The following is a 288,358-nucleotide window of genomic DNA, read 5'->3' as shown; positions in this document are numbered from 1 at the left end:
CAGTGTCAGTAGAGCAGTAAATGGTGTCAGTAGGGCAGTGGACAGTGTCAGTAGAGCAGTAAATGGTGTCAGTAGGGCAGTGGACAGTGTCAGTAGGGCAGTAAATGGTGTCAGTAGAGCAGTGGACAGTGTCAGTACAGCAGTAAATGGTGTCAGTAGGGTAGTGGACAGTGTCAGTAGGACAGTAAATAGTGTCAGTAGGGCAGTGTACAGTGTCAGTAGGGCAGTAAATGGTGTCAGTAGGGCAGTAAATGATGTCAGTAGAGCAATGGACAGTGTCAGTAGAGCAGTAAATGGTGTCAGTAGAGCAGTGGGCAGTGTCAGTAGAGCAGTAAATGGTGTCAGTAGAGCAGTAAATGGTGTCAGTAGGGCAGGGGACAGTGTCAGTAGAGCAGTAAATGGTGTCAGTAGGGCAGTAGACGGTGTCAGTAGGGCAGTAGACGGTGTCAGTAGGGCAGTAGACGGTGTCAGTAAGGTAGAGGACGGTGTCAGTAAGGCAGTGGACGGTGTCAGTAGGGCAGTGGATGGTGTCAGTAGGGCAGAAGACAGTGTCAGTAGGGCAGTAAATGGTGTCAGTAGACAAGAGGACGGTGTCAGTAGAGAAGTGGATGGTGTCAGCAGAACAGTAAATGGAGTCAGTAGACCAGAGGACAGTGTCAGTAGAGCAGTGGACGGTGTCAGTAGATCAGTAAATGATGTCAGTAGTAGAGCAATAAATGGTGTCATTAGAGCAGTGGACAGTGTCAGTAGAACAGTAAATGGTGTCAGTAGGGCAGTGGACGGTGTCAGTAGGGCAGTGGACGGTGTCAGTAGGGCAGTGAACGGTGTCAGTAGGGCAGTAAATGGTGTCAGTAGAGCAGTAAACGGTGTGAGTAGAGCAGTAAATGGTGTCAGTAGGGTAGTGGGCAGTGTCAGAGCAGTAAATGGTGTCAGTAGAGCAGTGGACAGTGTCAGTAGAGGAGTAAATGGTGTCAGTAGGGCAGTACATGGTGTCAGTAGGGCAGTGGACGGTGTCAGTAGGGCAGTGGTAAGTGTCAGTAGAGAAGTAAATGGTGTCAGTAGGGCAGTGGACAGTGTCAGTAGAGCAGTAAACTGTGTCAGTAGAGCAGTAAATGGTGTCAGTAGGGCAGTGGACAGTGTCAGTAGGGCAGTAAATGGTGTCAGCAGAGCAGTGGACAGTGTCAGTAGAGCAGTAAATGGTGTCAGTAGGGTAGTGGACAGTGTCAGTAGGACAGTAAATAGTGTCAGTAGGGCAGTGTACAGTGTCAGTAGGGCAGTAAATGGTGTCAGTAGGGCAGTAAATGGTGTCAGTACAGCAATGGACAGTGTCAGTAGAGCAGTAAATGGTGTCAGTAGAGCAGTGGACAGTGTCAGTAGAACAGTAAATGGTGTCAGTAGAGCAGTAAAAGTAGAGCAGTAAATGGTGTCAGTAGGGCAGGGGACAGTGTCAGTAGAGCAGTAAATGGTGTCAGTAGGGCAGTAAATAGTGTCAGTAGGGCAGTAAATTGTGTCAGTAGAGCAGTAAATTGTGTCAGTAGAGCAGTAAACAGTGTAAGTAGAGCAGTAAACAGTGTCAGTAGAGCAATAAATGGTGTCAGTAGAGCAGGGGACAGTGTCAGTAGAGCAGTGGACAGTGTCAGTAGAGCAGTAAATGGTGTCATCAGGGCAGTGGACAGTGTCAGTAGAGCAGTAAAAAGTGTCAGTAGAGCAGTAAACAGTGTCAGTAGAGCAGTAAATGGTGTCAGTAGAGCAGTAAATTGTGTCAGTAGAGCAGTAAACAGTGTAAGTAGAGCAGTAAACAGTGTCAGTAGAGCAATAAATGGTGTCAGTAGAGCAGGGGACAGTGTCAGTAGAGCAGTGGACAGTGTCAGTAGAGCAGTAAATGGTGTCATCAGGGCAGTGGACAGTGTCAGTAGAGCAGTAAAAAGTGTCAGTAGACCAGTAAACAGTGTCAGTAGAGCAGTAAATTGTGTCAGTAGAGCAGTAAATGGTGTCAGTAGGGCAGTGGACAGTGTCAGTAGGACAGTAAATAGTGTCAGTAGGGCAGTGTACAGTGTCAGTAGGGCAGTAAATGGTGTCAGTAGGGCAGTAAATAGTGTCAGTAGGGCAGTGGACAGTGTCAGTAGAGCAGTGGACGGTGTCAGTAGGGCAGTGGACGGTGTCAGTAGGGCAGTGGATGGTGTCAGTAGGGCAGTGGACAGTGTCAGTAGAGCAGTAAATGGTGTCAGTAGGGCAGTGGACAGTGTCAGTAGAGCAGTAAATGGTGTCAGTAGGGCAGTGGACAGTGTCAGTAGGGCAGTAAATGGTGTCAGTAGAGCAGTGGACAGTGTCAGTACAGCAGTAAATGTTGTCAGTGGAGCAGTAAATGGTGTCAGTAGGGTAGTGGACAGTGTCAGTAGGACAGTAAATAGTGTCAGTAGGGCAGTGTACAGTGTCAGTAGGGCAGTAAATGGTGTCAGTAGGGCAGTAAATGATGTCAGTAGAGCAATGGACAGTGTCAGTAGAGCAGTAAATGGTGTCAGTAGAGCAGTGGGCAGTGTCAGTAGAGCAGTAAATGGTGTCAGTAGAGCAGTAAATGGTGTCAGTAGGGCAGGGGACAGTGTCAGTAGAGCAGTAAATGGTGTCAGTAGGGCAGTAGACGGTGTCAGTAGGGCAGTAGACGGTGTCAGTAAGGTAGAGGACGGTGTCAGTAAGGCAGTGGACGGTGTCAGTAGGGCAGTGGATGGTGTCAGTAGGGCAGAAGACAGTGTCAGTAGGGCAGTAAATGGTGTCAGTAGACAAGAGGACGGTGTCAGTAGAGAAGTGGATGGTGTCAGCAGAACAGTAAATGGAGTCAGTAGACCAGAGGACAGTGTCAGTAGAGCAGTGGACGGTGTCAGTAGATCAGTAAATGATGTCAGTAGTAGAGCAATAAATGGTGTCATTAGAGCAGTGGACAGTGTCAGTAGAACAGTAAATGGTGTCAGTAGGGCAGTGGACGGTGTCAGTAGGGCAGTGGACGGTGTCAGTAGGGCAGTGAACGGTGTCAGTAGGGCAGTAAATGGTGTCAGTAGAGCAGTAAATGGTGTCAGTAGGGTAGTGGACAGTGTCAGTAGGACAGTAAATAGTGTCAGTAGGGCAGTGTACAGTGTCAGTAGGGCAGTAAATGGTGTCAGTAGGGCAGTAAATGATGTCAGTAGAGCAATGGACAGTGTCAGTAGAGCAGTAAATGGTGTCAGTAGAGCAGTGGGCAGTGTCAGTAGAGCAGTAAATGGTGTCAGTAGAGCAGTAAATGGTGTCAGTAGGGCAGGGGACAGTGTCAGTAGAGCAGTAAATGGTGTCAGTAGGGCAGTAGACGGTGTCAGTAGGGCAGTAGACGGTGTCAGTAAGGTAGAGGACGGTGTCAGTAAGGCAGTGGACGGTGTCAGTAGGGCAGTGGATGGTGTCAGTAGGGCAGAAGACAGTGTCAGTAGGGCAGTAAATGGTGTCAGTAGACAAGAGGACGGTGTCAGTAGAGAAGTGGATGGTGTCAGCAGAACAGTAAATGGAGTCAGTAGACCAGAGGACAGTGTCAGTAGAGCAGTGGACGGTGTCAGTAGATCAGTAAATGATGTCAGTAGTAGAGCAATAAATGGTGTCATTAGAGCAGTGGACAGTGTCAGTAGAACAGTAAATGGTGTCAGTAGGGCAGTGGACGGTGTCAGTAGGGCAGTGGACGGTGTCAGTAGGGCAGTGAACGGTGTCAGTAGGGCAGTAAATGGTGTCAGTAGAGCAGTAAACGGTGTGAGTAGAGCAGTAAATGGTGTCAGTAGGGTAGTGGGCAGTGTCAGAGCAGTAAATGGTGTCAGTAGAGCAGTGGACAGTGTCAGTAGAGGAGTAAATGGTGTCAGTAGGGCAGTACATGGTGTCAGTAGGGCAGTGGACGGTGTCAGTAGGGCAGTGGTCAGTGTCAGTAGAGAAGTAAATGGTGTCAGTAGGGCAGTGGACAGTGTCAGTAGAGCAGTAAACTGTGTCAGTAGAGCAGTAAATGGTGTCAGTAGGGCAGTGGACAGTGTCAGTAGGGCAGTAAATGGTGTCAGCAGAGCAGTGGACAGTGTCAGTAGAGCAGTAAATGGTGTCAGTAGGGTAGTGGACAGTGTCAGTAGGACAGTAAATAGTGTCAGTAGGGCAGTGTACAGTGTCAGTAGGGCAGTAAATGGTGTCAGTAGGGCAGTAAATGGTGTCAGTACAGCAATGGACAGTGTCAGTAGAGCAGTAAATGGTGTCAGTAGAGCAGTGGACAGTGTCAGTAGAACAGTAAATGGTGTCAGTAGAGCAGTAAAAGTAGAGCAGTAAATGGTGTCAGTAGGGCAGGGGACAGTGTCAGTAGAGCAGTAAATGGTGTCAGTAGGGCAGTAGATGGTATCAGTAGGGCAGTAGATGGTGTCAGTAAGGCAGAGGACGGTGTCAGTAAGGCAGTGGACGGTGTCAGTAGGGCAGTGGATGGTGTCAGTAGGGCAGAAGACAGTGTCAGTAGGGCAGTAAATGGTGTCAGTAGACCAGAGGACGGTGTCAGCAGAGAAGTGGACGGTGTCAGCAGAGCAGTAAATGGTGTCAGTAGACCAGAGGACAGTGTCAGTAGAGCAGTGGACGGTGTCAGTAGATCAGTAAATGGTGTCAGTAATAGAGCAGTAAATGGTGTCAGTAGAGCAGTGGACAGTGTCAGTAGAGCAGTAAATAGTGTCAGTAGGGCAGTGGACAGTGTCAGTAGAACAGTAAATGGTGTCAGTAGGGCAGTGGACAGTGTCAGTAGAGCAGTAAATGGTGTCAGTAGGGCAGTGGACAGTGTCAGTAGGGCAGTGGACGGTGTCAGGGCAGTGAACGGTGTCAGTAGGGCAGTAAATGGTGTCAGTAGAACAGTAAACAGTGCCAGTAGAGCAGTAAATGGTGTCAGTAGGGCAGTGGGCAGTGTCAGAGCAGTAAATGGTGTCAGTAGAGAAGTGGACAATGTCAGTAGAGCAGTAAATGGTGTCAGTAGGGCAGTAAATGGTGTCAGTAGGGCAGTAAATGGTGTCAGTAGAGCAGTAGACAGTGTCAGTTCAGCAGTAAATGGTGTCAGTAGGGCAGGGGACAGTGTCAGTAGAGCAGTAAAAGGTGTCAGTAGGGCAGTAAATGGTGTCAGTAGGGCAGTAAATGGTGTCAGTAGGGCAGTGGACAGTGTCAGTAGAGCAGTAAATGATGTCAGTAGAGCAGTGGACAGTGTCAGTAGAGCAGTAAATGGTGTCAGTAGAGCAGTGGACAGTGTCAGTAGAGCAGTAAATGGTGTCAGTAGAGCAGTAAATGGTGTCAGCAGGGCAGAGGACGGTGTCAGTAGAGCAGTACATGGAGTCAGTAGGGCAGTGGACATTGTCAGTAGGGCAGTGGACAGTGGTAGTAGAGCAGTGAATCGTGACAGTAGGGCAGTAAATAGTGTCAGTAGGGCAGTGGGCAAAGTCAGAGCAGTAAATTGTGTCATTAGAGCAGTGAACAGTGTCAGTAGGGCAGTGGACAGTGTCGGTAGAGCAGTAAATGGTGTCATTAAGGCAGTAAATGGTGTCAGTAGGGCAGTGGACAGTGTCAGTAGAGCAGTAAATGATGTCAGTAGAGCAGTGGACAGTGTCAGTAGAGCAGTAAATGGTGTCAGTAGAGCAGTGGACAGTGTCAGTAGAGCAGTAAATGGTGTCAGTAGAGCAGTAAATGGTGTCAGCAGGGCAGAGGACGGTGTCAGTAGAGCAGTACATGGAGTCAGTAGGGCAGTGGACATTGTCAGTAGGGCAGTGGACAGTGGTAGTAGAGCAGTGAATCGTGACAGTAGGGCAGTAAATAGTGTCAGTAGGGCAGTGGGCAAAGTCAGAGCAGTAAATTGTGTCATTAGAGCAGTGAACAGTGTCAGTAGGGCAGTGGACAGTGTCGGTAGAGCAGTAAATGGTGTCATTAAGGCAGTAAATGGTGTCAGTAGGGCAGTGGACAGTGTCAGTAGAGCAGTAAATGGTGTCAGTAGGGCAGGGGACAGTGTCAGTAGAGCAGTGGACAGTGTCAGTAGAGCAGTAAATGGTGTCAGTAGGGCAGTGGACAGTGTCAGTAGAGCAGTAAATGGTGTCAGTAGAGCAGTAAATGTTGTCAGTATGGCAGGGGACAGTGTCAGTAGAGCAGTAAATGGTGTCAGTAGGGTAGAGGACGGTGTCAGTAGGGCAGTGGACAGTGTCAGTAGAGCAGTACATGGAGTCAGTAGGGCAGTGGACATTGTCAGTAGGTCAGTGGACAGTGTCAGTAGGGCAGTAAATGGTGTCAGTAGGGCAGTGGACAGTGTCAGTAGAGCAGTAAATGGTGTCAGTAGGGCAGGGGACAGTGTCAGTAGAGCAGTAAATGGTGTCAGTAGAGCAGTGGACAGTGTCAGTAGAGCAGTAAACAGTGTCAGTAGAGCAGTAAATGGTGTCAGTAGAGCAGGGGACAGTGTCAGTAGAGCAGTGGACAGTGTCAGTAGAGCAGTAAATGGTGTCAGTAAGGCAGTGGACGGTGTCAGTAAGGCAGTGGACGGTGTCAGTAGGGCAGTGGACGGTGTCAGTAGGGCAGTAAATGGTGTCAGTAGTGCAGAAGTGTCAGTAGGGCAGTAAATGGTGTCAGTAGACCAGAGGACGGTGTCAGTAGAGCAGTGGACAATGTCAGCAGAGCAGTAAATGGTGTCAGTAGACCAGAGGACGGTGTCAGTAGAGCAGTGGACGGTGTCAGCAGAGCAGTAAACAGTGTCAGTAGAGCAGTAAATGGTGTCAGTAGGGCAGTGGACAGTGTCAGTAGGGCAGTAAATGGTGTCAGTAGAGCAGTGGACAGTGTCAGTAGAGCAGTAAATGGTGTCAGTAGGGCAGTGCACAGTGTCAGTAGGGCAGTGTACAGTGTCAGTAGGGCAGTAAATGGTGTCAGTAGAGCAGTGGACAGTGTCAGTAGAGCAGTAAATGGTGTCAGTAGAGCAGTGGACAGTGTCAGTAGAGCAGTAAATGGTGTCAGTAGAGCAGTAAATGTTATCAGTAGGGCAGGGGACAGTGTCAGTAGAGCAGTAAATGGTGTCAGTAGGGCAGTGGACAGTGTCAGTAGAGCAGTAAATGGTGTCAGTAGAGCAGTAAATGGTATCAGTAGGGCAGGGGACAGTGTCAGTAGAGCAGTAAATGGTGTCAGTAGACCAGAGGACGGTGTCAGTAGAGCAGTGGACAATGTCAGCAGAGCAGTAAATGGTGTCAGTAGAGCAGTGGACGGTGTCAGTAGGGCAGTAAATGGTGTCAATAGACCAGTGGACGGTGTCAGTAGAGCAGTGAACAGTGTCAGTAGACCAGTGGACGGTGTCAGTAGACCAGTGGACAGTGTCAGTAGAGCAGTAAATGGTGTCAGTAGGGCAGTGGATGGTGTCGGTAGAGCAGAGGACGGTGTCACCCGGTGAGAACTGTATATATGGATGGTGTCTGGGGGAGTGAAGAACAGTATTTATGGGGGGACTGTAGATGTGTATAGTGTATGGCAGGGGGAGGGGGTGTATGGTGGGCGGAGGGGTGTATGGTGGGTGGAGGGGTGTATGTATAGTGTATGGTGCGGGGAGGGGGGTGTTTGGTGGGGGAGGGGTGTATGTATAGTGTATGGTGGGGGGAGGGGGCGTATAGGGCATGGTGGGGGGAGGGTGGTGTATATAGTGTATGGTGGGGGAGGGGGGTGTATGGTGGGGGGAGGGGTGTATGTATAATGTATGGAGGGGGTGTATATAGTGTATGGTGGGGGAGGGGTGTATGTATAATGTATGGAGGGGGGTGTATATAGTGTATGGTGGGGGTAGGGGTGTGTGTATAGTGTATGGAGGGGGGTGTATATAGTGTATGGTGGGGGGAGGGGTGTATGTATAATGTATGGAGGGGGTGTATATAGTGTATGGTGGGGGGAGGGGTGTGTGTATAGTGTATGGAGGGGAGTGTATATAGTGTATGGTGAGGGGAGGGGTGTATGTATAGTGTATGGAGGGGGGTGTATATAGTGTATGGTGGGGGAGGGGTGTATGTATAGTGTATGGAGGGGGGTGTATATAGTGTATGGTGGGGGGAGGGGTGTATATAGTGTATGGTGGGGGGAGGGGTGTGTGTATAGTGTATGGAGGGGGGTGTATATAGTGTATGGTGGGGGAGGGGGTATATAGTGCATGGGGGGAGGGGAGGTGAGAGTACTATGAAATCCTGACAATGAAAAAACTTACCTTACAAGCTGGGCTGCAGTCCCAGCGTGATCTCTGCACACATTCCGGAGCAGCAGGGAATGGGGAGGCTCCGCCCACGTCCTTGTCCCTTCTGCAGCCAGCCTGAGGATTGGAGGAGAGCACCACGGAGGCTCCGCCTCTGCCTCTGTGTCGCGACTCCCGTACTGCACTGACAGCTGAACAGGAGCTGAAATCAAGCAGTGCTACGCCGCTGTGGACCCGAAATTGAGGAGACACGGCCACGCAGGGAGCCACTGACGGGTCTGAAATGAATAATGTGCCCGGGTCTCAGGTGGTCAGAGACCCGGGCACATGTTTCAAAACCCATACTGTCCGGGTGAATCCCGGACAGGTGGCAACCCAGCTCTGCCCCTGGCAAAACAAAAGGATCAGGGCATAGCAGTAACAGCTTATCTAGACGATCTACTACTGGTAGAACAGTCCATTGCACGCTTGAAGCACAATGTGCTCAGCACAGTAAGATACTTGGAGAACCTAGACTGGGTCCTCAACCTGGAAAAATCACTATTACAGCCCCTAAGAAGGCTGGAATATTTGGGCATGGTCATAGACACAGTCCAAAGCAGGGTTTTCTTGCCCAAGGCAAAAGCCAAAGCCTTAAAGGATTTGGTCCAACTAGTCAAGGCCAGGAAATATACTTCCATTTGTCTCTGTATGAGATTATTGGGGAAGATGGTAGCTTCATTTGAGGCTGTTCCTTACGCCACTCAAGGCCATTGCAGAACAGCATTCTGTCTGCCTGGAACAAAAGAGTTCAAGCCTTGGATCTTTTAATGTGCCTGTTACCATCAGTGCACCGGAGCCTCAACTGGTGGTTACTAGACAAGAATCTACAGAAGAGAAAGTCCTTTGTTCCAATTTTTTGGAAAGTTGTAACTACAGATGCCAGCCTCTCAGGTTGGAGAACAGTTCTGGAAGAAGCTTCGATCCAAGGCAAATGGTCCAAAACTGAAGGTTCTTTACCCAACATTCTGGAACTTCGGGCAGTCCATCGGCCCTGAAGACCTGGACAGACAAGCTACAGGGCTGCCCTGTCCGAGTTCAGTCCGAAAATGCCACAGCAGTCGCTTATATCAATCACCAAGGGTGCACCAGGAGTCTGAGTGCCCAGAGGGAGGTGAGTCACATTCTCACGTTGGCAGAGAAATATGTTCCTTGTCTGTCTGCAGTCTTTATTCCAGGGGTGGAAAATTGGAAAATTGATTTTTTAAGCCGCCAGCTGCTGGACCCAGGAGAATGGTCGCTACACCCCACCATATTTCAGGAAATATGCCAGAGATGGGGTACCCCGGATATATAGATCTATTAGCCTCCAGGTTCAACAACAAACTGGACATCTTTGTATCAAGAACAAAGGACCCACTAGTACAAGGTTCAGATAGTTCCATGGGATCAATTTTCTCTGATCTATGCGTTCCCTCCAGTTCCGCTTCTTGCTCGGTTACTTCGTAGGGTCAAGACAGAAGGGAAGCTAGTAATCCTAGTAGCCCCGGCTTGACCCAAGAGCTCCTGGTATGCAGAGATCATGAGGATGGCAGTCGGAAGGCCATGGGTGCTTCCACTGCGACCACACCAGAAAGCCCAGAGCAAAAACCAAGAAGAGAACACAGGCGGAGGGCGGGCATGACAGGGTTAACTGGGGACTGGAGACAGTGTTGAGTGGGCGGTGCTTTGCAGAGACTGAGAGGGGAGGAGCAGAGTTAATGTGTAGAGTGGGCAGCTCCTCCCCTCCTCAGTCTGCAGGGAGAAACAAGCTTGTCAGCATGGCGGCCGTGGAGGAGCTGTTCGCTCGGCTGAAGGCCGAATCGGCATCCCAGGGACCCGGATGGCTAGAGGCGAGGCTAGGCGAGGTACCCCCGGTGGCTGAGCAGGACGGTCATGTGACGGCACGAGTGCGGCAATCGTGGCCACCGGCTCGCTTTTCGCCGGACCCCCCTCCCCCCCCCCCACTGGGACTCGTGGCAGAGGCTGCAGGGATGGCAGGGCTCAATCAGGCCCGTCCGCGAAGCGCGCGGCGGGGCCTTCGGTGGGAGGCAGCATGGGGAGACGTGACACTGGCTCTGGACACGTGGGGGGGGTGCTGGCAGTTCTAGGCCAGATGCTGGCATGGGCAGGAGGCCCAAGACTGTGCGGGGAGCCCCAGCTCTGGGCCTTGAGACGGCGGGGGCGGGGCTGGCAACGGTGACGCCCGGGAAGATGGCCGCTGGGCTCAGGGGACATTCGGCAAGTGGCACTCCTGGGGTGTATGGATGGCAGCTGTCCCCTGCTGTGCGACGGCGGGCTGTGGCGGACGGAAGGGAGACGGCAGCTGCAGGCAGTGGTCTTGGTCGGCACTGCGAGCGGGGGCGAGGCAAGTCTTTGAGGAAGTCGGCGGGAGGATCTGGCGTGATGCAGAAGAACAGGGAGCTCCGCAGATCCCCGGCATCCAGTGACGATTCTGCTGGAGGGCAGTCGGTGAGCGAGGCGGAGTTGGCGGACGTCCGCTCGGAGGGAGAATTGTCGCAGTCGGAGGACGAGGAGCGGCAAGGTGTTGCGACAGCAGTGGACCCAGGACCCTCGGCTGGTGGGACCCCATCCAGGCATCACGGTGAGTCTGCTTCTGTTTTTTCTGGTATGTCTTGTACTGTGGGGGATAAAGCGGGGGTGGTGCGGGGCCGCGCGGGGCGGCCAGCAGGGACCGCACCCATTGCTCCGGCCGCGGTGGTCTCAGACCGCGCGGTGGCGGATGTGGGGTTAAGGGGTTTTCTGGCGAGTTTAAAGGAGCTGGTCCATCAGTTCGAGCCGGGTGTGGGTGGGGAACAGGCCCCGGTGGCGGCTTGGGTGGCCCCGGGGACGGGGGTGACGTGGGGGGGGCAGGGCGGGTCGGGGGGTCTAGCGGTGGTGGCTGCAAAGCAGGCGGCACCTGCCAGCACGGTGGCTGCGGTGGCTGACCAAGGGGCAGAAAAGACACCCGCGGGGGGGGGGGGCTGCTGCGGAGAACACCAAAAAACAGGACTTGGTCCGTTTGGCGGACGCGGCAAAATGTGAGGTTTATGTTTGCTTCGAGGGGCCCCTCGGGGCTCATCTGAAGCCTGAGGTCAGGGAGAAGATATGGAAGGGTAAGTATGTCGAGATCTTCGCCCTTCTGCCGCTGGAGAAGTTCAACCTGGATAGGGTGAAGCCGGAGGATCACAAGAAGGAGGATGAGGAGAAGCGGCGATACAGGCTCATTCCCAGGACATTTACTAATTGGCTACAGGTGTTCGCTATTTTGGCTAGTGTGATAGGGGAGAAGAACCCGGAACACTGCTCGGCGCTGTTTTGCTACTTGGACGCCGTGGGAGAAGCCTACAGAGTCTACGGGGGAATGGCTTGGTTGCATTACGATGAGCAATTTCATCAGCAGAGGGCTATTCGCCCATCCTTGAGATGGGATCATAAGGACATCAGCTTATGGATGCGCCTTATGACTTTGGCGAGGTCGACTATTCAGTTTTTTCAAGGTGGGGCCGGTGGGTCCACTAACCCTGGACAATCGGCCACAAGGAAAAAAGGGGTGTGTTGGCAGTTTAATGAGGGGTCTTGTAGGTTCGGAGGGTCGTGCAAGTACAAGCACGAATGCACTGGCTGCGGTGGGGGTCACCCCTCGTCCCGCTGTTTCAAACAGGGAAAAGGCAAGTCCAGTGATGCGGTTGGAAAAGGGGACAATGCCGGCGAAAGTGGGAAAGATGCTGCCTTTTCTCGATAGGTATCCGGATCGGGAGGTGGCGCAGTTGCTGGCCCGGGGGTTTGCGGAGGGTTTTCATATCCCGGCGCAGCTGGGGGAGGTCCCCCCTTTGGCACGCAATCTGCAATCGGCGTTATTACACGCCGAGGTGGAATCTGCAAAACTGGAGAAGGAGGTGTCGTTGGGGCGCATGAGTGGCCCCTTCCCGACCGCACCCATTCCAAATTTGGTGGTGTCGCCCTTGGGTGTGGTGCCCAAGAAAGAGCCTAATAAATTTCGGCTCATTCATCATCTCTCGTATCCAAGAGGGGGCTCGGTGAATGATGCTTTTGACCCGGAGATTTGCGCGATGTCTTATACATCCTTTGACGCGGCTGTTTTTTGGGTCTGGAAGTATGGGAAAGGAGCATTGATGGCAAAGACCGATATTTAATCGGCTTTCCGTCTGCTCCCGGTCCATCCGTACAGCTTCCGACTGCTGGGTTGTCATTGGCAGGAGGGATTCTACGTCGATAGATGCTTGCCCATGGGGTGTTCCATATCGTGTGCACTGTTTGAAAGGTTCAGTTCATTCCTTGAGTGGGTCGTGCGGGACGTCGCTGGACTGAATTCGGTAATACATTATTTGGATGACTTCCTCTGCGTGGGCCCGCCTGCTTCAGAGTTGTGCGCGATACTGTTGGCTACGTTGGAACACGTTGCGGAGAAGTTTGGAGTCCCATTGGCACCGGAGAAGACGGAGGGCCCGCGGATGGTGTTGAGCTTCTTGGGCATCGTGTTCGATTGCGAGAGGATGGAATGTATGCTGCCGGAGGAGAAGTTGAGGGCGCTCCAAGCGGAGATTCGCGGGATGATGAGATTACGCAAGGTTCAGTTTAGGCCGTTACAATCGCTGCTGGGTAAGTTGAACTTTGCGTGTCGCATACTGCCAATGGGGAGGGTGTTCTGCCGACGGCTGTCGGCCAGTACCGCTGGGGCCACCTCGCCCAAGCACTATGTGCGCTTGGTCAAGGCACATAGAGATGATCTGGCGACATGGCACGCGTTCCTGGCTAACTTCAACGGCAGGGCGTTGTGGATGTCGGGCCCTGTCAGCAACTTTGACCTGGAGCAGTACACGGATGCAGCGGGGGCATCGGGTTTCGGTGCCTTTTTCCAGGGCAAATGGAGCGCAGGGCCTTGGCCGAATTCGTGGAAAGCGGCGGGCCTGGTTAAAAACATGTTTCTGTTGGAACTGTTTCCGGTGGTCTTGGCTGTCGAACTGTGGGGCGAGGCTTTCCGGAATTTGAAGGTGCGCTTTCATGGGGACAACTTGGGGGTGGTGCAAGTGATCAACAAGGTGTCGGCGGCGTCGCCGCCGGTGGTCAAGTTGCTCAGGCACCTCGTACTGCGCTGCTTACAGTTAAATGTTTTTATTTATGCTGTTCATCTTCCGGGCGTTGAGAACGTCGTCGCTGATGCTTTGTCTCGCTTCCAGTGGGACAGGTTTTTGGGATTTGGCACCGGGGGCAGAGCAGAAAGGGGTCCCTTGTCCGGAATGGCTGTGGAGGATTGCCTTGGACGAGTAGCGGGCTGGATACGACGGTCGGTGAGCGAGGCGACATGGTCAGCATACAGCAAGGTGTGGGAGGAATGGGCTGCCTTCATGCAGCAGGTCACGGAAGGTCAGGAGGAACGGGATCTGCGTTTATTGGTTATCTATTTTGTGTCCGGGAACTTCGAAGCTGGGGTGTCTGCGTCCGGGCTTACTAAAAAGTTAGCTGGGCTGGCGTTATGGTTCAAATTTAGAGGTTTGCTGGACGCGACAAAGGATTTTTGGGTCAGACAGGCCATGAAGGGTTACAGGCGTTCTCACCTCAGGAGGAATTCCAGTCGCTCCGGTTTGGTTTGAGCTTTTGGGCAGGATGTTGGCGCAATTAGAGGGTACATGTTCGTCGCCATACGAGGCGGCTTTGTTCAGAGCAGCGTTTGCTTTGGCATTTTTTGGGGCTTTGCGGGTTAGCGAACTGGTTAGTCCATCGCGGAGTCGGCAGGGAGGTTTGGGCTGGGACGTGGTGGCATGTGAGGGGGATAGGTTGTCTATCCTGGTATGCCGCTCAAAAACTGATCAGCGGGGCAAGGGTAAGACGGTGCAGGTGTTTGCCTTGCCCGGTTCCCCTTTGTGCCATATTGGGTTGGTGCAAAAATTTTGGGCGGTTCGCCCGGCGGTAAGGGGGCCGTTTTTGGTACATCAGGATGGACGATCTCTCTCGAGATTCCAGTTTACAGCGATTTTTAAGCGGTGTTTGGTGGAGTTGGGTTTGGGGGATCAGAAGTTTGCCTCACATTCATTCCGCATAGGGGTGGCCACTGAGGCGGTCAGGTGGGGTTTGGATGAGGCGGCGGTGAAGTGAATTGGGAGGTGGGAATCCAGGCGGTTCCAGTTGTACGTTCGCCCACATTTATTGGTTACGTAAAGTGCCGGTGGGGTAGGAGACTACGTATGTGTTTCTTGTTTTTCTTTTCATTTGTTGGCTTACGTCCTATATTGATGTTTGGGGTTATGTTTTTCTTCTCTTCCTTTCTTACAGGCGGCCGGCCGGGCGTGGTGTGGATAGTAGGCCACTCCTACATTTGTTGGGGGGCTAGACGGGGTGATGCCCGCCCGGAGGGTCGACAGCTTGCTTTTTCTAGGCAAGAGGCACTGATCCAATGGCTGGGGGTGCCAGGCATGCTGTGGGGCAGGGCAGTGTCGGAAGTACACCGTTTTGCACGCTGGGAAGGGCCTCCGGATGTGCTGATGCTGCACGTTGGAGGCAATGACCTAGGGGTCAAGACCATGCTGGATCTCGTCAAGGAAATCAAGTTTGATTTTTGGCAGCTCCGCTTGCTTTTCCACACATGATCATTGTGTGGTCTGACATGGTGGCCAGGATGGCATGGAGTTTGCGAGGTCGGTAGATAAGCTTAACAGGGCCAGGAAAAAAGTAAACAAGGAGGTTAGCGCTTTTGTCGTCAGTGAGCGGGTAAATGGAATCGCCATTTATTTATAAACAATTTTGTCATGATTATCAAAAACATGTATTCTGATTACCCCGTGACCACGTCCCATAATGACGAAACACGTAGGAAGGGGGAGCGACGTCCTGACGCCACCAGCTCGTGTTGTTTGTTTGCGGAAGTATTGGGCACTAATCGAGACCGGCCGGCTAGAATTTGCTGAACGATCGTTTTAGACATTATATCTGTAAGTGCGCATTTGTCTCTCATGTTCGATTAAAATTTACTTGGGTTTTACACTATTGTGAGTTTTATTATCTTTTATGTAAACCAGTGAGAGGGAGTGTACTTGGAGGCCAATGGGTTCCAGAGTTCTTTTTCATCCATTTGTGAAAACCCTGGACTGGGGGAATCAGTCATCCGCTCTGCATGGTTCTCTATAATAAGGAACCATACACCTTCGGTAAGCGGCAGTAATATCTGTGGTGGAGGTTGTGCACGGTTCACGTTCGTTCTGGATATTTTTGCTGTCACCGTATCACCGTGGAATATTTTGAAAATAGATATTTCTTATGGACTTTATGGACACTTTGATATTTAATGTTATCATTTTTTTCACATATATTGATGTTTTATTAATTTTTTAAGGCAATTGGTCATTTGATGTCACATTGCTTCTTTCCTTTAGCTGAATGTTCACATCACATTAGGATAATCTATTATTATTTATGGTGTCTTCACTGGCAATATTGATGTATACTCGTTATTTACATTTAATATAATTTTATTTTCTGGCACAGTTGAGATTAACTAAGCAGTAACTTCCTAGAGTTTCTCACTTTAGGATTTTTTCCGTTTATAATTATTAATTTTTTTTTTTTTTTTTTTGCGCAGCCCACTCCTTTTTTCTTCCTGTATTCAAATGTAGTATAACATTTGGGTTGCTGCTTAATTTTGTAATTTCTTATTTAAAGTGGTGTTGCCACCAAAAAATTAAAAGTAATTAAAATTCATAAAAAAATAAAAAATAAATAATTGACAAAAAAAAATTTTTTTACTCACCTCTAAATACCGGTTGCTAGGGGGTCCCTCGTAATCTGCCTTCCTCATTGCCCAGGCTGGTGACATCACTTCCCCTCGCGCCGCACATTCACCTGGGACCTGTCATGTGTCCCAGGTGACTGTACGGCGTATCACGGCGCCCTGCGCCGCTCGCGCATGCGCAGTGGGTGCCTGGCTGTGAAGCCACAGCCGGGTGCCCACAGTATGCATGACGGCGCCGCGAGCGGAGCGGGGAGCGAGGGGGGGGCTTCGTTCCCCCGCATCGCTGGACCCTGGGGCAGGTAAGTGTCCGATTATTAAAAGCCAGCAGCTGCAGTATTTGTAGCTGCTGACTTTTAATTTTTTTTTTTTAGGGGGTACCCCACTTTAACAAGCGCGGTTTTTCCCCTTTTTTGTATTATGTATTCTGATTAAGCAAGAGTATTTGTTTCAAATACACAGGATGTGTTTATAACTGTCTTGATAGTGTCTAAATGCCAGTCACACCTCCAGCTGTGAATGGGTATTTTCCCAGAGAATCTGGAAGTGACACCTAGGTGCGAAGTGACCATCCCTTTGTGAATATAAATACAATTACAACTTGATTAGACCTTCAAAAAGACTCACAAGACTTCCCCCCCCCCTTTTAGAGTGTATAAATATAGTCAGATGCCCAGCTTTAGGCAGAACAATATATTTGAATGTATACCATGTACTGATACAAAGTTGTTCTCCCTGCCTATGGCTAAAACCATAGGCTTGTATATTAAATACATCTTTTATAATGTGGTTCAGCAGTCAACATGTTATTGGAATCCCCTAATTTCTGGGGGTTCCCTATCAATTGGTCCTTCGAATGCCGGAAAAGAAACTCTACAGACATCGCAAAGAAATGGAGCAGCACAAGCTGGGAATTCACTTCTGCTGGTAAAGGTAAGCTAATTTTTTGCTTACTGTGACTTCCCCTTGTGCTGTGCCTATTTCTGTAAGTCGGTGTCATGTAGAAGTACTCTTTCCAAGAACCTTGACTGTTGAATTTTGTTATGTTTCTTTTTACTTTCCATACTATCTGTACTTATTACTGTCCTTGCAAGTGTGTGTTCTGTGTGAATGACTTGCCCTATTTCAGGTGCAATGTGTGCTTGGCTAGGATTTTTGCATTTCCTGCGTCTGGGTGACCAGCCAGGTCAAGAATCGGGTCTTCGGACTCAAGGGATCATTCATAGGCTGTGGCTGATAAGGTACTATGTGTGGTGAGTACCTTATCAGCCACAGCCTATGAATGATACAGTTCCTGCTATTATTAAGTAAAATTGTGTCTGTGTGACCATTGGATTTAATAATAGATGAATTCTTGAGGAAGTCTCATCACCGTGTGAGATGGGGAATTGTACCACCGAGTACACCTCAGATTGGGGTCTGTGTGATCCCACCGGAAGCTTCTCCTGGATTGCCAAAGATTCACCTTGGGAACAGGAGTGGCTGAGTCCCTCAAGGAATGGAACAAAAGCACACAGGGGTGTTATACCACTAAAAGGCTATTAAAAAAAAAAAAAAAAGAGAGGAAATGAAAGAAACTTATTGTCCTGCATAATATTTTTGTCTACAGGGTAAGTGTGAGAGTTATGTTTGTTGTATATATGTGTATGAGATCCATGGATTGTTATGTCATGTTAGTTGTATTAACATGCCCAAAGTTCTGTATCAGCAAAACAGTTGATTCAAACCACAACTTTACCTACATGGAGTTTGCGTGTTCTCCCTGTGCCTGCATGGGTTTCCTCCAGGTACTCAAGTCTCTTCCCATACTCCGGGGAAATGCTGGTAGGTTAATTGTATACAAAACTAAATTGTCCCTAGTGTATGTATGAATGTGAGTTAGGGACCTTAGGATTGTAAGCTCCTTGAGGTTAGGGACTGATGAATATGAAATAATAGTAACACAGTATGAATATGGATGGCATGATGATTTGTTTTGATGTTTGTGATGTATGTTTTAAAGTGACGGGACATTGCCACAAGGGCAATTCCAGGTAACAAGTCACTGAAACATTTAGAAGCAAGAAAAATATTTTGTCAGTAAAGTGTAAAAAATTATTAAAATTATAGAGACTAAAATTTTTATTTCTAACTTAAAATCGTGAACAATTTGATCTATATAATTTGGGTAAATATTGACTTAAAATTGTAAAACCATGTGCACTGTGTAGTAATTTTGCACTGTGGTAAATTTAATATGAAAAAACCACAAACGTAAAAATATTATATTTGCTTATTCTAAAAGAAAAGGTAATCTATATACTGTGAGCTAAAAATCTTTAATTTAAAATGCTTGCTGGGTGGCTAATAATGTGGTCATTGAAGCCACACCCAATACACTTAATAAAATTGATAAAAATAATTAAAGTAAAATGTTAAAAAGATTAATGACGTAAAGAAAGCCTTTTACTGATCATTAAAGTTTAAAAACAAGGGAGGTGATTGGGCTGGTCTATTACAAACAACCCAGGGTGCGAATGAGACATGTGATATGTTCTTTCAAAGGATGAGTGAGCAAGTTGCTGCATGTTGTCAGAATGCAAATGAGGAAGTTATTGATGGTATCCTTAGAAGTGCTTTGATGAGTGGGTTTAACAAAAAAGTGAGTGACAGAATAAAGATGATAAGACCAGAATGGAGGACAATGGGGTCCTTTTCTATAATGGATTTGGCTAGAAACATAGAAAAGAGAAAGCCAGACCACAGAGAGTAATGCATGTAGGTCCTAATGGTAAATTTGTACCTGAAAATAGTGGTCATAAAAAAATAAAAATAAATAAAAATCAAGAATGATCAAGCTAAACCTCAAAATGAACCTGAACTAGAACAAAGGGAGTTCTCTTACCTGGGTAGATATTGACAAGAAGGCCAACCAGTGTCTAATAAAGCTTTTGAGAAAATTATGTATGCTGATGTTTCTCTCAAAGGTAATAACAGTCAAGATGCTTTTGTACCCCTTACTTTTTCTAATTTTCCACATGTTAATTTTGACTGTTTGGTGGATTCTGGGGCGGCCAAAACGGTTCTAATAGCAGAAAATATACCTTCTAGTATACTGAGAGGAAAAATAATTAATGGAATTGGACTGGGAGGAGTTCCATGCCCACTTCAAGAAACCAAACCTGTTAAACTGAAATTAGGAAACCAAACAGAGATCATTACTAGTCTCTTAGTGTATTCATCTACTCCTGAGAATCTTCTAGGGTCGGATGTGTTGTCACAAATACAGGCCTGCATTCAGTATACACCTGATGGAATTAAAGTAACAACCCCCCCCCCTATCTGATGAGGTGTTAAATCAAGCTTCTGCTGCCATACTACTAGCTAAATGTGTAGATACAGCTGACATTCCTGGCTTGAGTCAAGTACCTGAAACTCTATGGGCAATTGACAGGTATGATGTTGGATTGTTGAATGTGACACCTGTACATGTCAAACTAAAGGAAGGAGCTCACCTTCCACGTAAGCCCCAGTATCCCCTGAATCCATAACAGATAGAAGGGATACAATTACAACTTGACCGATATCTGGAAAAGGATGTAGTTGCCAAATGTACCTTACCTGCAAATACTCCTCTATTTCCAGTTTCCAAAAAAAAAAGAAAAAGGGTGAACAAGGACAACCAACTGTATACCGGTTGGTACATGATTTGTTATTGATTTGGCTAATGCATATTTTTCTGTTCCTATTACCATAGAGTGTTAGCATTTTTTTGCATTTACTATGGCCGGGCAGCAGTATACCTGGAAGAGGCACCCTCTGGGCATGATCCAAACTCAGACCCAGGAGCTCATACTCTAAACCCAGGAGATTGGGTGGTGGTAAAGAAACACATATGAAAAGGGCTTGAACCCAGATACGAGGGCCCATTTCAGGTACAACTAGTGACACACACAGCAGTGAAACTCCAATCCTGGATACACGCTAGCCATTGCAAAAAGGTCACAGAACCTGCAGAATGAAGGTGGTATTACTCTCATGTTTTTTTTACACCACTAATCTTTGCTTTACATGTTGATCGAAATCATTATTTTTTCCTTACTTAATGTAACTACCTTTATGCTAAACAAGACCAACTGTTGGATTTGTGGGGCACAGCTAGAGCATGGTAAGCAAGGCTATCCGCTGACTACAACTCCATTTTACTGGGATAATGAGACTAGTGAGTTTAATATTAGTATTAGAGATGTATGTAAAGCCAATTTTTCTATTGAACAGTATAGATTAACACTCCAATATCCAGGTAAAGGGAAATACTGCTATAGGAGAACAGACGAGAGTACATTTGTACCGGGGAGTAATACTACCATCACAGTTAGAGGTAAACAAAAAAAACAATCGTAATTCCTGATAAAAATACTACTGTGTATCAACTAGGGCATGGCAAATGTCAATATAAATTGAAGAATTGTACTAACACACCATCTAACTGCCAGTGTGTGAAGATCAATCAAGAAGAAATAAATTACACTGTTAATTGGACTTGTATGAATGAGCCCATGGAGGCATGGATGGAAAATGGTAATGTCGAAGTAAACGTATATGATTGTCTTCAATGTCTGAATATAAGTGATAATCAGACTCAGGCCCATTTAATGCTAAAATACTATGAGTGCACCATACTCCCCTTAAACGTATTCTTTATATGTGGAAATAATGCTTACCGATTTATCCCTAAATACTTTCAAGGCACCTGTTATTTAGGATATGTGCTTCCACAAGTAAGCTATTTTAAGCACCTCCCAACAGGAAGCTCCCAAAAGCACTCTAGAAAACATAGAGAAGTACCCGTCAGCAATCATCTCCTTAAAGGGACTGATGGAGTCTGGGAAAACGGATATGTACCAGACCATTTTGATATTAGTGAAGGTGATAGATTAGCAGCTATAATACTTCCCATGTATGGCACAGCCAGAGCTATACAAATGATAAGGAGACTGGCACGAATAATGGAAAAAATAGTGAATGAAACGACGGAAACTGTTATCCTCCTAAATGAAGAACAAAAACAGCTTCGGATAGTGGCCCTACAAAATAGAATGGCCCTCGATTACTTGTTAGCTGAACAAGGAGGAGTATGTGCATTAATTAATGACACTTGCTGTACGTATATACCTGACTATAGTATTAATATAACTGATCACATCAATAAGGTAAAAGAAGCTGTGGCAGCCTTAAAGGGGTTGTAAAGGTAATTTTTTTATTTTCTACATAGGTTCCTTTAAGCTAGTGCATTCTTAGTTCACTTATCTTTTCCTTCGATTTCCCTTCTAAATGTTTTTTTTCTTTGTTTTCTTTGTCTAAATTTCTCACTTCCTGTTTCACCCCAGTAAGCTGTTCAGTAAGCTGTTCTGGCTGACTAACCACCAGCTCGGATGATGGTGAGAAGTTTACTGAGGAGAAACAGGAAGTGAGATATTCAGACAAAGAAAAAAAACATTTAGAAGGGAAATCAAAGGAAAAGGTAAGTGAACCAACAATGCACTAGCTTAAAGGAACCTATGTAGAAAATAAAAAATTTACCTTTACAACCCCTTTAAGGAGAAGGCCTAAATCCATGCTTGATGGTATTTCTGATAGTATCAAGGGCTGGTTTAACAATCTTTTTGGTAATCTCTGTAAATGGCTTTCTGATATTCTGTATTCTATTGGAACTGTCCTCCTCTATGTCATGGGTTTCTTCCTGGCAATATATGTTTCTTATTATTGTCTTAAAATATGTATTACTAAACTCCTTAGATGTGCTACTAAACCAGCTTCTAATCCAAGGTTGGTGCCTTCCTCCTCATACCAGCACCTCCAGGATCCACATATGGGTAAGCCATACATGCCTTTAATAGTTACCAAAAGTGAATGTGATGTGGAATCACCACACGGGAACAGCGTAACGGAAACCGCTACACTGTCAATGGTCAGAGGCCCAAGTGTTCAACACAATTAGTGTGAAATATAATATTGCCTAAAGGTTAAATACCTCCTAATAATGTTTATTTACATGTTTGTGTGTATTAATGGTAATCTTTGTTTCCATAGACTGTTTTTTGAAGAAGTTTTCCAATATGCTCAGTATGGTGATGTATAACTGTCGACAAAGAGGAACTTATAAAAAAAAAGGAGTCTAAAGGAGTGCTTGTTACATTTGTGAACTGTTTTAATCTGTCTGTGTGACCCTTTTCAGTTGTGTGCCTATCCATGTATCTTGCATATAAGTGGACTGTTTCCTTTTTAGAAAGGAGTGTGTTACATCTTCCTTCTTTTTTTTTAGCAGCTTCTGTGACTAACACCCCCCCTCAGTTGTGTGCCTGTCGGTCTGTGTGACTGATTAGTACAGTGTATAGTCTTGTACAGATCCTTGGCCAGGATTGGAGGCCAGATATACAGTTCCTGCTATTATTAAGTAAAATTGTGTCTGTGTGACCATTGGATTTAATAATAGATGAATTCTTGAGGAAGTCTCACCACCGTGTGAGATGGGGAATTGTACCACCGAGTACATCTCAGATTGGGGTCTGTGTGATCCCACCGGAAGCTTCTCCTGGATTGCCAAAGATTCACCTTGGGAACAGGAGTGGCTGAGTCCCTCAAGGAATGGAACAAAAGCACACAGGGGTGTTATACCACTAAAAGGCTATTAAAAAAAAAAAAAGAGAGGAAATGAAAGAAACTTATTGTCCTGCATAATATTTTTGTCTACAGGGTAAGTGTGTGAGTTATGTTTGTTGTATATATGTGTATGAGATCCATGGATTGTTATGTCATGTTAGTTGTATTAACATGCCCGAAGTTCTGTATCAGCAAAACAGTTGATTCAAACCACAACTTTACCTACATGGAGTTTGCGTGTTCTCCCTGTGCCTGCATGGGTTTCCTCCAGGTACTCAAGTCTCTTCCCATACTCCGGGGAAATGCTGGTAGGTTAATTGTATACTGTCTAAATTGTCCCTAGTGTATGTATGAATGTGAGTTAGGGACCTTAGGATTGTAAGCTCCTTGAGGTTAGGGACTGATGAATATGAAATAATAGTAACACAGTATGAATATGGATGGCATGATGATTTGTTTTGATGTTTGTGATGTATGTTTTAAAGTGACAGGACATTGCCACAAGGGCAATTCCAGGTAACAAGTCACTGAAACATTTAGAAGCAAGAAAAATATTTTGTCAGTAAAGTGTAAAAAATTATAGAGACTAAAATTTTTATTTCTAACTTAAAATCGTGAACAATTTGATCTATATAATTTGGGTAAATATTGACTTAAAATTGTAAAACCATGTGCACTGTGTAGTTATTTTGCACTGTGGTAAATTTAATATGAAAAAACCACAAACGTAAAAATATTATATTTGCTTATTCTAAAAGAAAAGGTAATCTATATACTGTGAGCTAAAAATCTTTAATTTAAAATGCTTGCTGGGTGGCTAATAATGTGGTCATTGAAGCCACACCCAATACACTTAATAAAATTGATAAAAATAATTAAAGTAAAATGTTAAAAAGATTAATGACGTAAAGAAAGCCTTTTACTGATCATTAAAGTTTAAAAACAAGGGAGGTGATTGGGCTGGTCTATTACAAACAACCCAGGGTGCGAATGAGACATGTGATATGTTCTTTCAAAGGATGAGTGAGCAAGTTGCTGCATGTTGTCAGAATGCAAATGAGGAAGTTATTGATGGTATCCTTAGAAGTGCTTTGATGAGTGGGTTTAACAAAAAAGTGAGTGACAGAATAAAGATGATAAGACCAGAATGGAGGACAATGGGGTCCTTTTCTATAATGGATTTGGCTAGAAACATAGAAAAGAGAAAGCCAGACCACAGAGAGTAATGCATGTAGGTCCTAATGGTAAATTTGTACCTGAAAATAGTGGTCATAAAAAAATAAAAATAAATAAAAATCAAGAATGATCAAGCTAAACCTCAAAATGAACCTGAACTAGAACAAAGGGAGTCCTCTTACCGGGGTAGATATTGACAAGAAGGCCAACCATTGTCTAATAAAGCTTTTGAGAAAATTATGTATGCTGATGTTTCTCTCAAAGGTAATAACAGTCAAGATGCTTTTGTACCCCTTACTTTTTCTAATTTTCCACATGTTAATTTTGACTGTTTGGTGGATTCTGGGGCGGCCAAAATGGTTCTAAAAGCAGAAAATATACCTTCTAGTATACTGAGAGGAAAAATAATTAATGGAATTGGACTGGGAGGAGTTCCATGCCCACTTCAAGAAACCAAACCTGTTAAACTGAAATTAGGAAACCAAACAGAGATCATTACTAGTCTCTTAGTGTATTCATCTACTCCTGAGAATCTTCTAGGGTCGGATGTGTTGTCACAAATACAGGCCTGCATTCAGTATACACCTGATGGAATTAAAGTAACAACCCCCCCTATCTGATGAGGTGGTAAATCAAGCTTCTGCTGCCATACTACTAGCTAAATGTGTAGATACAGCTGATATTCCTGGCTTGAGTCAAGTACCTGAAACTCTATGGGCAATTGACAGGTATGATGTTGGATTGTTGAATGTGACACCTGTACATGTCAAACTAAAGGAAGGAGCTCACCTTCCACGTAAGCCCCAGTATCCCCTGAATCCATAACAGATAGAAGGGATACAATTACAACTTGACCGATATCTGGAAAAGGATGCAGTTGCCAAATGTACCTTACCTGCAAATACTCCTCTATTTCCAGTTTCCAAAAAAAAAGGGTGAACCAGGACAACCAACTGTATACCGGTTGGTACATGATTTGTTATTGATTTGGCTAATGCATATTTTTCTGTTCCTATTACCATAGAGTGTCAGCATTTTTTTGCATTTACTATGGCCGGGCAGCAGTATACCTGGAAGAGGCACCCTCTGGGCATGATCCAAACTCAGACCCAGGAGCTCATACTCTAAACCCAGGAGATTGGGTGGTGGTAAAGAAACACATATGAAAAGGGCTTGAACCCAGATACAAGGGCCCATTTCAGGTACAACTAGTGACACACGCAGCAGTGAAACTCCAATCCTGGATACACGCTAGCCATTGCAAAAAGGTCACAGAACCTGCAGAATGAAGGTGGTATTACTCTCATGTTTTTTTTACACCACTAATCTTTGCTTTACATGTTGATCAAAATCATTATTTTTTCCTTACTTAATGTAACTACCTTTATGCTAAACAAGACCAACTGTTGGATTTGTGGGGCACAGCTAGAGCATGGTAAGCAAGGCTATCCGCTGACTACAACTCCATTTTACTGGGATAATGAGACTAGTGAGTTTAACATTAGTATTAGAGATGTATGTAAAGCCAATTTTTCTATTGAACAGTATAGATTAACACTCCAATATCCAGGTAAAGGGAAATACTGCTATAGGAGAACAGACGAGAGTACATTTGTACCGTTGTGGATGTCGGGCCCTGTCAGCAACTTTGACCTGGAGCAGTACACGGATGCAGCGGGGGCATCGGGTTTCGGTGCCTTTTTCCAGGGCAAATGGAGCACCGGGCCTTGGCCGGATTCGTGGAAAGCGGCGGGCCTGGTTAAAAACATGTTGCTGTTGGAACTGTTTCCGGTGGTCTTGGCTGTCGAACTGTGGGGCGAGGCTTTCCGTAATTTGAAGGTGCGCTTTCATGGGGACAACTTGGGGGTGGTGCAAGTGATCAACAAGGTGTCGGCGGCGTCGCCGCCGGTGGTCAAGTTGCTCAGGCACCTCGTACTGCGCTGCTTACAGTTAAATGTTTTTATTTATGCTGTTCATCTTCCGGGCGTTGAGAACGTCGTCGCTGATGCTTTGTCTCGCTTCCAGTGGGACAGGTTTCGGGAGTTGGCACCGGGGGCAGCGCAGCAAGGGGTCCCTTGTCCGGAATGGCTGTGGAGGATTGCCTTGGACGAGTAGCGGGCTGGATACGACGGTCGGTGAGCGAGGCGACATGGTCAGCATACAGCAAGGTGTGGGAGGAATGGGCTGCCTTCATGCAGCAGGTCACGGAAGGTCAGGAGGAACGGGATCTGCGTTTATTGGTTATCTATTTTGTGTCCGGGAACTTCGAAGCTGGGGTGTCTGCGTCCGGGCTTACTAAAAAGTTAGCTGGGCTGGCGTTATGGTTCAAATTTAGAGGTTTGCCGGACGCGACAAAGGATTTTTGGGTCAGACAGGCCATGAAGGGTTACAGGCGTTCTCACCTCAGGAGGGATTCCAGTCGCTCCGGTTTGGTTTGAGCTTTTGGGCAGGATGTTGGCGCAATTAGAGGGTACATGTTCGTCGCCATACGAGGCGGCTTTGTTCAGAGCAGCGTTTGCTTTGGCATTTTTTGGGGCTTTGCGGGTTAGCGAACTGGTTAGTCCATCGCGGAGTCGGCAGGGAGGTTTGGGCTGGGACGTGGTGGCATGTGAGGGGGATAGGTTGTCTATCCTGGTATGCCACTCAAAAACTGATCAGCGGGGCAAGGGTAAGACGGTGCAGGTGTTTGCCTTGCCCGGTTCCCCTTTGTGCCATATTGGGTTGGTGCAAAAAATTTTGGCGGTTCGCCCGGCGGTAAGGGGGCCGTTTTTGGTACATCAGGATGGACGATCTCTCTCGAGATTCCAGTTTACAGCGATTTTTAAGCGGTGTTTGGTGGAGTTGGGTTTGGGGGATCAGAAGTTTTCCTCACATTCATTCCGCATAGGGGTGGCCACTGAGGCGGTCAGGTGGGGTTTGGATGAGGCGGCGGTGAAGCGATTTGGGAGGTGGGAATCCAGGCGGTTCCAGTTGTACGTTCGCCCACATTTATTGGTTACGTAAAGTGCCGGTGGGGTAGGAGACTACGTATGTGTTTCTTGTTTTTCTTTTTATTTGTTGGCTTATGTCCTATATTGATGTTTGGGGTTATGTTTTTCTTCTCTTCCTTTCGGCCGGGCGTGGTGTGGATAGTAGGCCACTCCTACATTTGTTGGGGGGCTAGACGGGGTGATGCCCGCCCGGAGGGTCGGCAGCTTGCTTTTTCTAGGCAAGAGGCACTGATCCATTGGCTGGGGGTGCCAGGCATGCTGTGGGGCAGGGCAGTGTCGGAAGTACACCGTTTTGCACGCTGGGAAGGGCCTCCGGATGTGCTGATGCTGCACGTTGGAGGCAATGACCTAGGTGTCAAGACCATGCTGGATCTCGTCAAGGAAATCAAGTTTGATTTTTGCCAGCTCCGCTTGCTTTTCCACACATGATCATTGTGTGGTCTGACATGGTGGCCAGGACGGCATGGAGTTTGCGAGGTCGGTAGATAAGCTTAACAGGGCCAGGAAAAAAGTAAACAAGGAGGTTAGCGCTTTTGTCGTCAGTGAGCGGGTAAATGGAATCGCCATTTATTTATAAACAATTTTGTCATGATTATCAAAAACATGTATTCTGATTAAGCAAGAGTATTTGTTTCAAATACACAGGATGTGTTTATAACTGTCTTGACAGTGTCTAAATTAGAGGTCGACCGATATATCGGCCGGCCGATATATCGGCCGGCCGATATATCGGCCGATATTTGCCGTTTTTTAAATAATCGGCATCGGCCGATTTGTGCTGATAAAAAGCCGATTTAGAACTACAGCGGGACTTTGAAATGACTTCTGTATAGAATGGTCTAAGTTGACTGAATCGTCATAGCAACCCTTTCCTCCACTCTGGGCAGGCTGCCAAGAAAAGAACAGAAAGATACAATGTTTACACTTGAATGCATTAAGTCATCTCTGTGTGTAGAGTTCTCAGTTTAACCATTTAAAGACTAAATCTTTTCTGACACTTGTTGCTTACAAGTAAAAAATCCTGTATTTTCTGCCAGAAAATCACTTAGACCCCCCAAAAATTATATATATTTTTTTAGCAGAGATCCTAGGGAATAAAATAGCGGTTGTTGCAATATTTTATGTCACACGGCATTTGCACAGAGGTCTTTCAAATGCATTTTTTTGGGAAAAAAATACACCATTTAAAAAATAAAAATAAAATAAAAACAGTAAAGTTAGCCCATTTTTTTTTTTTTGTCCAAAAGTTTTGACTACCTGTTTTTATTTAATATATATATATTGTAGACATGTCACTGGAGAAGTGATCGAGGGGGTGTACATCTCACCTAGGTTGCTACACAGTGTGAGATGGTAAATCCAGGATGGATCAGTTTCTCAGCAGCGATATGCTGCTGAGTTGTTATTTAATTTTGCCGAGCCTGGGTTTATATGGAATGGCAGGTAGGTTTGGTAGAGGGACCTGTCATTCCACATCCCCCGATCCAGTTCTGGGTTTGGGATCAGGTGAGCTTTGATCCTAATTAGCCTGGGAAGCTAAAGGCTCTGCAAGGTCTGCAGGTGATTGCTCTCAGCCAGGGAATGAACAATCTGTGTGTTGAAGGAAGCTGCAAGCACAGCCACTGCTGGAGCTAAAACTCACCCTGCGATATCCAGGCGAAAGACGCTGTGTTTGTAAGTGTCAGATAGGTGAGCAGAACCTGTTAGTAAGCGCCCAGCCGGGCTAGGACTTTTATTTTTGTTGTACTTAGAAAGCACGGTGTTGCTGTATATTTTGTTTGCTGGACTGTTTGTACCACGAATAAACGCCAAGATCTGCTTTATAAATTCCAAGTCTGCTGTGAACTGTGTCCAAACACACCCTACCCCGGGAAGATCCCTTACAATTGGTGGAGAATGCGGGCAAGTCGGTTGCTAGGGGCAACGGTGTGGACAGACTTGGCTACAGCTGCTTATGTCTTGGGTGAAAGCTGCAACTACACTCCAAGAACAGTCCAGCAACATGGAGGAGATGCTGAAGCAGTTTATGCAAGTGAGTTTGCAACAACAGCAACGACATGAACAGTCCATGGCTGCACAACAACAACTTATCGAGCACCTGATAGCAATTCGAGAGGCGCCTGTGGTTGCTAATCCACCCACAGTGATGGGAGCCGCTCCAGAGATTTTTTTTGGGAGAAGGACTGTGCAGAAAGCGAGGCAAAAGATGACTGCTGAGGACGATGTTGAAGCCTATCTAACAGTATTTGAGCGCGTGGCTGAGCGAGAGAAGTTACCAGCCGCTGAGTGGGCAGAGGTAATTGCGCCCTATTTAACAGGTGAACCTCAAAAGGCCTACTATGACCTCAGTGAGCAAGAGGTTAAGGACTATACTCGGCTAAAAGAGGAGATACTTGCCCGACTAGGAGTTACTACTGCAGTCCGTGCCCGGAGGGTACGCAACTGGAGCTACAGTCTGGACAAATCAGCGAGGTCCCAGATGTATGACCTAATCCATTTGGCAAGAAAGTGGTTGGAGCCAGACACTTCTACTCCTGCAAAAATCCTAGAGAAGATCGTGATGGATCGCTACCTCCGAGCGCTTCCTACTGACCTGCAACGCTGGGTGGGACAAGGTGATCCTAAGAATGCAAACGAACTTGTCAACCTTGTGGAGAGGTTCCAGGCGACTGAGGACTACCTCCGTGATGTTCCTGCAGCATCTTCACCTCCCCGGAGCGCCAGATCTGTGCCGTCAGCTGGTAAGAGACTTCCATCTATTGGGGGAGTGTGGAGGGGTGCTGATGGAGGGAAAAGGGCTCAAGTGGTGTCTCAGGGACAAAAGACTGGTGATGGTCCCGGGTGGCTAAGGGGCCCTAAAAAGGACTCCTTGCCAAAGAGACCAGGCCCTATCCAGTGTTGGAGATGCCATGAGGAGGGACACGTGTCTGCCCATTGCCCTCTTACCACTGAACCCATGGAGTGTGACGCTAGCCGGCGTCAGTCGCTATTTGCGGAACCATCTTGTGCTGCAGTTCCTGGACTAGAGACTGAACCGCAAATCTGCGACATCACAATCAATGACTTTCCTGTTAAAGCGTTAATGGACTCAGGAAGCCTTGTAACCTTGGTGCATGCTAGCCTGGTGACTGGGGACTTAGAGTCTAAAAAGCATATGAGCGTTGTGTGTATACATGGTGATACAAAAGTGTACCCTATAGTGCTGGCTAAAGTCGGGACTGAACAAGGCACAGTACAATATGAAGTGGGTGTGGTTAAAAACCTCATGCATAATGTAATATTGGGGCGCGATTTTCCTTTATTCTGGGCTCTCTGGGAAAAAAGAAAAATCCCCAAAAGGAGTGAGGATACCTCTAAGGTGGTTGCCTTGTCCACTGTGAATGATAAAAGTGTACAGGATGAAAATGATTGTTTTCCTTTGCAGGTCCTGGCTGGGGAGGAGGAGGCTCCTCCCACTGAGCAAAATATACTAGACATAGAGGTGTCTAGGGATAATTTTGGCGCTGCACAATTACAGGACCCCACTCTCAAAAATGCGAGAGAGCAGGTTGCTGTTATGAATGGGGTACCTCAGGAACCAGATGCTGAAAAAAGATTTCCACATTTTTCGGTGACTAATGATCTTTTCTATAGAGTCAATAAGGTTAAGGATGAGATTGTGGAACAGTTTCTGGTACCTAAGCCGTACCGGCGTCAGGTGCTTGACATGGCACATAACCATGTTCTTGGGGGACACTTGGGGACTGACAAAACGCGAGAGAGGGTTCTCCAGAGGTTTTTTTGGCCGGCCATATATGATGACATTAAAAAATACTGTGAGTCGTGCCCCACATGTCAGGTTAGTGCCCCAGTGTCACATTTTCGCAGTCCTTTGGTTTCGCTCCCTATTATAGAGGTGCCTTTTGAGCGTATTGCCATGGATTTAGTGGGTCCCATTGTAAAGTCAGCTAGAGGACACCAGTATATTTTGGTAGTCCTGGATTATGCGACCCGCTATCCTGAGGCTGTACCCTTAAGAAACACTGCATCTAAAACAATTGCACGTGAGTTGTTTTATATGTTCTCTAGGACTGGGATCCCCAAAGAAATCCTAACTGACCAAGGTACGCCATTTATGTCGAAAGTAATGAAGGAATTATGTAAACTATTTAAAATCTCACACATCCGTACCTCTGTATACCACCCCCAGACGGACGGATTGGTGGAGAGATTTAATAAAACTTTGAAACATATGTTGAAGAAAGTGGTGGCAAAAGATGGTCGTGACTGGGATCATTTATTACCCTACCTCATGTTTGCTATTAGGGAGGTGCCCCAAGCGTCCACAGGGTTCTCACCATTCGAGTTGGTCTATGGTCATCACCCTAGGGGTCTACTGGACATTGCAAAAGAGACATGGGAGAATGAGTCCACCCCATACAAGAGTGTTATTGAGCATGTAGCACAAATGCAGGACCGTATAGCCACTGTAATGCCCCTGGTAAGGGAACACCTCCAGAGAGCTCAAGAGGCCCAAAGTAGAATTTACAACCGGTCCGCAAGAATCAGGACATTCAACCCAGGCGATAGGGTCCTTATACTAGTCCCCACTGTTGAGAGTAAATTCTTGGCGAAGTGGCAAGGTCCTTATGAAATTGTTGAAAAGATCAGTGAGGTGAACTACAAGGTGCACCAACCAGGTAAAAGGAAGCCTTTCCAAGTTTATCACATAAACTTGATCAAGCCCTGGAAAGACAGGGAATCCTTGGTCGCGACAAATACTGTTAATAATTTGTCACAACCAATCCCTCCAGTCAAGGTAGGTGATACTCTATCAGTGTCACAGAAACAGGAGGCTCAGGAATTTTTACAGAAAAACAAAAACAAGTTCTCTGACCTCCCAGGGCGTACACACCTCATCCATCATCACATTGAAACGGAGCCTAGAAGCAGAGTAAACCTTAAGCCCTATAGGATACCAGAGGCACGTAGGGAAGCCGTATCTGCCGAGGTAAAACGTATGCTTGCTCTGGGGGTAATTGAGGTGTCACAGAGTGAATGGTCCAGCCCAATTGTGCTAATCCCAAAGCCCAATGGAACTTGGAGGTTCTGTAACGATTTCAGAAAGTTGAATGAGATCTCCAAGTTCGATGCGTATCCTATGCCCAGGGTAGATGAGTTGATTGAGAAGTTGGGTAACGCCAGGTACATAACCACCCTCGATCTCACAAAGGGCTACTGGCAGATTCCACTTTCTGGTGAGGCTAAAGAGAAAACTGCATTCTCCACCCCTGATGGGCTATTCCAGTATGTAGTGATGCCATTCGGGTTACATGGAGCCCCTGCAACTTTCCAGAGGTTGATGGACTTGATTCTGCGACCACATCGTGATTACTCAGCTGCCTACCTCGATGATGTGGTCATTTTTAGCCCTGATTGGGAAAGTCACCTCTGTAAGGTACAGGCCGTGTTGGATGCCATAAGTGATGCAGGGTTGACCATAAATGCCGAGAAGTGTGCTCTAGCCCTAGAAGAGGCCAAATATCTGGGCTACATTATTGGGAGAGGGTTGATTAAGCCACAGCTAAATAAAATTGAGGCAATACAGAATTGGCCTAGACCCCTGACAAGGAAACAGGTTAGAGCTTTCCTGGGTATTACGGGTTATTACCGTAGATTTGTGCCGAACTTTGCCTCAGTTGCTGCTCCACTAACTGACTTGACAAAGGGCGGAAAGACAGCAATGGTCACGTGGACCCCAGAGGCCGAGAAGGCTTTCCAAAGCCTTAAGTCTGCCTTGTGCCAACCACCTGTGTTAGTCACCCCCGATTTCAGGCGAGAATTTCTGGTCCAGACAGATGCCTCTAACACAGGCTTAGGTGCAGTACTCTCACAAGTAGTGAATGGTGAGGAGCATCCAGTGACGTACTTGAGTAGAAAACTAACCCCGGCCGAGAAAAATTATGCCATTGTGGAGCGAGAATGTTTGGCAGTAAAGTGGGCCCTAGAATCGTTAAAGTATTACTTGCTAGGCAGGAAATTCAAGTTGGTGACAGACCATGCCCCCCTAACATGGATGAAGTTAAACAAGGAGAGAAATGCAAGAGTGACTAGATGGTTTCTCTCCCTACAAAACTTTAATTTCACTGTGGAACACAGGCCAGGGAAATTACAGGCAAATGCTGACGCATTGTCAAGGGTAAGTTGTCTGTGGGGACAAAAGGCTCAGCCCTCCGGTCTGAAAAAGAGGGGGGGGATATGTAGACATGTCACTGGAGAAGTGATCGAGGGGGTGTACATCTCACCTAGGTTGCTACACAGTGTGAGATGGTAAATCCAGGATGGATCAGTTTCTCAGCAGCGATATGCTGCTGAGTTGTTATTTAATTTTGCCGAGCCTGGGTTTATATGGAATGGCAGGTAGGTTTGGTAGAGGGACCTGTCATTCCACATCCCCCGATCCAGTTCTGGGTTTGGGATCAGGTGAGCTTTGATCCTAATTAGCCTGGGAAGCTAAAGGCTCTGCAAGGTCTGCAGGTGATTGCTCTCAGCCAGGGAATGAACAATCTGTGTGTTGAAGGAAGCTGCAAGCACAGCCACTGCTGGAGCTAAAACTCACCCTGCGATATCCAGGCGAAAGACGCTGTGTTTGTAAGTGTCAGATAGGTGAGCAGAACCTGTTAGTAAGCGCCCAGCCGGGCTAGGACTTTTATTTTTGTTGTACTTAGAAAGCACGGTGTTGCTGTATATTTTGTTTGCTGGACTGTTTGTACCACGAATAAACGCCAAGATCTGCTTTATAAATTCCAAGTCTGCTGTGAACTGTGTCCAAACACACCCTACCCCGGGAAGATCCCTTACAATATATATATATATATATATATATATATATATATATATATATATATATATATATATATATATATATATATATATTTTTTTTTTATCTAAATCATACATACAAGTAAACTGATTGGAGGTTTGTTTTGTTTAATAAATGTTTAAGTGTAAGAAATTTTCTGTATCACGTATGAAGGCCGCTTTCACACTGGAGCGGGCAGGCGTTGATGGTAAAACGCAAGATTTAGCGGCTCTTTACCATCATTTTAGCGGTGCTATTTGGCTGCTAGTGGGGCACATATAACCCAGCTAGCGGCCAAGGAAGAGGTTAAATGCGCCCATGAAGCACCGCTGCCAAATCGCATTGCATGCGCTTTGGCAGTGGTGCCCATTCATATCAATGGGCAGGAGTGGTGGATGAGCGGTATACACCACTCCAAACGTGCTGCTTGCAGGACTTTTTTTTAAGATCCTGCCAGCGCATCGCCTCCGTGTGAAAGCACTCTGTCTTTCACACAGACTGCAGGGGAGCCATTTTACAGGCACTTTACAGGCGCTATTTTTAGCCCAAAAGCGCCTTAAAACGCCCCAGTGGGAAAGGTGTGTTAGATCAAGGGGGATTAAAAATAAATAAATAAATAAAATAAAATCGGCCTAACATATCGGCCCAAAAAAATCGGCATCATATATCGGCTATCGGCCGCCATGATTTCTAAATATCGGCATCGGCATCGGCCAGAGAAAAACCCATATCGGTCGACCTCTAGTCTAAATGCCAGTCACACCTCCAGCTGTGAATGGGCATTTTCCCAGAGAATCTGGAAGTGACACCTAGGTGCGAAGTGACCATCCCTTTGTGAATATAAATACAATTACAACTTGATTAGACCTTCAAAAAGACTCACAAGACTCCCCCCCCCCCTTTTAGAGTGTATAAATATAGTCAGATGCCCAGCTTTAGGCAGAACAATATATTTGAATGTATACCATGTACTGATACAAAGTTGTTCTCCCTGCCTATGGCTAAAACCATAGGCTTGTATATTAAATACATCTTTTATAATGTGGTTCAGCAGTCAACATGTTATTGGAATCCCCTAATTTCTGGGGGTTCCCTATCAATTGGTCCTTCGAATGCCGGAAAAGAAACTCTACAGACATCGCAAAGAAATGGAGCAGCACAAGCTGGGAATTCACTTCTGCTGGTAAAGGTAAGCTAATTTTTTGCTTACTGCGACTTCCCCTTGTGCTGTGCCTATTTCTGTAAGTCGGTGTCATGTAGAAGTACTCTTTCCAAGAACCTTGACTGTTGAATTTTGTTATGTTTCTTTTTACTTTCCATACTATCTGTACTTATTACTGTCCTTGCAAGTGTGTGTTCTGTGTGAATGACTTGCCCTATTTCAGGTGCAATGTGTGCTTAGCTAGGATTTTTGCATTTCCTGCGTCTGGGTGACCAGCCAGGTCAAGAATCGGGTCTTTGGACTCAAGGGATCATTCATAGGCTGTGGCTGATAAGGTACTATGTGTGGGGAGGCCCTGGTTTATTGCTGAGGGTGATGGCCTGCTTAAAAAACAGTGCTGCTTGAAACCATAGTACCAGTTTTGAATGAAATTCTATTTTTCGTTTCGCGTCTGCGTAGTTCTCCGTAAAACTACACCATGAGCAGATGTACTATCTCTCCTATTCTGCACAGTGCCTATAAGCTGATGTGGAAGACTTTAGGGAAGCAGAACTATCAGATTCTATACTCTAGAATTTTCTCCTATTGACATGTTTTTGTTACTATACTGCCCCATTTGTTGGAATATGTGATGCTGTGTGTCCTGCATGAGTGGCTTGTCTAAAGGAGTGCTTGTTACATTTGTGAACTGTTTTAATCTGTCTGTGTGACCCTATTCAGTTGTGTGCCTATCCATGTATCTTGCATATAAGTGGACTGTTTCCTTTTTAGAAAGGAGTGTGTTACATCTTCCTTCTTTTTTTTTAGCAGCTTCTGTGACTAACACCCCCCCCCCCCCCCCCTCAGTTGTGTGCCTGTCGGTCTGTGTGACTGATTAGTACAGTGTATAGTCTGGTACAGATCCTTGGCCAGGATTGGAGGCCAGATATACAGTTCCTGCTATTATTAAGTAAAATTGTGTCTGTGTGACCATTGGATTTAATAATAGATGAATTCTTGAGGAAGTCTCATCACCGTGTGAGATGGGGAATTGTACCACCGAGTACACCTCAGATTGGGGTCTGTGTGATCCCACCGGAAGCTTCTCCTGGATTGCCAAAGATTCACCTTCGGAACAGGAGTGGCTGAGTCCCTCGAGGAATGGAACAAAAGCACACAGGGGTGTTGTACCACTAAAAGGCTATAAAAAAAAAAAAAAGAGAGGAAATGAAAGAAACTTATTGTCCTGCATAATATTTTTGTCTACAGGGTAAGTGTGTGAGTTATGTTTGTTGTATATATGTGTATGAGATCCATGGATTGTTATGTCATGTTAGTTGTATTAACATGCCCAAAGTTCTGTATCAGCAAAACAGTTGATTCAAACCACAACTTTACCTACATGGAGTTTGCGTGTTCTCCCTGTGCCTGCATGGGTTTCCTCCAGGTACTCAAATCTCTTCCCATACTCCGGGGAAATGCTGGTAGGTTAATTGTATACTGTCTAAATTGTCCCTAGTGTATGTATGAATGTGAGTTAGGGACCTTAGGATTGTAAGCTCCTTGAGGTTAGGGACTGATGAATATGAAATAATAGTAACACAGTATGAATATGGATGGCATGATGATTTGTTTTGATGTTTGTGATGTATGTTTTAAAGTGACGGGACATTGCCACAAGGGCAATTCCAGGTAACAAGTCACTGAAACATTTAGAAGCAAGAAAAATATTTTGTCAGTAAAGTGTAAAAAATTATTAAAATTATAGAGACTAAAATTTTTATTTCTAACTTAAAATCGTGAACAATTTGATCTATATAATTTGGGTAAATATTGACTTAAAATTGTAAAACCATGTGCACTGTGTAGTAATTTTGCACTGTGGTAAATTTAATATGAAAAAACCACAAACGTAAAAATATTATATTTGCTTATTCTAAAAGAAAAGGTAATCTATATACTGTGAGCTAAAAATCTTTAATTTAAAATGCTTGCTGGGTGGCTAATAATGTGGTCATTGAAGCCACACCCAATACACTTAATAAAATTGATAAAAATAATTAAAGTAAAATGTTAAAAAGATTAATGACGTAAAGAAAGCCTTTTACTGATCATTAAAGTTTAAAAACAAGGGAGGTGATTGGGCTGGTCTATTACAAACAACCCAGGGTGCGAATGAGACATGTGATATGTTCTTTCAAAGGATGAGTGAGCAAGTTGCTGCATGTTGTCAGAATGCAAATTAGGAAGTTATTGATGGTATCCTTAGAAGTGCTTTGATGAGTGGGTTTAACAAAAAAGTGAGTGACAGAATAAAGATGATAAGACCAGAATGGAGGACAATGGGGTCCTTTTCTATAATGGATTTGGCTAGAAACATAGAAAAGAGAAAGCCAGACCACAGAGAGTAATGTATGTAGGTCCTAATGGTAAATTTGTACCTGAAAATAGTGGTCATAAAAAATAAAATAAAAATAAAAATCAAGAATGATCAAGCTAAACCTCAAAATGAACCTGAACTAGAACAAAGGGAGTCCTCTTACCTGGGTAGATATTGACAAGAAGGCCAACCAGTGTCTAATAAAGCTTTTGAGAAAATTATGTATGCTGATGTTTCTCTCAAAGGTAATAACAGTCAAGATGCTTTTGTACCCCTTACTTTTTCTAATTTTCCACATGTTAATTTTGACTGTTTGGTGGATTCTGGGGCGGCCAAAACGGTTCTAAAAGCAGAAAATATACCTTCTAGAATACTGAGAGGAAAAATAATTAATGGAATTGGACTGGGAGGAGTTCCATGCCCACTTCAAGAAACCAAACCTGTTAAACTGAAATTAGGAAACCAAACGGAGATCATTACTAGTCTCTTAGTGTATTCATCTACTCCTGAGAATCTTCTAGGGTCGGATGTGTTGTCACAAATACAGGCCTGCATTCAGTATACACCTGATGGAATTAAAGTAACAACCCCCCCTATCTGATGAGGTGTTAAATAAAGCTTCTGCTGCCATACTACTAGCTAAATGTGTAGATACAGATGACATTCCTGGCTTGAGTCAAGTACCTGAAACTCTATGGGCAATTGACAGGTATGATGTTGGATTGTTGAATGTGACACCTGTACATGTCAAACTAAAGGAAGGAGCTCACCTTCCACGTAAGCCCCAGTATCCCCTGAATCCATAACAGATAGAAGGGATACAATTACAACTTGACCGATATCTGGAAAAGGATGCAGTTGCCAAATGTACCTTACCTGCAAATACTCCTCTATTTCAAGTTTCCAAAAAAAAAAGGGTGAACCAGGACAACCAACTGTATACCGGTTGGTACATGATTTGTTATTGATTTGGCTAATGCATATTTTTCTGTTCCTATTACCATAGAGTGTCAGCATTTTTTTGCATTTACTATGGCCGGGCAGCAGTATACCTGGAAGAGGCACCCTCTGGGCATGATCCAAACTCAGACCCAGGAGCTCATACTCTAAACCCAGGAGATTGGGTGGTGGTAAAGAAACACATATGAAAAGGGCTTGAACCCAGATACGAGGGCCCATTTCAGGTACAACTAGTGACACACACAGCAGTGAAACTCCAATCCTGGATACACGCTAGCCATTGCAAAAAGGTCATGTTTTTTTTACACCACTAATCTTTGCTTTACATGTTGATCAAAATCATTATTTTTTCCTTACTTAATGTAACTACCTTTATGCTAAACAAGACCAACTGTTGGATCTGTGGGGCACAGCTAGAGCATGGTAAGCAAGGCTATCCGCTGACTACAACTCCATTTTACTGGGATAATGAGACTAGTGAGTTTAACATTAGTATTAGAGATGTATGTAAAGCCAATTTTTCTATTGAACAGTATAGATTAACACTCCAATATCCAGGTAAAGGGAAATACTGCTATAGGAGAACAGACGAGAGTACATTTGTACCGGGGAGTAATACTACCATCACAGTTAGAGGTAAACAAAAAAAACAATCGTAATTCCTGATAAAAATACTACTGTGTATCAACTAGGGCATGGCAAATGTCAATATAAATTGAAGAATTGTACTAACACACCATCTAACTGCCAGTGTGTGAAGATCAATCAAGAAGAAATAAATTACACTGTTAATTGGACTTGTATGAATGAGCCCATGGAGGCATGGATGGAAAATGGTAATGTCGAAGTAAACGTATATGATTGTCTTCAATGTCTGAATATAAGTGATAATCAGACTCAGAAAAATATTGTATTCCAGGCCCATTTAATGCTAAAATACTATGAGTGCACCATACTCCCCTTAAACGTATTCTTTATATGTGGAAATAATGCTTACCGATTTATCCCTAAATACTTTCAAGGCACCTGTTATTTAGGATATGTGCTTCCACAAGTAAGCTATTTTAAGCACCTCCCAACAGGAAGCTCCCAAAGGCACTCTAGAAAACATAGAGAAGTACCCGTCAGCAATCATCTCCTTAAAGGGACTGATGGAGTCTGGGAAGACAGATATGTACCAGACCATTTTGATATTAGTGAAGGTGATAGATTAGCAGCTATAATACTTCCCATGTATGGCCCAGCCAGAGCTATACAAATGATAAGGAGACTGGCACGAATAATGGAAAAAATTGTGAATGAAACGACGGAAACTGTTATCCTCCTAAATGAAGAACAAAAACAGCTTTGGATAGTGGCCCTACAAAATAGAATGGCCCTCAATTACTTGTTAGCTGAACAAGGAGGAGTATGTGCATTAATTAATGACACTTGCTGTACGTATATACCTGACTATAGTATTAATATAACTGATCACATCAATAAGGTAAAAGAAGCTGTGGCAGCCTTAAGGAGAAGGCCTAAATCCATGCTTGATGGTATTTCTGATAGTATCAAGGGCTGGTTTAACAATCTTTTTGGTAATCTCGGTAAATGGCTTTCTGATATTCTGTATTCTATTGGAACTGTCCTCCTCTATGTCATGGGCTTCTTCCTGGCAATATATGTTTCTTATTATTGTCTTAAAATATGTATTACTAAACTCCTTAGATGTGCTACTAAACCAGCTTCTAATCCAAGGTTGGTGCCTTCCTCCTCATATCAGCACCTCCAGGATCCACATATGGGTAAGCCATACATGCCTTTAATAGTTACCAAAAGTGAATGTGATGTGGAATCACCACACGGGAACAGCGTAACGGAAACCGCTACACTGTCAATGGTCAGAGGCCCAAGTGTTCAACACAATTAGTGTGAAATATAATATTGCCTAAAGGTTAAATACCTCCTAATAATGTTTATTTACATGTTTGTGTGTATTAATGGTAATCTTTGTTTCCATAGACTGTTTTTTGAAGAAGTTTTCCAATATGCTCAGTATGGTGATGTATAACTGTCGACAAAGAGGAACTTATAAAAAAAAAAAAAAATCTGTTTTTTTGAGCTGCTCATTTTTAACCATGGTGAATAATAGTTTTTTTTACAGTAATGGTATACCATACATAAAATCCACGTGGTAACATTTAGTTTGACGTCAAACAATTTTTTTTTTGGGTATTAGAAAAAGTGCACTGGTAAAATATCTAAGAAAGAAAATGTTAAATATCTCTAATGTTTGTTTTATTTTTAGGAGGAAAATATAATGTGTTTTGTTACTAAAATGTTGATGCTTATTCCTCAGATTAGTTCTATGTCCTGAGTTGATTTATTTAACCACTTCAATACCGGGCACTTAAACACCTTCCTGCCCAGACCAATTTTGAGCTTTCAGCGCTGTCGCACTTTGAATGACAATTGCGCGGTCATGCTACACTGTACCCAAATGAAATTTTTATAATTTTTTTCCCACAAATAGAGCTTTCTTTTGGTGGTATTTGATCACCTCTACGGTTTTTATTTTTTGCGCTACAAATAAAAAAATACCGAAAACTTTGAAAAAAATATGTTTTTTTTGTTTCAGTTTCAAAACTTTGTAAATAAGTACGTTTTCTCCTTCACTGATGGGTACTGATGGGGCTACACTGATGGGCACTGATAAGGCGGCACTGATGGGCACCAATGAAGTGGCACTGATGAGGTGGCATTGATGGACACTGATAGGCGACACGGATGGGCGACACGGATGGGCGACACGGATGGGCACTGATAGCTGGCACGGATTGGCATGGATAGGTGGCACAGATGGGCATGGATAGGCGGCACAGATGGGCATGGGTGGGCACTCATAGGCGGCACAGGTGGGCACTCATAGGCGGCACAGGTGGGCACTCATAACAGGTGGGCACTCATAGGCGGCACGGGTGGGCACTCATAGGCGGCATTGGTTTTATACTGTACTAATGGATGCCAATCAGTGCCAAACAATAATGCATGCCAATCAGTGATGCCCATTGTGGGCACTGATTGGCATCCATTATGGGCACTGATTGGCATCCATTGTGCTGACCATGGGCATCCCTGGTGGTCTAGGGAGGATTACCTTTTCCCTGGTGGTGTCCCTGGTGGTCCAGTGTGGGCATCCTCGGGGGGGCTGTGCTGATAATCGATCAGCACCGTCCCCCCCCCTGTCAGAGGAGCAGCCGATCGGCTCTCCTCTACTCGCGTCTGACAGACGCGAGTGAGGAAAAGCCGATCACCGGCTCTTCCCATTTACACTGTGATCAGCCGTGATTGGACACGGCTGATCACGTGGTAAAGAGTCTCCGTCGGAGACTCTTTACCGAGATCGTAGTTGCCGGGTGTCAGACTGACACCCCGCAACAACGATCGCCGCGATGCGCGCCCCCGGGGGCGCGCAGCGGCTCATAATCCTGAGGACGTCATATGACGTCCGGTCAGGATTATCAAACCACTTTGCCGCCGTCTATTTGTAATAGGGCGGGCGGCAAGTGGTTAAGGTCTTCAGAACAGGAGACCACAGCCTTCAAAGACAATTCAACAATGGAAGTATTGTTCTAAAGTGTTTTTTTATTTTTCATATGTAAACATTTATGGGTTTCACTCCCCCCACTAGCTAAATATTGGTGCAGCCATCTGAGTCTATACTGCCCAGTTTCTTGTTCCTATTTACAGTATGAAGTGTTAAATCTTTTTTGTTGTGTTATGATCTGATGTATATGAGTTTTGAAATTTTAAGAGTTTCAATGCCATAGATCACAGGTGTCAAACAAGGCCCACGGGCTGAATCCGGCCCTCCAGGCCATTTCATGTGGCCCTCGCACCTCTCCTGCAGCTGCAGGAGAGCTTCAGCCCTCCTCTGGTCCTCCTCCAGACCCTGTACTTTCTGCTTTCAAGCAATGCATGCAGCTTCTTCCCAGCAGTAGCATAAGGAAAAAGGGTTGCACTGTGATGTTAGGGAGAGTAGGGGACTCAACTTCTTATGGTGGGGTGGCTCTTGACATCTAATGTAAGGGGAGGGGATGTGTTGGACATCTAATCGTACAGATACAACCGGCCCTTTTGAGGACAATCATAATGCTGATGGGGCCCACGATGAAATTGAGTTTGGCACCCCTGGCCTAGATAATTAAGCATCTCCTGTCTTAGACTACGTTTCCACTATAGTGACCCCCAAAGTCACGTAATTCAGAGACTCTGGAGTGTGACTTTGATTCATCTCCACAGTCTCTAGATCAGAGTCGCATCAAGGTAGTGCAAGAACCTTTTCAAAGTTTCTGCAACTTTAAGTCGCAATAGTGGGAACTGAGCCTTATATCGTTTTTGTATATTATTTTATGATGAAAAGTTTTTATTAAGATTGAATTGAATAATTGCTGCTCTAGTTTAAACAACTATGATGACAAAAAAAAAAAAAAAAAGTAATGAATGTATTATTACTACATGTATGTCAGTATTACTACATTGAGTGTTAACATTACTTGGGTATTATTAAGATTTTGAATCAGACCTGTCACAGATCTTCTGCTTTTCTATAGATGTGTCCCCTCTATTCCCAAAGATCAGTAGGTTTGCTGGCATTACATAGTAGGTGAGGTTGAGAAGTCCATTATGTCCAACCTATGTGTGTGATGTATTACTATTGGCATTTAGTTCCAATGCTTTAACTTATAAGGTCTGCGGTTGAGATTAGACCTCCTGTTAATTGAATTAGCTACTTGCCCAGCCAGTACTGCCTTTTCAAGCTGAAGCAGATTGCCTTAGGCTTTGAATAATAATGTCCCAAGCAAGTCTGCTTTTGTGTCTCCAAGTCTATTTTAAGCTAGTTTCCTGTTCGGTGACACCATGCAACTTCACTTATAGATTCCTGTGTGACTGTTTGCATGGCTACTCATTTCTAGCCGTCTTATGTGTCTTTGTGTATCTGTCCCCAATGTCTGTGTGTGTGTCCAGGCACAAACCTGGGTGAGTAAGAGGGCCGCAACCGGGGAACTGTTTGCAGCACAACCCATCTCTACCATTAAGAGCTCTGGAGAAGACAAGGCAGTTCCTTAGACTCTGCGCCTCGGCCCTTTCAAGGGCCCTCACCATTTTTGCATGTGCGGACATGCTGGGTTCTCCCCAGATAGTACCATTAGGTATCCTTCCTGCCTTAGAACCCTTGTATATCAACTGTATCTTGTGAAACTGACTTCCTGTGAACCCTGAACCCCAGTACTGCACTATACCCCTGTCATTCTTGTAAATCCTGTATTCTGTGCTCTCTTGTCTACGTTCCTGTAGGATCACTGATCCAAGCTGTATATGATAGCAGCCCCCCTCTGAGAAGCCTATTGTTCATGATAAATGTTTGATTGAATTCAGGATAGTCTAGATTAAATGACAGTTGAATAATATTTTATACTGAATCATAATGGTTTACGTTTTGCTTTTTTCTAGATCGTATTTGCCTCTAGAACATAAATTTACTTCAGCAGTAAAAAAATCAACGGCTTTATGGGCATTTTTGTTAATGATCAAATGTTGGACTAACAATCTGAGTGACGCCATCTTCATAAATTTCCTCCCTGATTTCGTGGCTTTATGACATCAGCCACAAACAGCATTCATGGAAAAGAGTGCTTTCAAAAGCTTTGTAAATGTCTGAAGAACTTTGATACTTATCATGTCAGCTGTCTAAGAAGAAAATCAAAAACGCAAAAAGATCTGCACACCTACCGGAAGTTTCTTGTCATGTGGACTGCGATAGTCCTGAAGAAAAGAAGATTATGTATGAACATTGTATGCGTTCTTAAGGTGTTGCAGTGGAGTCTTATAGACTAGCTGTCAAAGTTACAGCGGGGGAATCCAGAAAAGACTTGGCGCTCTTCATACATTGTTAGATCAACGTGTAATTTTTATTTTAGTCATTTTTTTGTATTTTTACATTTTTGTTTAGCCTTCAAAAAGCAAAATGAGGTTTTTCTGCAGAAGTAAATTGCGTACATAAATTAGGTGGAATATGAACTAGAAAAATATATATTTCAACTAAGATTAGGCAGTTAGAGAGATGTTGGAGCGATTGATAGGAATTGTAGATGTATCTGCTTTTATTTAAAATGCCATTTGTGTTAGGTTTTATATGTGTTATGAGACTTCGTTTTTTCCATCTTCCCCATTATCTTGACAATTAATATTCACATCTAGTTAGGCCCTACACAGCTTTAACTGTCACCAAAAGAATCTCTATACTGAATAGTCAAGAACCCAACTGTCCACAACCACTATGTGAATTGTTTGGTTTAGTGCTGTTATCTTATGTTTTGTTAGTTATGTGGTCAATTTTTAATTTGACCAAAAGATGGGATTGAGCGGGTAAATGGAATCGCCATTTATTTATAAACAATTTTGTCATGATTATCAAAAACATGTATTCTGATTAAGCAAGAGTATTTGTTTCAAATACACAGGATGTGTTTATAACTGTCTTGATAGTGTCTAAATGCCAGTCACACCTCCAGCTGTGAATGGGCATTTTCCCAGAGAATCTGGAAGTGACACCTAGGTGCGAAGTGACCATTCCTTTGTGAATATAAATACAATTACAACTTGATTAGACCTTCAAAAAGACTCACAAGACTTCCCCCCCCCCTTTTAGAGTGTAAAAATATAGTCAGATGCCCAGCTTTAGGCAGAACAATATATTTGAATGTATACCATGTACTGATACAAAGTTGTTCTCCTTGCCTATGGCTAAAACCATAGGCTTGTATATTAAATACATCTTTTATAATGTGGTTCAGCAGTCAACATGTTATTGGAATCCCCTAATTTCTGGGGGTTCCCTATCATCAGGAATGGGGGGTTGGCTATATAGCACCTTTATCTAGAAGTGGATACCTGGCGCTACTTGAAGAAGGACGGGGTCCACCTAAACGATATGGGGACTGATATATGGTCCCTGGGGATTCAGGATGGGATCCAGCGAGTTGTGAGGGTGTGGCGGGGCGTGCAAGGGTAAGGTGTTGCCCTTGCATGCTGTGGCATGTTGTTGGTCTGTGCGGATGAAGGATTTTACCCCAGGGATGGAAGAGTTCGGGGCCTGTCGGTGGTATAGTACCCGTCGGTGGTGATACAGCTAACAGTAGTTTAGCTAAAGTTGGTGATCAGGTGCACTGCGGTCAGTGTTTGGCCTCTGAGCTAGTTTGTCAGCTTGAGGTCCGTTATGGTTTGGGTACCGCAGTGCCGTAATGGTTGATGGTGATTGGTGGGTTATCCTAGCACAGACCAACGGGAGGAGTTGCAATGGAGGAAGTGCCTTACTACCTGACTTAGTTATGTTAATTTATGTTATTTATGTTAATTGTTTTGAATATTTTTGATAATAAAGATAATTGGCTGCCACCGGCATGTTTACTCCATATTGGTGTGGTCTCAATTTCTGGGGTTAGTAAGTGGGGGGCGTAGCAGTTTAAGAAGGTAAACGGTGGGTTTAGTAAGTCACATCTGTTATACAATAGTCATGCTCTAGCAAGGGCCAATATTCCATCCTGCCTTACAAAGTTTGAATTCGACGGTTTGGCTGTTGAGACTCACGTTCCTGAAAAAACGAAAAAACGTGGGCTCTCAGGTCCAGTCCTAATCACTCTGGTTAATGCCAGGAAGCCAGCCTCCAGGCTCATCTATTATAGAATCTGAAAGGCATATGTCTCCTGGTGTGAGTCCAAAGGATAGCATCCTAGAAGGTATGCTATTGAAAGAATTCTTGCTTTTCTTCAATTAGGAGTAGAAATGAAGCTGGCCTTGAGCACTATCAAGGGTCAGATCTCGGCCTTGTCGGTATTTTTTCAGAAATCGATTGCCTCGCATTCCCTAGTCCGGGCCTTTTTTAAGAGGGCACTGCGTTTAAATCCACCAGTCAAGCTGCCTATGTGTCCATGGGATATGAATTTAGTTCTGTCTGTTTTGCAAAGACAGCCTTTTGAACCATTATGCCATGCTTCTTTGTGTCTTTTGACCAAGAAGTTGGTTTTTCTTGTTGCCATATCCTCTGCCAGGAGGGTATCGGAGTTAGCGGCTTTTTGATGTAAAGAACCATACTTATGTAGCGGTACCCTCGTAAAGGCTGCTGAGTTGGTTATAGCAATCCGCCAATCACCCTGCTGCCAACCTCCCATTCACCATGATAAAGACAATAAACAGACATTCTGCTCTTCCGTTTTGTTGCTTTTATTGTGGGGTATAACTTGGATAGGAAAGGAAGGAACTATGAGATGCCCAGGATACAGCACATTCTTGAAATTACTTGTGGCCTTGGCCTTGTATCTTTGTATTTCTGTGCATTAACTTCTTTACTGATTGTTGCTTCTTTCCTTTGTGCAAATCCTTAATGCATAGTTACTGACTTACAAAAGAACAAAAGGAACCACTCTGAATAATTCCCATTGGTAAACCGGAAAGATGTTGTATTATGAGTCAAAGAACCAGAGACGCACACAGGTTCCTTCTCCAGCTTCTATGAATCAGACAGTCACCCAGTCTTTGGAAGTTAATACCAATGTGCTAACCAGGCCAGAGATGACACGACATCCCTCCCCATTGACCCGACACATGACAATAAATGGACTTCTACTTCCAGACAGTCCATAAAAGACAATGCTGTGTTCCCCGGCCACATAGCATTATACACTGCTTTGACCCGTTTCTCTTCTTATGTTACACTGACCTTTTCCTCCAGAACAGTTCTGTGTCCCAGGTCACAGAATGCTGCTCTAACTCCTCCACTTGACTGTTACTTCTGCTACTTGATCCTCTTTACATCCAAGTCCTGTGTTCCCGGGTCACAGCAGCTTGATGTACTCCTTAGAGATGAAGATCTGTATCTTTAGCTCCTTTCTAGCAGTTCCTCCATCCCTCCTCCGCATTCGCCACATCCCCCACGTGGGGAATGTGTGGAACAACACCTCAAACCTCCATTCTGTCTTTCTGCTCCACAGAACTCCTCCCTGGAAGCAAGTGACCCCAGCTTATATGGGTGGCCTGCCCCCTGCCAATACAGAAATATAATTGGTCAGGGCTCCTCACATGAGCTACCTACCACTCAGGTCTCAGGTCCCACCACTCTTCCAGAATAATCCATCTGAAAGCAGAGAAGGCATCTCTGAGCAAAAGTACAGGTGGCCACACCCCCCACTACACTAGACACTCCCAGTCCCAAATCACAACAACCAGACCTAAATTTACCTGCACTTGGGCCCTGCAGCTAGAAAATACTAATCTAGCACCTACCTTTAGGTAGAGGGTGCTACACTTAATTATTTAAAAAGACAGGGTGATGGTGCGTCCTCACCTGGCTTTTTTACCTGAGGTGGTATTCCACCTAAACCAAGATGTGGTCCTACCGTCCTTTTTTCCAGATCCGCAGTCCACTGAGAAATTGTTGTTACACTCTCTAGATCAGACATTCTCAACCAGGGTTCCGTGGAACCCTGGAGTTCCTCCAGAGGTTGCTAGGGGTTCCTTGAGCTGTGGCTGATGAACCACCTATTTGATGATGGCTACAGAGTTCAAAATTCAGCACAGGGGCGGATCCGGGGGGGGGGGCAACAGGGCAATTGCCCCCCCCCCAAATATCACACCGACATGTTTGTCACAGTCATTTGCAGGCTGCAGCATTGCCCGAGTCTCTCTCTCATCATCCGATCAGCGGCACAGAGAGAGAGACTCTAGAGATTAATTATGCGGCGCTGGGACCAGGAGGAGCCTGGAGGTGGGTGGAGCTGGGGCGCTGGCATGGCAACCCTGCACTCGTTGCTAGTGCCTGGGCTGCCTGGCGTCTAGCAACGAGTGATGTCTTGGAGTCAGTCACGGAACCGACGTGATGACGAGGCATGCAACGCTGGACCTATAACACCACGCAGCGCAAAGCAGTGACTAATTTCCGGGTCCCCTCTGCCCTCTGAGCAGTGTGTGAGGGGCGGTGGAGCGAAGGGCTTGGGATGGAGTTTGCCCGCCCGCACGCTGGAAGGAGTGCATGTCTGAACGAAATAGGAGAGTGGGCGTGCTGTCAGGGCTTGGTGGGGGAAAAATGGGGGCTGTGACTGAACTCTGTCTCTGAGCTGCTATATAGAAGGGTGTAAGCACCATTCAAGTGGAAATGTGTGCCGATTTGCACCACTGAGGCAGTTTTCAGGCATTTACTGCCTCCCCAGTGTGAAAGGTGATCTGGCAAGTGATAATCCGCAGTGTGGCAGGTGACGTGACAAGTGACAATCCGCAAGGTTTGGCAGGGGACGTTTGGCAGGGGACGTGGCAAGTGACAATCCGCAAGGTGTGGCAGGTGACGTGGCAAGTGACAATCCGCAAGGTGTGGCAGGTGACGTGGCAAGTAACAATCCGCAAGGTGTGGCAGGTGACGTGGCAAGTGACAATCCGCAAGGTGTGGCAGGCGACGTCGCAAGTGACAAGCCATATCTGGTGGCAGGCGACGGTGGCAAGTGACACCCTCAGGGCTCCCACTGATTCTGGATTATGGTGAGTTGAACCATTTAATTTCATGTAACAATGTAATAATATAAATAATGCACTTCAATCATCCTGACACCATATCAACCATGGCGCCGTGATGATTGAAGCGACAGCGCCAGCCATTTTCCCGATAAATTGCCCGCAAAAAAAAAATATTTTCTGGCAGCGCCCCTCCCGAAACTAGACTCTGGATCTTCCCCTGGTTCAGCACCACTTTGAAAAGCCAGCAGAGGCAAGGATTTTTCCGTTCTGTTCTCTCAGTTTCCCAGCCAGGGGTTGGCGGCCCTCGGGGTGGTCCCGGCTGAGCTATATGACTTATAGAATGAAGGTGACCGATGTTGGAGGCCCCTCAGACTGGGCCTGGGGGGGGGATCGCCCCAGGGACTGCCCTGGTTTATAAGTGGACACTGGGGTGTCAGCTCATTAGAATGGGATAATGTGGTGGTCTAGACATGGTTGGGGCTGCTGCTGCCATAGGTTGATAGGTTTCCCCAGGTCCCCCACGAAGTGTTAACTGTGTATTTTTATCAAATTGGAAAACTGAGTGATTTGTGTCTTTTACTGTTGGTCTCTGTATTACCTGCAATCCGTAAATAAAGAATAAAAAAAAAAAAAAAAAGAAAAGCCAGCAGCATGATACCAAATATCTTTTTAGCTGTCTTTAAGGGTGGCATTCTAAACACCACTTTAAGGGGGGCATTCTTCCTATTGACCACTAATATAAGGAGCATTGTTCTGATTGAGCCCTGATGATTTGGTTTTAGTAAGGGTTCCTCTAGAGTTAAAAGGTTGAGAAAGCCTGCTCTAGATGTTGTTAGAGCAGACAAAATCTATCTAGACACGACTGCTCAGATGCGGAAGACTGACTTTCTGTTTTTACTGCCAGACGGTCCCAGAAAGGGCCAGGCAGCGTCAAAGTCCACTATAGCTAGGTGGATTCGGCAAGTTATTGTTCAGGCCTATGGTTTGTAAAAGAAGATTCCTCCTTTTCATATTAAGGAATAGGGATGAGCCGAACACCCCCCGGTTCGGTTCGCACCAGAACTTTCGAATGGACCCCAAATTCGAACGAACTTTAGAACCCCATTGAAGTCTATGGGACTCGAACGTTCGAAATGAAAAGTGCTAATTTTAACGGCTAATATGCAAGATACTGTCCTAAAAAGGGTTTGGGGACCTGGCTCCTGCCCCAGGGGACATGGGTCAATGCCTAAAATGTTTTTAAAAATGGCCGTTTTGGCGGGAGCACTGATTTTAATGACGATTAAAGTGAAAAAAAAAAGTGAAATATTCCTTTAAATATGGTGCCTGGGGGGTGTCTGTAGTATGCCTGTGAAGTGCCACGTGTTTCCCGTGTTTAGAACAGTCCCTGCACAAAATGACATTAAACGGAAATAACACCATTTAAAACTGCTTGCGGTTTTAATGTTATATCTGGTTCCTGCAATATGGTTGAGAATCATTGAGAAAAATGGCATGGGTAGCCCTCCCTGCCCATTACCAGCCCCTTTAGGTCTTGTACGCATATTAAGGGGAACCCCGTACCCATATTAAAAAAAGGAAATGCGTGTGGCCCCCAGGCCCTATATACTCAGAACAGCAGTATACAGGCGGTGCAAACAAGACAGGGACTGTGTAGGTTTGTTGTGTTAAGTTGAATCTGTTTGTAATTTTCAACTGGTACATTTTTAAAGTGTAGCTCCAGTCAAAAAAACTATTTTTAAGCTTTTTGGAAAACATAGGGAAGGGTTATCACCCCTGTATAATTTGTTTTGTCGTCCACCTTTTTTCATCTCACTTGCTGTTGTCTCCCTCCGTTTGCAAGTAGGAGATGTTTGTAAATTGGATGTTTGAAAGTAGGGGCCTGCCCTATATGCTCTGCAGAAATGGCGGAACAAGGTGTTGGTTTTGCCACAACATTGTAAGCCCTCAAAGTGACTCTTGGTGGGCGCTGGAGCGCCCTGCTGTGAACGATTATATCAAGAATTGTAATTACATGCCATTGTTGAACAGTGGTAGAAAAATTGACCTTTGGTGGTTGTGGTGCTGGTGCCACAACACTATAAGTCCTCACCGTTACTCTGGGTGGGCACAGGAAGGGGCCCTCCTGTGAAATATTATATCAAGAATTGTAATTACATGTCCCTGTTAAACAGGGGCAGAAAAATTTGGCCTTAGGCACTGCTGCTGGTGCCACCACACTGCAACCTCTTCCATATACTCTAGTTTTATTGCAGGAATTAGCCCTGCTGCAAAGCATTGCATCAAAAATTGTACTTAAACGCCCCTGTTAAACAGGGGCAGAAAAATTTGGCCTTAGGCACTGCTGCTGGTGCCACCACACTGCAACCTCTTCCATATACTCTAGTTTTATTGCAGGAATTAGCCCTGCTGCAAAGCATTGCATCAAAAATTGTACTTAAACGCCCCTGTTAAACAGGGGCAGAAAAATTGGGCCTTAGGCACTGGTGCTGGTGCCACCACACTGCAACCTCTGCCATATACTCTAGTTTTATTCCAGGAATTAGCCCTGCTGCAAAGCATTGCATCAAAAATTGTAATTAAACGCCCCTGTTAAACAGGGGCAGAAAAATTGGGCCTTAGGCACTGGTGCTGGTACCACCACACTGCAACCTCTGCCATATACTCTAGTTTTATTGCAGGAATTAGCCCTGCTGCAAAGCATTGCATCAAAAATTGTACTTAAACGCCCCTGTTAAACAGGGGCAGAAAAATTTGGCCTTAGGCACTGCTGCTGGTGCCACCACACTGCAACCTCTTCCATATACTCTAGTTTTATTGCAGGAATTAGCCCTGCTGCAAAGCATTGCATCAAAAATTGTAATTAAACGCCCCTGTTTATTGGGCCTTAGGCACTGGTGCTGGTGCCACCTGTGAGGGGTTAGCTCGGCAGCGGGTGTGTGGCCCCCTGGATGGGTTCACAACACAAAATTAGGCACAGCAGACAGCGTTGTAGGTGCAAAAAAACAAAAGATGTGGTTTATTTATGCTACATGCAGTGAAACATATAACAGCCAAACAAAAATAAAACATGAAAATAAATCCTGGTCAGCTTGACCTCTAATTACACACTTAGATTCCCTGTCTACCAACTGAGTGCAGCCTTGTGCTGCACCAGTCCCTGTCTCTGTTGTAGAGGTTTGCAACACAGGCGTTAACTCACCGCACAGAACAGGTGTCACACTCCCCAGTTATACAAACACAAAACTGGTTCCAGGATGGAGCATCTCCCTAAGCATGCTGGGGTTTTTTGTAGAGGTCTTAATGAGCCCACTTACTTCAGCTGGGCTCATTAACTCTTCCCCTCTAATTATACAAGTCTGCATAAAGCCTGAATCTAGGGCACACATATTTCCCATCCTGGATACAACCAGGTGACTTTACCTGCGTGCTGCCACACACCACACTGCAACCTCTGCCATATACTCTAGTTTTATTGCAGGAATTAGCCCTGCTGCAAAGCATTGCATCAAAAATTGTACTTAAACGCCCCTGTTAAACAGGGGCAGAAAAATTTGGCCTTAGGCACTGCTGCTGGTGCCACCACACTGCAACCTCTTCCATATACTCTAGTTTTATTGCAGGAATTAGCCCTGCTGCAAAGCATTGCATCAAAAATTGTACTTAAACGCCCCTGTTAAACAGGGGCAGAAAAATTGGGCTGATGGCATCAACCAGAAATGTTCTTCCAACATATCAGCGGAGGAGGAAGAGGATAGACAATCAACATAACAGGACAGTCACTCAGCATCAGCATAGGCAGTCTTGAAGGGATGTGATATTTAAAAAAAAATTATTCTGTTACATCAGCTTCAGGTGCTTGGTAGCTGTGGGTGATCCAAGACTGATTCATCTTGATGAAGGTCAGTCGATCAACTGATTCGGTGGACAGGCGCACCCTGTGATCGGTAACAAAGCCACCAGCAGCACTGAAGGTGCGTTCCGAAAGAACGCTGGATGCAGGACAGGCCAGTAGCTCAACTGCATACTGTGCAAGCTCTGGCCAGTGATCCATCCTCAAGACCCAGTAAGCCAGAGGATTTTCGGTGGGAAAGGTGTCCAAGTCTGACCTTGCCCCTAGGTATTCCTGCACCATGTAAATCAGACGCTGGCGATGGGTGCTGGAACCGATCATACCTTGGGGCTGCGGACTAAAAAAAATTCTGAAAGCATCAGTCAGACGGCCACCTTCTCCACCGCTCCTTCTGACCGATGCCTCAGCAACACGTTGTCCAGGACCAGGAGTTTGTAACCTCCCAGTCTCTGGGAACGCGTTGCACAGACCTTTCTGCAAGGCCTCCCGGAGATGTCTCATCCTCTGCTCCCTCTGCGATGGCAAGATAAGGTCGGCAACCTTACCCTTGTACCGTGGATCAAGGAGAGTGGCCAGCCAGTAATGGTCCCTCTCCTTGATCCGAAGAATACGAGGATCCTTCCGCAGGCTTTGCAGGATCAGGGAGGCCATGCAGCGTAGGTTAGCTGAGGCATTCGGTCCGGAGTCCTCTGGGTCACTAAGGACAACATGATCCGCAGCTACCTCCTCCCAGCCACGTACAAGTCCACGTGTTTCTTGGGACTGTAAATCATCCCTACAAGACTGCTGCTGCTGATGCTGAGTGCCAGCCTCCACCTCCATGCTGACACAATCATCCTCCTCCTCCTCTTCCTCCTCCTCATCCTCTTCCTGTGTGATGGGTGGCACAGCAGGAACACTGTCTGGATAAAGGGGGCCTTGAGAGGCAAGGAAGTCCTCCTCTTCCTGCCTCTGTTCTGCCTCAAGTGCCCTGTCCATTATTCCACGCAGCGTATGCTCCAAGAGGTGGACAAGAGGTACAGTGTCACTGATGCATGCACTGTCACTGCTCACCATCCTTGTGGCCTTCTCAAACGGTGACAGGACAGTGCATGCATCCCTGATCATGCCCTACTGGCGTGGTGAGAAAAAACCGAGCTCCCCTGACCCTGTCCTGGTGCCGTAGTCGCACAGGTACTCATTGATGGCCCTCTGCTGCGTGTGCAGCCGCTGCAGCATGGCCAATGTTGAGTTCCATCTGGTGGGCATGTCACATATAAGGCAGTTCTTGGGCAGGTTCAACTCCTTTTGGAGCTCAGCCAGCCGAGCACAGGCATTAAATGATCGGCGGAAATGCACACAGACTTCCCTGGCCTGCTTCAGGACATCCTGTAAGCCGGGGTACCTGCCCAAGAACCGCTGCACCACCAGGTTAAGGACGTGAGCTACACAGGGCACATGGGTCAGTTGTCCCTGTCGGAGGGCGGAGAGGAGGTTGGTGCCATTGTCGCAAACCACCATTCCTGGCTTAAGCTGGTGTGGCATCAACCACCTCTCGGCCTGCCCCTGCAGAGCTGACAAAACATCCGCCCCAGTGTGGCTCCTGTCCCCCAAACAAACCAGCGCAAGCACGGCATGGCATCGTTTTGCCTGCGTACTTGCGTAGCCCCTGGAACGCCTACGGAGCACCGCTGGTTCTGAGGACAGAGCACTGGAAGAGGCCATGGAGGAAGAAGAAGAGGAGGGGGTGGAGGAGAGAGGTGTGTCACAACCAATAGTAGCATTTTGGAGGCGTGGTGGCGGAACAACCTCCAACACTACTGCACCTTGTCCTGCATCCTTCCCAGCTGCCAGAAGAGTGACCCAATGGGCCGTGAAAGACAGGTAACGTCCCTGTCCATGCCTGCTGGACCATGAGTCAGCGGTAATATGCACCTTACCGCTGACCGCCCTGTCCAGCGAGGCAAGGACATTGCCTTCCACATGCCGGTAGAGAGCCGGAATCGCCTTCCGTGAGAAAAAGTGGCGTTTGGGGACCTGCCACTGAGGAACCGCACATTGTACAAACTCACGGAAGGGGGCCGAGTCTACCAACTGAAAAGGCAGCAGTTGAAGTGCTAGCAATTTAGCCAAGCTAGCATTCAACCGCTGGGCATGTGGATGGCTGGGAGTGAACTTCTTTCGCCGGTCCAGCAGCTGGGGCAGGGACATTTGCCTGCTATAATCGGACGTGGGTGTACCGCTAGCAGAGTTCCCGGAAGCACTTGGCTGTGACACACCTAATTCTACACCTTCATTCCTCTCAGAGCAGGTTTCAGAGAGGACTGAAGGTCTAGTGGGGTTGGAGATACCAGCTGATGAGGAGCAAGGAGAGGTCCGCTTTGTTCTTTGGTGTGGGTCTTTGAGGTACGCTTGCCAACGAGCTGCATGGCAGGTCAACATATGTCTGGTCAAGCATGTGGTGCCCAAGCGGCTGATGTTTTGGCCACGTGAGATACGCTTGAGACATATGTTGCAAATAGCAGCGGTGCAATCTGATGCACTCGTCTCAAAAAAGGCCCACACCAAAGAACTTTTAGAAAAACGCGCAGAGGCAGCGCTCTGCACAGGCGGAGCTCTGCGGTGTGATTCAGTCGGTGTGCTGCCCCTAAGCTGGCCCCCGGAGGGCATCCTGCCTCGTTGGACATGTGCCTCCTCCTCCTCTCTCCTTCCAGGCACCCACGTGGAGTCAGTGCCCTCATCATCCCCTCCCTCTTCATCGCTGTAGCAAACCTGGCAGTATGCTGCAGCTTGTGGAACATGACTGCCAGATTGCTGTCCTTCTTGAGCATCCCCTCTCTCTGCGCTCACGCTACTGCCTTCCTCTAGCTGAGTGTCATCATCAGAGCCCACAAAACACTGGGCATCCTCCTGGAGCATGTACCCAACACTGTGCTCAAAGAGTTCAGGAGACTCCTCAGGAGGACGTGGTGGGTCTAGGGAAGGAGTCACTGATGATGACATTGAGAGGAGGGAAGACGATGCGTTGGCAGCTGCTTTGCTAGTACCCTGAGACTGGGTGAGAGAGGATGAGGAGGATGAAGAGGGCTTGGTCATCCACTCTACCAAGTCGTTGGCATGTTGCGGTTCAACATGTCCAGCTGTCGAAAAGAAGGACAAGCGTGTCCCATGGCCACGTGCTAATGACAATGCACCGCGTCCACGACCAGCACTGTTGTCTCTAGACACAGAGCCTGCTTGCCCTCTTTTATCGGCTCGTGCCTGTCTGCCTCTCCTTGCTGGCCTTCCAGACATGGTAATGGCCTGAAGGGAGTTGGGTAAAAAAGCAGTTGGGTAGTGTATATTGTGCTAGAGGCACACAACACCCACTAACTCCTGCAGATGCCTTTATTATAGAACACCAGAGATAAAGGGGTATATACAGATGTATACTGTGCTGTGCTGGAGGCACACACAACTTCCAATAACTCCTGCAGATGGCAAGTGGTCTCAAATAGAGAAGAGCTATGTAGGTGGATATAGCGGTATGTACTGGGTACAGAGCACGCAGACAGCACGCACTATCTCCTAACACTACTGACTGCAAGCTCTACTATAAAAGATAGATCACTAGCTATATAGGTGAGGTGAATATAGCGGTGTATACTGCGGTCAGGGCACGCAGACAACAACCACTGCACAACAGCAAGATCAAAAATCATCCGAAAACGATCGGTGTGTACTGTGTTGAAGGTACACAGAACACCCACTAACTCCTGCAGATGCCTTTATTATAGAACACCAGAGATAAAGGGGTATATACAGATGTATACTGTGCTGTGCTGGAAGCACACACAACTTCCAATAACTCCTGCAGATGGCAAGTGGGCTCAAATAGAGAACAGCTATGTAGGTGGATATAGCGGTATGTACTGGGTACAGAGCATGCAGACAGCACGCACTATCTCCTAACACTACTGACTGCAAGCTCTATTATAAAAGATAGATCACTAGCTATATAGGTGAGGTGAATATAGCGGTGTATACTGCAGTCAGGGCACGCAGACAACAACCACTACACAACAGCAAGATCAAAAATCGTCCGAAAACGATCGGTGTGTACTTTGTTGAAGGTACACAGAACACCCACTAACTCCTACAGATGCCTTTATTATAGAACACCAGAGATAAAGGGGTATATACAGATGTATACTGTGCTGTGCTGGAAGCACACACAACTTCCAATAACTCCTGCAGATGGCAAGTGGGCTCAAATAGAGAACAGCTATGTAGGTGGATATAGCGGTATGTACTGGGTACAGAGCACGCAGACAGCACGCACTATCTCCTAACACTACTGACTGCAAGCTCTATTATAAAAGATAGATCACTAGCTATATAGGTGAGGTGAATATAGCGGTGTATACTGCGGTCAGGGCACGCAGACAATAACCACTACACAACAGCAAGATCGAAAATCGTCCGAAAACGATCGGTGTGTACTGTGTTGAAGGTACACAGAACACCCACTGCTTCAGACGCCAACACACTACACAAGGCCGCCGCGCTGGCGGCCTTATATAGTGTGGAGCGTGCCTGTGGCCAATCATGGCTCTCCTCGCTGCTGGCGCTGCGATTTGCCAAGCATGCGGGGTCACAGTGCATGCTTGGCCAATCATGAGCCAGCAATGCACTGCGCCATCACAGTGCATTGTGGGCCGTGAGCGCCACACGAATTTGGCGCGAACGGACCAAAATGTTCGGATTTCGCCGAACGGACGAACAGCCAATGTTCGAGTCGAACGAACACGAAGCTCATCCCTATTAAGGAACATTCGACTAGAGCAGTAAATGCTTCATGGGCTTCATGGGCAGTGCATCACCTGGCCTCCATGGCTCAGCTCTGCAAGGCTGCAACTTGATCTTCGGTCCATACATTCACTAGATTTTATCAAGTAGATGTAAGAGGGCATGGAGATACCACTTTTGGGCGCAGTGTACTACAGACAGCAGTGTAGGTCCTCACATCCAATGGCGATCTTTTCTGATCTGTGTCTCCCTCCCCTCAATTTGGGCATTGCTCTGGGACATCCCATGATGTAATGAATAGAGCTCTGTATCCCGTGAAGTATGAACAAGAAAATAGGATTTTTTTTAAAACAGCTTACCTGTAAAATCCTTTTCTTGAGACTACATCACGGGACATCCCCACCCCTCTTCGGGATTTATGTATATATATGCATCGGGATACTTATCGCTTTGTTACAAAACTGAGGGACTCCCCATATGGGAGGGATTATATAGGGGAGGAACTCTCCTTACAATTAGGGTTGCCAGTGTCCAACACCTGAAGGACACTATCTAACCCATGATGTAATGAATAGAGCTCTGTGTCCCGTGATGTAATCTCAAGTAAAGGATTTTACAGGTAAGCTGTTTTAACCACATCAATACTGGGCCCTTTCGCCCTCTTCCTTCTCAGACCAATTTTCAGCTTTCAGCACTCTCGCACTTTCAATGACAAATGCGTGGTCATGCTACGCTGCACCCAAATTAAAATTTTATAATTTGGTTCGCACAAACAGAGCTTTCTTTTGGTGGTACTTATTCATGACTCCATTTTTTATTTTCTGTGATATAAGTGAAAAAACAGCAGAAATTTTGAAAAAAAAAAACAGTATTTTCATTATTGTTCCGAGTGCACTAAATTCTGGCCCTGTCAAGAAAATGGCCAAAGAATGGGCAATCCTGCCAGTACTCGTCATGGATGCACTAGATGATTCCCCGTGTGCATGAGATGCATGACAGCAGTGCGTGCAGATGCACATGCACAATGTAACAGATGTTGGCGCCCCCCGGCCTATTTAAACCTGCCACTGACACATACAGATTGCTGGTTTGTCTTCAGCTACCTGTATCTCCTGTGCCTTGTTTATCCTGATCCTTTGGACTTTCTGCTACCGACCCGGCTTGCTGTACCCGTTTATCCTAAACTTCTGGCTTGACCCCTGGCTCACGTCTTGACTTCTGCTCCTGTCTGCTCCATTGTGATTGATCCTGGACCAGCTGACTACTGTGTTATCTCCTGCCCTCAGTGTATGACCTGGCTTCCTCCTGTACCTATCTCGAACTGATTCTACTGTGTATGACCGCTGGCCTGGCTACTGATTTGTTTCTAGTTCACCCTGCTGTTCTATACCTGTGGTACCACCTTGCATTGCTGTCAACCCAGCGCACCCCAGCTGCTCTCTGTTAACCAGCTCATCCAACAGTAGTACGGCAAACTGTGCTTCTTTGGGTACTGCACTCCCTGTATCACTCCCAGGGGCAGTGGCGGCTGGTGAAGTTTTAGGATGGGGGGGCGCAAGACCCCGCCCATCCACGGTTGGCCCCTCCCACTTCTCATAAGCCACACCCAGAAATTTCCAAGATTATAGTATGAATTTACATAGTTAAAGGCCCCGTTATTACATCTGATTTATCTGCGTGGGTGTTCTGGCATCACATTGTAACAGTTAGATATTATTATTTCATTGTTAGAGTATTCTGCCTTTTCTATAGTCTTAAGCAAATCTGTTACCATCCCTGAATATAAGCCATTAAAGGATATCTAAACCCAGAACAAACAATTTATTTTTGTTATATTTATCTAAATGAACATGATTTAAACTGGCTAGCATTTCAGATTTAAAATTCAATGCACTGTTCACTTTATTCAGATTCCAATCATATTTGTTCAACTTCAGTCCATTTCCAAGTTTGTAATATTTGGCCACATATGGATATTACCACTATGTGCAGGTGGCTACAATTTATTTCTGAGCTGTGTATAAGCAACATTTATTATAGATAAGAGAATGTGTAAATCATGCTCAGCAGTGTATTGCATAGTACAGATCCAATTCTGTTTATCAAAATTGAAACAAAAATCTACCACTGCTCTCCTCTCCTCTTTGTGCCTAGTTTAACATTCTAGCTATGGGCATGCTTATCATGCTCATAATCTACCACACAATTATTTTTCGATCTCTCTCTTAAATACAGGTATAAAAATATTGGCCAAGATCTTGACTAACTGGCTAAGACACCTCAGTGTATCAGAGCTCCATATTATTAGCTGAAAGCAAGTTAGGGTCAATGGCGCCCTTTCTCCATCATTTCCTATTAGGAACGGGATGAAACAGGGGTGTCCTTTGTCAGCACTCCTCTTCACACTGACTCTTGAACCCTTAGTTTGTAAAATTAGATTACATTCATGGTATTCAAATCGCTCTGGTGGAATGTAAGCTTGACACACACACACACACACACACACACCTTACCTGACTGTGTGTGCTCTCCGCAGCCGCTCCTCACACCGCTCTACTCCTCTTACTTCCTGTTTCCTCTCTCAGGTGAGATGGGAGAGAGAAGACAGGAAGTGACATCTGAGTCAACTCAGATGTCAATCAAACTGCCCGCCCGGCCGTAGTAACACATACTACAGCGCCGGGCGGAAGCTACTCAGCGCTTCAGAAAGCGCCCTGAGGCGGGCTAAACGCCCGCAAATGAAGCGCCACGCCTGCAATCTCATGATTGCATTGGCGTGGCGTTTCCCGGCGTGCAGTGTGACCGGCGCTCGAGCACTTCCTTAAAGAACTTTTTTTTTTTTTTTTAAAGGGCCAGTTTTAAAACTTTTATTTTTTTTTTACATTTTTATTTTTTTATTTTTTTTTTACCACACAGGGGGGGCGGCGCCCGGGCGCCCCCTATGGACGGGCCGCCACTGCCCAGGGGTGCATTGCACTTAGTCGCAAGGGGTGCCCTCTCAGCAATCCAGCCTCACACCTGAAACGTGACAGGCCCAAGGTGCTGTTTACTAAATAAAAAAAGCTTGCAGGGAAAATCAATTTAAATGTAATTTATTTTCTTTATAAATGTTGTTTTTGCTGTAGCAGATTCTATACATGGTACAGACGCGCCACTTTACAGACAGACTAAGGGGACCCACCAGGCACTATATTTAAAGGAATTTTTCATCTGGTTGGATCGATGGAGTAGCAATTCTCAAGGTGCTCATAATTTTGGTGCTAATTTTGCCCTTCGTGTGCTTCATCCTTATAAATAGTTGCTCACAAATATAGGTGCTGCTAAAAACTGATGACATGAATAAGGCGTGATTGTGAAGATTTTTCTTTTGGAAGATAAAACTTATAAAATTCCAGTAAAGAGACACTGTCAAATTTTTCTTTAACTGCATGTGTTTGCTAAGTTAAAACACATTTTTACATAAATTTCCCCCTCAAAAAATCAAAATTTTTGAGTATATGTATGATTTTGTGCTGGGTCACATTCACAGTCATCTTGGGACGCAGGTTGGACACTCCTGTTATTGAACATGTTCTGTTGAAGGTGACCAATTACTACTAATGATTAGCTGTATGGTCAAAATTCAGTCAAAGGGTGTTCTTTGTATATAATCAGTAAGTGGGTTCTTAAAGGCATACAAAGGGTGAATCGCTGTGTAAATGTGGGAGCAACACATCTTTGGGTAAATGGGTGACTTTAGGAGGGTGATATCTAGGTGAATACAAAATGTTGCACACACTGTCATTTGTAAGGGGAAATTTGAGTAAATACGGGAAGATGGGGGGGAGGGTGTCTTTTCAAGTGAATATGGGGGGAGATCCCTGGTGGAATACAGTTGGAGGAATCGCTGGGTAAATATAGGAGGAGTTGCTAGGTGAAAATACATGCGCATGTCTGTCAGGAATGGTTGGGTCAATACAAGAGGGTTTCCGTGTAAATACAGGGGATGGTCTCATGGTGAAAACAGGGAAGTTCTCGGGGTGAATACAGAGGAGTTTCTCTGGATGAATACATAGGGGTCTCTGTGAATACCAAGGATGGCTGCTGGGTGATTACAGAGGGGTCTCTGGGTGCTGGGTAAACACAAGGGATATGCTCTGTATGTACAGAATGTGAGTAGTGAGCAGAAGGGTACTTTTCATATGGGAAGGGCTGTATGGAGGATGGGGATATAGAGAAGTGGGGTTCTGTATGTAGGCGGAAGACTCTGTGTAGGGGACAAGAGTATTGTGGGAGTACTGACAGGAGGGGGGTCTGTGTAGAAGATGGGAGTGCTGAGAGAAGGTGATCTATATTTTAGAAGGGGGGGCTTTGTGTTGAGGAAGAGGGTACTTGGGGGGGGTTCTGTGTAGAAAAAGAGATTACAGAGAGGAGGGAGGACTTATATATTGGGGAATGTCTGTGTAGAAAAAGTATTTAGGGCTCTGTATATTGGGGAGTTTCTGTGTTCAATGTAGAAGTAATGAGAGCAAGGGGACTATGTTTATTGGGGGGGGGGGGGTCTGTACAATGGAGGGGGAGGAATAGATGTGGGAATTGAGAGAAAAGTGTTCTGTACATTGGGTTAGGGGCTCTGTGCAGAGAATATGGGTACTGAGAGGAGGAGGATCTGAATATTGGGGAGGTCTAGAGAAAAGGGGGCTTTGTACATTGGGTGGGGATGTCTGTATAAAGGAGGGGGGTACCAACAGGTGAAGGCTCTGTATATTGGGCCGGGGGGAAGGGGAGAGGTTTCTAAAGAAGAGGAGGCTCTGTACATTGGGTGGAGGGCTATGTGCAGAGGATGGGAGAAGTGATAGGAGGGGGCTCTGTACAATCGGGGGGGGGGGGATCTTGGGAAAAGGGGGCTCTGTGTAAAGGATAGAAGTTCTGAGAAGAGGGAGCTCTGTAGATTGGATGGAGGGTTCTGTGCAGAGGATGGGAGAACTAAAAGGAGAGGGGTCTGTACATTCTGGGGGCTATATGCAGAGGATGGGGGTACTTTGAGGAGGGAGCTCTGTATATAGGGTGTGGGGGGGGGGGGCGTGTAGAGAAAAGGGTACCCTATGTAAAGGATAGAAGTTCTGAGAACAGGGGGTTCTGTAAATTGGGTGGAGGGCTCTCTGCAGAGGATGGGAGAACTAAGAGGAGGGGGCTCTCTGTAGAGCATGGGAGAAGTGAGAGGCGGAGCCTCTGTATATGGGTGTGTGGGGCGGGGGGTCTAGAGAAAAGGGGGCTCTGCGTAAAGGATAGAAGTTATGAGAAGAGAGGGCTCAGTAGGTGGGTGCAGGGCTTTGTGCAGAGGATGGGAGAGGAGGGGGCTCTGTACATTCAGGGGGCTCTGTGCAGGATATGGGGGTATGTTGAGGAGGGAGTTCTGTATATTGGGGGGCTGTGTGAGAACAGGGGGTTCTGTAAATTAGGTGGAGGGCTCTGTGCAAAGGATGGGAGAACTAAGAGGAGGGGGTTCTGTACATTCAGGGGGCTCTCTGTAGAGCATGGGAGAAGTGAGAGGAGGAGCCTCTGTATATGGGTGGGGGTCCAGAGAAAAGGGGGCTCTGTGTAAAGGATGGAAGTTCTGAAAAGAGGGGGCTCTGTACATTGGGTGGAAGGCTCTGCGCAGAGCATAGGAGAAGTAAGAGGAGAGGGCTCTGCATAATGGGGGGCTGTGTGCAGAGGATGGAGGTACTTTGAGGAGGGAGCTCTGTATATTCGGGGCTCTATGCAGAGGATGTGGGTACATTGAGGAGGGAGCTCTGTATATTGGGGCTGGGGTGCTGTGTGCAGAGGATGGGGGTATGTTGAGGAGGGGGCTCTGTATATTGGGGGGCTGTGTGTAGAGGATGGGGGTACATTGAGGAGGGAGACCTGTATATTTGGGGGCTATGTGCAGAGGATGGGGGTACTTTGAGGAGGCTCTGTATATTGGGGTGCTGTGTGCAGAGGATGGGGGTACATTGAGGAGGGAGCTCTGTATATTGGGGGGCTGTGTGCAGAGGATAGGGGTACTTTGAGGAGTTGGCTCTGTATATTGGGGGGCTGTGTGTAAAGGATGAAAAGAGAGGGCTCTGTACATTGGGTGGAGTGCTCGTTGCAGGGGATGGGAGAAGAGGAGAGGGCTCTGTATTTTGGGGGGCTGTGTACAGAGGATGGGGTCCTTTGAGGTGGAGGCTCTGTATATTGGGGGGCCATATGCAGAGGATGGGGGTTCTTTGAGGAGTGTGCTCTGTATATTGGGGGGCTGTATGCAGAGGATTGGGGTTCTTTGAGGAGTGCGCTCTGTATATTGGGTGGCTATATGCAGAGGATGCGGTCCTTTGAGGCAGAGGCTCTGTATATTGGGGGGCTGTATGCAGAGGATGGGGGTCCTTTGAGGCGGAGGCTTTGTATATTGGGGGGCTGTATGCAGAGGATGGGGGTTCTTTGAGGAGTGGGCTCTGTATGTTGGGGGGGGGCAGTATGCAGAGAATGGGGGTCCTTTGAGGTGGAGGCTCTGTATATTGGGGGGCTGTATGCAGAGGATGGGGGTTATTTGAGGAGTGGGCTCTGTATGTTGGGGGGGCTGTGTATATACAGAGGGAGATGGCGGTGAGCGGAGGAGGGGTCTGTAATCAGTGGCGGTAATAATGAGGGCATCCCGGGGGTGATCGGTCGGGGATCCTCCTCTCTCCCCCTCTCATTCAACACAATAGGCAGCTGCTGACAGAAAGCAGGACGGACGGACAGACGAGGTGGGAGGCGGCGCTGCAGCGGGAGGAGGGGGACTCTCGGAGGAGGATGGAGAGGATGGAGAAGCTGCAGAGCCGGCAGCACACAGCACATTGTTAGGGCCCTGGGGGCCCCCGGCTCCGGCCATGTGAAGGACGATGCTGTACTGGAAATGCCCTCGGAGCCGCTGCCCGCTGGGCGCATCTGCCCTCACCGTGTCCGTCCTGTGCTGGATCTTCATCTACCCGACCGAGCGCAGCCCCGACCACAAGACCGTCCTAAGGGAGGTGCTGCGGGAACCCCGGGGATGGCGGAGGAACGGCACCGAGACCGCCAGCTTCAGGTAACCCCCTCCCCCATATCATGTGTACCCCCCATCACTGCCACCAACACTATATATACCCTTATCTTTATATCACCCATTCTCTTATATCATGTATACCCCCCATTACTGCTACCTAATATATATATATATATATATATATATATATATATATATATATATATATATATATATATATATATCCATTCATCGTTATATCCCCCATATAATGTATACCCCCCCATTACTGACACCAACACTATATATACCCTCATCCTTATATCTGCTACCCCCCCCCCCCCATATCATATATACCCCCCATTACTGCCACCTCCACTATATATATATACCCTCATCCTTATATCTACTATATCTCTCATTGCCCTATATCATATATACCCCCCATTACTGACACCAACACTATATGTACCCTCATCCTTATATCTGCTATGCCCCCCCCCCCCATATCATGTATACCCCCCATTACTGCCACCTCCACTATATATATATATATATATATATATATATATATATATATATATATATATATATATATATACACCCTCCTTATATCTACTATATCTCCCATCCTCTTATATCATATATATCCCCCATTCAGTGGACTGACCATTCGGGCACTCGGGCACTGCCCGAGGGCCCCATACCACTAAGGGGCCCAATCAGGGTTGCCAGCCTCAATAAAACCAGGGACAGTATGTAAAAATCTGTGTTTTTTTAAAATCCCAATATCATAGCTGCCCGCCTCTCCAGTACCTTTTCAGTGTGTGTATGTGTATTCTTTGTGTGTATTGTGTGTCTGTGTGAGTATACTGCATGTATGTGTGTGTGTATACTGTGTGGCCCCATAATCTCCTATTGCCCGGGGGCCCCATAATCTTCTTCTATTGCCTGGGGGCCCCATGAGTTGTCAGTCCGCCCCTGCCCCCATTACTGATACCAACACTATATATGCCCGCATCCTTATAGCTACTATATCTCCCATCCCCCTATATCATATATACCCCCCCATTACTGACACCAAACTATATATACCCTCATCCTGATATCTACAATAACCCCCATCACTGCTACCTAATAATAGGTATATAAATATCCTCATCATTATATCTATTATAGCCCCCCATATCATATATACCCCCAATACTGCCACCAATACTATATATACCCTCATCCTTATATCTGCTATGCCTCCCCATATCATATATACCCCCCATTACTGCCACCTCCACTATATATATACCCTCATTCTTATATCTACTATATCTCCCATCCCCTTATATCATATATACCCCCCATTACTGACACTGACACTATATATACCCTCATCCTGATATCTACTATACCCCCCATCCCCTTTTATAATATATGCCCATCACTGCCACCTCCAGCATATATCTCCATCATATATACCCTATCACATCTAATATATTTTCTCCTGAAGTTCATCTATACCCTATTGTCTCCATACCTACTACCTCCATGCTGTTTACCCTCCCATGGCCTCTGTACCAAAAATATATACCCATCTTTGGCCCACACTCCACTACCCCTCACTGCCCGTTACACCACATAAGCTTTATGCCCATCATATATCATATATATTCTTGTCACTATATATACCGATCCAATTATAGTCCAGTTATATATCACTTTATATCACATATACTCTCGCACATTGAGGTAAAAAAAAAACTCAACCCCCCCCCCCCCCCAATAAATGTGTACTTTAAATCAACCACAAAACATACTCATTTGCAAATCTAGAAAAAAAAATCATAATAAAACCTGGTTTTGACTCTATACTCCACTGTGAACCTCATTTGTCAAACAAGGGAGAAAGAAAAACAAAAGAAGAGAATAAAGTAAAGAAAAATATCACCACCAATCAAAATAGATTTTTGTTTATTTAATTCTCTTTGTTTTATTCTCCCTTGTTTCATATGTTTACATTAGGAGATGAACAGCGGAGTATAAAGTCAAAACTGGATTTTTATGATTTTACGATTTTTTTTATGATTTTACCCCTTAGTAAATACTGCCCTCTTTTTATATACTTCCCAACAATACGTACCCCATCATTACACCCACTAGCATATACACACCAATATATACCCAAACACTGAACCAACCCATGTCAAAGGAGAAGCAGAGGAGGCCTGATATGCATTATTCCTTATCTCTAACCTATATACCTCTGCTACTCTGTATACTGCCCTCTACATACTGTACTTCCATTGTAAATACTCCCATCATACCCCTCCCCAACATTATATATACCCCCAATTATACTGAGCCAGCTAAGGGTATGGAGGAGGTGCTGAATCAAGCCTGTCTATTTCAGATACTCCTGTATCTAATATATACACATTTTATCCTATATAACAGTGAAGTATAGAGTAGAAGCAAGGTTTTTATGATTTTTTTTTTCTATATCCCCCACACTGAGCCAATCCCAAGGATGGCAGAACAACAGGAACAAAAGTGCCTGCCTCAGTTACCGCCATGTAGTGAATAACCCCCTCTTTTTATATACTTTCCCACAATATGTATCTCATCATTGCACCCACTACCATGAACACCCCAATATATACCCCCAACACTGAACCAACCCATGTCAAAGGAGATGAACCAGGGAAGGCCTGATATGCATTATATACCCCCTCTAACCTATATACTTCTGCTACTCTATATACTGCTCTTTACATACTCTACTTCCACTGTATATACTCCCATCATACCCCCACCATTATGTACCGTATACCTGCAATTATACTGAGCCAGCTGTGAGTATGGAGGAGGAGCTGAATCAAGGCTGCCTATTTCAGGCACTCTTGTATATTATATATACATGTTACCCTATATAACAGTGCAGTATAGAGTGGAAACCAGGTTTTTATGAGCTTTTGCTAGATTCTCCACATTGAGCCAATTCAAAGGATGGTAGGACAACAGGGCCAAGAGAGCTGGCCCACAATATGTACCCCATCATTGAACCTACTGCCATATACTCTCCAACATATACCCCCGACACTGAACCCATGTCAAAGAAGAGAAACCTGGGGAGGTCCGATATGCATTATATACCTCCTCTAACCTATATATCTCCGCTACTCTATATTCTCTACTTCCACTGTATATAGTCCCATCATAACCACCATCCATTATAAATACCCCCAAATACACTGAGCCAGCTGTAGGTATGGAGAAATAGCTGAATCAAGACTGCCTACTTCAGGTACTCCTGAATATAATATATACCCATTTTACCCCGTATAACCCAAATTTACGATTTATAAGCCCTAATATACTTTAATATTGTATATGAATGATATACCCCCTCTACTGTATATACCCCTCTGTTCTACATATCCCCATGCCAGATGTAGAGTGGAGAGAAATACTTTAAGCAACAGACATTCATGGATTAATTCAGACAAAAGTTGTCAGACAAACCTGTTTTCTTTTTATTAGGAAGTAATTAAAACCTTAAATAAAGGAATGGCTGTGGATAAGGATTCGGTAAAGGATACGGTACTTGGATTTTGCCAAAGCATTTGACACGGTTCCTAAAGTCTACAGGCTTGGAAAAATTAACTTGTAAATTGATATAAGACCGAATTCAGAGAGTAGTGGTTCATGAATCCTACTCTGAATGGTCTAAGGTTATCAGTGGTGTACCTCAAGGTTCAGTGTTGGGACCATTACTTTTTAATATCTTTATAAATGATATTGGGTCAGGGATTAAAAGTACCAGTGTTTTCAGATAACACCAAGCTATGCAGTGGAATAACGTCTTTACAGGATGTCTCCAATTTACAAGCCGACTTCAATGCTCTGTCTAATTGGGCAACTGTGTGGCAAATGAGGTTAAATGTTGATAAATGTAAGTTTATGCACTTGTGGGCTAAGAATATGCATGCATCATACATACATAGATGCATCACGGATCACGGTAATCATCGCGGCCGTTTACCACGTGATCGATCCGTCATGACGCCGGTTCCTCCCTCCCCTCTCTGTACTGATCAGTACAGCGGAGGGGAGAGATCGGTGACAGCAGCGCTGTGGGCTGGATCTGTAGTGCCCACAGCGCTGCTCACCAACAATTAACCCCAAAATTCCCTGCCAATACTCTGCAATACCCTGCCAATACTCTGCAATGCCCTGCCAATACTCTGCAATACCCTGCCAATATTCTGCAATACCCTGCCAATACTCTGCAATGCCCTGCCAATACTCTACAATAGCCTGCAATACCCTGCCAATACTCTACCATAAACTGCCATACTCAGCAATACCAAGCCATACCCGGTGATACTCTGCAATACCAAGCCATACTTGGTGATACCCTGCAATACTCGGTGATACCCAGCCATGCCCAGCCATACCCAGCCATGCTCAGCCATGGTCGGCTGTACTTGGCCTCTGCATATGACCAGGCTGTGGAAGTCTCACACCTGTGGTATCGCCGTACTCAGGAGGAGTAAAAGAATCTATTTTGGGGTGTCATTTTTGGTATGTATATGCTATGTGTTAGAAATATTGTATAAATAGACAACTCTGTGTTAAAAAAAAAAAATGCATTTTAACCACTTCCCGCCTGCCGGCCATCATATGACGTCCTTGACTTTGTGCGGGGATATCTGAATGATGGGTGCAGTTACAGGCATCATTCAGATATCAGCTTTTTCAGCCGGCGATTCTCTACACGATAAGAATGATCATAGTGGCTGTTCCGCTGCTTGATCGTTCTTATGGGAGGCGAGAGGGGACGTCCCCCCTCCCGCCGCCCCCCGGTGCTTCTACCGACTCACCGCTACAATCAAAGCCAGAATCGTTTTTTTATTTTATTTTTTTATTTTAGGCTTCCCAGTCTAGAGGTGAGATGCGGGGTCTTATTGACCCCATATCTCAACGTAAAGAGGACCTGTCATGCCATATTCCTATTACAAGGGATGTTTACATTCCTTGCAATAGAAATAAAAGTGATCAAAAAAAATATTTTTGGGGAAAAAAATGTCAAACTAAAATAAATAAAGTAAAATGAACAATACATTTTTTTTTTTTTAAAGCGCCCCGTCCTCATGTGCTCGCACGCAGAAGCGAACGCATACGTAAGTCCCGCCCACATTTGAAAACGGTGTTCAAACCACACATGTGAGGTTTCGCTGCGAACGGTAGAGCGAGAGCAATACTTTTGGCCCTAGACCTCCTCTATAACTCAAAACATGTAACCAGTAAAAAAATGTAAAGCGTCACCTATGGGGATTTTTAAGTATCGATGTTTGGCGCCATTCCACGAGCATGTGCAATTTTTAAGAGGGACATGTTAGGTATCTATTTACTCGACGTAACTTCATCTTTCACATTATGCAAAAACATTGGGCTAACTTTACTTTTTTTTTTTTTTATAAAGCACAAAACAGTTTCTTTCCCCAAAAAAAAACATGTTTGAAATATTGCTGTGCAAATACCATGTGAGATAAAAAGTTGCAACGACCACCATTGTATTCTCTAGGGTCTTTGCTAAAAAAACATATAAAATGTTTTGGGGTTCTATGTAATTTTCTAGCAAATAAATGATGATTTTTACATGTAGGGGAGAAATGTCAGAATTGGCCTGGGTGCTCCAGAACGCCTGATGGCGCTCCCTGCATGTTGGGCCTCTGTATGTGGCCAGGCTGTGTAAAAGTCTCACACATGTGGTATCGCCGTACTCGGGAGTAATAGCAGAATGTGCTTTGGGGTGTAATTTGTGGTATGCATATACTGTGTGTGAGAAATAACCTGACAATATGACAATTTTGTGAAAAAAAAAAAAAAGGAAAAAAAAATCTTGATTTTGCAAAGAATTGTGGGAAAAAATGACAACTTCAAAAAACTCATCATGCCTCTTACTAAATACCTTGGAATGTCTTCTTTTCAAAAAGGAGTCATTTTGGGGGGTATTTGTACTTTTGGTATGTTAGTGTGTCAAGAAATATTAGTACTTCAGGTGTGATTAATTTTTAGATATTGGCACCATAGCTTGTGGACTCTATAACTTTCACAAAGACCAAATAATATCCACCAATTTGTACTTATTTTTACCAAAGATATGTAGTAGTATAAATTTTGGCCAAAATTTACGAAGAAAAACTACTAATCTGCTAAATTTTATAACAAAATCGAAGAACAATTAATTTTTTTTACAGAATTTTCGGTCTTTTTTCTTTTATAACACAAAAAATAAAAAAAACAGCAATGATTAAATACCACCAAAACAAAGCTCCATTTGTGTGAAAAAAGGACACAAATTTCATATAGGTACAGTGTTGCATGACTGAGTAATTGTCATTCAAAATGTGAGAGCACCGAAAGCTGAAAATTGGTCTGGTTATTAAGGGGGTTTAAGTGCCCAGTGTCCTAAATGTACATAATATAACTGGATACTAACATTTATAGGTATTGTTCATCCTGGGACTATCCGATTGCCTCTTGGGGGATCAGGAAGGAATTTTTCCCCATGCTGGAGCAAATTAGATCATGCTTTCTGTTTTTTTTTTTTTTGCCTTCCTCTAGATCAACTGTGGGCATAGGATTGTGAATATAGGATTGCATGTTTTTTTTTTTTTTTTTTTATTATTTCCTTTTATTGGCTGAACTGGATGGACTTGAATCTTTTTAACCAGACTAACTTTGTAACGTTTTCCACTAAAAGTGCCCCTTTGTACCCCACCACACTACGCCACCCCAGCAATGGAAGAAAAACTGTTAGATTACCAGACTCAAGTACCCCCATATGTATTATATATCCTCCGCTACTCTGTATACCCAGCTCTTTACTGAATATACACCCATCACTACGCACTCTTTCTGTAATATTTTTTTTTCTTCTGTGTGGACCCCTTTCACTGTTATATATACCCCTGCTACTGTCACCATCTACCATTATTCCCCATCATACCTCCAACTACATCCTCCACACTGGTCAACTTTGGGACCACCCATAGTCAGGGGGCAAGAGCAATAAGCCAACTTCAGGTACCTACTTAGATATAGTTACCCCCTGCTTCCTTGTGCCTTCTTAATGTTCTCAGTTATATCCTTCCTGGAGAAGCTGCCACCACTGCTAGCCAAGGTACACATAAAATGCCACCTACAATGCAACCATTGTCAAGGTCCTGGTAGACCAGCGTAAGCACATCAACTGGCAGCGTCTTTTGTGTTCTACAGCTGCAGTTCTTCTCCTGTCTATAGGGCCTGGCTGCAGTGCAAAGCAGTCATAGAGGGAGCTACGCTCTGATCTTCCATCCACACAGATGTCCGGACTGCACTTTGAGTTAAGAGACACGCTTTTTACCTACTTTTGTTTGTGAGTGCAACTTTTATATATTTTTCTACAATAAACTTGCTTACTGCAGGATGGTCGGCTTGGTGCCCCTCTATCTTTTTTTTTTCTCTGTTCATTGCCAATGCCATATATAATGTAACACCCCTTTACTAATATCGATACTCCACCATTCATTCCTCCTGACCATGGTCCTGAATCAGGAGTTACATTGCCACTGCAGATGCCCCCAGCTCCTCTCCCCCTGCATACTCACATCTGATGGACAAGCTGGACACTGTCAGCATAAGAAAAAAGTTCTCCAAACATAATTCATAATTAACTTATAGGACCAGGGAGAAATAGTGTTCATGAAAGCCTCGCAAATGTAGGTTTTTTTTTCTATGAAAGTATACAAAAGCTTACTCACTAAAGTTTGCATTGAAGTGAACTTTTTTTTCCTGGTGGAAAGATCCACAGCTCTGCATGTTTTGCTGACCACACACAGGAAGACAAATTCAAACTCCTGCACATAAGCCCACAGATGGAAACAGCATGGGAAAAGCAATTGTTTTCAAGAAAGGCTTGTATGTTTTCTATAATGACATTGTACGATTTACATGCAGATATTGTCTGGGTGGTCTATAGAGTTTTTATATCTCGATATCCCCTGGGTGGTTTACAGATCCAGGGTACACATACTACAGACAGGTTTAAAGGGTCATTCTGCCTTTCAAGTTAAAATGGAAACACTGATATTTGTTTTTACAAGTCCTTCAAAATTGTTTCTCAATATTTGTATTTGTTTACTTATATTAATCATCAGAGGTTTATTAGGCCTACATCGTTCATTTGTAGGGGTACGACACCTACCAATGGGGTCCTTTTGCCACCCTGATCATCTGGAACAGGAGTCTTCAAACTTTCTATACAAAGAGCCAACTAACTGTCTTTCAGGCTTTAGGGGGGCCAGACAGTGGGATTAAAAGTTGTGGAAATAAACCATGTCCCATCATTGGCCTTAGTGGGAGGAGAAGTGCCCCATTGTTTGGATTTTGGGGGAGGAATAGTGCTCCATTGTTGGTGTCAGTGGGAGGAATAGTGTCCCATCATTGGTATTAGTGGGAAGAATAGCGCCCCATTGTTGGTGTCAGTGGGAGAAATAGTGCCCCATCATTGGTTCAATGGGAGGAATAGTGCCCCATCATTGGTTCAGTGGGAGGAATAGTGTCCCATCATTAATATCAGTGTTAGGACTAGTGCCCATCATTGGTGTCAGTGGGGGGGCTAGTGCCCTACCATTGGTATTAGTGGGAGGAATAGTGCCACATCATTGGTGTCAAGGAGAGGTATAGCCCATCATTGATGTCAGTGGGAGGAATGGTGCCCATCATTGGTGTCAGCGAGGAATAGTGCCTCAAGGGCCAGATAAAGGCAAGCAAAGTTCACATCTGGCCCACAGGTCGCAGTTTGGAGACCACTGATCTGGAATTATCAGCCCCTGGTACTGTATATACTGTTCTATCCATTCCAGGGATCCAGATCACTCTGATGCACATGAAAGTTACATAGCCTGTGGAAAGGAATTCCACATCCTTGCTGCTCTTACAGTAAAGAACCCTCTACGTAGTTTAAGGTTAAACCTCTTTTCTTCTAATTTTCATGTGTGGCCACAAGTCTTGTTAAACTCCCTTGTGTGAAAAAGTTTTATCCCTATTGTGGAGTCACCAGTATGGTATTTGTATATTGAAATTATATCCTCTCTCAAGCGTCTCTTCTCCAGAGAGAATAAGTTCCGTGCTTGCAACCTTTCCTCCTAACTAATATCCTCCAGACCCATTATTAGCTTTGTTGCTCTTCTTTGTACTCACTCCATTTCCAGTACATCCTTCCTCAGGACTGGTGCCCAGAACTGGACAGCATACTCTAGGCGCGGCCGGACCAGAGTCTTGTAGAGTGGGAGAATTATCATTTTATGTCTGGAGTTGATCCCCTTTTTAATGCATGCCAATATTCTGTTTGCTTTGTTAGCAGCAGCTTGGAATTGCAACCCCCAGATTCTTTTCCATCCTAGATTCCCCCAGAGGTTATCCCCCCCAGGTTATAGATTGCATTCATATTTTTGCCACCCAAATGCATTATTTTACATTTTTCTACATTGAACCACTTTTGCCATGTAGTTGCCCACCCCATTCATTTGTTCAGATCTTCCGGCAAGGTTTCCACATCCTGCAGAGAAGTTATTGCCCTGCTTAGCTTAGTATTGTCTGCAAATACTGGGATTGAACTGTTTACCCTTTCCTCCAAGTCGTTTTAGTACACAACACAGATGAAAGTAAATATACAAAGATTTATTACAAATGTTGTACATCCATGAGCAACAATAAAATTTAAAAGTTGCTGGGTCAGTAAATATGCATACACAATAAAAATGTACATACATGTGGACAGGAAATATGTAAACATAATGCAGACATCAATAATACCCAGCATATACTGGCATAAAACTAAAAATTATTGTTGCTCATGGATGTACAACATTTGTAATAAATCTTTGTATATTTACTTTCATCCGTGTTGTGTACATGTGTACATTGGCTGTTATGCCGGGTAACTCACAATCATTGTTGTTCCCACTCTGTTAAAATCTATTTATTTGTTTCAAAATTTTATTTGTCTCAGTGTTTGTTGTGGATACTGGTCTGTTGTTACCATTAGCCTTGGTCCATATTACATCTAGTGTATTATCACTCTTTGGCCAGTTTTATTCGGCACTTTCAAATCACGGGCAGATTCGCGGCAAATCTGCCCGCTATTCAAACCGCTGAAGTGTGAATTCAGCCTTAGTTACATTGTCTTCCATTGATGCAACAAAACTTTTATAAACAGGAGTTGGGTGTGCCTACTAGAAAAAAAATGTTATTATGATTATTATTTCCTTCTATTGTGTTCCCTGTGAGCGATCACATGTATCATGTTTTTAGGTTGCACAGCATCATGTAGTAAGCTTGTATGTGCATGTGTTTGGTACCCAGCCTGCATCCTTCCTGCATCCTCCCCCATTTTCCACCCCAAACACAAAGCATCATCCTTTTCTCAGGCTGACCCTCCCTATAAACCTCATTCCTCTCCCATTGTCTTATCTTCCCTGTCACTGTAATTCATTGGCCAACCCAATATCCATACAGGGATAAGGGGGATGGCAGTGACATAAACACACACACAGACACCCACACCCACCCAGGTTGAATTGGATGAATTGGTATCTTTATTCATCCTACCAACTGTGTAACCCCCTCCCCCCTCCAGGCCTTCTGTATACTGTAAGACAGGACAATTTACAGAGTGATATATGGTGGGATGCAGATGGAGCACATTGTCCAGGATGGACAGAAGGGAACAGGGAGGTGACAGAAGGGGGGGGGGGGGGGTCGCCCGTCCAGGACCCTGACTCAATTTCCTCTGCTGTGTACATCCCCCCCATGTTATCTGACACTCATCATCTCTATATGTCATCCGGTTCTCATGCACGATGCCAGCCTGTCACTTTGTATGATTGTCACCGCTGACACACTCACACGGCTCATGTAGGGACAATGACAGCAAAAATTGTGATTTATTACAATTAATTGGCTTTCCCCTCTCAGGAAGTCCTAATGATATTTGAAGAGGCTTCCATCCAGCTTTTTATATAATAAGATTAGTGGGGAGGATTCAGCGATCTCGTCTGCAGATGCTTTGTCTCATTCATTGTTTAGGGATTTATAAACAGATTCGTGGCTCGGGACAGCATACATGAGAAATCTATAGGCTCCATTCACAAAGCGAACACAGAGGGATGAAGATACATAGTTTCAAAAAGTGACAGTTATTTTTTTTTTTGGTGAGTTTGGTGAGATTTGAAAATATCGGCAACATGGCCGAAATGAAAATATTTTTCCTTTATAATTTGTGTTTTTTTTGTGTCTGATAATATTCGTCATGTCTCGTTTTCATTAGAGTTGCAGGAAAGCTCTTGGTTGTCTGGGCTTTCTTGTCCATAATAATAAAGATGGTTTTAGATAAAAAGTGGACTTAGAAAACTGATGCAGATTTTATGAACTGAGCTGGAAATTTCCAGTTGACTGATTAAATGCTGATTTTATAGGTTTGTTTGCCGGCCTCATTCCGCACATTAGGCTTGATTCACAAAGCGAATACCCCAGGATAAGAATCCTAATTTATAAAAAAAAAAATGACTTATTTTCAGCAGAGTCCAATGAGATTTGAAAATTATGGCTGAAATGTTTAGCCTCGTGTAAAGCTTTGTGCATAGAGCCTATTGATTCCATATGTATCATATTGTCTGCTCCAAACGCCCGGGTTTACGCTGATGTGGTGTGGGACATGTGCATGTGATTTGCACAGGAATCACAGCACATTCCTGTGCGAATGACATGCCGTGTCTCTGGGGTGCGATTTGAGCCATGGATTTGCATGGCTCAAATCGCACTGCATTCGCACCAAACTCGTGCAGGACCCTATTTTGTCTGCACCAGAATCATATTGCATGGGTGTCCATGCCCATGCAATCTTATTCTGCAAATCGCACTGTTTTGCAAACCGATTTTGGACCTTCAGTAACTTAACATACACTCCACAATCGGTTTGCATGAAAGGGTTGTGATTTTGATGCGGTACGGAATCCGTAGCGGATTTGCTGTGAATTTGCACCACATCTAGTGTGAACCAAGGCTAAACATCTGGGTGGTCCAGGTCTTCTATTCTTAAAGTGTGTTTAATGCCTAAACTATTTTCTTTCATTTTGGATGAAGTGGGAACATTTTGAGAACATTTTGGATGAAGTGGGAGCAGCTTTTAAAGAGGAAGTAAACTTAACTTGATTGTATGTACTTATAGGTAAGCCTATAATAAGGCTTACCTATAGGTACTGTAAATATCTCCTAAACTTGAACCGTTTAGGACAGGGGTGTCCAAACTTTTTTGAAAGAGGGCCGGATCTGATGAAGTGAACGTGCATGAAGGCTGGCCATTTTGCCTGACATTCTTTGAACCATTAAAATTCAGTCTAAGTGTATTCATTCGAGCACTAATACACTGCCCAACAAGAATTATCTTGCCTTTGTGGCTGTGTGTGGTGAAGAGATGAGCTCAGGTGTTTATCGGTGTTTAGCAGGCACCTACACTTCAAGAGGGAAGTTTCAGGAAAAAAATTTAAATTTTAAATAAAGAACTCTGAAGCAAAATAAGGGTCAGTGCCCACCTGCAACCCCACCGTTGCTATGAGTGTAGCACCACCATTGCCATGAGTGCAGCACCACCATTGCCATGAATGCAGCCTTACCAGTGCCATGTCTTACCATTGCCAGGAATGCAGCTCCACCATTGCCATGAATGCAGCACCACCGTTGCCATGAATGCAGCCTTACCATTGCCATGTCTTACCATTGCCAGGAATGCAGCACCCCCATTGCCATTGCCAGGAATACAGACTCACCATTGCCATCAGTGCAGCCTGATTAATGCCCACCCATCTGCAACCTCGGATGGGACAGGAAGGGGACGGGATGAGCGCCAACAGATTACATACAGCAGAATCTGTTTTCTCGGTGACCTCTTTAATGGAAAGTCCCACCTCCTTTGATGGACAGAACAGTCGTCCAATAGCAGCGCAGGAGATGGGAATTCCTATTACAGAGGCCACTGTGCAAACAGGAAATTCACCTGTATGTACAGCACTCGTCCCACCCCTCCCCGTCCCCTCCAAGGCAGCCAGCATGTATATATTTTGTTGCTCCTGCCACTTGGGGATTCGTGGGGGCCACAAAAGATATATATGTCAAAATCACCAGGCGGGCCGTTCAAAACCAGAATGCAGACCGTGATTGGCCCGGACATTGGACATGCCTGATTTAGAAGATATTTACTGTATACGCCGCCAATGACATCATCAGCACATGCACTCTGAAGGAACGGCCGCCTGTGCCGTTTCTTTAAATCCCCTGTGCCATGGCAAGTGGCTCCCACCCACATGCGTTGGAGTGAGGCTACGCGGCTCTGGCCAGTTACAAAGCCAGAGTCTGTGAATGAATGAATGAATGAAATACTTGTATAGCGCACAATGCGAACTGAATCGCCTCTAGGCGCTGTGGCGAGCTTTGATCATCTGCTAAAAGAGGAAGGTCTTGAGTTTTTTCCTAAAAGCCAGGTGATTTTCTTCCAGGCGGATGTTGATTGGTAGAGCATTCCATAGCCGAGGCCCTTGGACAGCGAATCTCCAATCCCCCTTGGATTTATACCGGGCTTTGGGCACGAGGAGGAGGTTTTTTTTGGCTGATCGAAGACTGCGGTTTGGTGTGTAATGATTTATTTTCTCCATTAGGTTTTGCGGAGCTTCTCTATGCACGCATTTGTGGGTGAGGCAAAGGGTCTTGAACGTGATCCGATTTTTTACGGTTAGCCAATGTTAGCTCCTCAGCGAAGGAGAGATGGATTCCCAGGGTTTTTTCCTGTTATCAGCCTTGCCGCCGTGTTTTGGATCAGTTGTAATTGCGCAAGTTGATATTGTGGTAATCCTATGTAAAGCGAGTTTGCGTAGTCCAGTCGTGAATTAATGATTGTTCCAACTACCACTGCTTTGTCATTCTTTGGGATAAAAGGGATGAGTCTGCGAAGCATGCGTAGCAGATGGTGAGATCCACTGACTACAGATCCTATTTGCGCATCCATTGACATTTGTGCTTCTAAAATAACCCCGAGACTCTTCGCTTAGGTCTTTGGGGAGATAGTCTGTGGACCCGGAAGGAAGACAAGCGAAGATGGATGTGGTCTCCTGAGGGGACGACCAGGGCTTTGTTTGCAGGTAAGTTTCACATAATGTGCTAGTATGCGATGAGGGAGGGGGGAACAGGTACCCACTCCAGGAAGTTCCCCCACTGCCAGGCCATTCACAAACTGCAGCACACTTCGCGCATGCACATTAGGGAACCGGCTGAAAAAGTGCAAGGCTTCATTGCTAGTTTCCCTTACAAGAAATGGCGGTGGCAGAACCCGAGAGCCGATTACATTTTTTGCTGAGCTTCTCTTTAACGTGTTTGTTACCCCAATGTATCATATTCCTGATATGTGCCTGCTGTACCATATACAAGTTTCCTGTTCTCCTTGTATTGCTTCCTTTGTGTGAAATCCTTGGTGTTCCTGCCAGTACCTCTGCTTTCCTATTAAAAGCTGACCACACTAAGCAGGAGAGCACACTGTGGTCAGTTCTCTAGCTATGCTGGGAACCCAACCTTCTCTCCTTCAGTGATCGGATTTGTCCTGACCCTGACATGCCCCTGCTGCACAGGCATTCACTGGCAAGCTCAGTGTTCTGCTGCGTCTCTTCCCCCAGCTGAGAACTGAGGGAATGTGAGCATTTATAAAAAAGGGGAAAAGGGTATTTATATTTTTTTAAATATCTATATAAAAATATTTTGCCTTTCATTTGTTTTAAACTGAATGGGTTGTTTTACAATATGATCATTTACAACCATTTTAAGTGTGATAAGAGCAATGGTATGTACTGTTCATTAGATGTAGAATTGGGAATGGGAATTTTCTAAAAATCTTTATGAAAGGTGCACTTAGAGTGATACTAAAGCTTCACTTTTAGTTGTTTTTTTTATATAACAAACATGTTATACTCACCTGCTTTTCGCAGTGGTTTTGCACAGAGCAGCCCCAATCCTCTTCTATTTGGGTCCGCCCAGGTGATTCTGACGCCTCCTCCTCGTGCAGTGTCCCCAGAGAAAGCCACTTGACCTGGGGGCACTCCTGCGTGCTTGGCTCTGAGCCGCGGCTCTATGTATCCATAAGACATTTAGAGCCGTGCCCCCCCCCCTCTCCTTATTGGCTCACTCGCTGTGATTGACAGCAGTGAGAGCCAATGGGCTTCCGCTGCTGTCTAAGCCAATGAGGAGGGAGAGCCCCCATACAACTGAGGCTATCGTGATCATCGCTGGATTGGTGGGGTTCAGGTAATTATTGGGGGACTTGGGGGGGGGGCACTGCACACAGAAGGTTCTTTACCTTAATGCGTGGAATACACAAAAGTAAACAACCTTCAGACTTTAGAACCACTTTAAGGGCCAGTTCACACAGTGTAAGTATTGATGAGCACTGAGAAGCATTAAAGTGTGTTATTGTAATGAGTTGATGCACATTTCTGATGTAGTTTCAATTCATTTACTTGCGGTTTGAGTGTGTTTTTGTTGTGCTAAATCATCTTGCGATGTATCATATGCTTATTTCCTATGACATCACTTCCTGGCATATAAATATCGCTGCACACTGTATGCCACTCCTGTGTGAAATAATTGAAAGAGAGGCTTCAGCTCAAATCCCTGCCCATTGATCACATCCCTCTGACATGTTTTGCCCACATTGGACTTAATCATATATTTGTATGCTATATTGTATCTTAGAGTGAGATGTGCTTTATCTCTGCCAACAGCAAGTGTAAAAGAGGAGGTCCAGCCCCCCCCACACACACACATAAAAAATTTAAAGTCAGCAGCTACAGATACTGCAGCTGCAGACTTTTAATATATGGACAATTACCAGTCCAGGGAGCCTGCAAGGTCGGCACCACAGCTGATCTTTGGCTTGGCTGTTGGGTGCAGCCACCACCATTCCTGTTAAGGGAACCCAGCAGTGAAGCCAATCGGCTTTGCAGCCTGTTCCCTACTGCACATGCGCCAAGCATGATGCACTTTCTAAAGAAGGAGGAGGAGGGCCGAACTTCTGAGAGACCGCACCTAGGCATGGTCTCCGGAAGTGGGGAATGGTACCTGTCCCCCCTGAAAGGTGCTAAATGTGGCCGGGGAGGGGGAGATGAATAAGCGAAAGTTCCACTTTTGAGTGGATTTCCACTTTAAGTGTAAATCCAGGAGACTAATACTGCGGGCTTGGAGCGGCTCTGATCTAGTATGCAGGGCTGGTGCAAAGATTTTGACACCCTAGGCGAAACCTAATTTTGCCGCCCTCATTGGCTCCACCCCTGACTCCACCGCCTTTGCCCTGCCCATGTGACAGGAGGCAGCGCTATACAGGAAGCATTGGCTCTGCTTCCTCTATCCCTGGGGCTCCAGTGCTGTGATGGGCTTCTAATTACACCACCGGTCGGACGGAGAAGCTTCCTGTGACTGAGTTAGTTGCATGCTGCAGCCTGCAGAGCATGCAGACGTAGAGGAAAATCAGCAGCCGGGCGCCCCCTAGGCAGCAGTGTGCCTTAGGTGGCTGCCTAGTTTGCCTAGTGGTAGCACCGGCCTTGCTAGTATGGTATAACTTCCTTCATGGTTGCTGATTGAGTGTAGTCTCGAAAGGCAAGATGGTGGCAGGAACGAGAAACACTTTTTTTTTAAAATGTTATTGCGTTGCGGTGGAATTCACTGTATAGCATGCTACAACAATGCATGGCACAAAAATGATGCATGCATCATTTTAGCACAATACTAGGCATTGCAGTGCACCAATGTGAACAGCACCAGCTGCCGACAATGCTATGTCCCTTGATGTTACGTTATGGTGCTGCGTTGGGTAATGTGGCCCAATGCACCACTACGGCTTTGATGTGAACCGGCCCTAAGTCATTCACTGAAGCCATGTGCACGTCTTCCATTACTAGTGGAAGAAAGTTAGAAGGATTAAAAGTGGCCCTTTAGTCCCAGCAGCTGTCGTCTAATGTTGCTTGCTGGAATGTTAGTGCAGATTGAGAGGATGCGATGTCTGAAAAAAAGATTGTGGAACTGATCGTATAGTAACTGTTGAGTAATAGTATTTATCTTGTCTTGGTTTACATTTCATTATCTGTAGCCCACATATGATAAGTGGAGATGGGGCTCCGTGTGGAGTGTATAATAAATGTGTTCAGATCAGGGCATTGTTTTTCATTCCATACCAGATTTCCTACCAGTCTTTGAGTTTCAGATATGCTGACTTTATATTTTCTCTCCAACTTAGGTAACGCCACATCAGGTGGAATTGTAATTTAGCCGTATATAATAATAGGGGCAGTGGGAGTGGCTTCAAGTCACATGAACTGCCAATCATGCTCATTTGACCTATTTTAGAATTTATCTGAGAATGATGAAGATGAGCTGGAATGAGCAGTGCTCCTTCTTTATTCATGTTCTTATCTGTGAACACAGCTCATATCGCTGACCCTTGCTTCACATTCACTGGTATAAAACATTTAGTGCAGCTCTGCAATCCAAACCACTGATAGGACTTAAACCTGAACTTTACCCAAAGCAGTCTGATAATTAATATTTCTTAACAAAAGAACATACATTCCACATGAATAAATATGCTAACAAAATTAGTTTGTGCTTTAAATTGTCTCCAGCATTGCTCCTGTTTCTTCTGGCTGGAGGCTGCCATTTTGTTGAAGCCCAAAGCAGTCACTTCCTTATTGGTAACTCTCCCCCTCGCCTTCTCAAAAACTATATGTCACTTTTTGTAATTACTATATGAATACTATATGAATATTTCCAGCCTCGATTGTATGTTTTGACTCAGTTGGAGAGGAAGTCTGACAAAAGTTTTAGGTTTCATGCACAAGGGGGCTTTTGTAAACACTTTTCTCCTGGAAGGGGAAAGCAGCTTCAGATTTTCTGCTGATTATTGGCTTCATATTTACCAAAACCATATAATATGAGATCAAACCTTAGGAGTTTCAATGTGTATGCAATCAGGCAGGACCTTGCAGTACATGGTTTTAGTAAATATGAAGACAAAAATCTGCAGAAAATCTGATAGTGTGTATGGGGCTTAAGCCACATTTTAGAAAGCCAAATTTTAGAAAGTACGTTTAGAAAGTACATTTTAGAAAGTGCGTGTCAAGTATTTGGATGTTTATATATTTAATTGGCCAGAATATACATTTATTCTGGCCATTGAAATGAGAACATGCTTAACCACTTGCCGACCGCCGCACGACGATGTACGTCGACAGAATGGCACGGGCAGGCATAAGGGCTTACATGTACGTCCTTGCCTGCCCGACGGTCGGGGGCCCAATCGGGCCCCCGCCCGGTGCCTGCGGCAGTCGGTATTCGTTCGGGAGCGATCCCGGACGAGGGGACGGCCATTCATTCATGGCCACCCCCTCGCAATCGATCCTGACGAATGAAAATGTCCCGTGACATCATTTCCTCTCCTGTAATGTAAACACAGGAGAGGAAGTGATGTAATCTCTCCTCCGTGTCGGTATTTTTCGTTCCGGCACCGAGGAGAGAGCATCGGTGAGTTGCACAAGCACTACACTACACAGTAGAACATGCCAGGCACACTCACACCCCCCCTTTACCCCCCGATCACCCCCCAATTACCCCTGCCCCCCCCAGTCACAGTGACACCAATTGCTTTTTTTTTTTGCATTGGTGTCATTTGTGACTGTAATAACTGTTAGGGCAGTTAGGGTTAGCCCCCTTTAGTTCTAATGTGCCCCCCTAACCCCCCCAATAAAGGTTTAACCCCGTGATCACCCCCCGTCGCCAGTGTCACTAAGGCTGGGTTCACATTGCAGCGGTTTATGAGAACGAATGTGATTCGCACCGCACTGCAGTGCAAATCACATCCGATCTCTGTGCGATTCGAGTTCAGCCATACAGATAGTATGGCTGAATTTGTGTCGCACCCGCCGCACCCGCCGCAAATTCGCACGGGACCCTTTTTTTGGCCCGCAGCAGAATCGGATCGCATGGGTGTTCACACCATGCGATCCGAGTTTGCAGATCGCACTGCGATATGCGAACTGATCTGGGGGTGTCATTAACATTTCACTGACACTCCCAGCAGTTCGCATAGGGCAGTGTGAACTGCCGCCGGGAGGCATGCGATGCGGGAACCCGCCGCGGATTCATGGCGTTCCCGCATCGCTCCAGTGTGAACCCAGCCTAATAAGCGATAGTTTTTCTGATCGCTGTATTAGTGTCACAGGTGACGCTAGTTAGGCAGGTAGGTATTTAGGTTCGCCGCAGCTTTTTATAGCGCCAGGGACCGCCATATACTACCGCATAAAGCCCCCTGATTGCCCCCTAGTTAACCCTTTCACCAGTGATCACCATATAACTGTTACAGGTGACGCTGGTTGGTTAGTTATTTTTTTATAGTTTCAGGGCACCCGCCATTTATTACCTAATAAAGGTTTAACCCCCTGATCACCCGGCGGGTGTCATTTGTGACTGTAATAACTGTTAGGGCAGTTAGGGTTAGCCCCCTTTAGTTCTAAGGTACCCCCCTAACCCCCCCAATAAAGGTTTAACCCTGTGATCACCCCCCGTCGCCAGTGTCACTAAGGCTGGGTTCACATTGCAGCGGTTTATGAGAACGGATGTGATTCGCACCGCACTGCAGTGCAAATCACATCCGATCTCTGTGCGATTCGAGTTCAGCCATACAGATAGTATGGCTGAATTCGTGTCGCACCCGCCGCACCCGCCGCAAACTCGCACGGGACCCTTTTTTTGGTCCGCAGCAGAATCGGATCGCATGGGTGTTCACACCATGCGATCCGAGTTTGCAGATCGCACTGCGATATGCGAACTGATCTGGGGGTGTCATTAACATTTCACTGACACTCCCAGCAGTTCGCATAGGGCAGTGTGAACTGCCGCCGGGAGGCATGTGATGCGGGAACCCGCCGCGGATTCGTGGCGTTCCCGCATCGCTCCAGTGTGAACCCAGCCTAATAAGCGATCGTTTTTCTGATCACTGTATTAGTGTCACAGGTGACGCTAGTTAGGCAGGTAGGTATTTAGGTTCGCCGCAGCTTTTTATAGCGCCAGGGACCCCCATATACTACCGCATAAAGCCCCCTGATTGCCCCCTAGTTAACCCTTTCACCAGTGATCACCATATAACTGTTACAGGTGACGCTGGTTGGTTAGTTATTTTTTTTATAGTTTCAGGGCACCCGCCATTTATTACCTAGTCTCACTAGTGTACCCCTAAATTTAGGGGTGTCTACTTTCCAAAATGGGGTCATTTGGGGGGGGTTTGTGCCATCTTGGCATTTTATGGCCTTCAAAACTGTAACGCCCTTAGAAAGCCTGAAGGCGGTGCCTGGTTTTCGGGGCCCCGTACGCGGCTAGGCTCCCAAAAAGTCCCACATATGTGGTATCCCCGTACTCAGGAGAAGCAGCAGAATTTATTTTGGGGTGTCATTTCACATATGCCTATGGCATGCGTGAGCAATATATCATTTAGTGACAACTTTGTGAAAAAAAAAAAAAAGTTTGTAATTTTCCCGCAACTTGTGGCAAAATATAAAATATTCCATGGACTCAACATGCCTCTCAGCAAATAGCTTGGGGTGTCTACTTTCTAAAATGGGGTCATTTGTGGGGGTTTTGTGCCATCTTGGCATTTTATGGCCTTCAAAACTGTAATAGGTAGTGAGGAGTGAAGTCAAATATTTACGCCCTTAGAAAACCTGAAGGCGGTTCTTGGTTTTCGGGGCCCCGTACGTGGCTAGGCTCCCAAAAAGTCCCACATATGTGGTATCCCCGTACTCAGGAGAAGCAGCAGAATTTATTTTGGGGTGTCATTTTACATATGCCCATAGCATGTGTGAGCAATATATCATTTAGTGACAACTTTGTGAAAAAAATAAAATAAAAATTAAAGTTTGTAATTTTCCCGCAACTTGTGGCAAAATATAAAATATTCCATGGACTCAAAATGCCTCTCAGCAAATAGCTTGGGGTGTCTACTTTCTAAAATGGGGTCATTTGTGGGGGTTTTGTGCCATCTTGGCATTTTATGGCCTTCAAAACTGTAATAGGTAGTGAGAAGTGAAATCAAAAATTTACGCCCTTAGAAAGCCTGAAGGCGGTGCTTGGTTTTCGGGGCCCCGTACGCGGCTAGGCTCCCAAAAAGTCCCACATATGTGGTATCCCCGTACTCAGGAGAAGCAGCAGAATTTATTTTGGGGTGTCATTTCACATATGCCCATAGCATGTGTGAGCAATATATCATTTAGTGACAACTTTGTGTAAAAAAAAAAAAAAAAAATATTTTTTGTCATTATTCAATCGCTTGAGGCAAAAAAATAAAATATTCAATGGGCTCAACATGCCACTTATCAATTTCCTTAGGGTGTCTACTTTGCAAAATGGGGTCATTCGGGGGGGTTTTGTACTGCCCTGCCATTTTAGCACCTCAAGAAATGAGATAGGCAGTCGTAAACTAAAAGCTGCGTAAATTCCAGAAAACGTACCTTAGTTTGTAGATGTGACAACTTTTGCGCAAACCAATAAATATACAATTATTGACTTTTTTTTTACCAAAGACATGTGGCTGAATACATTTTGACCTAAATGTATGACTAAAATTGAGTTTATTGGATTTTTCTAATAACAAAAAGTAGAAAATATCATTTTTTTTCAAAATTTGCGGTCTTTTTACGTTTATATCGCAAAAAATAAAAATCGCAGAGGCAATCAAATACCATCAAAAGAAAGCTCTATTTGTGGGAAGAAAAGGACGCAAATTTTGTTTGGGTACAACATTGCATGACCGCGCAATTACCAGTTAAAGCAGCGCAGTGCCAAATTGTAAAAAGACCTCTGGTCATTTACCAGCAAAATGGTCCGGTCTGAAGGTGGTTAAGCAGTAAGTGTGCCTAGCTCTTAGACCCCTTTCACACTGGGGGTGTTTTGCAGGCGCTAAAAATAGCGCTGCTTTACCGCTGATGCCCGGGGCGGCACAGTGTGAAAGGGCTCTTAGGCGTGTTTAGCTGTTTTTTACCATTATGGCAGCCCAAAATTGACCGTATTACAGGAGTAATGCCCTGTACACATGGTCGGACATTCCGACGTCAAAATCCGTCAGATTTTTTCCGACAGATTTTGCCCCAAACTTGTCTAGCATACACACGGTCGCATAAAGTTGTCGGAAAAATTGATCGTTCTGAACGCGGTGATGTACAACATGTACGACGCGACTATAAACGTGCCAGTAGCCAATGGCTTTCGTCTCGTAATTTATTCTGAGCATGCGTGGCACTTTGTCCGTCGGAATTGTCTACACACGATCGGAATTTAAATGATCGGATGTTGTTGTCGGAAAATTTTAGATCCTGCTCTCAAACTTTGTGTGTCGGCAATTCCGATGGAAAAAGTCAGATGGAGCCCACACACCATCAGATTTTCCGACAACACACTCCGATAGCACATTTTCGGTTGGAAAGTCCGACCGTGAGCATTAGGCCGCGTACACACGGGCGGATTGTCTGGCCAACTAAGTTCGTCAGACAATCCGACAGACAGTCCGTTCAAAATTTGCATGAACGGACTTGACCACACACGATGAGCAGACAGTCCGCTGAAAGCGTGCGCGATGACGTGTACAGCACGTACGACGGGACTAGAAAAACAACGTCCTATACACTGCAATGCAACCTTCGGCCGTGTAAATCCTTTCTGAGCATGCGCCATACTTAGTTCGTCCAACTTGCCTACACACGAGCGGACTGTCCGCTGAAACCAAGTTTGGACGGACAAAACCAAGTTTGAACGGACAAAATTACGGAAATTCCGTAAGACTTTGTTCGTCAGACAGTCCGCTGAAAAAGTCCGCTGAAGCCCACACACGAGCGGATTGTCCGCTGAAACACGGTTCAGCGGACTAAGTTGGACAGACAATCTGCCCATGTGTACGCGGCCTTAGACTTTTTTTTTCTGCTTCTAAATGCCCTTGCCACTAAACTCCTGTGTGCATGGACACATAGGCTAACATGAAGGGGCATTTAGAAGCAGAAAAAACTCCTGTAAAATGGTAATTTTTGAGCTCAAGTGTGCACGAGGCCTAGCATAGCTGACGTTCTGCCAATGAGGGAGACAGGATAACACACTATGCTTGTAAGTTTAACTCTTTGTATCTCCCTGGCAGCAGAGTTTGTCCTTTCACCTTTCCTGCTCCCCCCTCCCCCCCACTGGGAGACTGAGCCAGCTGCACCCACCGCCTGCACAGCCTGATGCTCCAGTGAGTGCTGAGGGGCAGAACAGAGAGCCAGGAACTGGCAGTCACCGGCTGCCTGCTCAGTAAAAACTGAGAATCGAAGGGGGCGTGACCGGAAGCGGAGGACGGCGGACGTGAATCTGAGGAGCTCCGCTGCGGCCTTCTGATAATCCGAGGCCATCCTCGCCCAGCGAGCTCCCCAGAGGTTCCACGCCGCACATCACGGGTGCGGACAGCGAGGGGCATAGTCCGGTGTCACTATCGGACACCTTGGACGCCGGATCCCGGGCCGCGGCCAGTCGCATTACACGGCGCGCCGGCGCCATCTTGAGGCCTACCAGGTCCGTGAGCCTGGCACCAGCCTGTAGCGCTCCGCGGATCCCCCACCACATCCGAGGACCACCCGGGGAACCCCCTGACAGCGGAGCCCCGAGCGCCTCCTTTCCAGGAGCGGAGGGACCGGCGGATGAGCCTTGGAAGACAGAGGGCAGGTGAGAGGAGCAGCGGCCATATTGGTACACCTTAGGCCCAATACTCTCAAATCTGGACAGATCCCCCCCCTATTCCCTACCAGATTGCCTCAGCCTAAGTGTCCTGTCCCCTGAACCACCTCTCAGCGGCCAGGGGCTTCTCAGCTACCTTGCAGCCCCCAGACCTGTGCTGGCTTTCCATCATATCCCATACACCTGGCGGCCATCTTGCTTCACCCATCTGACTTCATCCACCTTTCATGCTGCAGATACTCTTACTAGTACAGATGTGCTTCGCAATCCACCGTACTTTAATCTAAACAACAGGTGTGTGTTACCCCAGCCGGGGATGTGCTCCGAGCTCCTCATTTACTAAAACTAGACATTTGGCTATCAGAGACGTTACAACTTGGTGGCACTACACCCTTTCCTCCTCCTCCCCTCCTTTACAGTTTTGAGGAAAATTGACACCTCATCTGGACCTATACACCTATTCCCCCCCCCCCCCCCCACAAGAAGGGGAAAGGAAAACCCAGAACAGCTCACACTAGCCACATAAGGTCTACAAATGTGATAAACTACTACGGCCGGGACCTGGCTCCCCCGTCATCTCTCTGTGACTTCCGTCTTTCTTTCATGTGAGCCTTTGCAGACACGAGTGTTCCCTTTTTGACTCATTTCAACCGGCCACACGCCCCATGGGCAAAATTGGGGACCAACGACGCACCTATTCCTCTTCTATAAAATCACAGCCCTCCGCGGCTATGGACCGCTACTTGAGCAAACCATCTCAAAATGCCTCACAGCTCCCACCGGAACAGCCTGACATGTGCACCAACATGCTCTTCAATGACACCTCCTCGCTCTCATCCTCCCCACCTCCCCCCCTAATGGCGGAGATACTGGACACTAAACTACACTCCCTCTTACAAGCAATCACCCATACCATTGCACAGGAGATAGGGAAAGTAGCCAAGGAATTGAGAGGGGAGATTGATCAGCTGGGTGAACGCACAGACTCCTTGGAATATAAATTTGACGAAATGGTGCAATATGTCCAGGTTCTCGAGGAGGACAATACCACCATTAAAAATACAGTGACTCAATTACAAGCCCAGCAGGAAGATTTGGAAAACAGAGAGCGTAGACAGAACCTTAGGTTCAGAGGCATTCCCGAAACAGTGGAAGACAAAGACCTGCACAACTACCTCCTAAGCCTTTTCAACTTTTTAGCCCCTAATGTCCCTGACATAGACTGGCGCCTAGACAGAGCACATCGGTCGCTGGCTCCGAAACCTCCTTTGGGGGCCAACCCGAGAGATGTGATTGTGCGTTTTCACTATTATGACAGCAAAGAAACCCTGACGCTAGCATCTCGCAACCAGTCCAGAGTTGAGTTTAAAGGCTCCAAGCTCCAAATCTTCAGTGATCTGTCACCCATTACCCTAGCGAGGAGGAGAACCCTTCGACCATTGACTTTGCATTTACAGTTTTACAAAGTGGCCTACCGGTGGGGCTTCCCTTTTCGCCTTTCCGCTTCTAAAGATGGCATCCAATATTCCCTACGTGATCTGCAAGAATGTGACTCTTTTCTACGCAACTTGGGGCTTCCACCTCTTCCAGAAGAAGATTCTCAGCCTCCCCCAGCTACGCCCAAACCTCCGCTGGCTCCAAGCCGCATCTGGACCCCGGTGCGACAGAAGACGTCCAAATCCAACTATACGCCCAGGAAAGGTCGTACCTCCAGGCTCCCAACCTGAACTGTCCCCTCCTGACTTGCTTTGGATGCCTTATTTACTTATGGCATGCACATTGCTTTATGTAATATATATTTGTTCTGGGTCCACTGTTATACCCTACTTGTTGCACTTGTGAGGTTTTCTGCTATGCTCTGGCCCTTGGTTGACTTATTATGGCTTTAAAACTCCTAACATATAACGTTAAAGGATTAAATTCCATTCAAAAGAGATGGCTGGCTCTGAAGGAGTTTAAGGCCTCCAGGGCGGACGTGATATTGGTCCAAGAGACCCACTTCCGTGTTGGAGGTTCACTTAAGTTTGCTAGCAAACATTTCCCGAGCTCCTTTCTGGCATCTGACCCGTCGGGTAAGGCGGGTGTTGCTTTATTGATTAGTCGGCATTGCTCGTTAAAGGTCACATCATCCCATTTAGACCCGCATGGAAGGTTTATCATCCTGAAATGCTCCCTACTTGCTAAATCCCTCACCATAGTTAACATTTACGCTCCTAACTCGGGTCAGCTTAATTTTTTGTCCTCAGTCTTTGACACTCTCGACCGCTTTGCCCAACCGTTTATGATATTAGGAGGGGACTTTAATATGACGATGTCGTCAGACAGAGATAGATGCACTCTATTTCCCTCAGCTTCCCCACCCCGAGCCACTTGCCTATCCAAATCGTTCCGTAAGCTGATAAGATCGAGGCGATTGTTAGACATCTGGAGGATAAAACATCCTACTCATAAACAGTACACCTTTTTCTCACACCCCCACAAGCTTTATTCCAGATTAGATCATTTCTTTATCTCCTCGCCCCTATTAACGTCAGCGGTCTCCTCTGAAATCAACCCTATCACATGGTCCGACCACTCTTCAGTCCAACTGGATATCCACCTTTCAGCTACCTTTCCTAAGACCTGTCATTGGAGACTGAATGAGACTTTCCTCCATTCTCCAGAAACTAAGAGTCTTTTAACAAATGGTCTCACGGAATATTTCCAACTTAATACTGACTCGGTCACGGAGCCCTCCACCCTGTGGGAGGCCCACAAGGCTGTTTTCCGTGGACAGTGTATAGCGCTAGGGTCCCACCTTAAAAAAGACACGGCATCCCAGCGTTCTGCCATTATGACTGATTTACGCCGGGCAGAGAGATTGCTGTTGGCATCCCCCACGGTGGACAGGCTCCGGAAGGTCCCTGCGCAATCAGCTCAAATCCTTGGCCATGAGTAAAATAGACAAGTCTCTTCTGTGGTCCAAACAGAAGTTTTATGAATTCTCTAATAAACCTCATAAGCTGCTGGTGAATAGGTTAAAGCCATGGCCCTTTCAACCCTCTCCCGACTTTCTACGACAACCCGATGGCTCAATTACATATTGCCCCCTGACTATGTCACGGATATTCGGAGACTTCTACCATAACTTATATAACTGCCTGCAGACAGACCCAAATTATGACTTTACACAAGAGAGATTCGATCTCTTCTTTAAGCACTTGAAATTACCTAAACTTCTTCCTGATCATCTCGCAACCCTGAACTCAGCCATATCACCCGATGAACTTGAAGAAGTAATCATGCAGCTCCCTAGCCAAAAAGCTCCGGGCCCAGACGGGCTACCTTATTCCTATTACAAAACCTTCCTACCTATCCTGAGCCCTCACATGATCTCACTCTATGCCTCCCTACTTAAAGGTTCTACTCCACACGCCCAATTCCTCCATGCCCACATATCGGTCATTCCAAAGCCTGGTAAGGACCCCTCCCTGCCGGACAATTATAGGCCCATAGCGTTGTTAAACTCAGACTATAAAATTTTTACGAAGATCCTGGCTAACAGGCTGACCCATATAATCCCTACACTCATCCATAGAGACCAAGTGGGCTTTGTGCAAACCCGTCACGCAGGAGATAATACCAGACGCATGATAGACCTGATTGATCTATTGAACAAAACCTCCCGCCCAGCCCTGGTCCTTAGTTTAGATGCTCAAAAGGCCTTTGACAGACTTAGTTGGCCATATATGTTGGCCACTCTTTCTAGATATGGTTTCACAGGCCCTTTTGTAGCAGCCCTTGAAGCCCTCTATTCCCGCCCCTCTTCTCAGGTCAAATTGGCATCCTATTTATCCTCTTCCTTCCCTCTGAGTAACGGCACCAGACAGGGCTGTCCCTTGTCGCCTCTTCTTTTTATTCTATGCTGTAGAAACTGTCCCTGTTCGCAGACGACATCCTCTTGACGCTGACTAGTCCCCACATCTCACTTCCGAACCTCCTATCCCTGCTGAAAGACTTTAGCTCCATATCAGTTTACAAGATTAACACAAGTAAAACTGAAGCTTTACCCATACATATTCACTCTTCTGCTCTCAATTTACTGCAGGAAAATTATACCTTTCGCTGGTGTACAGATTCCATTAAATACTTGGGGATTAATATCACGCCCTCCTATTCAACCTTATACTTGGCTAATTACCCCCCACTGTTTCGCGACATTGATAGGCTATTGAAGCAATGGGATTCGCTTCCCCTCTCACTTCTGGGTCGTATTAATGTCCTGAAGATGTCGGTGATGCTAGGCTCCTCTACCTTTTTGACACTCTCCCGATCTCAGTCCCTATGTCCCAACTAAAAGCGGTTCAGAGAACTTTTCTTAATTTTATATGGCATTATCGAGCGCATAGGATTGCAGGTCCGGTGATGTTAGCTCCACGATGGCGCGGAGGTCTGGGAGCCCCAGATCTGATTAAATATTATTACGCTACACACCTTAAACCAATTATTACCTGGTCGTCCAGGAAAGCCCCTACAGTGTGGGCAGAAATTGAGATGAGCATCACCAGACCTGCACACATTTGTGCCATGCTCTGGACAGACCTTAAAACCTCCATGGGCCCACTTCGCAGTATTTGTCTAGCCCCGATGTTATTCTCCCTGGATGTCTGGAGGAAATGCTTAAAGTTGTTCTCTCTGGCCTCCCAATGCCCTCCTTTGATAAACATTTTGTTCAACCCAGATATCCCGGACAGCCTGGCTTATGATAGGATGATTCCTTGGTCCCAAGCTGGTATGTTTCAGCTCCGCAACATAGTGCATCCTCTCACCAGGAGACAACTATCGTTCGCGGAATTGCAGAAACAGCACCAGATTCCCAAACAACTTTTCCACTCCTATCTCCAAATCAGACATTATTTTGCTTCTAAATCCCCCACCCTAAGTCTCGATAAGCCAACCCCATTTGAACTTTTATGCGCTCAAGGCCCGTACCAGGCCCATTTAATCTCTGACATATACCGAATACTCCAGGAATCGGTGCCCATTACAGAATCTTCCCATTCCTATATGCGGAAGTGGTCGCTAATGCTAAAACATCCCATATTGCTCCCACAGTGGCAGAGAATATGGGCAGCTGTCTCTCAGACGTCACGTTGTGTAGAACAGAAGGAAACGGCTTATAAGATATTGCTTTTCTGGTATAGAACGCCTGAAATTCTACATAAATATGACCCCACAGCCCCTGCGGTCTGTTGGAGATGCCGAGGAGATACAGGTTCTCATTTTCATATTTTCTGGGAATGCCCATTGATTAGCCCATTCTGGCTGACAATACAGTCTTTCATCCAAGACTTGTTTGAGATTTCCCTCCCGCTAGATCCTCTGTACTTCCTATTAGGGTTACCGATTCCTGGACTTTCTAAACATGCTCAGAAGCTCGCCACCTTCATTTTACTAGCGGCTAAAAGAGCCATCCCTGCACGGTGGTTATCTCACATCCCGCCCGATCTCACCCAGGTTTTGCAGAACTTAGAACATATCAGCCGTATGGAAAAGTTTTCAGCCATAGTCCACGATACTATGCCCCAGTTCTCTAAGATTTGGGATCTGTGGAACCGCTCCAAAATGAATACTGCTGCGTAATTTAGATTACTACTTTACGCCCTATGATGAGTTTAAATGCTCAAATTAATCGACCAAACCATGTCATATAATTATGAAAGGAAGAAATTCCCACGTCCCCGGCTCACTGAGACTTGGTTATTTGATTGTGACGTTTACAGATCTGTATCGCAAACAACTGGTAATCTTTTGCTGACATAATAAATATGCTGAACTATTGTGCCCCACCCTCCTTCTCCCCCCCCCTTTTCTTTTTCTTTTTTTCTCCTCTTCTTCTCCCTTCCACCCTTCCCCCCCCCCCCCCCTTTCCCTTGTTTTTGATTTGTCTCATATGTCAAACTTACTGTTTCTATGCACACTTGTGCAATTGTAAAATACCGTATTCTTGTTATCTTTCTATTTTCAATAAAAAATACAATAAAAAAAAAAAAAAACTGAGAATCGAATGATCAGCGGTCTTTAATCGCTCCGTTTTTGAAGTGGCGGGGGGACAGATGCAGCATCAAAACGATGCTGCATCCACCTAGGTATGTATAAATGTTTATTTAAATAAAACATACTTCTCTTTTAAATCTGTGAGCTGATCTGCCTCTATTGGCTCTGATTTTAGGCACAGTGGCAAGAATAGAGAGCAAGTGAGCATGTGCAGAGCAGGGTGAGACAGTGCTTTACTGGATTTTTAAACAGTATAGGTATTTCATTTTAAAGGCTATGTCCAGCTTTGGGAACATGTTACATGTTCCACCCATTTTTAGTGTGGAACAAGTAACATGTTCTAACTCCTGCAGTGGCTTAGCGATCTGAGCCGTCTGTGTGACAGCAGTATGGGGAGAATTCCCCATACCAGCTGTCACTTTTTGAAAAGGGTGTGGCCGTGCGGGGCTTCTGCCACATGGCCGCATCATTAAATCACAGAGTTCTGTAAATGAATGAACTAAGACTACCAACATCCTTTGCGGCTCTTGCTTGTAGTTCTGAATGAACTATTACAGCACTGTTGAGCGCTGTGGTAGTTCGTTGATTCTTCCTGTCAGTGTGAAACTGCTTACGATATACGGCACACAGCTCACACTAGCAGTCTGCAGGAGACCTGCATGGCACTAGCAATCTGCTAATCGCTGGTGCAATGCTTTCCAGGCTCCCAAAACAAATAGTAAATGCTATTTTTCTTTAACTGCAAAAAAATTAGCATTTATTATGGTAAACTCATCCTTTAATGTTTTACATAGCTATACCTGCAAAAGGTGAAGTGATCTATTAGGACTTTATTTTCTGACTTTCTACTTTAATGTTCTTTTTTATTTCGGTTATTTTACATTTTATTTGACATACATGCCTGCATTTTATCGCAGCTCACTGCACCACACCTTTGGGATGTCTTGTAGTGTGAATTGGGCACATAGAAATCAATTGTTTATCATGTGCCCTACCGGTGACTGATATTTATTCAGTGCAGAAAAATGCCAGTCACTGCCCTAATGAAACAAGCTGAAGAAAGAAGCCAATTGGTTGCCATGCACAGCTACATTCTCACAAATCCTACATGACTGGAGGTCAGTCAGGAAACAATGTAACTGAATTGTAACAGAAAGTCGAAGAATCTGTACTGTTAATCTGTACTGCAATGTGCTTGTTGCCAAATGAATTGTCGTGTAACAGTTTTTTCAGTTTTTCTTGGCTAGATGTGGTGTAAATTCAGTGAAATGCTTGTTACCTGTTCTTCATAGTTGGAGATTACTCATCAGTCAGTGTTGTCCTTTAGGAAAGCCTTAAGCCAGGTACACACTAACGGTTATTTTTTGTGCAACTCAGCAGGTGCTGTTGGAGTCGCTGTACTAACAATGCAAGGTTAGTACAGTGATTTCCCCCACTGAGCTGTTATTTTCCGACAGGGGGACAGCCCCCCGCCAGAACACTCTGATTAGTGCTCTCTACCATTGGCAAAGCCTAATCCTTGCCTTATGTTCAGGGCAGTGCCCAAAGTGACTCTGGGTCAGTGTAGCGTTAGAATTTGGCCGGGATCAGGGCAGTGCTGGATTTAGGTTGTGTTATGTCAGCGCTGGAATCTGGTCGGGGTCATAGAAGTGCTGTAATATGGTCAGGATCATGCCAGTGCTGGAATCTGGTAATTGTCACAGAAGTGCCCTAATATGGTCGGGATCAGGGCAGTGCTGGTATCAGGTCAGGATCCTGTCAGTGCTGGAATCTGTTCAGGATCATGTCATTGCTGGAATCAGGTCGGGATCATGTCATTGCTGGAATCAGGTCGGGATCATGTCATTGCTGGAATCAGGTTGGGATCATGTCATTGCTGGAATCAGGTCGGGATCATGTCATTGCTGGAATCAGGTTGGGGTCATGTCAGTGCTGGAATCCGGTTAAAGTGCTCAAATTGGGTCATGACATGGCAATATCAGAATCTGTTTGGGATCATTATAGTGGAATTTTTTGGGGTCAGAATAGTGCTGGAGTCAGTTTGGGGTCATGGCAATGCTGGATATTGGTCAAGGTCAGGGAAGTGCTGGAGTCTGGTCGAGGTCAGAGCAGTTCTGGAATATGGTGAGTTCAGATCACTGAGAGCAGTGCTGGATTCTGGTGGAGGCAGTGTTTGAATCGTCTCAGTGTCAGGACTGTGCAGGAATCTGGACAGGGGTCTTGACCATACTGTGATTTGATTGGGGTCACAGCAGTGCTGGTATCTGGTTGGGGTCACTGTATTGTTGAAACATGGTCGGCGTCAGGATCAGGGTAGTGTTTTGAATCTGGTCAGGGTCAGGGCAGTGCTTAAATATGGTGAATACAGTACAATATTGGAATCAGCTCAGTGTCAGAGCTGTGCTGGAATAGGATTGAGGCCTAGGGCATGCTGAAATTGCAGCAGGGTAATGCCTGTCATACATTGATTGAAAATAATAAAATTTCTGAACATTTGTTCGATTTTCGAATAATTAATGGGGTCCAATTGATGATCATTTTCAACAGGGCAATGTCTGTGCTCAACTCTACTGAAAATATTGAAAACTGCATGTTATGCCGCATACACACGATCAAACAATCAGGTGGAAAAGTCCGGCAAACTCAAGCCCGCTGGACAATCCGCCCGTGTGTAGACTCCAGCTGACTTTTTTTTACCCAAAAGTCCGGCGGACTAAAAGTATTTTTGCACTCCAATCTGTCCGCCGGACTCGCTTTTCGGCGGACAGTACGGCCGTGTGTGTGCTAGTCCGCCGTACTTTTGAAATGAGCGGACTTTTCCCGCACGGAGAAAAGTCTGCTCATTTTGAGCGCATCCTCTGGGACTGTGACATCATAGTGGGCGGGGACATCATCCGGCGATGTCCCTATATAAGTCGCCGCGCGCCGCGTCCCTGCCATTGTGAGCGGAGGCAGCGACGAGGCAACATCTGAAGAGAAGAAAAGAAAAGAAGAGGAAAACAGAAGAATAGAAGACGGCGACAGCGGCGACAGAAGACCGAAGAGGGGGACAAGACCCCCGAAGTCGGAAGAAGAAAGCCAGGCTCCTCCGCTAGTAAAAGAGCTAGCAGAAGATGAAGAAGAAGAGGAGTCCGGCGAGAAGACCCCCGAAGACGGAAGACCCCCGGAGCTGTGCAATAAACTATTTTAACCCTTGTGTGTTGTGTTTTTTTTAACTTTTTTTTTACAGGTGAATGGGTAGGGGTACATTGTACCCCATACTCATTCACATAGGGTGGGGGGCTGGTATCCGGGGGCCCCCTTATTAAAGGGGGCTCACGGATTGCGATAAGCCCCCCGCCCGCAGACCCCGACAACCAATGGCCAGGGTTGTCAGGAAGAGGCCCTTGTCCTCATCAACATGGAGACAAGGTGCTTTGGGGTGGGGGGGCCGTGCGCCCCCCTTTCCCCAAGGCACCCCCCATGTTGAGGGGACGTGGCCTGGCACGGCTCAGGAGGGGGCGCTCGCTCGTCCCCACCCCCTTTCCTGGCCGGCCGGGTAGCGTGCTCGGACAGGGGTCTGATGTGGACCTAGGGGGGGCCCCCTACGCAGATTTTTCGGCGTTGGGGTGCCCCTTTAAGTCCAAACCAGGTGACGGGGCCAGCGACGCCTCCTTCCTTCTGGAGCACCTGGAGACGTGCTCAAAATGAGTGGAATTTCCTCCGTGTGTGTGTTGTCGAGTCTGTTCATTTCAAAAGTACGGCGGATAGTCCGGTGGACTTAGTACGCCGTATTAGTCCGCTGAAAAAGTGCCGTGTGTGGGCAAGTAGCTTGTTCGGAAAGTCCGGCAGAAAGTCCGTCAGACTAAGTCCGCCGGATAGTTGGCTATGTGTGTACGCGGCATTAGATTAAGTGACTGCAGATAGGCCCACTAAGGTTTACCATTGGTACATATTTGAGGGGGAAGATGGTCTTAAAATGTTTTACGCCATACTTAAAAACATCCTTCATGGTCACCCTTTGCATAGCTTTGCCACAAATCACTGTAATCACTCGCAAAATTCTACAAGTCTGGTCATTCAGAAACCATCTAATTTAGCCATTATCTTTAGCCATATATTATCAAAATGCCCATAAACAGCCATTGGCCTGTTTATGGGCATTTTGTCATGTAAAGAGCCCCATAAAAAATTTTTCCTCAATAACATTGAAGGGGCTAATCCATCCACAAGTAATATTTTAGTTGTAAGTAGAGCCTGGTTGGCTACATCTTCAGCCAGCTTCTTGTATGTCTTGGGCACTCTATTGCCAAGATTCCCTGGCCATAATTACAATGCCGACCTAGGAGTTTTGTGGTGTTCCAGTATTACCTATTGGATTCTTCCTAAAATGGACCTGTCAGTAATCTTACTCCAAGAATAAATCCCTGGTAGAGTAATGCTGCGTACACAGGACTTTTCGACGGACTAGCCAGACGGTCTTCCCGACGCACTTTCGGCGGAGGTCCAACGGACTTTCTGAACGAATGGACTTGGCCACACATGAACGGAATAAGTCCATTCGAAAGTCCATTCATTTTGATGACATAAACGGGACTAAACAAGGAAGTTCAATAGCCAGTAGCCAATAGCTGCCCTAGCGTTGTATCTGGTCCGTCGGACTAGCACACAGACGAACGGTTCTCCTGATTTTTAGGCCGTCGTACTTTAGTCCATCGGATAGATTTGAAACATGTTTTATTTCTAGGTCTGTCGGGCTTTTGGGAAAAAAAAGTCCGCTGGAGCCAACACACGATCGAATTGTCCTATGGATTCCGGTCCAAGTCTGCCGGAAAGTCCAATCGTGTGTATGCAGCATTACAGTATCGCTTCTTCGGAAGAGCTCAAACTTTTATCATAAAAAGCCATACTTGAGATCCAGTCAGTGACTTTTCCTAGGCTGAGATGATGTCATCAGTCTGCCGCAGGCAGGAGGAAGAATTCCCTCAGTTTCTTCTCCCCCAGTGATCAGACTGCAACGCTGTAACTGTGTAGCAACTCACTATAGCAGGGACTTATTTGTGTAAGACATTTATGAGCAAAGACAAGAACTGCACAGGCACCCGCAATTACGTGATTGTGTCTTCACTGAGCCAGCATCTTAGTAAAGGAAGTAGATGGTGCCCCTGGAAGATGCCTGAACAAAGATGGCACTGTCCTTTTGGGCAGAAAAGCAGATGAAGGCATTGTCAGGGGGGTACTGTGATCACTGTGAGAGGTAATAAATACCTTGAAGTTACATTGATACATTACTGAGCATGCTGCACCTGTCATGAAACCTATATCTTATGACAGGTTTACTTTGATTTAAAGTAGATCCAGTGGGAAGTGGGAAGAGCAGCAAGTTTGTGTATTGACTGCAGCAGGTAACAAAAATATTTGTTTTGGGTGGATGGACTCTTTAGTAAAGTAATAGTGAGATTCCAGGAGAGTCTGGAGGTCCTCAGAATTAATAAATTCCTGGCTGATTTATGTTACTTCCTGTCCGGCTCTGAAACACAATCTGCACCTCCATCCGGAATCTCCATCCTGACCTTAGAATCGTCCTGTCAACAGCCGCCAACAAAGGGCTCTTGTTCTTCCGCACATTCTGTCGCAGATGAGCCGAGAAATTTAAATCTGCTGGTGTCCAACCAGCCGGAACTCCCAGTGTCATTCATTTATCAGCAGAGAAGAGGCAGGATGTATTTATAAGGATGGTGTGTTTTATTTCTATATATTCTCATTCCCTTATTACAGCACTTACTGGGACCTGGCCTCCAATTGCTGCGTGCCATTGACAGATCATGCCTTCCAGAATTCCAGATACCATACTTGCACACGGTTTATCACACTTTTAAAGCCAAATTCTAGCTTTGCATTTTGTATAGCAGAAATGTTTTTTTCTAGTTTGTGATGGAGTGGGGAAGGGGTCCTGTTTTGGAAAATTCTTTTTCGCTTCCTTTTCCAATTCTCTTTCACTTCCACTTTCCAATAGGAAGTGAAAACATTTCTACAAAGTAAGGGAAATCCCCTCTTGGACAGTTACTAGAACAGGTGTCCCTATTAGGAGATCCCCCCTCTACTCTTGTTCTGATGACAACTGTAACATATTGGATTTTCCAACACTTTCAGGTCTGGAGACACCAGGACAGATAGAGTTGGTAAATCCCCCCCCCCCAGTGGGGACACACCAAAGCAAGCTGAACAGGTGTTCTATCCCTTCCATAGTCCATCCAAAGCTTTGGCTTTTCCTACAGTTGAACTTTTTTTGAAAAGAGTGAGGAAGGATTATGAGCAGGGATGCCAACCATCAGTAAATTTACAGACAGTTTGTAAAAATTCTGTGATTTTTTTACAGCTGTCTGTAAATATCAAAGGCTGATAATTTGTCATGCTGTGTTGACTTTTTAAAGTATAACTAAAGGCAAAAAATGTTTTATTTTTTATTTTTTTTATTAGATTTGAATAGAGTGCAAGGGGATTAGAATGCTTGTCAGTTTGTATTGCTGCAAACTATGAGGATCTTGCTAGCTACCTGTTTTGAAAGTGACAAAATGTACCGTATATATCTGCGTATAACACACACTTTTTTCCCCCTTAAAATCAGGGGAAAATCATGGGTGCGTGTTATACACTGATCCCCGTCGATCTCTGCTGATTGTGAGCGGAGCTGAGCGATCACCGCTGAGATAGTGTACTCAGCTCTTCTTGGCTCCTCTCGCAGTCACGCACAGTCCCGCCATTGGACCTGTGTTATGTCCATCATAAGGTGGGACTGGGCGTGACTGTGATCGGAGCCGAGTACACTCGGCTTTGTGTATCTCAGCTCCGCCCAGTCCCTGCAATCTCTGCGGCGTTCGTTCCGCTAAGTCTCGGCGGGGATCTCGACGGCGCCAATTTTAAATTCATCCAAGGCTGCTATGGACACTGAGGGCAAGGCTGCACTGGGGCAAGGCTGTACTGGCAAGGCTGCACTGGGGCATGGCTGCACTGACAAGGCTGCAATAGACACTGGGGGCAAGGCTGCACTGACAAGGCTGCAATGGACACTGATAAGGCTGCATTGATGGGCTGCATTGATGCACTGTTTTTTTCCTTAAATTCCCTCCTAAACTTGGGGTGTGTGTTATACGCCGGTGTCCTATCATATACTGTCCCCCATCGGATAGTGTCCGCTGTGTACAGTACACAGCACACATAGATTCCGAAAATACCCAAAGATGAACGGCGCCTGCGCCGTGAGTCCAGGTTCTATCCCCACCATCCAAGTGGACATAGAGTTGGTATATAAAAGAGTCGAGCGCAGCGAGGCCGAGCCCGAAGCGTGGCGAGCAAAGCGAGCCCTCGAGGGGCCCTCTAATTTCCCCAACCCTATGTCCGCTTGGATGGTGGGGCTACCACATCCACTCACGGCGCAGGCGGCGTTCATCTTCGGAGATTTTCCGAAGCTTCTTCTGCTCCGTACTGCACATGCACAGTATGGGGCGGACACTATCTGGTGGCAGGACACTATCTGCCAGAACACCGGCACGTGTTATACGCCAATAAATACGGGGTATATATAAAAAACACAATATAATTAACGAGTGGTAATGATCGACATCTGCTAGCACTGATTATGTCTCATAAAGCCGTGTATAAACAATATAACTAAAAAACTACTATGCTGCCCTATGTCCTAATATTAGTTCCAACAATAATTTTAAAGTGCCAACTTTACAAAATAATAAAAAAAGTGATAAACTGACAAAAATATATGTATATTCCAAAACTGTATATAAATTCCCCATTCACTAATAACATGCCAGCACACGGGAGGCGGTGATCTGTGCGCCGCTATAGACCTGGCGCACACATTCTTCAACTCAGAATTAAAAGAAGCTGGAAGTGTCAATATTATGGGGGTGATGTGGGGTGATGTGAGGAAGTATAATTATAACTGTCCAAGTAACAAATATGCCCAAAATAGAACGGAAAAGTAACTTTCTCTGAGCAAGCCTGCTGCGCCTGCGAATACACTTGGAGCTGCGCTAGGTCAATTTATGCACTGCGCATGCGCAAGCGGCATTTGCGCACGTTCAAGTGCTCTGGTTCACTGCACTGGTAAAATCTTAGTAAATGTTAAGCCACATAGATTAATTTGCATAAGTTGAACAGGCGCACCTCTCAACTTGACTTTTTTTTTGCGCTGGTTCACTTCTATGGGTTTTTTTAAGGCTATTTGCACACAGGTCATGTTAGCATTAAGAAAAAAAAATGCGTGGGGGTCCCCCGAAATTCCATACTAGGTCCTTCAGAGCTGGCATGGATATTAAGGGGAACCCCGCACCCAAAAAAATGGTGTGGGGGTCCCCCTCAAAAATCCATACCAGACCCTTATCCAAGCACGCAACCTGGCATGCCGCAGGAAAATAGGGGGGATGAGAGAGCGCCCCCCCGAACCGTACCAGGCCACATGCCCTCAACATTGGGAGGGTGCTTTGGGGTCCCCCCCAAAGCACCTTGTCCCCATGTTGATGAGGACAAGGGCCTCATCCCCACAACCCTGGCCGGTGGTTGTGGAGGTCTGTGGGCAGGGGACTTATCAGAATCTGGAAGCTCCCTTTAACAAGGGGACCCCCAGATCCCGGTCCCCCCTGTGTGAAATGGTAAGGGGGTACAAAAGTACCACTACCATTTCACCAAAAAAGTGACAAAAGTGTTAAAAATGACAAGAGATAGTTTTTGACAAGTCCTTTATTAAAGTCTTCTTCTTTCATCTTCTTTCTTCTGGTCTTCTTCCTTCTTCTTTTCTTCATCCTTCGGTTTCTTCCTCCATCTTCTTCTTCCTCTGATCCTCTGCTTCTTGCTCTGGTGTTCTCATCCGGCATCTTCCTCCACGGCGTCTCTTCTTCCTTGCTTTGTTCTTGGGCTGCTCCACGCAATGGGAGGCTCCCGCTGTGTGACGCTTCTCTTCTTCTGACACTTATATAATGGAACCGCGTGTCGGGGGCGGGGTCACCGGGTGGCCCTCCGTTATATAAGAACTGTCAGAAGAAGAGAAGCATCACAGAGGGGGCTTCCAGATTCCGATAAGCCCCCCGCCCGCAGACTCCCACAACCACTGGCCAGGGTTGTGTGGATGAGGCCCTTGTCCTCATCAACATGGAGAAAAGGTACTTGGGGGGGACCCCAAAGCACCCTCCCAATGTTGAGGGCATGTGGCCTGGTACGGTTCGGGGGGGGGGGGGGGTTGGCGCAGGGTTCCCCTTAATATCCATGCCAGATCTGAAGGGCCTGGTATGGATTTTGAGGGGGACCCCCACACCATTTTTTTTGCGTGGGGTTCCCCTTAATGTCCATACCAGACCTGAAGGGCCTGGTATGGACCAGCTTCCCACTCGTGCTCTGGCAAGTTTACATGATGGACATGATCCTCCAAGGATCTGTACAATACACTGTCCAGCAACCCATCAAGCGCACCCATAAGGTCTTACCTCAAAAGTCTGGGCATGCGCTCGGCAAAAGGGTTTTGTGGGTACCTGCGGTATACCCAATGATTTTCATTTATGGACCTTATAAAAGGTTGCCCCTAGAGGATTGGAACCCAGCAGGAGAAACACATTTCTTTTTTTTACTTTTTCGCTTTCGGTGTTATGGGAGAAGATCTGACCTACCTCCGGTCACTTCTGAAATGGCTGTCTCTGGTTTCTTATCAAACAGAGATATTTTGCTATGAAGTGACTATCCCAATTTTGTTTCCAGGAAGCAATACACAGCCCCGGGTCTCAACCATAGGGCCCCTCTAGCCATGTATAGCACTGCCTTGGCCAGGCACCTGGTTGAGACTATTGCTGCTTTCAGGCCCGAATGATATCAGCCTATAGCTGATTGGCAGGAAAAAACTGTCACTGTATAGATTCTGTGCAAGCATGATGGGCAGATCACCACAATTTCTTTGTTCCAGATGTGTTTCGGCATAACTGCTTTTAATGCATTCTCAATGCGTTTTGCCCTTAAGGATTTCCTCCCCAACTGCTGTCTCTACATCCTGGGACCAGAAACCCAAAGTACCTGTTACCAAGATAAGGGCCACTGCCCAGTGCTGGCCACTTACCAGCCACCTCATTATTGGACTATAGCCGGTCTTACCGTAGGCATGGATTTAAACCTGTTTCCTAATGGAAAAGGGATTACTCAGTTGAAAGGGTAAATATGACTTTTTCAAAACAGAGTTTTGTGCCACCTTTATAAATAATAAAGACATTTGGCGTCACCTGTTAGCTGCGAACTTCCTCCAGGCAGACTTTACTCACCAGCCTCCTGGGCATAGGCAAAGCCCCACAGGTCCTGCAGGACTCTTGTTGGGGTGCTGGTTCTGGGAAAGAGGAGCTAAGATGTCTTTCTTGGAACCCTTCTCCTGAGTGGCAGTGGCATCCGGGCTATGCTCCTCTGAAGAACGTTCGCCTTTCCCTGGCCTCCGGCTCTGATCTTTGAGAGCGTGGGCGTGCGGGGCTAAACCAAATCAAAGCAATCTGCATGAGAGGGCACCCTTTTCCTGGAAACTTACGGACACAGTAGTCCCCACCCTAAGTGTTGAGGGTCTTTTGTATGGGTGGTGACTGATTCCTGATCTGTGGAGAAATGGGATGGCCAGCTGAGAAATGGATAGCCGTAGAAATGACCGAGAAGGAAAAGGAAAAGATATTAGTAAAAAGAGGTTCCCCTTCTCTCTCCTTTTTACATATATTTCTTTTTTTTAACATGCATATATATATATATATATATATATATATATATATATATATATACAGTATCTCACAAAAGTGAGTACACCCCTCACATTTTTGTAAATATTTTATTATATCTTTTCATGTGACAACACTGAAGAAATTACACTTTGCTACAATGTAAAGTAGTGAGTGTACAGCTGATATAACAGTGTACATTTTTTGTCCACTCAAAATAACTCAACACACAGCCACGTGTCACCGCGTTCTTGACGATCAGACTTTGGTGTGATCATGTGTACGCAGGACAGTTTTTCAGCGGAATTCCGTAGGAACGCCATTGAAAAAGCTTTCAGAGTTTATTCCGACGGGAAAACCGGTTGGGTGTACAGGGCATAATTGAAAATGTCCAAATTGGGCACAGATTGTCATTATTTTGTGTGGCCATCATTATTTTCCAGCACTGCCTTAACCCCCTAAGCAAACAAGCAGGACAAATCTCTGGATAGCCGCACACTGGAAAAAGACTTGAAATCCCATCTTTAATTGAAACAATGTTGGTCATATCAAAACAAAATCAAAAAATCCACAGCAAAAGGAATAACAGGGTACAGGAAAATCTGATGCGTTTCACACCGCAATCAGTGCTTACTCATAGCTATGAGTAAGCACTGATTGCGGTGCGAAACCCATCAGAATTTTCCTGTACCCTGTTATTCCTTTTGCTGTGGATTTTTTGATTTTGTTTTGATGTGACCCATGTTGCTTTAATTAAAGATGGGATTTCAAGTCTTTTTCCAGTGTGCGGCTATCCAGAGTTTTGTCCTGCTTGTTTGCTCAGTGTGTGTGTAATGGTCAGCACCTGGGGCTCATAAATAGGAGACAGAGCTTCAGTCCTCGAGGATTACCTTGGAGCGGTGGTTCATCCTTTCTATCAATTGCCTTAACCCTCTTGGGCATGGAGTTCACCAGAGCTTCACAGGTTGCCACTGGAGTCCTTTTCCACTCCTCCGTGATGACATCATGGAGCTGGTGGATGTTAGAGACCCTGCGCTCCTCCACCTTCCGTTTGGGGATGTCAAAAAGATGCTCAATAGGGTTTAGTTCTGAAGACATGCTTGGCCAGTCTATCATCTTTACCCTCAGCTTCTTTAGCAAGGCAGTGGTCATCTTGGAGGTGTGTTTATCTGTCGTTATCATGTTGGAATACTGCAATCTTCAAAGGGAGGGAATCATGCTGTGCTTCAGTATGTCACGGTACATGTTAGCATTCATGGTCCCCTCAATGAACTAGATCCCCAGTGCCGTCAACACTCGTGTAGCCTTAGACTATGACACTCCCACCACCATGCTTGACTGTAGGCAAGATAAACTTGTCTTTGTACTCCTCATCTGGCTGCCACCACACACGCTTGACACTATCTGAACCCAATAAGTTTATCTTGGTCTCACCAGACCACAGGACGTGGTTCCAGTAATCCATGTCGTTAGTCTGCTTATCTTCAGCAAACTGTTTGCAGGCTTTCTTGTGCATCATCATCTTTTTTTTTTTTATTTATTCTTTTTATTAAAATTTTCTTGAACAACAGTAACAGTACACAAAGTATCCCCTCAAACATACCCCCCCCCCCCCCATTGTGCAATGTTCCAAGTATTACAGGCATGTATACATAGGTACTTGCTCTTCCGGCATACGCAGATTAGTTTAACAATGTGAACTAAGATAAGGTCGAAGGCAATGACTACAATCGCCTGGTTACTATTAAGCCTGTCAGGCCTCTTCAATTAGTGCATGTTTCCTTCATACAACAATTAGTCCTTCAAATATACAGTAGCTCATACAGTATCATCTGAGGAGAGCCAACATTGCCATATCTTTTCAAACTTTTGGGGGCACCCTCTGCTTAAATAGGTAGCTTTATATAAAGGTAATACTTTATTCACTATGCCCTTTCAGAAAGCTAAAGATGGGGCCTCTGTTTTTTTCCAACACAAAAGGATGGCTTTGCGTGCATAAAACAAGGTGAGGGAGAGCAGGCTTCTTTGTGCCTTGGAAGGAGCTACCTCCTCCACCAGGCCCAGCAAACAGACTGATTTTGTCATGGGGACAGATAGTAAGATCAGGCCCTGTAACATTTTAGTAACCTCTGTCCAAAATTCTTGTATTGGTTGACATTGCCAGAATACATGATCAAAATCCGCCCTTGCCACGGTGTAACGCCAGCAAGCTGCATCATCCAAGCCATGAATGCTGGCTAGTGTGGGGTGTAATATACTCTGTGGAGTATTTTAAATTGGATATATCGATCACAAGCCGATACTAGAGCCCAAAATGGCCGATCCCACATATCGTCCCAATCATCCCCTTGAAAATTGGAGACAAGTGAGCTCCACTTTTCTCTACATTTATGGAGTGCCAGGGGTCTTTCGGCAAAAAGCTCTTTATATGTTTCTGACAGCTTCTTTTGCACGGTTTCATCACAGAGCAACTGCTCCAGGGGTGAAGACTGAAGTACCAATGTGCCTGTGCTAAATTCCGTGACAAATGCGCGTTGCAGCTGCAGAGAACGGAAAAAGTACCAGTTTGGGAGGTCATGTCAAGCTTTTAATTGGTCAAAGGAGAATAGTCCCCCCCCCCCCCCCACTATGTTCTTTAGTTGCTTAATGCCAACTCTGGCCCATATTATTGGGTCTGGAATTTCACTAAAATGGGGTAGTCTGCTTGTGCATCATCTTTAGAAGAGGTTTCCTTGTGGGACGACAGCCATGCAGACCAATTTGATAAAGTGTGCAGTGTATAGTCTGAGCACTGACAGGCTGACCCCCCACCCCTTCAACCTCTGGAGCAATGCTGGCAGCACTCATATGTCTATTTCCCAAAGACAACCTCTGGATATGACGCTGAGCATGTGCACTCAACTTCTTTGGTCAACCATGGCGAGGCCTGTTCTGAGTGGAAACTGTCCTGTTAAACTGCTCTATGGTCTTGGCCACCATGCTGCAGCTCAGTTTCAGGGTCTTGGCAATCTTCTTATAGCCTAGGCCATCTTTATGTAGAGCAACAATTTTTTTTTCAGATCTTCAGAGAGTTCTTTGCCATGAGGTGCCATGTTGAACTTACAGTGACCAGTATGAAAGAGTGAGAGCAATAACACCAAATGAGTCACATAACACCAGAGAGGGAAAATGGCTAATTGGGCCCAATTTGGACATTTTCACATGGGGTGTACTCACTTTTATTGAGTGCAGTGCTTTAAACATTAAAGGCTGTGTGTTGAGTTATTTTGAGGGGACAGCAAATTTACATTGTTATACAAGCTGTAAACTCACTGCTTTACATTGTAGCAAAGTTTAATTTCTTCAGTGTTGTCACATGAAAAGATATAATAAAATATTAACAAAAATGTGAGGGCGCGCTCACTTTTGTGAGATACTGTGTATATAAAATACATACCCACATACATACTAACCCCTCCACATACATACATACATACATACATACATACAAACATATGTACACAAACATATATACACTTGCCCACATACCTATACATACACACACAGTCATATCCGTGCTATAGGAAGTGAGAGATATAACAGGAGACATGGACAAAGGTAAAGAGAGGATGCATAGCTGGCCTCCCCAAATACCGCAAGCGCAGTAGTCACTAATTTTAAAGGCAGATTTTGTTTCTTAATACCACTTAAGGACCGAGTCTCTTTCTGAGATTTGTTGTTTACAAGTTAAAAAAATTTTTTTTGCTAGAAAATTACTTAGAACCCCCAAACATTATACATTTTTTTTCTAACACCCTAGAGAATAAAATGGCGGTTGTTACAATACTTTCTGTCACGCCGTATTTGCGCAGCAGTCTTACAAGCACACTTTTTTGGGAAAAAATACACTTTTTTGAATTAAAAAATAAAACAGAAAATTTAGCCCAATTTTTTTTTAGATTGTGAAAGATAATGTTATGGTGAGTAAATTGATACCCACCATGTCACACTTCAAAATTGCTCCCACTCATGGAATGGCGACAAACTTTTACCCTTAAACATCTCCACAGGCGACGTTTAAAAAATTGGTGGTGGCGTCAGGAAAACGTTTTGCCTATAGTTTTACTTTAAGTGTAAACCAGGCAAATTACTTGTTATGGTTATTGTCAGTGTTTCCATATTTTGTAAATATTGGTTGTCTTCGTTTTTTAATAGGAATTCTGTCATTTTTCACAAAAAAAAAAAATGCAGTAAATTTGCCATGTTTTGTCAGTAAAAAATGCTGCAGGAGGTTGGCAACACTCTGTCAGGTGTTTATTGGCGCTGTAGGTCAGAGGTACTGGATTGCAGAAGTAGGGGTTAGGATTTATGTTTATGTGAGTGAAATAAATCTGGTACAGTTCAGTAGTATATCCACTCTGCAGGCTGTTTCACACCAGATGCAGTGTTTAAAGCAGAGGGCCACCCTAAGGGCCGGTTCACACTGCGAGGCGAGGCGAGGCGACACGGCTCGCCTCACATCGCTCCCGCAAGTCGCCCCCATTCAGTACTATGGAACCGTTCTGAGAGGAGCGACTCGAGTCGCTCCGACTCAGAAAAAAGGTTCCTGTACTACTTCGGGGCGACTTCGGGGGCGACTTGCATTGACTTCTATACAGAAGTCCTCTGCAAGTCGCCGCTGAGCTCCCCGCAAGGCTCGCTGTGTGAACCGGCCCTAAAATAACAAATTCCATTAAGATTCTTACATTAAAAAAAAAAAAACATTTGAAAAAAATGTTTTTTTTACTTACTAGAAACCCCTGTTGCTAGGCAGTCTTCTTAATCTCCCTCTTCCTATTCTGCGCTGCTTCCTCCTCTTCGGTGAGCTGCCCTGTTGCCTTCTGGGACATGTGCGTGTCCCAGAAAACAACAGGACCATTCACAAAGAGCTGCGTGACTCACACATGCGCAGTAGGAAACGGACAGTGACGCCGCAAGGCTCCACTGCCTGTTTCCCTTAGATCGGATGGCAGCGCCGCGCCGGCACCCGATCTGATGGATGGATCAGACTCGAGGGGGGCGACATCGTGGGCTCGCTGGACAGATAAGTGTCCTTATTTAAAGTCAGAAGCTACAGTATTGGTAGTTGCTGACTTAAAAAAAAAAGCAAAAAAAAAAACAGGGATAACACATTCAGTGGATATAAAAAAGAATCATCCACCTTTAAAATAATAACATGTTGTTGTTTTGCATCCTGAAATTGAGAGATATAACACCAACATGGCAGAAAACAAACAAATAGAATCACTGAGTTGGAAAAAGGATCACCCCCTTGTGCTAGTATTTTGTTGAACCACCTTTTGCTTTAATTGCAGCCTTTATTCTGTTGTAATATGTCTCTACTAACTTTGTGCATCTAGACTTTGCAATTAGGGTTGCACCAATACCACTTTTTTAAGACTGATACAGATTACAGATACTTTTTTTTAATGTCAAGTGACAGTTTTTAAAGCACAATACAGACTAATGATATCTTCTTTATAATTTTGAAGAACTGTAACTCAAGAAATGATAAAAGAATAAAACATATGTGGCACTTATTGATGGGCACTGAATTGCAGCACTGATAGGTGGTACTGACTGATGGGGCACTGACGGGGCACTGATATGCGGCACTGATGGCTGGCACTTATGGGCACTGATTTGCGGCACTGACAGGTGGCACCGATATGTGGCATTTACTGATGGGCACTGATTTGCAGCACAGATAGATGGCACTGACTGATGGGGCACTGATAAATGGCACTGGTATGTCGTACTGACTGATGGACACTGATGGCTGGCACTTATGGGCACTAATAGGCGGCACCTGGGCAATGATGGGTGGAACTGATTGGTGGCCACTGCAGTGGCACTGAAATACAGCACTGATAATTGCTGGCAGCCTGGCATTATAAAATAAAAATCGACAAAAATAGAGTAGAGTATACAAGAGCCCATCTTGATACACCCTGCACTCAGCTTCAGTAAGCTTAGTCAGAATGCAGAATCAGACATCTTGTTACACCCAGCCAATATAGTTAGTAAACTGGGTGTAACAAGATGTCCGCTGCTGTCTTGTGACTGCATGCTTACTGCCGAGTGCAGGGTGTACTAAGATGAACATCACTGACGGAGACACGGGCCGTCACTTCCATTAATGATTCTGATGGCCTGGGTCACCAATTCTGACTGGAGGCTGCGACCCACACCCCTGCCTCATCAATCTTTCCTTTCGCTGCAAGTACTCGCTCTCCACTGTGCCAGGACTCACGCTCTGCCCACTGACTTCCAGGAGCCTCTTCATGTAAAGGTATCGGGTGAAGCATCAGGAGCATTTGCCCAAGTACAAATACTCATTATCGGCACTGATACTGATATCAGTATTGGTGCAATCCTATTTGCAATATTTGAATTCTCTTCTTTTCAGAATGCTCAAGTTCAGTTAAATTTGATGGTGATCATTTGTAAACTGCAGTCTTCAAGTCATTCCACAGATTTTCATTGGGGGTTAAAGCAGAGGTTCACACAAAAATTGAACCTCCGCTTTTCTGAACCCCCCCCCCCCCTAAAGTGACACATTTGACACCTTTCAGGGGGGAGGGGGGGTGCAGATACTTGTCTAAGCCCTTGTACACACGGTCGGAGATTCCGACGGAATGTGTCCGATCGGACCATTTTGTCGGATATTCCGACTGTGTGTGGTCTCCATCGGATACTCCGACGGACCAAGTTTTCCAACTTGTTGGTAAAAATTTCAGACAAAATGCTCCGATCGGACATACTCCGATCATGTGTAGAGAATTCCGATCGGACAAAGTGCCACGCATGCTCAGATCAAATTCCTACATCAAAGCTATTGGCTACTAGCCTGATGGTAGTCCCGTTGTAACGAAATAACGTCATCACGTTCTGAACGATCGGATTTTCTGACAACTTTGTCCGACCGTGTGTATGCAACAGTTTCGGACAAAATCCAACGGATTTGGTTGTCGGAATGTCCGACCGTGTGTACAAGGGCTAAGACAGGTATTTGTACCCACTTCCGGGCATAGACTCCCAGGGGAGTCTATGCCTGTCCCAGAGACAGCGTGGACCATTCTCATTGCGCTGCACGACTCACGCATGTGCAGTAGGGATCTGGGAAGCCGCAATGCTTTACTTCCTGATTCCCTCACCGAAAATGGCTTCGGCTGCCGACATCGCTGGACTCCAGGAAAGGTAAGTATCCATTTATTAAAAGTCAGCAGCTGCAGTATTTGTAGCTGCTGGCTTTTAATTTTTTTTTTTAGGTGGACTCCCTCTTTAAGTCTGGGCTCTGACTAGGCTACACAAGGGCATTCACCTTTTTCAACTTCACTACTGTGTTGTCATTTTTGCTGTGTGCTTTGGGTCATTGTCATGTTGGAAGGAAGGTAAACCTTCTTCCCATTAACTTTAACTTTAACTTTGCGGCAGAGGGCAGCAGATTTTCCTCAAGTATTTGATGGTATTTTACCCCATCCATTATTCTTCTATCCTGACAGTCCCTGCTGCAGAGAAATACCCCATAACAGGATATTACCACTTCCATGCCATTGGATTTGATGCCAGAAATCATTTGGTGTTGAAGCCAAATAGTTCAATTTTAGTCTCATCTGACCATGACACTTTTTTCCATGTGGCCTCAGAATCTTCAAGGTGTGGTTTGGCAAAGCTCAGTGGTGACTGCATGTGGCCTTTTTGAGAAGTGACTTTTTTCTTACAACCATCCCATACAAGCCACATTTGTGGAGAATTTGTGATATTATTGTCACATGCACACACTAACCACTCTTTGTCATAAATTCCTGCAACTGCTAGCCTCTCTGACCAGTTTCCTCCTGGCTCTATTATCCAGTTTGGAGTAACGTCTTGATTCAGAGAGGGTCTGTGTTGTACCAAATACCTTACATTTCATAATAATAGATTTCACTGTGCTTCTAGGCATTGATAAAGCCTTTGATTTTTGTTGTTGTATCCATCTCCATACTTGTACCTGTTCACAACTTTATCCCAGAGATCTTATGACAGTTCCTTGCCACCCATAGTTTGTTTGCTTCAGTTTCACTACCAGGGACTAAAATGCTCCAGGAAAGCTCCTTTCAGGCTGAGCTATTCTAAATGACCACAGTTGATCACAGTTGACAGTCAACTGGCATTGTGTGCCATTGATAAGGTGATTAGCTACACCTGATTGAGTTTACAAGTCATTGTAGGAGGGGAATAATCCTTTTTCCAACTCAATGATTCTGTTTTTGTTTTTTTTACATGTCAGTGTTATATCTTTCACTTGGATGTAATAAGTTGCACTGTGTAAATACAGCTTGATAAAACAAAAACGATGTCTTCATTTCAGGCTGCAAAGCAACAAAAGGTGATTAGTTTAAAGGGGGGTGATTCTTTTCTATACCCACTGTACATACTTACATTGGTCCAAGCTGTACCAACTCAGAATAATGCAGAAAGTTTTGCATATACATTGAGGTTGCAACACCCAGTAAAATAATCCAATGCGCTGTATTTTCAGGTGGAGGCCATTGTATATCAAATGGGATCCTTTCAGAATGCAGGGCAGAACATTTGAAAACCTCTAGTGACCAGTGGTGGCCCGTCTATATGTCCCTATAATCCATGCACCCGGCCCCTAATCTACATGCAGGGCGCCGGACATATGGATTGCAATGGGGGTTTTTTTTTTTTTAGAAGCACATGATTAGAGCCTGAGGCTCTAATTGGCTTCAAAAAAGGTTGTGTAACAATAGCAAATTAATATTCGCTATTGTCTTGATTCTACTCACGGCCAATCAGGAAGCGGATCCTGAGACCTGTCACCCAATTGGCCAGGAGGAGAAGCAATCCTATTGGCCGCCTAGGAGGAGGAGGGAGGAGACACACAGCAGAAGCCGCCGCAATGCTGAGGATGAGGAGACGCAGGTGAAGCCACCGCCCACCGCCCAGAGGAAGTGCTGCTTGCAACCTAGATGGGGCAAGTGCAGGGCTGGTAACCCAACCTACCAAGGGAGATGTGCATGTGACCCGACCGGCAGCCAATGCTAGTGACACATGTTTTAGGTTATGAATGAGCCCTGTGGGTCCTGGAACATGGTGGTCAAAGAGGCAGCCTTGGCCGGCTGATCCACCATCCTGATGGATTTATATTTTATGTTATGAAGAATATGGTAGGAACAGTGAGAACCCTCCAGGGTTGACGAGAGCCTAGGATTATGGCAGGGGGGGAATGTCATCACTGAAACCCTCAAGATGGGCAGATCAGCCCATCAGACTCCACCTACAACTGAATTATTATTATTGAAATATTACTATTATTGAAGTTTAGTGAACTGTCCCTCTATCATTCTTCTTTTGTGATCATTGAGGGATAACCAGCCGTTGGGAAAAATAAATAAGCTCTGAGCAGTTGAATTAGTAATAATTTCTATTGCACACAGTTCGGTGAAGTTGGCATTTAAGTGCGTATTGTAAGTGTGACTTATAAATTATTGCTCAGTGGGGAGTATTGCGCATCGCTGACCTGTTGCCTAGTTTTTAGTTTGTTGTTTCCAGTTGTTGCCACGCGGGCCGGCTTCTTCCCTTGTTTTGTAGGTGGACCCAACTAAACGCATTTAACCCCTTAAAGTTTATGTAAACCCAGTCACTAAAATCTCATACAATCTTTTAGGTATCAATGTATTTCCAAAATTAATTTTCATTTTTTTAAATTGTAATCTGAATCTTTCATTAAAATAATCCCTGGTGATTGTGCCATGCAGGTCATATCGCACGCACTTCCTGTTAAAGAGTGACAACTCTCTCTGTCCCTTTCTCCCAACTGTGCGGCTCTGCTGTCACCTTATTACTCCTTATTCCGATGGAGACTACAAGTGGCTGTTACAACACACATTACACAGGCATGGTCCACTGTCGTCACCATCGGGAAACCCGCCCTGAGACACTGCATGCAGCCAACCATCATTGGAGTGACTGTAGACAGGAAATGCATGCAAAGAGGCTGCAGGAAATTAGCAACACTGATATGGAATTAAGAGTTTGAAAGGAGAAAACAAGAAAGTGAATAACAAAAATATGGCAGTTGGTTTTGATACACAGTGCACAGAGGAAGTAAAATGTAATTGAGCTAGGGCCCATTCAGGCACTGCAGTAACAATGCGAGGTGAAGCACGTTAAGATGTCTTTGGCACCATGAGGCAGTTTTACATTACATCTGAACTGCAGAGAACTGCATCATGCGGTAATGCACTACCTTGCATCCAATTGTTGGTTCATTGCAGTCAAATGAATAGGCTGCATGGTATGTTAACAAAGCCTTAAAACGCAATGGACCCTACTGGTGTGAATAGGCCCGTAAAGCAGAGCTCCAGGCCCCCCACAAAATGCTGTAGCTGCTGACTTTTAATATTAGGACACTTACCTGTCCAGGGATCCCACAATGTCAGCACCCCAGCCAATTTTCAATTGGCTCTCAGGTGCTGCTGCTGATATCCTTTCCGCCTACACATGACCGTTTTTTCCGCCAGATTAAACTGACGGTCTTTCTGATGGAGTTCCTACGGAATTCTGCTGAAACGGACTTGCCTACACATGATCACACCAAAGTCCGTTAGTTTAGAACCCAGTGACGTACAATGGGACTAGAAAAAGGAAGTTCAATAGCCAGTAGCCAATAGCTGCCCTTGCTTTGTTTTTGGTTCGTTGGAATAGCATACATACAAACGGTCTTCCTGATAGGAATTGATTCCGTCGGAAAGATTTAAAACATGTTCTATTCCTAGGTCTCTCAGATTTTTTTTTTTAAGTCAGATGAAGCCCACACATGATCGGAATATCCGATGAAACGATTCCATCTGACCTTTTCTGCTGGAAAGTCCGGTCGGCCTTGCGGCTTCACAGCTGGTTCCCTATTGCGCATGCGTGAAGCGGGCTGCACTTTGTGAATGGCCTAGCAGATGAAGAAGGAGGGGGGGCTGAACTTCCAGGGGGCCTCGTCATGGTGCCAGAAGTGGGGACAGGTAATTGTCAAAATAGGTATCCACCCCCCCCCCCCCGAAAGGGGCCAAATGGGGTAGTGAAGGGGGGGGGAAGCAAACAAGCGGAGCTTCCCATTTTGGGTGGAACACCGCTTGAAGGTTTACATCTACTCTAATTTATTTATCATAGGTGACCTAGTCCGTTTGCTAGATCCTTACAATGCACCCTTTTATAAAAGTCCATTGACAGCAATGGATTTTGGTAATGAATGTGTGCTGCATTGAGCAGCCCATTCATTTTACATCTACTCTAAGCAGTCTATTCGTTTTACATTAATTTACATCTACTCTAATCTATTTATCATAGGTGTTCTAGTCCGCTTGCTAAATCTTTACAATGCACCTTTTATAAAGGCCCATTCATTTTAAGCTGTACAACACAGTTAAACATGACATGCAGATTTTTATTTTAATGCAACGCATTTCTATGAAGGGATCTTTCTTATTTGTGCATTTGTTGGTTTTTTTAAATAACAACAGCACATGAAACACCTTTTGGTGCAGTAATGCGCGTTTTACTGTGTGTTATTGTAATGCATTCAGTGTGAATGGCCCAGTTTATGCACTAATGTGTGTTAATGTGCAGTAGAATGAGAAGAGGGCATGCAAATGGGCCCTCGGGGGCCCATTAATTAACTATTACAGTAGCAGGCAGTTCACCCACACTGCGGCACACCACAATGCACATGCTGTGCCCCATGGTGCACTGCACCAAAACAAAAACAGGTTGCGTCTGTTTTATTGAGCACTAAGATGCTCTGTCAGCCTGAACAAAATGAATGGGCTGCCTTAATCAGCATGCCTTAATGTACATTAAAACATGAGGGTAAAGCAATCTATATTGTGAAGGGGGTCACAAGTAAAAGCAGCCCTGAGCATAGGCCCAGTATTCGCAGAAATGTGAGGTTGGTAAACAGATTGGTATAATTCCTGAACTTCGGGTCCCAAAGTATGGCGTGGATTGCAGAAGATGAACAGATTGAGAGTGAAGCATCAGAGTGACATGATTAAACTGAAGACTTCAGAACATTTAATTAGACAAACAGAATTTTCAGCCGCGGCCTAATCTGAAAATCGCCCACCCATTGATCTGTAATTAATGTCCGCTGTCCCTCTAGGCTGCCAAGACTTTTTTTTTTTTTTTCTTGGCCATGTCCTTGCCTCTATTGCGAATTCCCATAACTGGAACCTCATACCAATGCTGGATGCCCGTAGGGATTGCATGGCCAACAAGCTCAGTAATCCTGAACCAGATAAAATGGACAGATTGGGTCAGGAGCCGCAGTTTGTAGATGACGGGCCTCTTCACTCAGGAAACGTTAGCTAAGGTTTTGTACAAGTAAAGAGCAAAAATAGGAGATGGCTCCCTGAAATGCTTTTGGCAAAAAAAACATTGGAGTCAATAGGGATGGCAGAATGAACGTTAATTTGGTAGTTTTGAGGGGAAAATAGGCTTCAAATGTCTTCTGAGGGTTATGGAAGCTCTTTTCACCTATACTGGACCTGTTCTTGCTCAGAGAAATGACCCCACCCCCCGTTAACTGGGGACATGGCATTGGATACTGAGGAAACAAAATTTCCCTTTGCCGTGTACACGTGACCGGACTTTCTTGCTCAAACAAATGACCCCAATTAGCTAGGGACATGACATTGAATGTGCAGAGGAACACAAAAGCCCCAATGCTAATCCTAATACAAGCCATTTGTTTATAAACAAAGTTTCCTTAGGGTTATGGAAGCGATTTTCACCTATACTGAACCTTTTCATGTTAAAAGAAATGCCCAACCCCTCTTTATCTGGTAGTATGATATTGAATGCTGAGGAACACAGAAGTCTCCATGCTAACCCCAATACAAACCCTTTGTTTAAAAACAAAGTCTCTGTAGGTGAAGCCCTTTTCACCTATACTGGACCTTTTCTCAAAGAAATGCCCAACAGCACCCCACTTATTATCTGGGGACATGACATTGGATGCTGAGTAAAAGAGAATCCCCCATACTAACCCTGATTCAAATGATTTGTTTATAAAAAAAGTAATGTGATAACAATATCTTTGATAGAAAACAGAGCCATATAATTTTTACAGCCTATGTGGCGAAATTTCTGGCTAATATTGACGACATTTCCAATCACCTTTACAGACATCTCAAGTCTTCCGTGACTCGCGGGAGTCTCCAGCATTTGACAGTGGGCTCGTGGACATCCGCGAGTGGGGTACAATCTCCCTGCACTGTCACTCAGTGCCACAGGAGTCATTTGAACAGCAGCTAAAAATGAAGCTCCCGAGCTTGGCTCACATTGGTCCATGGGCAGTGCCTGCATCAGCAAAAGGAGGGAAGAGGGAGGTGGACCCGTGTGTTGAAATCATTCCCGTGCGTAAGCCGCAATTGGTTGCTAGGCTCGGCTACACCCGCCTCAATACTGAGTGTATTGAGGCGGGTGTACAGAAGAGTGTGATGGTGATTGGATGGCGGCAAAAGATAGGAAGTGGCTCAAACTTCTTTTGTCCCCTCTGACTTTACCACGTTCAGTGAGGCCGGAGCGGAGGGCAGCTGGATGTGTGTAGTGTTGGGTGTATACTATTGTCACAGGAGGGGAATAATAGCGCGGTGTGCCATGCGTGCAGCTTATCTCCTGGCACTGAGTAATATATAATAATGACAATCAGTACAAGGAAACCCTGCCGTTATTTGCCCAGCACCCGGTGTAGTCACAGCTTTGTAGTTCTTGGCAACAGGGCACACTACATCTTTATTATGGAAAACGTAGGCCTCATTCTCACTGGCACCATGGAACCTTTATGTATGTGTGGTAAGACATTCACACTGGCACATGGAACCTTTATGTATCATGTAACTATCGGCCCCTCACCTACATGAACGTGCCTCGGCAACACAGGACAACAGCTGATTGAAAACTCAGCTGTTCCGCAGCTCCGTACTGTGCATGCGTCACCTCCCTAAAATGAGTTTTCCACCTCCTTGAAATTCGATTTTTCAGGTTGGGATATCTGCTTTTATTTTGTGTCCTTCCACAAGTAAAATGTGAGAGATGGAGACTGTTGATACTGACCTGACTCACTTAGAAATCCGCCTTTTCATAACAGCATTTTTAGGCATGCAATACATTTTCTGTGTACTGTTCGGTGCCTTCATTAGGCCTCTGTTTTACCAACAGGTTAATATCGGTACTGTCTCCAGGCATCTCCCACAATTTTATTAATAGAAAATTGCTACACAGGTGGGGTTTTATTATCTAATTATCATGTAAAGGAATAATCTGCCAGGCTAGGAATGGCGATATGTATTGCTTTATTGTTTTATTTCAGTGAGATTTTGATAAAGCCATCACGTAGGTGAAGGCCAGATTGCCCTGTGTTATGGTTAGTTGGTGTTTGCATCCTGAAACAAACAGCCGACAATGTAATTGTGATTCTCATTCTGGGGTGTCTGGGTTGAGTCAGAGATCCAGCAGCCACCACCAGAAGCTGCGCCATCCGCTGAAACCCACGGGGGGTTCTGGGTCAGATCGGTGAGTGTAGCATCTGCTTCCCACTCTCCATCTGCTCTCCGTATATGAGACCCGTCCCTATACACAGAGGGCTGACTGCACTGCCGCTTTCTCTCTGCCAGGCAGGATGGCAAGCCCATAGATGTGAGAGCTGGGATTTCACATGATTGCTAATCACACAAAATCCATTTACAGTGTAATATTTACCAAGTGGCAGAAAATTCCGACTCTTGATCTCTATTTTCGTTTTTTTGCTTTTCATTGTACACAAAACGAATGCTTTAGTGGCTTTGTGAGTATAAAGCATGTAATGAGAGTTTTTCATAGTCTGGGTTTAATGACACTTTTAAAAATAATTAATGTTTATACCTAGCAAATAAATATTAAAGACACAAAACTTACCTTGTGATGTCCATGACCCCTTTTAGGCTCCGTTCACATTTAGGCGGGGGGGGGGGGGGGCACACTCGCGGTAAAATCGTGATCGGTAAAATCGGTAAAATTCATTAAAGGGGTTGTAAAGGCGAACTTTTTTTCACCTTAATGCATTCTATGCATTAAGGTGAAAAAACATCTGACAATACTGGCCCCCCCCCGGTTATACTTACCTGACCCCTCGAAAGTCCCGCGCTCGTCCCCGACATCCTCCTCGACGATCAGCCTGCCCGCTGATTGGTTACAGTGGATGGATTGAAAGCAGCGCAGCCATTGGCTCAAGCTGCTTTCAATCACATCCAATGACGTGGCGAGCCGGGGGTGGGGCCGAGTGATATAGCAGCTGGCTGTATCACGGGAGCATGCCGGCAAGCACTCCACATCATGCGAGGGAGCTCGTGTGAAGTTGTGGAGTCCTTGCGGGAGGGAGCCAAGACAGCCACCGAGGAACCCCTGAAGACCAGGTTCGGGGCGACTCTGTGCAAAATGAGCTGCACAGTGGAGGTAAGCATAACATGTTTGTTATTTAAAAAAAAAAAAAAAATTCCTTTACAACCCCTTTTAAAGTAATTTTTTCCAAAGAAATTGCATTTGAAAGACCACTGCGCAAATATAGTGTGACATAAAATATTGCAACAACCACCATTTTATTCTCTAGGGCAGTGATATGCAATTAGCGGACCTCCAGCTGTTGCAGAACTTCAAGTCCCATGAGGCATAGCAAGACTCTGACAGCACAAGCATGACACCCAGAGGCATGATGGGACTTGTAGTTTTTTTTTTTTTTTTTTTTTAACAGCTGGAGGTCCGCTAATTGCAGATCCCTGCTCTAGGGCGTGTACTAAATATATATATATATAATGTTTGGGGGTTCTAAGTAATTTTCTAGCAAAAAAATAATTCATTAACTTGAAACCAACAAGTGCCAGAAAAAGGTTTAGTGTTTAAAGTGGTTGTAAACCCTTACAACCAACTTTGACCTACAGGTAAGCCTAGATTAAGACTTACCTGTAGGTCCAAGAAATATCTCCTAAACCTACACGGTTTAGGAGATATTTGCCAAAATACAGGCACCGCTGTCTACGGCGCATGCACCGTAAACAGCGGTGCGCAGGCGCACCGAGTGCGCCGCTGTCAACGGCGATATGCCGCGAGTGGCGGCTCCCATGCACATGCGCGGGAGTGACGTCATCGCGGCTTTGTCGAATGACAGCGGCGGAGCAGCGAGACCCACGGAGACCCACCGTGAAGATGGATGCTCCAGACTACAGGGGACAGCGGTGACTTCGCTGGCTCCTGTGTCAGGTAAGTGACACATAATGGGCTACTATGCAATGCATAGTAGTCCATTATGTTTTACCTTTGCAGGCAATCAAAGAGGAAGTAAACCCATCAGGGTTTACTTCCTCTTTAAGTGGTTAAACTTTTTTCACTAAGGCTTCATTCACACCAGGCGGATTCGCTGCCACGGAGTCCGCCAGCTCAGCGGGAGATCTCTCTGTTGATCTTCACTGAGCCAGTGAATGATAGATCCCTCTCTGCTCAATGAGTGGGGAGGGGAATGTGGAGCACCGCTGCTTGCTATGGAGAGATTGGATGAAAACGGACAGCATGTGCGTTTTCATCAGATCTCACACGACCCGATCCACCAGGGACGGATTGTTTTTTTCTTTCCAATCTTTTGACCGCTGTGGCTTCAGAAGTGCAGAGAGAATTCTTTACATAGAAAGAATCGGGAAACACTTTAGTCAAGATCGCAATAACGATTCTTGACGATTAATCGTGCAGCTCCACTCTGGACCAAAGCTGCATCAAAAGTCACACCAAAGTAGTGTAGGGACCTTTTCAATATTGCTGCGAGTGGCCTGGATAACACATGATCACTGTGCAATCACATGACACCTAGTAAGCAATGACATCATTGTTTACTAGTGTGTGTGATCTCTGATTGGTCACCAGTTATCACATGGTACCTGGGCCAATCACATCACCCTGTACTATGTGATGGTTGTGGTCCAATCACAGCATCCCAATGGTAAACAATGAGTCATGAAAGACAGCCATTCATGACAAGTCAAATGATTGCTGTTACTGTGATCATCACTGTAACAAGCAATCACAGTGTAAAAAAAAAATAAAAAAAACAGGATCACCCCCCTAGAGTAGTGCAATGAACTACTGATGAGAGTAATAACAAAATAGTAAAAAGAGAAACAAAACATGTTAACGAAAAAAAAAAAAAATGAATACAAATTATTTAAATTTTTTTTTTAATACTGTCACCAGACAATATCCCTGATCACCACCACACCAGTCATATGATGACCCTGTACTGCACTGATGACAGTATGTAAAAAAATGTAATTACATTTCTTTATTTTCCAAAAATGATGGCAAAAATGACAACTTCAAAAAGCTTGCCATGCTTCTTACAAAATACCTTAGACTGCCTACTTTTCAAAAGGGGGGATTGAACTGAACTGCCCTTGCATTTCTGGGCCTCAATAAATGAGATAGGCCGTCAGTACATCAGGACTGATCAATTTTCAAATATACAGTATATTATAAAAATTATTGGGATGCCTGCCTTTACATGCACATGAACTTTAATGGCATCCCAGTCTTAGTCCGTAGGTTCAAAATTGAGTTAACCCACACTTTGCAGCTTTATAACAGCTTAAACTCTTCTGGGAAGGCTGCCCACGAGGTTTAGGTGTGTGTCTATAGGAATGTTTGACCATTTCTCCAGAAGCGTATTTGGGAGGTCAAACACCGATGTTGGACGAGAAGGCCTTGTTTGCAGTCTCCACTCAAATTCATCCCAAAGGTCTTCTGTTGGGTTGCGGTCAGGACTCTGTGCAGGCCAGTCAAGTTCGTCCACCCCAAACATACTCATCCCTGTCTTTAAAGACCTTGTCAGTGCACTGGTGTGCAGTCAGGCTGGAACAGGAAAAGGCAAACTGTTCCCACAAAATTGGGAGAATGAAATTGTCCAAAATGTCTTGGTATGCCGATGCCTTAAGAGTTCCCTTCACTGGAACTAAGGTGCTAAGCTCAACCCCTGAAAAGCAGGCCCACACCATTAGCCATCCTCCACCAAATGATTTGGACCAGTGCACAAAGGCCCATAAAGAGAACACTGCATATAAACAGGTACAACTTCAGCATGTTTCTTCTCTGTGTATCACCTGAGGCTAGTCACTATAGTGGGCTTACATTACCTTATGGATCAGACTTCCCTATGGTGCCGTGAACTTTGCATGCCAACTCATAAGTCCCAGGATCTTAGCAGTGCAAAATGCTGACAGAGGTACCAGAATAGAACCGATCTATTGGATAATTTATCATTTAAAAGGACTGCTTTAGCTCCCGGTCAGGAATCAAAACATAACACAAAGTTATTCTGTGTTTACTCTCCAAAATGCACCTTTAAATCCTTTAGATATTTTTCCTCATGTTTTTTTTTTTTTTTTTTGTGAATCAAAATAATTAGTAAAATTAAATTTTGCTGTCCAAACTTATGACTCCCACAAGTTCCCTTCAGGCAGTTAAAAGAACCCACTGTCAATTCTCTGTTGTAGCCAAGTTTCGTAAATGGAGCATTAAATACAGAACAGAGTGGTCGGCAATGGAGAGGATCTTGTGACTCGGCTCATGTGGTCAGCAGAGGACAGTTTGTATTTGATGAGTGAGCATGAGGGAAGTATCATCAGAGGGGCCATCTCTAATGGGCATGTCACACTAATGCTGTGTGCTGTGGCTAAACACATGGCCCACCCACACGTAGACTGCAGGACCTGTGAAAATGGATCAAAGTTGCTACATGCTGCAGTTTGATTGTGCTGAGGTAGGCAGTACATTCTGCAGTTTGATTGTGTTGAGCGAGGCAGTACATGCTGCAGTTTGAATGTGCCAAAGGAGGCAGCACTTGCTTTAGTTTGATTGCACCAAGGTAGGCAGTACATTCTGCAGTTTGAATGTGCTGAGGTAGGCAGTACTTGCAGTTTTATTGCACCAAGGTAGGCAGTACATGCTGCAGTTTGAATGTGCTGAGCTAGGCAGTACTTGCAGTTTGATTGCACCAAGGTAGGCAGTACATTCTGCAGTTTGAATATGCTGAGGTAATCAGTACTTGCAGTTTGATTGCACCAAGATAGGCAGTACATTCTGCAGTTTGAATGGGCTGAGGTAGGCAGTACTTGCAGTTTGATTGCACCAAGGTAAGCAGTACATTCTGCAGTTTGAATATGCTGAGGTAATCAGTACTTGCAGTTTGATTGCACAAAGATAGGCAGTACATTCTGCAGTTTGAATGTGCTGAGGTAGGCAGTACTTGCAATTTGATTGCACCAAGGTAGGCAGCACGTGCTGCAGTTTGAATGTACTGAGGTAGGCAGTACTTGCTGCAGTTTGAGTGTGCTGAAGTAAGCAGGAGATGCTGCAATTTGATTGCACCAAGGTAGACAATACATGGTGCAGCTTTAATGCTCTGAGGTGGACAGTTAATGCTGCAGTTTGGATGTGCTGAGGTAAGCAAAATAAGCTACAGTTTGATCACAATGAGGTAGGGGGGTACATGGTGCAGTTTGAATGTGCTGTGGTAGACAGTAGATGTTGCAGTTTGAATGTGGTGAGATAAGCAGGAGAGGCTGCAGTTTGATTGTACTGAGATATTTTGATTGTTTTTGCAGTGCTTTTCTGATTTTCATGCTGCCTGCTTTTTTTTTTTTTTTTTTTGTAGAAGACTGGTTGTTAAACAGAAAACCCTACCAAAAATGTACCTTGTGAACCCAAAAATGCACCTTTCTGCATGAAAAAAAGGTCACAACACCTCTTTAAAAAATGCACTGCAGAAAACTGCATAGATGTGAATGGGACTCATAGGAAACCATGTTAAATTGATTGCCATGCGTTCCTGCACTGAAAATTCATAAAAACCGCACAAGTGTGAACCCAGCTGTAAGCAGTACATGGTGCACTTTTTTATTGCAGATAACAGTAGATGCTGCAATATGAGGGTGCTGAGGTAGGCAGAAGGGAGCAGTACATGATGCAGCGTAAATGCTGTGATGTAGTACATGGTGCAGTGTTATGGTTTTGAGGTAGGCAGTACATGATGCAGTGGCAGTGAAGGGGTTAATCAGGAGGTGGCAGTGTAGGAGTTAAGTGTGTCCTAGGGGTGTGTTTCTAACTGGGGGAGTGGCTGTGTTTTACAGATCACTGATCTCTGCTCCAATCACAGGGAGCAGAGATCAGTGTCAATTGTTGCTAGGCAGAACGGGGAGATGCTGTTTACATCGGCATCTCCCCGTTCTTCCTCCCTGTGAGACGATCATGGGAATCCCCACGGCGATCGAGTCTGTGGGCCCCGCGGTTGGACTCACGGGGTCCCGACGGGCACGCTCCGCCAGCGGCGCGCATGTGATGGCACGGCAGCAAATTCAAAGGGACATACCTGTACGACCATTTGCCTGTCTGCCAACGTACATCGTCATGCGCCGGTTGGGAAGCGGTTAATGTTATTAGTTATTTTGAAGGGACAGCAAATTTACACTGTTATACAAGATGTACACTCACTACTTTACATTGTAGCAAAGTGTAATTTCTTCAGTATGTCCAGTAATCCACAAATATGTATGTAGTCCAACCCTATCTGCTGGCCCGATGTGATGTCATTTAGGGGTATTTTAGCAGGTGAATATAAGCACTTCCACCACTGGAAGTGCCTTTTTTTTATTATTTAGCACTGGAATTTGTTCTTACATCAGTTTGAGGTGTTTCAGTGATCATTCAGAATTCATCGACAGGTGCACTTGACCTCCTTCTAACCTGCATTTACCTGTGCTTCATGCAGATTTTGCATTCCAATAGACTTGCACAGTTATGGAAAACCTATTTGAATCAAGTAACATCCTCTCAACACAGGAGCTTCACATCAGCCGCTGCATTGGTGGAGCCTAAAGAGGAAAAGGTGTGGTTTACAGATGACAGGGCCAGTCTTAAACAGGAATGGGTGTGACCTTGACAGGAAGGGGTGGGTCATATTTGAATTAGAGGTTGCACGAGTTTAGTCAGGCCTAGGGCAGCACAAAACCTAAATACACCACTGACCCCCGCCCAATGCCAGTGCAGCTTCAGCATCCCCACAATTGATGAATGAGGTCTTCAAGATCTCCTCTACACTTGCAGCACAATGGATCAGGAAGCAGCCCCATTTAGTGAAGTTTATGTGGGGTATAGTGAGCTCTTAGAAAGATATACAATTGAGACAGTCTCTGAGAAACATTATGGGAACTAGTAACTACAGATTGAAGTGCCTCATCCCACTGATCCCCGGAAAACTGGCCTATATCCTCTTCCCAACATGTGATCGCCTGGCATGATCTTTCAGGAAGGCATTCAATAACATTATAACATTATGAAAAAAAAAACCTTGATTGATTCAGATTAAAGTCTGGAGTTGGCTATTTAACAAACCGCACACATCCCCTTGCGCTCCAACAGTGTGCCTCAGTTGTAGTAGTAATGCACGTTGGAGGGTAGGGAACATTTTTCCTGTAAGATAGAAAAAGTTATATGTGATAGGTGCATCATCCCAAAGGCTTTCCACCTGGCACTGTGTTGTAGTTTCACCAGCTCTGCATAATAATTATAATGCCATATGGGATTATAGTTGGTGAACCCCATCACCCGCTGCAACTGTTTCGACTTGTTCCAAATTTTTTGAAAAAGGCCATATGGCGGAAATTGTGAGGATTACTGAATGCCTAGGATTCAAGACCCTTCAGAACAGAGTTCACTTGCATAAATGCTAACATAAGGAAGGTGCTAGAATCAGGAGAGTGGCTGGTTGTATATTTAAACGCACAGAAAATAGATTTTTGCCTTCTGTGGTTTAGCTACACACCACATATAGCTTCACACACAAAAACGGTCATCCACTCCGAAGAGCTGTTGATTTAATTGTACACGCCATATGTCTGCATGTAACAACAAAAGTGGCATCGGTCTGCAGTAACCTGTAGCAATCAAATATCACCTCAGGGAAGTATTCGGTGTCCATTAAACTGATTCTTCTTTATGCGACATCAGACCCAGTGCTACAGATTTGGCCACACACCAACCCTGACCCAGATGTCCAAATTTGTGGACCGTCATTCCCATGAACAGGGAGCCTTTTATTTCATTAAGGATCAGCAGAGCATAATCATCCCAGAGACTGAGCACAATGAGCCCCATTCATCCCCTATTATCACTTCCTAGCCAGATTTACTAACTTCTCTGAGGTAAACAACAGAAATAGACTTCTAAACAGACATACAGTGATGGACCGATAAATAGAAAAGCAGATAATCATAAGCCTTGAAAAAGTATTCATACCCCTTGAAATTTTCCACATTTTGTAATGTTACAAGTACGACCAAAAACATGAATTTATTGGGATTTTATGTGATGGACCAGCGCCAAGTGGCACATAATTGTAAGGTGGAAAGAAAATGATAAATCATTTTCAATTTTTTATTACAAATAAATATCTTAAAAGTGTGCCGTGCATTTGTATCCAACCCCCCTGAAGCAATACTTTGTAGAACCAGTTTTCACTGCAATTACTGCTTTTTGGTTGTGTCTCTACCAGCTTTACACTGCTGATGGCAAAAAACATCAGTAGATCAGCTAGCTGAAGTATATATGGAACACAAGATTCCACATGGTGTGATACTCTATCAACTTTGAATTTAATAAAAAGTAATGCACTTACATCAGATTAGTAGAATGCAAGCAGATAGATATATAAATCAAAACAAATCCCTTGTAAATGGTCAGATAACGCGCATGCAAAGCAGCCCCAGTGATTGTTTCATCATAAATTCCGTCATTACGCATGTGCGATCACTATCTGGCCATTTACAAGGGATTTGTTTGGATTTATGTATCTGTCTGCCTGCATTCTACAAATCTGATGTGCATTACTTTTTATTAAATTCAAAGCTGATACAGATCACACTATGTGGAGTCTTTTGTTCCATATATACTTCAGCTTGCTGATCCATTGATGGTTTTTGGCATTACTTCCAGGATTGTTGGGAGCCTTCTGGTATATCAATTAAGGACACTTGACAGAGCACCTGGACTTTTCTTCAGTGGATCAGAGATCCAGTCAAGCGCTGTAAGACCTCCCTGAGTAAGAGCCGGTTTACACAGGGGTGACACGACTTCCAGGAGGACTTTGTGAGGCAACTTGCAGATGACTTGAACATGACTTAGACACGACCTGGGGCGACTTACAACGCGACTTTTGCCATGGCCAATCAGATAATGAGCTCTGAAGGGGGAACTCCACGCCAATTTTTTTTTAAAAATGGCATGGGTTCCCCCTCCGAGAGCATACCAGGCCCTTAGGTCTGGTACGGATTCTAAGGGGAACCCCCTACGCCGAAAAAAAATGGCGTGGGGGTCCCCCCAGATCCATACCAGACCCTTATCCGAGCACGCTACCCGGCCGGCCAGGAAAGGGGGTGGGGACAAGCGAGCTCCTGAGCCGTACCAGGCCGCGTGCCCTCAACATGGGGGGGCCTTGGGGAAGGGGGGCGCATGGCCCCCCCACCCCAAAGCACCTTGTCCCCATGTTGATGAGGACAAGGGCCTCTTCCCGACAACCCTGGCCGTTGGTTGTCGGGGTCTCCGGGCGGGGGGCTTATCGGAATCCGGGAGCCCCCTTTAATATGGGGGCCCCCAGATCCTGGCCCCCCACCCTATGTGAATGAGTATGGGGTACAATGTACCTCTACCCATGCACCTGTGAAAAAAAAAGTACAAAAAAAAAACACAACACAGAAGGGTTAAAATAGTTTATTGCACAGCTCCGGGGGTCTTCCGTCTTCGGGGGTCTTCTCGCCGGACTCCTTCGTTATCTTCTGCTAGCTCTTTTACTAGCGGAGGAGCCCGGCTTTCTTCTTCACCGCCGCCCTCTTCTTCCGACTTCAGGGGTCTTGTCTTCTGTCGCCGTCTTCTGTTCTTCTCTTCAGATGTTGCCACGTCGCTGCCTCCGGTCACAATGACAAGGATGCGGCGCGCGGCGACTTATATAGGGACATCACCGGATGATGTCCCCGCCCTGTCATTGTGACCGGAGGCAGCGACGGGGCAACATCTGAAGAGAAGAATAGAAGATGGCGACAGCGGCGATAGAAGACCGGGCCACCGCCTGTAAAAGAGCTAGAAGAAGGTGTGGTGGCCCGGCAAGAAGAATCGAAGAGGGGATAAGACCCCCGAAGTCGGAAGAAGAGTGTGGCGGCGAAGAAGAAAGCCGGGCTCCTCTGCTAGTAAAAGAGCTAGCAGAAGATAGCGGAGGAGTCCGGTGAGAAGACCCCCGAAGACGGAAGACCCCTGGAGCTGTGCAATAAACTATTTTAACCCTTGTGTGTTGTGTTTTTTTGTACATTTTTTTTCACAGGTGAATGAGTAGGGGTACATTGTACCCCATACTTGTTCACATAGGGTGGGGGGCCGGGATCTGGGGGCCCCCTTATTAAAGGGGGCTCCCGGATTCCGATAAGCCCCTCGCCCACAGACCCCGACAACCAACGGCCAGGGTTGTCGGGAAGAGGCCCTTGTCCTCATCAACATGGGGACAAGGTGCTTTGGGGAGGGGGGCCGCGCGCCCCCCCTTCCCCAAGGCACCCCCCATGTTCAGGGCACGCGGCCTGGTACAGCTCGGGGGGGGGGGGGGGCGCTCGCTCGTCCCCACCCCCTTTCCTGGCCAGGGTAGCGTGGTCGGATAAGGGTCTGGTATGGACCTGGGGGGACCCCGCGCCGTTTTTTTTGGACCTAAGGGCCTGGTATGCTCTCGGATGGGGAAACCCACGCCAATTTTTTATCATAAATTTGGCGTGGAGATCCCTCTTGAGAGCTGATAATTCTGTCCATATAGACGGAGATCTGACTTGGAGGCGACCTCCATTGAAATCAATGGGTACCAGTCGCCTACAAGTCGGATTGAAGTAGTACAGGAAACTTTTCTGAAGTCTGAGCGACTTCAGTAGTGTGCATTAAGACGGCTCTCATTCACTTACATTGATTTTTACATGTTGTCCGACCTGAGGCTCACTAGGGGCGACCTGAAGTCGGATCTGAGTCGCCCCTGTGTGAACCGGCTCTAAGGGGGGTAGCAGGCTTTCTGGTAAGCCTCCATTTTTACTTTGGTGATGGGTATCACACAGCTGGGTGTTTTATCATCATTTCAGCATGGCTTAGCAACGAACTTTATACATGGACTTATTTTTAGACATCTGCACCCTTTTTATATATTGCACTGGTATTTATGTTTGAAATAAATTTCTAGCTGAATTTTAGGTTTTGCACAATTGATGCACTTATTGCATTTTAACCACTTCCCGCCCGGCCTATAGCAAAATGACGGCTGAGAAGGGGTTCAGTTATCTTGACTGGGCGTCATATGACCTCCAGCAGGATAAGCCCCGATCGCGCGCCCTAGGGGGTGCGCAGCGTGGTGATCACTGTTGTGGTGTGTCAGTCTGATACACCACAACACAGTTCTCGGTGAAGAGCCTCTAATGGAGGCTCTTTACCACATGATCAGCCGTGTCCAATCACTGACGGGGGGGTCTGTGCTGATTGTTTTTTAGCGCAGCCCCTCTGCGAATGCCCGCCCAGGACCACCAGTGATGCCCACCAGGTATGCCACCCTGGACCAGGGATATGCCTATCAGTGCCCAGGCAGATGCAAATCAGTGCACATCAGCAATGCCTGCCAGTGCCATCAGTGATGCCTATCAGTGCCATCTATCAGTGCCATCCATCAGTGCCACCTAATCAGTGCCCATCAATGCCTATCAGTGCCACTCTAAAGTAGCCATCAGCAGCATCCTTTCAGTTCCCAACAGTGTCGCTTATCAGTGCCCACTAGTGCCACCTATGAGTGCGCATCCATGCCGCCTATCAATGTCCATCAGGGAAAGAGAAAACGTACTTATTTACAGAATTTTATAACAGAAACTAAGGATGAGCGTAGGCGTGTTCGCAACTGGCACTTGCAAAGCCTGCCAGGAAGTTGGCACTGGACAGCGCTAACCAAAGGCAGTTAGACATTTTCCTGATGCGCGGCTACAGAGATCAAGGAATGTTTCACTGCCTGTAATTAGCGCTGAATAGGACAAAAAACATTTTTCTTATTTTGTTTTCATAATAGTAAGTAAGCAGCTCAGGAGGGACAGGGCTCTGTAAGGCAAGAAATTAGAATGGACGGCACACACACATGAAATTGACTCTCACAGGGATACTGACATTAGTATACAGCAGCACAGATGATGATCTCACTGACACAACACATTCCCTCCTGAGTTACAGTGACAGTCTCTCCCCACGCCAGGTGGTACTTCCAGTCCACTTCAGTCCAAGCAGCACAGACAGTCCCGCTCCTGGCTTGCCTTGCTCCCATCCCGCAGACCCACACACATAGCTCCAGCCGCTCCACTCGGCTCCCTTGCACCATAACATCACACAACACGCTCAGGCACCGCCTCTGCCAAACTCGCTCACTGCTAACACCTCCCAAACACACTATAGCAGGCACTCGGATGGTCTCGGCTGGCTTCCAGTAAAAATATTGACGGTTGACAACACTGCAGGAGAGGCTGTCCTTTGAGATGTTCTTCTGCGGCTATCGTTGGGGCCCTTTAATAGTGTTGGTGCACTTAATGACAGTCCCAGTAACCTGCATGCAGTATAGGCACATTATAGCCTTGGCTCAGGTGCAAGGTGGTTCAGATGCGTTAAAGATTTGATATAATTTGGTATAGGTGCTGTCAAGGTTTGGAATAAGAGCGATATAGAGTGCAGTATGGGTGCAGTATGGGTTGGGTATACTTGGTGACCTGCTCTCAATGGCTCAGTCCCTGCAAGCATTGTCACTCATGGGTGAATAACCCTCTCACCAGTCCCCAGGATACTGCAGTGACCTCTCACTGTAAAAGGGGGGACCCTTTGGTGTCTCTTCAAAAGCCTCTGATGATCACTGGTGAGAAGCAGAGGCCCAGAAAGCAAGGATAACTTGCCACAAATTTGTGGCAGTGTTGAATTGTCTGTTAACTTGCTGCACATTTTCACTGGCAAGTTGTACCCTTGCAGAGCACTTGAAGCACATGTTCTAATTGACACTTTTTCAATTTGTAGCTGATTTGCGAGGCAAGTCTCTAGCAAGAGCAAAGTTACAGTAGTGAGTCTACAGCAATAGCTCTGCAAGTCCACAGCATGAAAATTCAGCCGCAGTGACCCATGTGGTGGGAAGACTATTGCACAACATAACTGAACCAGAACTTGCAGCTGACTTGCTAAATGTTTGCAAAGAAAGTTAATCTGGAGTCATGCAATGCAGACTTGCTGCAATTGTGTAACAAACTTGTGAAGCCTGACAAGTCTAGCAATATCTTAACAAGTCATTTTCAAACTTGCAGCACAAATTTCTTGCTATCTGGGGGGTGAGTGGAAGCTCCAATCTTCCTGCGGCAACGGTTCAGGTGCTGTGGGGGTGTCCTCACTCCCAGGTGTCCTAACTCCCAGCCTCAGGCTCAGATTTCTGCCGGTATAGTCTCCCACTGGTTCACACATGTCTGGCACTGGTTTTCAGTCTGTAGACCGGTGCAATTTTGTTCACCAGTTCAGGTGCAAATTTTGCTTGGATTTTCACCTAAAATCACGCAGGACCCTTTTTAGAAATTGATCGTGGCCATTGCGGACATGTGTGAACCAGCTCCAAAAACGCTTAACTCGGTAAAACACATCTGATTTGCATATGTGTGAACCGAGCGAAGAGCTTCTTCTGGGCAGTTTAATAAAAAAAATCATCTCTCCACTCTCCACTCTCCTCCTACAGCACATTTCCTATTGAGATCTATATTGTAAGGAGTCCATTGGCCCCCATTATATGGCTGCCATCTCAAACTACGAAGGAATCTCAACGCTTTGCATAGAAGTATATGTGTTTCCTTGGCTTTAGTTCTCCTCCTGCTGGACGAAGGAGAATGGTGTAGTATAGCATCTGTATCTCAGTAGAGGGAGAGAAGAATACAAGAAAATGAGGTGATTTACTAAATCTGAAGACTGAAAAATCGTGTGCACCTGTGCATGGTAGCTAATCAGCTTCTTTCTTCAGCTTGTGCAATTAAGCTTTGAGAATGTCAGGAGATTGTACCCGACTCTCTATGGAGCCGGTTCACACATCTCCAGAGCAGCTCCGGTGCGAATTGCACAAGAGTTCTGTGCGTCTTTTGGTCTGTTTCAAGTCTGAATTTAGCCAAAAATTCAGGCTGAATTCGGACCTGAAATGGTGAACGAGGACGCACCAGACCCCTGCTGTGAGCCGCTCCATGCTGCAGTGTGAATCCAGCCTAAGGGAGAATATGCTCAACATGTACAAAGGGGTCCATATAGTGAACTTGGTGTTGAGTTGTTCACTTTAAGGTCATCACAGAGGACAAGGGAGCAGCCTTTACGTTTAGAAGAAAAGAGCTTTCATCTCTAAATACGGAAAGGTTACTTCACAGTAAGAGCTGTGAAAATGTGGACTAGACTCTCTCCAGAGGTGGTTCTGGCCAGCTCAGTAGATTGTTTTTAAAAAGGCCTTGATTATTTTCATAGGTGTACATAATATAACTGAGTACTAACATTTATAGGTAAAGTAGATGCAGGGAATATCCAATTGCCTCTCGGGGGATCAGGAAGGAATTTTTCCCCTGCTGTAGCAAATTGGATCATGCTTTGCAGGGGTTTTTCGCCTTCCTCTGGATCAACTGTGGGTATAGGATTGTGTATATGGGATTGTATGTTTTTTTGTTTGTTTTGTTTTTGTGGTTGAACTAGATGGACTTGTCTTTTTTCAACCTGACTAACTATGTAGTAAATAAACCCCAATGACTCCTTCTTCATATTGCTGTAGCCTAGCACCTGGCTACAGATAGATAGATAGATAGATAGATAGATAGATAGATAGATAGATAGATAGATAGATAGACAGACAGACCCCTAGACCAGGGTTTCTCAACTCCAGTCCTCAAGGCGCCCCAACAGGTCATGTTTTTAGGCTTTCCATGATCTTGCACAGGTGATTTGATACGTTTCACTGACTTAGTAATCCCACAGCCGTTTCATCTGAGGGAAATCCTGAAAACATGACTTGTTGGGGCGCCTTGAGGACTGGAGTTGAGAAACACTGCCCTAGACCATAGGGTCTTATTTATGCGCCCAGAGAAAGAAAGGAGTTCAGTGCATCCTTGTGCAGCCAGCCTATATGAATCAAAGGCAGCATGAGAGACACAACAGCTATATATATCTTCCCGCACATACCAGTGTTCACATATGTACAGGGACAGATGCACATCTCAGCTCTGGAAGCAGATAATGTACATGTGGGATGATTCGTACAGCCACTGCATCTCTCAGCCTATAATAGATTTTGACAGGCTGGCTGCACAGAACACCTATTATTCTTCAAGTGTAGAAACACAACCCTCTACACAGCGCCTGTGTGCCTATGTCAATAAAGCCCAAATCACAGTTCTGTATGTGGCCATGGTTTGGGGTTGATTTATTAAAACTGAGTGTGCAAAATCTGGTGCAGCTGTGCATGGTAGCTAATCAGCTTTTAACTTCAACTAGTTCAATTAAGCTTTGACCAAAAGAAAAAAAAAGCTGAAAGCTGAGTGGTTTCACTGGATTGCACTCTCCAGTCTTAGTTAATTAACCCCTTTGTCTCTTTGCGTCCTTTCATAGAATTCCACTCTAGAATTAACTGCTATTCGTCAGGCATTGGATAGTCTCTGTTCCTAGGACATTTTGTATTACTTCTTCTTTGGATAGAACTGTCTCTATAATGGCCTTGTTGTCTCTTCCAGGAAGCTGTTAAATGACTGCTGTGACCCCAGCCACCTCTTCTCCATGACAAAGGTGAACACCCCACTGGGCGAGAATCTCTGGTTTGATGGAGAGCTCCTGTATTCACTGACCATAGATAACTCCACGTACAATCTCTTCCCACAGGTCAGTCTACCATTTCTCTTCCTCATTAATTGTTCAAGAGCAGAATCTGATTTGTTACATGATGCTATCATAGTGGATATCTAGTGAAATTCTTGGTACTCCCCAACATCTCAGACACTTTTTTGTTTTTGTGTTATTTTAAAGGTGCACTCTAATCAGAACCGAAAATGGTACCTTTTGTGAGTGTTTCTTCCACAAAGCAACAATGAAGGTGTGCCTCTCTCGTTGCTTGACTCAACCGTTATTTTGCCATTCAGAATTCCACTGGGGATGGTTAAACTATTATTATGTTGGCAGAACTAGAAATGTTGGTGGGTTCAGGGATATCTTCCCATTGGAATTCATAAGGGATGAGATGCTGTTGGTTGATTCGGCTTGCAAGCAACTGATTGCAATTACATTTTTGTATGTCTTCTAAAACATTAAAAAAGAAGAAACAAGGATTCGATTTCTCTACATTATTATTAAGACTTTTTAGGAATAAATAAGATACAACACAAAACAGAAGTGTTGTCACTCCACTGTCACACTCATACTTTTTTATTTATCAGCTGACAGCTCATGCAGTAGCTTGTTACTCCTTTTTCTGGTTAACATCCTTTGCCCATAAAATCCCCTGGGGGAACCCTTTTTTGCAATTTTCTCTTGGTTTATTTAAAGGGAATCTGTCAGGATGGCTTTTATCCATGACAACCGGAGCTGCCATCCAGCACTAGAGATTAGCCCTGGCTGAGTCCTGGAAGTTCCAGGGCGGAGCTTATCTCTGCAGGAGGAGCTTACTCCTAAAGCCTTGTACTGAGCTGTTTGGCCATCCTAGAACTAGCACTGCTTGTGTGAATTGGGTATTTACCTGCTTCATCGATGGATGAGAGCCCCAGGAATGCAGAGTAATAGCTATCATCACAAGTTTCCTTTAAAAAAGGATATTTCGCTAAATCTCCTGGTTTATATGTGCAGTCCTACCTATTATGCGGATCATTTCATTGTAATAAAATCCCAGAGACAGAGGAAGATGATACCATTCAATTCATTATGCTGTTTCAATGGTTTTCTATATGAATTCCCTAGCTTGATTTGCATACTATGCAAATAAGCTTGTTAACATGCATATGTAAATAGATTAATTAGCATGTGCTCCATATGCCTTATAATGACTTACAACAATATGCATCATTGCAAGATCCAAACAAATGCTAAAATTATGTTATTTATAGTTAAATAAAAATAGAAAAAAATGTGCCCTCAATAAGTCCAACCAGGTCCAGTAAACCGGAAGGTAATTGACATCCGACGTGAGTATGGTATGCAATGAATTAAACCGTTACAGTTTCTGGATAAAGCGTATGCCCAAATAGGTAGATAAAAACACCTCTGTGATCCACAATTACGTGTGAGGAACCACCACCATATGGAAAGCCGCTTACCAGAGGGCCAACCCACACCAGCATTCGGCTATAACCCAGCCACGGTCTCTGACATCTGAATGGAAACCCCGGTATTGCCTCCCAAATGTTGCAGGAGGCTCTTTCCATAGAACATACGATCCATAAAATCATATAGTATATAGAAAGGAAGGGGACCATACAGGGGCGTACCTAGAGCATTTGGCACCCAGGGCCCATCCTATATCTGGCACCTCCCCCCCCCCAACTGTAAAAACACCCACAAAAAACACCCTCCTCTGCCAAGATCAGCGTTTTTTTATTCTGCTTTCTTTTTTAAATGGCGCTGTTGGCTACCGAGTAAACCGGAAGTGACACTGTGCTGTCGCTTCCAGTTTTCTACATCGGAGACCTGATCAAAGGCAAATTCGGCTTTGTTCGGTTTCTGGCCAGCTGGCTGGTGGCTCAGGTCTGTGGTAGGGATGGGAGACTTGGGCGAAGCTGTGTGGGGATGGGGACGTCCCCTCCCGCTCCTTGTAATAACAGCCGATGCTGTTCATTCATGGTAGCCAGTGACAATAGACGGGAAAGGACAGAGGTGTCATTCACTCAGGTGTGAGCAGATGCCACATTTTTGGACAGATTGTGCCAAGGTCAGGAAAGTGGAGAGCTGGACTGGAGCTGCTATGAGGGAGACATCAGAGTGAGACAGCTGACAATACAAAGTGTGGCCCATACTTTGCATTATCTACTGTCCTCAGGGACAGATCTGATCCAGAGATCCCACTGTATGGCGATCTCTGGATCGGATCTGTCCCTGAGGACAGCATTGGCATTGATGATTTGATTCAGATTTGGGAACTGACCTGCTGACAAGGCGTGTTGCTTGCTGGACCGTGGATGGGATCTGATGGCCGCAGGGAAGATGGCAAGATGCTGCTGTGACCTGCTGCTTGCTGGATGGATCTGATGGCTGCAAGATGTGGGTGTAAGTCCCCCCTTTATCAGATCAGCTCATCTACTTTATACCTGGTTTGTGAATACAGCAACACCACCAACCCCCCCCCCCCCTTACCAGGTAAGCTCACAGCTCAGCTACTATAGGTGAGTGGTAGTCACACAGCAATATACAGCAAATACATGCATTCTGCAACCTGTATACAGCACACGCCTGCATTCTGCAACCTGCACACAGCACACGCCTGCATTCTGCAACCTGCACACAGCACACGCCTGCATTCTGCAACCTGCACACAGCACACGCCTGCATTCTGCAACCTGCACACAGCACACGCCTGCATTCTGCAACCTGCACACAGCACACGCCTGCATTCTGCAACCTGCACACAGCACACGTCTGCATTCTGCAACCTGCACACAGCACACGTCTGCATTCTGCAACCTGCACACAGCACACGCCTGGATTCTGCAACCTGCACATAGCACACGCCTGCATTCTGCAACCTGTACATAGCACAAATCTGGAGTCTACAACCTGTACACAGCACACGCCTGCATTCTGCAACCTGTACACAGCACACGCCTGCATTCTGCAACCTGTACACAGCACACGCCTGCATTCTGCAACCTGCACACGCCTGCATTCTGCAACCTGCACACGCCTGCATTCTGCAACCTGCACACGCCTGCATTCTGCAACCTGCACACAGCACACGCCTGCATTCTGCAACCTGCACACAGCACACGCCTGCATTCTGCAACCTGCACACAGCACACACCTGCATTCTGCAACCTACACATAGCACACACCTGCATTCTGCAACCTGTACATAGCACAAATCTGGAGTCTACAACCTGTACATAGCACACGCCTGCATTCTGCAACCTGCACACAGCACACGCCTGCATTCTGCAACCTGCACACAGCACACGCCTGGATTCTGCAACCTACACATAGCACACGCCTGCATTCTGCAACCTGTACATAGCACAAATCTGGAGTCTACAACCTGTACACAGCACACGCCTGCATTCTGCAACCTGTACACAACCCACGCCTGCATTCTGCAACCTGTACACAGCACACGCCTGCATTCTGCAACCTGTACACAGCACACGCCTGCATTCTGCAACCTGCACACAGCACACGCCTGCATTCTGCAACCTGCACACAGCACACGCCTGCATTCTGCAACCTGCACACGCCTGCATTCTGCAACCTGCACACAGCACACGCCTGCATTCTGCAACCTGCACACAGCACACGCCTGCATTCTGCAACCTGCACACAGCACACGCCTGCATTCTGCAACCTGCACACAGCACACACCTGCATTCTGCAACCTGTACATAGCACACACCTGCATTCTGCAACCTACACATAGCACACACCTGCATTCTGCAACCTGTACATAGCACAAATCTGGAGTCTACAACCTGTACATAGCACACGCCTGCATTCTGCAACCCCCCCATCAGGTCAGCTACACAATACCTACTACACAGCAACCCCCCCCCCCCCTTCCCCTTCCCCTTCTATGACAGAGCAGCACAGTAAGGATGGCAGGACAGACACACTCCAGCGTCTTCTCACAGCTCACACACCCCCTATCACCAGCTCACCTCGGCTCTCAGCTTCAGCTAGGGAGGTTTAGACTCCAGAAGATGATGTGGACACAGTGTGTAACAGCAGCCACCCCCGCGCTGAATGATGACACACTCAGCTCCGCTGCTCAGCAGTGGTGGGTGGAGCTAGCAGGGGAAAACAGAAACTAGACCATACTATTTTGGCCACAGTGCTGGGGGTGTTCAAGCTCACAAAAAACTCACAAAAAACAGAGCAGCCAGAGCCAGGGATTCCCTTCAGGATACTGTCAGACAGTGTCTGAGTGCAGAGTGAACTCCATAGCAATGCCACCCAGCCACTTACACCCCCCTCAATGTGTGGCACCTGGGGCGGAACGCCCCCCCCCCCGCCCCCTGCTTGGTACGCCCCTGGGACCATAGCATAATTCTGTATGCAAGAAAATTTATTAAACAGATACTGGTACTTACAAACATATGTAGATTTAAAAGCGTATAAAAAAGCCGGCCGGCAACATTCGGAGCCCTTCCTCTATCAAAATCGACACAATGACACCACTGCTACCCCCCCCCCCCCCCCTATTTACTGTGTAAATAGACACAGTCTAAAGCAGCTTTTCAAAGGTAGCAAGGTAACATTGTGCACAGTATGAGCCAGATATATGATGGAAAATATGAGAGGGGGTGAGGTGGTACAGCTGTGTCTTCCCTTTGCATAGCTCTTTCTGATCTTTGTGGTTTTTGTTCACCTTTCTTAATTTAAAAAAAAACCCTAATATGCAAATATTCCTATAGTTCCTCATCCTTTTAAGTTCTTCTGTAACTGAAGAGTATAGCACATACCCCCTAAGGATCCGCAGTTAAACTGGGATCCCCCACCCTGTGCAGCCAGGCACATCGAATTTTCACAGGCTTTTCCGGAGACAGAGAACTGTCCGTGATTTTTTATTTATTTTTTGTTATTTATTGAGGATAATAACTTAGATAGGGATTGGAGGTTATGGGATGCCCACTTAACTTTAGGAGGACTTCAGGGGCATTCTTCTTATATGCAGGCTCTATATACAGCTCCACTTCTTCCTCCAGCATATACTTGCTTGCAGAACCCAACTGGATCACTGTGTGAACATCTCACAGTCAGATTAACTAGTTACAGACCGCCTGCCACAGTTGCACTGCGGCAGGTTGGCAATGTGGCAGGTTGGCTCCCCTGCACAAATCGCAGTCATTGTACATTGGGCACATACACGGGTCTCCTCTGCTGCTTTAAGAGCCAAATAGCTGCTGATGGCCGCTTCTGCTGTACTTGCTGCCCAGCTCTGACTAGCTGGGTGTTTTGCACTGTGGATATGCAGATCTCCCTGGTTTGGCAGATAGTGGTGTGAGTGTAGACCACTGGACTTGGCTCCAGCTGCACCCTCAGAGCTTGTCTGTCTTACCCAGAAGCAGTAGGGACAGTAGACATAGGCATCTTCTCCCAAGTGACAAACAAGATTCTTGGCTGGCAGTGGCTCAGCTCTAGCTGATGACAAATGAGTCATGTGACTCATTTGTGTTACAAGGTCTCAGGTGTGAATTGGAAGCAGGTGTCTTAAAGTTGGTGTCATCGCTCTCTCATACTGGTCACTGGAAGTTCAACATGGCACCTCATGGCAAAGAACTCTCTGAGGATCTTAAAAAAGAATTGTTGTTCTACATAAAGATGGCCCAGGCTATAAGAAGACTGCGAAGACCCTGAAACTGAGCTGCAGCATAGTGGCCAAGACCGTTGGTTTAACAGGACAGGTTCCACTCAGAACAGGCCTCGCCATGGTCGACCAATGAAGTTGAGTGCACATGCTCAGTATCTTATCCAGAGGTTGTCTTTGTGAAATAGACGTATGAGTGCTGCCAGCATTGCTGCAGAGGTTGAAGGGGTGGGGAGTCAGCCTGTCAGTGCTCAGACCATACTCTGTACACTGCATGGCTGTCGTCCCAGAGGGAAGCCTTTTCTAAAGATGATGCACAAGAAAGCCCGCAAACAGTTTGCTGAAAAAAAGCAGACTAAGGACATGGATTACTGGAACCATGTCCTGTGGTCTAATGAGACCAAGATAATCTTATTTGCTTCAGATGGTGTCAAGTGTGTGTGGCAGCAACCAGGTGAGGAGTACAAAGACAAGTGTATCTTGCCTACAGTCAAGCATGGTGGTGGGAGTGTCATGGTCTGGGGCTGCATGAGTGCTGCTGCCACTTAGGAGCTGCAGTTCATTGAGGGAATCATGAATGCCAACATGTACTGTGACATACTGATCCCCTCCCTTCAGAGACTGGGCCGCAGGGCAGTAGTCCAACATGATAACGACCCCAAACACACCTCCAAGTCGACCACTGCCTTGCTAAAGAAGCTGAGGGTAAAGGTGATGGACTGGCTAAGCATGTCTCCAGAGCTAAACCCTATTGAGCATCTGTGGGGCAACCTCAAATGGACCTCAAATGGATGGAGGAGCGCAAGGTCTCTAACATCCACCGGCTCCGTGATATTGTCATGGAGGAGTGGAAGAGGACTCCAGTGGCAACCTGTGAAGCTCTGGTGAACTCCATGCCCAAGATGGTTAAGGCAGTGCTGGAAAATAACAGTGGCCACACAAAATATTGACACTTTGGGCCCAATTTGGACATTTTCACTTAGGGTTGTACTCACTTTTGTTGCCAGCGCTTTATACATTAATGGCTGTATGTTGAGTTATTTTGAGGAGACAGCAAATGTACACTGTTATACAAGCTGTGCACTCACTACTTTACATTGTAGCAAAGTGTAATTTTACATGAAAAGATATAATAAAATATTTACAAAAATGTGAGGGGTATACTCACTTTTGTGAGATACTGTAGCAATTTACTATATGTGCTCTTTTATGAAGTTCCCAATCAGGAGCTAAAATGCAACTGGAGTCTTCCCTGCTTTGCTACTGCATGAGCAGTGCAGACATTATCTAGTGGACCATGGCAGACAGGTGCTTGTGGCCTGCATATACTTAGGTTGCAAGCTCATTCTCAAAGCCTTGTATTAAGCTGGCCTCCAGTCAGATATAAAAGAGACATGCATTGTGTCTTTTTTTTTTTTTTGCTTGCAGTGTAATTATTGAAATTGACCTAATATCTGCCCCTTGCAGTCCATGTACAGTAAAGCTCTCACTGGGGAGGGAGAAGCAGCACAAAGAGCCAATCAGTTGTGCTGCAGTGCTCATGTACTAACAAGTGACATTCCCATAGGAGAACAGAGTAACACAGAAATTAGCTCATCAGTCTGCTGCTTCTCCCTTCACTGTCCAGTCACAGGCTGGAGGAGGCACAAGATCTGTAAGTGATGCTGAACTGTGTATGTTTTACTTCACCTCCTGACCAGATAACAGAGTTGTCACTGTGGCCGGAGAGGATATCTGCACTGGAGACACCATTCTACTAAGCACTGGTTTGCAGCAAAACGCACTGCGCCGCTATGCATGCCTTTTATGTATTGAGGCACGTTGCATTGGGCAGCCCCTTTCAAAACAAATGATATGAAAGCAAGAGCGTATCAAAATAATGCAATTCATCACTTTCTCAAAAATAGAAATCACTAATTAGATGCATTCACAAGAATAAGAGTTAAAGATCACTTATCTGTTACCAAGAGACAATCCTCAAGCCTGAATATTCCTGGCTCTATTAGGTTCCTGGACTTCGAACTTAGGATTTGTTTTCTTTTTTTAAATTTTTTGTATTGGGAGTACATCTATTTAGTGAATTTTGTCCTTATTAAAGTTATTTATTGTGCTCACTGTAGATTTTTACCTTTACTCAGAATATTGGCTGCCCTTTCCAGGGCATCTCTATAGTAACCTTTTTCAACCAGGGTGCCCTGAGGTGCCTTGAGGTTTCTTCAGGGGTGCCATGGAAAAATGCCTATACATTGCCCAAAAATTGTATACAAAGCCACAGGTTTTCATTGTGCAACATTACAACCATCTAGCTGTCAGTGTCCTAACAACCAATGGCATTATCAGTTGATAAATAGGATGTTAGTTGCCTGCATAGCATCCTTGTTTGACCCTCCCCTGCCCCTCTCCATCAGCATTGGGGTCACATTAGCTGAGTGATGGAGAAAGGAAGAAAAGAAACATTGGAATACTAGTCAGTACCAGTTTTCAAAATGGATTTGCTTTGGAAGAATAAATCCCCTCTAACGTTGGGTGTCCGACTTGTGTGGCTGTTGCTGCATTATGTAAAACTATTAGAAACGTTTTTACATTTTAGAATGGGGTGGCTCGAGGCAGCTCATAATTTTTTTAATGGTGCCTTGAGATTGTGCATAATTTTTAAAGAGTGCCTTGACTGAAAAAGGGTGAAAAACGCTGCTCTAGAGAGCTACAAGATCTATGTGTTTAAGTGGATTTTATTTTCCTTGTACCCATATCTGCCACTGTGACTGTTCCTTTTCAACTAAGATTGGCATTCTCTTTGCACACTTGACACTTTAGTTTGGATCATTCAGAATCAATGGACTGTAACGCAGTTCAGTGCCGGAAAATGTAGTGCATGCTACATTTTTTTTTTCAGTGTGGTGCACCACAATGCATATTGTTTTTGCGTTGCAGTGGAGGTCAGTTGGGATGCCATTCAGAATGAATGGCACTGCAATGCATAAATTACTATATATAGTGCATTACCATGCATTGCATTAACGTGCATATTACTGCAACACATTTGTGTAAATGAGACCTATTAAAAGATGTAAATATTGCCATCTTGTCCTTGTCACAGGGATAGGAAGGAGACATAAAGATAGGTGTAGAGTTTTCAATTTTCAGTTCTCTATTCAAAACATGATAAAAAGTTTTGCTAAACATGCATTTTAAGGTGGACATAAATGGCTCAGCGTTATACCATGCAACGGTCTAGATTTCATCAGCGCCATTGCTAATTTCCTTCTGTGTATTTTAATTACGGCAGATCTACATTTTTTTGATACAATCCTTAAAGAGGTTGTTTTGTTTGCAGCACTTTCTGTATCAGTTTATGTCTGCCCTCAACTGAATGCCCACATCTAATACACGCCTCAATGAGGACAATCTAAGCTATAACAGGCCCCACCAAAGCGGGGGTCCTCCAGCTCTCCTCCAGCCCCCCCCCCCCTCCCCTGTGGTGATATTGTATCAGTGACAATGGTGGTTGGTAATCTCTCTTGTCTCTGTTGCCAGGAGATCCCCTTTAAGCTTCCATTGAAGAAATGCTCGGTGGTGGGAAATGGCGGCATTCTGAAAGGTAGCAGATGTGGCAAGCAAATCGACGAAGCCGACTTTGTTATACGGTAAGGGCGTATTTTGTGACTGTTGGTTCTTCTGGATGAACTTTTTTCAGATCCCCTTTCGCCAAGTCCTTCAGACTGACAGAGTGATTGCGTAACTGTCTGCAACACACTATCCAATCTGCAGACCACAGGAAACTGAGAACAGAGTTGATACATTGTATTGGCTAACTGAATGCCTGTCAGCACGTGTGTGTGTGTATGTATGTATGTATATACCGGTGCATATATATATAATATATACATTACGCATCAGTGAATAAAGCAGAATTATATATATATATATATATATAGCATATAAATGCTTATAGCTAAACTAAACTCATATGCAAAGACTCTTCTGACAGAAATAACTTCTTCCTTTCACCTAACGATTTTTAATTTCTTTATAAACTGTATGGAGCATGCGCTGTGTACTATCTCAGCTCATTTGGAAACTGGGGACTGTGTACATGCACAAGAGTTACCACTGTCAGTTGATGCCCAATGGCTGAAAAGGATAGCAGCAGGGGACACAGCATGCATTTTATAGTAAGTGCACCATAATGTGCATGTGTACTGTGCATACTTGCACATTATAGGAAAAGCCAACCCAGCACACAGTGGTTTAATCGCTGTTAAATTTTTAAAATTTACGGGTGGAAAACTCAAGGCAAACAGTAGCTTTTTTTTTTTTTATTAGAATCCAACATGCTTTAAAAACAAGGGGGTGGATTTACTAAAGGCAAATAGACTGTGAACTTTGCAAAGTACAGTACTCTGCAAGTCCTGTTGCCCCATAGCTTAGTAAATGAGGTAAAGTGTCACTTTGCAAAGAATACCCAATCACATGCCAGGGGAAAAAAAAAACAGGCATTTTTGCTTGCACATGATTGGATGATAGAAGTCAACAGAGCTCTCCCTCATTTACTAATCTCTGGAGCAACTGCACTTGCAGAGTGCACAGTCTATTTGTCTTTAGTAAATCAACCCCATTATGCTCCTCAGCTTGCATGTATTCTGTGAGCTATGTGCGCTCTGACAGTGTGTGTTCTGTGTATGCTCCATCTCTGCTTGTGTGCTGTACCTGGATGTACTCTGACATTGTATTCTGTATGCTATGATTGTATATGTGCACTCTTTGCTGTGTATGTGCTGTCTGTATGTTTTGACTTTGTGTGCTCTGTGTGTGCACTGACTGTGTACATGTGGCGAGGTGTATGTTCTGTAAGTGCAGGGCCATCTTTAAGGCAGGGCAAAAAGGGGCAGCTGCCCTGGGACCCATAATCGTTGTGGAGCCCAAAGCATCTGCCTCATACAGGTAAACCCCAGGTTACGAACAAGATAGGGAGTGTCTTATGTCAAATTTGTTTGTAAGTCAGAACAGTACATTTCTAAGTGTAACTCCAGCCTGTGCAATGATGTGGGATGTTCCGAGTGCTTCTGCGCATGCAGTCATGCTATTTGGGGCTCTTGTGGCCATGTAGTACTGCAGTGTGGGATGTGTTCAGCACTGCAAGATGGTTGCTCAGCGGTATCCGAGACCAGTGTGGAGCAGCTGTCAGTAATGTCACATCACCTCCGTTTGTAAGTAGGAGTCATTCATAACTCGGATGTTCATAACTCAGGGACTGCCTGTACTTGCCAACCATACCAGTTTAACCACTTGCCGCCAGCCATATAGCAAAATGACGATGGCAAAGTGGTTTCATTATCCTGACCAGACGTCATATGACTTCTTCAAGATATTAAGCCGCCGTGTTCTGTGTTCTGACACACTACAACACCGATCTAGGTAAAGAGTCTCTGACGGAGACTCTTTACCACGTGATCACCCGTGTCCAATCATGGCTGATCACGATGTAAACAGGAAGAGCCAGTGATCGGCTTTTCCTCACTCGCGTCTGTCAGACGCAAGTAGAGGAGAGGCGATCGGCTACTCCTCTGACAGAGGGGGGTCAGTGCAGATCGATTATCAGCGCAGCCCCCCTGAGGATGCCCACACTGGACCACCAGGGATTTCACCACCAGGTATGTCACCCTAGACCACCAGGAATGTCAATCAGTGCCAAACAATAATGCCTGCCAATCATTGATGCCCATTGTGGGCACTGATTGACATCCATTGTGGGCACTATCAGTGCCCATAATGGGCATCACTGATTGGCAGGCATTATTGTTTGGCACTGATTGACATCCATCAGTATCATACGTTACAGTACATCAGTGCCACTTATCAGTGTCCATCCATGCTCATCCATGTGACCTATCAGTGTCCATCCATGCCCTTCCGTGCCGCCTATCCTTGCCCATCTGTACTGCCTATCCATGCCTATCCATACCACCTATCTGTGCCCATCTGTGCCACCTATCAGTGCCCATCCGTGTTGCCTATCAGTGCCCATCCGTACCACCTATCGGCACCACCTATCAGTGCCCATCATCAGTGCCCATCAATGCCTCCTCATCAGTGCCACCTTATCGGTGACCATCAGTGCCGCCTTATCTGGGGCTGTCAGTGCAGCCCCATCAGTGCCCATCAGTGAAGGAGAAAACGTACTTATTTACAAAGTTATGTAACTGAAACAAAAAAAACAACGTATTTTTTCAACATTTTCGGTCATTTTTTTATTTGTTTAGCAGAAAATAAAAATCCCAGAGGTGATCAAATACCACCAAAAAAAGCTCTATTTGTGGGAACAAAATGATAAAAATCTAGTTTGGGTACAGTGTAGCATGACTACGCAATTGTCATTCAAATTGGGCGGCACAGTGGTGTAGTGGTTAGCACTCTCACCTAGCAGTAAAAAGGGTCGCTGGTTCAAATCCCAACCATGACACTACCTGCTTGGAGTTTGCATGTTCTCCCTGTGCCTGCGTGGGTTTCCTCCGGGTACTCTGGTTTCCTCCCACTCTCCAAAGACATGCAGGTAGGTTAATTGGCTTCTGTCCAAAATTGGCCCTAGTATATGAATGGGGACCTTAGATTGTGGACTCCTTGAGGGTAGGGACCAATGTGAGTTTGCAATGTACAGGGATAGGGACAATTGTAGACACTCACTCAGGTTGAACTGGATGGACTGGTGTCTTTATTCAACCTTACTAACTATGAAACTATGAAGCACTGAAAGCTAAAAATAGGTCTGGGCAGGAAGGTGTACAAGTGCCCAGTATTCGAATGGTTAAATTCTCTTGTCCCTTGAAGTTTTAGTCCCGCGCTGTGTCCCGATATCTCAGTGTAAAGTTCTGTTACTAATGCTGCCCAGCTCTGCCCTATTGCCGTGTACAGATGACTCACCTGTAGACCTTGTGTTAACATGTAAATAACCTGAATTGTTATGTAAATAGCAGTGGCATTAATATGTAAATACTGTAGCCACGGAACGGCAACATTGATATGTAAATAGAGGCAGCATTTGTATTTATATCATGCCCCCCTGAGGTCCTATCCACCATCACTTCTGCTGAATGCTTGCCACTGGGGTGATAAATGGGCATGCTTGAAAGTCCTGCCTACAGCTATAGTCATTAAGCCTAACATCAGCCTGTTCTGCAAGGTAAGCAAATTGGAGGTGTAACCGTTTTTCAAAAAAACATGGTGCCACAGCACCGTGAATTTTGGTGCATGTGAACACGCACATCTCAGCCGATGTGTGAGGGTGTCATTAACAATTAAGGGCATTGCTGTGTATCTGCTAAAGGACAGCACGTTTCTGTGGTGTCAGGAAAGTGATTTTGCATGGGTTCCCGACACACAAATTTGAAACAAGGCTAAATGTTACATTGGTGGTCAGTGTAAATCTCATTGCATTGGGGCTTGGTGTACAATCCTTTCTTTCACACTAGTGGCCAGTGTGAAGGTTCCCCTTACATTGCTGGTCAGTGTAAATCCCTCCTTACATTGGTGGTTACTGTGAATGCTCCTATTACATTAATGGTCAGTGTAAATCCCCATTACATTTGTGGTCACTGTAAATCCCCATTACATTCGTGGCAGGTGTAGAAACTCCTCTTAATATTGGTAATCTATAAAAAAATCCAAACTTGTATTTGTGATCAGTCTCAAATCCTCCCTTACATCGGTGGCCAGTGTAAAAATACCCCTTTATTTGTTTGTGATGTAAAATCCCCCATTACATTGGTTGTCACTGTGAATTATTCATTACGTTGGTGGTCAGTGTACATTTCCCTTTACATCAGTGGTAAGTGCAGAATTGACCTTAAGCTGGTGGTCAGTGTAAATCACCCTTTATATTGGTGGTCAGTGTAAATCCCCCCTAATAATGATGGTCGGTGTAGAAGTGTCACCTTATGTTGGTGGTCAGTACAAATCTCCTCAAAAACGGTTGTCAGTGTAATTTCCCCCTTACATGGAGGTCATTGTATATTCCCCCTTACACTAGAAGTTGGTGTAAATGCTCCTTTTACATTGGTGTCAGTTTAGAAATCCCTCTTTATATTGGTGGGTGGCGTAAAAACCCCCGTTACATGGTGGTCAGTGCAAATTAACCCTCACATTGGCAGTCATTGTAAATGACCCTCACATCGGTGGTCATTGTAAATTCCCCATTACATTGGTGGTCAGTGTAGAATCCCCCCACTATATACTTGCCTTAGATTCCCTGCTTTGCTGTACATGATTCAGAATTTGCCACGGTGTACTGCCTCGTAACTAATCCCATCCCCCTCACCACTGCCACTGATCCCATCAACCCACCCAGCATTGCCACCGATTACACCCCCCTCCCCGGCATTGTCACCAATCTCAGGATTCCTAGGAGTTTTCTGTCTATTTATGGGTCCACTCACCTCCCCAGTCCATGGTGTGCAGGTAGTGAGGAGATGATCTGCTGCAACCTTTCGAAACCAACCAGTGGGCAGTAATAATGTAAACTAACCTCTTGTAACCAATCATTGAGCAGTAAGGATATGTAGTAACCTCTAGCAACCAATTAGTGAGTGGCAGGTATGTCCCATAACCTCTAGCAACCAAGTAGTGAGCAGCATTGATGTACAGTAATCTCTAGCAACCCTTCAACAAGCAGAAGTCATGTACTGTAACCTCTAACAAATAATCTGTGAGCCATGATGTGTGCTGTAACACACACATCTTCACCTGGTTCAAGGGTGGGGATCTGCTTTAATATAATCACATGATCATTTTAGGTAACAGTGAGTATTGCACTCCTTTTTCTATATAAACTTTGCACCCCTGGTATTAGGGATGCACCAATACCATTTTTTAGTACAAAGCATTGAAAAGCTATTTATGTATAAACAAAAAAGCAATGTTTCTTTTTAAATTAAATTAAATTAAAAAAATTAAAAGTTTCAACGGCTGAGCAATGTTGTTGATAAACATTGCCCGGTTGCTTTTTTTTTGACAGCTCAGCTCCAATTGCCGGACTTTGTTTACATTTCAGTTGTCAACAGGGGAACCCCACTGACAGCTGAATGAGTCATCAGTTGTAAACCACTTCCTGCCCAGCGGTGGCTTATCGTTCTGACTGGACGTCGTATGATGTCTTTCAGAACAAGCCGCTCTCCGATCACCATAAAGAGCCTATGACATAGGCTCTTTACCATGTGAACAGCTGTGTCCAATCACAGCTAACCACAGTGTAAATAGAGATGCAGGTTATCGGCATTCCTCTATTCACGCTCACAGCGCATGAGTAGAGGAGAGCCAATAAGCTGCTTTCCTGACGGGGGGATCTGCACTGATAATCAGTGCAATGATTATCAGTTTAACCCCATCAGCGATGCCTGCCAGTGATGCCCACTAGTGCCCATCAGTACCACCTATCAGTGCCCATCATTTCTGCCTATCAGTGCCTATAAAGGCTGCCCATCAGTGCCCATCGGTACCGTCTATCAGTGCCCATCAGTGCTGCATATAAGTGCCGCCTATCAGTGTCCATTATTGTTGCATTTAGTTTGGGTACAGTATTGCATGACTGTGCAATTGTCACTCAAAGGGGGACAGCACTGAAATCTGAAAATTGGCCTGGGCAGGAAGGGTATTAAAGTGCCTGGTATTGAAGGGGTTGAGGATGGGGCAGCTCCACTCGTTAACAATCTATAATTGACGGCTTTTTTTTTTTTTTACATTTCAGCTGTCAGTGGGGAAATCCTGCTGATAGATGAAAGGACTGAGCCTGAAAGTATGAGCTTTCCTCCCTCTTCTCTCTTCTTTCTTCTTCCAATGTTGACACAACGCTCTCTCCTGCTGAAATGCGGTGTGCGACGTGCGCGGAGACTTATATAGGTATGGGGCGTGGTCACCGGGTGATGTCACATGGTGACCTTACCCCTTATGATGTCAAGTCCGGGGAATGATGGGACTGTGATGCTATAAGGGGTGGGGTCACCATGTGACATCACCCGGTGACCACGCCCCATACCTATATAAGTCTCTGCGCACATCACACACTGCATTTCAGCGGGAGAGAGCATCGTGTCAACATTGGAAGAAGAGGGACCAAGGACCGAGGAGACCGGGCTCCTCCGCTAGTAAAAGAGCTGCAGGAAGATAGCGGAGGAGCCCGGGAGAAGATGCCGGAGAGCGGGAGACGACGCCGGAGAGTGGGAGAAGAGGCCGGACATCGGGAGAAGAGGCCAAACAGAGCGGAGAAGTCGGAAGAAGACCCCCAACGTCGGAAGAAGACCCCCGGAGCTGATTAATAAATGACTTTAAAAACCTGTGTTGTGTTTTTTTTCCCCAGGTGAATGGGTAGGGGTATGATGTACCCCTTACTAATTTACATAGGGTGGGGGGCTTGGATATGGGGCCCCCTTATTAAAGGGGGCTCCCGGATTCCGATAAGCCCCCGCCCGCAGACCCCGACAACCAACGGCCAGGGTTGTCGGGAAGAGGCCTTTGTCCTCATCAACATGGGGACAAGGTGCTTTGGAGTGGGGGGCCGCAGGACGCCCCCCCTTCCCCAAAGCACCCACCCCCCATGTTGATGGCACGCGGCCTGGTACAGTTCAGGAGGGGGGGGCACTCGCTTGTCCCCACCCCCTTTCCTGACCGGCCAGGCAGCTTGCTTGGATAAGGGTCTGGTATGGATTTTGGGGGGGGCCCAAACCGTTTTTTCGGCGTAGGGTGGTTTTTCTTAAAATCCATACCAGACCTAAGGGCCTGGTATGCTCCCGGAGGGGGAACCCATGCTGGTTTTTTATTTAAAACTTGTTGTGGAGTTCCCCCTCGAGAGCTGATTATTCTCTGATTGGCCACGGCCAAAGTTACCTGGCCTGGGGAGACTTAAAGTCGTGTTGTAAGTCGCCCCAAATTGTGTTGAAGTCACTCCAAGTCGCGCTGTTATTCATACTCAAGTCGTGTCCAAGTTGCCTCCAAAAGTAGTGCTGGAAGTCGTGTTGCCCCTATGTGAATGGAGTCTTTTTCATCTTTACACAAATTTATGTGTAAACATGATATTGATTGCATCAACAATTTTAAGTTGAAAGCAACTAAACATTTTTACCAGGGTAAATTTTCCCCCCGATGTTCAGCGTTGGGTCTCAAGGGTTCCATACTCTGAACTATACACGCAAATAGCAACACTGAGTTATATGTTCACTGTAATTCCCCAGTGAGCTTACACAACCACCTTTCCACAGAGAAACATATTTTTTCAATGGAGAATTCCTCAATCTCCAGCGATGCTGGATTAAATGGTACAACAGGATGTTAAAAAATTCTAAATGTATTTCAAAGTACATAAAAGACACAAACGTGTGGTTCCTTATTCATGAGGGCTGTAATCTCTACGCGTTTCGTTGGGACCCTTCTTCAAGAGACAGCCAAGATTGAATTTTGCATGTATACGTGTTGTTGGAGTAAAGATAAGCAAAAATTATGCAAACACACAGGACAGATTTATTAGCACCAGGATCTCAATGCTGTAGAAAGGTTACCACAGGAGAGGTTTTCAACTGGGTGCTAATGATGGTGGATGGACCCAGGGCCAGACACACCAGAAGGGTCAAGAAATATGATACCCTGGGTGAAAAACACCCGAAGATCCCAGAGACAGAGCAGCAAAGGGGCTGTTGCAAGACACTCAGCCAAGCGTTTGACTCGAAACATAGTAGGCCTTTAAAGAGTATCTAAAGGCTATTTTTTCAAATTTTGTAAAAAAAAAAAAAAAAACCCAAAAAGAAAAAAGCAAAGATTGGTTTGAAATTACAAATTCACTTTACAAAATTCATATTCTCTATTTACTGTTATCACCAAGAGAGAAAATGAAAGAAAATACATTTTGGGTAGCCACCAGAACAGAAATTAAAGCGGAGCTCCAACCCGACCCCCTCACCCCCTGTCCAGGCATCCCGCAATGTCGGCACCCCAGACAATTTATTGATCGGCTCTTGGGTGCTGCCATTTCTGGTAAGGGAAACCGGAAGTGAAGCCTTTCAGCTTCACAGCCGATTCCTTACTGCGTATGCGCGAAGCACGCTGCGCTTTCTAACTGGCCCGGCGGCGGCGGAAGGAGGAGGGACACTGCCACATCTCGCCGCAGTCAGGTCACCTAGAAGTGGGGAGATGTGGCAGTTCTCAATGAGAGGTGTCAAATGTGGCACCGGAGGGGGGAAGGAACAACTTTTGAGTGGAACTTCCCTTTAATGGAAAATCTTCCACTGTTGACACTAATTCTGGTGACAACCAGTGATTCCCTCACTTTTCAGGAATTTTCTTTCATTTTCTGTTTTGGCTGTGGGACAGGAAGTGAAAGGAAATCTCCCAATGGGACACAGATGAAGAAAGAAATTACAGGGGTTTTGTCTTTAGTTCTGCTTTAAGGATTTGGAAATATCTAGGGAAACAATGTTGGTATCTCTGGATGCTGAATCAGTTTATGGCAGAATACACCATAAATAAGGTTTGGAAATGTGAAAATGTTTCTGAGTAAGACGGATATCATGTAATATGACCACAATAAGTTCCTGTGGGAGCTACTTGAATTGTTGTAAATCCACAATAAGTTTATATTTAGTGGTTCCCACTTCTCATTACCTCCCAAATATGGGGACTGCGTGGGCACAACTAATGCCTATTTGAACACCAGCCTATACCTGGGGGGTGGGCGTGCCATATATATGGGAATCTTGCGATGTTCCCGTGCCACATAGTGATGTGACACAGATACATTGATGACATCTGGTTCATTTTGGGTGGGTTTCAGAAAAAGATTTGATGGAATTTGATGAAGATGTTAGATGTAGTTTCAACCTTCAGCTTATCTTGAACTATAATAGAAAATCGCTGATATTTTTAGATGTCAATATTAGTTTGGATGAAAAAGGCAAGACTTTTACATTCTTGTTTAAAAAATCAACAGCAGGCAATATGTTTCTACATGCTAGTTGTTGCCATCCAAAGAGTTTGATCAGGGGAATCTCTGCGAGCCAGTATTCAAGTAATTTAAGGAATTGTCCAAAGGATGAAGATTTTGAACTTGAGCTAAAATTTTGGAGGAAAAAAGGTTATAAAGATAGAAATCTTAGAATAGTATATCAGAGCAAAATAAAGGGACGGATCAATAAAAAATCAATAAATATACCCCCTAAAACAAAATGATGCTAAAACTGGACTACTTATTACATTTCCATCAAAAAGATCAATAAATATACCCCCTGAAAAACAAAATTATGCTAAACCTTGACTAGGCTCCACTACTTTTAAACGTAGTTCCTCAAGCCCAGAAATTACTTTTAAAAGAACAAAGCCTTTAAGAGATCATTTGATAAAAAGGCATTTTACTAGAAAAAAATGAAAATACAGCAAAAATAAAGGCACATAATTCTTGATTTATGTGTCAATATATAATAAGAGGTAATAATATACATAGAATTACCTAATCGAGGAATGTTGTGGGCGACACCCTTGTTAACTGTAATATAGTAGAAAACATTTACCTTTTGTTTTGAATGCAACTGTTTTTATGTTGGAAAGGCAAAAGGTACAGTATGTTTAAAGTACAAATTGCAGATCACATTTTGAATATAATATAAGGTCATTTGAGATTCCCCATCACTAGACGTGTATTGAAACATCCTCATGGTAAAAAAAACAGATGTGAGACACTTTGGTCTTTACACAAAGCACATGTAAAATGATAAAGGGCTGACTTTGATAAAAAAAAAACTTCCTATAAAGAAAAAAATGCTAGATACTGTAAATCATCTGTAAATCAATAAAGAGGATCTTCACACCAGAAAGAAAAAATTAAAAGGCAGCAGCTACAAATACTGTGACATGTTCCAGAAGGCTGCGGACAAGAGGGGGGTTCCAGTGCAAGTGGAAGCGGGTACCTATCAAAGCTATGTGTTAGAGGAGGGGGAGAGGAGTACATAAAGAAGAACTTCCCCTTCAGGCTGAATGTGATGCATACTACTACATTGTGCCATTAACTTTCAGGGGGGTGGATTTTTTTATGGATAATATGGAGAGGGATTAGAAGACATGTGAGTTTTTATTGATGCCGGTGCCCATGTTAGGGAGATTCACCCTCTTTATTTTCCATTGGGTTGTCCACAGAAAAGTAAAGCCCCATACATACTAGCGGACTTTTCAACATCCGAAGTCTGACGGAATGATTCCGGCAGACTATTCGATCGTGTGTGGGCTGCAACGGACTTTTGATTCACAAAAGTCTGACAGACTTTAGAAATGGAACATGCTTCAAATTTTTCCGCCAGAACTCTGCCGGACCCAGAAATCCGCTCGTGTGTGTGCTAGTCTGACGGACTAAAACCGACGCTAGGGCAGCTATTGGCTACTGGCTATGAACTTCCTTATTCTAGTCCAGTCATACGTCACCACGTTCGAATCCGTCGGACTTTGGTGTGATTGTGTGTGGCCAAGTCCGTTCATTCGGAAAGTCCGTCAGAACTCTGTCAGAACTCCGTCAGAACTCCGTCGAAAGTCTGCCGGACTTAAGTCCTGTCGTGTGTACGCGGCATAATAGAGGGGAAATTTTCCCATGGGGACACTAGTTCTGGTGACCAGGGGCTCCCAGAGGAATTCCCTTAATTTGCAGTGATTTCCTCTCACTTCCTATTTGGTTATAGGATAGGAAGTGAAGGCAAATCTCCGCAATGGAAGACAAATGGTGAGAAAAAATCTGACAGGGGTTATAACCCTCACTTGCTCTATCCAAAATAAAAATAAATGCCTTTAGTTTTACTTTTTTTAAAAAAAGATTTTTATTGAGCATATTGAAATGTTACATCACATACAAGTATGAAGGCGGTGACTACAGTAAACTAAAATATATCTGCCTGTGATTGAATTATCGAATAATCACATTTTGTATTGTATCTCTAATATGGCACCTTGTCTCTCTGCAGGTGTAATCTGCCCCCGCTGACCAGTGATTTTATCCCGGATGTGGGAACAAAGACCCAGCTGGTGACGGTGAATCCCTCAATAATAGATAAAAGGTAACAATAAATATTAAATTCCTATACTGTTTGTAAACCACATTAAAGTGGACTTGACAGCAGAAGACATAGATACTTATCCCCATTACCACATGTTATAAGGAGCAGTGGTTGGAACAATAGCAGGAAAGGTAGGGTACTAAAGTGTTTTTAAACCCAGGACCCTGCATTCACCATATCTGATATACCACAGTACACAGAGCATGGAAATGCAATTATTTTAGTAAATATAAACTTCTAAATACCTTTTCATCAGTATATGCTTGTAACTTCTATCAGTGTCTGACCGAGCACTGGTTAAAGCTTGTAGGAGATTTCATTCACCTCTAACTGTCCTATAAGGCTGCATGACCCCTGACTTTCTGTCTAGATCATATGCATCTACTTAAAAAAAAAAACTCTCTAGAAAAACACACCAAACTGACCATGTACAGAGTGCACCCAAGGCTCTGTTATATTAGCAGATTGATTGAGGACAGTAAAAGGAGGGGAGGGTCAGAAAAGACCAGATCAAACATCCTTTTTACACAATGCGGAGGATTAACTTCTTAGGTTCCACAGTGAGTATAACAAGCATGCTTTACTGTATATACAGACTGATTTTACTGTTGGGAGTTTAGTAACACTTTAGCAATAGCAAGTTCTGACTAAATATACCTGAAGAATATACCTATATACAGGTGTCTCAGTGTGATTTTTACATGCCTGCCATTCACCCATTGAGTATGGCATAGTTTACCAAGGCAATGTATCATTTATCAGGTGGCTTGTTGACAATGTATGCAGATCCAGCCTTTTAACAGCCTATGGTTATAAGCTATTCTTTGTTCCTAATTGATGTAATCAATAATCGGGTGGCACAGTGGTGTAGTGGGTAGCACTCTCGCCTAGCAGTAAAGAGGGTCGCTGGTTTGAATCCCAACCACGACGCTACCTGCCTGGAGTTTGCATGTTCTGCCTGTGCCTGTGTGGGTTTCCTCCAGGTACCCCGGCTTCCTCCCACACTCCAAAGACATGCATGTAGGTTAATTGGCTTCTGTCCACAATTGGCTCTAGTATATGAATGGGGACCTTGGATTGTGGGCTCCTTGAGGGTAGGCACCCATGTGAGTGTGCAATATACAGGGATAGGGACAACTGTTAGTTAGTTATTCAACCTTACTAACTATGTAATCTTTTTTACTCTGTATTTTGTACTATGTTGAAAAATTGAATAAAAAACTTTATGAAACTAAAGTGAACCAGTTATTAAAATGCACTCTATATATAAATCAATAAATGGAAGAGTTTCCCCAAGGGGTTTTTAAGCAGCAGGATATTTATGAAGAGATAATTCGTTAAAGATCTTTTATTAAGTCAAAAAATAAATTCAAATGTATGAGTTTAACATATAGGCTCTGGTTAGTGGCACATAAACAATAATATAAACCATCACTCATGGCAAACAATGTGCCAAAGAGACTATGGTTTGCAAATTGCATTACAACACTGCTATCCACATGAATAATAATGCATTTTGACCCTTTCACCCGTGGTCTTCTTCAGGGGGATTTATTATTATTTGAAATATTTCAAGAAAAATGTCTTATTTGGACAACATTATGTACATTTTTCAGTATACAAAGCATTATTGGACATTTAATATTGTGCAAAAATACATCTCCATATGTGTGGTGATATATTTACCATTCAGATGATGGAAAGGTGAGAACGTATCGCACAACCAGAATTGCTAAAAACGGTTGTGTTCAGCGATCCCAAGATCTCCGCATGCCCCCTCTGCACTTTCCAGGCAAGTCCATAGTCCACAGGGCTTACAAGGAGCCACGCTCTTGGATCTTGTGAGGACAAGAGGAGACAAGGCACCTGCAATTTGGTATTCAAAAATCTCAATGAGTAAACAGCAGATATTCTGTGACGGTTCAGTACTGCTTTGCGACACCTGACTAGTAGATACTCAAGTACTAAAATTTTATAGATTGATATTATTCATTCATTTTATTTTATAGTTTGTTCATCAATTTATTGCTGGTTTATTTATAAAATAAATTGTGTTGCCATTAGTGTGATGAGGTGAAAAATAAGTGCACTGTGTGTTGTGACCTAATTAGTGAAATGAACTTGGTGAATATGCTATGAAATGAGGTGGTGTGTGTGAGAATGAAAAAAGTAATAAAATTGTGAAAATATGGGACTGTAATCTGATGTGATAAGTGACACTGATGAGCTGGTGTGTGAAAATAGATAATACTGAAGTTGCAAAAACATGTACAAAAACATAATGGTGAACAATTGTTACCTTTGCTGATGAAAAGAACCCTATATTGGGTGACCAAAGGTGACATATGAAGTGCCAGACAAACAAGGATGTATGACACTAAAACTGATGTTCATATATCTATATTAACTTGAAATATCAATATATTGATTTATAAAAAGCCTAAGTGATAAAAAAATGTAAGTGAATAACATATTCAGTATAGTACAAATATCAGCCAGTCTGGTATGTCCAACAGGAGCACTTACTTGGTACTCCAATTCTTCCTGTATATGTTGGCAGCATTCCAGTGATCACCTCAAGATCCACTTGAAGCTGCAAGTTTGAATTGTTTCCAAATTTTGTGCCGATTAGTTGCAGGTGTTTACCTCCTCCCCACCCCTCCCCCTGCAGTCCCCGTCGCCATGATTGTGGTATCCGCCTGACCCCCTCGGCATTCCGGAAGGCTTAAGCCCCGGCATTCGCCACCACCTCTGACGTAAGTGCATGACGTCACACGCACACGTGGCTGACCCACGCCTATGTGTGACGTCACTGACCATCCGGTGGTGATCAAGGGATGGCGCCGACATGAAAAATGCTCCCTCCAGTGGCCAAAGGGGAAGGCTCAACTGTGGGAACATAAACCAGAGAGAATTGTGAAAGTGTTCACATCACCCCAATGTGCCGGGTATCAGGGAAGTAATTTGGATCAAGCTCTCCATCTCCCTGCGCAAAGGCGCACACAAATTCGCCATTGATTGGCACTCTGGCACACGCACATTCACGGCCCTACTGAGCGGCATGCGCACAAGCACACGCATAACGCAAATTCCCTGACCAGCCTATAAAAGGAGCCTTAGCAGATAGACAAGTTGCTGGTTTGTTTCAGCTCACCTGTGTTCCTCTGCTTCCTGTTCCTATTTACCACTTCCTGTTGTGACCCGGATTGCCTGAAGACTACACTGATTCTTTCCTGACCTGACCCCTGGCTTGTTTAACGGACTTCCTGCTCTTAGCCGTGCTAGCTTCCGGACTGATACCTGTGTTTGACCCTTGGCCTGCCTCTGGATTATCCTCTGTCTTCTGCACCTAACTTTGCTGGCTCCCGGACTGATACCTGTGTTTGACCCTCAGCCTGCCTCTGGATTATCCTCTGCACACAGCCTTGCTGGCTCCTGGACTGATTACTTGTGTTTGACCCTCGGCCAGTTTCTGCACTTTTCTTACCTGTTTTACAGACTTGCTTGCTACTTGCCTTCTGGTCCGGTCCATCCTATGCGAGCCCTCTTCCAGACCTTCACACAAGTCAGGTATCCCGCTGGAGGCTTGTGCCTCTTGGTGCAACCCACTCCCTGTATCACCTCCAGGGGTGGAGTGTGCTGAGTCGCAACAGCCACCGCTCTCTGCAATTTGGCCTTGGTGAGTACCTCCTTGTGATACCAGGAAGCCGAATGCAAAAGAGGCATCCACCCAGTGCTACAGGGAGACACACAGCGGTGTATTCAGGATAATCACTGAAAAGCAAAACATTTATGTTGCAGAGCATACTAAATAAATACAAAATCATTTTTCATGGGGGTTTGCCCTGCTGTAGCTCCCACCATCCATCCAGATAATCCTTCCGAATCCTGGGCTTTCCATAGCCATCCTGCTCAGCAAACATCTCCATACCGCTTGGGGGTCTGCTTCGGTTCTTGCCATGGCTGGTAAATCCAGAAGAAATCAGCCTCCCACAGCTCCTGACCCGCTCCGCTGATAAATCGTGCGGTGGCCAACCCTGGAGCCTATAATGGACCACTCCACTGCTGCAATCCTGATGGCCATCGCAGAAAGTAAGTCCTCCATGGAGGGGAAGATAGAGAAGCGGGCATTAGAATGTGGGCTCATACGGCAGGATATGGACAAGTTTAGAGGCTGCCTTACAGATGCAGAGCACCGCATCTTGGCAATGGAGGATACCACAGCCTCCACTGTCCAAACACTGGCTGATCTGCAACAAAAGGTTAAAGTCCTCATGGCTCGCTCAGAGGAAGCTGAGAATCACCTCAGACGCAACAATGTCTGGGTGGTCGGGCTCCAGGAGAACACAAAAGGCTCTAACCCTGCAGTGTTCACTTTTTATATGTAATAAAGGAATTTTTCAAAAGTGTATTTGTTTTATTTAACCATTTTTTACACTTTCTTTGTGAAATGGTAGGGGTACTTTTGTACCCCCTTACCATTTCAAACAGGGGGGGGGCGGGATCTGAGGGTCCCCTTGTTAAAGGGGGCTTCCAGATTCTGATAAGCCCCCCGCCCGCAGACCTCCACAACCACCGGCCACGGTTGTGGGGATGAGGCCCTTGTCCTCATCAACATGGGGACAAGGTGCTTTGAGGGGTCACAGACCCCCAAAGCATCCTCCCAATGTTGAGGGCATGTGGCCTGGTACGGTTCAGGAGGGAGGGGGGGCCGCTCTCTCGTCCCCCCTTCTTTTCCTGCGGCCTGCCAGGTTGCGTGCTCGGATAAAGGGTCTGGTATGGATTTTTAGGGGGAACCCCACGTCAATTTTTTTTTAAATTTGACGCGGGGTTCCCCTTAATATCCATACCAGACCTGAAGGGTCTGGTTATGGATATTTAGGGGGAACCCCACGTAAAAAATTTTCTTAAATTTGAGGCAGGGTTCCCCTTAATATCCATACCAGACCTGAAGGGCCTGGTAATTGAATTTGGGGGACCCCCACACTTTTTTTTTTTATTTTTTTTTTATCAATGACTTTCAATGAGTGTTCTCTGTATTACGGAGCCGACAATTCATAATAGCTGCGAGTGATTTTAAAGGACTTTTTTTCCTGCATAAATGACACTTTGTGCAGGGACAGTTCTAAGCACCAGAAACATGAGCCCATTCACAGGCATACTATAGACAACCCCCCCCCCCCCTACGAAATTTAAAGGAATATTACACTTTTATTGTTTCACTTTAATCATTATTAAAATAACTGCTCCGAAAAAACGGCCGTTTTTAAAACTTTTTTTTGCATTGATACATGTCCCCTGGGGCAGGACCCGGGTCCCCAAACACTTTTTAGGACAGTAACTTGCAGAATCTTTTCTCTCTGTCAAATCTTTTTTTTCTGTCGAATATTTTCTCTATATAATCTTGGACTAATAGAGGTAAGGTTAGGCACATTCGACCACAGGTTCTATAGACAGATTGTTATTGTCAGAGTCACGTCGAATCTCCTATTCTATATCGAACTGTTGTAACAATGAAAACGAAAATAAAGCATTTATTTATGTCGGATCTTTCGTTTTTCGGATTTTGTGCTTTCGTTATCGTTTGTCAAAACGAAAACAAAAATAGCTGAAATTCGGACGAAAATGCATTCGGACGAAAACGAATGCACATGTCTAGTGAATATCTATTTCCCACCCCCCTTCCGAACTGAGGTTTTATTAACTGTTTTGTAGAAAGTCACCACCTTTCATCCACTGAAGCTGTTTGTGGCTGGTGACCTCAATAACATTTTAGACTATGTTCTAGACACCTCTAACCCAACCTGGGTTCAAAACTTTGACCTCCAGGACTGGGCTGACTAATTGGTGAAATTATGGCATTGGAAACACTCCATAGAGCGGGGTTATTCCTATCTATCCCATGTAACAGCTTCCTCTTCCCACATTGATTTAGCCTTCACCAACTCTGCTCTGTTGCCCCTGGTTATGGATATCTGTTATTTAGCAGGTGGAATTTCTGACCAAACCCACCTACAGGTCATTCTGAATCTGGTGCCCAGGAGATACAGGGGTGTTTGGCGGTGCATCTGGGTCGGGCAGCGGAGCTCTCGTGTAGTCCTTGTGTCTCCTCATTTTAAGGAGTTCTGGGAGCTCAATGAGGGCACTGCAGCTCTACCAGTCGTATGGGATGCCGTAAAGGTATCGACATAGGGGGTCTATGTGTCGGCTATTAAGGCAGCCAGGGTGAAACTAAATTATAAATATGAGGAGCTTCAGGCTCATGAACTGAGCTGTTCCCAAATCCATGCTGCCTCACCTTCTCCAACTTTCTTAGCTGAGCTGCAGATGGCAAGGAAGGCACTGTTGGTCCATTTCCAGAACCTCACTCAGTGTTTTTTTAAGGTTCAGGCAGAAGAATGGTTTGAGAAAGGTGACAAAACTGGGAAACTGTTGGCCTTCCTGACAGCTGACAATTGCACTAACACGTGGCCCCTTGCATTTACTCCCCAGAAGGTACTCTAGCGAAGGATAGTGAGGGTATTCTGCAGGCATTTGTGCCCTATTATTCTAGGTTATACTCGCCTATTCCTACGTATGAGACACGGCTCTTAACTGACCTGCTGGATTCCCTTCAAATCCCGGTATTACCTGATGAGGCCGTAGCAAGCATGGATGACCCTTTTACTGGAAAAAAGCTGGCAACTGCTATCGCCTCCTTTCTCAATAACAAATCACTGGGCCCGGATGGGATCCAGGCCATTTATCCCCTAGGCTCCTGCAGCTATATGGGGAATGTTTTGACTCAGGGACTCTACCGGCATCCTTTTATGAAGCTCAGGTTGTGTTGCTGCCCAAGCCAGATAAAGACCCTCTATACTGTTACTCAACATGGACCTGAAAATACACACCAAAATGATAGGTTGGCCAACGCATTATTCCACCTGATATCTCCAGATCACACTGGCTTCATGCCGAAAAAGGCCACAGACATTAACCTTCAAAGGGTGTATACACATACTCAGTTAACTCCTGAGGTATCATTAGGGGGGGCTCTGGTGTTTTTTGACCTGGAAAAGGCTTTTGACTCCATTGACTGGATGTATATGATGCAGGTATTGCAACGCATTGGGTTTGGCCCTATGTTCCTTAAGTGGATTTCACTACTATACGAGCATCGGGTGACTGCTCTCCATGTACATGGTAGAGTATCAGATGTCTTTCCAGTGTCCAGAGGCACCAGGCAGGGGTTCCCCCTTTCATCAGGGCTATTCTTGCTGGTTATGGAGCCTCTGGCTTTAGCGTTACACTCTTCCCCCCCAAATACAGGGGATTGGTGTAAGTAATCTGCTTGAGACAATGGCCCTGTATGCGGATGACCGGGTACTTTTTATTAGGGACACTCGCTTTTGCACAGGTTTGCAATGGTCTCTGGTCTCAAGGTTAATTGGTCCAAATCTAAAATCCTTCCTTTGCACTCACATCCCATGCCTGGACCACTTTCCCCTACTACTCCCCTTCAGTGGATTATACAAATTAAATATTTGGGATTAGTAATAACAAACTCGGTGTCGCTACTTGCTATATAAAACCGAAAGCTAAATACCTGCAAAAATCTTCCACTGTCGCTCATTAGATAAAGAGATAAGATAAGATAAATTTAATTAAGATGAAAATGTTGCCCCTATTCTTGTATGTCCTTAAAAACTCCCCAGTATGGATCCCTAAATAAATTTTTAAATCAATAGACAGTGTGCTCCTTTCCTTTTTATGGCACGGGGGGACTCCTCGTCTTAAATTAGCCATACTACAGCAGCCGTGGAGAGAAGGGGGCCTAGCGGTCCCTAATTTCTTTAAATATTTCCTGGCTGGCCAGTTGACAGTTGCTCACTGCTGGCTGACAGCTCCCTGGGATAATGCCTCTATATCCTTGGAGGCTGCCTGTGTGGGATCATATGAGGCCCTCTCTCACTTAGTGTACAGAGGTTTGAAATCCCCTTACCCACTTACCTCTTCTATGCTGTCGGTTATAAAGGCATGGTCTGTGGTGCAGGGGTTTAGGCCACTTAGAAGAAATCCAAACTTAACCCATTTTTCTGACTATCCCAATCCGGTAGTTTGGACCAAATATGGTATAAAGACTCTACAACATATAGGGGATTATTTACTAAAGAAAAATCCCCTTTGCACTGCAAGTGCACTTGAAAGTGCATTGAAAGTGCACATGGAAGTAAAGTCGCTGTAGATCCGAGGGGGACATGCAAGGAAGATAAAAAACAGCATTTTAGCTTGCACATGATTGGATGATCCAAGTGGAAAGGACCCTCTTGATCTTGAACCCAGTGACCTAGAACTACTGACACGCAGTGACTCATTATCCTAAGCAGAATCCATTCTATACAAGGACCTCTTTCCTGAGACGGTTCAATTGGTGAAACCTTGCAGACTAGCCTGGGAGGCCACAGCTCCTGGACTAGACCAGGACGATTTGGATGATATTTGGGAGGCTCCCTTTAAGTGCCTAGTATCAGCTAGAGACCGTTTGATCCATTACAAATTTTTACACAGAATCTACCTTACCCCTGCTAAGCTAGCCAGGATGTTTAGAGGCCATCCTTCCCTGTGCTGGAGATGCTCCGCACCTCTTGCACATTTTATGCACATCTTTTGGGAATGTCAGAAATTGCGACATGGATTAGGTCAGTTTGCTCCCTATCAATACCTCTTTCGGTTGAGGTATTCTTGTTGCACGCAGTTGAAACTTTGGCTACCACTGGGGCTATACGCACTCTTCTCACTCTTATTGTTCTATGCCAAGAAACTGATTATTCTGTCATGGAAGAGGTCATATGCTCCAACTTTGGTATCCTGGAAATCACTGGCTAACAAAGTGGTTCCGCTTTACAAAGTCATGTATTTAAATAGAGGGGCCCTGGCCAAATTTTATAAGGTATGGGGGGCTGGATGGCTTCTGAAGACAGTTTCTTACTGAATTAATATGTATGCTTTATATGGTCTGTGGTGTTGGCTGAATAGCTGAGAGGAGTGCACCTCAGGGAGGGGAGGTTGATTGACCTAGACATTAAGATGTTATATTGTGCTTAGTGTTTTTATCGGACTTAATTCTCCTGATGAGGGGGGTGAAGGGTCTTGGGAACTGTAATAATTGTTTAACTCATTTGGTTGCAGGGGCTGTTATCACTATACCTACCGCCTATAAGAGGGTATTGAACTGTGCATTCTTTATATGGGCAAATGATGAGGTGTTTATTCATTTATTTTCCCTTGTTTTGATGTTGGCTGGAACTGCTCTTATTATGACTGGTCTGTTTGTTACCACGATGTGCGGTTGTATACACCTGTCTTAAAAGTTCAATAAAATTTAATTTCCAAAAAATAATTTGTCTTATATAAATCATATATTATTATAATTACAGTTTATTGGAAGGCCTGTGGGTATATTGTATTTACCCAATTTAATGAAAAAAGGAAATATTTCAAACCAGGAGTTGTCTTCTCCTGGACTTAGCTTATTTGTTCTATCTATTTGAACCCAATATAGGTTTCCTCGTAATTCTGGCTATTTCTGCCTGATGCAAATATCACCTTGGAAATGACTGGAAGGAAAAAACAGCTGTATTTTCAAGGAATTGGAATATACCTCAGCTTGGGTGTTTAGCCACCCAAAAAATAATAAATCCCCCTGAAGGAGACCAAGAACGAAAGGGTCGAAATGCATTGGGGTATTCATGTGGATAGCAGTGCTGTAATGTAATTTGCAAACCATGGTCTCCTTGGTGCATTGTTTGCCATCAGTGATGGTTCATGTTGTCGTTTGTGTCGCTAACCAAAGCCCATATTTTAAACTCATTGTCCATTTGAATTCATGTTTTGACTTAATAAGAGATCTTTAACTAATTATCTCTTTATAAATATCCTGCTGCTAAAAAAAAACCCTTGTGGAAACTCTTCAATTTTTTGCAATTTTTGGGGAGTGCAGCATTGTTGACTCCCATATATGTGTCCTTCCTTTTCATATATAAATCAATAAAACATATGTTAGCATCACAAATCACATTATTGTTTTTAGTAGCACTCCCACCTCTTTCTGTTATTCCATTCTGTAACCATAGGTGTGTGTAGCCTATTGCATTAGGGTGTGCTCATTATGAATAACTTACTTGAGATGGAAGCACCCGAAGCGACCCTCATTGTCCTCCTCCGACGCCGGCATCTATCCCGTAGTGACTTCCGGGTATTGCGGCTCCAGCCAGTCACAGCGCACGGGAGCTGCCACTAACTGCATGATCACTGTTAGCATCGTCATGCTCAGTGCACCTGCGCGCCAGTGTCTACGGTGCATGCGCCGCAGACAGTGGTGCCTTTCTTTTGCAAATATCTCCTAAACCGTGTAGGTTTAGGAGATATTTCTTGTACCTACAGGTAAGCCTTACAACCACTTTAACCCCTTGATGTTGACCCTTTCCTAGCCAGTGTCATTAGTCAAGTGTACAGTATTATCACTGTATTAGTGTCACTAGTGACAGTTTGTGACCCTGCCAGCCAGTGTCAGTACCAGATTGCCCCCTTACATCAGAGCATGGCAAAGTGTCCCTTATATTAGAGCAAGGCACAGTAGTGCCCTGATATCATAGCATGGCACAGTGCCCTTGAACATCATAGCATGGCACAGTGCCCCTTACATCACAGTTAAGTCATCCCTTAGTGCTAGCTGGACAAGATATCAACTTGGCAGCTCCTGGAAGGGGGGGACAGATGCGGGAGAGAGGAGAGGGAGACGAGGAACTGCTCACTCACCTGGCTGGTATCTGCAGGATCACACAGGAGAATCAGTGTAGCAGCCCCCATGGATCTGCCAGCTGCTGTACCTAAACCCTCCCGTCCACATATCTTCTTTCTCAGGCACAGGCTGCACATATGGATTGCAGTGTGGGTGGGGCAGACACAGGGAATGGGGGCTGGAGGAGCAAGAAAGGATCAAGCTCTCTCTCCTCTCATGTTCGTGCTGTGTGGAGGGGGGATTTCTGCTGGCAAGTGTATTTCAAAATTAAGTGAAATCCACCCTCTAGATTCAGCCATGCTCCCCACTAGATGCTGCTTACCTCCGATCCTATGACAGCAGAAGAGGCACTGGAGGGCAGGCGGAGTGCAGCTGTGTCACTCCGCTGCCTCCAGTAATGCCCCGTACACACGGAAATTCTGCCAGCAAAAGTCCGATGTGAGCTTTTGGTCGGAAATTCCAATCGTGTGTAAGCTCCATTTGACTTTTGCCGGCGGTATTCCCGCTAGAAAAAGATTGAGAGCAGGTTCTCAATTTTTCAGTCGGAAAAAGTTTGAATCAGAAATTCCAATCGTCTGTACCAATTCTGATGTGCAAAATTCCTACACATGCTTGGAAACAATTTGACGCATGCTCTGAAGCATTGATCTTCATTTTCCCGGCTCGTCGTAGTGTTGTACGTCACCGGGTTCTTGACGATCGAAAGTTCAGAGAACTTTTGTGTGACCGTGTGTATGCAAGGCAGGCTTGAGCGGAATTCCGTCAGAAAAAACATCCAAGTTTTTTCAGATGGAAAATCTGCTCGTGTGTATGGGGCATAAGAGATCTGCTGCCGGAACTATAGAGAGAGCAGCGGGAAATGCGGCCAGCTGTCAGCTTACTGTGCGGCTGCAGTTCTCATAGGGTGAGTCTAGGAGTATACATACGAATCAAAATTGTCTCACTGGCAGCACTGTCACTGCCAGTGAGCGTCCATTAGCAAACCCAGCAGTTTCACCAGAAAAAAGCCCTGGCTGGGACAGGGGGTATGCACAACCCATGCAAACGCCTATGTCTGTGACCTATAGCCTAAACAGCCTAGATCGCATGGTCTTTAGCTAGCAGGCACATTGTGGGTGTTTCATATTATTAGAGACTGCAAACAGACTATTGTTTAAAGCCAGACAGGCTGTGTATGGTAGAGGGGGATCAAAGGATTTCTGCTGTTGGATGTGCACATTATAGTGCAATAAAGCCAAACCTTCCCACATCTAAAATTTGAAATAAAGAAAACCATTAAGGCTATTATCCACATACAGACTTCATGTGGACATTGTATGAATTAGCGGCGGATAAGTGTCAGGGAGGCAGGTGTGTTTCTTACTCATTGCTCATGATTGGAAGGTTCTTCTATTTTATCATCTGATGGCCAGATACAGACAAGGAATGTACATGTTATTCTTTAGCCTCCTCTTTCTCACATCAGTACAATTGTCATTGGCCATGGCCCATTCTGTAATGCTCAGGTATCCATTCTCTGCCCAATTATTCTTCCAGAGCTCTGGAGCTGTTCCTCCTGCTGTTATTTCTGAGCCTGGAATTCATATTAGGGATCCCTTCCAGCTAGAGAAGAGCTACTGAGTGCAAAATTATTACCAGCTAGTGACAGCAATGTGCAAAATACAAAGTGATTTGAAAGAAGATAAAATCATTTAGTGAGAGGAGACGAGGTTGAGAAGGGGAAGGGTGAGGAGAAACCCATGCAGATATTGGGGATGATTTACCAAAACTGGAAAGTGCAAAATCTGATGCAGCTCTGCATAGCGCCAAGGTTTTATTGTCAAAGGTTAATTGAACAAGCTGAAGTTAGAGGCTGAGTGGCTATCAGGGACAGCTTCACCATATTTTGCCCTCTGCAGTTTTGAAAATCAACCCTGTTGCATAATCCTTCTTTGTTCATCACCGTTACTTTAAGACAGGCATGTCCAAAGTCTCGTGTTCTAGTTCTAGTTTTGAACGGCCCTACAGGAGAATTTCCTGTTTACATGGCAGCCTCTGTAATAGGAAGTCCGTCTCCTGCGCTGCCATTGGACAACTGTTCTGTCCATCAAATGAGGCGAGACTTTGTATTAAAGAGGCCACTGAGAAAACAGGAGTTTTTCCTGTATGTAATCTTTTGGCGCTCATCACGCGCGCCCCCCCCCCCCCCAACCACCCCCTCCTCCAAGGCTGCAGATGGATGCTCATCAATCAGGCTGCAGTGATGGCAATGGTGGGTGCTGCATTCCTGGCAATGGTGGGTGCTGCATTCCTGGCAATGGTGGATGCTTTATTCCTGGCAATGTTGGATGCTGTATTCCTGGCAGTGGTAAGTGCTGCATTCCTGGCAATGGTGGGTGCTGCATTCCTGGCAATGTTGGTTGTTGCATTCCTGGCAATGGTGGGTGCTGCATTCCTGGCAATGGTGGGTGCTGCATTCATGGCAATGGGGGTGCTGCATTCATGGCAATGGGGGTGCTGTATTCATGGCAATGGGGGTGCTGCATTCAGGGCAATGGTGGGACTGCATTCAGGCAATGGTGGGACTGCATTTATAGCACTTGTGAGGCTGCAGATGGGCACTGACCCTTATTTTGCTTCACAGTCCTTTTATTTTAAATCCTTTTCTTTGATGTACATCAGGGGACACAGAGCTATAGTAGTTACTATGTGGGTTATATGGACCACTGATAGGTGATGGACACTGGCACGCCCCTAAGGCAAGACGTATACTCACTATATAACCCCTCCCACTACTGGGAGTCCTCAATTTTGTAGCCAAACAATACAAGTGTACACCAAGAAGGGAGGGACCTCTGTATCCCCTGATGTACATCAAAGAAAAGGATTTTACAGGTAAGCTGTTTTAAAAATCTTGTTTTCTTTTCTTACAGTAGGGGACACAGAGCCATAGTAGTTACTATGTGGGAAGTCCCATAGCAATGGCAACTGAAGGGAGGGAGACGCAACAAAAAAAGGAGGCCAGAGGACTCATACTGCAGCCTGCAGTACACTGCCCCCGAAGGCAATATCCTCATGACCCTTAACATCTGTTTTGCGAACCCGAGCGGACGCCTTTAAATACATTATGAATACATCAAGGGAATGTAGTGCCTTCTCTTCCCTAGACTGAGGCTCTGGGAAGAAAGAAAGAAGAACAATATCATGGTTTAAGTGAAAACCTGCCACCACCTTTGGTAGGAAATCAGGATGAGGACATAACACCACCTTATCCTTATGCATGATCAAATATGGCTCTTTACAAGACAGAGCCGCTAGTTCTGATACTCTTCTAGCAGAAGAAATGGCAACCAGAAAGACTATCTTTCTAGTCAAAAGAACCAAGAAAATTTCACGTAAAGGCTCAAACGGCTGATTCTGAAAATTCAATAAGACCAAGTTTAAATCCCAAGGATTTAGAGGTGCATTGATAGGGGGATTAATCCATGTTACCTCCCTGAACAAAGCTACGCACCAGAGAGTGAGAAGCCAGAGGCCGTTGATAAAAAAATATTGACAAGGCCGAGAACTGGCCCTTGATAGTACTCAAGGCCAGCTTAATTTCCAATCCCATTTGCAGGAAATCAAGGATCCTACCTATCACATATTTCCTGGGGTGCCAACCCCTGGATCCACACCAAGAAACAAATGCCTTCCAGACTCTATAGTAAATGATTCTGGAAGACGGCTTCCTAACATTAATCAAGGCAGACAACCCACAATCCCTTAGACTGTGAGTCTCAATAGCCAAACCGTTAAATCTAGCGTCTGTAAGGCACGATGGAATACCAGACCTTGTGAGAGAAGCTCTGGCCATAATGGCAGAGTCCAAGGGACTCCTACTGCCATCTTTATGATCTTGGCAAACCAAGATCTTCTGGGCCATGCAGAGGCCACCAGAATCACCTCCTTTCGTTCCTGCTGGATCCTGCGAAGAAGACGCGGAAGTAGAACTGGAGGAAATGCATAGATCAGAGAAAACTGATCCCATAGGAAGACTAATGCGTCTGTTCCGCAAGCTTTCTCAACACAAAATTGTCAACCTTGTTGAATCTGGGCGTGAACAGGTCCACGTCCGGAGTACCCGACCTCTGACATATTGCTAGGAAGATGTTGGGGTGAAGAGACCATTCCCCCGGAAATAATTGTTGGCGACTCAAGTAGTCCGCCTGCCAATTTTCTATTCCCGGAATGAATATTGCCAATAGGCAAGGAATGTTGTGTTCTGCACATCTAGAACATGATTCACCTCTTTTTGGGCTGCACGACTCCTCGTGCTCCCCTGGTGATTGATGTAAGCCACAGTCGTGGCATTGTCAGACTGAATCCTGACAGGACAATCCCTCAGTCTGACTGTCCAGGGCTTTAGAGCCAGACGAATTGCTTGAATCTCTAAAATGTTGATAGGCAAGGTCCTCTCCAACTTGGACCATCTCCGCTGGACAGAATCTTCTTCCAGTACTGCTCCCCAGCCTGGAAGGCTGGCATCTGTTGTCACCACTTTCCAGGAGACTGGTAGAAGCGATTTTCCCTTTTTGGAGTTTCCTGGATACCAACCACCAATTTAGGCTCTGATGCACGTCGAGAGCCAGGCGTATTGGAAAATCCAAGGCCTGAACCTTTTTGTTCCAGGCCGACAGGGTTGTGTTTTGTAGCAATCTTGATTGAAACTGCGCGTAAGGGACAGCCTCGAGGGAGGCCACCATTTTTCCCAACAATCTCATGCACAACAGAATGGAAGGATTTTTCTTTGCTTTGATGAGTTGAATTAGTTCTATAATGGAACTGATCCTTGTCTGGGGTAGGAATACCTTTTTCTGTATGGTCAAACCCAAGTACTCCTTGATGGTTTTAAGGAGGATTTTTCTAGGTTGAGAATCCAACCTAGAGATTCCAGGTAGTTTACAGTTGTGACCAGACTCTGGTTTGGACTTGAAACCGAATGATCTATTAAAAGCAGATCGTCTAAATAGGCTAGGACCTTTATGCCTTGAGCCCTTAATCTGGCTAAAGGAAGTGCCAGAATTTTTGACAACCCCCTTGGTGCTGTGGCTACACCGAACGGCAGAGCCACAAACTGAAAATTATGATTTTCTATTTTGAAGCGCAGAAATTTATGGTGAGTGGGAAATATTGGTACGTGGAGATATGCATCTTTGATATCGATAGAAGCCAAAAACTCCCCTCCTTGTAGGGCGGCAACAACCGATTGGATTGACTCCATGCGAAAGGATCAGATGTTCAAGTGCCGATTCAGATCTTTGAGATCTAGAATAGATCTTACTTCTCTGTTTGGTTTTGGAACCATGAAAAGGTTTGAATAAAAACCTGTGCCCTGTTCCACCAAGGGGACCTCTGATATCACCGACAGGGATAATAGATGGTCCAGCGCTAGAAGAAGAGCCTTCTTTTTCTCTGGGTCCTAGGAAACATTTGACCTTAGAAAACAGAACTCTAGTTTGTAACCTAGAAAAACAGCGGAAGCCACCCATCTGTCTCGACATTGCTCCTGCCAGATCCTTGAGAATTGTAGGAGCCTTCCCCTCACCCGATTGATCGGGGGTGCCCCTTCATAAGGAGGCTTTAGCATTCTGTTTTGTGGGCTTTCTGCCCCAAGATCTCTTCAGACCCTGGTGCTGCCCTTGGGTTCTTCCCCTTGAACCTGACGGTTGAGGCCGTCGAGACTGCCTAGAGGCTGATGCCCCTGGCACAGGTGAGGAAGCATGCTTAAAGGAGAAAGGTCTGAACTTCTTCTTTACTGGTAAAAGAGAGCTTTTTCCATTAGAGATCGTCTCCAAATAGCCGTTCCCCATGAAAAGGAAAACTGGCTAAGAGCTTTTTACACGGTGCTTCGGCTGACCAACTTTTCAGCCATAGAACTCAGTGTTTCTGATAAACCAGCCCATTGCTGGGCCTGTTCATCAGGCAGAATTTTAAGTATCTCCTCAAACTGTTCCTTAATGGACTGGGATACCCAAATTGTGGCAAGAACCAGCTGCGTTACTGAGCTTGTCAAAGACATATGGCTTTTAGAAAGAAGCTCCAACTTTTTATCTGTTGGATCCTTTAACATTAGCGCATTATCCACTGGACATGTGAGATTCTTGTTCACTGAGGCAATCGCAGCATCAATCGCTGGAACCCCCCATTTTTGTATAGAAGTCCTCTTCTGTAAGATAAAGTGTGGAGAATCTCTAATGCCGCGTACACATGTAGCAGACATTCTGGCGGACTTTCCGAACGAGCTACTTGCCCACACACGGTACTTTTGCGGCGGACTAATACAGCGTACTAAGTCCGCCAGACTAACCGCCGTACTTTTGAAATGAACGGACTTGCCCACACACACGGAGGAAAGTCCGCTCATTTTGAGCGTGTCTCCAGGTAGCCGGGGCCAGCGAAGGAGGCGTCACTGGCCCCGTCACCTGGTATGGACTTAAAGGGGAATCCCTACGCCGAAAAATCGGCGTGGGGGTCCCCCCCTAGGTCCATATCAGACCCTTATCTGAGCACGCTACCCGGCCGGGCCAGGAAAGGGGGTGGGGATGAGCGAGCGCCCCCCCTCCTTAGCCGTACCAGACCGCGTGCCCTCAACATGGGGGGGTGCCTTGGGGAAGGGGGGGCCGCGCGGCCCCCCCACCCCAAAGTACCTTGTCCCCATGTTGATGAGGAAAAGGGCCAGGGTTGTCGGGGTCTGCGAGCGGGGGGCTTATCGGAATCCGTGAACCCCTTTAATAAGGGGGCCCCCGGATCCCGGCCCCCCACGCTATGTGAAGGAGTATGGGGTACAATGTACCCCTACCCATTGTAAAAAAAAGTAAAACAAAAAAAACAACACACAAGGGTTAAAATAGTTTATTGCACAGCTCCGGGGGTCTTCTTCCGTCTTCGGGGGTCTTCTTGCCGGACTCCTCCGCTATCTTCTGCTAGCTCTTTTACTAGCGGAGGAGCCCGGCTTTCTTCTTCGCCGCTGCCACCCTCTTCTTCCGACTTTGGGGGTCTTGTCCCCCTCTTCGGGGGTCTTGTCCCCCTCTTCGGTTCTTCTTGCCGGGCCACCGCTTCTAGCTCTTTTACAAGCGGTGGCCCGGTCTTCTGTTGCCGCTGTCTTCTGGCCTTCTGTTCTTCTCTTCTGGAGATGTTGCCTCGTCGCTGTCTCCGGTCACAATGACAGGGACGCGGCGTGTGGCGACTTATATAGGGACATCACTGGATGATGTCCCTGCCCATTATGATGTCACAGTTCCAGCATCCTCTGGGACTGTGACATCATAATGGCCGGGGACATCATCCAGGAACCACAATAAGAGGGTCCTGAGCACTAGATGGGGATCTGCTACGTTTCACCCACTATGAAGGGATAAAATAGCATCAATCTTCTTTTTCAAGCCAGAAATGGTAGAAGAAAAGAGCTCTCGTGTGATATACTCAGGGGAAGAAGCGTCTTGTGTAGCTGTAACTACAGATTCCCCTGATGGCTCAATCTGACCAGCCACATCACTCTCAGAGGAGGATGACATTTTTTTGGAAATGGTTTTAGTTTGTTGTGTAACCATTGACCCTTTAGAACCCTTAGAGGAGTTCCTGTGCTACTCATAGCCTGAAGCACAAAGCAAAGGCACTACCAGCAAAAGAATGTACACTGCTAGGCTATAGTCCAGCGCAATAGCTGCTATTAATCCTAGCCTGTTAAAGTACAATGTGTCAAGGGGAAATGGCTGTGTCACCAAACCTGATCCAGTCAACCTCCTGCTCTGTCCCTCCACAGCAGCTAGATACACACAGTGCTTAAATCAACTTCCTGCACGTGTCGCGGGCGTCTGACGCCATTAGCCATGCCCGCCCTGAGTGCTTTTTCCGCTCGAGCGGTGTCCTGTGGAACCTGCAGACATGGGGGGGTAAATCCTCTGCTGAACAGCCGCAGTCTGTCTCCCCCTTTTTTTTTGCAAAAAAGTTAACTAGTTTGGCATCCTATCACCCGAAGGGGAAAAAAAACAATTTTGGGGGCACAGGAAGAGAACCAGACCCCCCCTTCTTACCGGAGGATTAATTGTGGCTGGAGAAGAGGAGATAGGAAGGCTCCTGTGCTGTTTCCAGCGTCAGGTCGGTGAGTGCTCAATACAGCCCCCAGTGGTGACACATAGGCACAACATTACACATAGAAGGAGAAATTTCTGAGAAAATCTCACTTACCTTTTCCTCACAGTAGGGTTATCTGAGATAAAAAAAATCAGTCTTCACCCTTCATGATGGGCTCCGAGACCTTTAGGAAACCTTCAGGAACAGGGGAACTTCAGGTTACCCACAACCCTGGACCTGCAACAGCACCCTGCCAGTAAAAACTTTATGGCTGTACTATCAAAAAGTACTGGATCCCAGGGTCCAGCTCTCTAAAAAGAAGCGTTCCAAGCAAAACCTTGTTTCTTCGGACACGAGGCCCTGGTACCATTCATTTAGCCCATGAAAGGACATCAGAACGGATCCGGTCAGTATGGCTAATCCCAGCAAGGAAGCTTCCAGTGGAGCTCAGCACAGCACATCTTTACTCGTCACCAACACCTTAGACACTGGTGAAAAAACTGAGGACTCCCAGTAGTGGGAGGGGTTATATAGGAAGTACACGTCTTGCCTTAGGGGCATGCCAGTGTCCATCACCTATCAGTGGTCCATATAACCCACATAGTAACTACTATAGCTCTGTTTCCCCTGATGTAAGAAAATAAATTTACGTTTTTTTCCTGAAACTTCCCTCTTAAAGTGAAGGTGCATGTTATATGCCAATAAATACGGTATATCCAAATACCACGCCCAAACTCATCTCTTTACTCACACACAGTGTATTAGTGCTCGAATGAACACACTTAGACTGAATTTTAATGGTTCAAAGAATGCCAGGCAAAATGGTCGGCCCTCCCACATGTTCACTTCATCAAATCTGGCCCTCTTTGAAATAAGTTTGGACACCCCTGCTTTAAGATCAAAAACACGCAAACTCTTACATCAGGATGACTGATGGAAGGAGAGCACAGTGCTGTAGCATCTTCTCACAATTCTCTCCAGATCTCTGGGGGTGAATAGAGGGGTCATAGCAAGGACAGAACAGATAAACATTGTATACATTTATCATGAGCAACTGACACCAAGCAGTGCTGAGAAATAACATAGCGTAACGTGGGTTTAAGGCTTAATGTACATGGGATGTTTTACAACCTTTCCTGAACGATATATAACTTGACAGATAGTAACCCAGGTTTAAAAATGTTTTTCCAGGTTTACGTGCCGCGTTTGCATTTAGAAGCAATTATTTTTTTTCAAATAGTCAAAAATGTAAACCCTCTGTAAACGAAACACAGCTAAGCGCGAGTTACCGTGTTTACAGGCTGTTACAGCCGTTTGGCGTTTCAATTGCCTTTGAACATCCGTGCTGAACACATTTTTGTGCTTTCCAAAAAATGCTTCTAAACTCAATTGCCTAAAAACGACTATAAACGACCCTGTGTATATGTACTGATAAGATAACATAGAGGAGAATTCAGGGGCAGCTGAAAAAAAAAATGCCCAACTGCTCCTTAATGTTCATTTACCTGCAGCAGTGTACATGAAGCCTTACAGTATGAGAATACAGAAAAATAATATCTATCTATCCATCTATCCAGAGTAACTGTGAGGCTCTGTACAGCCTATTTCACAGGGCTGCCCCCCACCCCAAAAAATATCACAATTACATTTTTCGCTAAAGATTCACAGGCTCAGATTTTATCTGAAAATAAGCAAAACAAAAATTCTCAGATCACTTACCAGCCAGCCTGCAACAAATTGAATTACCCAGTCTAACAGTTCATGTTAAAAACAAAGGGTTTACTTTGCACAAATCTGTGCACTGGATACCTTTGCTGCCATTGTGCTATTGCTGGGTGTCCAGTGCATCCCTATAACTTTAAGGGGGAGTGGGCTACCTGCCCGTAATCTATCCATTACTATAAGTTCTCCAACTTTGGGGACTCTGAAATTATAGAGTTAGGACTGCAGTACACTGGGGTGCCATAATGTGACCGCTGCAATTTATGCATGTATTTGCAAATGTGTGCAAACTAAACCCCTTATTTTTAACGTCAACTGTTAGACAAGGTCAATGCAGATTATTGCAGGCTGGCTGGTGAGTGAGCTGGGAATCTTTGTTTTTTGACATGCGTCACCCTTCCATATGATCCTTGCTGTAAAGGCCAGTAGGTTGGGGGGGTTTCAATTTGTTTGTATAGTTGGTGAATTGGTGTGGGGACGTACTGCAGTACACTCCATTACTATAAGTTCTCCAACTTTGGGGACTCTGAAATTATAGAGTTAGGACTGCAGTACATTGGGGTGCCATAATGTGACCTCTGCAGTTTATGCATGTATTTGCAAATGTGTGCAAACTAAACCCCTTATTTTGAACGTCAACTGTTAGACAAGGTCAATGCAGATTATTGCAGGCTGGCTGGTGAGTGAGCTGGGAATCTTTGTTTTTTGACATGCATCACCCTTCCATATGATCCTTGCTGTAAAGGCCAGTAGGTTGGGGGGGTTTCAATTTGTTTGTATAGTTGGTGAATTGGTGTGGGGACGTACTGGATACCTTTGCTACCATTGTGCTATTGCTGAGTGTCCAGTGTGTCCCTGTACTTTTAAGGAGGGATGGGCTCCCTCCAGGCATACCTGCCCTTAATCTATCCATTATTATATATGTGCTCCAGCTGGTAAAAGAGCTGGAAATATTTGTTTGTTTTTTTACATGCGTCACCCTTCCATGTGCTCCTTGCTGTAAAGACCACAGTTATAGAATGGGGTGGTTGCCATTTGTTTCTATACTCAGATTTTATCTGCACTGCCATGGTGGTGAAAAATAGTATTACACATTGACGTTTTGCAGGTCATGGTGCGTTAGCCTTACTAGACAGACAGACAAATGTCTATCTCTCTATCCATCTGTGTCTACTTCTAGAAAGTCCATGGAGGCATGGGCTCCCTCCAGGCATACCTGCCCTTAATCTATCCATTATTATATATGTGCTCCAGCTGGTAAAAGAGCTGGAAATATTTGTTTGTTTTTTTTACATGCGTCACCCTTCCATGTGTATAATGAAGATGTATTAATAATTTGTATTTTTTCAGATTCCAGAACTTGTTGTGGTCAAGGAAATCATTTGTGGAAAGTGTGAAGGTATACAAGTCCAGCTACGTCTACATGCCAGCCTTCTCCATGAGACACGGAACAGATCCCTCACTTCGTGTGTACTACACCTTGGCCGACTTCAGCACCAACCAGACTGTTCTCTTCGCCAACCCCAACTTCCTGCGTAATGTTGGAAAGTTCTGGAAATCTAAGGGTGTCCACTCTAAGCGTCTGTCTACGGGCCTCTTCATGGTCAGCGCTGCCTTAAGCCTGTGCGAGGAAGTGACCGTTTACGGATTCTGGCCCTTTCAAAACGACCTGAAAGGGAGGCCCATTAGCCACCATTACTACGATGACGTGCCTCCTATGACGGGGTTCCACTCCATGCCCGAAGAGTTCCTACAGCTCTGGTTACTTCACAAGACAGGAATTTTACGAGTTCAGTTAGAACAATGTGACACAGCATCTTCCAATCGGAAACCTCACTGAGATCCACGCAATCTCTAAAAACTGCAAATTTTTGGGGGGTGGGGAATCTTTTTACTCTTTGACATTCAAACAGCGAACTCTCCTTTTTCCTTTGCAGACTTGCTTTTTGTACTGTGCAGATACTGGATACTGAAGAGCGACTGTGAAATGAACCCGCTAAATTTAGAACCGCGTTTTACGAAAGTGCCAAAATTCTGTCTTTCCGTCCCTGGGTTTTCTTTGGAACTTGCTGATGTACAGAATTTTAGTGAACTTTTTTTTAAATATTTTTTGGCTGCCGACTAGATTCTTTAGAAAATGAATGTAGTATTTTTAATGCAAAATCACAGTGTCCAAAAAAACCAGCTTTTTACAGACTTTTTTTTTACAGACTCTTCAGAACGTTTGATCCGCGACACCTCCAGCAACCCGCTGACAAAAACCAGCTGAGGTTATTAAGGAAATGGACGAATGCCTTGCATGGGGCAACTTTTTTTTTTTTTAAGTATGTGTATGTATGTATGTATGTATATATATATATATATATATATATATATATATATATATATATATACACATATAATTTTTATGTTTTTGTTCAGTGTCAGTTTTGTGCCTTGGATGTTTATTTATAAGGAATGCAGGAATGCATCTGTGTTAAAAGCATGTATGTGATCGTTTGCTTTGCATATGCCAGCAGTGAATGGAGATAATATTTTTCTTTCTCTTATTGGAGGGTTAAATTTGGAGTTTGGATAGTCTGCATCATTGCAATATATTTCCTGCAGATTTGATTAGTACAGCACTTTGTGAGGACCTGTCTCTTTTCATTGAAAGGGAACCAATATTTGTCATAAATGACACAGCAAAGAATGGTCCCCCTAGTTCTCTGGTTAACAAACTGCAGCCCAAAATTGGGAAGGGCTAGGGGAACATTGATCTATAAGGAACCTATAACTACAGTGATTTCTAGCAAGTCTCATATAACTTGTTCCCAGTCTCTGACTGCTTCCTACCACATGCCCTTGTGTCATGCCACGTGTCCAATCACTCCTGTAGTATGTCCACAGTCTCAAACCATCTTTGTTATATGTCTGCTGTCTCTAACAGCCTTCTGCAGCATGGTTTATACTTAAAATTATGTGTGGACCCTTGGTGATGTCGGGAGCCATATTTAAGTCCCTCTGTTCCACTTAATTTGACCACCAGTGCCCTAGTCCTACAGGCTTATTTTCCAAGTTTTAAGAATCATATGCTTAGACTTAATCGGCATTCCAATGGTGGTAAAAAAAATGATATTGCAGCTCGACTGTTCACAGGTCATGGTTCATTAGCCTTGCTGCTTAGACAGACAGATGTTTCAATGACCATAAAGATGAGTAAATTGGCTCATTGATCTAACCCAGATCAAGCATTGTAAGGGAACCAATATTTGTCATGAATGACACAGCAAAGAATGGTCTTCTGGTTACAAAACTGTGGCCCAAAATTAGGAAGGGAAAGGGAAACATTGATCTGTAAAGAACCTATAACTGCAGTGATCTCTAGCAAGTCTCATATAACTTGTTCCCAGTCTCTGACTGACTGCTTCCTACAACACGCTCTCAGTGTCCAATCACTCCTATAGCATTTCTATCATCTTTGTTACTTGTCTTCTGTCTATAACAGTCTTCTGCAGCATGGTTTATACGGAAAACTATGTGTGCCCCTTGGTGATGTCAGGAGCCAGTGCCCTAGTCCTACAGGCTTATTTTCCAATTTTTAAGAGTCACAATGCTTGGATTCAATCTGCATTCCCATGGTGGTGAAAAATTGTATTGCAGCTCAATTGTTTATAGGTCATAGAAAATTAGCCTTGCTGCCTAGACAGACAGATGTCTCAATGACCATGAAGATGAGTAAATTGACTCATTGATCTAACACAAATCAAGCAGATTTGTGGTTATCTAGTTATACACGAGTCTTTGTTCAAACCACAAGGTGATCTGATTGGTTCCCTTTAAATGAGGGTCCCTTGGGCATCTTATTGGGTAATTTCCTACCTAGGGAGCATGCTGTCTAGGCTGGTCAGTTGGAGATAGAGCCAGTGGAGGTTATTTTCTAATGATTAACCTATTGCTGATTGAGCAACAGTAAGAAAGAGTGGGGGTTTAGCCGCCGCACATAAATCCAAGGTGGCCTGAGGCTGTGTTCTCCCACTGACTTAGCTGTCACCAACAGCTATCAGTCTTGGCTTCCACTATGGGAGACAATCACAGTGGTCACATGAAAGCATGCTATCTCCTGGGCATTACATCCCACCTAAAGGAAAAACAGAAGAAGGATCGCCTTCAAGAATTAGGGGACCTTTTAGCCCACTTAATGGGCCACGGGGATGCAAGGCCTAATGTGTTGAATAATGTAATGTGTTTTCCAAGTAAGGAATTCTAGTAAGTTCTTATTGCGCAAAACAGAGCAAAACAGAAGTGGCCTGGTTAGAAGACCATAACAATTAAAAAAAAAATCAGCAGATCTTGGCTGTATTTTTTTATTTGCTCACCTCAATTGATAAACATTCGCACATCCTCAAAATTTTTGACTAAGCTCACCTTTTGTGATCTATACAAACAAAACCATAGAAGTGCACGCTCCTCCATTGTTTCCATAGAAGCAGGGAGGTAGGAAGTGTAAATCTCTTCTCATTGTACTTGCCATCGCCCGATATGGAGCCCCTATACAGCCTGATCCTTGTCTGATCTCTGCTAGTAATTGGGTGGGTTGGGGGTATCACTTTCCCATATAGAGCCACATATACTGTAATATACTGTACATCAGTGAGGTCAATGTTTCTTCATCTAGGAAAAATAATTTGTACACAACAATGTTCCTAAATAAGCATCACCAGAAAAATCTGTCCCTAGAACTGAAAAATTTCAGCCATTGGCTGGTAATAGTGCTATCTTTTCCCATCATTTCTCATCTAGAAACATCGCTAGGTCATCACTTGGCACGGTTCCACATTTTTTTTCCCTGGCAATGAAAGTTTCAGTTAGTTGTGATTTTGTCTTGCCTTATGTCAGTCCTTAACCAGAGTCCACCAAGTCAGTGTAAGGCAAATAAAACTGCCCCCAATATTTTTTGTAGCAATAACATTACAAAAAAAAATATATAGTTTTACACATTTTGTAAAAAAAAAATGTGTAAAGGACTGGACACACCCATGTTCTGTCATCTGCATATGTTATAATATAGATTCCGAAATAAATTTACAATTGCAGTTGCAAAGTCTGTCTCCTATGGTTTTAAAGGTCTAATTTTCCCACTATACAGATTTTTTTTTTAACACCCACCCCCCAAATAGGTCAGTTCATCCAAACCCCAAATTAATATTTTAGTTATAGCTGGAGTATTGTTAACTGGATCACCCTCTGACTTAAATCTCTTATGACTCCACTTGTGAGATTTGTTTTCTTCTGACCACCACTAGGTCTCACTTTGTTGCATACTTCATAATGTAAAAAATAAAATGTATAGGGGGGACTTTTATTCTTGATGCATATTCTAACAGTGAGACCATGACATATAGGCCATGGTTGGGTTGATTGAGTTGGAGGGGCTAGGAACTGTACTACTGAGATTTCACAGCAGAAGTCTTTAAGAGAATAAATTAATAAATACGTTGTAATAAATTAATTTTGGACATAAACGCCAAAAATACACAACTGCAATAACCACAAAAGTGGTGGGTAGAGGTGAGTCAAGTGTGGAAAACCCACTTACATAAACGTGTTCTGCTAAAAGACTTTGTGGCATCTTGTACCAACAAGATGAATGGCCACGGTGAACACAATCATCCAACGGATTGGTTGAAAGGCAACCAATCCAATTACTGAGTTATGTCTCACGTAGAGTGTCGGGGGTCCCAGGGAACGTTGTGCATGGTCTTGATTGTGTTAGGCGTGAGTGTGCCGCCGTCAACGGTGGTTGTATTTCATGTTCGATGTTGCACGACAGCAATTTTATGATGTCTGCTTTTATGTCTTTTGAATGCACTGATGCAATAAAACTATTTCTCTGGCCATTGGAATGACGTTCCCCTATCACTGGGAACTGAGCTCCGTCTTTCTGGATCAGCACCCCACCAATGGGAAAACGTTGTGTAACTATCTGGCTCTGTGGCAGTACAGCTGCACAAGACTCATACAAATATTAAACAGCATGACAGTTAACTGTGGCTTTATCACCAAAAGTAGATAAAGACCAACCAACACAAAAAGTAACACAGTAACACATTTTCTCAGCTGGATTTTGGAATAACAAAATCTTTTTTTTTTTTTTTTTTTTTTTTTGGAATTATGTAACCTAAAATGTGAATTATCCATCAATCTTGCAATGTATAGTAACAGTTTAATAAACACATACAATTTGTTTGCCAAGAACTCTGGTGCAGTAAATGAAAAGTCAGCTCTAGACATAACAGAACATTCAGTAAGAAATGTCCTGTGTCTATTTCTGCTCCATCCATAACAGTACTTATAGTCTATCTGTGAGCCAGTTTAGCCATGTGTTTTCTATACACAATTAGCTCCAGCATGAGCACACATGATGTTAAATGTTGTGTTTCCCTGTTGCCTGTGGAAACAACTTATGTGGACTCTCAAGCCCCATACACACTATCAGATTTTCTGTTGTTTTTTTCCTTCAGTTTTACCAAAACCATGTAGTAGAAGGGCCTGCCTGATTGCATGCAGATTGGTTTGACCGCAATATTACATGGTTTTGGTAAATCTGAATTAAAGAATCAGAAGAAAATCTGATAGTGTGTATGGAGCTTTAGGGATAGCGTTGCATTTTACCCAGAAAACATCTTTGTGCCTTATCCCTGGACAATGGAAACAAATTATGATGGAGGTTGGAGAGACATGGCTGAAAAGCACTGCTGCTGTGCATGTTTCATATATATATATATATATATATATATATATATATATATATATATATATATATATATATATATATATACAGTAAGATGCTAAACAGTTCTGGAAAATTTTCCCCGAACAGTGAGATCACTGACCCAAGTTATAAATTATTCACTGCAGATTTTTCCTATCAGACAACAATTTATTTCAGCTTTCCCACTCTACTAAGCAAGCAGTTCTGTAACATGATACGAGAACAAGCTGAACGGGTCTGTGACTTGCCGAGTCAGTCGCTTAGTACCAAAAATAGCCAAAATTAAAGAGGAAGTAAACACTGCTTTTTTTTTTCTTTTGGGACCTGCAAAGTAAAGCCATAATGTGAAACGTGCCTGCAAAACAAAGCCCTCGTCGTCTCTGCTGGTGGCCGCATCCATCTTCACCCGTCATCCTTCCGGGACCATGGACTCCGGCTGTGTGACAGGCCAGAGCTGTGTGACGTCACTCCCATGCGCATGCGGGCTGCTGTTCCTTTAGCGCGCATGCGCCAATGACATCATCGGTGGTGTATACAGTAAATATCTCCTAAACAGTGTCTGCAAATGGTTAAACTGCTTCCACCTCCCTTCAAACTCTATACTAACAACCCTGTAAAAGGAAGATGCGTATACTTACCTATTCTCAGAGGTCTCCAATCCAATCAAATCATCTCCAAAGTGTAGAGTAAAGATGTAGAGCCTGGATGATGACTTCACCCATAGGCTTACTATGGAGCATCCACTGTCAACTGTCCCTTCTCTCCCAAGAAGCCGGCCCTGGGAGCCAATCAAGTGACCAGACTGGAGTTCCCAGGGAATAGGTAATTATAAGCATCTTCCTTCTACAGGGTAGTTAGTATAGATGTTAGAAGGGTGGGAGCAGTTTTTAGCTTAGTTACTTCCAGACTTGAATTCCAGTTTCATGCTGGAGACCACATAGAAAGGAAACATTTTCCCACTGCTATCATGGTCAGAATAAAACCCAGTGAAGGTTCTGACTCTTATCTGCTCCATCTAAGACTAATAGTATCCATTCAAATTTCTTATCCAATCCATGTGAGACTTAAAGTGGTTCTAAAGCCTAATTTTTTTTTACCTTAATGCATTTCTTGCATTAACCACTTCAGCCACTGAAGATTTTACTCCCTTCCTGACCAGAGCACTTTTTGCGATGTGGCACTGCATCGCTTTAACTGACAATTGCGCGGTCGTGCAACATTGCACCCAAACAAAATTGATGTCCTTTTTGGTATTTGATCACCTCTGCGGTTTTTATTTTTTGCGCTATAAACAAAAAAAGAGCGTCAATTTTAGAAAAGACTCAATATTTTTTGCTATAATAAATATCCCCCAAAAATATATAAAAAAAATGTTTTCCTCAGTTTAGGCTGATATGTATTTTTCTACATATTTTTGGTAAAAAAATTGCAATAAGCGTATATTGATTGGCTTGTGCAAAAGTTATAGCAGCTACAAAATAAGGGATAGTTTTATGGCATTTAGATTATAATTTTTTTTTATTAGTGATGGCGGTGATCTGTGACTTTTATCGGGACTGCAACATTATGACACATTGGACACTTTTGATACTATTTTGGGACTATTGTCATTTATACAACGATCAGTGCTATAAAAATGCACTGATTACTGTGTAAATGACACTGGCAGGGAAGGGGGTTAACCACTAGGGGGAGGTGAAGGGGTTAAGTGAGTTCTAGGGAGTGATGGGCTTCAACTCACATGGCAGCAATCTTTGCTTCCGATGACAGGGAGCAGTGATCTCTGTCATGACACAAGGCAGAATGGGGCAATGCCGTGTTTACGTGACACGATCGCCGGGAGACCGGGCTGTATGCGGCGAGCGCACGTGGGCCTGCTATCCCCGCCTCTTAAAGGGGATGTACAGATATGCCCATTTGCCCACTGCTGCCATTGTGCCGACATACATCGGCATGCAGCGGCCGGCAAGTGGTTAAGGTAAAAAATGTTTATACATTAATTTTGGCCCTTCACCCCCCAATACTTGCATGAGCCCTCATTCGATCCAGCGCTGTGCATGTCTACATCTCTTCTCTCCCCTCACTTCTGTGCAATTCCATTGCACGGAGCAGGTACTGTAAGTATAGAGATGTTTGTTAAAAAGAAAAAAAAATCCTTTACAAACACATTTAAAACAATCAACTATGCAAAAAATTGAAGAGGCATAACTTCCCTTTTTATATTCAATTTAGATTGGATTTTGATGGAACTGAGTCGATCAGTCAGGGCAAAAAGTTATTGATTGATTTGCATGGGTTTGGAAGCACCTAAGTTGTTGATGAATCTGATCGTATTTGGATTGATAATGTTATGAGATTACATGATGTAAGTGCGATCAATAACTTGGGATCATATTTTAACCATCAACTTTCCCAAGTGTAACATATCAGTTGCATAGGTTGTGGCCTATAGATAAATATTCACATTAAAAGAGATTGATCAGAAATTAGAATTAGGTCAGAAATGAAACTGATCATTTATTGAATCGTATATGGCCACCACACCATATATATCCATAGTCAATGTGACTGATAGAGGCGCTATGATGGGCCCCCCCGCTTGGTGCGGAGAAGACGGGCCCTCATCACCCAGCTATGTGTGTGCAGAGAGTGGAGGACATTGAAGGGAAATCGGTGGAGGTCACAGAATCCTCAGCAGACAATACAAAGTTTTGCGGAGCCAGCACTGAGTGCCTGGCCTAAAAATCAAACAGGAACTAGCTGAAATAGGATCCGAGCGGAATGTGCCGCACTCAGTAAGTTTGTGTCTTTCACTGCTTTTGGCAGAATTACAAGAATAAAGTGAGATGAGGAAGGGAGGAAATGAAAAACCTCCATATAACCCCAATATATTCAAATGAAAATTTCAAGTGTATACAGCTCTGTGTAACGTGACCACATCCTGCTTTATATGAGAAGTCTGAGAAAAGATTTATTGAATATATCTCTGTGGGACTTTAAAAGGCAGAAACGCCTTGACAAAAAAGTATTTAGAAAATGTATCTATTTTATTTGAAAAGTTAAAAATGGATATATGACTTATTGAAAAGACACAGTAGGATGCACGTGTGTCAAACCAGTACAATATCAAGAGACATATAGATGTGCAAACAACCACTTGAATCTGGCCAGTAATGAACTGGGTCAGAGGATGTCCGAAGCGTTTAAAGGATTGTAGCGATTAAACCTCTTCTTCAGGGGCTAGTGGTTCAGTGATTGATTGTCTTAGCTGAAGGTGGAGACGTGGCAATAGGATTACGTCATCCGGAGGCCCCGTCTCCTTGTGATATCACTGCCCAAGGCATGATGGGTCTGGATGACGTAATCCAATGGCCACGCCCCCATCGTTATCTAAGAAATGCTTGACATCGGCGCGGACAGATCAGCGGGACGCAGCATCAGAGGAGGGTTGTTAGGTGGGAGTTGGGGCAGAGGAAGAAGAACTCTGGACAAAGAAGACAGAAGAAGAGTGGAAGAAGAAACAGCGGGAGAAGGAGAAGCCCGGAGGAGGAATATGCAGGAGACGATGGAGGAAGACCGGGGGAAGAAGAAGAAGATATTTTTATTAAAAGACTTGTCAAAAACTGTCTACTGTATTTTTTCACAATACACTACTTTTTTTTGGTGAATGGGTAGGGGTAACAATGTTACCGGGTCTCCTTGTTAAAGGGGGCTTCCAGATTCCTATAAGCCTCCCACCCGCAGACCCTGACAACCACCAGGCAAGGGTTGTCGGGAAGAGGCCCTTGCCCCCATCAACTTGCAGAGCCCCCCCTGCCCCAAAGCACCCATCCCCCCATGTTGAGGGCATGCGGTCTGGTATGGTTCGGGGGGGGGGGGGCGCTCGCTCGTCCCCTATCTTTCCTGACCTGCCTGGCTGCATGCTTTTCCCTGATGACGCAGATACTGCGAAACGCGTAGAGCCGTGGGAAAAAAACTTGCTACAAGAGGAGCCAGAGACAGGTTGGCCGAGTGGAGGGAGGAAGCAACCACCTGCAGAACATCATTGGCTTGCCCGATCTTACGCTGTTTACATATGGCTGGGTAAGCTTAGTGTCAGCTAGAAGACACATTGAGATGTGAGTGCAATATGTTTTTTTAAGTTTTATAATTAAAGGTGAAACGGTTTTACACTATGTTGGTTTAATTTACCTTTTTATGAATATACAAATATCTGAGGAATTGCTAACGGGAGACCGTATTAAGGAGTGGTTATCCATTGAATGAACTGAAGGCGCATTGTAACGGTGAAGTCTGGTGAGTGGCCATTCTACAAGGTGGTGGTGGCACGATTTGGCTTTTCCAGTGATATATAAGAACAGAAGGCTTTGGGAGGAGATACAATAGTGGAGTGAATTGGATCCATATTGCAGCGGGGTGATCCGGATTAAAGAACCATTGCATATAAGGACTATTATTTCATTTTATATACACATTTTTTTCATTTATATTTTTTACTTGTTTATTTGTTCAATATGTATATATTTTGTAGGGTACAAGATTGGATTGTGATTTTTTGAACACTTGGAGGGGTCCCCAGGGGGAACATTACACCTAGAGGAATATATGTTGAGAATCGTGAAATGGTAGATAGATATTAATATATCTTGTGGATAAAAAATTTTTTTGGGGAGATATATATATATATATTTTTTACATTCAGTGGAAGGACAGATGATGACTCATCGGTTGTTAAGGACGTGGCGGCAGGCTTCCTGGTCCCCTCCTTAGCAACCAGCTATATACAGTGTGAAACAAATCATGGTAAAAACGCGTGTCCAAAAATGGGGCAAGCACTGCAAAAATGCTCAAAAGCAACATGCATAGATGTGAATTGAGCCTTAGGGCCCTTTCACATGGACGCTTACAGGCTCCGCTTTGCTCAGCGGGGGGATGGCTCCATCGATCCCTGCTGAGAAGGCAGCTGACAGGTTGGTCCCTGCTGAACTTTCGACTGTCAAGAACACGGTGACGTACAACACTACGAGCCGAGAAAATGAAGTTCAATGCTTCCAAGCATGCGTAGGAATTTTGCGTGTCGGAATTGCTACAGGCGATCAGAACTTTTTCCGACCGAAAAATTGAGAATCTGCTCTCAATATTTTGCTGACTGGAATTTTTGCCAGCAAAAGTCCGATGGAGTATACACACGGTCGCATTTTCCGACCAAAAGCTCTCATCGGTCTTTTGCTGGCCGAATTTCCGATCACATGTACGCAGCATTAGACTTTAATTATCCCCTGAAGAACAGCTGCATCTTAATATCAGGCTATCAGTAGATAGCCTGCAGTGGCTGTTGTATTAAGGATGAAAGTAGAGAGCACCACTTCATGCTAAAAATGTAAATATAATGTCTGGGTGTTGTATTCTGGGAAATTCTGAGTCTCATTTTTCAGACACTAGGGGAAGGTGGGTGACATTTTACAGGTAGGCATCAGAAATTTTGGACTTTTTTTTTATTACTTTCGATATCCGTGATTATGACACAGTGTAACCAAAATGTAATGTTTATTATTTCCCTGGTTAGAATTTTCCCTTCCTGACTGAGCTACATTTCTGGGCTCTGAATTCTCCAATATGCTAAGAAGAAAATCTCATTAGAATTTGCACATTCACAGCAGAAGTGGCTCAGCAGCGCTGCGTTCAGCGGGATTCTGACCTCGTTTTGTCTCCAGCTTACTGTCAGCTATAGGCAAATATATTGTTGCAGGAATTCTATATATACATGGGGAATGAGGTGAGGCAGCATTAGGCTAATTTCCTATATTACAGCAGATAGACATTAAAGGGGTTTGCCACTTTATACACCAAAACAAGCTTATTACCTTTAGAGCTGACTTCACCCAAAAAAGGATACTCCAGTTTTTGAAAGGTTGTTGAAACCTCTTCTTCTATTTTAATGCAGTAAATGTTACGTTTGTTGGTGTGATGCCTTACCATTCGTATGAATGGCACCCCAACACACCTTACACAACGTGCATTGTGGTGTGGTGCAATGCCAAAAAATGGCGCATCGGAAGGCAACAATGAATGGCATGGCATTACACATGCATTGATACACATTGCAGTAAATTGTGCAGTAATGCACACATTACTGCAAAATCAGATTGTGAGCGAGTTCTTAAAATATTGGGATTCGTGTGGTGAGATATCTCTGTTTCCACCAGTTCCCAAAACATATACACCCCCCGGCCACTATATTAGGTACATCTTGCTAGTACCGGGTTGGAACCCCTTTTGGCTTCAGAACTGCATTAATTCTTCGTAGCATAGATTCAACAAGGTGTTGGAAATATTCCTCAGAGATTTTGGTCCAGGTTGACATGATAGCATCACGCATTTGCTGCAGATTTTTCGGCTGCACATCCATGATGCGAATCTCCCATTCCACCACATTCCAAAGGTGATCTTTTGGATTGAGATCTGGTGACTGTGGAGGCCATTGGAGTACAGTGACCTCATTGTCATGTTCAAGAAACCAGTGGTGAGATGATTTGAGCTTTGTGACATGGTGCATAATCCTTTTGGAAGTAGTCATCAGAAGATGGTACACTGTAGTCATAAAGGCATGGACATGGTCAGCAACAATACTTAGGTAGGCCATGGCATTTAAACAGTGCTCAATTAGTACTAAGGGGGCTCAAAGTGTGTCAAGAAAATATCCCCCACACCATTACACCACCACCACCAGCCTGAACCGTTTATACAAAGCAGGATGGATCCATGCTTTCATGTTGTTTTGCCAAATTCTGACCCTATCATCTAAATGTCGCAGCTGAATTCGAGACTCATCAGACCAGGCAATGTTTTTCCAATCTTCTATTGTCCAATTTTGGTGAGCCTGTGCAAATTGTAGTCTCAGTTTCCTGTTCTTAGTTGACAGCAGTGGCACCGGTGTGTTTTTCTGCTGCTGTAGCCATACTGCTTCAAGGTTCCATGTGTTGTGCATGCAGAGGTGGTATTCTGCATAACTTGGTTGTAACGAGTTACTTAGTTATTTGAGTTACTGTTGCCTTTCTATCATCTAAAACCAGTCTGCCTATTCTCCTCCTATAATTACAAGCCATCCTTGAACTCCAGTCAGTGACTTTGCATAGGCTGAGAAGATGTCATCAGTCTGCTGCCCCATTGATCACAGTGCAGCATTGTATGTTTGAGAGGCTGCAGCAAAAGCTGATCTATATAATTTGTGAACACAGCCAAGAACTGCACAGGCACCAGGATTCAATGGGGGAACTACCAGGGTCACAAAGGTCACACTTGCGACCGGGCCCTGGTGTTCTGCCACTGTCGGTGGGCCCCAAGTTCTGGGTTCTATGAGAGAGACACTCTCAGCTCAGGGTCCTGCTGAGGAAGCACTGATAGGCGGCACTGATAGGCAGCATTAAATTAATGAGCACTGATAGGTGGCACTGAAATGCAGCATTGATAGACGGCATTGATGGGCACTGATAAGCAGCACTGATAGACTGCAGTGATGGACACCAATAGGCGACATTGATGAGCACTGATAGGTAGCATTGATGAGCACTGATAGGTGGTACTGATAGGCAGCACTCATAGGCGGCCCTGATGGGCACTGTTAGGTGGCATTGATAAGCAATGACAGGTAGCACTAATCAGCACTCATAGGCAGCACTGATGGGGCTGCACTGATAATCAGGGCACTGATGATCAGTGCCCTGATTATCAGTATAAACAATGTACTAACAGTCTTGCCAGTTACCACCTCTCCTTTCCTCACACAGATACAGCGTGGGAGGAAAGGACTGCTGATAACTGGCAAGTCTGTTTACATGTGATCAGTTGATCACATGGTAAAGGGTCGCTGTAATGTTATCTGTGATCAGCTTTGTCCAAAGGACACAGCAGTCAGAAAGCACGCTGGAGGCATGTAGGAATGAATGAATGAATGAATTAAATACTTGTATAGCACACAATGCGAACTGAATCGCCTCTAGGCACTGCATGTAGGAGGTAGGGATCTGGGAGGATGTCCATGGATGCCCTCCCAGAACTGGAAGCCCAGAGCTTAGATGGAAGGGGGTGGGTCAGGGGGGCCCTTCATGGTTTCTTGCACCGAGGCCCTGAAGCAGGGGCATAACTATAGGGGGTGCAGCAGTCGCGACCGCAACCGGGCCCTGTGATGCAGGGGGCCCATGCAGCCCCCTCTACATATGGCCGGCAGCAGCATAGGCAGTTTGGGGTACCAGTGCACCATGCACACGGGTGGCTGGAGGTGGAGGGTGACTAGCAGAGCTCCATGCTTAACTATCGCACTGGCTGCTCTTTAGTTGTGCATTCCCCGCATGACCTGTGTCCTCAGCTGGCTCCTCAGAGTACCCCTCTCTTGCTCCATGCATTGCTGCTCAGTCCGATGTCTGTTCTCCCCAGCCAGAGTCCCGCCCCCCCCTAAGTCCAGCCCACACTGCACTGCATACTTCTCCTGAGTAAACAAACTTTAAGCACACAGATGCAGTGCAGCCCTATGAGAGCCAGCTCCCCGAAGGACACTGCAGGCTTTTCTGCCAGTCCCCCTCCTCCCCTGTCATACACAGATGATGAAAGGTCTTTCTGGGAGATATGCTGATCGCCCATCCAGCACACTACATACTACTTTCTCATGTGGGGACAGTAACTTCATTTGCCCTGGAGAAAAGGACCTCATCTCTTCTGGGGATGGGGGCACCTAAAAATAAAAAATAAACTAATAAAAAAAAACTACTGATACCAGTGGTGGAACTACAGGGCTCACAAAGGTCATACCTGTGACCACGCCCTGGAGTTCCACCGCCGGACTCGGAGGGAAGGGCCCTGGCTGGGGTTCAGGGGGGCCCTTCATGGTTTCTTGCATCGGGGCCCTTAAGGTTCTAGTTATGCCACTGCCCTGAAGGTTCTAGTTGCACTATGATTTACATGATTGTGTCATCACTGAGCTGGTATCTCAGTCCAGAAAGTAGATGATAACCCTGGATGATGGCTGAACAACAACGGTGCCGTCTTTCTAGAGAGAAAAGGATATGAAGGCACTGTTAGGGAGAGTACTGTAATCTCTGTGAAAGGTAATATATACCTGGAAGAGTACTCTGACACATTACCTGCAGTTAATATAAAAATGATATGCAATGGCAGGCACTTTAATTACATAAGAATGCAGCACTTGGCAATGTAATAGCATACAGTATACTGGAAAAAATCACTTGGAATAAAAACACATTTACATAACAGCCTCTCCAGGAGAATAGTTATAGCTCTAACGACGACACAAAGTGGGGGGGGCAGTGCGGACTGTACACGGCTCCCAAACTCACCCATAATTTATCCACCATCTCTGCAATTATTTACTGCAGCCATATAACGGTCTCTGTGGCGGCCCCATTTTTATCTAGAGTGGGTTACATTTCTTTGCCCGGCACAGATCTAATTAGAGGAGGGAACACAGATGGCCCGCGGGGCACACTGCCACCGTAAAGACACGCCAACATCAATCCTCGTCCTGGAAACTGGCAATGACACCTCAGAAATCCCCCACCTACCTGCCTGTCCGCACACCCGGACGTTTCCTGCCACAGAGGAGAGACACAAACCTTTCATGACACCACTGTATTTAAAATGGGTGACGTTACTGACATTAATGTGCATGCCGTGCACGGTCTCTTAGGCAGTCTGGGATGAGTCGCAGCACCCGCCAACTCAGGATGCCATTATTGGTGCCCTATTAGAGCCCATGAAAACAGCTTGGCAGTAGATTTATCTAACAGGCAGGCCTCCCACACACACAGCTGCTGATGTACACTACGATGTATGACAAAGATGCCACTCGGTGCCATACATGCTCATAGTCTGGCTGTGGGGAACATAACCCATGGCAGAGCTTATGTACTGTGTGATATTCCTCAATGACAGGCCTAGATTTCTGCACACAGACAGTTGGGCCTGTAGGGCATTCTGTGGTTGCTACACAGTGCCCACATACCTATGGGCATCATGAGCATCATTCTGTCGGATATTCCAGGATTGAGCGACTGTCATTTCATATCTATGAGTAGATTTATATATAGCGTGTGAGGGACAGAAATGATACACAGAAGCCTTGCATGTGCCATGACCATTGTGAACCCCCCCCCCAGTGCTCTCCTCCACCACCACACTCTCCTGCCCCCCCCCAGTGCTCTCCTCCACCACCACACTCTCCTGCCCCCCCGTGCTCTCTTCCACCACCACACTCTCCTGCCCCCCCCCCAGTGCTCTCCTCCACCACCACACTCTCCTGCCCCCTCCCCAGTGCTCTCCTCCACCACCGCACTCCCCCCCCCCCAGTGCTCTCCTCCACCACCGCACTCTCCTGCCCCCCCTCAAATTGCTCTCCTCCACCACAGCACTCCCCCCCCAGTGCTCTCCTCCACCGCCACACTCTCCTGCCCCCACCCAGTGGTCTCCACCACCACACTCTCCTGCCACCCCCTCCAGTGCTCTCCTCCACCACACTCTCCTGCCCCCCCCCCACAGTGCTCTCCTCCACCACCACACTCTCCTGCCCCCCCCCCCAGTTTTCTCCTCCCCTGTTCTTGCTGCTCTCCAGCTCTCCCCATCCTTCTCTAGCCACCATCCCAGTTCTCCCCCCCTGTTCTCCCCCCTGTTCCCCCCAGTGCTCTCCACTCCGCCCAGTGCTCCCCCCCTGTTCTCCCCCCCACAGTGCTCTCCACTCCCCCCAGTCCTCTCCCCTCCGTGCTCTCCCCCGGTTCTCCTCCCCAGTGCTCTCCCCCCTGTTCTCCCCCCAGTGCTCTCCCCCCTGTTCTTTCCCCCCCCCCCAGTGCTCTCCACTCCCTCCAGTGCTCTCACCCCCCAGTGCCCTCCACTCCCCCCAGTGCTCTCCCCCAGTGTTCTCCCCCCCCCCCCGTGCTCTCCTCTCTCCCCCTGTTATTTCCCCCCCAGTGCTCTCACCTCAGTGTTCTCCACTTCCCCCAGTGCTCTCCCCCCTGTTCTTTCTCCTCCCCCCCCAGTGCTCTTCAGCTCTCCCCATCACTCTCCAGCCCCCACCCCCGTGCTCTCCAGCCCCCCATTCTCCCCACCCCTGTTCTTTTTGCCCCCCCTGGTGCTCTCCAGCCCCCCCCCCCCAGTGCTCTCTACCCTCCGTGCTCTCCATCCCTGTTCTTTTTGGCTCCCCCCCAGCACTCTCCACTCCCCATCCATGTACTCTCCACTCGCCCTGCATTTTGCCCCCACCCATGTGCTCTCGACCCCCCATAGTGCTCTCCAGTCCCCCGTTCTTTCCACCCCTGTTCTTTCTGGCCCCCACTGGTGCTCTCAAGCTCCCCCCCATTGCTCTCCACTCCCCCCTGCTCGTTGTACCCCCCCCAGTACTCTCCAGCCTCCGTGCTCTCCACCCCTGTTTTTCTGCCCCCCCACACTCTTAGCCCCCCCAGTGCTCTCCACCACCCCACACTCTTAGCCCCCCCAGTGCTCTCAGCCTACAGTGCTCTCTACCCCTGTTCTTGTTGGCCCCCCCAGTACTCTCAAGTTCCCCCCCAGCGCTCTCCGCTCCCCACCCCTGTGATCTCCACTCCCCCTCGCTCTTTGCCCCCACCCATGTGTTCTCCAACCCCGCCAGTACTCCTTGCTCCCCCTTCTCTCCAAATCCCACTCAGTGCTCTCCACTTCCCCAGGACCAGAGGGCAGGCTGACTGGGGCCGGAAAATGAGGACAGCTGAAGGTGCAGGTGGTCAGGGACCACTCCATCTCACAGCAGACAGATCCTCTGGAAGGAGTACCGTCCCCATCCAAAACGAGAACAGACCCTGCCTGCTGCTGGCCGTCATGGATATCCTGGTGGCATGCAAGGTACTGTACCGAGCATCAACAACACACCTTCCCACAGACAGGGACTGCAGACTGGGACATGGGGCACAGGAGGGGCTGCAATGATGGGCACAGTGAGACTCCATTCACGGCACAGTAAAGCTGCATTTGATGGACACTGTGAGGTTGCATTTGATGGGCACAGTGAGGCTGCATTTGATTGGCACAGTGAGGCTGAATTTGGTGGGCACAGTGAGGCTGCATTTGGTGGGCACAGTGAGGCTGCATTGGTGGGCACAGTGAGGCTGAATTTGATGGGCACTGGTCAGGCTGCATTGAGCTCTTGCATCAAGTCTGCAGTCTCTGTCCATCTCCTGTAGCATGTCTGCAGTCTCTGAGGGAGTCTGGAGAGGAGTCAAGAGTGGGAGCACCGCCGGGATGGGGGTCATGGGAGAAGTCAGACTTGTGTGGACTGTGGACAGGAGACCATAGGATAAAACCTCCAAGCTGAAGCCGACTGACTGAGCCCTGCACAGTGCACCTGAGAGGAGGTCAGTGAAAGCACCGCCAGGCCAGTCGGGGGTCACTGATGTAAGGAGGGAGTGAATACGATAATGTAAGGGGCACTGATATAAAGGGTTTTCTCCTTATATTAGTAACCCACCCCCCTTACCTTAGAGTATTCTTTCTGCAGAAGGTGGTCCCCCCCCACGTTCTGAGTTTCTGTTGTCCCCCTTGATGATTGATCACTTACCACTATTAACTGGAATTTGAATATATATATATATATATATATATATATATATATATATATATATATATATAATGTATATATATAAAGCCCTATGTGATTTCATATCTATATCTAATACTCTCTTCATCAAATGTGCTTTAAAATGCATGGTTTTTCCCTTTCATTAACAAGAAAATAATGACGTTATGCTGTTGGGCTGGTATAATAATGCTGTGAGGCTGGTATGAAATTTTTTCCAGGGCTGGTTTTTGAAAGCATGGGCGTCCACAAGGTTACTCAGTTGGCGGCGTACCATGTCCATATAGCCTAGAGAATGTACATCTTTTTACATTGCAATACTTCTGTTGCTGCCATATTTTTATCTTGATGAAAACAGCCTATACAGTGACAGTATGAGATCAAAATATGGCCACAACAGATGTATTGCAATGTAAAAAGATGTACGTTCTCTAGGCTATATGGGCATGGAACACAGCCGCCTGAGTAACTTCCAATACAAAGTGAAGATGAATTATCTGTTATATAACACATATGTATTACCAGTGGAAAGATTTTCATGAGATTGTCGAAAAGGGGCGGAGCATGAGTGGCCTTGAAATGATGCCCCCCCTTGGAAAAAGTTCTGCGGACGTCCATGGGTTGAGCTAAGCTGCTGAGTCACTTCTTGAGAGAGGGAAGCAGAGGTATTGAGCTGCTGAGTTGGTGCTGAGAGAGAGAACATGTTGAGTTAAAGAGGAACTGCAGTCTGCTCACATAGTTTGTAATAAAATATCTTTGCCATTCTGAAGCTTCCCTCCAACCACTTTGCATATTATTTTATATATACTGTGATACTGTACTTGCCAAATATGCTTTAGAAATCTCCCTCAACTATGTCTGGCTGCAGCCATTTTAACTGTGCGCAGCTGAAGCTGTTGCCTGTTCACTTCCTGGATTTACACAGACACACACAGAGGCACACCTCAAGCTCTGCAGCTTTCATTGGCCCTCTTATGACTCACCCACCTTCCCTTCCTAGCAAACTCTCTGTCACGTACCTTAGGTGTGAGCCTGACATGCAGAGGGAGACCTCTTGCACACCCCAGTTTGGAGACCACTGGAGTGGAGACAGTGGCCGTAAAAGCACGGTGGTTAAGCGTTCCTGCAGAGTTCTCTTGGCTGGAAGTGGTGGTGCCAGATGAGAAGCCGGAATAGCTGGTGCTAGCCAAACCTGATACGGAAAGCTGTTTTCCATTCATCCCCTGCGCGGATGTGGACCAGGTTGTAAGCCCCCCGCAGGTCTAGCTTGGTAAATACAGAAGAAGTCCTTAGTCTCTGAAAAAGTTCAGGCACCAGGGGCAGAGGATACCGTTTCTTGACCGTGATCTTATTTAATTCTCAGTAGTCCACACAAGGCCTAAGAGAGTGGTCTTTCTTTTCCACAAAAAAGATTCCTGCCCCTGCTGGAGAAGTGGAAGGTCAGATTAACCCCGTCTTGAGGTTTTCATCTACATTCTCCCTTAGCACCTCTAGTTCCCATTCAGATAAAGGGAAGATTAGTCCAAAGGGGATCTCAGCCCCTGGATGTAGCTTGATTGGACAATCATATGAACGATGGGGAGTAAGAGTTTCACCCCCACCCACCCCCCTTTGCTGAAGACATCCAAAAATTCATATTATGGCTCAGGCATTGATGCACGTATCTCTGAATCAGATTCCAGGCATAATAGAAGACCGGAGGTGCTTGGACGTGAAGGCAGGCAGTGATGCTGGCAGTAAGATGACTGGAACTTTATCCCCTGACCCCCAATCAATCTGCAGATTGTGGGCCTGTAACCAGGGTAGGCCCAGGATAACTGGAAACAGAGGGGACACAATAGCATCCAAGCTTAACAGTTCCTTACGATCTGTGGAGGTAGTTACAAGCAGAGGAGGCATTTCCTGGGTCACTACTCCAGATTTGATACGAGACCCAAAAAGATAGAAAGTCCTTGAGTCGGGCTGGAGTGGGATGTGTTGTTGAGCTGCAAAGTTCAGATCAATGAAACAACTACATGACCCAGAGTCAATTATTTGGTATTGTTCTTCCTGGGAACTGGAACGAGATGAGTAAGGCCAGATGAGTGGCGTTGGCAGAAGGAGACATAGACAGGACCTTACACAGCTTTGAAGGACATGAGCAAACATAGTGGTCAGCTTCCCCACATAGACAGGCATAAATTATTCTGTTGCTGGCAAAGTCATTCCTCAGCTGACAGAGAATGCCTCATCAAACCTAGTTGCATTGGTTTGGAGGTATCAGACATCTGATTAACAGGTACGGGATTAGCTGGAACTGGAATGACGGTGGCAGAGTACACAGGAGCTGGTACCAGGGGTAACATCCAAGCTGAACGGGGCTGTTGGGTTGCTCTTTCTGTTCCGCACTCCATGAGTCGTCCATCTATCTGGATAGACAAGATGACTAAAGTCTCTAGGGTATTAGGAACACCGACCCGGGCTAGCTTGTCCTTTAACCCTTACCCTTCGGATAGACCAAGGCAGAATTTGTGCCACAGGGCTGCATCGTTCCATGGAGTATCCGCACTCCAGCGTCTGAAGTCAGACACATAGTCCTCGACCACTCGTCGGCCTTTCTGGAGCATGTGGAGGGCAGCCTCTGCAGTGGAAGTCCGTTGGGGGTCATTGTAACCCCTTTAATCTTCTTTGGGGACTGAACTGCAATATAATACAGTTGGGACTTTTTGTGATCCAACCAAAAAGGGAGCTTTGAACTATTGTAGGTGCTTTTCAAAGGAAAGGACACCAGTAACTGTCACGAATCAGGTGTGACCAGAACTGTGTGGACAACAACAGAGGAAACCAAATGATTTATTAAGATAAATGAAAAGATAAACACAACCACCTCCAATATAACAGAGTGCACAACAAACCAACTCACAGACACAGACCCACAAATCACAATAGTCAGACAGGTATATATAATAAATGGGGAATACCAGAATCATAAACATAGTCAGGCCAGGGTCATCAACGGGAGATCAGCAGATGGGGACAGGGAACAAAAAGGGCAGGGAGAGGATGGGTGGATCAGGCTGCAAGGCAAAGGTAAGGGTAACAGGGTCACAGGAGGGACAGGGTTCAGATGCAGGGAACAGGGTTCAGGCACCAGGTACAGAGTCAGGATCAGAGCTCACAGGTTCAGGTCAGGGCGCAAAGAAGATAGCAAGGCAACTGTGGGTTTGTTGCTGGGTATTTATACACATCTCCGGCGATCAGGCTCAGGTGATGCCTGATCGCAGGAGATGATGTCAGCTCCACACTGCCGGGAATAGGGTGCCCACGTGTCCCGGATTGCCCGGGATTGTCCCGCAATGGACATCTCTGTCCCTGGTCCCGGGCACCTTCATTCCGGGACAATACAGTGTCCCGGAATGAAGTAGTGAACACAGCCAGTGAAGCCACCCTATTAACTTAATTTGCAGAACTGGTTGCTAGGGCTGGCCCCGCCTGGCGTCTAGTAACCAGTGATGTCAGCACAGTGAGGTCGGGAGCGACGCCTGTGCCTAATGCTGCCCTGCTCTTTTCACCCATCTCGGCAGTCAGCACCTCTTCCTTCTCCGGCATCCAGCGGTATGCAGCAGGGAGTCAGAACGGTGTCTCCCGAGTCCCTGACCAGCCCACCTGCTGTATGTCAGCCTGCCCCACTGCTGCTACTGATGGGGTGGCAGGCGGTGGGACTGATGACAGTGCTAGGATGCAGGAGTGGCGGAGGCTGCCAGGCTAACCCCAGAGGAGCACAATGTATCCAGACTCCGTTCTGGAACTCCTCCTCCCTGCACTTCACAGCAAAGACTGAGAGCAGGTGGCACCGACAAGGAGCTGCAGTAAGCCACACAGGCAGGGGCAGTACAAGGGGGATGGAAGGGGCACCTGCCCTGGGTGGTTTTCCAATATGCAGTGAGGGGGGTGCATTGGGAGCTTCCATGGTTCTCCTGCCTCATTGCCAGGAGTGACTGTTGTTCTCCCTCATTCTCAGCACTGTAACTATCCTCACTCTTATCTCTCAGTCTCTTATCTGTGCAGTTATAAATCTGTCTCCTGTAGCCTGTGCCATGCCCACTGTGTGCTTCTACATGGCACACGGAGGAATGCCACCCTAACTGAGCTCTCCTGGAGTCCTGAGCAGTGAATAGTGATTACAGAGAACCGATCTTTTAGCAGCAGCCCACAGATATAAGAACAGCTGAAAGATCCGTTCTCTGTAATCACTATTCACTGCCTAAGAGAGGGCTCTGAAATTCTGACCACCTCTGTGCTCCCCCTTCTCCCTCCAGTTATTGGATACTAAGACCACTATGGGGTCCTAACCCCCATCTCCCAGAGGAGGACAGAACTTCCCATGTTACACACTTGCTCCTCATCCAATCTCCCAATGTGAGCTACAGCCATGCTGCTTGAGGTAGAGGGCACACTAATGTAAAGGGGAAGGAGGGGGGCAAACTAATGTAAGGAGGGGGCGCTCTTATGTAAGGAGGGGGCGCTCTTATGTAAGGAGGGAGGCGCTCTTATGTAAGGAGGGGGCGCTCTTATGTAAGGAGGGGGCGCTCTTATGTAAGGAGGGGGCGATCTTATGTAAGGAGGGGGCGCTCTTATGTAAGGAGGGGGCGCTCTTATGTAAGGAGGGGGTGCTTTTATGTAAGAAAGGGGCACACTAATGTAAGGAGGGGCACTCTTATGTAAGGAGGGGGCGCTCTTATGTAAGGAGGGGGCTCTCTTATGTAAGGAGGGGGCGCACTTATGTAAGGAGGGGGCGCTCTTATGTAAGGAGGGGGCGCTCTTATGTAAGGAGGGGGTGCTTTTATGTAAGAAAGGGGCACACTAATGTAAGGAGGGGCGCTCTTATGTAAGGAGGGGGCGCTCTTATGTAAGGAGGGGGCTCTCTTATGTAAGGAGGGGGCGCTCTTATGTAAGGAGGGGGCGCTCTTATGTAAGGAGGGGGTGCTCTTATGTAAGGAGGGGGTGCTTTTATGTAAGAAAGGGGCACACTAATGTAAGGAGGGGGCGCTCTTATGTAAGGAGGGGGTGCTTTTATGTAAGAAGCGGGGCACACTAATGTAAGAAGCGGGGCACACTAATGTAAGGAGGGGGCGCTCTTATGTAAGAAAGGGGGCACACTAATGTAAGGTGGGGGTGCTTTTATGTAAGGAGGGGGCATACTAATGTAAGAAGTGGGGCACACTAATGTGCCCCCTTACATCCTCCAGAGAGCCCCCTTACAACCCTGGGAGTGCCACTTAGTACAGTAGTACTAAGGGGGCACCCTGGAGGAGGATGTAAGGGGGGGGATAGACCGCTGTACTCCCCGCGGTAGTCCCTATGAAAAGTGATCCTAGCACCCACTTATGATTTTGCACACAGGCCCACTGATTTAATAATATGCCACTGCCCCAGCCTCAAAAATTGGGCAAAAAAAAAAAAGTATCAAAAATTATCCTTTTGGGGGGGGGGGGGGGGGGTTGTCCCTGAATGGAAGTCTGGAAATGTGGTCACCCTAGCCGGGAACCACCTGCTGAATGACAAAATGAATAAGTGCGGAGCTACACGAAACATCATAATTTGTTAGGTATAATACTTGATTTAAAAATTCCTCGCGTGTATTTGACCTTTTTTTTAAGACATTGGGAAACTGCTACCCGCTTTTTTCTTCTTTTTATATGGGATCCACTTCTAGTGTATGTGGCCATTTTCAACATGCACAGGGGAGAGAGTGGTCTATCCATCTGTGGGCAGTATAAAGCCATATTAGCCCTGCTGTGTACTGAGGTCTGACCTTCTGGTAAGCTGATTCATGTGGGGGAGAGCATGGAACTGGTGAAGTTAGTAAAATGAATAAACTTCACAGGGAACATTTTTCTTTGGAAATTTATTTTGGACCTATTTTCACAATTCATATGTCAAGTAACATTCACATGAAAGTGAAGCCAGGAGTGTAGGACACGCAGGGGAACGTAGAGCAGGGCTGGGCATGACGAGGTGCCCAGTCACGCCCAGGGGGAGGAGTTTCCGGGTGGGGGAGCAGCCATACTTAAAAGGGGGCGGAGCTGGGGGAAAGCCAGTCGGGGGCCAACGTGCGAGGAGGCGGTTTTTTACACGCCGCTCCTCATTGCATCTATCAGCATGGCGGACGTCGCGGGACTGTTAGAACAATTGCGGGCGGCGGCGGAGACGAAGGGGCCGGCTTGGCTCCAGGCCCAGGTCGCGGCGGCGCTGGCTGGGGGCGGCGAGGTCGGGCATGGCCAGCGGGAGGCCGCGCGCGGCCGGGTGTCTCGGCCGCCGCTCCGTTATTCCCCGGGGGGCGGGGGGCCCGCGAGGCTGGCGGGGAGCCTGAGTGGCGATGTGTCGGCCCCGCCGGCGAAGAGGGGCTTCTATTCGCCCACCGGTGGACTGAGAAGGCCTGCTCGCCGGCCTGCAAGTTCGGGAGGCGGGGCCACGGGCCAAGATGGCGCCGATTCCCCACCGCATGGCGGTCGGCCTGGACGGGATGATCCCCCAGCAGCTCTGCACGGGCTGAGGGGGCGGATTGGGGGGAAGCACACAGTGAAGAGCACCGGAGGTGGGAAGGCTCGGGGGGGGGGGCGGTGGACGGCGGTGGCCAGGATGGGGGGGTTGTCGCCGGGGGTTCAGCTCTGACGGGGGGGTGCGGGCCTGGGTCGGCGGAGGGCACGTGGGGATGCGGGGGGGAGCTTTGGGGGGACCACCGCTGGTTTCGGGCTCCCCCGCAGCCCTGCACGGGCGGGGGGGAGCGGATAGAAGGAGGTCTGCGCCTCCGGCCGCAGCTGGTTCTGCGGGCCGGATCTCGGGATTCGCGGCAGGGAGGCGGACGCATCCGGGCAGTAGCCGACGGGGATCCCGGATTCAGAGCGGTGCTGTGGATGGCCCTTCTGTGCAGCAGCCCAGGAGCGAAGGGACCCCTGCAAGGAGCGGTGCGTTGTCGGTGTGCCGTGGAACCGAGGGTTGCCGCACGGCGTCCAGGTCTCCATCGCCTGGGGGGCTGCAGTCGGCAAGCGGTCCGGAGGAAGATGGACATTCCGAGGGAGAGCTGTCGGAGGACGGTCGGTTCCTGCGCAGGCGGTCGGCGCAACGGCTGTGGGGACGGCTCCCAGTCAGCCCGGTAAGTCGTGTGACAACTCCGTTTTTACTAATGCATTGCAATGTTTGTTGGGGGTGGTTTCGGGGGGTGGGGGCCCAGCGGTCCCCCCGGCTGCGCGGGTGGCCGCCACGTGCCAACCGCGGGTTGGGACTGGGACGGGGGCCCCGGGATCTGGGGGTCAGTTGCAGGAGCTGCTGGAGGGTTTGAGGGCGTTGGTGGGTCGCTTTGATGGGGGTAAGGGGCAGTCCGTGGGGGAGGTTCCCGGGGGTGGGCCGGTTCTGGGTGTGGGGGTGACTCCCTCGGGGGGGCGGAGGTTTCGTCCCACCTGGGTTCGGCGGCTGCTTCCCCGGGGGCGCCGGCGGTGGCGGACGGAGGGGTTGGTTCCAAGGGGTCCGCGGAGCCGTCCGTTAGGTCGGACATTGTGTGGATAGCGGACGCGGCTAAATGTGAGATGTACGTGTGCTTCGAGGGGCCCTTGGGCGCACATTTGAAGCAGGAGGTCAGGGATAAAATTGTTAAGGGGGAATACGTGGAGATATTTTCGCTATTGCCCCTTGAGAAGTTTAACTTGGATCGGGTGAAGCCGGACGATTCCAAGAAGGAAGATGAGGAGAAGAGGCGTTATAGATTGATTCCGCGAACGTTTGCCAACTGGTTGCAAGCGTTCGCGATCATGGCCAGCATTTTGTTATATGGACGCTATCGGGGAGGCTTACAGGGTCTATGGGGGTACTGCTTGGTTGAGGTACGACGAGCAGTTCCGCCATAAGGACATTAGCCTCTGGATGAGGCTCATGGCTGCTGCGCGGACGCCTTCGCAGTTATTTCCAGGGGGGGCCCGGGGTAGCCACTCCTCAGGATCGCCGGCCGGAAAAAAGTGGGGAGTGTGCTGGCAATTTAATGAAGGCACGTGCAAATTCGGGGGAACATGCAAGTTTAAGCATGAATGCTCTGGGTGTGGGGGAGCCCACACTTTCGCTCGGTGTTTTAAGAAGGGGAGACGTCCCGGAGAGCCTGCTCACAAGAGGGATGACTCCGGTGATGTGGGAAAGGATGCAGCCTTTCTTAAATAGGTACCCGGACCGGGCTGTGGCGGGGTTGCTGGGGGCGGGCTTCCGCCACGGTTTTAGGATTCCTTGTGGGTTGTCGGTGGTCCCTTTGCAGGCTGGGAACTTGCGGTCGGCGTTGCAACATCCTGGGGTGGTGTCGGAAAAATTGGCAAAGGAGGTGGCGTTGGGGCGCGTAGCGGGGCCCCCTTGGGGATTTGGTGGTGTCACCATTGGGGGTGGTCCCCAAAAAGGAACCCAACAAGTTTCGGCTGATCCACCATCTGTCCTTTCCGAAGGGGGGGTCGGTGAATGATTTAATCGACCCGGAAGCGTGCGCGGTGTCTTACACGTTGTTTGATGCTGCGGTGCGTTGGGTACGGCGTTACGGGAAGGGGGCGTTGATGGCAAAGTCGGATGTAGAGGCGGCTTTTCGGTTGCTGCCTGTGCACCCCGAGAGTTTTAGATTGTTGGGATGTTGCTGGCAGGACCGGTTTTATGTAGACAAGTGCCTGCCCATGGGTTGCTCCATTTCTTGCGCGATGTTTGAGGCGTTTAGTTCGTTCTTGGAGTGGGTGGTTCGGGACGTGTCGGGTGTAGAGTCACTCATCCATTACTTGGATGATTTCTTGTGTGTGGGCCCTCCCTCTTCGAATGTGTGTGCGATTTTGCTTTCTACGTTGCAGCACATGGCGGAGAGGTTCGGCGTGCCATTGGCGGCCGATAAGACGGAGGGTCCTAGGACTGAACTGAGCTTCCTTGGCATCGTGATCGATTCCATGGCTATGGAATGCCGGTTGCCTGAGGATAAGTTGGTGGACTTGCGCAGGGTCATCAGGGAAATGCAAGGTCTGCGGAAGGTTCGCTTACGCTCGTTGCAATCGCTGCTGGGCAAGCTTAATTTTATTTTTTTATTATAAATTGATTATTCCCATGGGGAGGGTTTTCTGTAGACGGATGTCTGCGGCGACGGCGGGGGTCGCTTCCCCAACTCACTTCATTCGCCTCACCAAGGAACACAGGGAAGATCTGAAGGTGTGGTATCTGTTCTTGGCTGAGTACAATGGCAGGGCAATGTGGATGTCGGGCCCGGTGAGCAATTTCGATGTGGAATTGGTTACCGATGCGGCGGGGTCCACGGGGTACGGGGCCTTTTTCCAGGGACGATGGAGTGCGGCACCCTGGCCGCGCTCCTGGGTCGCAGCGGGCCTTGTGCGGAATCTGGTACTGCTGGAACTGTTTCCGGTGGTGCTGGCTTTGGAATTGTGGGGGGAGTCGTGTCGGAACCTTAAGCTTAGGCTGAACTGCGACAATATGGGGGTGGTGCAGGTCATCAATAGTATGTCGGCGTCTTCACAACCTGTCGTTCGGCTGATGCGACAGTTGGTGTTGCGTTGCATGCAATTGAACGTGTTTCTTTACGCTGTGCACATCCCGGGGGTGGAGAACACGCTGGCTGACGCTTTGTCTCGCTTTTAGTGGGACAAGTTCAGGGCCTTGGCTCCGGAGGCGGACGAAGAAGGCTGGGATTGCCCGGGCTGGATGAGGGAGCTGGTGTTCGAACCGCCGCAGGTTGGATCCGGAGGTCGGTGAGTGGCGTGATGTGGGGGGCCTATACGAGAGTGTGGCAGGAATGGTGCAGGAGGCGGGAGTGGAGCAGGATGGGCCGGCCGTGCAGCTTTTGGTCTTGTATTTTGTGTCCAGAAATATGGAAGAAGGGCGCTCGGTGTCGTCTATCGAGAAGAAGCTGGCGGGTTTGGCGTTTTGGTTCAAATTGGGCGGACGGGCGGATTGGACGAAGGGTTTTTGGGTGCGGCAGGCACTCAGGGGTTACCGGAAGGCTCACCGGCGCCCGGATACGCGTCGGCCTATTACTTTTGCTAATTTGCTGGCCCTGTTACAACAGTTGGGTTCGGTGTGTTCATCCTCGTATGAGGTGTCGCTGTTTTCGGCGCCTTTTCGTTAGCATTTTTCGGGGCGTTTCGAGTAGGGGAACTGGTTAGCCCGTCTAGGGCTGTGGCGGGGGGGGGGGTGTTGGTGGAAGATGTGTTCCTCGGGGTGGATAGGTTGTCGGTGGTGCTGCGGAAGTCGAAAACCGATCAACGGGGAAAGGGGGTTCGGGTGTGTTTGTTTGCGTTGCCTGGGTGTGCAGCGTGCCCGGTGGAGGTGGTGGGGTGTTTTCTCCGTAGGAGAGTGGTTGGAGGTGGGCCGTTGCTGGTGCACGAAGATGGGTCTTGTTTGTCTAGATTTCAATTCGTGGCGGTCTTGAGAAAATGTCTTGGCAACTTGGGGATGGACGGTTCGGCATACGCCTCGCACTCCTTCCGGATCGGGGCCACCACGGAGGCGGCCAGGTGCGGGTTGGACGAGGCGGCAGTGCGTAGGTTGGGGAGATGGGAATCGAGGCGATTCCGCAGTTACGTTAGGCCAGGTTTGGTTTGGGAATTAATTTTCTGTGAAAAAACTTACATTATGAGTAAAAAAAAAAAAAAAAAGGGGTGTTGTGATGGGGGTGGGGGGTTTTGTTTGCTGTGTTCCTCTGGGGTTGTCCAATATTTTGTTTGGTCTTTTCGTTTCAGATGGAGGTTACCCACCCCTTGTCTGGATAGTGGGACATTCTTATGTTTCCTGGGGGGCCAGGAGAGGGGACGCCAGACCTGAGGGGAGGCAGTTGGGGATATCTCGGATGGAGGCTCAGATCAGGTGGCTGGGTAGGCCGGGGATGATGTGGGGGGGGGTTGTCCCGGAGGTTAAAAAATATGTGCGGTTCAGCGGGCCGCCAGATGTGTTGGTGATACACGCGGGGGGGAATGATTTGGGGGTGCGGACGGTCAGGGACCTGATCGCGGACGTAAAGTCGGATCTGGGGTACCTGCGTTCGGCATTTCCGAACACGTTGTTGGTGTGGTCCGATATGGTGGCTAGGACCGTGTGGCGCATGGCTAGGTCCGTAGACAGGCTCAATAAGGCCAGAATTCGGGTTAACAAGGTGGTAGGGAGGTTTTTGGTCCGGGAGGGGGGTTTGGTGGTACGTCACAGGGAGCTGGAGCAGAATGTCGGCCTTTACCTACGGAGGGACGGAGTGCACCTTACCGATGTGGGACTTGATCTATGGTCCCTGGGATTGCAGGGGAGGATACAGCAGGCCCTGCGACTGTGGAGGGGCCCTCTAGGTTGAGGTGTCATCCTATCGGGCTGTGGTGGTGTTTTGTTTGTTGGTCAGTGACGGGAGCGGTAACGGAGGTGACAAAATGGGGGTGGGGGGCTCATCGGTAGTATGGCCCCTCCGGTGTATTCATCAAATGGTTGGTGAATACCAGTGGTTGCACTGCGGGAAAAGGGGGTGTCTCCGAGCAGCACAGCTGGAGGCCTATGATGGTTGATAAAGGTCCCGCAGTGTACTGGTGTGGTTTAGAGGGATATATATATATATATATTCGGTGAAAGAGGAGATAGCTACGTCACTGACCAATAAACGTGGGTTGAAACATGTTGTTTCTCATGGTTGTTATTACTTTGTTTTATAAAGTTATTTTGGAGTTTTATTTTATCTGGTTAATAAAAGGCTGTTATGGCCATTTATACTCCATAAGAACGGTGTGGTCTCTTATTTAAAGAAGGTAAAGGGGTATGATGGATCCGTAACAGTTAGAAGGAAGTTATCTGGGATACTCTAGTCATGGCAGGACCCAAGGTTTCCCAGAAGAATAGTGCCCAAAGCATCACACTGCCTCCTCCAGCTTGCCTTTTTCCCATACTGCATCCTGGTGCCATTTTTTACCCAGGAAAACACGCAGATGCACCTGGCCATCCACAAGATGTAAAGAAAATGTGATTCGTCAGACCAGGCAGTTTTGGCTGTGGACACTGGTCAGCATGGGCACCCTGACTGGTCTGCAGCTACATGGCCCATAAACAACAAACTGTAATGCTATTGTTTTTTCTTTTAACACATCACCTTCAGGGAGAAAATGTTTCCTTGTTGCCTGATATATCCCATCCACTTTCAGGTGCCATTGTTACTAGATGATCAATGTTATTCACATACCCTTGTAAATTTATACCTAAAGTTTTTCTCTTTAAGATTCCTGATTAAAATTTATTTAAACATTGTCATACAAGTCTGCTCTATTAAAACAAAGGCAAAAGGCATTTAAAAATTGCTAATGGTCAGGAAGATTTGGAGACATTGGGCTGGAAGGAAGAGGCAGCATCTGCATCTGGAAAAGGTTACGAAACCTCCCAGGATTAGTCATTGACTGTTTTGTGAAAGGATGGAATGCTAAATACAGAAGAATGACTTTTGACAATTGACTTCATTTCCTGGCATGTACTGTCCCTTCACAGGATCCTGCAGACCATCACCTCCTGCTATAGAGATTGTAAAAAAATATGTGGAAAACTGCACCAATCTCCTCTCATACAAGCGCTTAATGGATTGAGCAAAAAAATCTAACACTAAAATTCCTAAATAGGAATTTCCTATGACTAAATTCCTAAAGCTGCTACTATAAAACCCAAAACAGGGTTCAAAAAGCCAATTAACACATACACATGTAAACACACTAATGGTATGATCACATTTAATGGTACGATCACAGAAAAAATATTTTATATATATATATATATATATATATATATATATATATATATATATATATATTAATATGTTTTATATATATATATATATATATATATATATATATATATATATATATATATATATATATATATATATATATATATAAAATCATGCAGTGAAATCAAAAAAGTGCATAAATGTCAATAATACATAGCAGTTAAAAGTCCATGAGATAATCCAAAGGCAACAACATCACTACACATGGGTACTCACATCCCCCTCTGAATTAAACTATTACCAAATAAAACAAGGTAATAAGCAGATAAATTACACTGTTTAAAATCCTTATACCCAGTCTCCCAGGACCAACTGCATCAAAGGGTGTGGATCACATAGTGATATGCTCCTTTCAAATCCATTGAGGAAGCCACGCCCCTGATCTACATTGAACCCAGAGGCCACAAGAAGGTTGTCTGGAGTGATAGCAACATCATCCACAAACCTCGAGGTGTGATTGTAGAGAGGGGTCGGGCTATTGAAAATGTGTAGCAATACACATCGAACACAAAGAAGGTGGTGTCTAAGCCCTAGAAGAATAGAAATGGTGGAATTCAGATACCAGGGATAATTTTTCTAGTCCAGGCCCCATTAAGGAGGAGCAGTGAGGTGACGGACATGTTCTGCTATAGACACACTATCCTGGAGGACCATCCTCTGATTTTCTGCTTAGAATTCCCCCTCTTCCTGTTCTCCATTAGATGGCATGGCATAAAAGTCTGAGAATGTCCTGATGGTTGTAGAATCAAATTTTTGCCAATGGCTCCCCAATCAGTCCCTGGTAATTCCCAGATATCAATGCTGGATTGGGTCAGTGATCTTTCCAGGGGATCTCCACACTTGTTCTTCAGTGACCCTATTGGGGGGGACACATAATTATGGGGTGGCTTAGCTTTTAAATACCTTCAATTTGTTGGTAGATACAGTTGAGTATTCATATTGAAAGAGAAACACCCACATCCACATCCACGTCGCTCTACCCATGGAGATACTGGACTGTATGTGTAGCGTACCAGACCGCCACTGCTGGGAGGCAGAAATAAAAGCCAACATGCTAAGAGAACTGACAGAGAAAATTGGGTGAAGGTCATTTTAAGGGTATCTGTTTTTATATATTGTATATATTATATTCAATTTATATACATACACCAACACACACACACACACACACACACATACATATATATATATATATATATATATATATATATATATATATATAGCACTAGCTGTTGACAGGGAAGTGAGTGCAGCGTGGTCAAATGGCTTGTATGTGTCCTCTATAAACACTGCATTGCACAATATGGAAATGATGACAATTTCGGGCCATCCTGGGCAGACTGATACAAATGTTTGATTTAGGATTCACAGACAGAAATTTGGCACCGACAAGCCGTAACATCTATAAACGCCATTCCGTGCTTCCCTGTATCATGGTGGAAATGGTGCCAATGGCTCTGAAATAATGAAAATGTGTTACAGTTACATAACAAATTACAAACAATTAAGTAAGTCCTTACGTTTCACTTACCATGTTATAAATGCTCTATGTGCCCTCCACCTACTGCAGTGCATGGATAACATCAAGATGAAGATAGTTGAATCTTTCCCCAACACGTCTGAGATTGTCTCCTTCCGCAGAAGGTACTGCAGCCATGATTCTGGTTTCAAGCTCATTCAGCTACCGAGTAATGGTGGAACATAAACATGTTGTTTTAGATATTCCCACAAGAAAAAGTCACAGGGTGTAATGTCTGGAGATACTGGGGGATAGGGAATGAATCCCCATCCGTCTGTTTTTAGCAGATCTGAATGGACGTAAGCAGGTGCAAACAGACACATGTAAATTTACACTCAACACTCCATAGAGTAGAATGGAGGGTTCGATCATCGTCTGCCTGAAACACTGACCCAATCGGACCGCTAGTGCGAAAGGGGCATTACAAAGATATGCAAATAAAGAAATCAAACCCACAACAGTCAAAAACATATGAAAAAAAATACACAATGCGGTAAACTCCTTGGAAGTACCTGCTTACATGTAATGCCCCGTACATACAATCAGACTTTCCGGTGAACCAAAGTCCGTCGGACAATTCGATCGTGTGTTGGCTCCAGCGGACTTTTTCTTCTCCAAAGTCCGGCGGACCTAGATTTAAAACATGTTTTAAATCTTTCCACCGAAAGTCCGCCGGACCCAGCATCGGGAAGTCCGCTCGTCTGTATGCTGGTCTGACGGACTTTCCAAATGAACAGACTTGCCCACACACGGACTAAAGTCCGTTCATTTTGAACATGACTTCAGGTACAACGGGACTAGAGAAGGAAGTGAATGTTGCCGCGAGATTGACACCTTGCGAGCCCCATGACTGGCATGGGTTTTAAGGGTAAGGGTCCCCCCAAAGTCCATATCAGACCCTTATCCAAGCACGCAGCCCGTCAGGAAAGGGGTGGGGATGAGTGCGCGCCCCCCCTCCTGAACCGTACCAGGCCGCATGCCCTCAACATGGGGGGTGGGTGCTTTGGGGAAGGGGGGCGCCCTGCTCTCACCCACCCCAAAGCACCTTGTCCCCATGTTGATGTGGACAAGGGCCTCTTCCTGACAACCCTTATGCCTATATAAATCGTCTTGCACCGTGTCCACGGCATTACAGCGGGAGAGAGCGTCGTGTCAACATAGGAAGAACAGAAGAAGGAAGAAGGAGAAGAAGAAGACAGCGATGACGAAGGAGAAAGCCGGGCTCCTCCGCTAGCAAAAGAGCAGAAAATAGCGGAGGAGCCCGGCGACATGAAACCGGAAAAGCGCAGAGAAGTCGGAAGAAGACCCTCGCAGTCGGAAGAAGACCCCCGGAGTCGGAAGAAGACCCCCGGAGCTGCCTAATAAACTACTTTCAAAACCTGTGTAGTGTGTTTTTTTATTGACACTATCCCCCAGGTGAATGAGTAGGGGTACGATGTACCCCATACTCATTCTCATAGGTTGGGGGGCCGGTGTTCTGTCAAAAACTGTCCCCCCATCAGATAGTGTCCGCCCCGTACTGCTCAGGCACAGAGCTTGCGCAGTACAGAGGACAAGGAGACTTTGAAAGTCTCTGAAGATGAACAGCGCCTGCGCACTGAGTCCAGGTTCAAGCCCCACCATCCAAGTGGACATATGGTAGCACTTAGTAACTGGGCCCCTCGCGGGCCCCCTTCGCTCACCGCGCTTCGGGCACAGCCTCGCTTCACTCTGCAATTTTTTATTCTAACTCTATGTCCACTTGGATGGTGGGGCTTGAACCTTGACTCAGTGCGCAGGCGCCGTTCATCTTTGGAAACTTTCAGAGTCTCCCTGTCCTCCATACTGCGCAAGCACAGTACAGGGCAGACACTATCTGACGGGAGACAGTATTCGACACAACACTGGGATCTGGGGGCCCCCTTAATAAAGGGGGCTCCCAGATTCCGATAAGCCCCCCGCCCACAGACCCCGACAACCAACGGCCAGGGTTGTCGGGAAGAGGCCCTTGTCCTAATCAACATGGGGACAAGGTGCTTTGGGATGAGGGGGGCCCCCTTCCCCAAAGCACCCACCCCCCCATGTTGAGGGCATGTGGCCTGGTATGGTTCAGGGGGGGCGCTCGCTCTTCCTCAGCCCCTTTCTTGACTGGCCGGGCTGCGTGCTTGGATAAGGGTCTGGTATGGACTTTGGGGGGACCCCAGCACCGTTTTTTTGGCATAGGGGGTTACCCTTAAAACCCATACCAGGAGACAGGGCTCGCAAGGTGTCAATCTCACTGATGAAAGAGGCGACATTGACTTCCTTCTCTAGTCCTGTCGTACCTGGTGTCACGTTCAAAATGAACAGACTTTAGTCCATGTGTGGGCAAGTCTGCTCGTTCGGAAAGTCCTGCGGACTTCCGCTGCAAAGTCCGGCTGATTGTGTGCCGGACCAAGTATGCCGGAGAGTCCGATGGTGTGTACGTGGCATGATAGACCAGTGGTCTCCAAAATGTGGCCTGGGGGCTGGATGTGGCCCTTTGCTTGCTTGTATCCAGCCCTTGGGGCACTATTTCATCCACTGACACCCACAATGGGGCATAATTCCTTCCAATGACACCACAAAAGGGCACAGTTCCTCCCAATGACACCAACAATGGGGCACAGTTTCCTTTACTGACACCAAAAATAAGGCATTGTTTACTGCCACTGACTAAGGACATTTTCTACTCCTGATTGCCATAGCAACCCTAAGGTCTGAAGGAAAGTAAACTGGCCCTTTGCTTAGAAAATTGAGGCCCCTGTATTAGACATATACCATACCATACCATACCAAGAGACAGTCTCCAAGTAATAGCCATATGCTTCCATTACAAGATATTATGACAGTAGCCACATATTAGCACCTGAGCATACATGCATACCTGTCATTAAAGTAGGTTTCTGAACAAATCAAGTTGTACAAACTCAGTTATTAAAGTGGTTGTAAACCCTTACAAACTACTTTGACCTACAAGTAAGCCTAGATTAAGGCTTACCTGTAGGTCCAAGAAATATCTCCTAAACCTACACAGTTTAGGAGATATTTACTAAAAGACAGTCACAGCTCTCTACGGCGCATGCGCCGTAGACAGTGGCACGCAGGCGCACTATTGCCGCTAGCAGCATGCCACTGCTAACGGCGATATGCCGTTAGTGGCGGCTCCCGTGCGCATGCGTGGGAGTGATGCTATCGCTGCTCCAGCGCTGTGAGTGGCCGGAGCAGCGATACCCGGAAAGAAGATGGACGCTCCAGACTACAGGGGACAGCAGTGACATCGCTGGCTCCTGTGTCAGGTAAGTGACACATAATGGGCTACTATGCCCGTTATGCTTTACCTTTGCAGGGAGACAAAGAGGAAGTAAACCCATCAGGGTTTACTTCCTCTTTAAGTGGTAGCTGAACTCCAGAATAAGAAAGCATCAATAACTGGAAACTTCCTGCTCAGGTAAAGGTAAAATTCTATGCTGGATTACTGCACAGATTGGGAAAAATTTATAAAGTATATAAAGATTCAAATAATTAGACATACCTTAGTATTTAGAAAATGTTTGATTATCAGACTTAAAGTGGTGTTTTTTACTGTTTCAGAAAAATGAAAAGGTGAACTAACGCTGTCCACCTTCCCCACTCTCCTAGCCCCTTGTATACTTACCTCCATGGGTGTTGAGCTCTCAGTGCCCACCCAGCCGATGCAACAGTCTGGGGATTTGAAATATCCACTTTTCTTTGTGCTGTACTTCTGGGATTGGTCAGAGTGATTCTGATTGGTCAGGCCTGGCATAGAGCACTGCTCTAATCAATCTCAGAAGTGCTGCACAGAATTTTTCCAGTGCGTTGTTGATGCATTTTTGTAGGAGGAGGAGACTGGTTGTTAACTGCTTCAATACTGGACACTTTTACCCCCTTCCTGCCCAGGTAAATTTTCAGCTATCAGTGCTGTCCCAATTTGACAATTGTGTGGTCAAGAAACACTGCACCAATATGAAATTTTTATATATATATTTTTAACACAAATAGAGCTTTCTTTTGGTTTTATTTATCTGTGTATAATATGTACTTCTCCCCCCTGAAAATCGGAGGCAAATCATGTGTGCGTTTCATACGCCAATTTCTGGTTGCCTTGGAGTGGAAGCGCCGCCAGATTACACAGAGTTGCGATCTCCTGTGTACCTGGCGCTCAGTCACACACAGTCCCGTCTCCTGGCCTGGCATTGGATCACTGCTCTGTCTATCATAGGAGCCAGGCCAGGAATCGGGACTGTGAGTGACTGTGAGCACGGGCACACAGGAGATTGCGCCTCTGTGTAATGGTGAGGCTGCAATTGAGAGGCTGCAGGCACTGAGCAGGCTGCAATGATGGGCAATGGAGAGGCTGCATATGTGCACTGATCAGGCTGCATTGATGGGCAATGGTGAGGCCTCATATGGGCACTGATCAGGCTGCATTGATGGGCACTAATCAGGCTGCATTGATGGGCAATGGTGTGGCTGCATTGATGGGCACTGATAAGGCTGTGACCCTTATTCTGCTTCAAAGTACTTTATTTAAAATGTACGTTTTTCCTGAAACTTCCCTCCTAAAATTAAGGTGCGTGTTAAAAGCCGATAAATATAGTAATCACCGCTAGTTTTTTATTTTTTGCAAAACAAACGGAAAAAGACCAAAAATTTTGAAAAAAAATGTTTTGTTTTTTTCGTTTCTGTTATAAAATTTTGCAAATAAATAATCTTTCTTCATAATTTAGGCCAAAATGTATTCTGCTACATTTCTTTGGTTAAAATAACCCAAATCAGTGTATATTATTTAGTCTGTAGGAAAGTTGTCTATGGTATATTTCTGAAAATCAATCAATCCTGATGTACATTTCTTGAGGCTCAAACTACAAATATCCCCCAAATGACTCCTTTTTGAAAAGTAGACTGTCTGAGGCATTTAGTAAGAGGTATGGCAAGTTTTTTGAAGTTGTATTTTTTGTCACTTTTTTTGGAAAATTAAGAAATGAAAACAATTTTTTACATACTGTCACCAGTGCAGTAAAGCACCATCTTACGACTGGTGTGGCCATGATCAGGGACACTGACTGGTGACAGTATGTAACAAAAAAAAATGTATATACCGTATATACATTTTTTCACTTTTTTAAATATGTTGACAAGAGCAATATAGTTTTAACACAGTAAAACTGTACCACTCTGAGGAGGTGTGATCAAGATTTTTTTTTCACATTATGATTGGTTATACCAATGAAATTACATTTTTACTGAATTAAACTGATTAATTCAGTGAGTACTGTTGTGATTAGCTGTGATTGTGCATTTTTCAGTTATAAGCAACCATAATTAATGCATGAGAATTCTTTTTGGAGAATAAGGATATCATTTAGTGTAACTTTAAGAACAACTACTTAAGGACTAAAATTGGCCATACACTGAGTAAATTTCATCTGGCTCTTTATAAACCAACCAAAAATTGCTCAGTGGTTACCCCAAATTCTTTGATTAAAAATGTTGAAGAACCTGGATGGAAAATTGTTAGCCGAACAGCACTTGCATCGAATCAGCTTGTTAGAAATCTATATGTTCACAGCCAATTTAGCCCTCGTTCACACCGGGCCAATTTGACATGCAATTTGTCAAATCACATGCCAAATCGGAACCCATTACCGGCAACGGCACTGTCCGAATTGACGACCACTCAGGGGCGGATCCAGGGGGGAAACGGGGCAATTGCCCCCCCCCCCGAGAATGCGGGTAAGTGAGTGGGCGGGCTGCTCCATGGGTGAGAGAGTGGGCGGGTGGCTCCACGGGTGAGAGGGCGGGTGGCTTGGTTGGTGGACGGGAGGCTCCGCGGACGGGTGAGAGTGCGGGAGAGCAGCTGGGTGGTTCAGTGGGTGAGCGGACAGTTGGCCAAATAGGGAGCTGGCAGGCGGGGGAGCAGAGAGATGACATCCTCTCTCACCGCCCGGGGCCCACCCTGCATCCCTGCAGTGCAGTTCCGCCCTCACTGTGCAGTCAGCCACGGGAAGCAGAGAGATGACATCATCTCTATTATTGAACTGCAATATAATACACTTGGGATTTTTTGTGATCCAAGCAAAAAGGGAACTTTGAACTATTGTAGGTGCTTTTCAGAGGATAGTACACCTATAGTACCACATACAATAAATGAAAACCTGAAGTACACATACATACTGTATATGTATTGTATTTTTGGACACAAACGGCTCTGATATCCCCTCAGAAAACATTCTGTATGATGAAACGTGTAAGTCCGGAGCTACGCGGAATATCATAACTTGTTTGTTTCATTACTTGATTTACAATTCCTCGCTTGTATTTGACTTTTTTTTCTTTTTCAAGACATTGATTGTATACGCATCTTTCTTCTTTTGTATATGAGACCCGCTTCTAATGTACAGTATCTCACAAAAGTTAGTACACCTCTTACATTTTTGTAAATATTTTATTATATTTTTTCATGTGACAACACTGAGAAATGACATTTTGCTACAATGTAAAGTAGCGAACAGCTTGTACAACAGTGTATTTGCTGTCCCCTCAAAATAACTCAACACACAGCCATTAATGTCTAAACCGCTGGCAAAAAAAGTGAGTACACCCGTAAGTAAAAATGTCCAAATTGGCCTTAACCCTCTTGGACATGGAGTTCACCAGAGCTTCACAGGTTGCCACTGGAGTCCTCTTCCACTCCTCCATTACAACATCACAGAGCTGGTGGACGTTAGAGACCTTGCACTCCTCCACTTTTAGTTTGAGGATGCCCCACAGATGCTCAATAGGGTTTAGGTCTGGAGACATGCTTGGCCAGTCCATCACCTTTACCCCCAAGCTTTTTTAGCAAGGCAGTGGTCATCTTGGAGGTGTGTTTGGGGTTGTTATCATGTTGGAATGCTGCCCTGCAGCCCAGTCTCCGAAGGGAGGGGATCATGCTCTGCTTCAGTATGTCACAGTACATGTTGGCATTCATGATTCCCTCAATGAACTGTAGCTCCCCAGTGCCAGCAGCACTCATGCAGCCCTGGACCATGACACTTCCACTACCATGCTTGACTCTAGGCAAGACACACTTGTCTTTTTACTCCTCAACTGGTTGCTGCCACACACGCTTGACACCATCTCAACCAAATAAGTTTATCTTGGTCTCATCAGACCACAGGACATGGTTCCAGTAATCCATGTCCTTAATCTACTTGTCTTCAGCAAACTGTTTGCAGGCTTTCTTGTGCATCATCTTTAGAAGAGGCTTCCTTCTGGGACAACAGCCTTGCAGACAAATTTGATGCAGTGTTCAGTGTATGGTTTGAGCACTGAAGCTGAATCCCCACCCCTTCAACCTCTGCAGCAATGCTGGCAGCACTCATACGTCTATTTCCCTCTATTTCCAGACAACCTCTGGATATGACGCTGAGCACATGTGCTCAACTTGTTTGGTCAACCATGGCGAGGCCTGTACTGAATGGATCTTGTCCTGTTAAACTGCTGTATGGTCTTGGCCACCGTGCTGCAGCTTAGTTTTAGGGTCTTGGCAATCTTCCTATAGCCTAGGCCATCTTTATGTAGAGCAACAAAAATGTTTTCAGATCCTCAGAGTGTTTTCTGCCATGAGATGCCATGTTGAGCTTCCAGTGACCAGTATGAGAGAGTGAGAACGATAACACCAAATTTAACACACCTGCTCCCCATTCACACTTGGGCCCTTGTAACACTAACGAGTCACATGACACCGGGGAGGGAAAACATTTTCACTTAGGGGTGTATTCACTTTTGTTGCCAGTGATTTAGACATTAATGGCTGTGCATTCAGTTATTTTGAGGGGACAGCAAATTTACACTGTTGTACAAGCTGTACACTCCTTACTTGACATTGTAGCAAAGTGTCATTTCTTCAGTGTTGTCACATGAAAAGATATAATAAAATATTTACAAAAATGTGAGGGGTGTACTCACTTTTGTGAGATACTATATTTGGTATTTACAACCTGCACAGAGGAGAGAGTGGTCTAGAAATCAGTGGGCAGTATAAAGCCATATTAGACCTCCTGTGTACTGAGGTCTGACCTTATGGTAAGCTGATTCATGTGGTGGTGGCCAAGACCACTGGAACTGGTGAGGGTGGTGAAATGATTAAACTTCACAGTGAAATGTTTTCTTTGGAAATGTATTGTGGACTTATTTGCACAGTTCACATGTCAAGTAACTCAAGGTTTCACAGCTGAACATTTCCCAATGCATCACTCTGACTCCGCCATCTATAAGATGTAAATAAAATGTAATTCATCAGACCAGGCAGTTTTGGCTGTGGACACTGGTCAGCATGGACACCCTGACTGGTCTGCAGCTACACTGCCCCATACACAACAAACTCTAATACTAATGTTTTTTTTTTTAACACATCAACCTTAGGGAGAACATGTTTCCTTGTTGCCTAATATATCTCATCCACTTTAAGGTGCCATTGTTACTAGATAATCAATGTTATTTACATACCCTTGTAAATTAATACCTAAAGTTTTTCCCTTTTAAGATTCCTGATTAAAATTTATTTAAACAGTGTCATGCAAGTCTGCTCTGTTAAAACAAAGGCAAAAGGCATTTAAAAATTGCTAATGGTCAGGAAGATTTGGAGACATTGGGCTGAAAGGATGAGGCAGCATCTGCATCTGGAAAAGGTTACAAAACCTCCCAGGATTAGTCACTGACTGTTTTGTGAAAGGATGGAATGCTAAATACAGACAAATGACTTTGTTGACTATTGACTTCATTTCAGAGGAGTTGCTAGGTGGCAAAAAGACCAGGGGCTTCACCCCGAAGTCCAAGGCTGGCAGGGGGGGGGGGCAGGGGTGTTAGTTGCAAGGGGATTTTTGACTGGGCGGTGGGGTTATGTGTTTGTGTGGCAGGGGTAAGCTCACTTGCTGGTTGCTGCCTGTCTTACCAGTGCCCATCAATGCCTTTTATGGAAACCCTGACGCTACATCTTCAACCAACACCCCATGACACCACTCATATTCTACTGGGCTACAGACCACCGGGACCAAAGTCCAATCTTCTTTCACCCCTCACGGAATCCTTAGCAATGCACACCCTAAAATTCAAAAATTTCCTGGCACTCTGAGATTTCAACCTTTGGGCAAATGAGCCCAAAGACCCCATCACGACTGCCTGCATCAATCAACTAGAAGAACTAGGTCTCCAGCAACTGATAAAGACTCCCACGCATGGGTCACGACACACCTTGGACCTCATTTTCAAACAGAACATTGACGTCAACATACTCGACAACATAACATTGCCATGGACGAATCACCACACCATCAAATTCAAAATCGCTACCAACATCACCAACGAAATACGGAATCCTGTAACAACGCACTGGACCAGATCGCATAAAAAACTGTACTCCGAATCCTTCAAATCCACTCTGTCCAACAAGATAACTACAATAACCTTAAACCACTCTACGGAGAAAACACTCAACTCCCTGAACAGGGCATTGCTGCAATCAGCAGACTCGGTCGCACCAAAACGCAGGGCTCTCACCAGGAAGAAAAACTCTGGATGGTTTAATAGCTCCCTCGCCGTACTAAAGCAAGAACGCAGAAGAGCGGAAAGAACATGGAGAAGAAATACCACCGAGGAAAAAACACTTTAACTACAAAGGTCTCACAGAGAATTATTGGAAAGCAATCTTCAAAGCCAAAAAGGACCACTTCTCATATACAATCTCAACGGCCGCAAACCAACCACGGGAACTGTTTAAACTGGTTAATCAATCAATAAATCCGGTGTGCCTAGAACCCCCAGAAAGTGAATCCCAGGATTACTGTGACAAACTGTCGAATTTTTTCATCGATAAAGTCAAAACCATCAGGAAAACAATTTGTCAGAAGAAAACATCCGACCTCAGCCAGCAAATACATAAAGAGGATGTCTGCACCAACATACCGCAACCGCCAAAATTTTAACTATCCCCAATTACCGTAGACACCGCAAAAAACATCATTAATAAACTGCGTGACAGTACCTCACCTATTGACATCATTTCCACAAAACTACTGAAAGAATGCTCCGACATCGTGGCTCCAACCATAACCCACCTCATAAACCGATCATTCCACGAAGGGATTGTTCCCAGCATCCTCAAACAAGGCATCGTAAAACCTCTACTCAAGAAACCAAACCTGGACCCTCAGGATCCAAACAACCATAGGCCAATTACGAGCCTCAACACCATTTCGAAGATCATGGAGAAAGCTGTAGTACATCAGCTACAACTTCACCTGGATACTCACAAACTCCTGGACCCGCTGCAATCCGGCTTCTGCCCGGGTCATGGAACAGAAACAGCTCTCCTCAAGATTTGGGACGACGCCCTCGAAGCAGCAGATGACGGAGAGCCGTGTCTCCTCGTACTGCTAGACCTAAGTGCAGCGTTTGATACAGTAGATCACAATACTCTACTCGTCCGCCTCACAGAAGTAGCCGGAATCCAAGACATAGATCTCCAATGGTTCACGTCCTTCCTAGGAAATCGGTCACAGACAGTGAAACTAGGAAAATTCCTCTCCGAAACTCGGGCAGTCACCTGCGGAGTCCCTCAAGGCTCTCCTTTGTCACCCGTTCTCTTCAACATTTACATCCGCCCACTCCTTCAAATCATCAGATGCTCAGATCTCTGCTTCCACTCTTACGCTGACGACACGCAACTTTATTTCCAGATCAATGGAAAAAAAGATCACCAACAACAACTTGAAAACTGCCTCAAATCAATAGAGGACTGGATGACCACTAACTCCCTCCAGCTGAACGAATCAAAGACAGAGCTTCTTATCTTACACCCAAATCATAAGGCCGCAACCAAAACCTCCTGGTCTCCACCAACCGTCTTTGGGCAGACTATCTCCCCAAAGACCAAAGCCAAGAGTCTCTGGGTTATTTTAGACGCACAAATGTCAATGGATGCGCAAATAGGATCTGTAGTCAGTGGATCTCACCATCTGCTGCGCATGCTTCGCAGACTCATCCCTTTTATCCCAAAGAATGACAAAACAGTGGTAGTTGGAACAATCATTAATTCACGACTGGACTACGCAAATTCGCTTTACATAGGATTACCACAATATCAACTTGCGCGATTACAACTGATCCAAAACACGGCGGCAAGGCTGATAACAGGAAAAAACCCCTGGGAATCCATCTCTCCTTTGCTGAGGAGCTTACATTGGCTAACCGTAAAAAATCGGATCACGTTCAAGACCCTTTGCCTAACCCACAAATGCGTGCATAGAGAAGCTCCGCAATACCTAATGGAGAAAATAAATCATTACACACCAAACCGCAGTCTCCGATCAGCCAACAAAAACCTCCTCCTCATGCCCAAAGCCCGGTATAAATCCAAGAGGGATCGGAGATTCGCTGTGTAAGGGCCTTGGCTATGGAATGCTTTACCAATCAACATCCGCCTGGAAGAAAATCACCTGGTTTTTAGGAAAAAACTCAAGACCTTCCTCTTTTAGCAGATGATCAAAGCTTGTCACAGCGCCTAGAGGCGATTCAGTTCGCATTGTGCGCTATACAAGTATTTCATTCATTCATTCAATGCTGACCACTAAATTCACCTACCTGACATGCACACACTGACCTACCTACCTGACATACACTGACCTACCTACACTGACCTGGCATAAGCACACTGACCTACCTGACACACACTGGCATACACTGACCTACTTGACATACATACCCTGACCTACCTACCTGACATACACTGACCTACCTACCTGACAAACACTGACCTACTGGACACACACTGACCTACCTGACATACACTGGCCTACCTGACACATACACTGACCTACCTACCTGACATACACTGACCTACCTGACACATACACTGACCTACCTGACCTACACTGACCTACTTACCTGACCTACACTGACCCACCTACCTGACAAACACTAATCTACCTGACATACACTGACCTACCTACCGGACGTACACACACTGACCTACCTACCTGACATACACACACTGACCTACCTGACCAGGAGACAGACTTCATGTGTCCTGCAGCAGCAGCTCAGCTCAGCTCTGGTGTGCGAGGCAGCCAGAGGAGAGGAGGAGAGCCTTCCGCCCGAGAGCCAAGCGGGGATCGATGTGGTGTGGTGGCCACATTGTAATTCCCGCCTTCTGGAGCCTGCAGCACCTATGATGGACGTCACACATCCTGCAGTCCCGCCATTGAACCAGTGGGACGTCCATCATAGGCGCTGCAGGTTCCAGAAAGCAGGACCTCTACTGCGGGAGTTACCGACCTATATCCCTGCTTAACACGGACTTGAAACTGTTCACCAAAATTATAGCCACCAGACTACAAACCCACCTTCCCCGCCTGATACATTTGGACCAAGTTGGCTTTGTCCCCACAAGGGAAGCAAGAGACAACACAACCAAAGTACTGAACTTGCTCTATTCGGCCACCCACACCAAAACACCTAGCGTCTTTATAGGCACTGACGCTGAAAAAGCGTTCGATAGGGTCAGCTGGGCCTTTATGTTTGCTACATTATGACATGTGGCCCTGGGCTGTAACATGCTAAGATGGACCTCAGCGACATACGCGACAGCGTCGGCTAGAGTCAGGGCTAACAGGGTGACGTTGGACTCTTTCCCAATCACTAATGGGACGCGACAAGGGTGTCCACTTTCCCCCTCCTCTTCGCCCTATCGCTAGAACCGTTCCTGTGCCACGTTCGACTGAACCCCAATATCTCAGGCGTGACAATAAACCATACCCAAATAAGGTGTCAGGGTACGCGGATGACCTTATGTTCTCGCTCACTACTCCGTCTGTCTCCCTCCCAAACCTGCTATGGGAATTTACAACATACGGGGTACTTTCCAATTTAAAAATCTATTTTGCCAAATTGGAAGCGATGGGCGTGGGGATACCGCAATCACAGCTCACGCACCTACAATCCAGATTTAAATTGAAATGGACGACAACCGCCTTAAAGTATTTGGACACATATATCCCACATACATTCTCGTGGCTTTATGATCTCAACTTCCCACCCCTATTGAAAACAATCAGAACACTGCTAAACCAATGGCATACGGGCCTACACTCCTGGACAGGACAATGTAAAATTCTGAAAATGACGATTCTCTCAAAATTTCGCTACCTATTCATATCCCTACATCCTACTTTAAACAGGTACAATCCACGTTTAGGCCCCTTTCACACTGGGGCGGTTTTCAGGCGCTACAGCACTAAAAATAGCACCTGTGTAGTGCCTGAAAAAACCGGCCCCTTTCACTCCTTTCACACTGGAGCGGTGCACTGGCAGGACGTTAAAAAAAGTCCTGCTAGCCGCATCTTTGGAGCGGTGAAAGGAGCGGTGTATTCACCACTCCTAAACCGCTCCTACCCATTGAAATCAATGGGGCAGTGCTGCTATACCGTCGGCAAAGCGCCACTACAGCGGAGCTTTGCGGACGGATTTAACCCTTTTTTGGCCGCTAGTGGGGGTTAAAACCTCCTCGCTAGCGGCCTCAGACCGCCGCTAAAACGACGGTAAAGCGGTGCTAAAAATAGCGCCGCTTTACCGCCAACGCCCGCACCCCCTAGTTTGAAAGGGACCTTACAGGATTCATATGGCCCAAAAAGAAACCCTGACTCTCACATAAACTCCTCATCCTACGCAAACACCATGGTGGAATTGCAGTGCCGGACATTCATGCTTATCACCAGGCAGTACATTTGAGGAGGCTGATAGACTGGTGCCGACACCAAGAGACTAAGCTCTGGACACAATTGGAGCAAAACCAAAGCACAGTCCCTCTCAATAGGGCCCCCTGGTGCTACGTGACCCTACCGGCAGAAATCCAACGCCACCCACTGATTGGCAACACAACACGAGTCTGTGCCTGACTTATCTCTCAGGCATCCATATCCTCCCCCAACTCACCTTTATATCCCATACTGGGGAACCCCGGGTTTGTGCCAGGTATACAGGATAGTGTGTCTATAGCAGTACAGTACAGGGCAGGGCAGGAAAAGAAGCAGTGGCGTCAGCAGGGGGAGTTGACAGTGGCTGGGTGAGGCAGGCCTACATCAGGCCTCCCACTTTAGTACTGGAGGGCGCTGGAACACTATTGCAGAACTCTCTGACCCTGCGGGCCCGTTTCGCCTGGACTTCTTGAGGTCCCGTCAGCTAGGACACTTTCTTCACTCCTTGAAACCTCCCAGTGCCAATGACCAACCCCTCACAACACTAGAGGAACTCTGTAACACCTCAGGAACTATAACGCACACGCTATCCCTAGCCTACAATCTCAGAAATACACCACAGGCAGATTTTTCGCCCCCCCCGGGTATTAATTAAATGGGAACTGGAACTGAATTGCCATTTCAATACGACCAAATCACAGCACATCCTTAGATTTACTCACAAGTCCTCCATCTGTGCCAAAACCCAGGAGACCAATTGCAAGCTCCTGTCGAGATGGTACAGCACCCCAGCACTGCTCCACAAATTCTTCCCGGCGACATCTGACTTTTGTTGGCAGTGCCGGCAGACAAGGGGACATTGGTGCACATTTTCTGGTCATGCCCCAGCCTGGACCACTTCTGGTGAGTAGTAGGAGAAGTCGATCAGAAATTTACAGAACGCACCATACCAGACCTGCATGCATCTAACATCCCGGAGAAAGTGTACAAAAAATCAGCGATTAGACACTTGCTAGACGCAGCCAAGGCTTGCATTCCAATCCATTGGAAAGCCACACTTCCACCGATAATAGCCTCATGGATTACAAAGGTGGAAGAAATAAAACACATGGAGAACCTCATCCTCACAGCGCAAAACAGGCAAGCAACATTCTCTAAAACTTGGCAGCAGTGGAACATTTTTAGATTCTCGGCTGAGGGACAAGCCCTGAGAGACCCCCACATTGAGGGTGCATTCCTCAGCATGCCTCCCCCCACTCTCTGTCAATGATAATACAGATTACCATGAACATGTTCCAGGAGCGCTCCCTCGATACTCCTTGACTGGGGGACCAAAGACCCCCCCTTCCCCTTTCTCTCCACTTCTGACCACTTCTTCTTCATCTCTCTAGTTTCAATTCTACTATCTTCTCAAATTCTCTCTACCCCCATATATGGGGGTTTTCTCTGGGAAAAAAAACGAAGGGATCGGGCGCATGGACCCCGACACCTAAAGTCATTACAAAAGTAGAGGCACCCGGACAACCACCAGGGGCACATGAGACGCCTCACAGACAAAAAGAAGGCAGGACCTGCTATGTGACTTGGCCGCACTCGGTGGTGCTCGGAATCAGATCAGTACCCGCTCGGCGGCAGGCGGTAGCGCTCGGGGCTAATAATAGAACAGTGCCCACCCGAGACCCGGGGCTTTTTGGGGACCCACTCGGGGCTTCAGCCACTGTCAGCTCCCCCTGATGACGCCACTGCTTCATTTCCTGCCCTGCCCTGTACTGTCCCTGCACAGGAGCCTGCAGACCATCACCTTCTGCTATAGACACACTATCCTGGAGGACCATCCTCTGTTTGGCTGCTTAGAATTCCCCCTCTTCCTGTTTTCCATTAGATGGCATGGCATAAAAGTCTGAGAATGTCCTGATGGTTGTAGAATCTATTATCACCAATGGCTCCCCAATCAGTCCCTGATAATTCCCAGATATCAATGCTGGATTGGGTCAGTGATCTTTCCAGGGGATCTCCACACTTGTTCTTCAGTGACCCTATTTGAGGGGGGGGGGCACATAATTATGGGGTGGCTTAGCTTTTAAATACCTTCAACTTGTTGGTAGATACAGTTGAGTATTCATATAGAAAGAGACACACCCACACCCACATCCACGTCGCTCTACCCATAGAGATACTGGACTGTATGTGTAGCGTACCAGACCGCCACTGCTGGGAGGCAGAAATAAAAGCCAACATGCTAAGACAACTGACAGAGAAGATTGGGTGAAGGTTATTTTAAGGGAATGTGTTTTTATATATTGTATATATTATATTACTTTACTTTTATTATTTATATTTTTATATTTATATATATATATATATATATATATATATATATAGATATATATATATATATATATATATATATATATATATATATATATAGATATATATATATATAGATATATATATATTTATATACAGTACTAGCTGTTGACAGGAAAATGAGTGCAGCGTGGTCACACAGCGTGTCCTCTATAAACACTGCATTGCACAATATGGAAATGATGACAATTTCGGGCCATCCTGTGCAGACTGATACAAATGTTTGATTTAGGATTCACAGACAGAAATTTGGCACCGACAAGCCGTAACATCTATAAATGCTGTTCCGTGTTTCCCTGTATCATGGTGGGACTTGTGCCAATGGCCCTGAAATAATGAAAATGTATTACAGTTACATAACAAATTCCAAACAATTAAGTCCTCACGTTTCACTTACTATGTTATAAATGCTCTATGTGCCCTCCACCTACTGCAGTGCACGGATAACATCAAGATGAAGATAGTTGAATCTTTCCCCAACACGTCTGAGATTGTCTCCTTCCGCAGAAGGTACTGCAGCCGTGATTCTGTTTTCAAGCTCATCCAGTCACCTAGTAATGGTGGAACATAAACACGTTGTTTTAGATATCCCCACAAGAAAAAGTCACAGGGTGTAATGTATGGAGATACTGGGGGATAGGGAATGAATCCCCTTCCGTCTGTTTTTAGCAGATCAGAATGGACGTAAGCAGGTGCAAATAGACACATGTCCTTTTACACCCACCACTCCATAGAGTAGAATGGAGGCTCCAATCGGGTCTGCCTGAAACACTGATCCAATCGGACTGCTAGTGCGAAAGGGGCATTACAAAGATAAATAAAACACACAAAAGTCAAAAACATATGAAAAAAAAAAAATACACAATGCGGTAAACTCCTTGGAAGCACCTGCTTACATGTAATAGACCAGAGGTCTCCAACCTGCAGCCTGGGTGCTGGATGTGGCCCTTTTCTTGCTTTTATCTAGCCCTTGGGGCACTATTTAATCATCCACTGACACCCATAACCATAACTGACACCCATAACCATAACTGACACCGGGTGGCACAGTGGTGTAGTGGTTAGCACTCTCACCTAGCAGTAAGAAGGTCACTGGTTCAAATCCCAACCACGACACTACCTGCCTGGAGTTTGCATGTTCTCCCTGTGCCTGCATGGGTTTCCTCCGGGTGCTCCGGTTTCCTCCCACAATCCAAAGACATGCAGGTAGGTTAATTGGCTTCTATCCAAAATTGGCCCTAGTATATGATTGTGGACTCCTTGAGGATAGGGACCAATGTGGGTGTAGCAATGTATAGGGAAAGGGACCATTGTAGACACTCACTCAGGTTGAACTGGATGGACTGGTGTCTTTATTCAACCTAACTATGAAACTATGAAACTATAATGGGGCAAAATTCCTCCCATTGACACCAACAATGGGGCACAGTTCCATTTACTGACACTAAAAATAGGGCATTGTTTTCTCTCATTGACTCAGGACATTTTCTACTGCTGATTGCCATAGTTCAGCAACCCTAAGGTCTGAAGGAAAGTAAACTGGCCCTTTGCTTAGAACGTTTGGAGGCCCCTGTAGTAGACATATACCATATGTCATTAAGAGACAGTCTCCAAGTAATAGCCATATGCTTCCATTACAAGATATTATGACAGAATTCTCCCTCAAAGGTAAAGTTCTATGCTGGATTACTGCACAGATTGGGAAAAATGTTTAAAGTATATAAAGATTCAAAAAATTTCACATACTTTTAGTATTTAGAAAATGTTTGATTATCAGACTTAAAGTGGTGTTTTTTCACTGTTTCAGAAAAATGAAAAGGTGAACTATTGCCGTACGCTACCCCCCCCCCCCCCCCACTCTCCTAGCCCCTTGTGTACTTACCTCCATGGGTGCTGAGCTCTCAGTGCCCAGCCAGCCGATGCAACAGTCTGGGGAATTTTCTTTGTGCAGTACTTCTGGGATTGGTCAGAGTGATTCTGATTGGTCAGGCCTGGCATAGAGCACTGCTCTAATCAATCTTGGAAGTGCTGCACAGAATTTTTTCCAGTGCGTTGTTGATGCTTTTTCATGATTCATGCATTTTTGTGGGAGGCATTTTGTTTATAATTTCTTTCACACAAATAGAGTTTTCTTCATCTGTGGCAAATCATGTGTGCATTTTATATGCAGATTTCTGGCTGCCTCGCAGTGTGTGGGGGGGGGGGGGAGCCGCTGGATTACACAGAGCTGCAATCTCCTGTGTACCTGGCACTCAGTCACACACAGTCCCGCCTCCTGGCCCGTCATTGGATCACTGTTCTATCTATAATAGGAGCCAGGCCAGGAGGCGGGACTGTGAGTGACTGCGAGCGCAGGAGATCGCAGCTCTGTGTAATCCGGCAATGGTGAGGCTGCAATCATGAGCAAAGGCAAGGCAAAGATGAGCACTGAGCAGGCTGCATTGATGGGCAATGGAGAGGCTGCAGAGGGGCACTGAGCAAGCTGCAATGAGGAGGTTGCAGATGGGCACTGATCAGGCTGCAGTGGAGAGGCTGCAGATGGGTACTGAGCAGGCTGGATCAATGGGCAATGGAGAGGCGTCAGATGGGCACTGCACTGATGAAGCTGCAATGGAGAGGCTGCAGATAGGCACTGAGCAGACTGCATTAATGAGCAATAGTGAGGCTGAAGATGGGCACTGAGCAGACTGCAATGATGGTCAATGGAGAGGCTGCAGATGCGCACGGATCAGGCTGCATTGATGAGCACTAATCAGGCTGCATTGATGGACAATGGTGAGGCTGAATTGATAAGCAATGGTGGGACTGCATTGATGGGCACTGTTAAGGCTGCATTGATGGGCTGTGACCCTTTTTCTGTTTCAGTTCTTTATTTAAAATGTACGTTTTTTTTCCCGAAACTTCCCTCCTAAAATTTAGGTGCGTGTTATACGCCGATAAATACAGTAATCACTGCTAGTTTATCTTTTAGAAAAAAAAATTGACGAAAAAAGAACAAAAATTTAGAAAAAAACATTTTTTTTTTTTTTTTCGTTTCTGTTATAAAATTTTGCAAATAAATAATCTTTCTTCATAATTCCGGCCAAAATGTATTCTGCTACATTTATTTGGTGAATCAGTGATCAGTGTATATTATTTAGTCTGTAGAAAGGTTGTGGAGTCCACAAACTATGGTATATATCTGAAAATCAACCAACAGACAGTACAAACACCCCCCCAAATGACCCCTTTTTGAAAAGTAGACAGTCTGAGGAATTTAGTATGAGGCATGGTGAGTTTTTTTAAGTTGTCATTTTCTGTCATAATTTACTGGAAAATGAAGAAATTAAAGCAATTTTTTACACACTGTCACCAGTGCAGTACAGCGCCATCATACGATTGATGTGGCGGTGACCAAGGACACTGGTGACAGTATGTAAAAAAATATATAATAATTTTTTTCAATGTTCTAAATATGTTGATGAGCAATATTAACACAGTAACACTGTACTACTCTGAGGAGGTGTGATCAGATTTTTTTTTCTACACATTATGATTGGTTATACCAATAACATTTTATTTTTAATGAATTAAACTGATTAATTCAGTGAGTACTGTTGTGATTAGCTGTGATTGTGCATCTTACAGTTATAAGCAACCGTAATTAATGTATGGGAGTTTTGGAGAATAAGGATATCATTTAGTGTAACTTTAAGAACAACTACTTAAGAACTAAAACTGGCCATACATGGAGTACATTTTGTCTGGCTCCTTATAAACCAACCAAAAATTGCTCAGTTGGGTGCCCCACATGCCTTGATTAAAAGTGTTGAAGAACCTCGATGGCAAATTGTTGGTCAAACAGCACCTTCATCCAATCAGCTTGTTAGAAATCTATATGTTCATAGCCAATTTAGCCCTCGTTCATACCGGGCCAATTTGACATGCGAATTGACATGTCAAATCTAATGCCAAATCGGCACCTATTGCCGGCAATGGCACCATCCAAATCGACGACCACTGCCTTGCTAAAGAAGCTGAGGGTAAAGGTGATAGACTGGCTAAGCATGTCTCCAGACCTAAACCCTATTGAGCATCTGTGGGGCATCCTCAAATGGCAGGTGGAGAAGCACAAGGTCTCTAAAATCCACCAGCTTTGTGATGTCGTCATGGAGGAGTGGAAGACAACTCGAGTGGTAACCTGTGAAGCTCTGGTGAACTCCATACCCAAGAGGTTTAAGGCAGTGCTTGAAAATAATGTTGGCCACCCAAAATATTGTGCCCAATTTGGACATTTTCACTTAGGGTTGTACTCACTTTTGTTGCCAGCGGCTTAGACATTAATGGCTGTGTGTTGAGTTATTTTGAGGAGAAAGCTAATTTACACTGTTATACAAGCTGAACACTCACTACTTTACATTGTAGCAAAGTGTAATTTCTTCAGTGTTGTCACATGAACAGATATAAAAAAATATTTACAAAAATATCAGGGGTGTACTCACTTTGTGAGATACTGTATTTCTTCACATATGTGATTTTGTGTTATGTTATGTTATGTCCTCATTGTATGTCCTTTATGGTTTTAACAAGTTGTTATACAAGAAATTTTTGATAATGTTTCAACAAAACGTATTGGTACCTTTAAAGTCCTTTTTTAGTTTATAGGGGTTTTTCTGTGCAAATTTAAGGTAGGATGTAGTACCAGACAGCCTTGTCTAAATATTAGAGGACCTCTTATGAGACCCTCCTCCCGCAAAAAAAAAATGTATTTGTGTTCATATTATGGAACTCTGACATCTCACTACACAATCGCGATATAATACACTTGGGACTTTTTGTGATCCAAGCAAAAAGGGAACTTTGAACTATTGTAGGTGCTTTTCAGGGCATAGGACACCGGCAACAAATGAAAACCTGAAACATACATACATATATGTATTGTATTTATGGAAGCATTGGGGGTTATTTACGAAAGGCAAATCCACTTTGCACTACAAGTGCAAACTACAAGTGCAAAGTGCACTTGAAATTGCACTGAAAGTGCACTTGGAAGTGCAGTCGCTGTAAATCTGAGGGGTAGATCTGAAATGATGGGAAGCTCTGTTGATTTTATTATCCAAACATGTGCAAGCTAAAATGCTGTTTTTTATTTTCCTTGCATGTCCCCCTCGGATCTACAGCAACTGCACTGAAATTGCACTTTCAGTGCAATTTCAAGTGCATTTTGCACTTGTAGTTTGCACTTGTAGTGCAAAGTGGATTTGCCTTTAGTAAATAACCCCCAAAGAGCTCCGATATCCCTCAGAAAACATTCTGTATGACGAAACGCGTAAGTGCCGAGCTACGTGGAACATCATAATTTGTTAGTTTTATTATTTGATTTACAAATCCTCGCTTATATTTTACTTTTTTAAGACATTGATTGGGAAACTTCTACCCTATGTATACGTTTCTCTCTTCTTTTGTATATGAGACCTGCTTCTAATTTATGGGGCCGTTTACAACCTGCACAGAGGAGAGAGTGGTCTAGCCATCTGTGGGCAGTACAAAGCCATATTAGACCGCCTGTGTACTGAGGTCTGACCTTATGGTAAGCTGATTTATGTGGTGGTGGCCAAGACCACTGGAACTGGTGAGGGTGGTCAAATGATTAAACTTTACAGTGGATAGTTTTCTTTGGAAATTTATTGTGGACTTATTTGCACAATGCGTCACTCTGACTCCACCGGCTTGCCTTCTTATACTGCATCCTGGTGCCATTTGTTTCCCCAGGCCAGGCCAACTTCTTCCATTACTCCATGGTCCAATTTTGATGTGTATGTGACCATTTTATGTAGTTTTCACCATGGGCACCCTGACTGGTCTGCGGCTACACAGCCCCACAACAAAGTGCAATGCCCATTTTTCTGTTTTTAACACATCATCTTCAGAGAGAACATATTTCCTTGCTACCTAATGTATCCCACCCACTTTGAGGTGCCATTGTTACTAGATAATCAATGTTATTCATCTAACCTTGTGAATTGATACCTATTTTTTTTTCCCTATAAGATTCCATATTAAAATTAATTAAAAAGTTGGCATGCAAGTCTGCTATATTAAAGAAAAAGACATTTAAGACGTGTTAATATTCAGAAAGATTTGGAGATATTGGGCTGGAAGGATTGGGCAGCATTTGCATCTAAATACAGTAGAATGACTTCATTGACTATTGACTTAATTTGCTGGCCTGTACTGTACACTGCACTGGACCATCACCTTATGCTTAAGACACACCATGCTGGAGGACCAGTGTCTGATTGGCTGCTTAGAAGTCATCCTCTTCCTGTTCTCCATAGTCATGCTACACCTAACGCAGGTGGTCAGACACTATAGCTACCTACTTTGTTCTTCACCTTTAGCAGCGCCCTTTCCCATAAAGCAAGCATGCCTACCAGTACTCGGTTGTCCCCAGGACTTATACACAATGCTATAGTGAGCACAGCAAGCAACTACTTGTGATTGGTAGTGATGGACGAACTTCCGACGGGACGTTTCGCGAACGCGGCCGATAGTTCGTGAACCATAACGTTCGCGGAGTGCCCCATTGACTTCAATGGGAGGCGAACTTCACAAGCCTACAGGTCAAATTTGCAGCCACAAAATAATTAATAGCTGTGCAAACATAGTCCCACCACATGGCCAATGACATAACACATGTATGAGGTGAATCTGGGATCGACAACTACAAGCATTCTTTTTTTATATGGGAAATTGTTGTGACAATTCAGGACTGTGGAGCGCATGAAGGCAATGGAGGAGAGGGAAGGTCTGGGACCAGGGTAGGCAAAGAAGAGGGTGCAGGAGATGATCATTAGCAGCGTGACATACAGCAATGACATCTGCACCGTGATAGAGTCATCTGACAACAGCACCGTGATAGAGAGCACTGACATCAGCAGCGTGACATACAGCAATGACACCTGCACCGTGATAGAGTCATCTGACAACAGCACCGTGATAGAGAGCACTGACATCAGCAGCGTGACATAAAGCACTCACACCAGCACCGTGACATAAAGCACTCACACCAGCACCGTGATATACAGCACTGACAGCAGCACCGTGATAGAGAGCACTGACATCAGCAGCGTGACATAAAGCACTCACACCAGCACCGTGATATACAGCACTGACAGCAGCACCGTGATAGAGAGCACTGACATCAGCAGCGTGGCATAAAGCACTCACACCAGCACCGTGATATACAGCACTGACAGCAGCACCGTGACAGAGAGCACTGACATCAGCACCGTGATATACAGCACTGACACCTGCACCGTAAGCAGCCCCAGGAGGAAGTCAGCATAGCACAGGGATGGTGGGAGCCCCTCATAATGAATATAGCACAGGGATGGTGGGAGCCCCTCATAATAAGCAGCCCCAGGAGGATGTCAGCATAGCACAGGGATGGTGGGAGCCCCTCATAATAAGCAGCCCCAGGAGGATGTCAGCATAGCACAGGGATGGTGGGAGCCCCTCATAATAAGCATCCCCAGGAGGATGTCAGCATAGCACAGGGATGGTGGGAGCCCCTCATAATATGCACAGCAGAGGTACAGCCCCAGGAGGAAGTCAGCACAGCACAGGGATGGTGGGAGCCCCTCATAATGAGCATAGCACAGGGATGGTGGGAGCCCCTCATAATAAGCAGCCCCAGGAGGATGTCAACATAGCACAGGGATGGTGGGAGCCCCTCATAATAAGCAGCCCCAGGAGGATGTCAGCATAGCACAGGGATGGTGGGAGCCCCTCATAATATGCACAGCAGAGGTACAGCCCCAGGAGGAAGTCAGCACAGCACAGGGATGGTGGGAGTCCCTCATAATAAGCAGCCCCAGGAGGATGTCAGAATAGCACAGGGATGGTGGGAGCCCCTCATAATAAGCAGCCCCAGGAGGAAGTCAGCACAGCACAGGGATGGTGGGAGCCCCTCATAATGAGCATAGCACAGGGATGGTGGGAGCCCCTCATAATAAGCAGCCCCAGGAGGAAGTCAGCACAGCACAGGGATGGTGGGAGTCCCTCATAATAAGCAGCCCCAGGAGGAAGTCAGCACAGCACAGGGATGCTGGGAGCCCCTCATAATAAGCAGCCCCAGTAGAAATATGACACCGCTCAACCTCTTCAAACAGGAGGGTACGGGCATATAGTACGGTGTGCTTTTTTTGGACAAGGAAGTGAGCCAAATGAAGAAAGAAGGTCTTTGTGCTCGTTTAAAAAAATTGTTTATAGACATACACATGGTCTACTGGCCACATGTGTTAGTTAACACTGTCGTGAGCTAGGCTAGTACGCTTATCGGTCACGATCCCCCCTGCTGCACTGAACGTCCTTTCGGACAGGACACTGGATGAGGGGCAAGTCAACAGTTCCATTGCAAATTGGGCAAGCTCTGGCCAGAGGTCAAGCCTGCCCACCCAGTAGTCCAGGGGTTCATCACTCCTCAGAGCGTCCACATCGGCCGTTAACCCGATGTAGTCGGACACCTGACGGTCTAGGCGTTCCCTGATGCTGGAGACGGATGACACCTGTCGATGGGTCGGCTGAAAGAATGACCTCATATCCGAAGTCACCAACACATCTTCAAACCGGCCTCTTCTTGCAGGCGCTGTTGGATTGGTACCTGCAACTCCTTCTCTGGGAGTGGGAATTGCTCCTCTGCCAGCGCACGCAAAGGCAGAATGCAGCATTTCTCGAAGCAAGGCCTGGAAGTGCTCCATTCTGCCAGCCCTCTGTGACAGCGGTAACATTTCTGCCATTTTGTGTTTGTACCAGGGGTCTAAGTATGTTGCCACCCAGTACTGGTCCTTGACCCTAAAGCATGCTCTTCCTGCTCGTCCTCATCCGCCCCGGCACCATCCTCCTCTGACTCCTCTTCAGACTCCTGTTGTTGACTTGTCTCAGATAGAGTAGCCCCCCCTGGGAATTCATCCAGCATTGCGACTTCCTCATCTTCCCGCTCCTGCTCCTCCACAGCTTGATCAATGACACGACGCAATGCACGCTCCATAAAGAAGGCATAAGGTACCATGTCACTGATGGCGCCATGGCTACGACTGACCAGTTTGGTGATCTCCTCAAATGGCCGCAGAAGTCTGCAAGCTCCCCAGAACCGGTTCTGCCGCAGAGTTCATACAGGAAGACGTTAACTGCACGTTTCTGCTGGAGCAGCCTATCAAGCATATAGAAGGTTGAGTTACATCGCGTCGGGCAATTGCAAATAAGACGTCTGACCGGCAGATTGTGTCACCGCTGAATGTCAGCAAGGCGAGCCGTGGCCGTGTAAGATCTTCTGAAATGGGCCGAGATTTTCCTTGCCTGCCGCAAGATGTCCTGGACCCCAGGGTATTTGACAACGAATCGCTTAAGACGTTTAAGACGTGTGCCATGCATGGCACGTGTGTGATTTTGCCCTGTTTCAATGCGCTAAGCAGATTGGCACCGTTGTCAGACACCACTTTACCAACTGTCAAATTGAGCGGTGTTAGCCACTGATCTGCCTGTGAACGCAAAGCTGAAAGGAGTGCCAGGCCAGTGTGGCTCTTGGCTTCCAGGCACAACAGACGCAGCACGGCATGGTAACGTCTCACCTGGCATGTCGAATAGGTTCTTGTGAGCTTGGGCGGCACAGCAGAGGAGGAGAGGGAGGAGGATGGAGTAGGAGGAGGAGGAGAAGAAGAGCCAGGCCTGCATGCAATCCGTGGCGGTAAAACCAAATCTACACGGGTGCCACAGGTTACATGCTTGACGGCCGTCAGAAGGTTCACCCAGTGGGCAGTAAAAGTGATATACCTTCCCTGCCCGTGTTTGCTAGACCACGTGTCTGTGGTCAGATGTATCTTGGCACCGACACTGTGTGCCAGAGATACATTCACTTGCCGCTGAACATGGCCATATAGCTCTGGGATGCCCTTCTCTGAGAAATACTTCCTTCCTGGGACCTTCCATTGTGGTGTTCCAATGGCCACAAATTTGCGAAAGGCCTCGGAGTCCACCAGTTTATATGGCAGTAGTTGGCGGGCTATGAGTTCTGACAAGCCAGCCGTCAACCGTTGGGCAAGAGGGTTATCCGGCGTCATCATTTTTTTTACGCTCAAACATTAGGCCCACGGAAGCCTGCCTTTTTGCAGAAAAACGTGAGCTTGGCGTGATGGAAGGTGGAGTGGAGGACAATTGTGAGGAGAGAGGAGAAGGAGAAGTAGAAGACGAGGCTGGACGGTGAGAGCATGCAGTGTGGCTTTGTGTGTTTCGTTGCTCCCACTCGGCTCGGTGATGGCTGCTCATGTGCCTTCTTAAGGCGGTCATCCCTAGGTGAGTGTTGGGCTTACCGCGACTAATGCATTGACTGCAAAGATTGCAGATAGCAACGCTATTGTCAGCAGCGGACACGTTAAAAAAAGCCCACACTGCGGAGCCATGTGCCGGTGTCCTGGGAGCGCCAGATGTGACCGTACATGGTCGATGACTCGCTCCTGATACATTTGCAGTCTGCTTTGTCCCTCCTGTGCAATGTAAGTTATTCCTGCTTCTCCTCCCTATCTGCTGATCCATATCTCCCTCTGAACTCCCCTCCTCTTCCTCTCTTGTGGGCACCCACGTGACATCACTAGACACGTCATCATCAATGTCACTTTCCCCACCGCTATAATTAGAGATCTCGGAGTAGGCAGCAACACCGGGGACCAACCTCCTCCTTGGGCTGATCTGGGTACTGTCGTCAGACTGCTGAGTAGCGGTTGTTGCTACCTCCTCTTCCTGATCCAATACCAAGAGTGGCTGCGCATCAGAAATGTCCTCTTGATATGGATCGGAACATAATTCCTGTGACTCAAGCGGAAGGTATGTGGTGGTGGTGGTGGTGTTGTTGGTGGTAGTGTCTTTAGGGGTGCACATAGCAGAGAGTGAAGAAGAGGGTGCAGATCGAGAGGATGAGGGGGGTGCAGAAGAGTAAGGCTGAGCGAGCCACTCAACTAAGTCTGGTGTGTCCTTTAAAGTAATTGAATGCACCTTCTGCAACTTCCCACTTTGGCTCAAGCCTGTTTCTCCTGCCCTACCCCTACCACCCCTGCGGAAGGGCCTGCCTCTTCCTCTGCCTGTCATTTTTTAAATGACCCTGAAGGACTGCTGCAGTATAGGGCAGCGGTCAGCAGTAGTGCACCTCAACCCTATGTATTGTGGACCGATACCAGTCCTTATAGAATGGCAGACTGTACCTCACTCAACCCTATGTACTGTAGCACCCTAGACAGACCAAGTTAACAGTCCTTATAAGGAGGTTTGTGGAACAAGTGGGTTGTGAATGATTAGCAGACTGCAGCAGAAGGGCAGCAGTCAAGTATAATATTCTTTCTATATTTGGAAGAAAGAATATTATACGTGTACAAGCCTATTACCATACCAGTCCTGAAAAGAACCTTTGTGGAACTAATAGTAACAGCTACTGATTAAACTGACCCTCACTGCCTGACACAATGCTTCCTGTCTGTCCCTATATAAACTGACAAAACAGAGGCTACTGGAACAATAACTGGAATAGCACTTTTGTGGACCTGATAGTAACAGCTAATGATGATGACTAAACTGACTCTCCCTGCAGCACACACCGTCCTGTACCTTTCTCTAAACTGACAAAAGACACTCAGGCTGCTGCAACAATCAGTAGCACAGCAAACCTATATACACCTAACACCTATACCAGTCCTGAAAAGAACTTTTGTGTACCAAATAGCTAGCGATTTGGGTCACTGGAATCTCTCCCTGCTCCACACAGCAACCTCTCCCTATAGTGACAGAAGAAAGAATGTAAAATGGCCGCCGGATCGGGTGTATTTATAGGTTAGGGGGAATGTCCAAGTGTCCATGTGCTGTAATGTCTCAATTGGATGTCCTGTACCCCATGATGGATGTGTCATCATAGGTCAAAGTTCTTTTACACAGTAAACACGGAAGTCCGCCGGGCGAACGGCGCCAATAGTCCGCCAAACTTGCGGACCTCGAACAGCCGAAATTTGCCGCGAAACGACCGCCGGGCGAACTGTTCGCCCATCACTAGTGGTTGGGAGACAGGCAGAGTGTTTCAATGACAATCCAGGTATGAGGCAGACAAGATTAAGAATAGTCAGGGTCAAATCCGTAGTCAAAAGGCAGGTAGAGTTCTGAGCATATTCAATATTTGAGCCGAGGTTTTTAACAAGGGAATCCAAACTAGCAGGCAGGGCAGCCATACAGGGTGCTTTGAGCATGTGTTAAATACAATGCCACAGCATGAGACTGCAGGCTTGGCTGGCTTAAAGCGGGAGTCCACCGGGACTCCGCGTTTTTTTTTTTTTTTTAAAAGCCAGCAGCTACAAATACTGCAGCTGCTGACTTTTAAAATAGTGACACTTACCTGTCAAGCGCGCCGCGATGTCGGCACCCGAAGCCGATCTCTAGGTCGTCTGTCGGGTCCTGCCGCCGCCATCTTGGGTATGGGAATCAGGAAATGGAGCCTTTCGGCTTCATTTCCCGGTTCCCTACTGCGCATGCGCGAATCGCGCTGCGCAATAAGGATGCTCCCCGCTGCCTCTGGGATCTGTGTGTTTCCCAGCATGCAGCGGGGCACTTGCGGGAAGGGGCGGGCACTTGCGGAAAGGGGCGTAAGTTACGCCCCTTTCCGCAGAGAGCTATCCCGGAAGTGGGTGCAGTTACCTGGATTATCCAGGTAACTGCACCCCCCTCCCCCCTGAAAGGTGCCGATTGTGGCACCGGAGGGGGGGAGGGTTCCGATGAGCGGAAGGTCCACTTTAGGGCGGACCTCCGATTTAAATCAGGTTTGGTCTCCACCCAGAGACTGGATACATAAATCGTCTTGCAGGTGGACAGAAAGACAGGGAGAATGTATCACAGCCAAAACTGGTGCTGAAATGAAGCCAGCAACTGTGATGGAGCAGAAGCGCTACACGCTCCTGACATCCGTATGATGTAATGGCATAAAAGTCTGAGATTGTCCTGATGGATCTAGAATATATTATCAGCAATGGCTCTTCAATTAGTCCCTGATAGATCCCAGATTTCAACTTTGGATTGGGTCAGTGGTCCTTCTAGGGGATCTACAAACTAGTTCTTCAGTGACCCTTTTTATTTTTACACTTTCCCTTTTTTCTTAATCACTTTTATTCCTATTACAAAAAATGTAAACATCCCTTGTGATAGAAATAAGACATGGAAGGTCCTCTTTATGGAGATATTTGGAGTCTATAAGGCTGCTTTCACACTGCAGCGGGAGCGGCGTCGGCGGTAAAGTGCCGCTATTTTTAGCGGCACATTACCGTCGTTTTAGCGGCGGTGTGCGGGCACTAGCGGGGTGGTTTTAACCCCCGCTAGCGGCTGAAAAGGGGTTAAACCCGCCCGCAAAGCGCCACTGCAGCGGCGCTTTGCCGGCGGTATTGCCGCGGTGTCCGATTGATTTCAATGGGTAGGAGCGGTTTAGGAGCGGTGAATACACCGCTCCTTCACCGCTGCAAAGATGCGGCTAGCAGGACTTTTTTCACCGTCCTGTCAGCGCATCGCTCCAGTGTGAAAGCCCTCCGGCTTTCACACTGGAGTTAAAGGGGCCGGTTTTTTTCAGGCGTTACACAGGCGCTATTTTTAGCGCTGTAACGCCTGAATACCGCCCCAGTGTGAAAGCAGCCTAAGACTCCAGATCTCTCCTCTATCTTTAAAAGCATGAGATAAAAGAAAAATATGATTTAATGCTTTCCAAAAAAAAACAAAAAAATGCAGTGCTTACATCTACCCTAACCGAAAGTGCCGGCCTCTTCTGAGAGGAAGAAAAAAAGCCAACACGCTTAAAGAACTGAAAGAGCACATTGGGTGAAGGGTATCCTAGCCTCGTAATGCCCACCCTATAGCCGAATGACAGCCGTAGAGCAGGCGCTTTCGTCCGGGAGGCCGTCCCTGGATGTCCTGATGTTTACTTCCGCAATGCGCGCCGCCACGGGCGTGCATCGGAGAAGTTCTGTGTATGCCGTGTCCCCCGGAGACAGGCAAACACAGATCGCTGTAAATGGCCAATCACAGCGGCCGTTTAAAGCGCGATCGGCATGTCCAATGTGAGATGATCTCATATGTAAACATATGAGATCATCTCGCAGCGCCGCTCCCCCTCCTCACACAGACAGCGTGTGAGGAGGGAGAGATGAACGGCTGCAGCGGCCGTAAGTGTGAAAAAAATAAAAAAAATTTAAAAAGTGCCATCCGCCCCAGTGCCATCCTCCCCCAGTGCCATCCGTCCCAGTGCCATCCACCCCAGTGCCACCCACCCCAGTGCCACCTGTTAGTGCTATCTGTCCCCAGTGCCACCTGTTAGTGCTATCTGTCCCCAGTGCCACCTGTTGTCAGTGCCATTTGTCCCCAGGGCCATCTGTCATCAGTGCCACGTATAAGTGCCATCTGCCATCAGTGCCACGTGTCATCAGTGCCACATAGTGCCATCTGTCATCAGTGCCACATATTAGTGCCATCTGTCATCAGTGCCACGTATCAGTGCCATTTGTCATCAGTGCCACCTGTCAGTGTCACGTGCCATCTGTTGTCAGTGTCGCGTGTCATCAATGCCACTTATCAGTGCCATCTGTCATCAGTGTCACGCGTCATCGGTGCCACATATTAGTGCCATCTGTCATCAGTGCCACGTATTAGTGCCATCTGTCATCAGTGCCACGTATTAGTGCCATGTGTCATCAGTGCCACGTATAAGTGCCATCTGTCATCAGTGCCACATATTAGTGCCATCTGTCATCAGTGCCACGTGTCATCAGTGCCACGTATAAGTGTCATCATTGCCACGTATCAGTGTCATCTGTCATCAGTGCCACATGTCATTGTCCTGGTGCTCCAGGGCCTTCAAAAGTGTAATAGGTAGTCAACAAGTTAGATGTGTAATTTATGCTCCTAGAACACGTGATGGCGCTCCCTGCATGTTGGGCCTCTCTATGTGGCCAGGCTGTGAAAAAGTCCCACACATGTGGTATTGTAATACTCAGGAGGAGTAGCAGAATTTTTTGGGGGGTGTCATTTGTGGTATACACATGCCATGTGAAAGAAATAACCTATTACAATGATAATTTTGTGGAAAAAAAAAAAAAAAATGAAAAATCTTAATTTTGCAAAGAATTGTGGGAAAAAAATGACAACATCAAAAAGCTCACCATGCCTCTTACTAAATACCTTGGAATGTCTACTTTCCAAAAAGGGGTTATTTGGGGGGGGGGGGGGGGGTATTTGTACTTTCCTGACTTGTTCGGGTCACAAGTAGTGAGATCGGCCACCAGTACATCAGATGTGATCAATTTTGTGCGATTCGCACGACAGATTGTAGACTCTCTAACTTTCACAAAGACCAAATAATATCCACTAATTTGGGTTATTTTTACCAAAGATATGCAGCAGTATAAATTGTGGCCAAAATTTATGAAGAAAAATTTATAATTTGCATAATTTTGTCACAGAAACAAAGAAATACTGTATGCGTTTTTTTTCAAAATGTTCGTTTTTTTTTTCATTTATAGCGCAAAAAATAAAAACCCCAGAGGTGATCAAATACCACCAAAAGAAATCTCTATTTGTGGTAAAAAAAAGGACAAAAAATTAATTTGGGTACAGTGTCGCATGACTGAGTAATTGTCATTCAAAGTGTGAGAGCACTGAAAGATGAAAATTGGTCTGGGCAGGAAGGGTGTTTAAGTGCCCAGTAAGCAAGTGGTTAAGGGTAACTGTTTTTATATATGGTATACATTATGTTACATATATATTTATATATAGGGATGGCTGAACGGTTCGCCCGGCGGTCGTTTCGCGGCGAATTTCGGCTGTTCGGGGTCCGCCCGATCGGCGGACTATTGCCGCCGTTCGCCCGGCCGACTTCTGTGTTTACTGTGTAAAAGAACTTTGACCTATGATGACACATCCATCATGGTGTACAGGACAGCCAATTGAGACATTGCAGCACATAGACACTTGGACAATCCCCCTAACTTATAAATAGATCCGATCCGGCGGCCATTTTACATTCTTTCGTATGTCACTATAGGGAGAGGTTGCTGTGTGGAGCAGGGAGAGACTGCAGTGACCCAAATCGCTAGCTATTAGGTCCACAAAAGTTCTTTTAAGGACTGGTATCATGGTATAGGTGTTAGGTGTAGTTCAGGATATAGGTTTGAGGCACTGCTGTGCTAGTAATTGTTGCAGCAGCCTGTCTTTTGTCAGTGTAGAGAGAGGGACAGGACGCTGTGTGCAGCAGGGACAGTTAGTTTAATCATTAGCTGTTACTATTAGGTCCACAAAAGTCCTTTTCAGGACCGGTATGGTAAAGTAGTACAGGATATAGTTTTGAGTGCTATTCAAGTTATTGTTTCAGCAGCCTGTGTTTTGTCAGTTTAAATAGGGACAGGCAGGAAGCTGTGTGTGGCAGTGAGGGACAGTCAGTTTAATCAGTAGCTGTTACTATTAGGTCCACAAAGGTTCTTTTCAGGACTGGTATGGTAATAGGCTTCTACACGTATAATATTCTTTCTTCCAAATATAGAAAGAATATTATACTTGACTGCTGCCCTTCTGCTGCAGTAGTCCTTTATGAGTATAGGGACTGAGGTACAGTCTGCTACTCATTCACAACCTACTAGTTCCACAAAGGTCCTTATAAGGACTGGTAAGGTATAGGGTACTACAGTACATAGGGTTGAGTGAGGTACAGTCTGCTATTCCTTAAGGACTGGTATAGGTCCACAATATATAGGGTTGAAGTGCACTACTGCTGACTGCTGCCCTACTGCTGCAGCAGTCCTTTATCAGTATAGGGACTGAGGGACAGTCTGCTAATCATTCACAACCTACTAGTTCCACAAAGGTCCTTATAAGGACTGGTAAGGTATAGGGTACTGCAGTACATAGGGTTGAGTGAGGTACAGTCTGCTATTCCTTAAGGACTGGTATAGGTCCACAATATATAGGGTTCAGGTGCACTACTGCTGACTGCTGCCCTACTGCTGCACTAGTCCTTTATCAGTATAGGGACTGAGGTACAGTCTGCTAATAATTCACAACCTACTAGTTCCACAAAGGTCCTTATAAGGACTGGTAAGGTATAGGGTACTACAGTACATAGGGTTGAGTGAGGTACAGTCTGCTATTCCTTAAGGACTGGTATAGGTCCACAATATATAGGGTTGAGGTGCACTACTGCTGACTGCTGCCCTATACTGCAGCAGTCCTTTATCAGTATAGGGACTGAGGTACAGTCTGCTAATCATTCACTACCTACTAGTTCCACAAAGGTCCTTATAAGGACTGGTAAGGTATAGGGTACTACAGTACATAGTGAGGTACAGTCTGCTATTCCTTAAGGACTGGTATAGGTCCACAATATATAGGGTTGAGGTTATCCTGGATGACATCATCCTGGATGATGAGCAGGAGCCGGGCCACCACACTGCTTCCAGTTTAGTGCAAATGGGGGCCTTCATGCTCCAGTGTTTTAATAGGGACCCATGTATAAAAAACATAAGGGTCAAGGACCAGTACTGGGAGGCAACGTACTTAGACCCCCGGTACAAACACAAAATGGCGGAAATGTTACCACCGTCACAGAGGGCTATCAGAATGGAGCACTTCCAGGCCTTGTTTTGAGAAATGCTGAATTCTGCTTTTGCATGCGCTGGCAGAGGAGCAATTCCCACTCCCAGAGAAGGAGTTGCGGGTACCAATCCAACAGCGCCTGCAAGAAGAGGCCGGTTTGAAGATGTGTTGGTGACTTCGGATATAAGGTCCTTCTTTCAGCCGACCCATCGACAGGTGTCATCCGGATCCAGCATCAGGGAACGCCTAGACCGTCAGGTGTCCGACTACATCAGGTTAACGGCCGATGTTGATGCTCTGAGGAGTGATGAACCCCTGGACTACTGGGTGGGCAGGCTTGACCTCTGGCCAGAGCTTGCCCAATTTGCAATCGAACTGTTGACTTGCCCCTTGTCCAGTGTACTGTCCGAAAGGACGTTCAACGCAGCAGGGGGGATTGTGACCGATAAGCGTACTCGCCTAGCTTACGATAGTGTTAACTACCTCACATTTCTAAAAATGAATGAGGCATGGATCTCGGAGGAATTCAACACATGTGACCAGTAGACCATGTATATATCGATTTTTTTAATCGACCAGACAGACCTTCTTTCTTCATTTGGCTCACTTCCTTGTCCAAAAAAAGCACACCGTACTATATGCCCGTACCCTCCTGTTTGAAGAGGTTGAGCGGTGTCATATTTCTACTGGGGCTGCTTATTATGAGGGGCTCCCACCATCCCTGTGCTGTGCTGACTTCCTCCTGGGGCTGCTTATTATGAGGGGCTCCCACCATCCCTGTGCTATGCTGACATCCTCCTGGGGCTGCTTATTATGAGGGGCTCCCACCATCCCTGTGCTGTGCTGACATCCTCCTGGGGCTGCTCATTATGAGGGGCTCCCACCATCCCTGTGCTATGCTGACTTCCTCCTGGGGCTGCTTACGGTGCAGGTGTCAGTGCTGTATATGACGGTGCTGGTGTCAGTGCTATATATCACGGTGCTGGTGTCATTGCTGTATGTCACGCTGCTGATGTCAGTGCTCTCTATCACGGTGCTGGTGTCAGATCACTCTATCACGGTGCAGGTGTCATTGCTGTATGTCACGCTGCTGATGTCAGTGCTGTATATCATGGTGCTGGTGTCAGTGCTGTATATCACGGTGCTGGTGTCAGTGCTTTTTGTCACGCTGCTGATGTCAGTGCTCTCTATCACGGTGCTGGTGTCAGATCATTCTATCGCGGTGCAGGTGTCATTGCTGTATGTCACGCTGCTGATGTCAGTGCTGTATATCACGGTGCTGGTGTCAGTGCTGTATATCACGGTGCTGGTGTCAGTGCTGTATATCACGGTGCTGGTGTCATTGCTGTATGTCACGCTGCTGGTGATCATCTCCTGCACCCTCTTCTTTGCCTACCCTGAGCTTCCCTCTCCTCCATTGCCTTCATGCGCTCCACAGTCCTGAATTGTCACAACAATTTCACATATAAAAAAAGAATGCTTGTAGTTGTCGATCCCAGATTCACCTCATACATGTGTTATGTCATTGGCCATGTGGTGGGACTATGTTTGCACAGCTAGTAATTATTTTGTGGCTGCAAATTTGACCTGTAGGTTTGCAAAGTTCACCTCCCATTGAAGTCAATGGGGCCCGCCGCGAACGTTACGGTTCGCGAACTATGGGCCGCGTTCGCGGTCCGCGTTCGCGAAACGTCCCGTCGGAAGTTCGTCCATCACTATTTATATATACTGCATATATGAAACATTATCTATCCACATTAAGATAAGAGCAGCGTGGTCTCATGGCTTGTACGTATCCTCTATAAGAACTGCATTGCACAATATGGAAATGATGGCTATTCCATGCCATCCTGGGCAGACTGATATAAACATTTGATTTAGGATTAAGAGAAGAAACTTGGCATCGACAAGCCATAACATCTATAAATGCCGTTCTGTGCTTCCCTGTATCATGGTGGGACTGGTTCCAATGACTATGAAAACAATTATAACACCAAGGAGGATATAACAAGGGATAGGATACAAAAGTGATTGTGAAAGTGATAAGCAAATTAGTTCAAGGGAGGGATATCCCCTCTCAAGTATACACTAGTACAATTTTGTTTGATACTTTTCATTGTAAGAACGTATGTTCGTTTTTCTAATCATGAGTGAGGCCAAATCAATGTTTGTTTTCAACCACTGTGATGATGATTTTCACGGAACAGGATGGAAAATATTTCTACAATGTACAGCTTACTTCCAGTGTATGTGGTAGTAATTGTTCTGTAAAATTCATTCAATCCAAAATCTAACATTAAAAGCAAACAAAATCTTTAACTACCTTCGAACAACGTTCAAATGTACTGAGAATTTTCGTACAAATTTCCATAAAAAATTCTTCACATTTATCCACTTGAAGACCTGGCCTATTCTAACAATTTTTTATTGCAAGTAAAACATTTTTATGTCATATGCCGCGTACACAAGACCAGACTTTCCGGCAGACTAGGTCCGAAGGGATTAGTCCGTCGGACAATCTGATCGTGTGTGGCCTGGACCTCAGTATATTTAGGACACGTCATATGGAAACCATACACATTTTATAGGTGCTCTTAGACCCCCAAAACAACTCCCTACACTGGAGAAAAAGAAAGAGGTTTAGAGCGTTTGCGGAGTGCAGCATAGGGCGTAATGACTTCACTGGACCGTGCAACGCGTTTCAGAGCATGCACACCGCGAATGTAGCGGCAGTTGCACTCCTTCTTCAATCTGCTAGACTAGAGTGCTGATACAACTATATATATCACTATGGGGCGTGCCAATACCTAATGGAAATGCATAAGGGAGCATCTCCTAAAGCCATACAACATAAGGATTCATAATACTAGTACTAACATTAAAGAGCAAAACATTTCTTCAGTACAATAGATGCTCATAAAAGGATTAAAAAAAGGATTGTTTTATAACAATTCATAAAATACTATGTAAATAAACAATGAAATACATAAAATATACATATGAAAATAGCTATTAAAATACATGTAGTAGCTTATCATGAAACTCAAAATATGAAAAATAATGCGAAATAATAAAGAAAATAAATAACAAAATAAGTAAACACAATATGAGAGCTAAATGACCAGCTAAAGTTACTGAATTAATGTAATTAAATCATTAGTATGGGAATATACTTTATGCAGTGGTAATATCACAAAAAGAAAATATGCAATTTAATTCAAATTAAAGTCAAGCCACTAGAAAAGATTATTTATGCTGTTTATAGCACTTTTAGGTGTTCTCTGAACAAGATCACTAGTTTGCGCCTTTTTTTTCAGTTGTTTGTTGTTTGATGCCCTTAGTGCTGCATACTAGTTTTCCTGCTATATACCTGTGCGTATAATTATTTATTGTGTTCATCTTTTTTCAATGCATTATTTGCCCTAGAACTCATTATTGATATAGTACAAATATGAGTGCATGTGGTGCACAATAAACCAATCATGGACTGTAAGGCAGACTCATGATATAGAGTAAAAAAAAAATATTTTTATTTTGACATTAGTCTCATTAAAATTGAAAGATAAAATAGAAAATAAGCATGTACAGACAATGTTAACCAGATATTGGTGTGTTACTTATAAATACCCTTATCACAGAGGCATGGCCTCCAAAGGGCTACCCATAGACAATTCTTGGCTAGCTTGGATTCGTAGAGTCCTTCATCAGGGATTATGGACTGGGTATTATTTAAAAAAATTAGGTGAAAACATATACTAGCTATGAAACGCATCAGTTCCTGCTGGATGTGTTGGTATGCAGATGAACCCTATGACAGGTGGACAGCAGACACGCCGTCAAGGCCAGGAACATGTACACAAGGACCCTAATGGAGGCAATAAGCCCCAAGCAGCACCAATCAATCAGTGCAGTGATCTGTAATTCAGAGAATCCACCTGTCAACCATCAGCATGCTCCATGCATCATTACTGGTATAGAAGCACACAAATATGGTACACTAGTAGACCTATATACTACCCTCCCCCTGTCTAGGTTTTCTGACAGTGCCACCCTTAGGGGCAAAAGACATCACATATTTGACAAATTAAAAAAACTAGAGAAAACAATAGAGTCCACCAATCAACAGTGGTGGGACAAGTTCTTTCTACAAAAACACCAAGAAAACAAAATCCCACCGAGAGGACTCCAAATCACTAAAGAATGTCACGTCTTAGACGTTATAGGCCAAAAAGAAAGTGCAGGAATCTCGGAATGTTGTACGTCCAAATGGATGGACATGGGACAGCACAAAGGACTAAAATAGCTATACATAAAATATAAAATAAAGAGACACAAACAATCTTCATTTTTGGCATAAAATGGCCACGGCATTTATTAAGGGGTTACCCAACATAACAATAATCACTCATAACAAAATCTTAAACTTAAAATTCATAACCATAAATAATTTAATTTATTAATCTCACGTAGTCCATCCAGAACTAAACTGGATGACAAACCCCACTAAAAAATGCCATGACAAATTCAAACTACTTGTCACGACCACTCGGGCACTCCGATCGTATTCAAGGGACTCACCTGTAGAGATCCGTCGTGGAGAACTCGTCGTTTTCCGTTGACGCGCGCTAAAGCCAACGAGCGCATCCGCGTCAACACGAACGCACGCGCACACGCACGTAGGTCACGAACGGGGGCACGTCTACGTGTGAGGGCGCGCTGACCCGTCGTACGTCCGCTTGGCGCCCTAAGGCCTATTTAAGTCACCAGTTCCCTTCCACCCGTGCTGTCCAGTCTACAGCGTGTCCGTGATCCATACTATTCGTAAACCTGAACCTGTTACCTGATTCCTGACTTCCGGCTTGTTCTCTGATTCTGATTGACTGCTGCCTGCCCACGACTCCTGCTTGTTCGACTACGCTTTTGCCTTATCCCTCTGTACCACGCTGATCGTATCCTGCTGACCCGGCCTGTATCTGACTACCGCAGTTCCTGCTACCTACCTGAGTTCCTGTTCTACGGGACGTCTATTCACCAGCCAGTCTCCGCACAAGTGCTTACCTGCTACTGTCAAGTGTCGTTCTCTGTTCCAGCCTGTTGTCTGTGCCAGCTGACCATCTGGACCTTTACCACCTGCCAGGCACTTGTGCCCCCTGAACTGTTGAAGTACCTGTTCCCATCTCCAGGGGTTCAATAGCCAGGGGATACGAGGGGCCGCTCCCTGCATTCCGGGCTCCATCACCAGGTACGTGACAGTACTGGACAGCCATGTCCGAGCCCGCGCAGGGAGCCTCCCCCATGGACGAGCTCTGCCATCATCTGGCCGGCCTTACGCAAGCAGTTAAGAGTTTGCAGGAGGGCTACGGAAGACTGGAGGAACAAGTCCAGGCACTATCTGCTTCAGCACCGGCCGCTCCAGGGGCCCATGCTTCGCCCTCGGTAATTATGTTACCACCGGAACCCAGGGTGCCAACTCCGGAACGATTTACGGGAGTCCGAAGCAAGTTTAGGGCCTTCCGCAATTCCTGCGAGCTGTATTTTGCTTTGCAACCCCGGACCTTTTCTCTGGAAGCGACAAAGGTGGGATTCATCATTTCCTTGCTGACAGATGAACCTCAGACCTGGGCACACCGTCTGTTAGAGCGTAAAGACCCTTCTCTTGACTCCATGGACACCTTCTTTCAGGCCATGTCTAAGCTCTATGAGGACCCCCAATTAGCTGCTACCGCAGAAGCAGCCCTACGTGCCCTGCAGCAGGGTCGTAGACCAGTAGAGGACTACGTCTCGGAATTCCGGCGTTGGAGTGCAGACACGGAATGGAACAACGCGGCCCTGCGTTTTCAGTTCCGCTTGGGCCTTTCCGAGGCCTTGAAAGACGAGTTGGCCCGTGTAGGCATCCCCGGGACATTAGAAGCCCTAATAGACACCTCTATCCAGATCGACAGACGCCTGAGAGAACGCCGCCAGGAACGCTCTTCTTCGGCTACCCGTCCAATCTGGATGCTACCACGGGTGCCTAGTCACCCTACTCCTCCCGTTCCATCTGCATCCACGTTGGACACCCCAGAGCCCATGCAACTGGGCCTCCTGCGCCCGTCTTTGACACCAGAAGAGCGCCAACGTCGCCGGACCAATAACCTGTGCCTGTATTGCGGAGAACCAGGACATTTTGTTCATGCCTGCCCAGCCAAGATACGTAAGTGTCTTCCTGTTCCTCCTGTTCCCGCACCCATGCTGCCTGATAACACTTCTCATCTAGCTGTTCCTGTCCTTTTGCAGCTCCCAGGAAGGACTATCCAAACCCACGCGGTTATTGATTCCGGTGCTTGCAGTGGCTTCCTCGACTCTTCCTTCGCCCGAAGACATAGGATTCCCCTCAGACCAAGGGAAAAGGGACTCTCCGTATACTTGGCTGACGGATCTACCTTAGGCTCAGGACCAGTGACTTTGGAAACTAGTCCTCTATCTGCTGTCATAGCCGGGACTCATCAAGAACTTCTGTGCCTGGATGTTATTCAGTCCCCGCTATTTCCAATCATCCTCGGCATGCCCTGGTTGAAGGCACACAATCCGCGGATTGATTGGACCACCGGGACCATCGAGTTCCTCTCGGACTACTGTCATCTGCATTGCTGCCAGAATCCTGTCGGGGACTCCTCAATTCTCCTCTGTTCCGAATCTGATGATGATGATATTCGACTAGCGGTACCCAAGGAATACCACGCCTTCCTAGATGTTTTCAGTAAAAAGGGTGCAGAGACCCTTCCTCCTCATAGGTCATATGATTGTCCTATAGAACTACTCCCGGGGGCAGAGATCCCCTTCGGAAGAATCTTCCCTCTGTCTGAGACTGAGCTGAGTGCCCTAAAATCTTACCTAGATGACAGTTTGGAGAAGGGGTTTATTCGGCCGTCCACCTCTCCGGCAGGCGCTGGCATCTTCTTTGTCGAAAAGAAAGACCACTCGCTACGCCCTTGTGTGGACTACCGGGCTCTGAATAAGATTACCATCAAAAACCGCTATCCCCTGCCATTGGTACCTGAACTCTTCCAAAGACTGGGATCCGCTAGGTTTTTCTCGAAGTTAGATCTTCGGGGGGCCTATAATCTTGTACGCATCCGGAAGGGTGACGAGTGGAAGACTGCCTTCCGTACCCGCTTTGGGCATTACGAATATTTGGTGATGCCTTTTGGTTTATGCAATGCCCCGGCCACCTTCCAACATTTCGTTAATGATATTTTTAGGGACTATCTAGATTTGTTTGTTATAATTTACTTGGATGATATTCTAATTTTCTCCTCCACTCTAGCCATTCATCGGGAACACGTGAAGAAGGTACTGACCCGTCTCCGTCTCCACGGTCTGTATGCCAAACCAGAAAAATGTACCTTTGAACAGCAGAGCATTCAGTTCCTTGGCTTGGTCATCTCAGTAAGAGGAGTAGAGATGGACTCCCAGAAGATCTCAGCCATCCAAGATTGGCCTGCCCCCTCAGATAAAAAGGGAGTCCAGCGTTTCATAGGCTTTGCTAATTTTTACCGCAAATTCATTAAGGATTTTTCTGCCATCATTGCTCCCATCACTGGACTGACTAAACAGAACCAAAGGTTCCAGTGGACCCCTGAGGCACAAAAAGCCTTCCAGTCACTGAAGGACCTATTCGTCTCTGCACCGGTCTTGAAACATCCCGATCCTGCTCTGCCATATACCCTTGAGGTGGACGCCTCGGAAATAGCAGTAGGAGCAATACTGTCCCAAAGGCAGGGACCCAAGTCCTTACTTCACCCAGTCGCCTTTTTCTCCCGCAAATTATCTGAGGCTGAGAGAAACTATGATGTTGGAGACCGTGAGCTCTTAGCTATCAAGTCCGCCCTTGAAGAGTGGCGTTATTTACTAGAAGGGGCTACTCATCCAATTTTGATCTACACTGATCATAAAAACCTGGAGTATCTGAAGTCAGCCAAGAGACTCAAGCCTCGTCAGGCCAGGTGGGCACTCTTCTTTTCCCGATTCGTATTCCACATAACGTACCGTCCAGGATCCAAAAACACTAAGCCGGACGCTTTGTCCCGTATGTTCAGTCAACCGGAGAACTCACCTTCTTCTGACACCATTCTCCCGGCGGGGAACTTCCTTCTTCTTCAAGGAGATGTGATCTCTCAGCTCAAGCAGGCGTCCCTAGGCACCATTCCTCCGGCTGGCATTCCGTTATCTTCCAGTGATGGCCTTCTTTGGCATGAAAGCAAGATTTTCGTCCCCCAGACAGCCCGAACTCTGGTTCTGGCCTCCTGTCATGACCACCCCTTGGCTGGCCACTTCGGATCATTCAAGACCCTGGAACTACTTAGACGCACCTTCTGGTGGCCGCGGATGAAGGACGACTGTAAAAAGTACGTACAAGCCTGCACCACTTGCATCCGAAGTAAGGGCGATAAACTAAAGACCTGGGGCCTTCTGAAACCTCTACCCGTCCCCGACAGACCATGGAGAATGATCTCCATGGACTTCATTGTGGAACTCCCCCCTTCAGAGAACCAGTCCACGATTTTCGTTGTGGTCGACCGACTCACCAAGATGGCGCACTTCTTGCCCATGAAGGGCACCCCTTCAGCCGCGGAGACAGCCAACATTTTTATAAAAGAAATTGTGAGGCTTCACGGCATTCCTGCCAACATCACTTCCGACAGGGGGGTGCAGTTTACCTCAAGATTTTGGAAGGCACTCTGCGAAGCTCTGAAGATTGACCTCCGCCTATCCTCAGCCTACCACCCACAGACCAACGGTCAGACTGAGCGAACAAACCAAACATTGGAACAATATCTTCGCTGCTTTTCGTCCTTCTCCCAAGACGACTGGGCTTCTCTATTACCAATGGCGGAGTTCGCATACAATAATACTGTTCATTCAGCTACCCAGCAATCCCCGTTCTACGCGAACTTTGGGTTTCACCCGTTGTTCCTGTCTGGTGACCTTCCCGAGTGTTCCGTACCAGCGGTCCAGAGAAACCTGAACTTCTTCGAGGAGAACAATAAGCTTCTGCAGGAAACCCTGGCCAAGTCACAGGAACATAATAAGGTTGTATTTGATCGCAAAAGAAGAGGGGAGCTGGACCTTAAGGTTGGAGATCGGGTCTGGCTGTCTACCCGGAACCTTAAACTCTCCTGCCCTTCTAAAAAGCTGGGCCCCAAGTTCATAGGTCCTTTTCCAATCAAGAGGAAACTCAACGATGTGGCCTTCGAACTCAAACTCCCGGAGTCCTTCCGAATCCACCCAGTTTTCCATGCCTCTCTCCTCAAACCCACCGTCACGGACCTCTTCACCGACAGAATCTCTAACCCTCCGGAACCCGTACTGGTCAATGGGGAAATGGAGTTCGAGGTAGAGGCTATCCTGGATTGCAGGAAGAGGCAAAACCAGACGCAATTCTTAGTCAAATGGAAAGGGTATGGACCTGAGGAAAACTCCTGGGAGCCGGAGACCAATATCCACGCCAAAAGACTTATCCACGCCTTCAAGAGGTCCTATCCGAATAAGTGGGCTCGTTTAGGCATCCGGAGGCTGCCCCTTGGGGGGGGGCAATGTCACGACCACTCGGGCACTCCGATCGTATTCAAGGGACTCACCTGTAGAGATCCGTCGTGGAGAACTCGTCGTTTTCCGTTGACGCGCGCTAAAGCCAACGAGCGCATCCGCGTCAACACGAACGCACGCGCACACGCACGTAGGTCACGAACGGGGGCACGTCTACGTGTGAGGGCGCGCTGACCCGTCGTACGTCCGCTTGGCGCCCTAAGGCCTATTTAAGTCACCAGTTCCCTTCCACCCGTGCTGTCCAGTCTACAGCGTGTCCGTGATCCATACTATTCGTAAACCTGAACCTGTTACCTGATTCCTGACTTCCGGCTTGTTCTCTGATTCTGATTGACTGCTGCCTGCCCACGACTCCTGCTTGTTCGACTACGCTTTTGCCTTATCCCTCTGTACCACGCTGATCGTATCCTGCTGACCCGGCCTGTATCTGACTACCGCAGTTCCTGCTACCTACCTGAGTTCCTGTTCTACGGGACGTCTATTCACCAGCCAGTCTCCGCACAAGTGCTTACCTGCTACTGTCAAGTGTCGTTCTCTGTTCCAGCCTGTTGTCTGTGCCAGCTGACCATCTGGACCTTTACCACCTGCCAGGCACTTGTGCCCCCTGAACTGTTGAAGTACCTGTTCCCATCTCCAGGGGTTCAATAGCCAGGGGATACGAGGGGCCGCTCCCTGCATTCCGGGCTCCATCACCAGGTACGTGACACTACTGTATACATTTCAGGGAGGGAGGGTGGGAGCAGCGCAGGGTCTTTCCTCAGCAGGGTCTCCTCAGGCGGTGAAACGAGCGGGAAAGCCGCCGGCTTATATAGACACAGCCCGGCTCAATCCCACCCGATTCAGCCAATCGGGACCTGTTGCTATGCTGCTACACATTTCACTTCACCTGGGGCAACCTAAAAGATGAGGGCGAGAGGGGGGAACATTCTGTCTATCGCCCTATGTACTGTCCCATGGAGCCCCGCATAAGTGCTAGAGGCTCATTCATGGGACAGCACAAAGGACTAAAATATCTATACATAAAATAAAGAGACACAAACAATCTTCATTTTTGGCATAAAATGGCCACGGCATTTATTAAGGGGTTACCCAACATAACAATAATCACTCATAACAAAATCTTAAACTTAAGTGGCTGAAGCCCCCAAAATGCCGTGGCCTGCTCAACCATATTCTGTAAACCTAAAAGAAATATATCTAGACCAACTTCGGAAAGATGCACCAAATCAATCCATATAGACCAGGCAGGAAACCCTCAAGGTCTATATGGCGATAGGAAAAACCGCCCTGTGAAAGAACCAAATTGCGTATAGTTCTATTCACCCGTTTCCTAATTATGTCTAAATAGTGAAGATTGCTTACATCCGACCAAATCAGTCTTGGGACCATTTCAGAAAAAATTATAACTGTGGAAGGAAATAGTAACTTAAAGGCAGATAAATCTCTCTTCATCTTACAAATAAGATCCCAAGTTTTTATTTTGCCCAGGTCATTACCCCCGGCATGAACTATAATCACATCAGGAGAAGGCCACTGACCTAACAGATAAATTAATTGATCTTTTTTATTCTTCCATCTCAACCCCCTTATTCCCCACCACAAAACCTGAAAACGTCTCTCATCCAAACCCAAATTGGTTCTGCCATTCTTGATGGAAGCTCTCCTTTTGGCCCAAAATATAAAGGAATGTCGTATTATCCAAATTACACGCTTGGAAGGACCTAAGGAAAGATTAAACAATGATAAGATCAGGACCAACATACAGTTTATATCTATCACTATCCCAATGCCCCAATTGCTTTAAACCATCCTTAGAAAATCCAAGCAAGCTTGCCTCTGTAGCAGCCCCAATTCTAAAAGAATGTGAGGAAAATTGGAAACCAGATAGATTAAGCTGCTTAAGGCAAGAAGACAGGACAGACGAGAACTGAAATCTTGTTAATGGAGATAGATTATCATGAATAAAAAATGAGCCTAAAAATTGGGGCCGAACAGAAAGATATTGAGAAACTCTAAAGATAGGACATATTATCTGAAAAGGGGCTCTATAAAGAGTTAAACAGCGACCCTTGCCTAATTGATCCATCTTAGATCTTCTGAGAAAAATCCTAATCAAATCTTCTGAAACAGAGATGTCTGAGAAAACCAAAAAGGAAGAAGAAAATGTATTAGGTGCCGTGAATTCCCCCAACCTAAGAGCCCCAAAAAATGCAATGACAAACGCTGCTCTAAACAGCGAAGTCTCGAAATGGGAAAAACAAACTGATTCCAGGGAAGACATCAATTTTATCAGTAAATCTGAGGAAATAGGACGTCTACTGTCAACAGCTGGAGAGGATCTTCTAAATCCATTCAGCATTTGCTTAGCTGGAAAAAAGGAATTGAGAGCGGGCTGTCCCGATAATTTTAAAAAGAATGAGGCCCCTGCTAAGATTTTGCTAACTGAAGCAGGGCTAAGCTTAGCTCGAATCAGGGAAGAAACAAAACATAAAGCCATATTCACACTAACTGTATCAGCCGAAAAATGATACTCTGCACAGAAATGACACCACTTAAACCAGGCTTGTGAGTATTCTTCCCAAGTTTTGGGAGCGATGGAATTCCTTATATTTTCTTCAATTAATCCCAAATCAGGCCCCAGAGAAAATCTGGGCAAGGGAAACCTTCTTGATCCGCCTCTGGAGCGAGTTCCCGAAACCTTTGGAACTGCGAACGAGATAATGAATCAGCGATCTCATTAGTAATACCTGAAACATGCTTTGCTTTCAGCCAAATGTTAAACGTCATGCATTGCAAAACCCAGAAACAGAGCAATTTTATCACAAATTCTGACTTTGACGACAAACAATTTACTGCAAATAATACTCCTTTATTATCCGTATGCAATATGACTCTTATTTCTGAAGAATTCTTTCCAAATAGAAATAGCCACCACTACTGGAAACAATTCTAATAATACTAAATTCCAGATAATATCTGGAGACCTCTAAGAATTAGGCCATTCCTTAACACACCAATGGCCATTCAAGAAGGCACCAAAACTGACAGAACCGGATGCATCGGTAAACAGGCGAATATCAAAATCTTCAATGAATTTGCTCTGCCACACTGCGCATCCATTAAAATTGATCAAAAATTGGTCCCATACTTTCAAATCCTCCTTAATGGGTCGAGTATTATTAACATGTGAAAAGGGTTTTTTAAGACCCCTAGTAGCCAGAGCAAATCTACGAGAAAAAACTCTGGCTACTAGGATTACTCTAGATGCAAAAGCAAAAAGACGCAACAAAGACTGAACCTCCTGTAACAAGACTTTTCTTTTCGACAAAATTTTTTTAATAATTAGTCTCATTTTGATAATTTTCTCCTTTGGCAGTCGAAATTCCATTGCAACTGAATCAATTGTGATGCCCAAGAATTCAATCACCGTCACCGGACCCACTGTTTTCTCATGTGCTAAGGGAATTCCAAATGACTTGCACATGTTGAAAAAACAATTCAACATATCATAACAAACTGGAACCTCTGCGGGGCCTATAAATAAAAAATCATCTAAATAATGAATAACTCCACCCTGAGGGGCATTTTGTGACAATACCCACTGCAAAAAGGTAGAAAATGCCTCAAAATAACTGCAGGACTTGGAAAAACCCATTGGTAAGCACTTATCAAAGTAAAATTGATCTTCAAAGTGGAAACCCAATGAATTAAAGCCTATAGGATTGACTGGCAAAAGTCGAAATGCAGATTTTTTTTTTTTTTTTTTAAATCTTTATTTACGGATTGCAGGCAATACAGAAACATACGGATCAAAACATGTTACTCCTCTTTCCTTGGTACCGATTAATATACATAATACAGTAAACAGATCAATTGGTAAATTAGTATGTGAAAGCATTATCACAGTGAGTAACCTACGACACCGGCTCTCCCATCCAGCTGGCTGCCCAGCGGTATATTAACATCTGGGTCCCTCTCCGAGATAGGGCCCCGTCTGGCCGTCTCAGAGAGGTCCCTTGCGGCGCTGCACCTTGTCGCCATTGGGGAGAACCCTGGGCCGCAGCATCTTAAAAGTTGCCATTCCTCGGTAAGGAAGATGAGGAAATATTGTGGCCAAACCTTGGCAATCACTAGTTTTTTTACTTAAGTTGAGGGGAAGGGAAAGAGTGGGGGGGGGGGGGAAGGGGAAAAACGGGGAGGGGAGGGGAATGAATGGGGAAGAACAGAGCAAGAGGAAAACAAGCAGTGGGGAAGGGGTGGGGGAGCAAGGTGGACCAGAGCGGTCTATGTGAGGTGGGAAGGAGGGGAGACTCCAGTGGTTCCAGCTAGCCGGGTCTTCCCTTCACTGACCACCACGGGACTCACCGATAAGTCTTATATTCAGCAGAAAACCTGAAAAGATTCCAAGGCAACCAGCAGGCCTCGTGATCCTCCTCCCTATCCCTTATGGCCGCCGTCATCTGCTCCATACGATAGATATCGCTAATCCTCGCGAACCAATGTGTTACCGCCGGTGAGGACTGTTGCTTCCACATGCTAGGTATGCATGCCCTGGCCGCGCTCAGGAGGTGTTTCAATAGGGATTTACGGTATCTCTTCCAAGACATAGGGGTCAGGTTAAGGAAAAGCGCAGCTGGGTTATCCCGAAGGTCAACCGAGGTGAGGTCATAAGTGATCTTTAGGACTTGTCTCCAAAACGGAGTTAACTGCGGGCATTCCCAAAAGATATGAATCAACGTACCCGCTTGCGTACCACATCGCCAGCACATGGGGCTGTGTCCCGGAAACATGGCAGCCAGGACCGTGGGGGTGCTGTACCAGCGAGTCAAAATTTTGTAAGTGATTTCTTGATACTTACTGCACAAGGAAGACTTGTGAGCAAAAAGGAGTGCACGGTTCTTTTGGTCTGTCGAGAATTTAACACCGAGGTCTCTCTCCCACTTTTTAATGAACGACGGGTCCCCCTGTGAGGAATGCTCCAAGAGGATGCCATATGATTGTGATAGTGAACCGCGTATCGGACCCTCTCCCATGCACATTTCCTCAAACTGGGTTAAGGCTCTACGGAAATGGCCACTGGGCGGCAATGATTTGAGGAAGTGTGAAAGTTGGACCAACTTCCATCTGCCTAACGCAGTGTTCCCCAGCGTCTCATAGAAGCCCGAGGGGTCCCTCCAGTCCCCTGATCCCAGAAAGTGGGAGGCCCGAGCTAGGTCTTTGTCTTTATGGATTCGGAAGGATTTGTCGAGTGTGCCTGGCACAAAATTAGGATGTCCCACTATGGGGGTCAAGGGCGAGGGAAATCCAGGCACCCCCGCCAGTTTGAAATATCTATCCAGTTCCCGTAGCGTGGGCTCAATAAGGGGATGGGCACGAGTCCTCTCAGGCAGGCTAATCCCACTCCAAGGCAAACCCTCAATGGGGCACGAGACCGCTTCCCGCTCAAGTCGGACCCAGAGTTTACCCGCCCCATGTCTGCACCAATCTACCGTCCTACTCATGTGAACCGCCATATAGTATAACGCTGGGTCTGGAAGCCCCACCCCCCCCTGTGCTTCGAACGTTGGAGCAACGACCGGCTTAGCCTCGACGGTCTATTCCGCCACACATATTTAGTGAACATGGATCGCAGCGCTCTAAAAAAGGATTGGGGGATCTTTATGGGTAGGGCTTGCAAAAGGTATAATAACCGTGGCATTACGTTCATTTTGAGTACATTACACCTACCAAACCAGGAGGTTGCCAAATTTGACCACCTTTCCAAGTCTGTGGTGAACGCCTGCAAAAGGGGCTGAAAGTTCAGCCGAAATATAAGGTTTGGGTCCGGGGGGATCTTGGTGCCCAAGTACTGAATAGCTTGGGTCGCCTGGCGGAAGGGGAAATTTTTGCTCGTGTGGGCCTGGGTGGTGGAGGATAATGAGACGTTAAGTGCCTCCGATTTTTGCAGATTAATCTTGAAATCCGAAAGCCTTCCGTAATGTCTTATCTCTGATAAGAGTACCGGTAGCGAGGTGTGAGGGTCGGAAATGTAAAACAATAGGTCGTCTGCAAAGGCAGCAACCTTGTGGTGATATGCTAGCGTTTCTAACCCCTTGATGTCGGCGTTAAGTCTAATGCGTTGAAGGAGAGGTTCCAGGGAAAGAACGAAGAGAAGGGGGGACAGCGGACACCCCTGCCTCGTACCATTACTAATTGTAAAGCGAGCTGAGGAGGCTCCGTTAACTCTAACCACCGCTGAGGGGGAGGAGTAAAGGGCCGTTATCCAGGAAACCATAGGAGGCGGCAGACCTAGGTGTCTCAGGGTGGCCAGAAGAAAGGGCCAGCTCACCCTGGAAATGCAGATTTTATATCCGCTTTCGCCATATACGCTGCTTTGCCAAAATGTCTTAGAAGACAAAGAGCATCATCAAAAGAAGCATAAGACACTGTAGACTCAAATTCCGCTATCTCCTCATTTAGAGAATTCCCATGCGGAAAAGATAAATGATGGATCAGCCGAAAGGAGCCTGGTTCCTTCTTTGGGACTAAGCCCAAAGGAGATAAGCGAAAGTTTAAAAAGGGGGGATAAGGAAAAGGTGCAGCAATTCTGCCTTCTTGCAGTTCTTTCGAAATTTTTTCTTTGACTATATCCGGGCGTGCAATAACTGAGCTTAAATTCTTAATTGTAATACAACCTTCACCAATAAAAGCAGGGACTAAAAAAACAAACTTAAAACCTTCATAAAGAAGGTCCGCCATCTTGTGGTCTGGATAATGATCTAGCCAGAACTGCATTTTTGACAACTTCACTGGCGTCGATGCCTTTTGAAATATTGTCCCTCGATTGAGATGCATTAGCTGATTTTTTGAAACAGCGGGCTGCTGGATGGGTACCTGCGCAAAACGAACACTCATGTTTATATCTGCAGTTTGATAAGAACCTGCATTGTGAATCGTTGTATGCAAAGCACACTCCTTTACGAAAAGTTGACTGAACATTCGGAATTGGCGGCCTCTGTGTATATTGAGGTCTTTGCGGCAGCATCAAATTCAGCCACAGACCCACATCCTTAACCCCCCAGCGGAGAGATGGGTGAACTGAAAGCTTCTGTCTGAAGCTCTCATCATAACTAAACCATGCAATGGCATCAAAGTGGCGGTAAGCTTCCGCAACTATATCAAGGTGTTGAAACAAACCTGAGCATTTATCAGGAAAACGTTCACCCATGACAGAAGCAAAAATACAAAAAGCCTGAAGCCAGTTCTGAAAAGTCCGGGGGAATTGCCCTCCTCCTATCTTCTTCAGACCTGTCATCCATTCTTTTTTCAGATTTAAACAAAAATTCTTTAGATGACGGGAGCAATGACAAAATGTCTATGAATTCTCCCCGCCAAATTTATTCTTTAACTGCTGTGGATAAATGATATCGCAGGGGAGATAATTCACAAGGTAGGGCTTCTTTAAGACAGGATTCAGAAACCATAGTTTTAATAGGTAAAGGTATAGTAGTATCAGAGACAGAAACAGATATAGATGAATTAACAATATTCTTAACAGGTAACTCATCAATAGAAACATTCTGCAGTGGCGGGGTTATTCTGTGAAAAAACATCATTAAATGGTACATTCAAACCACTTGCCCCACCGCCACTCCATACATTCCCAATATTAATAGGCTCACCCATTTTTGCAAGTACATTGGCTAAAGAACCAACTACTTTACCCAGTTCTAATAAATTCAAATCATTTCTCTCACCAGAGTTATGGTCCACGCTAACAGGCTGCCCAGATGCTGGTACCTCATTTGATATGCCCGCAGAAGCTAGCTGAGGTGATTCCATCATAGCTCTGTTAGATGAGAGTAACCTTGCCTGTTTCACCTGTTCTCTCTCACAGGGAAAGAGGGAGAATCTTCCCTTCTTAACCTTTTTCCCTTGTTACCTTTGCGACCTCTCTTCTGGCCAGCAGGGGGAGTCTTGTGACTGACAGACTCCATTACTTCAATGGGCACAGTCTGAGCATGCTCCATATCAGCCGAAGCTGACACAGAAGGGACGACATCTTCTTCTAAACACTGCCTCAACCACTCTGCCCCTCCACAGCTCTCCGCCTTGTGGATATGACAGCGCAGCAACTCCTCCATTTTCAGGTAACTGCTTACAGCAGCGCAGGGTCTGTCCTCAGCAGGGTCTCTTCAGGTGGTGAAACGAGCGGGAAAGCTGCCGGCTTATATAGACACAGCCCGGCTCAATCCCGCTCGATTCAGCCAATCAGGACCTGTTGCTATGCTGCTACACATTTCACTTCACCTGGGGCAACCTAAAAGATGAGGGAGAGAGGGGGGGAACATTCTGTCTATCGCCCTATGTACTGTCCCATGCAGCCCCGCATAAGCGCTAGAGGCTCATTCATTCTATTTAACCATAGGCAACACAGATATGAACAACTTAAAGCGGAACTTCAGTAATTTTTTTCAACTTTCCATCTATTAAATCTTCTTCCCTTGTTGTTTTAACTTTGGATAGTAAAGCAATTTTTTCTGCTAGTAAATAATTTATACAGCCCTCTTCCTGTTTCTTGTCTGGTAAAAAGCATAGACTTATGACATCATACACAGCTCTCTCCCTCACTCTCATGAGAGTTTGCCAGGAAAGGAGGGGGGGGGGGGTGAGTCATAAGAGGGCCAATGAGAGCTTCAGAGCCGGAGGTGTATCTGTGTAAAAGAAGTGAAGAGGCAGCATCTTCAGCTGCCCACAATTCAAATGGTTGCAGCCAGACTCAGTGGATGGAGATTTCTGCAGCATATTTGGCAAGTACAGAATCACAATATTTATGAAATATTATATTATAAGTGGTTGGAGGGAAAACATGGTTGGAGGGAAGCTTCTAAATGGCAAAGATGTTTTTATTACAAATGATGTAAGCAGACTGCAGTTCCACTTTAAGCCTTGTACACACTAACATTTTTATTTCCTTCAACCCAGTGGTTTGAATGAAAAAAACCTGAAAGCTCTGGACGGAGCCGCTGTATTAACCATCCAAATTTACACTGCTGCCGAGCTGTTGTGCTCTAAAAGGGGGGTGACCCTATGAACACTCCGTTCAGCGCTCTCTTCCATTGACTGAGAGCACTGATCGGAAGTTGGTGGACCGCTGGTTTTCCAGCATGCTCATCAGACAGAAGCTGGCCAAGCGGCCGGTTTCTATCAGACAGTGTGGCATACACATGGGCCAAATGTCGGCTGTTTTTTTTTTTTTTAACCTGCTGATGTCTCCTGACATTTGGCCCATGTGTACAGGTCTTTACACATGCTGTACAGATCCTATCACAAGAGATTATGGATTATATTATGACCATCCCCTTATCTTGGCTTAATATACTTAAAGTGGAAGTAAACTCCCCTATCGTTTTCATCCATGGAAGCTGCCATCTTTTCCTCTGTTTAATCTTCAGCTGCCACGGTGCTGCACATGTGATCCGTTATGACACCAGCAATTGGGTGGTTTGACAGTTTGGTTGAGAGCACAGCCAATGTGCAGTTAGCATTCCCAGCATGCCGTTTTTTGAAACAGTTTAAATCGATGGGTTTACTTCCACTTTAAGGAAAACACTAAACAGGATGAGGATCTACTCATAAAAACAAAATCAGGGAAATTCAAACGAGATTTACATGATTATAATTACAATCATGTATACTCTAGGAAATGTAAACCACACAACGATTTTAATACCTATATTCATTTTGAACCCTCTCATATACCTCTACAGGGGTCAAGTCCTGGGAAAAAAAGTGTGGGAACTCCCACCCAAGATCCATTCCCCCACCAAAAAAAAAGAAAAAGGTACGCTCATATGCATATATACTTCACAGAAAATACAGTACAACATTTATTGTAAAGTGCCAGTTTACAAAAACAAAATAACGTGTCAAACAAAACAATCAACACAATGGGTGATGATCTTTCCCTCGCAGGGAATTTCTACCACAAATACACCCTGTTCCAAATTCTGTTACACAGCCCATTAGAAAATATCCCACAAACAGGAATAAGTATTGGCAGAGTATTGAAGAGTATTGGCAGGGTATTGCAGAGTATTGATAGGGTATTGCAGAGTATTGGCAGGGTATGTATTGAAGAGTATTGGCAGAGTATTGCAGAGTATTGGCAGGGTATTGCAGAGTATTGGCAGGGTATGTATTGAAGAGTATTGGCAGAGTATTGCAGAGCATCGGCAGGGTATGTATTGGCAGGGTATTGCAGAGTATTGATAGGGTATTGCAGAGTATTGGCAGGGTATGTATTGCAGAGTATTGGCAGGGTATGTATTGAAGAGTATTGGCAGAGTATTGCAGAGTATTGGCAGGGTATTGCAGAGTATTGGCAGGGTATGTATTGAAGAGTATTGGCAGAGTATTGCAGATCATCGGCAGGGTATGTATTGGCAGGGTATTGCAGAGTATTGATAGGGTATTGCAGAGTATTGGCAGGGTATGTATTGCAGAGTATTGGCAGGGTATTGCAGAGTATTGATAGGGTATGTATTGTAGAGTATTGATAGGGTATTGCAGACTATTGGCAGGGTATTGCAGAGTATTGGCAGGGTATGTATTGGCAGGGTATTGCAGAGTATTGATAGGGTATTGCAGAGTATTGGCAGGGTATTGCAGAGTATTGGCACAGTATTGCAGAGTATTGATAGGTTATTGCAGAGTATTGGCAGGGTATGTATTGTAGAGTATTGGCAAAGTATTAGCAGGGTATGTATTGGCAGGGTATTGCAGAGTATTGATAGGGTATTGCAGAGTATTGGCAGGGTATGTATTGCAGAGTATTGATAGGGTATGTATTGTAGAGTATTGATAGGGTATTGCAGAGTATTGCAGACTAATGGCAGGGTATTGCAGAGTATTGGCAGGGTATTGCAGAGTATTGGCAGGGTATGTATTGCAGAGTATTGGCAGGGTATTGCAGAGTATTGATAGGGTATTTATTGCAGAGTATTGGCAGGGTATGTATTGCAGAGTATTGGCAGGGTATTGCAGAGTATTGATAGGGTATTTATTGCAGAGTATTGGCAGGGTATGTATTGCAGAGTATTGATAGGGTATGTATTGTAGAGTATTGATAGGGTATTGCAGAATATTGATAGGGTATTGCAGAGTATTGGCAGGGTATTGCAGACTATTGGCAGGGTATTGCAGACTATTGGCAGGGTATTGCAGAGTATTGGCAGGGTATGTATTGCAGAGTATTGGCAGGGTATTGCAGAGTATTCATAGGGTATTTATTGCAGAGTATTGCAGAGTATTGATAGGGTATGTATTGCAGAGTATTGGCAGGGTATTGCAGAGTATTGATAGGGTATGTATTGCAGAGTATTGGCAGGGTATTGCAGAGTATTGGCAGGGTATGTATTGCAGAGCATTGGTGGGGTATTGCAGAGTATTGATAGGGTAGTGCAGAGTATTGGCAGGGTATTGCAGAGTATTGACAGGGTATTGCAGAGTATTGGCAGGGTATTGCAGAGTATTGGCAGGGTATTGCAGAGTATTGACAGGGTATTGCAGAGTATTGATAGGGTATTGCAGAGTATTGGCAGGGTATTGCAGAGTATTGATACTGATAGGGTATTGCAGAGTATTGGCAGGGTATCGCAGAGTATTGATAGGGTATCGCAGAGTATTGATAGGGTATTGCAGAGTATTGGCAGGGTATTGCAGAGTATTGATAGGGTATTGCAGAGTATTGATAGGGTATTGCAGAGTATTGGCAGGGTATTGCAGAGTATTGATACTGATAGGGTATTGCAGAGTATTGGCAGGGTATCGCAGAGTATTGATAGGGTATCGCAGAGTATTGATAGGATATTGCAGAGTATTGGCAGGGTATTGCAGAGTATTGATAGGGTATTGCAGAGTATTCGCAGAGTATTGCAGAGTATTGATACTGATAGGGTATTGCAGAGTATTGATGAGTATTGACAGGGTATTGCAGAGTATTGATGAGTATTGATAGGGTATTGCAGAGTATTGGCAGGGTATTGCAGAGTATTGATAGGGTATTGCAGAGTATTGATAGGGTATCGCAGAGTATTGATAGGGTATCACAGAGTATTGATAGGGTATTGCAGAGTATTGGCAGGGTATTGCAGAGTATTGATAGGGTATTGCAGAGTATTCGCAGAGTATTGCAGAGTATTGATACTGATAGGGTATTGCAGAGTATTGACAGGGTATTGCAGAGTATTGATAGGGTATTGCAGAGTATTGATAGGGTATTGCAGAGTATTTGCAGAGTATTGCAGAGTATTGATACTGATAGGGTATTGCAGAGTATTGATGAGTATTGGCAGGGTATTGCAGAGTATTGATGAGTATTGGCAGGGTATTGCAGAGTATTGATGAGTATTGGCAGGGTATTGCAGAGTGCAACTTACACACTAGTGACTAACCTGGTAGAGAAGGAGCAGTAAACTGGAAAAGTGCAGCGTGTGGCCCCAGGAGGCCAGGACTGACTGGCACTGGGTAGAGGGGAGGAGGGGGGGGGCAGTCCAGAACTCCGGATCCAAGCAGGCACGCAGCGTGTGTCAGCCTGCCCACTGACTCGCGCCAGTGCGTGCCCACGTGCACGGCCGAAGTCATGTGACCGGTTGCTAGATGCGGAGCGGCCCCTGCCTAGCAACCAGTCACTCGGCGGCTGAGGAGCGGCGGCGAACTACGCGCTGCATAGCCTCAGCCCTCAGGCAGCTAATGGGAACGGCGTTCCCGCTGTGGGAATAGTACGGGAACGCCGTTCCCATGCGTTCCCGCAGGACTCGAGCCCTGATTTTAGCACTCTGATAACAGAGATTCTCAAAGGGGTATAATTATAAGGCAGTGAATGCTACTTTCAACATGAATCACTGTCATTTAAAAAAATAAAAAAATGCAAGAGGAAAATTCAGCTGCAGTGAATGTTTAGTGAATATAACAAAGTGTCTGAGACTTAGGGTAGGGTATTGCAGAGTATTGGCAGGGTATGTATTGCAGAGTATTGATAGGGTATGTATTGTAGAGTATTGATAGGGTATTGCAGAGTATTGGCAGGGTATTGCAGACTATTGGCAGGGTATTGCAGAGTATTGGCAGGGTATTGCAGAGTATTGGCAGGGTATGTATTGCAGAGTATTGGCAGGGTATTGCAGAGTATTGATAGGGTATTTATTGCACAGTATTGGCAGGGTATGTATTGCAGAGTATTGGCAGGGTATTGCAGAGTATTGATAGGGTATTTATTGCAGAGTATTGGCAGGGTATGTATTGCAGAGTATTGATAGGGTATGTATTGTAGAGTATTGATAGGGTATTGCAGAGTATTGATAGGGTATTGCAGAGTATTGGCAGGGTATTGAAGACTATTGGCAGGGTATTGCAGACTATTGGCAGGGTATTGCAGAGTATTGGCAGGGCATGTATTGCAGAGTATTGGCAGGGTATTGCAGAGTATTGATAGGGTATTTATTGCAGAGTATTGCAGAGTATTGATAGGGTATGTATTGCAGAGTATTGGCAGGGTATTGCAGAGTATTGATAGGGTATGTATTGCAGAGTATTGGCAGGGTATTGCAGAGTATTGGCAGGGTATGTATTGCAGAGCATTGGCGGGGTATTGCAGAGTATTGATAGGATAGTGCAGAGTATTGGCAGGGTATTGCAGAGTATTGACAGGGTATTGCAGAGTATTGGCAGGGTATTGCAGAGTATTGGCAGGGTATTGCAGAGTATTGATAGGGTATTGCAGAGTATTGACAGGGTATTGCAGAGTATTGGCAGGGTATTTCAGAGTATTGATAGGGTATTGCAGAGTATTGATAGGGTATTGCAGAGTATTGGCAGGGTATTGCAGAGTATTGATACTGATAGGGTATTGCAGAGTATTGGCAGGGTATCGCAGAGTATTGATAGGGTATCGCAGAGTATTGATAGGGTATTGCAGAGTATTGGCAGGATATTGCAGAGTATTGATAGGGTATTGCAGAGTATTGATAGGGTATTGCAGAGTATTGGCAGGGTATTGGAGAGTATTGATACTGATAGGGTATTGCAGAGTATTGGCAGGGTATCGCAGAGTATTGATAGGGTATCGCAGAGTATTGATAGGGTATTGCAGAGTATTGGCAGGGTATTGCAGAGTATTGATAGGGTATTGCAGAGTATTCGCAGAGTATTGCAGAGTATTGATACTGATAGGGTATTGCAGAGTATTGATGAGTATTGGCAGGGTATTGCAGAGTATTGATGAGTATTGATAGGGTATTGCAGAGTATTGGCAGGGTATTGCAGAGTATTGATAGGGTATTGCAGAGTATTCGCAGAGTATTGCAGAGTATTGATAATGATAGGGTATTGCAGAGTATTGATGAGTATTGGCAGGGTATTGCAGAGTATTGATGAGTATTGATAGGGTATTGCAGAGTATTGGCAGGGTATTGCAGAGTATTGATAGGGTATTGCAGAGTATTGATAGGGTATCGCAGAGTATTGATAGGGTATTGCAGAGTATTGGCAGGGTATTGCAGAGTATTGATAGGGTATTGCAGAGTATTCGCAGAGTATTGCAGAGTATTGATACTGATAGGGTATTGCAGAGTATTGACAGGGTATTGCAGAGTATTGATAGGGTATTGCAGAGTATTGATAGGGTATTGCAGAGTATTTGCAGAGTATTGCAGAGTATTGATACTGATAGGGTATTGCAGAGTATTGATGAGTATTGGCAGGGTATTGCAGAGTATTGATGAGTATTGGCAGGGTATTGCAGAGTGCAACTTACACACTAGTGACTAACCTGGTAGAGAAGGAGAAGTAAACTGGAAAAGTGCAGCGTGTGGCCCCAGGAGGCCAGGACTGACTGGCACTGGGTAGAGGGGAGGAGGGGGGGACAGTCCAGAACTCCGGATCCAAGCAGGCGCGCAGCGTGTGTCAGCCTGCCCACTGACTCGCGCCAGTGTGTGCCCACGTGCACGGCCGAAGTCATGTGACCGGTTGCTAGATGCGGAGCGGCCCCTGCCTAGCAACCAGTCACTCGGCGGCTGAGGAGCGGCGGCGAACTACGCGCTGCATAGCCTCAGCCCTCAGGCAGCTAATGGGAACGGCGTTCCCGCTGTGGGAATAGTACGGGAACGCCGTTCCCATGCGTTCCCGCAGGACACGAGCCCTGTACCTCTATCTGCTTCAGAAAAGATACTACCACCTCTCATGAATTTGAATGTGTCTATGTACGACCCAAAAAGAAACAACTTACCAACCCAGACATAGGGGTAATAAGAACACCACTGGTATCAAGAAACCTAGCAATGGGTTACTCACTAACCTCAATCAGTTCTCTAATAGACCCACCACCCCAGGAACAACTAGCACTAGACACAGTTTAGAACATCGGGACCATATTGCGAACAGTAGTACCAATACCCCACTGAATTTGCAACATACGGTGGGTGTAAGCTCTGTTGTCACTGAACCTCATGGTCACGCATCAAGCCCTGTACTTATAGATTGCACACCACCAGTTGTCACCATCAACAAACCAGCATCCATAGCTACTGAATCCGATACCAATATGCACATTCCCAGTTCCAGATTGATCCATGGACAATATGTAACAGACTGCCTTACCTCTAAAGATTTCAATTATTTCACTACTGATAGAGCTAACACCATTAGGGCTACAGAATCTTCCTCTGCAGTCAACAACCCAATTTCCCTTACTATAAATTCTTCCAGTCAGAAGTCTTTTTTAGTGCACAGTCCCCTTCCAATCTACTCCCTAAAAATAAAGCTCGCAGAAGAGGATGCAGTCAGTCAGGGCTGGCTTAGCCCTTCCTTCTTTGGGCTGGCTGCTCAGCTGTCGACTAATTGCCAGCTCTCATCTCTCTCCATAGTTACCCATCTGTTCCTGATCCTGCTTGTCTGACCTGCCTACTTAAAGCTGTCCAGCTCAATTCATCTCTGCCTTTGCCTTGGTCACATCACAAGAAACCATTTCCTGTTTAAAGACTGGCTTGCTGACATCCCTTCTGGCTCCTTATCCTGCTTGCTGTTCCTCTACTTGGATCCCTGACTTTTGGCCTGGCTGATTACCCGATCTGGTTATTGAACTCTGGCCTGGCTGACTACTCCATTTACCTTTTTATTTTTTTATTAATAAACAAGTGTGATTTAATTGTACTTCTGTCTGGGTCTGGTTCATGGTTTTTGACAGTAGATGAAGGCCATGAATTCAGAAGATACAGTCAATCCACTTGTCAGTAATATTTTTTCCAGATTGGATGAGCAAGATCACCGCATGGATCAGTTTGGCATAGCGTTACAAACGCTTCTGAGTAGCATGGCTCACCTGGAATCCCCCACTATGGCTGCTCCGGTACAACCTGAGTTGAAGGCCATCCCTGCTGCTGCTCCAATCTCTGTGCAGGCACCCGCCTCATGTATTACCTCTATAAGAGGTATGTCTGGTTCCGCTCCGCTTCCCCAGCGATTTGGGGGCGATCCAGTTCAATGAAGAGGGTTTCTCAACCAGGTTGAGATTTACTTTGAGATGCTGCCCAGGCGTTTCCCATGGACAGAAGCAAAGTAGGTTTCGTGATATCTTTGCTTTCTGAGAGAGCCCTGGCCTGGGCAAACCCTCTATGGGAGAAGCAAAAACCTGTTGTCTTGAGTTACCCTGACTTTGTGGCCTCCTTTAAAAGGGTATTTGATGTTCCCGCAAGCTCCGCTTCTGCTGCCTCATGTCCATCAAACAGGCCCTCGTGGCCGCTTTTTCTCATGGTCTCTTGGATTCCATCAAGGATGAGATAGAAGCCCGAGATATACCCACTGAGCTGGAGAGCTTGATCTCGTTTGCCATCCTGATTGACTCCAGACTCAGAGAAAGACTTTCTTTTAAGGAGCACTTGCGGAAGCCTCCTGTACGTTTTCCTCCAAGCTTTGCAGTCCCACCCGTGCCTCCCTCACCTCCTGCTACCGAGTTGGTCAGTGAAGATGAACCCATGCACTTGGGCTTCACGCGTCTCTCTGTGGATGAGAGAGCCTTTAGGAGGAGGGAGAGATTATGCCTTTATTGTGGCCAGGAAAAAAGAGGAAAAAAACTGCGCTACGGAATAGAAACAACACCGGTCGGAAGCTGCAATTCTGATGTATACCAAAAATACACAAATAAACAAAAGGAAAAAAAGAAGAACTGCGCTAACCTCAGAATCCCTAAGTGAATGAGATATATATATATATATATTAAACAAAGGAATAAAAAACTTCAATTATAGTGCCTCTAGAGTCACCTCAGAAATGGTGCATTCAAATATATATGCATAAATGTGCAAAATTAGTTTAAAGTGAAACACAGTTACGTGTCATTAATGTGATAAATAAACATATAAAAAATGAAAAATAACCCAAAGCAAAATATACAGCTAAAATTACACCCCAAAAATTGAGAAATGCATGAGAAAAAAACAAAATAAAGTTGATACTGAAAATTCTCAACTCTATATAACGTTCATATAATTGTATGACAAATTATTAATGCAAAGTGTCCATATAATTAATCAAACACCAGTGAGAAAATCTTCATGTGAATAACTAGATTTGAAGCACACAAATTAAATTTCTTCTCCAGTGTTCTCTGAATACATGTAAAGGTCCTTGAGGTTTGGATGCATCCCACAACTGAAGAGATCTGTCTCCACAAGAAGTAACAAGAATGTTCTCACTCATCTCACTCCATGTTACAGCAAAGAGGGCATCGTTCCAATCAAAGCTTTTAATGCAAACAAGTCCAGCTTCGTTTTGTTCTAATAAAAATAGAGTACCACATCAATCAATGACAGCACGAGCTGAGCCCTAATCACAGGGAAACCAGCCTGGTGTATAACCACTTGACCACTGGGCACTTAAACACCCTTAATAACCAGACCAATTTTCAGCTTTCGGTGCTCTCACATTTTGAATGACAATTACTCATGCAACACTGGACCTATATGAAATTTTTGTCCTTTTTTTCACACAAATGGAGCTTTATTTTGGTGGTATTTAATCACTGCTGGGTTTTTTATTTTTTATGCTATAAAAGAAAAAATACAGAAAATTCTGTAAAAAAATGAATTTTTCTTCATTTCTGTTATAAAATTTAGCAGATTAGTAATTTTTTCTTCATAAATTTTGGCCAAAATTTATACTACTACATATCTTTGGTAAAAATAAGTACAAATTGGTGGATATTATTTGGTCTTTGTGAAAGTTATAGAGTCCACAAGCTATGGTGCCAATATCTGAAAATTGATCACACCTGAAGTACTGACGGCTTATTTCAATTCTTGAGACCCTTACATGCCAGAAAAGTACAAATACCCCCCAAATGACCCCTTTTTGGAAAGAAGACATTCCAAGGTATTTAGTAAGAGGCATGATGAGTTTTTTGAAGTTGTAATTTTTTCCCACAATTCTTTGCAAAATCAAGATTTTTTTTACTTTTTTTTTTTCACAAAATTGTCATATTATCAGTTTATTTCTCACACAGCATATGCATACCACAAATTACACCCCAAAACACATTCTGCTATTACTCCCGAGTACGGCGATACCACATGTGTGAGACTTTTACACAGTGCGGCCACATACAGAGGCCCAACATGCAGGGGGCGCCATCAGGCGTTCTGGAGCACCCAGGACAATTCTGACATTTCTCTCCTACATGTAAAAATCATCATTTATTTGCTAGAAAATTACATCGAATCCCAAAACATTATATATGTTTTTTTAGCAAACACCCTGGAGAATACAATGGTGGTCGTTGCAACTTTTTATCTTGCACGGTATTTGCGCAGCAATTTTTCGAATGCTTTTTTTTGGAAAAAAAACAGTTTTGTGCTTAAAAAAAAAAAAAAAAACACAGTAAAGTTAGCCCAATTTTTGCATAATGTGAAAGATAAAGTTACACCGAGTAAATCGATACCTAACATGTCACTCTTCAAAATTGCACAGGCTCGTGGAATGGCGCCAAACGTCGCTACTTAAAAATCCCCATAAGCGACGATTTTTTTTTTTTACTGGTTATATGTTTTGAGTTACAGAGGAGGTCTAGGGCTAGAATTATTGCTCTCGCTCTAACGTTCGCAGTGATACCTCACATGTGTGGTTTGAACACCGTTTTCATATGTGGGCGGGACTTACGTATGCGTTCGCTTCTGCATGCGAGCACATGGGGACAGGGGCGCTTTAAAAAAAAAAAAAAAATGTATTGTTCATTTTACTTTATTTATTTTAGTTTGAAATTTTTTTCCCCCAAAATAATTTTTTTGATCACTTTTATTCCTATTACAAGGAATGTAAACATCCCTTGTAATAGGAATATGGCATGACAGGTCCTCTTTACAGTGAGATATGGGGTCAATAAGACCCACATCTCACCTCTAAGCTGGGAAGCCTTAAAAAAAAAAAAGATTCTGGATTTGATCGTATTGGCGAGTCGGTAGAAGCACCGGAGGGCGACGGGAGGGGGGGGGTGTCTATGGCTGGGTATTGCAGGGTATCACCGACTATGGCTGGGTATGGCTGGGTATATCAGAGTATGGCTGGGTATCTCAGAGTATGGCGTTGCAGAGCATTGCGTTGCAGAGCATTGCAGGATATTGGAGGGTGTTGCAGAGCATTGCAGAGTGTTGCACGGTATTGGCGGGTGTTGCAGAGCATTGCAGAGTGTTGCAGGGTATTGGTGGGTGTTGCAGAGCATTGCAGAGTGTTGCAGAGCATTGCAGAGTGTTGCAGGGTATTGGCGGGCGTTGCAGGGTATTGCAGAGTAATGCAGAGTATTGCAGGGTATTGCAGGGTAATGCAGAGTATTGCAGGGTAATGCAGAGTATTGCAGAGTATTGCAGGGTAATGCAGAGTATTGCAGGGTATTGCAGGGTAATGCAGAGTATTGCAGGGTAATGCAGAGTATTGCAGAGTATTGCAGGGTAATGCAGAGTATTGCAGGGTATTGCAGGGTATTGCAGTGTAATACAGAGTATTGCAGTGTAATGCAGTGTAATGCAGAGTATTGCAGAGTATTGCAGAGTATTGCAGGGTATTGCAGGGTATTGCAGAGTATTGCAGAGTAATGCAGAGTAATGCAGAGTAATGCAGGGTATTGCAGAGTAATGCAGAGTAATGGCAGGGTAATGCAGAGTATTGCAGGGTATTGCAGGGTATTGCAGAGTAATGCAGAGTAATGGCAGTGTAATGCAGAGTATTGCAGTGTAATGCAGAGTATTGCAGAGTATTGCAGGGTATTGCAGAGTATTGCAGAGTATTGCAGAGTAATGCAGAGTATTGCAGGGTATTGCAGAGTAATGCAGGGTATTGCAGAGTAATGGCAGGGTATTGCAGAGTATTTGCAGGGAATTGAGGGGTTAATTTTCGGTGAGCAGCAATGTGGGCACTGCAGATGCAGCCCACATTGCTGCTGACACCGATCTCTTCCCCCTCCGCTGTTCCGATCGGTACAGAGAGGGGGAGGGAGGAACCGGCATCATAACATGACGCCGGTTTGTTTACAAGTGATCACTCCGTCATTTGACGGAGCGATCACGTGGTAAACGGCCGCTATGAGCGGCGGTCACGGATGCTCTCGAGTGCGCGCCCCAGGGGGCGAGCGAGAGCGGAATCCTGGGAGGACGTCATATGATGGCCTCCCAGAGTTAAGAAACCGCCCTGAAGCCGTCATTCGGCTATAGGGCGGTTATTTAGTGGATAATAGTGATGAGCCTCCTTCGAGAAGGAGGAAGGAGGCTCATCACTATTATACACCAGGCTGGTTTCCCTGTAATTTTGGCTCAGCTCGTGCTGTCATTGATAAGCCTTTTTTTATAGTTTTCAATACATGGACTATAAATTTGGGGATTGTTCTCTTTAACCCCCCCCCCCCCTTTACATTTTAAGTACTATTTATGTTGTTTGTTTATAGCACTTTCATGTGTTCGCTGAACATGATTACCAGTTTTGTGCCTTTTTTTCAGTCATTAATGCTCTATAGAATACCCTCTTATTTACTGACACAAAGCATGCTCTTTGAACTTTTTTGGAGTTCCCAGAGATTAGTCAGATGAAGTTTTCTGTAATAAATTTTAATCCAAAGAAACTTTAAAAGAAAGGTCTGCTTCACAGGAAATGTACACACTGATCTGTTATTAGGTGCTACTTCGATTATCTATCATCAATCACCCTTCTCAAATGTCTTCAGTAAGTGACACAGCAAGTTCTTGTTCTGAGCATTTCATTTGCAACAAAAAAACATAAATTAATTATTTCTTGATCATACATCACGGGACACAGGAGCTTCACTACATAGTGGGTTATATAGGCACCTCTGGTGATTGGATACTGGTTAACCCCCAATTAAGGAGAATTCCTCCCCTATATAACCCCTCCCATATGGGAGGCACCTCAGTTTTTTCGCCAGTGTCTATGGTGGTTAGTCACGTAAAACATGTGCTATAAAGAAAGCTCTGAGCAGGTCCCTGTGGGGGCCTAAGGGCTACAACAAACCGGATCCATATCTCGGGCCGATATTTTGACTCCCAAGATGATATGGTACCCGGGCCTCGTCATCCGAAGAAACAAGGTTTTGCCTGTAAGTCCTCTCCTATTGGAAGACTGGGCTCTGGGAAAACCAGACTTGGTGTACTATTTACATAGTGGCATGAAAGTTTCTGGCAGAGTCTTTTACAAGGTCCAGGTAGGAGGTTCTTCTGAGAAAGAACCCCAAAAAAACCTGAAGGTTGGCACAACTCTGCCCGCCGTGATGGGTGAAGGCTGGAATCTGTCTGTTTTTAGCAATTCCTGCGGCGAGGACAGGTAAGGGAAGTTAATCCTATATAACTTATATTATGAATTTCTTCATTGAGTAGTTGTATGTCTTACTTGGTTTACACCACTAGAGGGAGTAAGAGCAGCCTGATGCATACTTACATGCCTTTCAGATACGCACGCTCAGTGAAGCCTGGTTCTCCCAGATGACTCACATCTCCACTGCAATCTCTGCCACAATGAAGGTAATACAGGGGTCCCACGTAGTCTGGGGGTCCCACGCAGCTCCAATGGCGATTCCCTTCCCCCCTGGATACCGGCGGTCCTCGTGCACGTGCGCGCGCGCCGAGCGCGCTCTCGTGCTAATGGTGGAGGGGGGAGTGTGGTTGCGAGCCGTGCACTTCGGTGTGCACGCCGCTGTACTGCGCAGGCGCCAGGCGGCAGTTTTAAAAATCCCAGAGTGTCAGGGGGCTGTAAGTGGAGACACAGGAGCTGTGGCAGTAAGCATCCCAAGGGATTGGATCCAGGCAAACCTAAGACACCTACTCAGCATCAGGTTGTGCAGTTTAAGCATATATATTTATTGTGAGACTTTAAGCACAACAGTGATTGCACTTTGTACTAGTACCTCTGCTTTGTAGCTTAGGACTATGTCTCCTCGTAAGAGGGTCTCAGGGGGAGGTAACAAGGGCACTGGTAAATCACCGCCTAGGTCTAGGGGTTCTAAAAATGCCTGTAGGTTACCATCCCCCCCTGCAAGACTGGAGCCAGCCTCACAGGATGAGTCAGTGCCCCTGTCAGGTTTTGCAGCCTCTCCTAATATTTCAGCCCCGGTATACGTCACTGAGGGTTTTGAAGGGAGAATCATGAATTGTATTTCAGCTTCCCTGAAAGATAGCAGGAAAAGGGGTAGATCCCCTACCTCTGCTGAGATTCCTCTTTCAGATAACACTTCTGACAATGAGGAGAGATCCCTATCTTGGGACAGGGATCTTGAGCAGTCGGTTGAATCAGAGGAAGAGAAGAGAGTCCCCTCCTCCCAGGCGCTCAGAAAACAGGTGCAGTATTATACTGAATTGGTGCGTACCACATTCAGAATGCCTGCTGCTGAGGTCGCTACGTCCTCTGTTTCTTCCCTGGGAGTCAGGAAAATCCCACAGACTGCCTTTTCCTTTCCAATTCATCCCTTAATGGATAAATTGTTGTATGAGGATTGGGGACATCCCGATAAACTGTTTGCTCCTCCTAAAAGGTTTTCTATGCTTTATCCTCTGGAGGAAAGTTTCACCAAGAAATGGGGGGTCCCATCTGTCGATGCGGCTGTTTCTTGCGTGAATAGAAACCTGACCTGTCCTTTGGATAAGGCTCAGGTATTTAAAGATCCAACTGATAAGAAGCTGGAAACATTATTAAAAGCCTCCTTTTCCATGACTGGCGCTGTAGTGCAACCTACAGTCACAGCTGTGGGGTTGTGTCAGTTCCTCAAGGAACAGGTTAAGCAGATGCTTGGCCTCCTTCCCAGTGAGGAAGTGGAGAATTATGCAGAAATACCTCAAATTCTGTGTTTCATGATTGATGCGATTTTGGATTCTGTCCAACAAGCATCTCGTTTGTCTCTCCTGTTGGTACACATGCGAAGGGCCCTATGGCTAAAGAATTGGGCAGCTGAGCTATCATGCAAGAAGCATTTGATTGGGTTCCTGTTTAAAGGGGAACATTTGTTTGGAGAAGAATTAGACAAATTCGTCCAAAAAATTTCAGGGGGTAAATCCACTCTCCTTCCAGTCAAAAGGAGCAAACGTCCATCATTTAGGCGTTCTCTCTCTCCCGGAGCATCAAGCTCTAAGCAGTGGCGACGGCCTTCTCAACCCCCCTCTACAGGAAAGGCTCAAGGCCGGGCCCAGGGGCAGAAGAAATCCTGGGGGCGAAAGCCTACCAAGCAGAGCCCAAAAGCTTCCTTGAGATGGGGCGCCCCCGCTCGGCCGAGTGGGGGGAAGGCTCCTGCAGTTTGCAGAAGCCTGGCGGGAAGAGATCCGGGACAAGTGGGTGGTCTCTTCGGTACCTCTGGGCTACAAGCTGGAGTTTCAGGAGATTCCACCTTCTCGCTTTCTAAGGTCAAGGATCCCCAGGGACCCAGTGAAGCAAAGACCGCTATTTCTGGCCTTAGATCACTTACTATCCCAGGGGGTGATAGTAGAAGTGGACCCAAAAGAACAGGATTCAGGGTTTTACTCGAATCTCTTCACCGTTCCAAAGCCAAATGGAGTTGTCAGACCTATCCTGGATCTGAAGGATCTGAACCGTTTTTTATGCATCTGGTCCTTCCAAATGCAGTCAATTCGCACTGTGGTCTCCTCCCTGCAAGGGGGAGAGTTTATGGCATCAATAGACATCAAGGATGCATCTCTCCATGTGCCAATTTTTCCCGCACACCAAAAGTATCTAAGGTTCGCGGTAGAGCGGCGCCATTTTCAATTTGTGGCCTTGCCGTTCGGGCTCGCTACGGCCCCTCGAGTCTTCACAAAGATTCTGGACCCTCTCTTGGCAAACCTAAGAGCTCAGAGTATAGCCGTCATGGCTTATCTAGATGATTTGCTTCTCATAGAGAAAACAGTAGCGCTCCTGAACCACAGTGTTACCAGAGCGCTAGAACACCTGGAACGCCTAGGTTGGATTATAAACCTAGAAAAGTCGTCCCTACAGCCTGCTACCAGGTTGGAATACCTGGGTATGGTTATCGACACCGCTCAGGGCAAGGTGTTTCTACCAAGGCCAAAAGCCTTGGCCATTGGGGATCTGGTGCGCCTAATTTTGGGCAGAAGATCTTCCCCCATTCGGTTGTGCATGAGACTGTTAGGGAAAATGGTTGCCTCCTTCAAGGCCATTCCATTCGCCCAGTTCCACTCAAGGCCTCTGCAAAGATGCATCCTTGCGGCTTGGAACAGGAAGCCCGAGTCCTTGGATCTTCCTATGCGTCTATCCCCAGGGACACGCAAGAGTCTTCCATGGAAGATTATTACGACAGATGCCAGCCTGACAGGCTGGGGAGCAGTGTTGGAGGAGACGTGTTCGCAGGGGAAATGGTCTGCGATTGAGAAGCTATTGCCCATAAATGTCTTGGAGATCCGGGCAGTATATATGGCTCTCATAAACTGGTCTTTCAAACTACGGGGTCTCCCTGTTCGGGTTCAGTCCGACAATGCCACAGCAGTGGCCTATATCAATCACCAGGGTGGTACCAGGAGTCTGGTTGCGCAAAAAGAGGTGAATCGCATACTTGTCTGGGCAGAAAGGCATGTTCCATGCCTTTCTGCAGTCTTCATTCCAGGAGTGGAAAATTGGCAGGTGGATTTTCTGAGCCGCCAGCAGTTGTGCCCAGGAGAATGGGCTCTACACCCCGACGTGTTTCGGAACATATGTCAAAGGTGGGGTACTCCAGACGTAGATCTGTTTGCGTCCAGGTTCAACAGAAAACTGGACAAATTCGTGTCAAGGACAAGAGATACACTCGCTCAGGGGTCGGATGCTCTGACAGTTCCCTGGGATCAGTACAATTTGATTTATGCCTTCCCCCCGTGCCCGCTTCTGTCACGGTTCCTGGGAAGAGTCAAGAGGGAGACAAAGTAGGTTCTTTTGGTAGCCCCGGCTTGGCCCAGGCAACCTTGGTACGCAGAGATCATGACGTTGGCAGTAGGCAGGCCGTGGATCCTCCCTCTCCGGCCAGATCTGCTCTCACAGGGTCCAATCTACCATCCTGCTTTACACAGTCTGAATTTGACAGTTTGGCTGCTGAGACCCACATTCTGAGAGACTTTCGGGGCCAGTCCTTTCTACTCTGGTCAATGCCAGAAAGCCGGCCTCCAGGCTTATTTACTACAAAATCTGGAGGGCATATGTTTCCTGGTGTGAACTCAGGGAATGGCATCCTAGAAAGTATGTCATTAGCAGGATCTTGGCCTTTCTCCAGTCAGGCCTAGAAATGAATTTGGCCGTAAGGACTATCAAGGTGCAGATTTCGGCCTTGTCAGTGTTTTTTCAGAAGCCACTTGCATCGCATTCCCTGGTGCGGGCTTTCATCCAGGGGGCTATGCGGATAAAGCCGCCAGTCAAACCTCTGGTATGCCCATGCGATCTGAATTTGGTTCTCTCGGCTTTGCAAGGGCAACCTTTTGAACCTTTGCATCAGGCTTCGTTAGTTCTTTTGACTAAAAAATTGGTTTTCTTGGTAGCCATATCCACGGCTAGAAGAGTGTCAGAACTAGCAGCTCTCTCCAGCAAAGAGCCGTATCTAATTATTCATAAGGACCGGGTGGTAATGCGTCCCAACAGGTCCTTTCTGCCTAAGGCCGCGTACACACGGGCGGACTGTCTGACGGGCTTGGTCCGCTGAAACGTGTTTCAGTGGACAATCCGCTCGTGTGTGGGCTTCAGCGGACTTTTTCAGTGGACAGTCTGGTGGACTAAGTCTTTCGGAATTTCCGTAATATTGTCCGTCCAAACTTGGTTTCAGCGGACAGTCCGCCCGTGTGTAGGCGGCCTAAGGTGGTTTCAGGATTCCATTTGAATCAAGATGTAATCCTACCATCCTTTTTTCCGGACCCACAGTCTACAGAAGAAGAATCTTTGCACACTTTGGATGTGGTAAGGGCAATCAGTATCTATCTTCAGGCAACTGCTCAGATAAGGAAAACTGCTTATAAAAATTGCTTATTTATTTTGCCGGAAGGCCCTAGGAAGGGCCAGGCGGCATCAAAATCCACTCTCTCAAGGTGGATTAGACAGATTATTTCTCAGGCCTATAGTGTTAAAGGGAAGATCCCTCCTTTTCAAGTGAAAGTGCACTCAACTAGGGCTGTAAGTGCTTTTTGGGCAGTGCATCACCAGGCCTCCCTGGCTCAGATCTGTAAGGCTGCAACTTGGTCATCAGTCCACACATTCACCAGATTCTATCAGGTGGATGTCAGAGGGCAAGAGGATATCGCCTTTGGGCGCAGTGTACTGCAGGCTGCAGTTTAGGTCCTCCGGTCCTTGGCGGTCTATAATTCTGATCTGTGTCTCCCTCCCCTCAATCTGAGCATTGTTTTGGGACATCCCACTATGTAATGAAGCTCCTGTGTCCCGTGATGTATGATCAAGAAAATAGGATTTTTATATACAGCTTACCTGTAAAATCCTTTTCTTGAGAGTACATCACAGGGCTGCCACCCCTCTTGGGTTTTACGTGGTTTCCTATTGCTTTGCTACAAAACTGAGGTGCCTCCCATATGGGAGGGGTTATATAGGGGAGGAATTCTCTTTAATTGGGGGTTAACCAGTGTCCAATCACCACAGGTGCCTATATAACCCACTATGTAAAGAAGCTCCTGTGTCCCATGATGTACTCTCACGAAAAGGATTTTACAGGTAAGGTGTATATAAAAATCCTATTTTTTTTGCTTTCATTTGCAATTTAGAGACATTTACAACATAACACTGATCTCCAAATGCCTATAGAAGGGGTAGGCAACCCCCGGCACACAAAGCCTCTTTTGCCGACACTTGACTCCCTCCCCATCAGCAGAGCAGTGCAGGGAAGTGTCAGAGAGACACTAATACATTCCAATTTCAGAATTCCCCACACCACACCTGCACTGAGGGGAGGCACTGTGCCCCCGCACATTGACTGAGCACACTTGGAGTGTGTGAAATGCATCTACCAGCTTTCTGTCAACACTTTGGGATGTTCTGAATAAAATAATTTTGCTTGAGTACATAGTGAGGCCATTTCTACTTTTGACTATATGCGAAAGCGAGCCAAGACAGGCACCTGTCCAGATCATCAGGCTTTTAAAACCTTACCTGGAGCAGCAAGTTTTCTTGTTTGGATATCTTGGCCACTGCTAAAGCCAATCACAGTCCTGCTAACTCCATCCACCATCTGGAGGAAGATGACTCGCTTGGTTGCCACTACCAATCTCAGAACGAAGACATTTCAATGTGATTGAGAAAACCACAGTCAGGTGACAGTTTGTGGAATTACTGTTGAGCTTCTGGGAATTTTGTTGAAATTATTCCTGAACCATTGTGTCACTTACTACTGAACTCCTGCACTCTGTGTCCCTTTAAGCCACAGCTGGTATTCATCGAAATTAAAATCACACCCAACAGGGGCGTGGCCTGACGATGCACTAGAGAGGACGTGCTTCACAGGAGCTCCAGCACTGGCAGGGTAATTTTGATCTTTTTAATCACGATCCCCTCACAGTTGCTCTGCCCGAGCATGGGGAGGAAGACAGGCAAGTCCCTGCCTAAGAAGGGAGCTGCTACCGGAACGATTAAGCAGTTTTTATGCGCGGAATCCGAGGACGCTGAGGAAAAGGATGGCCTAGGCCGCTCGCCACACAGAGCGCTGCTTGAGACAAGCCCCGCCTCTACAACTAGGCCGGAGCGCAGACCGCGCTCGCCTGATACCTCGGCCGAGTCGGAGGGGGAGGGTGACCTGGCCGGTCCTACCAGAGCAGTCCCCAGAGTGAGCGACCTCCCGACCAAAGCTGACCTGGCCTCAATGTTACTGAACTTGGAACGAGTGATTAGGAAGGAGGTCTCGGCGGTCCGCTCTGACCTGTTGCAGGTTCTGGTGCGAGTGGAGGAGACGGAGCATCGATTGGACCGCCATGCGTCCGCCATAAGATCTCTTCAGACGACCACCCGCCAGCTTGCAATTGCCCACCGGACGGCCCTTTACAAGATTGAGGACCAGGAGAACCAGAACAGGCGCAACAATTTTCGGATCCGAGGCCTCCCGGAGGCGACCGGGGACGAAGACCTCCTGCCCTCTGTTAGAGGCATTTTCAACAGCCTCCTTGGTCGGGCGGCGGACGCACCTTTAAAAATTGACCGGGTTCACAGAGCCCTCAACCCCCGTAATCTGGCTACTGATGCTCTGCGTGACATCATCTGCAGAGTCCACCACTATCCGGACAAGGAGCTGCTCATGAGGAAGGCCAGAGACGCTACGCCGTTCGATTTTGATGGCGCATCGCTCACTCTTTTCCCAGATCTAGCGAAGGAGACCCTGGACAGGCGCAGGGCTTTATGCCCTCTTACAAAACTCCTGCAGGTGGCATCCATAAAATTCAGATGGGGCTTTCCTGCGGCACTGATTGCCTCTGTGAATGGTAAAACCTCGGTCCTCCGGTTTCCAGAGGACTTAGCACAATTTTGTGCAGACCTGAATGTTGCTGTCCCGGACCTCCCTGGCTGGCAAGATGTCATCCCACCTTTGCCGGGGCGGCTCCGAACGCAAATGGCAGAGAGTGGGCCGTAAACAACAAACCGTGGCACAAGGGAACCTGGCGCATCCATAATGTGGAAACTGCATGGCTTCTTGAAGTCACCCTAACCTCCGTCTCCGGCCGGAGAAGGATTCTAGGTTCCTGCAAGTATACCCCTGTAGAGTTCTGTTTTTAATTGGGCCTGGTTTGCTGACTCAGTTATGCATCTCACTTTGTTACCCATGCTTCCTACATAGCTGTTCAGTGCTTTACACTTTTGATACCTTACTCTTACTCTCACATTTGATGTTCTGTTTGTCTTTTTCCGCTGCTCTTTACTTCCTCTCTCTTTTTCTGGCTTCCCTTCCCCCTCCCCACCCTCACCCGCCCCTGTCCCCCTTTTCCTGGGTGGTTCTGTTCGCTTCGGTATTGTCGCAGTGTATGTGGATGGGACGCGGTTCCTCTATCTGTGACCCTATGGCTACGGTGAACCTTATTTCATTTAATGTTAGGGGCCTACACGCCTCTGGGAAGAGACACAACCTATACAGGGAACTGGATCGTTTACGAGGATATGTGATTTTTTTCCAGGAGACCCACCTCACTCATTCAACTCCGGTCAAGTTATACTCCCCCAAATACCCTACATAGTATTATAGCCTCTTGAATATTTCCAAAGCTAAGGGAGTTGCCATTGGGTTTCGGAGGGGAACCGCATTCACATTGGAATCTATGTTAAGCGACCCGGCTGGCCGCTTCTTATTTCTCAGGGGCACCCTGGGCAGCATGCCATGCACCCTGGCTACTCTTTATTCTCCCAATAGAGACCAGGTGACTTTTATTGCATCAACGCTTTCCTCATTGAGGGACTTCGCTGGTGGGTGTGTGGTCCTGGCGGGTGATTTCAATGTTGCTCTAGAACCCACTCTGGACACTTCTAGAGGGGGTTCGACCCTGTCCTATAAAAAACTGAGGTACATTCGCACACAGCTCCATGAGTCGCAGTTGATGGACACCTGAAGGACCATGCACGAGATTTCACCCACTATTCTACGGTACACCGGACGTACTCTAGAATCGATTTATATTTCATTGACCACCAACACCTGCCATTATTGGTAGGATCAAGCATAGAAAAATCTCCCCTATCAGATCATGCACCGACCTCGCTCACTCTCAGAGTAGATTCACTGCCCCTTAAATCTGCCAATTGGAAGCTCAATGAAAACCTAATCTCTAAGGAAATAAATAGGAAAGTGGTAGGAGAGGAACTAGATTTTTATTTTAAAACTAATATGTGCGCCAAGATCTCCCCGGGCATATTGTGGGAAGCCCACAAAGTATTTATTAGGGGTAAACTTATTGAAATGGGCAATAGAAAGAAGAAGGAGTGGGCGCCACAACAGGTTGCTCTGCTACAGGACATTAAGAGGTTAGAGCGACAGCACAAACAGAGCCAATCTTTGGCCCTCTTTTATACCCTCACTGAAAAAAGAGAATCCCTAAAGACCCTCCTACATCTGGACCAGAAAAAACAATCTCAGTTGTTATCCCAACGTTTTTATGAGTGGGGGGACAGGCCCAGTAGATTGTTGGCTAACTCCATAAGACAGCGGAAGGTTGCAGCATTCATTCCTAAAATTAAGACTCCTGCGGGGTCTGTGGCATTTGCCACCCCACATATTGCCAAAGAATTCAAGGAGTTCTACCAGCATCTCGTCCGACAAAGTGATGTTGACAGAAACGCTAAGCTGAAACTTAGACAAGATTATTTGGCCCGAGCTGCCCTCCCACAACTCCCTCCGGAGGCCCTGGCTTCTTTAGAGGGGGAATTTACATTGGCGGAATTGTTATGTGCCCTGAAAGGTATGGCGAAGGGTAAGGCGCCGGGGCCCGATGGCTTTACGATGCCATACTACCGCTCCTATGCTGACAAACTATTCCCCCACTTGACCAATTACGCCAACGTGACCCTGAAAGGTGGAGCTCTCCGCCCGGAAACCACCCATGCTCATATTACGGTTATCCCTAAAGCGAGGAAAGACCCCGCCGACTGTGCAAGTTACCGCCCGATCTCGTTATTGAATATAGACGCCAAAATCTATGCTAAAGCTATTGCGAACAGACTGCTTCCCCTGATCCCGCGGTGGATATCGAAGGACCAAACTGGTTTCATACCAGGGAGGGAGGCGTGCGATAATTCTCTGCGTACTTTCTCCCTGATGGCGCACGTGTGACGGCTCTCCCAGCCCACCCTGTTACTTTCTACAGATGCTGAAAAAGCATTTGACAGGGTGGACTGGGAGTTCCTTATGGCGACGTTGTCTCACCTTGGCATTGGCCCTTCCCTTCGGTCCCAAATTTCAGCTCTCTACCATCAACCCACGGCTCAATTAAGAATTAATGGTACTCTCAGTGACCCCTTTACCTTACATAATGGCACGCGCCAGGGCTGCCCGCTTTCCCCAATTTTATTTGCGATATCCCTGGAACCCTTCCTTTCTATTGTTAGGTATAACCCAAGTATACATGGCATAACAGTTGGCAGGACGGAACACAAGTACGCTGCATATGCAGACGATATATTGTTTAATGTGCAACAACCCCTAATTACTCTTCCTAACCTCATGTCTGAATTCTCGGCTTATGGTAAGGTCTCTAATTTCAAAATTAATATGTCCAAATCCGAAATATTAAATGTAACGCTCCCCGCACGCACCGCATCACATATGAAACAGAATTTCCCCTTTACCTGCCAGGCGAGGCACATGAAATATTTAGGCATTTACCTTACGCCCAACCCACTAGCCCTCTTCCGTGCCAATTTCCTACCACTCCTCAACACAATTAGGTCGGACCTCCAGAAATGGTCTCAGCTAAGTCACTCCTGGTTGGGGAGAATTGGGCTGGTTAAAATGGACCTGCTGCCTAGGGTGCTCTTTATGCTGCAAATGATCCCATTTGGGATACCGGTTGGTTTCTTTACTATACTGAATTCTATGGCGTATAGGTATGTCTGTAACAGGAGGAAACCCAGGCTCCCACGGTCTTTGCTTTTACGGCTAAGGAGTGATGGGGGCCTGGCAATGCCGGATTTCCGGCTGTATTTCCGCTCCATCATACTGGCCAGACTGTCGGATTGGAAATATTGTATAAATACTAAACTGTGGGTCGCATTAGAAATGGAACTCAGCGGGACTGACCTCTTTACCCAAATGTGGATACTGAAGAAATATAGAACATTGTCTATTAACTTGTCACCACTGACAAGTTCCTCTCTTGCAATATGGGATTCTCTGTGCAAAACCCAGGGCTGGCCCTACAACTCGCCATTGATGCCTTTGTCGGGACATAATTATTTCCCACCTGGTAACATGGGCCCTCACCTACATTCCTCTTGGCATTTGGGGACTAAGACTCTTCTGCACCAGATCGCCGGCCCTTCTGGCGTTCTCCCACTCTCTGCTATCATGGGCGACTCGTATATTTCTTACATGGACCACTGGAAACATTGCCAACTGGCGGCATTTGTCCGCTCACTTCCTAAGCCTTTAAGCTCCATCACCGAGCTCACACCCTTGGAGTCAGCTTTTTCAGATAACCAGCCCACTGTGAAACTCATTTCTAATTTTTACCAAGTTTTGCTGTCTCTGGAGTCTACCAAGACCCCTACTTTTACTACACTTGATCTTAGCCAAAAGGCCGAGAAGCGATAAGACCCCTACTTTTATCCGTAACTGGGAACTGGCCCTCCATAAGGAACTTACCCCAGCCCAAAAATCTACTATCCTCACCATGGCACATACCGCTTCAGGATCATCGAAAATGTCGGAGGTAGCCTACAAATTGTTAACCAGGTGGCATTACACACCGGTGACGCTGCATAAGATCTTCCCTCAGATCTCCCTGCTGTGTTGGAAAGAATGTGGTGAACGGGCCACTCACGCTCACATCTGGTGGTTTTGCCCCAGGATTCGCCCATTGTGGCTCGCTGTCCTGTATTGGATTAAACAAATCCAGGGTCGGGAGGTACCTAATGACCCATGGTATGTCTTGCTTCATTGTACAGGTGAACCAGCAGGCTCGTATAAAAACTCTATTACATCCCATCTCCTCAATGCCGCGAAAACTCTTATCCCACAGTTTTGGAAGCAGAGGACGACCCCAACACTCCGCCGTTGGCTGCTTAAGGTCGATCACACATATCGCATGGAGGATTTGACCCTCTCCTTGAGAGGCAAGTCTGACCTAGCTAAAAAGATATGGGCCTGCTGGGTCGCTGTCAAGTACACCAATGTATATGCAGATATTATGTCTCACCCTGCGTAACTTTAACTTTAACTTTAATTTTAATTCATATGACAGGTGCTGAAGATGGACCCTGCTGTGGCGAACAGCCACCCCCCCTCCCCATCTCCCCCCTTTCCCACCCTTCTTCCCTTTCCCACCCTTCTCCTTCCCTCCCTCCCCCCCACCCCTGCCCCTCTCCTTCCCCCCCATCCTGCCCTCCCTCCTCTCCCCTCCCCCCTCCCCCTCCCTAGTTACCTCCCCTGCTCCTTTCTGCGCTCTAGACTCTTGCTCTTTCTCTTTCTGCACTCTTCTCCTTTTCAGTATCTAATAGACTCTCTTTTATAACCAGAAAGAAGGATGTGCTTTATTTTGATATAACATCTTTGAAGTCTCAGTTAAACATCTGAGGGTATGGCTAATAACAGTGGGACCCCAGGACTTTACCTGTGATATGTTACCATTGATTCCTCCTCGGAGGTGGGTCCTCTGCGTTTTACTTGTTACCTCAAGAGATTGTTTATATAACAGTTGATTGTATTGCTCCTATGACTAATTGTTTTTGATAAGCTGTATATGCTTCTTTTCATTAATAAAAACTGATTAAAAAAAAAAAAATCACACCCAACTTTTGCTTCAGTGCAGAGCACCGCACTTTTCCTTAGCTACGGGCGCCCAACTTATGATGCTGCACACAGGCCCACTGATTTCAGAAAATGCCCCTGACCTGAGCTCATCATTGTGCATCTATTCCAGATGCTTGTATGTGACATCACATACATCCCATACAAGCACGTGGGCTGGATGTTAGAGTTGGATGAGCAGGATGAGTGTGCCAGGACAGGTATATGTGTCTCATTTCTGCTTCCTTTCACCACTCTGCATATCATAGATGGGGAGAGGATACAGCAGTGGAGCAGATGAGCAGGAGGGTACAGCAGTGGGGAAAATGAGCAGAATGAGCAGAAGGGGTCCAGAGGTGGGACAGAAAAGCAGGAGGGTACAGTGGTGGGGCAGATGTGCAGGGCAGTACAGTGGTGGAAGAGATGAGATGAGATGAGATGAGATGAGATGAGCAGTAGGACAGAGGTGTACAGTGATGGGGCAGATGAGAAGGGGGTTACAGTGGAGGGACAGATGAGCGGGGGGGGTTCAGTGGTGGGCCAGATGAGCAGGGTGGTTCAGTGTTGGGCAAGATGATCAGGGGGGCTCAGTGTTGGTCCAGATGAGAAGGGGGTTTAGTGGTGGGACAGAAAAGCAGGAGGGTATAGCAGTGGGGAAGATGATAAAGGAGGTGTATTGGAGGGATAGATGAGCAGGGGTTACAGTGGTGGGGCAGATAAGAATGCAGGTTACAGTGGTGGGGCAGATGAGAATGTGGATTATAGTGGTGGGGCAGATGAGTAGATGGGTTCAGTGTTAGGACAGATGAAGAAGGTAATTTAGTAGTGAGACAGAAGAGCATGGGGATATGGCAGGGGAGCAGATGTGCAGGAAGGTACAGTGGTGGGGCAGATGAGAAAAGGGGTACACTGATGGAGCAGATGAGCAGAGGGGTAACAGTGGTGGGACAGATGAGCAGGAGGGTACAGTGGTGGGGCAGATGTGCAGGCGGTACAGTGGTGCGAGGGATGACAAGGGGGTTCAGCGGTGAAACATAAAAGCAGGGGGGTACAGTGATGGGGGCAGATGAGCAGGGGGGTTCATTATTGGGGCAGATGTGAAAGGGGTTCAGT

The 288,358-nt window shown here is 45.9% G+C and overlaps 1 protein-coding gene across 1 annotated transcript; it reads left to right on the top strand.

The window, feature by feature from the left end:
- The first annotated feature begins 63,916 nt into the window (after nt 1–63,916).
- ST8SIA1 (ST8 alpha-N-acetyl-neuraminide alpha-2,8-sialyltransferase 1) lies at nt 63,917–182,490 on the top strand. The gene is made up of 5 exons (XM_077468704.1): nt 63,917–64,335; nt 134,831–134,975; nt 144,124–144,233; nt 155,565–155,657; nt 177,604–182,490. Exons 1-5 carry the CDS (start codon nt 64,151–64,153, stop codon nt 178,091–178,093), a joined length of 1,023 nt encoding a protein of 340 aa, XP_077324830.1. The 5' UTR covers nt 63,917–64,150; the 3' UTR covers nt 178,094–182,490.
- Nucleotides 182,491–288,358: the final 105,868 nt, after the last annotated feature.

This window comes from Lithobates pipiens, unplaced genomic scaffold (assembly GCF_037356315.1).
Source record: "Lithobates pipiens isolate NorthernLeopardFrog02 unplaced genomic scaffold, aLitPip1_a1.2 Scaffold_8, whole genome shotgun sequence".
NCBI classification, from domain to species: Eukaryota; Metazoa; Chordata; class Amphibia; order Anura; family Ranidae; genus Lithobates; species Lithobates pipiens.
Note: the sequence above shows the minus strand (reverse complement) of the source record. Positions and strands in the feature narration are given on the sequence as shown.

What these genes read in the sequence shown, in the direction of transcription:
- ST8SIA1 (XM_077468704.1), top strand. Translation starts at nt 64,151, where the DNA reads ATGCTGTACTGGAAATGCCCTCGGAGCCGCTGCCCGCTGGGCGCATCT. An exon ending in ACCGAGACCGCCAGCTTCAG is followed by an intron (nt 64,336 to 134,830) that starts GTAACCCCCTCC and finishes TGTCTCTTCCAG; the next exon opens with GAAGCTGTTAAATGACTGCT. An exon ending in CGTACAATCTCTTCCCACAG is followed by an intron (nt 134,976 to 144,123) that starts GTCAGTCTACCA and finishes CTCTGTTGCCAG; the next exon opens with GAGATCCCCTTTAAGCTTCC.